Source organism: Cygnus olor, chromosome 16 (genome assembly GCF_009769625.2).
Source record: "Cygnus olor isolate bCygOlo1 chromosome 16, bCygOlo1.pri.v2, whole genome shotgun sequence".
Taxonomy (NCBI): domain Eukaryota; kingdom Metazoa; phylum Chordata; class Aves; order Anseriformes; family Anatidae; genus Cygnus; species Cygnus olor.
The window spans coordinates 11010911-11293141 of record NC_049184.1 but is presented as its reverse complement, the minus strand read 5'-3'; the positions used below and the strand labels follow the sequence as shown (position 1 = coordinate 11293141).

General features: G+C 40.3%; 7 protein-coding genes and 2 long non-coding RNA genes across 14 annotated transcripts; 4 read left to right on the top strand and 5 right to left on the bottom strand.

The window, feature by feature from the left end:
* Positions 1 to 9046: 9046 nt before the first annotated feature.
* On the bottom strand, positions 9047 to 29831 carry ZNF831 (zinc finger protein 831). Of its 2 annotated transcripts, none has more exons than XM_040575422.1 (7): positions 29465 to 29831; positions 25054 to 25193; positions 16914 to 21177; positions 15828 to 15970; positions 13973 to 14142; positions 13144 to 13295; positions 9047 to 11916 (listed from the first exon to the last, which is right to left on the bottom strand). In XM_040575422.1, exons 3-7 carry the CDS (start codon positions 21171 to 21173, stop codon positions 11062 to 11064), a joined length of 5580 nt encoding a protein of 1859 aa, XP_040431356.1. In that variant the 5' UTR covers positions 21174 to 21177; positions 25054 to 25193; positions 29465 to 29831; the 3' UTR covers positions 9047 to 11061. The 2 variants fall into 2 exon arrangements, with proteins under 2 accessions (XP_040431356.1, XP_040431357.1); XM_040575423.1 differs by having other exon boundaries at positions 9064 to 11916; positions 25054 to 25094.
* Positions 29832 to 50226: 20395 nt separating this feature from the next.
* On the top strand, positions 50227 to 55806 carry PRELID3B (PRELI domain containing 3B). Its single transcript, XM_040575446.1, has 6 exons — positions 50227 to 50388; positions 50908 to 51076; positions 51434 to 51523; positions 51992 to 52062; positions 52865 to 52967; positions 53633 to 55806. Exons 1-6 carry the CDS (start codon positions 50357 to 50359, stop codon positions 53750 to 53752), a joined length of 585 nt encoding a protein of 194 aa, XP_040431380.1. The 5' UTR covers positions 50227 to 50356; the 3' UTR covers positions 53753 to 55806.
* A 2870-nt stretch (positions 55807 to 58676) lies between these two features.
* On the bottom strand, positions 58677 to 61238 carry LOC121078857. The gene is made up of 3 exons (XR_005824767.1): positions 60761 to 61238; positions 59515 to 59602; positions 58677 to 59188 (listed from the first exon to the last, which is right to left on the bottom strand). It is a non-coding gene; the product is annotated as an uncharacterized LOC121078857 (long non-coding RNA).
* Positions 61239 to 65196: 3958 nt separating this feature from the next.
* On the top strand, positions 65197 to 66641 carry ATP5F1E (ATP synthase F1 subunit epsilon). 2 transcript variants are annotated; one of them, XR_005824765.1, is made up of 3 exons: positions 65197 to 65351; positions 65434 to 65613; positions 66498 to 66641. XR_005824765.1 is itself a non-coding variant. In XM_040575420.1 (3 exons), exons 1-2 carry the CDS (start codon positions 65320 to 65322, stop codon positions 65555 to 65557), a joined length of 156 nt encoding a protein of 51 aa, XP_040431354.1. In that variant the 5' UTR covers positions 65198 to 65319; the 3' UTR covers positions 65558 to 65560; positions 66498 to 66641. The 2 variants fall into 2 exon arrangements, 1 of the variants encoding a protein (XP_040431354.1); XM_040575420.1 differs by having other exon boundaries at positions 65198 to 65351; positions 65434 to 65560.
* Positions 66642 to 67369: 728 nt separating this feature from the next.
* Positions 67370 to 74027, bottom strand: TUBB1 (tubulin beta 1 class VI). Its single transcript, XM_040575413.1, has 4 exons — positions 71678 to 74027; positions 69789 to 69897; positions 69491 to 69601; positions 67370 to 69368 (listed from the first exon to the last, which is right to left on the bottom strand). Exons 1-4 carry the CDS (start codon positions 71732 to 71734, stop codon positions 68299 to 68301), a joined length of 1347 nt encoding a protein of 448 aa, XP_040431347.1. The 5' UTR covers positions 71735 to 74027; the 3' UTR covers positions 67370 to 68298.
* A 620-nt stretch (positions 74028 to 74647) lies between these two features.
* On the top strand, positions 74648 to 80326 carry CTSZ (cathepsin Z). The gene is made up of 6 exons (XM_040575419.1): positions 74648 to 75491; positions 75896 to 76059; positions 77892 to 78071; positions 78651 to 78801; positions 79040 to 79202; positions 79696 to 80326. Exons 1-6 carry the CDS (start codon positions 75355 to 75357, stop codon positions 79807 to 79809), a joined length of 909 nt encoding a protein of 302 aa, XP_040431353.1. The 5' UTR covers positions 74648 to 75354; the 3' UTR covers positions 79810 to 80326.
* Positions 80327 to 82263: 1937 nt separating this feature from the next.
* NELFCD (negative elongation factor complex member C/D) lies at positions 82264 to 91728 on the bottom strand. The gene is given in 15 exon segments (XM_040575421.1): positions 82264 to 83187; positions 83584 to 83713; positions 84085 to 84225; positions 84457 to 84552; positions 84877 to 84991; positions 85654 to 85793; positions 86168 to 86302; positions 86902 to 87067; positions 87512 to 87642; positions 88313 to 88465; positions 89517 to 89636; positions 89958 to 90067; positions 90762 to 90871; positions 91031 to 91146; positions 91532 to 91728. Coding segments are annotated over 15 exon segments (1764 nt in total). The 5' UTR covers positions 91598 to 91728; the 3' UTR covers positions 82264 to 83152.
* Positions 91729 to 91970: 242 nt separating this feature from the next.
* On the top strand, positions 91971 to 101945 carry LOC121078856. The gene is made up of 2 exons (XR_005824766.1): positions 91971 to 93436; positions 93742 to 101945. It is a non-coding gene; the product is annotated as an uncharacterized LOC121078856 (long non-coding RNA).
* GNAS (GNAS complex locus) lies at positions 98497 to 249529 on the bottom strand. 4 transcript variants are annotated; one of them, XM_040575418.1, is made up of 12 exons: positions 194208 to 194539; positions 191571 to 191643; positions 158878 to 158932; positions 158678 to 158797; positions 139431 to 139528; positions 110202 to 110256; positions 107326 to 107399; positions 106548 to 106606; positions 104595 to 104715; positions 103934 to 104064; positions 102823 to 102890; positions 98497 to 101945 (listed from the first exon to the last, which is right to left on the bottom strand). In XM_040575418.1, the coding sequence occupies exons 2-12, from the start codon at positions 191603 to 191605 to the stop codon at positions 101799 to 101801; spliced, it is 963 nt and encodes a 320-aa protein (XP_040431352.1). In that variant the 5' UTR covers positions 191606 to 191643; positions 194208 to 194539; the 3' UTR covers positions 98497 to 101798. The 4 variants fall into 4 exon arrangements, with proteins under 4 accessions (XP_040431352.1, XP_040431351.1, XP_040431349.1 ...); XM_040575417.1 differs by lacking the exon at positions 194208 to 194539 and adding an exon at positions 192134 to 192167; XM_040575415.1 differs by lacking the exon at positions 194208 to 194539 and adding an exon at positions 249225 to 249529 and having other exon boundaries at positions 101541 to 101945.
* Positions 249530 to 282231: the final 32702 nt, after the last annotated feature.

Sequence of the window (282231 nt, the reverse complement as noted above, 5' to 3'; positions counted from 1 at the left end):
GAAAAAATGGCAGGATTGTTGGGCTCTTAGGGTACTGGTTAATAGCTGATACTCTACTCTACCTGGAGTCTGATTACCAGAGGAGTTGCTAGGAGTTTATTCTTGGACATATCTGTTTAATATCCTATTTATTATCTTTACTGATGACCTGGAGGAGGAAATAGAACACAGCTTCACTATGTTAGCATGACACCAAATTGGAGGGAGCAGTCAGTACACTTGAAGGTAGTGTTGCTATTCAGAGTGATTTACCATGGAGGAATGGACCGACTAGAGCTCCATGAAATCCTGCGATGACAAACGCGAAGTCCTGGGATGCACTAACTGCATGCCATTGTTGGCTGGCTGGGTAGCAGCTCCTCTGGACAGAATCAGGAATTCTGGTGAGCAAAGCATCAGCCAGCAGTATCGTGGGCTGTATCAACAAGAATGTATTCAGTAGATTGAGGGAAGTGATTATTCCCCTTTACTCATCTTATTAGACCATGTCCTGATTACCGTGTCTAGTTTTAGGCCTTCAAGTACAAGAAAGTTGATAAACTTGAGCAAATTCGGTGCAGAGCCACCAAGATGATCTAGAGCTTTGGGATCGAATTGCAGCCTGCCTATAGCTGTGAGAGAGTTACCAGTTAGATGGAACCAGGCTCTTTACTGAGCTGTGTGTTGGGAAGCAAGCCATAAGATGAAACAGGAGACTCCAGCCACATATAAAGAAAAAAAAAATCATTCTGAGGATAATTATGCATTGGAACAAATTGCACAGATTAACTCTTGAATCTCCATTCTTAGAGATTTTCAAGCTGGATTGTGTTTGCCCTGATCTGAGCAGAAGGTTGAACTAGTTAACATCCTCATGCCCCTCCCAACCTGAATGATTCTGTGAAATAATGTCTAAGCAAATAAAAGCAATTCAATCCACTTGTCTGCTCATGAAAATAGGTTTAGCTGATTGCTGCCAGGGTACTTTTTACAGTTGGACTAAATTTCCCATTGCTAACCCTGAACACAAGAGTAATGTGAATGTTTCCAAACAGCATTTTGCATTCTGTATTTCCATCTGGATTCCCAGTAGCAGAATTTTGATGGTTTGGGGGGCATAAATGTACATGCTCTGAATCTCTTTCCCTAGTAGCTGCTAAATTAAAATGTTGCCATGAATAGTTGCTGCTTCCAAAAGCAAGATGCCAGCAAATGTATGTATTTTCAAGTCTAACTTACTCTTGACTCTTTTATCCAGGAAACAAGGCTAACTTGTAAGATTGCTCTCCTTCTGGCCCCACTTTTTATTTTTTTTCCCCTTCTGTGGCATTGTAGTTAAACCAAAATTGGTGATTTTTGTTCTTTTTTTGAGGATTTTTTTTTTTTTACACATTGTGCTCTTGATGAATACAAAATGGAAAATCTGATAGAATTCTTAGTGCGTAAAGGCAATGCAGTGCAATTGCAGTTTAGTAAAATGACCCGTCTTGGATAAGTTTTTGTAATGCATTAGTCACTGCTATGTGAATTAAGGTGGAGAGAAGGAGTTGATATAGACATTGTGTCTAATTTTATGAATGACAGGAAATCAGTAGTAGATTTCTAGCAGAACTGCTTGGTCGCATTCTCTAGTGACCTCCTGTGTATAATTGTTTTGTACAGTGAGTGGCTCTGTTCTAGCCTCACTTTAAACACCCCAGAGAAGGTATTTAGTAGATGTAACTGCAGTGGAACATTCTATGGCTTTATTTCTTTTTTTTTTCTTTTTTTTTTAATTAATTTATTTATTTAAATCTTATTACATAACCTATTGTTTCCTTGAAGTATTTTATCAATTCCTTTCCTTCCTAGAGGTAGTTCTTCCTCTAATCTTTTCTTAACAATTTAATATAGTTTAATCAAGCTTTTCTCCTGATTATGTTGGTACATTGTCATTTAATTTAACTGGACAGCACTGATGTAACTGAGAGAAGAAGATTGGTTCATTTAATCTTTCTGAATAAGTAATTTATTTCTGCAGTCTTTTATTTCTTGCTTGGAATCTCTTCAAATTTGTCAACATCTTCAGGGTAAGGAGGTTCTCCCAGATCTAATAGCACCTGAATTCTTTTTGAAGTACAGAACATGTTTCCACAGGCATGTTATTAGTTACAGATATTTCCCTAATTCCTCTTCTCTGACTATTGTCCAACAGTTCACATCTGCATATCAACATCTGGTACAATTAAAAAAAATTTAAAAAAAAAATAAAAAAAAAACTTTTGTGTTTTTCATATCAAACATGTAAGAATAATGAGCGTTTTACTTTTTTTCATATTTTTAAATCAAAGTTTGGAAATCCTTTTTATAATCTCTTAAGCTGTATAATATTGCACAGGATGAGGCAGCTTTTTATGCTTTACTTAGCTGTATTTACTTTCTTGCTTCTGGATAACTAGTGATTTGAGGTCTAAGACCTTTGTATCATTTCAATTTTTAATATTTGCTTCATTTACAGCCCATATAACCCATAACTAAAATCAACAAAGTTATGCAAAAATTCTTCATAAGTTATAAAAACCACTTGTGGTGTGCAGAGGCTATGATAATGTGTTTTGTATGCTTGTATTGCCTTCCATTTGAGGATCTAAATGCAACTTTTTCTCTGTAAGCAATGGTAACATTAAGAGGCATTGTGAAGTTAACAGTCAAATAACTTTTTAAGAGTTGTAATTTCCCCTGTTCTTCCTTCCAGCCAACACACAAGAACATGTATGTGCAAATCACTATCTAAATTATTAGTTGTGCCAATCTTGCAATTGCATTTGTACATACAGGTTTTGAGATACAAGCTATTATAGCTCTTGCTTAGCTTCCCAGTAAAGTATTCCTCTTCTCAGACTGTAGTTTCCTAAAACAGGTAGGAAAAACCCTGGCTCCCTTTCCCCCATTTCGTTGCTAACCTAGGTTGCTGCCAAAGCACGCTAAAGAAATAGATTTTGTTCTTTTTGCTTTAGCCATTTTGATGGAGAGGGGGAAGTTTCTGTAGTGGCTCCTTTTTACAGAGGAGAGTGTGCAGCTCATCTGAATGACCCTGTCATACTCCCAGCTCTGTATATGAGACAACATGTTTTGTTTTGGAATGTACAATTAAATGAGAGGGATGATTTCAAGAAAAATTTGAATATGATAAGTACAATAAGGAATGATAAATCATAGAAAGGTTTCTGGAGATAAACACTGGCTATTGGTCTACCCATGTGAAAAGAGTGGGGAGGGGTATTGTTGTGATGTTAATTTTGCACTGCGAATACCTCTGTAATAAGTAAGAGGTTTTAGTTTGCAGGGGTTAAGTGTAATTCAGAAAGATACATTGAAGCCTGACTCCATAAAGACATACCTTTCTACATTTGTCTAGAGTGGTTGACCTCATCACCAGTACTACTGAACCTAAGTAGCATTTAAGATATCTGGAAAACAAGACCACAGTAGGTTATGAAACACAGCTCCCACGGCTCTCATCCAATTATTCATTTTGTTAATGGCATAATAATCTTTGAAAAGATTCACAGTTTAACATATCTGAACTTGCTCAGACTCTGAAACACTTCCAATCATTGCTGGATTAAGTACATACTCATAATAATAAATCTCACATTGTATTTAGCATTGCTTGCTTTATCAGTCAGTGAAACAAAAATATGCTATAAATGCATATATACAAAACCTGTGAAGCTTAAAGAAATTGGATTATGGATTTACTATTAGAATCACCTTGTGTTTCTTTTTTTTCTTTATTTTTACCTTTTTTTTCCTTTTTTTTTTTTCTTTAGGGACTGATAATGGACTTATATAGTGTCTCTTTAAAGACAAAATAGTATGTGGACCCACGGCACTAGAATCCTTTTTGACCAGTTTACAAAGCATCTGCAAATGTTCAAGCGAGTTCATCCCTTGTTTAACTGTCTCTTGTAGTTCTTCTAAACTCAAGGATTGCATAAATACAGAACATACTTAGGCGGTTTTCATGAGTAGTCAATAGGTGCATTGACTTTTACTGTGAGAAAGAAGAGCGCTTTTTTTTTATGTTTGAGTACTGCTTAAACTTAAGAGAATGGCTTATAACCAAACTGCGGAAGACACAGCTTTTACATTATGTGCTTCTACGTGATGTTTATCCAGTTCCACCAAAACACTTTAAATGTGCTATTAAAATCTCTCAGTATTTTGTAGTCTAAAAAATAATATTGACCTTTTCATTCACATGACTTTTGTGGAATGTTGATGGTAAATGAAAAATACAGGCCAGGAGACTTAATGTGCAGCCTTAATTCCACACAAATCCTTAAGGTAAAATTAGTCATAGAATCATGGAATATCCTGAGTTGGAAGGGACCCACAAGGATCATCGAGTCCAACTCCTGGCTCCACACAGGACTACCTAAAAATCAAACCATATGTCTGAGAGCCTTGTCCAAACGCTTCTTGAACTCCGGCAGCCTCGGTGCCATGACCACTGCCCTGGGGAGCCTGTTCCAGCACCTGACCGTGCTCTTGATGAAGAACCTTTTCCTAACACCCAGCCTGACCCTTCCTTGCCCCAGCTCCATGCTGTTCCCTCGGGTCCTGTCGCTGTCCCCAGAGAGCAGAGCTTAGCACCTGCCCTTCCGCTCCCCTCGTGAGGGAGCTGCAGGCCGCCATGAGGCCTCCCCTCGGCCTGCTCTGCTCTGGGCCGAACAAACCGAGGGACCTCAGCCACTTGTCATATGTCATGCCCACTAGACCCTTCACCATCTTTGTAGCTCTCCTGTAGATACTCTCTAATAGTTTTATGTCCTTTTTATCCTGTGGCACTCTTGGTCCTTTTGGCTGCCAGGGCACACTGCTGACTCGTATTCAACTTGCTGTCGACCAGAATCCCCAGATCGCTTTCTGTAGGGCTGCTCTCCAGCCTGATGCAACCCCATTTACTATAACCCTTTGAACTCAACCCATCAGCCAATTGTTCACTCATTGTATTATGTACTCGTCTAGCTGTATGACATTTTGTCTGGAAGGATACTGTGAGAGACAGTATCAAAAGATCAAAAGATTTCCTAAAATAATAATAATAATTAAAAAAAAAAACTACAGTGGTTTAGCAAAGCTACTTAACTAGATGATAATGATTAAAATGTAAACACTCGTGAATGGGAACAAATTTGCTTGTGTAAATAAAACAGGCAGCATACAAAAACAGATATACATTATGATATACATTGCAAGTAATGCAAAGCAAATGTGTTTAGATACAATTCCATGTGTGTACATCAGTGGTGAATATATAGCCAATATGTACTAAATATTTTAGGCATGGCGTTTTGCGGAAGCTATTGACAAACAAGAATGTATTAATAAATAATAACTTAATAATAAGTTTATTACTGTTATTATACTTATAATAAGAAATATAAGTGACCATTATATAAATATCATAAGCATATATATGGTGCTATTCTGTGATTCTGTATGATTCTATGAAATACTTGCCTAAACTGTTACTGAAGTTTCCAAGTGATGAAGAGTCCATAACTTCCCTGAGCTATTTGTTACATGCGTAGTTGCTCCTTCAACAGGTAGCATTTCTTAATATTTAATTTTTATGCTGCAAATAAAGGCAATCATCATCCCAGAATGGACGTGAACAACAGATTACTGTGATAGTCTTTTCCCATAAACTTCTATTGAGTGTTTTTGTGCATATTTCCTAATTTTTGATGCCTTACCAGCTCTTGTCCATGCTATCTTTTCTCATAGGTTATATATTCAAGGCATATCTTCATATTTGTTGGTGATGTCTGGGATTGCACTGGTTGGTTTGCACCCCTCTCGTCCATCCTAGTGGACATACATATATCAGTTAGGGTTTTCCAGGCAGATCAGTGAGTATCAGTAGTTAATGAAATTAATAGGAAAGTTTAAATTAATAAGAAATAGTCACATCTAACAATAAGAAATGTTCACATCTAAAGAGGAAAAAACTCTAACATCCACATATTTGCAGTCTATTTGAGTAGAGCAGATGTTGAATATAGATCTTATCAGTGATCAGCATTGCTGGTTAATTTGCATCCTTTAATGGAAGGAGTAAAAATATGAGATGCATTCAAGTGTAAAGAAAATTCAAATTTGTTTATAGCAAAGCAATGATTCATCAGGACTGCTGCTAACTTTGAAGGATTGAGACAGATTTTTCTCTGTGCTGGTGCCCTCATGTGGCTTTGATGTTCAACTTCTTGAAAATTAATTTAAAATATCACTGCATGACTGACACTTCTGCTGTGTAAAAGTCAGGGAATAATTTTTCTGCAAAGCCTTGTATGTTTTGTGAGTACAATATCCTTTGGGAAGGCAAAAAACACTGTCTGCCATATAGCCAGTTGGATTTGGATATGCAAACTCTCAAGTTCTGTAACTTAACCCAAGAGCATTACTCACTGTTTTCACACATCGATGCATGTGATTCAGACCTTAATCCTCCAAGGGCTGTTGTGGCTAAAAAGATTCTGGTGGAGTCACTACCTCCTTTAGTGATGCTGCTAAAAATGCCACCACAGATGTATAAATGCTTTTAGAGATCTATGTTTTTTTCAGTTTTCAGCTCTAATGTTAGGTCAAATTTTTATACTGTACACTGAACTAAAATATGAAAGATTACTTCTATCAGGAAATAGAGTTTAACATGTTCTTTCTTTTCTAGTTTAAAATCATCCCAATTTTGTTCCAGCTACAGCTGTGTTATCACAAAGAAGTCTTTATATTTAATGCTCTGAAGTGTACACAGGATGAAAGTTTCTTTGCACAACACTTCTGAGTTGTTCTTTAGAATATTTCTAAATTACAGATCTAGGAATTCCACTTTAAAACATGTAATTTAGCCACAAACGTTATGCAAGAAAAAACTTTATATAGCAAATTCAGTACACATCCATAAATTATTTAATAAGAAAACTCTTGCACAAGCAAGAGGTGAATATAGATGCTGTGAAGGCTGCTGGTCTGGTTTGGTGCAAGGGTTGTCTTATGCTTTTTAAAGGTGCTTGTCAACATATTTTCTTTTATAGCTGGTTTAGACTTAATAGGTACGGAAATTTTCCATTTGCTCTAGAAGGCTATAATTTTTTTAAGATTTTGCAAAACTTTGAAGCATTTGAAATTTATTTTTTTTGAGATTTTTTGGATAGAATGGCACTGAATTGAAAATTTGATTAAAAACTGGTGTATATATATATATTTGTCATCAATGCTACTGTTAACAAGAGTATGTAGGGAGTTTGAAAATGAAAATGGAAATAGCCATGAAGCTAAAGCACCTGAAACCAGACATAAGCCTTTTTGTTAGTATGATTATCTAAGGAATATATTTGTGCAAGACAACAGTCCTATAGCCTTTTCTAAAGCCTGCACAACAGAATTCCCGAGAGCACTGTGACTTGTATATATCTGCAAGCACTGTGTCTCTTTTTCTCCTGCTTTCTTTACAGATTCAGAATCCAGTAACTTGGAGTGATTCCATCAGAAGAAAATTCCAAAACTTTTGATGGGTTCATTGCAGTAACATTCTTCCTCACTTTTCTCTTTAGACAAAGGAACCTTCCATCTAAACATTACCAGAGTACCTGACTAGTTTCAAGCGCTAGTTTGAATCTCACTGGATCTGACTTCATAATTTAGAAGCTTTGCTGGTGCTTTTCTGAAATGGGAACCTCTACACTAGGAACTCTTAGGCCTTTATTTTGAGGCGTTCATAAAAAGTAGTGTTCCTTCTTAAAAAGTAGAGCATTTTCCATTCATCTTTAGTTTGGGTTAAAGCAGAAATAGTAGCTGAGCTGAATCTCAGGGATGGATGGCAACTTGTCAGGCATACATAGAATCTGTTAAATAGAATAAACTAAGGCTTGTCACACCTCTGTTATTTATGGGATGTTTAAGTAATGGGAGCCTGTTAGTTCAGTGCAATTTTTCAGCCTATAAATTTGAACCAACTGAATATATTCCATTTGAACAAGACTTTTTGCATTCTAAAAGTTTATGTATAGTATGTTTACCATTACTACCTTTATGGATGGTGAGCATGTTTGTTTGTTTTTCCTGTTTATACCCACTGGTGTTACATGAAGCTTTCTGGATTATTTTAAGAGCCTTTCACTCTTTGTGACATAAAAAAGACGGTGATTACACCTTTAATTTGTTATTCAAATTCTAGTTTACAGACAACAAACCATGACATTCTTAAGTTAATCAGAGTGACTGTTTTTTCTCCTTGTAAATCACACATATATATATTTCTTGGTATTTATTGAAGAGATTCTTGAGTGATTTTATCTACTTTGTCTATTTTCACGGTACATTCTGAAGTTTTTATGATAGCATCTCTTCCTCTTTCCTCTCTTTTCCTCTTTTCTCCCAAATTTGAGTAATAATAGTGTACTTCTTTGAGCTCACAATATTTGAATTCTTTGTACTGGGGATTCACTTAAGTAACTCTCCAGTTTGTCTTGGAGCACTAATACTGAACAGAGAAAGAAAGATTTAGACACATTTTTCTTTGATCTTTCTTGTCCCTGTAATATCAAACTAGTGAAACTTGTCAAATAATGATGATATTAACAATTTTCTTGTTAATTAGCTCACTCAGAAGTTTTCTGAGTAACACATTGGTTCTCCTGCTAAGTTTTGAGGTAGGTTAAGAAAATTAATACAATTATGACTAAAAATAATAAAATGTTAAAATGCTTGAACTATAATGCTAGTGCTTGTACTAAGCCTATCGACACATAATTAAGATATTTTTGTAAAAAAATGTTGGATTTTATGTATAGGCTCTCTAGTAAACCTTTCCTAATCTGCTGACAGCTTCTTCCAATGATCAGAAACAGACACTTGCAGCTCATACGATATGTCCGTGTTTCTCATTTAGAAAATATGTGCTAGCAGAAAGGCTATAGGCAGTATAGCACTCAGAATATCCTCTGAGAACAGTGACATTCTTGAATTTCCATCTCTGAAGTTGATTCTAGAAATAAACCTTAATAACTAAGACAATATTAGAGTTATTTTGAGATTCATGTTTTATTTTTACTAAGATAAAATAATTTAACAATATAAAGAAAAAATCTAACAATATAAAAACAATCTACAAGTATATCGTTCTTACTCATCTGTACCACCCTAAACAAATTGGTATTTTTTTGTATTGTTTCTCAGTCAACAAAATACACGATTTACAGGGCCTTGCAATCCACCATGGTCGATGTCATTCATTCTTCAACTATATCCCCATGCTTGCTGACCTCTGAATACAAGGCTTCCTAAGTTAAGCAAGCTGTTACTTCATCTTATCCTCTCATTGTGTGGTATGTAGAAATATAACTGAAGTTTACAGAAGTTTACCATAAAGTGTAGTAAGAAAACGGACTGGTTCACTGTATTTCTGAACTGCAAACTCTGATCACAACCCAGCAGAATAGTATTAATACCATTGTTGTAAAATCTCAGCACTTGGTAAATGACAAGTAAAGCATGAAAAGGAAAATCTTAAACTAATATTCCTGGATTTTTTCCTCACAATCTTGACACCAATTATTTGTGTAATGCTACTGAAAATTCTGTGTTAAGGAGTAATATTGTAACATTTCTAAAAAGGAAAAAATACCTTTCACAGCTCATCCTCTGTTCTGAAAGAGTAGATGTTTTTTCCTAACTTCATTTTTTTTTCTTACATTAGAAGTAGGAATTGGTATAATCATTTGATCGCGATTTTTGTTTTCTGTATGTTATTAAATGTACAAACATAAATCACGGCTAACTGTGAAGTTCCGTATGGACAGTTTCAAGCATGGTCACATTTGTAAGCCATCTGAAAATACAGGAATTGCATGGGACTTAGCACTTAGTTTTACATCTGTTAGCTGTTTTGGCATCCTTTTTCGCATATACATTTATTGTTCTCCTGTAGTATACTAGATCTCCCTATAAGATCTATGTAAGCTAAACTGTGCATAAATAAAGTAAAAGCAATTTCAAATATTCCATGTAAATTTATCCATAAAACCCAAGTATAGAATTTGACTATAGTGTAGAAGTGGAGAGTTTTAATGTTTATCAGTTTAATCAAGTAAGTGAATACACTTGGCCAATTTAAACTATCTAATAATTTATTCACATAGAAACCAGTAAATTTGGGGGTTGATAGCACAGAACTTTTTGTTAAAAAAAAAAAAAAAAACTATGAGAGCTATACCATATAGCTTCTTTACTGTCAATAAAATAACATCATTGCACTTAAATTTAAGATTACAATAAAAACAGAACATGCCAGATTATATTGGTTGGAGCACAATGTGATGATCCTTGTCAGAAGTTATACCACAAGGAAATATTAATAGCTAACATCCATATTCTCCAACTAGAAATCAAGAATATTTGAGTAGATATTGGCATAAAAGGCACAAAACACAAAGCAAAGCATGCTTGTGTCATTTGTCACAAAGAAGCATTGACATTTGTGCAACATGGAGAACGATCAGCATTTTTGCAGACTCTTCCAGTATCACAGACGTTTAGGGAGTGTATCTTCTCCTTAATGCCAGTTTATCACTCCCAGTACAAATGGCAGTGACTACAGAAAAAAGAGAATATAGGAGAGAATACATCCATACCCTTCCAGAAAACCTTAGCTTATATATTGAGGAAGCTGCTGCTACTGTTACTGTGTGTATTTACATAAATACACTGCAGGCTTTTAATAATACAACCTCTGGCAGCTGGCACTTGTGGGCATTATATAAGACTGGTAAGAAGGCTAACAAGGCTAGAAACCCCTCATATATGCAGGTTTACCGTTTGCATTTAAATAAATGATGCCAGCTCCCCGTTTTGTTTCAAATAAGCTTTAAAAAAGTTCCAAGTCCTTGAAATAAAGGACTCTTCAGAAAAGAATGCTGCCTGTTGCACAGAGGAATGGCTTTTCTGATCTTAAGGTGCTTCAGAAATACAGATAAAATATCCATGGTATTTCCTTCCGTAATGGGCCATCATACAGACATCTTATTAGCAGCCTATCTATATTTCTATAACAAGCCTATCTTCATCATCACTACTAGTGTCATCATATTCAACTCTGGTTTGCTTCCTCATCATCTCTAAACCTCTCTTTTTGTATATTTTGGCAGGTGTTGCAGAGTAATTCTTGAACTCGGGAGACCTGAGAGTTACCGAGGGCTTTTTAAAAGTAGAAGTAGCTGTTCTGTGTGTCCTTTCGTAGCTCTCTGACTGCAGGGGGGTTCCATTCTTGTCAGCAGTTCCATGAAGGTGAAGGACTTTTTGAGAAAAGTTTTCCCATTCTCTGTGTTCTACACTGGGTAATTTAGCCGTAGAGACTGACTCAAGAGGAAACTCTGCTTTTGATCCTAATGAACGTGAACATCCAGGTTGGGAACTCGGAGCTGAGTTTTCCGTAGAAGATGAATATGTATTTTCTTCAACTGGGCATTTCTCCTTTCCTGAGGCACGGATCACCAGATCTAATGTACCAAATCTTTGACTCTCTGATTCTACATTTAATACACTTCGCTGGCTTGCCTCTAGATGTAAGGAAAGAGAACCAGCAGTCTCTGAGTTTGTGCTATCAGATTGTTCACCTGTGCCTGTATTTGTAAAATCAAAAGGACAAGACCAAAAAGAAGACGCCATTGAGTCAGTCTGAACATTTGGCTCTGACTCCCCTGGAACTGATTGTTGAAGCACAAGTGGCTGTGTCACTGAACAGCAAATTTCCACAGCACTGCTGACTTGCTGCATGGCTGTATTAACTGTGGATGAAAAGGAATGAGTTGTCACAGATACTTCCAGAGGTGGTATAATGTTCTGAAAAGAGAAATTTGTTCTTGTGTGTTCCCTGATTTGCCCAGAAATGTCCTGTAGAAATTAGGGAAGAAAAAAGTTTACATTTAAAAATTTCAATCCAGAGCAATGCTATCTTTTAAAAGAGTGCAATAATAATCATATTAATTATGTCAGTAGAAAGCATTTACCTCTGCTATAACTCATATCAACTGAGTAATTAAGGATAATGTCAACTGTTATTTATACAACTGTGATTATATTTGCGCTACTGTTTTCCATTACTACAGGCCAAGTTACTCATCCCTCTTTTGATGAGAAAACTTTTTTTTTCTCCCAGTATGTGGGGGAGGTGTAGTAATGGATGTATTTTTTCCTTAGGTGTTCTTTCTTGGTTAGGCGACAAATCGTGCTAATAATTTATGGATAATAGGAATTAGAGATTTCAAGCTACATATGTACTATCTAGGATGATGTTCTTTTCATAAAGGTATTTTAATATGCGTATTGCAAAGATGTTTATGCAAGGTTGGGGGAAAGGTTTGGGATGAGTCTGCAAGAAATACAATGTCTGAGGTGGTGAGATATGTGTAGGAAATAAAAATATTTCATAAGACACATCTTAAGGGTTAGGCTCCTAAATGCTTGTGCTACATCAGGAACCAGTGCTTATGCTGCATAAAAACAGTCTGGTTCTGGAGCTTCTGTCTTCAATTGTGGCAAGTCTAGGGAAAAGTATAACAGTTAGGATAAGTGTAGAATATCTTCCCCGGAAGCTATGCTGGCACTGCATGCAACAGCATTGTTTGCAGCAGGTGTGTCTAAGGCCCCCATCTAAGCTAATGCAGCTACTGGTAGCGTCAAAACCATAGCCACACAGGCTTCCACAAAGGGCTAAAGAAGATCTGTTGTGATGCTTCATATGCATTCTTCCCACTGCTATGTGTCCATTAGCATCCTCCCCACTTTCCTAGTGACAGGTTAACTGTCTCCATCTCAGCATCCTCTGTGCTACATCTACCAGCACCTCCAACAGCAGTGCCAACCAAGACAGCTAGCAAGAGAAATATACTTTCTAAATCATGCAAATGTAATTGTTCTTTTTTAAAAAAGAAAATTCTAACATTAGTATGTTTCCATTATATTTTAACCCCCCAAAATAACTTTTAACACATTTTTAATCAAAATCTGTGAATAGACACAGTACTCTCAACTTGAACTTTAAAACTGCTGAATATAATTCAAGTTTTACCACTATCATTTTTTCTTGTAATAAACAGTCATATAGAGTACAATACCTACTTTTTTATCCACTTTGTCTTTTTGCTTAACATGGTTTAGATTTTCAGTGTAGGAAAATATTCCTGAGTTATTCTTTCCTTCTTTCTTCCTACTGCAAAGCGGCTTGTCTGAGGTGGAACAAGATGAGTCTGTTTGCTGGTGTAGGTAATTTTCTATTGAAAAGAGGTTTGAAGAAACTTTTACTTTGATTGTTATTCCTCCACATGCTAGAATTTACTAAATTTCTCATCGTATCACTGAATTAACTGTCCTGTACTTATTATTTTCTGTAAACTTTTATGCTACACCTGATACATTTTCTCAGCTACTGTATATGTGTCTTTTTTAACGACCACTAAAAAATGTCTTGCAGAGTAATAGCTATTTATATCTGCTGTAAACAAACACCAGGTATTGTCTCTGCTTCAAAGATGGCCATAGAATAAACAACATCTGCATTACTACCACTCCTTTAAATTTGTGGATGGGGGGGCAGAATATGTTGATTGAACCACAGAAAGCAAGTCAACGCACAAAGCATCACACAACAAACACACAATCTTGTTTCAGAAAATGGTAAAGATCTATCTTAAACTGTTTACGTTTCTAATATAAGTTTATTTTGTGTTGTTTCTTTTTAAAATGCCCTCCTAATTGTCAAATTTATTTATGTAAGCATATGTAGGAAAATCATGTGTGAGATGTTTGTCTTTTTACTTGCAGAACATACTGAAAGACAGAAGTGTTTTTGCAGTTCAATGCAAAGCAGATATATATCAGAGATACTGTTAATGTTCATTCTTTTCAAAACCAAACATTCAATACATTCCAAAATATTTAAAGTACTTACCTTGTACTTTTGCCTGAAGAGAATGGCACTTCTTATACTGACTAAATTTACAGGGTTGTGATGAATAGCCCTTTTTCAAAACATCCCACGTTCTGTTTGGAAAACAGTGCCTCTTGCTTAGTCGATTAATTTTCAGCTGAGCATATCCCTGTACATGCCTTCCTCTGTACCTGCATTGCAAATGACATTGAAAGGATAAACAAAAACGTGCCATTTAAAAGCAGCCATGGTAGAATAATACCACAGCATTAGGCAAATTTACTGGGAATTTGGGATCTTACTTCTGTGAAGATGTTAGTTTATGTCAACTCAAAAAATGAGGATTGTAGACAAGAGATCCACAATAATTTTATAAAACTTTTTCTCAGTAGGATTCAGTAACCCTTTGGTTTGCTAAGAGAAAGGGTTTCAGGAATAACAGATCCAGAAACCTTTTTCCTGTAGCTGGAATTTTAAAACAATTTACTTCATAAGTTCTTGAAATACACAAGAATCACCTGAGACTGAGTGGATGTTGACTTTTTTGTTTTTCATTTTGCTTCTCATGTGCAACATATTCATCATTACTAATGAAAAACATATTTCAGTTATTTAGAAAACTCACACTGAATAATCCAACTACTTTGTTTTCTACTCTAGCTAGTTCAGTTAGTCTTAATGATTGGGACTAAATTTCATTGGAAGTTCCCATCCTTATATTGATAGAATCAATCATTTTATATACAGAGTGGTAAGTAAATCTAAAATGTTGTTTAGGTGTTTGGTGTATTCGAAAAATGTGTTACATTTCACAATTAATACTTTGGTGAGTTAGCTACCAATACGGACTGGCTTTCAGGTCTCTGTATTTAATTGAGTCCCTGTACTTATTTGATATAGCCAAATGAATCAATTCTCAGATCATTAGAAAAGAAAGAGAATTTTTAAAAAGCTGAAAAAAGTCCCAGAAGAACGCCACTGGACTGTTTGGGTTACATAGACTCGAGTGTTCTATTTTTGTTCTTATGATCATTTGGAAATGCAGTGTTGTTTGCCAAGCTAGACATGGTGATTAAGTTACTGACACTGATTTGTCCTCAAGGGACAGCTCTGTCTGGTTTTGGTCATGAAATAAGAGGGATGCATGCACGCAATATATGTTTCTTATTGAAGCCATTCATCAGACATTCTGCTGCCCCATATTCTTGAAAGACTAGAGGCTAAATCTTCCACTGATATGAACTCCCATTAAAGTCAGAGGAACTGTGCTGATTGATACAATGTGCCTTTGATATTTGTACTCATATTCATCCTGCTTTGTATTTAAACTGAATGATCCTTTAAACTACAGCTGGCTCTAACTTTAACTTTGTGTTAGAACTTGATATTTATTCTTCTGTGTTCTCTGCTTAATAGAAGTTCAGGATATAGATCTGTGGCTAAAAGGATCTTGCACGCTGCTTTTAACTGTAACAGGAATAAAAACTGAAGTACGTTGATTCCCCTCAAACAAAATGAAATGCTGACAGTTTTGGAAGATATGAATTTCTAAATCATAATGAGAGTCAACTGACCAGTCATCATCTTTCCTTTGTAAATGGGATGGTAATATGGAATGGTAATATTTCATTGGTAATATGTCTGTTCTGCTTACAAAAGTCTGCTCCTGATAGTCAACAATATGTTGATACTTTGATAATTTACCTTTGTGAAACTGCTGCCTTGTGGGAATAGATCTTTCTCAGAGAATTATTTTTCCCCCAGTTTTGACAACATTGAACTTTGAGGCTGGCTTTCTATTTTCTGTGGACTTTATTACACCTATAATAGCAAAATGATGTCTGTATCCAAGGAAGCTGAAAACCATATTCCTTACCATTTTGGGGGGAGTTTAATTTTGTTCTGTTTGTGGCTTCTCTTGAGTTTATTTGTTGCAAGTTTTTCCTTTTTGCAAACTGCTGTTTTCTTCTTTTGCTCTGATGTATTTTTGAAAGCACCACCAGCAGCTGCCGAGCTTAACTGTTGAGAATATTGAAAAAATTGAAAGTATGTGAAAATTGTTAATTACATTAACTGAGATATTAGAAATCTATGCTCTTGTTAAATAGAACTGAATAGCACAATAATTAAATAGTACTACTCTGATTTTTTTCTAGAAGTTTTGTGTTTCTCTAATCACTTTGTCCATCTAATTTTATAAACTAAAGTTTAAACAACTCACTGCTTTTGTTTATCTATACAAAATTAGTGCATGTTCTTTTGTATTTTTATTCCTATATAAAAAACAAGCTTAGTCTTACAGAGCTGTTCTAGGATCTTGATAGACTAGTCTATCTTCATTTCCCTAAAAATGAAAAGCTTTCAAGCTTTAAACACTTATAATGTATTAATGCAATTTGGTTTTGTTGACATTTCAGTTTATCTCCATAATGAGACATCTAGTGTATAGTCTGTCTTTGACTCCAAGTAAAATAAAGTCTTGAGCTTGACTGTCTTATAAGTCCTACTCTAATTCAAATATTAATTTAAAATTAAAACTATGAAATACAAATGCTGTTACAAAAGAATATAAGAAATACCCCTACTGGGACAAAATGAGAAATAGAAATTATAGTCTTAGAATCATAGAATGAATCACAGAATGGTTTGGCTTGGAAGGGACTAGATCCTTAGGGACTAGATCCTTAGGGATCGTCTAGTTCCATCCCTCCACCATGGGCAGTCTTCTGCCTAGACAGCATTCCTACCGAAATTCTCAGTAAATACTCACACAAAAGTATGTATATGACCGAATGAATATGTGACTTATCTTGTAAAGACAGAACTTATAAATTCTGCATCAACAGATACCTGCAAATGTCCATAAACATGTTGTTGGATAATTCTCTTATCTTTCTAATGACAGTATCTTTGTAAGCAAATTACTCCCTTTTGAGAAAAGGAATAGGATTAATAATCCTACCTCCTGTGTCTGTTGTCCTTGAGAAAAGGATGAAACCAGTGTTTTTAAATTCTTGTTTGTTAAGCCATAGGCCACAGTCCTGTTAATATTTTTCATTTTGAAAATAGAAATATCATATGTTGACAGTGTGCATTCATTGCTAGATTCCTTGTCACAGGTGTGCATAGAGGAATAAGCAGAGTCTGCATTTCCCTTCTGCTCAGCAGGCAGAGGAAGGCTTTTGGTTAAACAGCACCATGTTAACCGAGGTTCAGCATTTAGTGATGGGAAGGTGCTCTTGGTGCTTGATACTGTTAAACTTGCAGAGTAGTAAGTCAGGCTATTGTTGGGTAGTGCTGGGAATTCTTTACAGTGAGTGGTGAGAGTGTGGCAATAAAACGTGCCAAAGGAATGGCAAAAATAAGTGGAGCTCTCTGTTGAGCTCTGAGAATGCTCCGTATCCTGCAATACTGGTGACATGTCCTTAAGAATGCCTGGGCTTCCACGTGTGTCCTGTCCTATGGCTGTTAGCTCTGCGTCCTTGCCAGAAGTTCCCCTGTGGCCTGATGCTGTCATCGAAGCATCACTTCCTGAGCAAAGGTGATGTAAAACTTTCTTTTCTTCTTTGATGTCAGCTGATATGAAAAAACCACTTGAATACTTAGAAGTAAAGCATATTTTGTTCTTTGGGGTCTGTGCAGAAGAAGTGGTTATGCTCATCCACTTCTCCTCTGTTTGCCTTTGATAATTTAATTTATTTTTGTTCTGCTTATTTTTCCAAGCCTCTCTCTTAATTTCCTGTTTATAAAATGTGCTGCCTACTGTGGTTAAGATATTTGTTGTTTCTGAATTGACTGGTGAGCAAAATACTGGAGTTTTCAAGTTTGCATGTACGTTACATGTCAGCTCTCCTTTGCTGCCCTTTTGTCTCACTTCAAATTTTAAAGGGAACGAAAGCACATCAGTAGAATGAGAACAGAGTGATCCACTGCCAGAAGAGCAGGGTGGGTTGGTTAAGGTGTCCGTCACAGATGTGCAAGGTGTAATCTTCTGTTCAGGTTTAAACAGAATTGACAGATCTGAGGCTCTCTTGTCTTGTGGCAATTTAAGGATATATTTCGGAGGAAAGGCATTTTTCTGTGGGACCGGAGTTAACTGACCAGATTGCAGATGATGAAGTTTGGAAGGTGCATCGCCAGCGTTGTCACTGAGAAGTGGTATTCCTGTTTTCACAAGACATGTTTTGACATCTTTATCTGTTGCATTGTGCAAGGCTAAAGAATTGCAATCGCTTCCCCTTAATTCAGGCCCCCAAAATCCCACAGATAAAGTTTCTGAGATCCCTGCTGAATTTGAAAGAAGGTTAGAACCACTATAATTAACAGCTTTTGTGGGGAGTCTGGTTGTTTTCATATACTCCACGTTCTCAGCACCTCCAGATGATTCATTAATTCTCATGCTTATTTTTTGCTCCTCTGTTTTACTGGAGAGTTTCACTGGTACTGTAGAAAGACACTGAGTGATAGTGCAACAGATTCTCTCTACTTCATTTACTGCGTTGTTCTCACTACTGGGACTGGAACAGGGCTTTGAAACAATGTTTTCTTGCTTCTCGACTTCAACTTTCAGCTTTTTTCTTTCTGATGGCAAATTCTGGGATTTCCCCGGGGCGTCTCTGTTGTTGTTGCTGCAGTGGACCCACAGGGCCGTCAGGGCATGCTGGCCAGTTTCCTTATTCCTGTTTTGGTTTCCATAATTGTTTGAAGTGCTTTTATAATCTGATTCAAATGTACTGGATTCTTTCCCAGGACTCGATTCTTCCCATTTGCTACTCTGTACCGGCAAGCAGTCGTCCTTCATTCTGCTAGCCTTAAGTTGACACTGAGTATTTTGCAGCCTGAGCTCACAACTGTTTGGAGCTAGTGATGTGTTGTTGCCACCTGTGCATTTTTCTGTGTCGCTGCCACCGAGATCTTGGGAAGTTGTGCTCATAACACTATGTGCACTAGCACCTACTGAATGTGATGTCTCCATTACATAAGTTAAACTGTCTGCAGTTTCCTCTGAGGACACATTCTGTAGGGTATGATTACCATTCGTACAGGTTTCTGATTTAACAGTGTTTAAATCTGTTGTCACAAGGGAGGAAAGACTGTCACTTGGAGAGCTCCTGACGTCTCTTTCCTCAGTAATTTCAGTACTGCTGATGGATTCCTTTGAATCAGGAGTGAAGCCTGTAATCTCATTCCCCCTTTGTTTCATTTTCTTGGCATTTTGACTGCTTTTCATTTTTTGGTAGATTTTCTTAAACGTTTCATCTCCATACATTTGCCATTTTTCTTGAGAGAACATCTTCAGCTTCCTTTGATTGTGTTTCTTATTTTTAGCGCTGACTACTTCTCCAGCCCCAGGCTTTTTACTCGCTTGCAACTCCTCCGAGGGAGGAGGATCAGCCACGTTACTTAGTGGCAAGTCATCCACTGCTGTTTGTCTGACTAGAGCTCGAGGATGGCTATTAGGAAAATCCACCGAATTTGCAACGAGGTTGTTGCTAGGCAGCAAACTAGCAGTGCCTGCAGTTACAGACTGCTTAGTAAGAGAAAGTGGTTTTGAGCAGCCTGCTTTGTCATGTACCATTCTTGTGCCTTCCACAAACGGCAAAGAGTTGCTTCGTGTGACAGGCACAGCATCTATCGTTGTGGAGAACTGGGTGGGGACTGAGTGAAAAAACATCGGCTTGCATTTTTCTAGGGGTGCAAAGGTAGATTTAGCTGAACAAAGAGAAAGGTTCTTTTTCCTATTCACATCAAAAGTTTTGATGTCAAAATGGAAAGAGTCTTTGTATGTGTAAGGCATTGGCAGATCTATGCTCCCCTGTTTAGAAAGGATGGTTTTTCTGGGCCTAACGTTGTCTAACTGAGTATCATCCACCACAATTTTGTTATGAGAAATAAGTTTTGAAATGTGTTCTTCCAGCCTCTTTTTCTCTAGCATCAAGGCTGTAGCTTTCTCAGCTGAGTCTAGCTTTGCACTGCTTCCGGCAGTGCACCTTAAGCTGCTGAAGGCAGTTTCATTTTCCAGTTCAGTGCTGTGTTCATAGAGACTGTGCAGCGGGCTGGAGGACGCCATCTGTTGTTCTGTGCTATCAGAGCGTGACAGATACCCTGAGTCGGTGCTCTCACACTTCTTTAGCTTGCAGTCAAATGGCTTGTAATCCCACTGTTTTTCTGAAGAGGTTGCTTGCTGCCTTTGCAACTGAACGTGCTTATTGGCAGATGGACTTATTTGCTCCTGTATCTTCTTTCTCTGGCACTGACCATTTGGCAAAGCCACTGGAGATGATAAACCTTGAGGTTCTTTTTCAGGAACCCCCTGATCAGTCTTTGAACTAAAGGACTGCTTAGTTCTTTCTGGATTTTCTGAAGCAAGTGATGAATTGCTTGTTGCCGGCACTGAAAGGTCATTAAGTTTCTTAGTGTCTGTTACATCACTGGTCTCCAAAGTCACTTGTTTCATCTTCGTCCCCTTGTCTTCACAGATGCTACCATGTAGTTTGGTGCCTTGATGTGACGTGATGCTCTCTGTTACTTTCTCATTTTGCTCCAATACGCCAGTGTTTTCAGAATCAGAGGGTAGTCTGGTATTGTTGACATGTGTCTGGGTTCTTCTGTGTTTGTACAAATTGCTTTGAGTTTTAAATGCAATACCACAAGTGGTGCATGGAAAGGGCCTCTCTCCTGTGTGAGAGCGAATATGTTTCTCAAGGACACTTGGCTTCAAACAGTCTCGTCCACAGTGTTTACAGATATATTTCCCAGCATTTTTTGTTTTTCCTGGGCTTCCAGTAGGTGCATTTAGAGAAGAATTTGGTGATGATAAAACTGGTAAAGTGCTCACTATGTTTAATGTTAGAGTTTGCCCAAATTGTTTCTGAAAAACTGACTGGGGCTGATCTGTGCCTTCTGAAGGAACGAGTGGATTCAGGATTAAAGGTATGCTACTGCTGTCTAGATTTACACAGCGCCTGCCAGGCACTAACTGACTGTTTGGCTGAAAGCATCCTGGCTGGACGGGCTGATACAGGGGTATAGTGAGGGTTTTTAGATACACAGGTTGAGACAGCGCTTGCTCCTGTTGAGGAATCACACTGTTTTGGCTGAGAGCTGAGGAACCCTGTGCAGGCTGAAGAGAAGAGGTTGGAAGTGGCTGATCTGCTAGTGCAACGGTCACACCAGGATGCTTCTGTGCCTCCATTTCAAAGGTTGTCTGCCAGGTGCTCATGTATCTGTAGGGGAGGGGAAACAAACAAGTAGGAATCTTAATAAATAAAATAAACTAAGCTAATATAAGCTATAGTAAGTATATTTAGCTATAATAAGCTAAATAAAATAAACACTTTTTTATTAGTGTATATAAATAAGTCAACTCTTCGACTGGGAATCTTAGCAAACAAAAATATAACAAATCTTATATACAGGCATTATACAGACTAAAATTACTTCTTTTTCCAATTAAATTGATTCATCTTTAATTTCTTAGCTAGGAATTAAAAAGTTCTGTGTAGTTTAAAGAACATTGAAGAATGTACTTAAAACCTACAGTAAGTACCCAAAATATTAGAAATAAATCTGAGCATCTGATTAGCAAATGTAAGGTCTCACCACAACCACCACCCCAAAAAAAAAATAAAACAGTTTTAATTTTCTGGAATCATATTCCCATTCCCATATTCTTTTCTGCAGCCCAAATTCATTTTGTTTAACGGAAGGTAATACTGTGGTATACTGTTTAGTTTTAGATGTTTTGAATCCCAGCTGAAAACATTTTATAGTCATAGTTTTTTAGGTTAAGTGAAGCCATTCTTATGAAAATCTGTCCACGGTTGGTGCTGGTCCAGACTAATTTTTCTTTTTTTTTTTTTCAACAAAAGAAAATTGTTTTTACTTTTTTCCTTCTCAGAAACAAGCGAGGAAACTAACAAAATAAGCTAGTTGAAAATTATTTTTGGAAGAGCTGATAGAGACATCAGGATAACATCTAATTATAGTTCGGGTGAAAATTAAAAACTAATGTTTGGATGTTTATTCAAATTATTCTTCTTCTATACTCACAACTATGTATTTATTGGCTGTTATGAGTAACAGGCTGTTCTTGTGCAAACAGTCTCCAAAAACAAGACATTTAAAATAACATCATCGGTAGCTTAATGTGAAATCCGCAGTTTGTTGCCTTACTGTATAATCTGTAGCAGTGTTTTGGTACCTTCCTTGGATCTTTCTAATAGTTAACCATTACTGGGAAACATTAAAAAAAAATTTACTCAAAAATATTCTTTGAAATTTGGTCTAGTGCCATATGACGCACAGTATGTTACCATTATTCAAAGCAAAATCTCTGTTGCATGTAGTTAGTGAGAAGCTTGCAAATGATTCATCTCAAGGAGAATTGGCAAACTCAGTGAAATTGTTTTTAAGTATTCCTCAGTTACTGTTGATAGAGCTGGTAAATGGATATAAAACTGGATGAAAATCCAAGAGAAGTTTGACTACTTCATAGCTGAAAATGGTAGCATCTTGCTCACATCACATGAAAAAATGGGAAAATAACTTTGTATTCATGATCAAGTGGAACAGATTAAGGTCAACTGGTTATGTGCTCAATAGTAAATCTAATTAGCATCTTAATGAGTAGCCTGTATTCAGGTACTTTTCGTATGAAATATATGCATCATTGAAACTGAAAGGTAAAGCAACCCTCTTGGTTATCTGTCCTCTGCAAATGAAAAGGTTTTGCATATTAGGATATTGCCTTTAATTCCTCTGATTATGTCATCCTTATGTGTAGCTTGCAATGCAACTGTAAATACTTGTCTCATTGAGCAGTGGAAAACCAGTGTACCAAGCACCTGGTGCCTATTAGTACACCCTCCTAATTCTGCACCACTTCAGGAAGTTCTGTTGCTGGCTGGCAACCCATGCTTCACAGCCAAGGCTTCTTCCAATTTCTCTCCAATCTGCTTTGCTTTTTGCAAGAATTGAAAAAGTGTAGGAAAAAACAGCAATCCAGTCCTTGGAATGTGTTTTCCGTTTTTCCTTCTAGAACAGTCTTTTTTTCTTTCTCATGCATTTTGTCAATCAAACTCACTTATCAAGTGTGGACTTATCTTGTCCACTTTTGAGATTTTCACATGGAACGATCACTTAACTAGTTTTGTCATATATGTATTGTCTATATTGATAAAATAATGTTAAAAGAATATAGTTTATTAAAGGAATTAAGTTATTATCCATATTCTGCTGTGTGGTTAACACTACAGGATAAAAGTGCTCTGATTTGCAAAATGAGGTTACAGACACTTCAAGCCCATTCTAGGGTTTTAAGCTATGTAGTCACCTTCATATCCAACTTAGGTACTGTAAATTTGGCTGATAGGTAGAAGCTATGATGACACAAACACAAGAAATACCAGGCATTGTATAAAGTCTAATATTTGCAGCAAAAGCACAGAGCAGATAAATTGTAACTGTGCTTAATAAAACCAGCAGCAAGTAATAAGACATGAGGTACTCATAACCTAAGCATGCAGTAGTTTTTCCAGGGATGTTGGGGAGACAAAACTCAAAGAAAAGTGAAATCTGAATACCATGTAGCTAGAACATCTAGCAAATAAACCACATCAGACAAAACAGATCATAGTATCTGTGCTCCCCACCTTCCCCTGGATTAGCGTGGAAATGTGGAATTTACACTTCCACCCTGGTAAGCCTGCTCCTGTGTGACAAATTTTGATCCCTCTTTGAAATTTTTGATCCCTCCTGTGCATGCACAGTTGATGGGCACTTCAGGGCCAGACTGTAAATTAGTAGGACTTGTGGTGGACAGATGTTTTTAATATGAATCCTCTAGTTCCAGGGACCAGAATATCTGTGCAATTTCACTTACACTGTTAAGATTTCTGGTGCTCAACAAACAGTATAATCCTGAAAATTGTTTCAGTGTTCTGTAATGTTACACAAGGAAAATACCTAAGTGCTTACCAAATAGTTTTAAGAGTTTAATAATATATTTCTACTGGCTATGGTAGTTTGCTACTTTCTATAGCAAACAGAAGATGTTTTCTTCCTAAGTGAAAGTTGTGTGGCTTGTGTTCTGCTGTGGTAAATAAAATCATATTTTTCACATCTGTTGTTTATATACAGAAAAAGCCACTATATTTCTTTGCGCATTGACAAAAATAGCTTATCTCTAATTCTTCCCCTTGGCTAATTCTAGATAGTTTTTGCTTAGAGTAGAAAAACTTCCTTTGTTGATTATCCCCCGCGTTCTGTTACTGAGCAGCCCCTACATGACTGTCTGAGCTCAACCTCTAGCCTGTAGCATTCAACTACTAATATAAAAACTTGATCCTACTTAGATAAGGAAATGTTTCCAATAAACAAAACGACGAGCAGGATTTGGCCTGTCCAAAACTTTCAAAATTAGTTTCTTAAGCTATCAAAACTGGTCAAGATTCAATTTAAATGCAATTATTTTGTCTCTAGTTTGAATTATACTTTCAGGTAAGCACCATAGGTAGATCTGTGGAACACTGCAAAGTCAAAAAATGGAGCAGTTTCAGATCGGCATAGCAGAATTTGTCTGATTCTGTAAATTGGTAGAAAAAAATCAATGTAAGTCCAATGTGTTCCCTTTCCGTACTCTTCTTAATTCCAAATATATTTTAGAAAATTTGCTTCCTTTTATCAGCACTATTATAATAATCTTGATTATTCTCTTCTCTGATTTCTCTTGATTTTTCTCTTCTGTGTGGCACTATCAACTGCCCATCATTATTAATAAAATTACTAAGTGAACTTGTAACTGCTTATTTCCAGCACTTATATGTAACTTTTTGATACACCATTGAGAGGAGCATCATAGTCCTTAAGTCCAGTGCTCAATTCCCTGTCTTCATCTACAGGTATAGTCTGTAGACATGATAGAGTTAGTTTATTTTTGTAACCATGCAGAAGCAGCTACTCATCACTCTGAACATACATAATGTACTATATTATACTTAAAATATTTGCATTTTAAAAGCTTTTGGTGATCCCTACCTTAAATATAATACCATATAGAAAAGGACTCCTCTTTAGTCTGTAAATAATTTTAGCTTACATACCTTTTATTGAGCCAGGCATTTCAGCAAAAGAAGTCTCATTTCTGTCAATAGTTCATGCAAGCAGAGAGAAACGAGGACAAAGACTTGAAACAGATTCGAAGTAGGAAGTATTTTTTTTACATTGGTTTCACAGTAACAACCTTCAGAAAACAGGAAGAGATGAAGCAAAAGAAAATGAAGTAGCATTTCAATCTGTTCTTATCCTTCATTCACGTAGGAACCTATAAACAGAATCAGCTGCCTTTGAAATATAGACATTTCATACACTGCATTCAATTGCATTATTCAGTGAAATACACTAACACAATGGTAGTTAACAACACAAATATTTTGTTTATACCCTGAAAGGTAATTTGCTTGTAACCTTATATTAAAGACATTTCTTAAAATATGTTGTAAAAGGAAACAATGGAGGAGAGGAATCACTTGCTGTATATGAAATGCTGAGCTCATCCCGTGTGGGTTTTATCCACCAGTGTCTTCTAATGGTGCCCTGCAGTGCAGTAGGAAGCAGTAACCAATAGGCAAAATAGTTCAAGACTATTGAAAGTGTTTAGATCATTCTCGAAATACCTCTCTAAAACTTGTGAAAAGCTGTAGGGAAAACAGGATGGGACATCCTTTTGGGAATTTAAGCTTTGTTTGTGGGTTGACTTCATAAAATGTCCTCAAACAAAGTGGTCAGCCAGGATGGCCTGCGGGGGGACAGCTGTTCATCATGCAAATGCCTTTTTAAAATACGGATTGGGATGGCTACTTCCTTCACTGTTGTTAGACTGGGTAAATCCTGAACTAGAACATGCAAGATTCACTCCTGATAATGTTACAAGATCAGCATATCTGGCCTGTAAAAATTCCTTAGGAACACTGCGTTTTGGAAGATGGAGCTTTTATTCTGTTTACAACTTAACACAATCTGCCCAATTCAATAGCTGCAGCCTGTATCTGCTACCCTAAATTGGATAGTGGTTGAACTGTAATATTTATGATTGTTTGTCCAATATCCACCTTAGTGAAAGCTCTTTCTTTTTAGTAATTCAGTCATTAGACTGATGCTGGAGCTTTACTCATCAGAGAGTTTTGCCTGTTGTTTGGATCACTATCAGGTCTTTTCTGGACCCTATTATAGAAAGCCTCTAATTTTGGAGGTGGAAAAATATTTCTGTCTTCTCATCCTTTCTGTCTTTCTTGCCTGTCATGTAGTTATTCAGGGTCAAAAAAAAAGCTCTTACCTGGGCCCAATATTGATGCCTAAGATACTACTTTGTTCGATCATGCACTGAAATGCTCCCAGTATTAGGTAATGGCACTGCAAACACTTAAAATCTGTGAATCTAGAAAACTACTTGACACTGTGAACTGCTTTACCACAACTCATGCTTCTGATCCTCAGACTCATTCTGTCCCTATGGATAAAAGTAACTGCATGCAGCAACTAGTTTCAGTTCTACTGGGAGATACTTTCCTAAAGCAATGGATTCTCACATGTGAGATCATCTGGAGGATTATTGCCTGCTACAGTCAACCAACAGAGACAGAAAGACAAACATCTTATAAAAGTACACTGCTATGAATCAAATGATACAAACAGACAATCATGGGCATTTTATATAACCAGTCAAAATAGGCATCTCTTCAGTTTTATCACACATCTGAAGTCAATTATATTTTATTCTTCTATGACACTGGTTATTATTTGAAGGTAAGGTGAACTTACTTAAAAAGAACACTTATTTCAAACAGTACTAATAATTCTAGCAATATGCTGGGCCTAGTAACAACTCTAAAACATATAAAAGCTTTTAAAATTCATTATTTAGAACACTCAGTAGCATATCAAATTCTAAATACTAAAATCGCAAACTACTTATCCTGAGAGGCTAAAAGGAAACAATAATTAAATAAAGTTACAACTATAGCAAGTGTCTGAATGGATTTTGCCATTATCACATAGATTTCAGGGTTTAGCAGAAACTATTGAAGCTTGATTTGAAATTTCTGAATTTTAAATAAGTGAGTCTGGAATCAGAATGACACCTCAGAATGTGATGATTCCCATGTATATGGATGAACAGACTGCTGTAATGGCTACAATTTGAACTGTATGTTTAATACGAAGGACTAGTATTACACTGTATTAGTTCTATTTGAAATTAAGTTAATTTTGTTTTCTATTTTTAACCTACTTATTTTTAGGTGTTACCTCCTAAACTGGAATCTCTGTGCAAGATTGCTTATATTCATTTTAGTTCAAAACATTGTCCTGCTCAGGGAAGCCCAATTAACTTTGGTTTGCCAATATACAGCAAAATAGCTATTTTAGCTATGTGCAAAGATAAGCCTACTGTCAGGTACTACACAGTAGGGAGTATGTGGTGCTAACAAACTCACTTCACACTCAATTCAGGTCTTAGTCAGGATTTGAAGAGATAAACCCACATACCATTCTCATGTATTTCTAGGTTCCAAGAATGTGTGGAAAGGGCTCCTTCCCAGGCATCTAAAACCCTGCATCTTTCAAAGATACCCACAGGATTTTAGTCAAAGATGTAATCAACTGAAAGTAACAACAAATATGCTTCCTATACTGATAAACTAATGTATTTCAAAGATCCTATCAACTACATGTTCTTAAGTATTTTACAAACTTAAATGTAAAGAAAGTATCTTACAGGATTGTTAACTATTATTTTTTATTATTATTATTTTTTTTTATGTGGACAATAATGCTGAAAACAGCACACAGTACACAGCATCTTATTGTCAGCATAAGGTACAGATACTGGAATTATCATTTCCAGTTGCTAGACTACCACTGATGGCTAACAGAAGGTGCCAGTGTTTATGAAGAACTCCCATGATTGACTAGACAAAACTTCCATTTAAATACAAGTATAATAAAGGAATAGTGAGCTAAAGAGCCAAAAATAAATTTTGTACAGGTACTTCAAATGCTACTTGTTTAATGGAAAAGAAATGTTTATGAGTTTACTCTAATTCTGGAGCTTTCTAAACCTCAGTTCAAACTTGCAAATGGAACTGATACATTTTCTGATTAGCCCAGAAATGACTGTTAATCTTGTTTTACTTACTTAAAAACTATTTCTGCCTTTGCTCTTTTCTCAGTTTGACTTCATACCTTGAAATGTCTCATAACAGAAGTACTGACTTCACCTTTTCACTTGTTCTTAAGGGATGTATCTGATTTTTACCAGACTGCAAGTTCTCCCAGCAATGTGCAGACTGCTCATAACCTTATTAACAAAGTTGAGAGCCTCAGTTCCATGCAGAATTGGGATGAAATGTGCGATTTCCTAATCTTCTGAAACCCTTATAATCTCTCAGCATTAATGTTTCTTGATCAAATTCTGACTTTGGGAAATCTTCCTATTTGTTAAGAAATCATTGTTCCTGATGTTTTGCCCTGCTTTCTCTATTATAAAAGTACAAAGCACCTAGAAATCACAGTTATCAAACTTTGAAGGTCCAGTACTATATCCTGGGGACAGATATTTTTGATACTTTACTTCCACCACTGCATTACATCAGCTAAATTGTATTATTTTTGTAAACCCTATCCCAGAAAACAGTATTAAAACATTTTAAGAATGTGATCTGTAACACCTTTCCTTCACTCTAGAATAGAATGTTTTGATCATTTTTAAATATACAGCTTTCTGTCTTTTTGATTCTCCTTTTTGTGAATATCCACAAATGAAAACATTCAAAAGGCTTAAATCAATAATAATATTGTCAGCTAAAGTTTTAGTGTATAAATAAGTGTTGCTTTGGCCCTTTTGATCTCTTCATGCAATTAGTATCAGAGAATATTTCCTATTCTACTTCTCGTGCTTCTACTCTTACCAGCTCCACTCAGAAGAAATGCTTCTAGTTTATTATGTCCTTATTATATCTTTATTTCAAATGTACACTTTTCTCAAAAAAAAAAATCTAATACATCTGTTGGTTTTGTAACACTTTTGGTGGCTTCACAATGAAAAAAACTAGGAATGTTAGTGCTTAAAAAATCTAAAAACCTCAAAGAATTTCCATTTTTTTTGTCCTTTCATCAAATTTGCTTCTGTGAATTTCTCTGGTTAGGAAAGAGTTAAGAACCTCCAGCCAGCAGTCTCTAATCAACAGGTTGCTCTAACAGAAAAATAATAACCCTTATCCATCTTTTAAAGTTTAGGAGGTTGGACTAATGGTGAAAAAATACTGATTAAAGCCCTCTTAAAAACAGAAGTGGGGCCAGTACTAAAATACTCTGTGTTTTACTAAAAAATCCTTCTTGTTCCTAAGTGAAAGAACCATTACATTAAAACAATCACAACTTAAAAAATTATCTCCTCCTATCTAGAATTTCATTATATCTCTAGCTATATAAAATGACAACAAAACACTTGCTAACCTTTAGGTGGCCAATTCACAGGCAGGTGGAAAGGTTCAGGTCTCTCTGGAATAGCGTTGAAACAAAAGAAGCATCCTGTTTTCTTTTTTCAGTCTCTTTCTCTTCTCTTTTTTTTTAAGCATTTGAAAATTGAAGGGTGGGTGGTGGGGTGTGTGCAAAGAGGGGAGGGGGCGAAGTCAGCCCACGCTTGGTGTGGGAAGAGTTTTAATGGCCGATGCTGGTAATATGGTTTGCCTGCTACAGTGTCTGCACTACTGCAGCTCTGTGTGTGGGCGTAAAGAAATGACACGACTGGGTTTCAAACCATTACACTGAAGATTTGCAAACAGTTAAAAAAAAAAAAAAAAACACAAACCCATCAGGCACAAATGAAAAATTATTACTTTTTTCTTTTATCTTTTTTTCTGAGTTGTTTTTATTATTATTATTACTGTTATTATTTATTAACTTAATAGATGTAATCCAGTCAGGTTTCCTCCTCGGCCTCTAAAATATTAAAGGTAAAATAAGTATTTAAGAAGGTTATTTTGTTTTGTGTAGTGTGAACATTTTGTTGTCATTTTTGCTGCTATTCTTTTCATTAGCCTAGAAGCCTATATTCCAAAAGACATCCAAATTTCCACAGTAATAGTCTTCAGAGCGTGCCTATATTTCTGCCTTTGAACATGCTAAATCTTGGTAGCACTGAGCAGAAAAGTAGTGTAGACATAGCAGCCACTCCACAACCAGCCAGGCAGGACATTTTAAGCCACGACTATTCACTTGAGTGTTCCACAACACAGCCAAGAAAAAAAGTGAAGTTCTGGCAACCCATTTTTGTTCAGCACTCCAAAAATGCTTCAGGCTTACTGATCCAAATCCAAATCAGTCAGAAAACAAATCTGAATGTTTGTTGCAACTACTGGATAAAGAGGAGGCCAACAGCAATGAGACAAAGGGATTGTTCTCTATAATACCATGAGGAAGGAGAGGAAAATGCTCTTTAAGCTAAATGCAATTGCTGGCACTAGAGGGAATGAATATAAATGGATGTGAATACTACATTATTGGGAGGGACAGAGGAAAGTTTTCTGACAGACAAGTGAGAACACTTCTCAACATTTTGTTGACCAAGAAGAATGAAACAGAGACAAAACAGTTTTGGAAAGGATCTTGAAAACTTCAAGGAGTCTTTATGACTTGTCTGGTCCATGACAGCAAGGGACCAGCACTTGTTAAATGCATATCTTCATGTATGTCTGAGAGAAGGCATCCAGCTTGAAAAATCCTGTGCTTGGACACAAAGCATATGCATTCTTTAGTGTGAGGCTTTAGGTGTGTGTTGTTTTGTTTTGTTTTGTTTTTTAATATTGAAATGATCCCCAAATCAAACAGGGGTTTTGTTGCATTTGGTGTTCTGTTGATGCTAAAGAGCAGGGCAACTGGACAGCTGGGCATGTGGGAATGGCAAAGGGAGGAGACACTACACAATACCCATGTTGCTATATAGTGCGTACTATCACTGGCAGTTCTTCACCGCACCTTCTGGCCACAGAGGATCCAGAGCTGAATGCCAAACCAGCAGAATTTGGTGTGTGTGAGTCACAACTTTCTTGACCCAGTTTGAAAGGGTAGTAACAAAATGCATAGCCTGAAGTGGTATCTTTGAAAGGTACATATTGCTCATTTTGTCTCAGCATGTCACGGACACTCTGTATAGTAACTTTCTAGTAGCCTTATTAGCTGTATACAGCCACTACAGCATCCATAACTTCTGTCATGGTAGTGGCCACTTTGCTGCAGATAAAGTGACATCTGAAATGTCTAAATGTACCTCATCCTCCTCTGGGGACTAATTCCCATGACGAATTATTATATAAAGTTGCTATCAGTTATCACAAATAGCAATATTTATTTTATAAATGTGAACTCTTAAGTTTGAATGTACAGAACACGGTTGCCTACACAGTTTCCATTTGACCAAAGGTACATTTGTACTATTGTACTTAACATGGTATTCTTCCCCACAGAACACAGCTGTATAAATTGTTAGAATATTTTAAAGCAAGTATTCAAAATTTGGAAACATTTAAATACAATAAAAATATTCAAAGCAGGATTAATGAAGGCATTTTAGTAAGTCGAAGAGCTAATTATTACCCTAATATCAATACTGACTAACGGCTACTGAGGTTCATATGGTGCCGTTGTATACTTTGGCTAGACAGCAGGAACTGCCACCCTAAACAGGAGTGTAACACTCACATATTGGTAAAGCCAAAAAAAAAAAAAAGTCCAAGAGAAAAGAACTTACGGACAAAAATTTGCTCAAACAGCAAAAGGGAGAGACACAGCTTCATTAGCAAACGGTTCTAGTTGCCAAAAAAAAAAAAAAAAGCCAGTACAGGGAAAAAACTAAAACACAAGGCAAAAGTAATAGATCCCATAAGAAAAGGAGTCAAGGGCTGCTGAGAAAATGCTGAGGCAAGCACAAAAAAAGAAAAGGTTCAGCTGGTTGTGCACACAACCTAAGTGTTTCACTAAGAATTGAATTTCTGCTTTAAAATGCTTGGATGCTTTTCATAACCCAGCAGCAGGGCTGTGCAAGTAGACATTCACTCAAAGAAAAAATAATAATAATAAAAATAAAAACATATATATCCAAACCATCTCCAATTAAAAACCACAGACCTTTTTTTCCCAAATTTATATTTAATGTGTTTTAGGTAGGGCTCTTCATGCTGAATCATCATACAGGGTTGATTTGGGGCTTCTCTTGGTTTCTTTTTTTTTTTTTTTTTTTTTTTTTTTTGTGTTAATTCAGCATAAGCAGTTCTGGTGAATGACAGTTTTATGGATTAATTCACAGGGATATTCTACAACCCAAGAACAAAACTCAAACAAATGAGAGAAAAAGGGGATCAGTGAGTCTAGCCTTGCTTCTAAGTACCAGGAGATAGGGTGGTAATGAAGAGAGTTCCAACTACTCCTCCTTGCTCAAGTCATTATTTGCTACCAGTTGAAAGGGTAAAAAGTAGAGGAACTTATGCTGCCTCTTCTACAAAGTAAATGTTTACAGGAGGAGTATGAAGGGTCTTTTCGGGTCTTTTAGATTGCTGGAGTAATGAGCTATAATATTTTCAGGCATATCACATCATAAATATGAGTAATTAAAATTATGATGCACTTAAAAGCAATGTAGCTGTCAGAGGAACAGTTGCTTCAACTGAGAAAGTCAGGAAGGTTAGGGTTTTTTTAAACATGCACAAACTAGTCATACTAATTCTCCCATCTGTTTCTTATTTGTCATAGAAAACAGATAACTTCAGAACTTCAGATGATATTCAGAAATGTTCTAAAAAACACCAGCTACATTAACTTAAACGTACTTTACAGAAAATAAGACCAGAATTTGACAGGGTCATTCATCACTTGAATCAACTTTCTGATCAGTATGAAAAACAGTAAAGGAAAACGTCAATAACTAGACCTGTAGAAACACATTCCCATCACCATGACTCCACACCTGCCTCAGTCACATAGGTAAATCCATAGGTTGAACTATTCAGCCAACTCAAATATATATATATATATATATATAGGTTTTTTAATTTTATTTTTATTTTCTCCATAAGCTTTTATGTAGTTTTATTTTTTCTCAACGTGTTGCCAAGGAAACCCTACATTCTTGTAGCTTAGTATCCAGCTCTTTATTGCTATAGACACAAAACAGTTTAGGATTTTGAGCTGATTGATATACTTGCATTTCCACTATGTAGCGATGCTTGCAATAACATAAACTGGATAGTGTCAAAGAAAGACCTCTTTTGGAAGATTCATTTCTTCCAAAATACCTGTGGCAAATTTGCCAATTAACCCTTCTATTTTTTAATTTTATAAAATTATTGTATATATCAATTTTCTATTATGCTATATACTAACCACTGAAAAAATAACCCTGTAATCTTACTGATGTCCTCTTATTTACCTCTGTCATGGTTTCTCTTATTTTGTTGTGTTTGAACGATTTTGAGTTCCTCCAGCAAAAATATTTTTGGATTGTGTGAGAGGCTGCCAGCCTCTCTAAATTTTGAGTGATAATAAGTTAAATTTGTATACTACTTGTATCTCTTCCTGTGTCATAATCTTACCTACTATTTATACCATTTTTCATTGGGCAGAGGGGCTATATATACACAGAATTTATGATGCAGTCCAAGAAAGAACTGCTCTTCAACACCTGGCTGTGAAACTGTAGTGTCCACTCTGCCCAGGGCTAGCTTTCTCCAGAGCACACTAATCCCATCCACACTGCAAGGAACTAGATCAGTCTCGGGGCTGGCACTTCTTGCTTGCATCGCGTGCCTCTTGTCCAAGAAGGACTTTCTTACTTACAGCTTCCTGGCAGAGTCATTTCACCTTTTCCAGTGGTGTATGTTATTGCACTGGACTTGTATTTCAGTTGTATGTCATGGTAAAAGGTATTTCTGTCATTCTCTCCTCTCAGTTTCATGGAGCTATGCTTTTTTCTGTTGTCAAGGAAACACCAGTTTTTTCCCCCCTTGCTCATTAATGTCTGCATTTTTGTTTCCATGGCTACAAAGGAACCTTAGTATTTTAAAATAGCAGTAATTGGATTGCCTTAATTTTTTTAATTTTTTGGCACCACTAATGGCTCCAGTTTTTAAAAGCAGACACAAAAGCTGTATCAGCAGTTTTTCAGCTATTAATGCTTGGTATCCCCTTGTCCTGAAATACTGGGTACATGCTAAGAAAAGTCTTCAGCACCCAAACACTCACTGCACCCAACCTCAGACTCTACACATCGTGCTCCAACATAAGTCACCGAGTTCTTAACAGGAATGAGCAATCTGTTGTTATATTTAAATGTAGTTTTCTGCCCATGCTAATACGGTTTATGGAAAACTGTAGAGATTTTGCGTACTCGTTCTTCTGTTATGAGTTGCTAAAGATTCCTTAAATAACCATAATGAAATGTGCCAGTTATCTTTTAATTGAAGCTTCCCTGACCTGTACTGAATGACCTTCTATTTGGCACTGGCTGAATTTCCAAACACTTGTTGCAAAATGCCTTCATCTGATGCAAAGTATGAGCTGAAATTACTGAAAATAGTCACTTTTTCAGTTGTATTAATTTCAATTTCTGATGAGTGCTTGTAAAGAAGTGCAGAAGTTCAATAGTGAATTTGCTGGGTGCTAACCCCAGCATTTAACACATTTCTAATCTTTTGTAAATTTGACCACCAGAAGAATGAGCTGGAAGGAATTTTACAGGCAGATGTCTAGCATACCCAGGATACAGGGTACATGGAACACAGAAAAAGCACAAAGAACTGAGAGTGTGCTAAGAATTGACATTACTTAGCAGGAGCATAACTCACTTTTGCTGAAGATAAAAACTGAAACTCCTTGACAGGCTGCTTTGTGTGTCTGTCTGCATCTGTGTCTGTGTGTACACTCCTACCATGCTGAAATTGTTACCATACCACTAATTTTTTTATTTCTCACAATTTCACCTCCCTATTTCAAGTGGCTACAGTGCACCATAAATGCAAATTCTTTACCCTCATCTTTCTTCCTTTCCAGTATCTCAAGTTCCTCCTGTCCTCAGCCTCAGTGTTGCTTGTCCTATATCCCCTGGCAGGAGGCGTCCCCTCTTGTGACTGCCTGGCCAAGCAGCCATATACGAGTGTTCATATACACTTCCTACCAGTGATGCCCCTGCTCTGGGTTCCTGCACTCTCCCTGTCTACTGGCTTTCACAGAATCAGAAGCATATCCCTGTCCCACTCTCTGATTTGATTGCAATTAACCAACAAGTTCAAAAGTTATAAGGGAACGACAGACAGAATAACTAGATATCACCCTTCTTTTTTTTTTTTTTTTTTTTGGAAAACAAACTAGAAAAGATCACCAACTTAAAAAGTCCACAAGCTAGGTATAAGAAAAACATGGCAACAAGTAGCTAGACATACATAAGTATAAACAAGGAATTCCCTTTAATCTGAAATACCAGTTTCTACTTTTCATTACGGACTTCTTTGCATCCTTAAGGCTAAGGCATTCTATTGCCATAGAAACAGTATCCTGTGTCATTGTGGACCTTTCTGTTGCTGTGTGCTGTTATGGAAACAGTCATCATAACAGCTGTCCACATGTTATATATCTCAATTATTGTGTTTGTAAAGATCCATTATTAAACTATCCTTTCAGGATTAATTTTAATAACAACTAAGCCTCTGAAGTAGTTAGCAATTTAATAAACACCTCAAGGCTGCCCCAAATTAAAACTTCATCATTAGAACAAAGTGTATAGTAATACTGCCCTTTCAGTAATTACCTGCCTTTCCAAATCTTTAGCATCTGCAGAAGTTTGGGGAGAAAGGTTACCTGCCCACCCTTACAATCATTTGTAAAACTAGTTCAGGAAAGCAAATTATTCACGTATGTGTTCTGTGCAAGGACTCCTTTGCACACACATCTTTCATGCATGCATGCATGGAAATGTAAAAGAAAAAAGCAAAATAAGGTTCAGTGAGAAAATGTGGCTTAGTTGGCTGAACAGGTGAATCCTTTTAATCCCAGGTGAACCATTATTTTGTCTTGGAAAAGCCATCTTGGATCTTGAAATAGATGAATGTGAAACAGAAGCTCAACTCCTACTAATTTTTTCCTGGGAACTGAGACCTTAGTTGATCCTAGAGCTTTGAGAAAATCTCCTCGTAACATCTGAGGTACTATTGCTTACTTATATCACTAGAGTTCTGTGAGATAATTATTTTTTAGTTTTCTTGAATAAAACCATTTAAAAATCTGTGACACAGATACAAGTTCTTACTTGAGTTTGTGGTCATTCACCATTTAACTTGTTAGATGTAAATAGTTTCCTGGCTAGTTATATTGGTTATATTTTTTAATTACTGTAATTTAAAAACTGCAAATGTGTACTTTTAAACTTCATCCTTTATCTCTTTATCTTTCATCTTTCTATTTTTAATTATAATCACCTGTACCAGGAAGGTTATATCTTACCTCTTTTTTCTACAGTTATTACAGTTTGTAATAGGAATATTTCCTAACACTGAAAACCTGAAAAGATGTCAACTACAGATAGGATTTGAACACTTATAAAGAAAACAGTCAGTGAGTTCATTGGTAAAGTTCAGGTGCCACCACTGACCTTCAGGGAAGCAGAAGAACAAAAACTACATGGAAACGTGTCACTTATAAAACCCAGCTAATTTCCCCTCATAAGGGAAATAAGGCCTTGCTCATAAGGCCAGTGATGTAATGATTCCTCAGCAATATTTGTATCATTTAAGTGGAGAGACATTTTTGTGAAGTCCTAATTCTAACTTAGTTCTAATTTAGCATTCAGTTTGACTCCTTAGACACTTTTTCTTTCCTAAAGCAAGCTACTAATGACTGTACGCTTGAATTTAGCTTAAATATATATATATATATATATAGTCTATCAAAACTCCCCCCAGAAAGGTTTTCAAACTGGAACAGGAAGTTCATTTTTTCTCTCCTTATTAATCTCTTCCCAAACAAAGAAAGCTATGTTTAATACTATACAGAAAAAAAGAAATCACCTTACAAATTAATAGATATTTATATTACAACATCAGGGCTACAGTGTCTTGCAAAAAACAGCTCATCAGTAAACCTCTTTCTTTACTTTCCACAGAAAAGAGAGTGAACTCAGAGGTTCAATATAGCATCTCCATATTGCATATTCTGATTAATTAAAAATATGCCTGCTTCTGAATGTCCTTCTTTAATGAATACTACAACTTCTGTTACAACTACAAGACCAAGAGCTTCATGTAATACCAAGCTCTGAGTGGGACAAGACACCTGGTTGCTCCTGTCTCTGAAACATGCACTGACCTGAGGTGATGTTCCATAGGCCTGAGCCCTGTCCAGAACTGGTTAATGCTCCTGGGTCAGAACACCATTTTCTACAGGAGATTTAAATCCTGATTCCTTATCAAGGACCTATAGGCTAGGGCAAAGTGACCCCTGTCTCAATATGTGGGAATTGACTTATGAGGGGACACCACCACCCAGGCCCCAGTGGTGGTTACACACTGACTGAACTGGGAGATCCTGAACAGTAAATTTACTAGAAAAAAAAATCAAATCTGGGATGCTTATCCTTGCCTCCAGTTTCATGCACTGACGTGGTACGCCACACAGAAGGTGGCAGTGGGCCGGCGCACACGTGCACATGCCACCGTGCTGTCCTATTAGCCGCACACAAAATGGTGGCAGTGTGTGGAAGGCTCGGTCCTTGGGGCAGTGGCCCCTTCGGCCATGGGGCACAGTCCAGCCTCAGGGTCCACAGGACTGCCATGTCATGGCCCTTCATGTCTGTTGCTTCCAGCAGGCTCTGGTTTTGCTATGATGGAGCGTGGGGCTGCCCAGTTCCCCCTGCAGGGAGACGACAGCGCCTGTGGAGGATGCTGGAAATGCCTGACCTTCCTCAGCCAGGTGTGGGGGCAGGAGGCTGGTGGGGTGCCATGAGGGGTGTGAGCAGCGGGGGAAGAGGATGACTCCCCGCTGGGCAGGAGCATTACCTGCTGCTTGGTGTTGCTCAGCCAAGTGCCATGCTGAGCAGGGGTTAAGTTGAAGTGAGAGCTTTCCCCTTTTCAGGGAGAAGAGTGCAAAGAGTGTCAAGAGCAATTCATTGAGCTCTGAGAATGGAGATTTATATTATCAGCCCTTCAAAGGACTTGGTGTCAAGCAGTGACTAAAACAATTAGGTGTTTTTGAAGATTTTCTCCTGAATGTTACACGTTCTTCTTGGGGAAAAAAAAAAATCAAGGAAAACTTGCGTTCAGTCAGTGGGAAGATAGTTGGACCAATTAAGATGTCAACACAGAAAATGATTTATTTGTTTTGCTTCAAAATATTTACAGCTTCTCTAATATTAGTAAATAAATGTGCCAAAACTTCCAAAATGGTTAAGTAAATTTAAGTCAAGTGAAAAAGAATGTCAGTTATTTCCAGGACAAGGAATTTTTAGGTACTTTAACATTTTTCCCTTGGAAAATCAATACAGTAAAAATAAAGAACTGACAAAAAAAAAACTTTTTCTTAACATGTCCTTTAACTGTTTAGATTCTGCAAGCTTTATTGTTTGGGCATATATTCAAATTTGCCAAGGATAAATTCGTTATCCCAGTTGTTACCTATGAAAGACTCCATCTTCACAGTGCTGGTATTCCCAGTTGGCTTAGTAAGTAGTGTCTATGAACTGTCAGATCTTTCGATACCTTCCCATATTATTTTTGAAAAGACAGAACAAATTGATGCGCTCAATTTAAGTAGCAAAGCTGACAGGTATAATCCCATTTTGTTCAGCTTCCAAAAAATCTGAGTGCCTTGGAGAGGCTAAGAATTGTTCTCCTTTTCTCCAGTTATAGCCATGTTTTTCAGAAAACAGATTCTCTGAAATTTATTTTTTAGTATTGCAGTTTTTGCAATGCATGCCCATGCTGTCTAGATCCTCTAAGAGACCACAGCAAACTCTAGTAATTTAAAAACAGACTACATGCCATGCTCTCAATATAGGCCTTAATGAAATGTAGCCTCATGTAGCTCCTATACACTCCTATAACTTTTCATAGAATGGCATTTCTAGTAATTATTGATTTACAGTATTTATTATATATTGCAGAGCACTGCTGTATCCTCTGAATTTGTCATCACTAGAAAATATATAATAGAGCTATTCTTTTTTCTGAGCATGAAAACTACATGTTGGCATTAACCAAGAACTCCAGTTTTGCCATTTAATAAGTCATGAACTTGCTGATAACAATGCATTTCCTATTGACTTAGTGCTGTAGAACTGACATAGATATTATTTATTTGTGCAGCAACTTATAGTGGTTCTTAAATGAATCTTAAATTCAGAGAAAATAATAAATTGAGGCAGCTAGTAAGAAAGTGTTTTAATGTACACTGCAAAAACTAGATATGAAAAATTACATTTAAAATGTTTTGTGAGAATACTAGTCATCGCTAAATCTACTTTGGGCAAATATTTATTCCATTTATTTATATTTTTTACTTCAGTTTTTGGCTGTTATATTTTGGATTCTAATTGCTTATAACAGAGAACTTGTACATCCTGAGGAGATGGATGGCATTAATCCAAGTTGGCTTATTCACATAATAGTAATTTTGATCCTTTTCAGCACTTTGGATTTAATTTTTTTTTTCATTTATACAAGTTGTTTATTCTTTAATTATTGCTTTTGCTGAAATGCTAAGTTGCAGACAGCTTCCTTTAAAGCTTAGCTTCAGCATAGCTTTAACTGTAGGTAGCACAATGATGAAAAAACTTTCGTCTCCCAAAGTGCCAACTAATCATCACTAATGAAGCTGCACAAATTAATAACAATAAAGGGGGGTGGGAGGAGGATTAGAAGAGTAAAAATTTCCATGTCTAAATTCTGTATCTAAGAACTGTCTTGTGCATTTTGTACCCTTGATACTAAGACATAACAATATGGGGAAAAACAATTGTGTGATTTTGCAGGTATACTACATGCACAGGTAGGAGTTAAGCTGTGATGATATTAACTTGGTAGTACTCTTATTTTTGACAAAGTACAACTCTTCAAGTAATGTTCTGTAAATGTATTTTTAATACTTACTAAATCCTTAGATCTTTTTTAAGTTTTTGCACAAATTTTACTCAAGTTTTCGTATTCTGTATGTACCAAACTTGTAGAAGCATATAAAATGCCTTTGGCTTTGGATCAGGACAGTTCCAGACAATGTAGTATTCTTCTGCAGGGCTTCCAAGATTATGTGTTTTCCCACATATTCCTTTCATTTTTCTTCAGTGCTATCATATTGCACAGTTGAAGTGTATTAAGAAATGTCCATAGCCTGTACTAAGCATCAGATCAGGTTACAACAACATGCAAATTCAGGCATTTTATCTAGCTGGACTCTGCCAGTTAATTTTGATTGCACCATCTTCTTCCTTTGATTTTTATTTTTCCTAAATGGAAATTATTTTTACATGGATGAGGATTTTTTGAAATCTGTTTATTAGATTAAAATGTTTATTAGAGAAGACCATGAAGGAAAATACTGTCCCAACTGTACATGAAGGGTTATGTTTCCACCTTAAAATCTCTTTTTTTTTTTTTTTTTTTTTGGATACCACCATACTGATGTTACTTTTTGTACAGCAAGTGCTAGTATCCAGGTACATTGAATGGAATAGAAGGATTTAGCATCTTTTGGTTCTTCATACCTTAGAGCGTAAGCCTACCTTCTTTCTCAGAAGTACCTTTTATGAAATAATTCTTTACTTACAAAATAATTCTTAAAAATATGAACCTGAGTCTTCTTGGTGTCCAATCTTTGCTTTGTATTAATTATGTGTAGTATCTAGCAATGTAATATATCAAAATTGCAATGTGTATTGATTCTTACATTGAAATAAAAAATAAATAGTTTTGAAGAGATATGTAGAAATTGCAGATGTTTATTTTATTTGTTCTTCTGTTCATCTTCCAGTTTAGTTTCATCTGATTATTATCAATAGCTCTGTGAGGCTTAAAGACCTCTTTGGAGTACTGATAATGTACCTTACAAATATTCAGAAAAAAACAGGACATGCTGTTAAATGTGTGGTCCTCAACAGAGAAACCTAGTAGGGAAGAGATATTGGAGTGGGACAAGAAAACAAGTGAACAACAAAATTGTCAGGGGAAAAAAAAAAAAAAAAAACTTTTAACTGTCTGTTTTCTACAATACTAGTAAAGAGCTTGTTACCTCTTGGTTTTGAGTGTTTCCACTTCAACAAAAACTTTGTAGGTTGTCCAGCTTTTTAAAAGCTCCTTCGGACACTCTGTGCTGAAAAGTGAACAGTCCAACTGAAAATTGACTGATAACTGCTGTGGCTTTTTAAAAATGCTCCTGGTTTAATACAAAGTTAGAAAAGTGCCTTGAATGCTAGGCTTCTCTGGGTTGCAACCACCAGCATGATTCATTCACCAATACATTTCCTGACTCAAAGTCCATGTTAGATGATACAGGCCATAAATCAAATATGTACACTTGCTAATTTGTTTCTCTTTTCAGGTGATGCTCAAACATATAAAAAGCATTCACAGAAAAAGGCTGTGAAATGGAAAGTGATTGAAAGTAGAAATTCACTTAAAATTTGTTGCATTCTTAAAGAATTCAAAAGCCTTCATACCAACTGATGTTGTGTTTCCAACCTGCTAAGGTAGTCATTTCTGAGTACACTGTTGAAAGCTGCAGTAAATTACATACTTTACAAACAATCGACAGAGACTGGAAAAAATACAGGTTTGTCTTCATCATACTTCTGTGGTCAGCCACTGCTAGACCCAAGTTATAGTTGTCTAAGCCTGATGGGTTTGTAAGTGATCTGATCATTATCTCTATGATAATTAAGACATCAGCCATCATCACTAAGTAGCCACTTCCATCCAGTAGTTTGTGTACAAAGAATTCTCAGCTGTTATTTCCAGATTGCGGTTTCTTTAAACCAAGTCAAAAGATACCTGATCAAGTACAAGAGTTCTGAAACAAAGAGGCTTATATATATTTTGGATAAGGGAGCATGGTTTGAAGACCATGAGTGCATATAGAGCTCCATGTTTGTGATGTAACTTGTAATATGCTATGACCACTACCTGTCATCACTGGTTATTCAAGGTTTTACATTGGAAAGTTACATTCATCAAAAGTTTAATAGCTTGTTGTATGTTTAGAAGAAATGTTGTGGTCTTTAGAGTTAAACAAGGATCAGATATAGTTGTGAAGCACTTTAAAACATGTGGCTTTGTCTTTAATTGTGCAGTTACTGTGCTTACTCATGAGTTGTGGGTGATAACGTGATTATCATCTGCCTACTTAATCACATGCGCATTTGTGATGCTTGCAAAAAAAAAAAAATCTATCTGGCTGGTAATTGTCATATTACACAGATTTCAAGAGACTGTTTCCTAGACAACAGAATAGTTGTGTTGCATCCATGAAATGTACACCGTCTTGTATCTGCACCTAGGTGACACACCTGGTGGCAGCTGCCACTCCCATTAATGACACAGACAAGATGGAGCTGTTTGCATAGCCATAATCAAACTCCCTGAACTACGCAAGTCAAGGAAATCACATAATTGTATGAAACAAAAGCAAAACAACAAAATTCATGGTGCTAATGAGTCATACGGCCAATACCTTGATACAAATTTTGAGTTTGTTTCTAAAAGGAAACCAAATCATTCAGTAGCTGAAGGCCATTTAAGGCTATCCTATTTAGGATATCTGCTGCAAAATGTAAATACAAGTGCACCTGTATAACGTGGCATGTCAATTCACTATGACGATTCAAGTATGTTAAAATAAAATACCACAGAAAGCAGGTGGAAGACCTAACCTTAATGTAGCCAGTATGATAACGATGAGGCAATGAGATGGCCATTTGTGATTATTTTATATATTATTTTTTATTATTATTTTTATACATTATTTTATATATTTTGTATATTCTCAGATGGGGGAGAAAGCTGATGGGAAAAATGATTATTGACATTCAAATCACATAAACATTATCACAGCCTAGTTAGTGTAGACAGTGTTAGACAGCATCTTTCACAAGAGCAGTAGCTGCATCACATGCTTGGTAAGGAAGGTGTTTGGCAGTTTTACTTATGAGGCAACAGTACCCTGAAGTTGTGCAGGTTTAGGAAATTTATGGCAGAATATAATGAAAGCAATCTAAAGGTCTAATGTTTGTTCCAGGGCTAGATCATTCTACTAAATGCATATTTTTATATACCCTAACTTAAACTAAATGCTCTGAAGTAAAGATGTTTGGTGTTTGGGGAGGAGGTGGGGAAGCATCTGGGGGAAGGGTGTTGGTGGTTTGTTTTTTGTTGTTTGGGGAGGACATTAAATGCTAGGTAACAAAAACTCAATCTCTCCTCAATGTTTTTAGCTTCCTTAGCTAAAAAAGGGTGTGCTTTAGCAGGAGTATAGTGGTATCGTCACTTAGCAGTTCATATTCTATGCTAGTATTTCACAGTCAGATGGTCACAAGTTTCTGAAGATCTTTATCACATTTTTTTTTCTAAATGACATGAAGTGTGAATGTAATAGTAAATGAATTTGCTTATTGATCCTGCGACATTTAGTCAGGATTGCCTGTAAATTTAAAAAGGAGTTCTCTGGGGTGTCTCTTTCCCTCTGTGGGCAGTAAGGGTGATCTAGGTTAGAATGTGATGGAAGGTGCATCACATGCCTTTCATAGGTAGTTTCTGACTCCAAGTCTGCCTTTCAAAGCTTCTCCAAGAAAAGTCATTTCTTTTCTGTAGTTCTTTTCTAATCAAACTGCAGCCAGTCATTGATCAGCCACCTCTAGAATCATTGCTCAGTGCCTCTAGGCCAGCCACCCTTATCCTTATGGGTGACTTCAACTTGCCAGACATGAACTGGGAAAACCACTCAGCTGATACAAACAGGTCCGGGAGATTCCTAAAGCATCTTGATGATAACTTCTTGGTACAGGTATTAAGGGAGCCGACTAGGAAAGGTGCCCTCCTAGATTTGTTCCTTGTAAATGTTGGTCCGTTCCTTGAGATAACATCAGTTCATTACTTGATAAGGATGGACATCTCACAAACAGAGACACAGGCAAAGCAGAGGGATTTAACGCCTTCATCACCTCTGTCTTCAACACTGATTATGGGCTCTGGGACCCCCAGAGCCCCAAGTTGGAGGACCATGACTGCAGTAACGACAAACTCCCAGCCAACCCCGAACTTGGGTGAGATTTGCTGCTTCCTCATGAGGGGAGCGGAGGAGCAGGCACTGATCTCTCTGGTGGCAGTGACAGGACCCGAGGGAACGGCTTGAAGCAGTGACAGGGGAAGGTCAGGCTGGGAGTTAGGAAAAGATTCTTCACCAAGAGGTTGGTCAGGCACTGGGACAGGCTCCCCAGGGCAGTGGTCACAGCACTGAGCCTGTTGGCATTCAAGAAGTGTTTGGACAAGGCTCTCAGGCACATGGTTTGGGTTTTGGGTGGTCCTGTGCGGAGCCAGGAGTTGGACTCGATGATCCTTGTAGGTCCCTTCCAACTTTGGATCCTCAGTGATTCTATGATTCTATGACTGTAAATGGTAACAAGTTGCAAGGGAGATCTGCAGCCTTGTGAGAGAAGGATGTGCTGCTGTTCTATTCATTTGTTGTCACCCTTACAGAAGGACTGATTGACTCTCAACAAAATATGACCAAACCATATCCACTATGATTGTCTGGTGTTGAAGTCATTTATGCAACCTAGTACATAATCATGATGTGTTAGTAATTTGACTGCTTTATCGAGTAAATAGAAACACCAGTATGGAGGCATTCCTAGTTCAAATTCCCTCCTTCCCACAAATAAATCTCAGATGGCTTTCAAAAGATGCTATTTTAGAGCCTAGAAATGGTTTTCGAAACCAGACTGTTTTAAATGTGTCTGAGAAGGAAATTAACGTCATTTTGAAACAGGAAATAGACGTACAATAGTATTGTTAAGAAACTTCATCCCCTTTTTTTCCCCTCCCTATATCACCATGCTAGAGAACAGTGTCACTTTCTGACTTTGTAAAACAGTACAAAGCTTTATGCAGTGGAAAAATAACACAGGTTAAGGAACTCTGGGAAGAATCCTTGTAGTACAAGCCCTTTCAGAAAACAAATTCTTAATCTGCATATAAATCTGTGAAAAAAGAGACTTAGTTCCTTGTTTTTAGTTATAAGAAGGAAGTATATTTCCCCTTTTTATATTGTAGAAAATAGAATATGGTCACTGAGAATGAGTAATTATTATACACTCTGCCTGTTGTCATCTTTTTTTCCCCAAAAGAAAAGATGTTTCATTAATATGTTGAGTTTTCATTTATATTTTTGGCCTACTGGAAAAAGAGCCTGAATGTATCTTCCTGTTTTGTTTCCAGCAGGGAAATTCTGTCTAGATCACATTTTAAAATGGAATTAGGGGAACCATTTATTTCTGCAGAAAAATGTGCTTTGGATTTAGGGATGGGCAACCTTTTGGGAGTGGTTGCTGCTGGGATGCAGAATCAGAGTGGGATCTTGCACTCTTTCACATGGTCATGCTTAGAGACGTGTATGCTTTGAGGTGAGTTTGCTTGTAAGGTAAATACGACCTCCTTCCCTCTGATCGACTAGCAGGTCTTCATGCGGAGAACCTCATGGAAATTTAGCTCCCTCTTGTGGTTTTTCCACACAGAACGTATGAATCGATTCAACCTTATTTCTAAATAATAGTATATATATACCTGTTACTTTTCTCTGGCATTTGATAAATTTACTGCTATTTCATCTCTTCTTAGGGAATGATAGGCTTTAGTCTCAGGATAGTGATAATCTTTAAAATGATAATCTGTAAAAATTTTGATTTACATTTCATATGCAATTTGACAGCCATTTTTACCAGAACATGGGGAATTAGGGGAAAGGGATTTGTTGGCTATTTCTATGATTTGATTTTTCTTCAAATGAGGAGAAAAAAGAAGAGCCCTAAATAGTAGAAGATTAAAAAAATAATAATAATTTTTTAAAAAGACTCTCCTGGTTGACTGATAAAACATGGAAACAAATATAGGCATTTGGTTGTCTTACACTGATCTGTGTTTTATTTTGGGTTGAACTGAATTACATGATACTAACAAATACCATGCCAGTGTTAGTGGATGAAGAACAAATGCACTTAGAAGACTGTTGAATGTCTAGCTATTACCAAGCTATGATTCCAGCAAGCATTTTGGGTGGTACAGCACTGGATTAATTAGCCCTGACCACTCGTTCTTGCAGCCTCTCTGCCTCCTCTGCAATACTGGCATGGCCTTCCTGTAATTTTCAGTTCCATTTATGGTTCACTGTGCAGAAAACAGGAATTCAGCTGTGTTGTTCCCTTACAGCACTCATCCTGGCCATGTGAATTGTTGTTCTGGAGCTGGGTAGCAGCTCAGGAATGGGACTGAGTGACCACAGGTGGGACCTGCTCCAGCCAGCTTAAGCAGCTTTAACAAATGTTGAGAGATCAGTTGTAGAGAGCGTAGTTTTACAACACCACTACCTTGATTGAGGCAGGTAGCTTCAAGGTAGTATAGAACTCAGTAGTCTTGAATGCTGTTTGCTTCATTCCTGTCCAGTTTGTATTCACCGGCTCCAGCTTGTATTTGATCCTGCCCTGGGTCAAATTATGAGTCAGTTCTAACATGGAATTTGGGACTACATCAGCTTTGTAGAAGGAAGGTGAAAGATTCTGGAGTGAAAAATGAGCTTGCTGAAGCAGTGGGAAGCAACTGTTAGGACTCAGCATGAGCAGTGGAACTGCTAATGCCATGCAGAGGAGAAAAAGGGAACGGTAAAGAATGATGGCTATTTGTATAAAAACACATTTCCAGTTTTTAAGAGGAAATATATTTATACCATTGTTTCTCTGAAGAGAGAAGGAGATGGTTGCTTACCACTGAAACCTCTGAATGCTAATTTGTAGCATAGTTAGAGTTCTGTTCTGACCTGGGAAAGGTGCCCCATGTAAACTCATTTGCAACTGGCATCGTGTTTGCAGGATGTGATACATTCTGTAGTGGTGACATTTCCCCCTTTTGATACCAATCAGAAATCTGGAAGGATCAAAATTACTTGAACAAAACTCCTATTTAAATATGAGCAAGAACTAGAGGAACTGGTACTATCCTACACTGAGATACCGGTGTGCTTCCTTTCTGAAAAGGAACTTTTATTAAAAGTACAATTCAAGGTGAATTTTTCATATAGACATGTATAATGACTTGCAAGGGATTAATAGTCTGATTTTGGAAGCACAGAAAAGAGATCCTTGCTATCCAACAAAGCTTTTTTAAGAAGTACACACAGGAAAACAGCCAAATAGTACAGGCTCATATGCTGAATTGACTGCTGATGGTGAGTTTATAGATGGGGTATTTGTTAAGAATTGTATAATGAAAGTAATTTAATAAATATGTCTGGAAAAGAAAACATTGTTAATGTAAGTTTTCTGCCAGTACAACTGCCTGACTGACAAAGGGAGTGGGAACTTGTTTTTCCAGCTCAAGAAAAGGGCAAGACCTTTGGATAGTTTTCATTAATACTGCATGAGAATGCCAATATTTCAAAAACATCAAAACTTTAATTTCAGATCAAGGAACTGATTCAGTATTATTGTAGTGTTAGCTATATTTCAGAATATGACAGGGGAAAAATAATAACAAATACATTTTTCCTGAGTGTATGAAATAGTAAACTTGCCTCAGTTGTAATTTGAAAAGCCTGAGAAATATTGTGATACACGATGCAGGTAAACAACCAGAACTCATCCTGCCTATTACAAGACAGTGCAGCAGTTAAATATGGTTCACTGTATATCAGTCATCACCAATTTTACTGCGCTAAAATTTGTTTATGGTAACCCATTAAATATGCCAGTTTTGACCTGCATTCATTCCTTTAGAAGTGCAGCTTGAAGCACTGCCATTATCACCAAAGCCTTCTTAGTTTAGTGACATTTTGTACTGCAGAGTGGTCTAGTTTATCTCTGGGATTAGGGCTTTGAAGAAGGGTGGGTTTTGTGTTGTTTTTGTTTGTTTGTTTGTTTTGTTTTGTTTTTTAAGTGTGCCACAATATCTGTTTTGCAGAAAGGTGAAAAGGCCTGAGTGGGTATGACAACCTGGCTTTTTGGTACCCATTATGGAATGCATAAATTATCTGGACCTGATGCTGGAGATAAACTGAATTTTGGTTTGTGAGGTATTTCCTAATATTTATGCTTTTCAGTCAAAATGATGGATATTTTATGAGGCTGCTTAGAGGGGACAACTCGTATCACCCTGCTGGGCACACATGGGTGTGAAAATACGAAATCATAATGTATTTTCCTGCAAGTAAGTTCATTGCAACATCAGAATTCTTTCATATACTATTCCAACAGAAATTTCAAGTCTTTCTTAGTCATGCCAAGATTGCTCTTCCAAAATCTACATGAGGCCCATCTCATGCATCGGTTGCATTTAGCAGAGTGATAAGCAAACAGTCCTTGAAAGGTACATATGAAATGAGTAATCTTGCCATGGATTTCCACAGATTTTTATACTCTTTTGTAGATGTCTTTTATGGTCCTTAGTGATCATCTTAGTACTACCAGTGACTGAACAGATTTAACTGAAAGAATATTTTCTTTGCTTTCAATTACTAGACAAATACTGTCAACATATGTGGGGAAAAGATATCAAACTTTGTAGTATTAAATTTTTGGACATCAAAAATGGACACAATATTCTCAAGATGCAACATCACCAATGTAAAGAATTCTAAATGCCACTTTTCCCTTTGCAACTACAAGCAAGCAAACATTTTCTTTAACTAATATCTGGCTTTATTGTTTATGATTTTATCATTCCTTTCAAAAGTCTGGTTTATAAGTAGTTCAGCCATTTATATCACTCAAATGCAGAAACTTGAACAAAACTCGTTTAAACTGAAGTTTTAAATGACCAAGAACTGTTAAGATGTAGCTCCTAATCTTCACCATATGTTGGCATGCTTCTTCCTTTTTGCTTTGCTTCCAGTACTTAACATTTCCATCACAGAAAAAATGGTGAGAGGCTAATGGACAGGAGCCATATTGCCTATGAATTGCCTATGTTTTTATGTAAGAGTTACAAAATCTAGAAATAATTTTGTATACTATGATAGATTACGAGCACATTGACTATGTTTAGGAATAGTCCCATGAGATGGAAGCGGCAGGAAAAACAAGACCGAGATAGGTCTTTTTTCTGGGAAATTTCTCTCTACACATTTTTCCAGCAAATCCATTACTGTGCAGTGACAAGTACATGGCAGCCACTCACTGGCTGAGATGTGTCCACGAGATGATGTCCTGTGGTCTCCCTGTTTGGAAACAACACAACTTCTACACAACTCAAGGCACTTTCAATACTGTTAACTGGAGAACTGTAACAGAAAATACTCGAAGTGATGCAAAATGCATGCATGTGTTGCCATAACCGATTTATTGCTGTTTTATTAAACACTTTGAAGATGTTTGAGAAAAGCAGGCTAGGACAGCGAGCTGAAACCCCTCTGGCCCTGGCAGGCAGCACCGGGGCTGTTGTGTAACGGCCCGGCGCTCCCCGCCAGCGGCCTTACAAAACGCGCTGGCGAAGGACACCAGGAATTTCGCCTGGGTGGGGCACTGCTATAACCACTGACAATCCAGTTGGGTAACGTTTGTATTTGTTCGCGTCAGGTCAGGCCAGCGCAGCCGCCTCGTGCTGGACGGGGCCTCTGCGCCCTCTCGCGACAGCTGCCCGTGTCGCGAGAGGCTGCACGCCGCCGGCCCGGAACGGCACGACACGGCGGAGGGGATGTGCGGAGGGGATGTGCGGAGGGGAGGGCTCCTGCGGGCCGGGTTCGTGTTGGCCTGGCCCTGACTAAGCCTTACACCAGGCGGACATTTTAACGTTTTACAACGCGTTTACCGCCTGGCTGGCAGCGCCCGGCCCGACCCTCCCCCCGTCCCCCTCACGGCCGGCCCGCGCCCCTCGCGCAGGCGCAGTGGGCGGGGTGGGGAGCGGCGCCCGGCGCCCTCCGCGCGACATTCAGGGGACACGCGGCCGTGCGTCACCGCCGCCGCGCCGCGCGGGGATTGGAGGCCGGCGGGGCCGGCTTGCAGTGCGCAGGCGCGGCGGGGCTGAGGGCCGGACCGGGCAGGGCCGGGGCCGGGGCCGGGGCCGGGGCCGGGGCCGGGGCCGGGGCCGGGGCCGGGGCCGGGGCTCGGCTCCCGCTGCCGCCATGAGGATCTGGACCTCGGAGCACGTCTTCGAGTAGGGCCGGGGGCTGCGGGGGGAGGCGGGGGATGCGCTCGGGAGGCGCCGCTCCGCTGTGGCGGCAGCCGCCTCAAGGTCCTTTCGTGCCAGCCGGGGGTGCCCGGGGTGGCCGCCCCGGAGCTGTGCTGAGCAATAACCCGAAGGGAGAATTGGTGTGGGGGGGGTACAGCTCAGTGAGGTGTTCTGGGATTGCCCAAATCCCAATAAATTCGGGTCTCTTGGAGTTATATCGCAGGGAAAACGTTCCTGTCAAATTAGAAGCCTGAAGGTAATTGCGGGAGGCAGGGGACTTCAGGAGTCCTGATGAACCAGGTGTGCCGGACCTCTTATGTGTATCTGCCCGTCCAACCCCCAGTGCAGGTGTTTCTGCTAGGGAAGGATGTTTGTAAGGTTAAGAATGGGAAATTGGTCTGCTCAAAAAATACAGACTGGTTGATATGTTGTGTCCAGTTTTAATAGAAATCCTGTTAAAAAAACAGAAGTGTACAACCTTGTGTCTTGATTTTGTTTTGGCAGTCACCCCTGGGAAACAGTAACAACAGCTGCCATGCAGAAGTACCCGAACCCGATGAACCCCAGCGTGGTCGGAGTCGATGTCCTGGACAGACACGTAGACAAGAGCGGGAAGCTGCACAGCCACAGGCTGCTCAGTACAGAGTGGGGAATACCCTCCATTGTGAAATCGGTGCGTATCGCGGAGCAGAGCTTGGGGAGGATGCTGGGGGGAGAGGAGGCTTGTGAACCAGGTTGTTGCAATAGAAATGCCTGATTTCATAACTCATGTTTTAAAAGTGTAAGAATTTAAGTGTCAGGAAGACTCAATAGCAGTACACGTATTAACTTCCAGATAGTCAAAAATTGACTAGATCTTATATTGCTTCCAGTTGAAAAAAAGAGATCCACCACAGCTGAATAGCTTTATTTAAATTAAACCCTAATTCTGTTGTGTCTGTGTCTGTTCAGTACCTTATATATTTAAAAGCACTAAAAAAGTGCAGTTGTTTAGCGTAGTTATTTCCATGTATGTGTGCCTGTCTTCTAGCTCATTGGCACGTGCAGAACGAAGACATACGTTCAGGAGCACTCTGTTGTTGACCCAGTGAAGAAAACAATGGAGCTTAAATCCAGTAATGTAAGTACTTTACTTGTGTTTATGCAATTTAAACAGATCACAGGTTATAATAATTCCTTATAAATTTGAAAAGGAAAATCATCTTTAAAATTACTAAAAAATTGCATTAGAACAATATAAGTAAAACCTTTAAGTAACATGTTTATAGCTGACCAGTTCTGTTTTTCAGAAGGGATCTATTAGGTTTTTGGAATCTGTCAGCAATGAAACATCTGAACATACAGATGAGCAGAATACCAGTAGTCTTCTTGTTTGTTTGTTGTGGGTTGTTTTTTTTTTTACAGTTGGGTTTTGTTGTTCTTGTTTTTTTCTTTTGACTTATCTGTCATGTTCTACACGTCTAATCCTAAGAATTGCAGGAAAACATTGTTTAAGCCAGATAAAAGTATTGGTTTTGTATCTGCAGTTTTATTTACTATATTCCTGTAATGGTTTTACTAAGGGGTAGTCTTGTTTTATGTTCTACAGATTTCATTTACAAATCTAGTGTCAGTAGATGAGAGGCTTGTCTACAAACCACACCCTCATGAACCAGACAAGTAAGTACCACTTGTTCTGAGATTGCCCTGAGGTAGTACAGACTTTGGCTTTGTATTTGTAAATTCCCATGGTCTTGAACAGATGATGCTGTGGGGTTTACATCGCTTCTATTGTGGTATCTTGTCAAAAAAGAGAGAAATAAATTGTCATTTTCTTTAGTCACCTTACTTCTGCAGAGGTCTAGTTCAGATCAACTTTTCAGGGAGTTGTCCTGTGCCCTCCCTGTAACTGAGTTTATATATGCCTTCAGTTACCAGCTCCTTATTTCTGGTCTCTTCATCACCCCAGGAACAGAACCTGCATGTTTATCTGCCTCTATGTTATCTTTTGGAGACTTTTTTTATTTTCAAAAGGCAACTTTAAAGCTTGCTGAGGCTATACTTGTACAACTAGTGATAATTCTCAGGTATCTATCTAAAGATTTTAAAGTAAGAGGTTTCTTCCATAACTGTGGGAAATGCTAAAAACCTATTGTTAAAGGGGATGTCATAATACCATATTCTTGCTGTGCCTTCATGCCAAATCTGCTGCTTCTACTCTGTCTACCTGCTGTTGAAGATGGAAATAGTTGAGTGCCACAAAGGGCCACCTAGACTTCGTGGGGACACTTGGTTTTTATCGTATGCGTTGAAGCACATGCAGTTAAGCACTGAAGAAGTAGGTTGTGTTTATGGGGCAAGATGTTCTGTGTTATATGACAAAGCTGATGAAGGAATGTGCCTCTTAGGGAGGAGTGAGAAGCCTGTAAGCAACGCAGTTTCAAACTACTCGGAACAATTCACTTTCTGCTATCTGTTTCAGAACCGTTTTGACGCAAGAAGCAATAATATCTGTAAAAGGTGTCAGTCTCAGTAGTTACCTAGAAGGGTTAATGGCAAACACAATTTCTTCCAATGCTAATAAAGTAAGTATGACCTTTGTGTAAAATGTGACCGCTAGCAAATGACAATGGGAATACAAATACAAATCTCTGTTTTATGTTCTGGCTTTGTCAACAATCTTAGAAAGGGTGCGGGTAATTCTGCTGCCTTTACTGTAGATATGTGAATGCTGAGCTTATTGAACTTGCTCTTTTTTTCCTCTTGTGAATGTAGATAACAAATTATTATTGGTAAGCACTCAGTCATCATTGGAAAAACTTTTCCATTCACTTAAACGGTGCTTTCACTCCATTGCTGCACTCTTGATGCAATCTATTAGTTTTACTGTTGAAACAGAATATGCATCGAGACATCTGAAGTAGTTATGTGATAGCAATGAAGTGGTGTTTTAGTTGAGAGTTTATCCTTTGAGTTCAGCCACAAGAATAACAAAACACAAAGTGGATAAAAAGCCACCTTGTGGTTCATAAGACAGCACTGCTGATAAAAGGAATTTCAAAGTGTAAAGCAGTACATATTCCTGCAGTACTCTGGTTATTGAAAGGAAAAAAAAAACATCAGGCATGCATTTCTGTAACTTTTGCTTCCTTTTTCAATTATTGTTTCTTAAGTCGTTTTCAGTAAGACAGGGTTTAACCTGTTTACTTAATTACTAAGATTTATGCACTTTTTTTTTTCTAACCTGTAGGGACGTGAAGCATTGGAATGGGTAATAAATAGACTGAATGCTGAAATTGAGGAGTTCGCAGCTTCAGCAAGAGGAACCATGAGGAATTCAATGGCGGCAGCAGCATTTGTAGAGAAATGATAGTAAATATACTTGTATTACTAACAAGGTTTAACAATCCAAAGCTTCTCTCCAAACCTAAATACATGTATCCTTTGTTATTTAAAGGCATACCTGTGTATTGGGTATGTTTCAAATTTAATTTGGAGAAAAGCTAAATTCATACTAATGAGGCTGATATGCAAAACTTAATATATTGGTTCAGCTGGACCGAACTTCAGTTGCAGAGGAAAAAATAATTTTGGAGTGTCGTTCCTGTATTTACATGAACACTAACTTAAAATGTTTTCAGATATGAAATAGCCTTGTTTAGAGATGAGGCTGCGTATGTCCGAGAAGACTGGCATGTTAGGTTGACTTCTGTGGAATTTTTATTTTTGTGTGACTTATGGACTACCTCTTTTGGGACCAAACCCAAAATTAAGTAGAATGGTTTGTTCCAGCGTTGTTCTGTTTAAGTTTTGATAGTTGTATGATACAACTTGGTTTAACAGAAAGTTTATTACTTGAAGCTTGAAATACAAAAGAATGTAGAAAATATTTTTTGATACGCTTTTTAACTAGTTTGACTGGTTGAGCTAACATGGTACTCAAATTGTTTTTCAGTCAGTATAGGTAAAACATTCAAAGTGTCTCTTATCTACTAAGACCTAAATTCTGTTTTCAAGTATGACGTTGATGAGCTGGACATGCAGTAACGTAAGATTTTATCTTACATGTCTAGAATAACTATCTCCATTTCTAGAAGCCCATTAAATAAAGGGGTACAATAAGCATAGAGCCTTAAAATATTTTAAGCTGCTGGGACTTCTGAGAATAGTAGGTTTTCAATTCAAAAGTTTGAAGAATCACATGAAGGACTAAAAAAACTTGGTGAAGCTGGCTAAAGAGAGACCTGAGCATAAGAGAAAGTAATAAGAACGTTAACAATATATTTATTAACTCAATCATGCTCTGAAAATAACCTGTTACACCAGCTGATTATTTTGTTGTCCTTTAAATTAAACATAATGTCCTAAGTTCCAGGAGGTCCTCTACATTTTAAGCTAATTTACTCACAAAAGAAGGCTCTTTAAATGAAAACCTTGAGAATAAAAGGTTTTCTACAGTTTGTGTTTGTTTCCTGGTACTAGCTATAAATTCTTCATACTGACTCCAGTGATTAGCTGTGAGAACTTAAAGGTCAGACCTTGACGTCGTTGCTTACGTAATGCACCAGTCTGCTGGTAGTCCTGTTGGCTTCAGCAGAGGCTGTGTGTCCCATCTGGCTCCTTCAGTGTGAAGGAATAATGGGAAAACACAGCCCCAAATCTGCTGATTGGGGGGTGGGGGGAAAGTGTTTTGGTGCCAGAGATTTTCCTGGAATTTTGATTCTAAGCTTGCAAGTAATCTCAAGACTCTCGTAGCCTTTACAAGCTGTAATGTCACCTGTTCCATCGATTTTATGTTGCATGCCATTTCTGTTGTATCAGAATTGCCTATTGAATAGTATCTGCTACATAGAGAAACAGATCTTATTTTAAGTTGGAAACTTTGAAAAAACAAAACATTTGTGTAGGGAAAAAACAGGTATGTACATATACCTTTTAAAAATTAACTATTCTAAATATTTTTCTAAAAAGAAATGGTTTAGGAATACCTTTATAAATTGAAATCATTCTGGTTTACCGTGCTTTTACAGAAAATTATTACAAGTGAAATAGTGTTTCAACTTAAAAAGTGTATGTGAAACTGCTGCAAAATTGTACCATAACTTCTGATAAAAACGCAATGCTTGAAAGTGACTTTAAATGCTTATTTAGCCCTTATCATCACTTGGCATTTTAAAGTCAATTTTATGTTTTCCTAACTTCTCTGCACTAAGGACCTGCGTAGTATGAATTCACACTTTGTCCTTGCACTGAAAAAAAACTTAACTATTTAATTTTTGCAAGCATTCAGCAACTTCTTGAAAGATCATGATTTGCTTGGTTCTATTTTATTTATATGCCTGCGTTCTCATTCTGTCAGGGAATATGGCTTTCTGTATGTGGCGCTTTTTTATTTTAAATAAAACTTTGTCCAAGTTCTGGCTACTTTCTGAAGCATTCTGATTATTCATTTCTTTTAACTGCTAGGTCAGTAATCTAGAGTGAGGGGGGTGAAGGTGAAGAAATAGTCTGGAGATATCAGTTTATTTTATTCAAATGCATATCCTAAAATGCACGTTTATAAGTGGTAATAATTTAAACCCATTTGCAGCTGCTGTGGTTTGTCTTGCTCAGATGAATGCAGGGTGCTGTGGCTGAATGCATTGATACTGGAGCAAGTGTGACTTGAGCTCATGCAGAGAAGTTGTGCGTTCAGGTGGTTAGAAGAAATGAGGGAAGGAAAGGAACTACATTTGAAGGGATAAAAACTAACGGACTAGGAAGAAAGAAAAAGGGGGGACGGGAGGAATATAATGTGAACAAATCAGTGGTGTGGTCTTTGGTGGATCCTTACCTCTTTCAGCTTCCCTAAATGGATTCATGTTTTACCTTACCTGCAGATGTAGGCTTTTAAATTCGCAAAAATTCAAACTCACCTGTCTAACTTTTCTGAGACAGAACAGAAGCAAGTAAGCTTTAGATCCAGAGCTCCATAGCATGAAGAAGATCTAAGATGATTGTTGCTCTGTTAAACATTCTGTCTTCCCTGCACACCTGAATTTTGAACTGAGTCATAAATCATTAGCTTTCCTTGCTGTTCATTGTCTTAAATATTTTGAACAGTTTTCTTGTGTTCCTGTGACCCTTAATTACTCCAACACAACTGCTAAGCATTTCTGCCTGGAGGAGTGACAAACTACAAGCTTGTAGCAAACAAGCATTCTTCTAAAGCAATTGCATCCACTGCAAATGCTATTACAGTTAACTTAAAACCAAAAGTTTGAATTGCAGTAGCTGAAAGTTTGAGGGCCTCGCGAGCTTAGTGCCATCGTTTGTTGAAACTTGCATCATCTGCTGGTTATTAATGTAAACAGTGTTCTTACTGTCAGTAAATGAATGGATGTAGCTATTTGCCTACAGAAAGCTTCTGTTGAATAAAACTGCTTACCTAATTTGTATCTAAAAATTGAAACAAGGAACTGAAAACTACATTTGCTCATGTTTGATATAAGAATTAGCCATACCAGTGGTGAGACTTTGATGTTAATTTAGTAAATATTTTTTTCTGTAAATTACCCTCGCCTTGTCCTTCACTTCTTGATTTAAACAGGCTTGGGATGGCTAAAGTAGCAGTATAGTGGATTCATTTGTTTCATATTACTTGCAAGGCATTCTAAGAAGATCTATAGGGTTTTAATTTTTTCAGTGGTGTGTAACTGTGTACCTTCCATGTACCCATCTGCACTATAAAATTTTGTTTAAGACTTTGTGCACTTTAAATCTTGCTGACGGCCTTATATTATGAAAGCCAGAGCTATTCACAATCTGAAATAGTAAAAACTGGTACAGTGGAAGAAAGTTGCTAAATTTACTGTGACACTGAAATGACTTGTGTCTATATGTACGCTAAAATAATAATTTCTTCAGTCAGTAACAAAAGCAAAGTACTTTAAAGAAAAACAAAAGGCTACATTTACCTGAGAAATATTTCTTCTTGCTAACAATGGGTGTCAGCACCTGTTCAGTCATACAGCAGTTAACAAAACAACTGGTTTATATTTTCCGTTATGGAGGAAATAAAAAAGAAAAAAAAAAAAAGCTTTAACCACCATTTCCTACAACATCACTATTTTGTCTATTGTGGTCTGTATTTGCAGTTAAAACTGTATAGTCTAATGTATTTCCAGTAAGTGTCATATACAGTAAACCTAAATACCCGCTGTCTAGTCCACTGGCATTGACAGATACAGGGTTCAAAGGAAAGATCAGCATCCTGTTGAGGTGCAAGTTTATAGATGAACTGACGAATGCTGATAAAGAGAACTTGTCTGAAAGCACTGAGTCGTTATAGAATCCTTTCCTCAAGGTAAAGGTTGTTCTTTCACTTGCACAGGACCTGTTCTTTTTTTTTCCTCAGATAATTTGATAGCTTTACTTTACTTGTTGCCATAAAATTGAATTCTCTAAAGGTGAGGTTACATGTTATAACTAAGCTGAACTAAGTGCTTACCTTTAATGAAAGAAAATTGTCCTGTGTCTGCCTGCCTTTTTTTTTTTTCTGGTTGTACTGTCCTACTTCTTCCCTTGCACTGAAGATAGCATTCTTCACACCCTTTGAGTTGAAAGCTACAAATATGAGAAGAGAAATGATGTTTATGTAGCCTGCAATGAGGTGAGACACAATGAAAGAGGAGTAAGCTATCACATAGGCTGAAATTGTATTGCCTGTATTGTAATGTGTAGTGCAATAATTTCATATTGCATCTCCCAGAAAGAGTATTTGATACTGTCAAGATTAACATTAATGTAGGAGTAGTTTGTTATTCATCAGCTATCTGGGAATTTGCTGGGGGTGGGCCAAACTTTTCTGGATTTGTTTTGTAATTAGAGCTTTGTTTTCCAGCTCATCGATTCACATTGTAGTTTGTAAGACATCAGATGATGATTTGTAAAATTACAGCTGTTCCAATGTTAATGTCTCACAAATGATCAATTTAGTTTTATTTCTAGTATTACAATGTATCTTACTATAACTAAAAATTATATTTTTGTAAAGCAGTTACATCATTACATTAAATATTAAAAATCTATTATCTTTCTCTTCAGACACATACACTAAGAACTGCAACACAAGATGTTTTTTTTTTTAACAATATCTTTTTCACCAGGAAGGTTTGACAGTCCTTTAATTAAAGTTTTAAAACACCGAACTTAAAAAAAAAAAAAAAAAAAAAGTGTCAGCTCTGTATTCAACATCAGCTAGAGAATTTGATGAAATAAGTGATAGATGTAGTAAAAATTTTCCTAACCATCTACCCAATCATTTTCCCAACAAATTATATGAAACAATTACCCCTGCTGTGACCTTCCATATTTCTAGAACCTGTTCAACTTCATAGGGACCCTTGTAAGGGGACCCTTGTAAAAAAATCTGTTCTATAACGTGTCCCAAATGTAGCAAGTAGCGTTACTTGGGTGAGTTCTTGTTAATGTGTTTTTTTGTTTTTGTTTTTGTTTTGAGCGGGAATGTAAATATTATTTACCTGTGAGATAACTGCTTTGTTTTATCTAGATTTAATTGCATTTACATTCAAATTCTGTAGCACAATCTAGCAGATATATTGTAAAATCGGGAGTAAAAGAAGTACGTATCAGAACCCATACTTAAGATTTATTCATATTGTATAGTTGTGTTGTATTCTGAATGATCTAGAAGTACTTGAAACATTTAACCTTCTTATCCTGATGCTCTATCCAGTTCTATTTTCTGTTTATTGCCCTCAGTTTTGAGGGACATTCAGCAAGCTACACAATTTCCCTGCTGTTTCTGGAAAAAAAAACACAGGAAGAGAAAACGGAAGTCAGGTGAGATGCAATAATGGCCCTTATTTAACTAGGATCCCAAGTCTCCCTTACCTGTCAGAGAAACATAAGCACCTATGAGACTTAACTTCTGAAAATGGGCGCCAGTCCTTGATTTCACCTAGATGTTTTTTAAAAAGTTATTCAACATTATGCTCAACTGTGGACAGAATTTTTCATTATCAAGCTATTGTATCATAACAACATTTAAAAAGCAACATAGCTGACATAAAAGAAAAGGTTAAGCACACTGAAGTAGTAATGCATAAGATTCTTAAAACTTGAATGTACCTGAATTCTGCTCTGCAGATCCGGGCTTCATCCAGAGAACATTTAATGCCGGATTTTGTAGAATGGACAGCTAAGAACTTGGCTGACACTGCAAAATAATTTTTACATTGAATCTAGTTGTCTAAAAGTTAAAAATAAATGTCTTCATCTGCTTCATCAACTAACCTTTGAAATGTAGTCCCGTTAGGAAACAGTACAAAAGTGCAAATTTGTCTTAAGATTAGAGATGGTTTTGGAGCATGGTTTCTGCTGGTGCTCTGTGCTTAGTGCTGTGCTTAGACAAAGAGGAGATTTAAAAGGAGATGACCTGTATTGTCATCAGCATGGAATGATTTCCAGTAGCTGTGGAACAGATTAGGGTCATCAGCAGAGAGAACAGCAGAGCTTTAACAGCACAGCCCAATATGGCTTACACAAGCAGAGAAAGGAGATAAATCCACAGCTATCAAAGGTAGGAAGTACGATCGCTGATCAGTATATTTTATCCAATAGTAACCATAATTCCATGTTTCTTGATAGTGTTATGACATAGGAAAATATGCAATAACCTTGCCATTTGAAATTAAGGCAGAAAGAGCACAGCAAAGGAATAATGGAATTTATAGTCAGCTAGAAATCATGTTGATACTGGCTTGTCATTGTATTGCAATTTGCCTTAAGTGTAATTGTGTTCTTCCCTGTATAATGCACTTCAAAAACTTTTAAGATTAAGTCAGTCACAAAATCATACAGTTGTTAAATAGTGAGGGATTTTTTTTTTAAGGGGTTAATTATTTTTATTGCTTTATTATGAATACAGGACAGCAAGCAAGCAAACCTGTAATCTCATCACAAACATGCATGTGAGAAAGTGTCATTTGCTTTGCCTTTTCATCTACACATATAGTACTCTCGTTAGAGGTACAAGCATACTGCTTGAGCTCTAAAGTCACAGATACATTGTGAATAAATATTCCAAGTGTATTCAAGAACTATTTCAGGTCTCATCATTGACACGTAAGTAGTTTTTTTTAGACTGGTAATTTTTGTATTGTGCTAAACCCCTCCAGTTTTAATATTTGCATAGTAAAACACTATTTCTGTCAGTTGTCTGTTTCTGTTAACTTCAGTCTGTTCAGCAGACACCTGCTTCGGTTAAGAGGTGACCTCAGTGGGAGTTTCACCCATGGTGATTATGTTAAATCCATTATACATGCATCTGGACATCAGTTGCATAATAACATGAGCAAATCTTGGGTATATTCACCTGAGAAAATGCAGCCTAGCCTCCTGTCATGCGTATCTTTCACTTTCTTGGTCTATAAAACACTTCTGTGATTAATCGCTGAAGAACTTTTTGTATAATCCTGTGCCTATGCCCGGAAAGACAACAGCAGGATTCACCTACTCTGCTTTGCAGCACGGTCTTGAGAAGAGAGAAGGCAGTTGTAGATCAACCTCTTTATCTATGCATACTGTCATTAATGTACCTTTATGAACTGAAATATAAGCTGTTGTTTCCTTTTTAATTAGTCTGCCTTCTATCAGAACTTCTTTTTAGTTTTATTAATCAATTCAAACTAAACACAAACTGAAAATTACTATTATTGTAGCTCAGGTTTTATGCCCAGAGGTACAAGATAAAAGTAATAAAGTAAGAGTTCTCTTTACCTAAAAACCATGCAGAACTGATGTTGCTGAACTGTGCATTTTTAGTCACAGCATCAGTTTAGTGCACTGCTGGCTTCCAAAAATAAATCCTGCACATGTTGTGGAGAAAAATACTGATGCATTTGCCATTTGGTTAGCATCTTCAGGAAGATCTACGTTTTTGACTTAAATTTTATGAATCAGAAAGAAGTAATCCGTCATACCTTTATAGTCAGAAGTCAGGTTTGACTTGAAGCTGCCATGTGCATCTGTGCAGGTTTTTTTAAATTTCTCTACATAACCAGTAAGCAGTGTGGTGTCTGAATATCCTACAGCATCTGGAAAAGAGAAAAACATTTTATTTTCTATTGCATTACATAGCCATTATTTTATTTCAGACCTAAATGTATAGATGCTAAAACCTAATTGAGCAGGGAGAGACATGCCAAGACAAAAATGTCTCCTACTGCAGTTATTCTGTATTTGTACTTCTGTACTGGTCTTCTGTGAAAGACTGATATTCTGAATAATTCTGCAAGCTCTTGTTACTAAAGTTGCCTGCACCAAAGCAGTATGCTTAGTTATTCTCAAACGTGCTAGTATTTGGGTTTCAATATATCTTTTGAAGTTGTTTTGACATGTTATTAGAGATCTTCAGTTAAAAATACTTCTGATTTAAAACTGGTCACATTGTGAATTTATTTGGCTTTTCAGTTCCACCTCTTCCATCTACCTGGACCTGCCTGGTCTCACCTTTTTGGCCTCCCTGGACCCCTCCAGTGTAAAGACTTCAGCCTCCTTGGAACGCTTTAAAATTCCCTTTTCAGATTCCTTGGATCTATCCAGTCTGAGCTCTTCATCCTCTGTGGACTTTTCCAGTCTCACTTCATCTTCTCTGGACCTTTCAAGTCTCACATCTTCAGCCTCTTCAGAGTTCTCCAGTACCTCCTCTTCAATCTCCTTAGAGCTCTCCAGTGTCTCCTCTTCAGATTCCTGGGAGCGCTCCAGTTTCGCCTCTTCAGTTTCACTGGACCTATTGAGTCTCACCTCATCAGGCTCTCTGGATGTCTCTGGCGACAGTTCTTCAATCTCCTTAGATCTCTCAAGTCTCACCTCAGTAGCCTCCCCAGATTTCTCCAGTCCTGCTTCTTCTCCCTCTCTAGACCTCTCCAGTCTCACTTCTTCATCCTCCCTAGACGTCTCCAGTCCCACCTCCGCAGCTTCCTTGGACGTTTCCTGTGAAATCCCTCCGACCTCCATACACGTCTCAGAGCACACCTCCTCAACCTCTTCAGAATCACTAGATTTCACGGATTTTAACTATTTCACATTTCAGGGTTCCTCTGAGTTATCCTCATCGACTGCTGAGGATGTTTCTAACCTCATCTCTACACCGTTTCTGAATGTCTCCAATCTCTCCTTTCGGGACGCTTCTTCCCTCACTTCCTCAATTCCTTTGGACATTTCTAATCTCACATCTTTAGTTCCCACAGATCTATCCTCTCTCACATTTCTGGATGTTGCTAATCGCACCACCTCAGCTTCTCTTGATCTCTGCATCTAACCCTCTTATCATATCCTTTTTTTCTCTTTGCACACTCTATACCTTTCCAAACTTTCCTCCTTTGTGAACTCTCTTTAAGTTCCCTTTCCTATGCCTCTGAAAGTTCCTATATGAAGGAAGATTCAGGCTTTACAGATACATTCAAGCAGGCATGAAAACATATAATAATTATATATAATAAATAAATATATAATTATAATTATTATTATGTATAATTCTGTAATGGTGCCTTGTTTACAGATGTATAAATATTAATATATACTCTGGAATTTTTGTAGAGCACAATTTCTGTCACTAATGTAATTTTCATTCTGTCTTGGTATGGTACCCCTCCCAGAAATTTAATTCATGATGAATTTTTATCTTTCAAGATCAACAAATAGCAAATACAGCTAAATGTGGGAATAAGTGCACCCAGGTTGTGTGTATCTCTATTACGGGTTTAAATCTGAGTGCATTGCACAGAATTGCAGAGGCATCACACATGGAGGTATGGAGAGGGAAGATGCAGTGGAAAAAGAAAACGGATTAAAAAGAGGAGTAGATGAGAGAGGGGTGAGGAGGGAGATCAGAGAAGGTGGAGGGGCAGTGGAAGGACATGTAGCTGGAACAAAGGTGTCCATATTTGTGGCCTGGGCAGTCCATGATTATCTTATTTATAATTAATATAATTGAACTTATTTATAACTATTTTACCTAAGAAATCATCTGATATTACCATTAAAACAGCATTTGAATATAACATCTCTTTATCTATACATAAAAGTAGTGTAGTTACTTGTGGTGCATCAAGTATGTTGCACAGGTAACAGAGATGGGCTTTTAAAAATCTTTGGTGCTTCCTTGTATCTTCTTCCTGTAGCTAGTTTTTCTGAAAACAAATATGTTTCTTTTTTCCAATGTATCACTGGCACCCTTTGTGTGTTAAAAGTGCTGCCTGTGATAACATATTTTTAATGGATTTAATTTTTACAAGTTGGAAAGCTTTGTTCCAATATGTCACCTATGTCTCAGAATTAGGAGGACATAAATGTCTTGAACAAAAAATAAATATGGAAATAACTGTATGCAATATGAAATATTTTCTGCCTTGTTTATACTAGCTCTTTCTTTAAAATTAAGTAGTAAAGACTGTAATACATGGGTTTTAGAAATCAAGTCCAAATTCATTGGAAGCAGAGTTTTTTAGCAATTATAAAAATCACAAATTGTTTGTCTGTTGGTCCAGATGGAAGGAACTGGTGTAATAAAATGCCCGCCTTCAAATTGTTATCACAACTGGCACTGTAGAGTCATCTTCAGTAATCTGAGTAGAGAGATCAAATAGGCAAAGTAAGGAGAGGAAATTCTTTCTGTCTTCCTACTATTTTATTTCTTCCTGGTTGCTGTGCCTACTGATTACATAGGGCAATCTTCTCTTACTGGCTTATGTTATCCTGGAGACAGACTGTGATGTATCTGGTGGCTAATGGTTCTCTTTGTTCTGGTGGCTCTATACTGTTAATATTAGTGTATATAGCTTGTTAATTACAATGGCTCTGGACTAAGTAAGCTCTCCAATAAAGCTGAAAATTACTCTGTGCTTTAAAAATCATCACCGTGTAGCGATGTGAAATCACTCAGTGATTTCCAGGTATCTGCACTTCAGCAGATACCAAAACTGTCAGGAAGACACAAGGCCTCTGTGCAAAGAGGAACAAAGCCACCAAGGTTTCCTCAGGACCTCTGAGGTTTCCAGAGGATTCCGAAATACTTCGTGATGTGGTTTGGTTGGGGATGAAAAGAACAGAGAAGAGGTATGCATGCTTAAGTGCAAGGATTTAAAAAATAATAATAATCCAAAATTTTCCTTGCTTAAAACCTTAGTCGTAATTACTTAAATTAACGTTTGATTAGAACCATGTTGATTCCTTATGCAACTTGTTTTGAGTCTTCTTACAACTTTTTGCTTCTCATATATGGGAATTTGTTTGTTTTTCCATCAAGTAGTGACAAATGGATGGTAGTGAACCATCTACCATCTACGTTGTTTCTCATGAATCTATTTAGTGTAAATGGTTAATATAACTTCAGGTGCATGCAATGCCTTACGCCCACAAGAACCCCACGCCAAGGGGATCCCGTGTTCTAGGGGATAAAAGTGAACATGGCAGAGCTTGGCCGCATGTGGCTTAACGCTCCAACTCGAAAATTTATAGACCACTATAAAAATAATTGTGCATGCTTATAAACCATTTTGATCTTTACACTCGAGCCGAAGAAGCCAAGGCCCGCCAGGTGAGACACTCACGAGGGCAGTGCCCCCCCACTCCCGTGCCCCCCGCCCCTCACACCCCGCCTGCGCAGCCGCGAGGCAGCTCCCGCGAGCCTCCTCCAGGAGAAAGGGCGGGAGGCGCGTGCCGCATTCAGCCCTCTCGTTGGCCGCCGCCAGCGGCCAGCGACGGCGCTAAGGCGACTGCTCATTTACCATTGGTCATCTTCCCTGAGGGAACTCGGAGTCTGATTGGGCAGAGGATAATTCTCGCTCGCTGATTGGCCAGAGGACGGCGGAGCGGTCTTTCCCCTTCCGGCGGGCGCTGACCTTGCTGGTGGCGGAGCGGCGGGGAGCAGCCATGGTGGCGTACTGGCGGCAGGCCGGCCTCAGGTAGCGGGGCGGCGCGGGGGGACCCTCCGGGGACCCTCCGGGGACCGCTCGGTTCTCACCTCGCCTCTCTCCCTCTCGGCAGCTACATCCGCTACTCGCAGATCTGCGCCCAGGCCGTCCGAGCGGCCATGAAGCCGCAGTACAAGGCCGAGGCGGAGAGGGCGGCGATGGCCACCGTGAAGACCGTGAAGCCCAAGAAGGAGTGAGAGGTGGGCGCCGGGCCGGCCGCTCGGGGCACGGCAGCGGGAACCGCCCGTGGGAGATCAGCCCGGCGCTCGGGTGCAGAGCGGGGTGGCGGCTGACGGTGCCTGTGGTGCCCGCGTCCTCACCTCCTGGGGGACAGGGAAGGGCTTCACGTCCTTAGCGCAGCGAGCTGAGGCTGATCCGTCAGGCTCTGGTTTGAATGATTTGTGTCTTGGTCAAAGCTGTTACACACTGCGGTAAGACAGCTGTGTCCTTGTAAGAGGTGAGAGCTCTGTGAACGCCCTTGCTTTGCCAAGCCAGAGACAGCCGTGCAGGTGACCACTTCTACTCAGTATGCTGAGTAGAAGATAACCTTGAGTAAGCCCTAATCTGTGTAAGGGTCAGCTGGTATCTGTGAGAGGTGGGTGCTGCTTGTACCTGTGCTGTGATGTTGCATACATCACGAGCAGCTGAAATCTCTTCTGGGCTCTGCCTCAAGCAGCAGTAGATAACGTCACTAGGAAGGATTGCTTTGTGACTAGGACTGTTACGTGCATAAGATAACAATCTGTCCCAGTAAAGGTGATCTGTGTACATTAACATTACCGTAAATATGTTTGTAGAGACAGTAACGTTGTTGAAATGGTTGAAATGTCCCCATAAGATGCTTGATCAGCATGCTTGTAAATTAAAACAAGACTGTCTTCAAAATAAACCTTTGAACCAAGACCTGCAGTTAATATGGTTGGCAAAAGCCACATGGAGACTTTGTTTTGCATAAGAAGTTGTTTTAAGCATAATCAGGAATTAGTGTATTTGACATCCTGAAAAATAGGTGGTGATACCATGAATGTAGGACAGCTTCTAGCCCTGAGATTAACTATTATTAACTTGTGTGAAATCTACCTTGTACGTGTTTTCTCATTCTTGAATCAAGTAACTTGTATTTTAAATCTCTCCTAGGAACTGATCTGTGGTGAATACTGTAACAGCAAACTGCAAGCTGTAGGGAAGCTCAAGACTGCAGTACAATGTCATCATGTTAACTGTAAAACTTGCCTGTGTGTAAATCAGCACGCTAATAAATGTCACTTGTGGTTAAACACATGAATGTGTGACAACTGTTGTTCCTCATGAAACAAAGTACTTCCTTTTGCAGAGACATGGTGGGTTAAAAGAGACTTTTTATCAAACTCTACCATTCAGCAGCAAATGTGTTTACTTTTAAGTCAAATCTCTTGGTTTTCATGCTGGTATTTCAGGTATATCAATGAGAGAGATGTAGCTGCCATTTAAAGCTTTTTTTGCTTACTTCACTTCATGATTAATAAGTATTTTGTGGAATTAATCAGAAAGTATGTCAGCAGAGAACATAAGCACATAATTTCAAAACTGTAATCAAAAATACATCTGCCAGTTCTTTCCCATTGCTGGAAGTGGTGTGCTGTTGTTTAAAGTTCTCCCACTGGGGAGTTCATCTTCCACGTGTGCTCAGAACAAACTAATCCAGTGAAAATCATGAGGTCTAAGTTGAAGACAAAACTGCAAGTGAAATACTTCCCCAGGGATGTGCGTGCATAATGTCCCACTGCAGAGGAAGTAAGACAATATACTTACATAATTGGCATCGGATTTGTGTTCGCCTAGATGCTGTTAGCATCACTGTAGTACAAGTGACCCAAAATAAAACACGAGGCATTGCTTTCTGCAGAGTATAATAAACTCTCCTTTCCAAGAGTATAATAAAAAGTGCTTTTTTGTGTAAAAACTTGTAAATATATTTTAATCCTTATAAAAATAAATTGTTTATCAAGTCTTTCAAGTATTATTTTGTAGTATTGGTATATATTTTTATTTTAAAGAGTATTATACATACAGTGGCTATGAAGGGCATAAGACTTTTTGTTAAGGTATTATCTAATGATTGCTGTTGAACTTATGTCTCTAGCTGCAAACCATTCCATCCATTTTGCTGTACGAAGTGATAGGAAGAAAATTTACAATAATTAGGGTAGAGGGGAGGGAATACCACACCAAAATACAGTGTTCGCAATTTTTTTGTGCTAGTATAACTCAAGCTATAGTTTGAAAGGGAAAAATCACACAACGATGAGTATGAGCTCTGCAATAATATAGACCAGCAATGTTATAGAACTATTAAAAAAAGAAAAAAAAAGAATGTCCATATTTAGTCTTGTCCTGCTCTGTTTTTCTCCCTTCACCCCCCAACGTGAACTTGAATGGCTCTAGGTGAAGTTCTGTCTGCAGAGTGCGTAATAAAATAGATACTGCCTTTATAGGTCTTACAGATGTGTATGTGTTCCTAAAACAGTAGCAAGTTCATAAACAAGGCATGGACTGTGGTTACCTGAAAATAAATAACTGATGAGTTGATAGCATATTTTGCTGTTGCTTATGATCTTGATACGCACATATGTGCATGTACATACACAGACTATATTACATTGTGTCAAGCAATAATATTCAAAAAGTGAATACATATACAAGAAAGGCTGTTATGAGGGTACTTGCCTTCATAGTGGATCTTTTCTGGGAGAGATTCAGTGTCAACAGTTGTTTAGGAAAGTAAAGCATAGCCGCTGTTAATTTCAAAAGCATCGTATTGTAATACTGGATATACTTTGGCCAGATACAGAGGAAAAAATCTAAGTGTTATTTTTGGTATGCAGTTGATGGCTACTGCTTTTTCTTTAGTGAATGACAACGGGCTTATCTGGAGAATGTTTTCATGTTGTCATTGTTCTTACGTTTCCTTTTCTGGACTAGCTTCCACTTCTACCTCTTCATATTCCTCAACATCTGCAGTGGCGTCTTGGTACTGTTGGTACTCGGAAACAAGGTCGTTGGTGTTTCCCTCTGCTTCTGAAAACTCCATCTCATCCATGCCTTCACCAGTGTACCAGTGGAGAAATGCTTTTCTTTTGAACATAGCTGAGAACTGTTCAGAAACCCTGATGAAGAGCTCCTGGATGGCTGTGTTATTGCCAATAAAGGTAGCTGCCATCTTCAGCCCTCGCGGCGGTATGTCGCACACAGCCACTTTGACGTTGTTAGGGATCCACTCCACAAAGTAGGAGCTGTTCTTGGTCTGGACAGCCAGCAACTGTTCGTCCACTTCTCTGGTAGACATTCGGCCTCTGAAGATGCAAGCCACAGTCAAGTAACGCCCACGACGGGGGTCACAGGCTGCCATCATGTTGCGCGCATCAAACATTTGTTGAGTAAGCTCTGGCACCGAGAGGGCTCTGTACTGTTGGCTACCTCGAGCCGTCAGTGGAGCAAAGCCTGGCATAAAGAAATGCAGGCGAGGAAAGGGCACCATGTTAACAGCCAGCTTCCGCAGGTCTGCGTTCAGCTGGCCAGGAAAACGGAGCGAGGTTGTGACACCGCTCATCGTTAGGGACACTAAGTGATTGAGGTCACCATAGGTGGGATTGGTGAGCTTTAAAGTTCTGAAACATATATCGTATAGCGCTTCGTTGTCAATGCAAAAGGTTTCATCTGTATTCTCTATTAGCTGGTGGATGGAGAGGATGGCATTATATGGCTCTACGACTGTGTCGGATACTTTGGGGGAAGGCACAACACTGAAGGTGTTCATAATCCTGTCCGGATATTCTTCTCTGATTTTGTTGATGAGGAGCGTGCCCATACCTGAGCCTGTACCACCACCAAGTGAATGGATGAGCTGGAACCCCTGAAGGCAGTCACAGCTCTCACACTCGTTCCTGACCACATCCATGACATTTTCAATCAGTTCAGCTCCTTCTGTGTAATGGCCCTTAGCCCAGTTGTTTCCAGCACCTGAATTACCTGTAAACAGAATTACAGACAGAACAACCACAAAATTAACAAGAGTAATTTTTAAAGGCTACAAGGGTGCGGTTAAAAGGGTGGTCTGAAACAGTTGGCCTCAGTTACTTTGCTGTACATACCATGAATAAAATTGTCAGGTCGAAATAGTGGGCCTATTTTGCTGGAGCGTACGCTGTCCATTGTACCAGGTTCCAGGTCCACCAAGATAGACCGGGGTACGTATTTATGGGCTGGAACAAAAGAAAATGACCAACTACTGTTAGAAAACAGGCTTATAAACTACTCTAAAAAAATCCAGCCCACCTACAGGTTTGGGGTGGTGATGGTGGTGGTTTTTGTTTTTTAACTCTATTACTTATTTTAACCTTTATTTTGTCCCTGTAAATTGCTGACATCCTAACAGCACTGTGCACTTACAGTAAGCCTCGTTGAAGTACACGTTAATTCGCTCAAGCTGCAGTGATGCATCCCCATGGTAGTTTCCAGCGATATCAATTCCATGTTCATCACTTATCACCTCCCAGAACTGAAAAAGGAAAGAGATTCAATACCGTCATCATGATTTTTTTTTTTCCCAGCAAAATGTGTCCAGCAGCAGCTCTCGTGCCTTGTACCTCTGACTCCACACAAAGCAGGAACTGCGGCTGAAGTGAGGGATGATTTGCCATGTATGGGTTAGACTGCAAAGGGTGGGAGAGCAATTTTAGTATAACCAGCTGAATGAAATGCAATGGAGCCCATCAGAGCGGGGGGCTTCCTCTCCTCCTCTCCCTCCCAATAAGTTCAAGGGGAGAGTTTAGTAGACCAGTTATGCTGGTTAAATATTGCCTGTGCACTAGAAAAGGAAATACTGCCCCTCTAGAAAAGGAAAAATTGTTTAAATAGCACACAATTTATATTAGTTTAAATGACACTGGTACTATTTGGTATGAATACAACAAAAGCCTGTGTTGGTCTGGGGGAGGTGTGTGCTTTGAGGCATGTCACGCACAAGTGGGGCTGCGGCACAGCAACACCAGCTCAGCCAAGTCTGCACGGGAGCAATGCTTTCTGCAAGCAGATACTGGGCCTGTATGGCCTATCTTGACATTCATATGGGTGTCTTGTACTGGGGCGCTTATCAAGGCAGCTGTCACGGCAGTGTTAATGCAGACACACCCAGCCAATATAATGAGCAGGCTATTTTAATTTTAAAGGTCTTTCGGGTTAGCAACCATTTCAACTCTACAACTACAACATTGCCAACACGTGCATAATATATTTATGTGCATGGGTGCTTTTATACTGGTCCTATTAGACATAAGCAGTTTCCAGGACAGATACAACAGAAAAATTATAAACCTTTCAGAGTTCACACTGGCTGCATTCAAACTGTTTGGGGCTAGCATTGCATTTCCTGGCTATCCACAGTGTCATGTGCCAATAGAAGAAACCAAGGTGCTGTTTGTGGTAGTGAGAAATGGAGGAAAACCAGAACGGAAAACTCCTTCAGCTAGGATGTGTCTTCAAAGATACCCCCGGCGCCAAATTAACCCTGATACTTTTCTTTTTTTTTTCTTTCTTTTTTTTTTTTTTAGCTTCCTACTAAGTAAACAAAAAAGGTGTTATGAACATTGTACAGCAAAAAGAACATTATTTTTTTATTCTGGCACACAAAGTCAGCAATGACTGATGTCTCTAAGTAATAGCATACCATTGTTTAAACTACACAAATATACTCCAAATGACACGACTGTCTCTCACAGGAGGCCAGTTAGGCAGGAATCCTTAACTTAGAAAAGCCTAGTTGTTTGCTGACAGCACAGGTCATTCTGTTGACTAACACAATCCCATATTAATGATTATTATGTGGCAGAGTTAGTGCTGTATGTCTGAACTAAAGTACTGGCACAACAAACTTGCAGTCGTGAAGTTGTTGGCTCCTTCACTTGTCCTGGTATTTTGCAGACTGGATTAATGCCCCTGGGAACACGAGTCCCAGCAGGAATGCTCTGGAGCACTTAGAATTGCTGTGCCATAGTTATTGCAGCTATAAGACCATTCTCATATTATTATTAGTTTTACAGTTTTTGCAGAATGAAAAACAGTCTTTGACAGTCTTATGAGCAACCTTTGAATGAGGAGCACATCCATCTTACAACTTTCACATCAAAACACTCATAAGCATGGCTGGCATGCCATGCATCCTATCATCTAGTCAACAAAGTAGTTGTCCCTCCCTCAAAGTCCCCATCTGTTAATGGTGTTTGACCTGGTACCGATGACAGCACTTACTCCTAAGGACCAAAACTGAAAGGAGACCTTACCTTTGCTCCAATTTGGTTTCCACACTGGCCAATCTGAAGATGCACGATTTCACGCATTTTGTGCAGCTTAGACCTGTTGGTAGCTACAGCCCAGCACAGGATTTCTGGCTGCAGTCCCTAGAGCAAGCCCTCTTTCTGCTGCTCTATCAGCTACACCCAGCACAGTCCGCCCCAAGGGGCCTTTTTATACTGGTGAGATTGTCACTCACCCAGCAAGGGGAGTAGCTGACTCCCCGCAAGTGGCACATCAAATTTGTCGCAAAAAGGCAAAGTACATATTCACTGCCCACGGACAAGGTATAAGAGCACAGGTACATTGCTGAGAGTGGCTTGGAAGAGTAAATTGTGTCTCACATGTACACATGCACACTTAGAATTAATTGTAGTTCTTTGTGCAGCAGTGTGATTCAAAACTCTGTGCACGTTGTATTTGTGTTTCATTATTTTGTGCATAATATATGGATATATGTACATTATTTTTTGTATTTATATGGATATAGAAATAGTAGAGCCAAAAATGAGCAACATTAAGCACCTGAACTGTCACAAGATTTAAATTTTACACATCATAAAAGTCAAACAGGAGAACATCCATAATTAATAACAACTTCTGAGCATTAACCTCTTAGAATGACAATATTCAGCACACTGCCAGGCAAACTTGAAGTTCACTGATAAGCATCATTTTCATGAAGGAGGGGGAGAGGGTCAGTAACAAAAAATACTTTGTAAGACATAAATATATGATATATGTTCCTTAAACATTTAATAAGAACCCATAAATTTCATCCAATCTGAGATCTGAATCAATTTGCGACTAACTTGCACAGATGTTCTCTCTCTCTCTTCCTCCTCTCTCCTGCCATCAAGAAATACAGTATTTCTAATGTCGTATTTCTAATGTCATATTTCTCATTTTCTTGTATCTGAGATGAAGTATTTCAGAATTTTCCAGGAAAATGCTAGAGGTGAAATCCCACTTCCAGTGCAGTTAACTATAATGTCCACTGTGTGAAATGTGTCACTGCATTAAAGGAAATAACGCAAGCCTGAGCAAAACATGGCACAGGCATGTTGCCTGCTGATAAACAGGGCTAATATCACTGCGCAACAGAAACCCAGAACAGACGGCCTTCTGGAAGCTTGTAGTAGTTTTATTATGTCAGATGACTGCCAGTGCTTTGCAAGTTTTCTTTTAAGGATAGGGGAGAAACTAGAATTAGGAAAGCACCTTTAATTATTTTGCATAAAAAAGAAGACAGTGGAAGGACTTGACTCATTAAAAGTAACTACTACTTTTACCAGGTTGTGGGTTGCTAGAGATAAGGAATCTATGAGCTTCCATATTGTTACAAAACAAAAATCAGCTTATTCCAGACTTCCCCACCACAGATGACTTCCACTTTTTTCCACCAGCCAATGAAGGAACAGACTGCTCCTAAGACAAAGTTTAGTACCACATCCACATCCCAAAAAGTAGCCAGCAAACGTTGTTACACTCCGCAAAGCTATTAGCTATCCTCAACAGGGAGTATTAACAGCAAGATGTACAACTCAGGCATATTGATTTTGTTTCTTTAAAACACAGTAGTTTTATAATTTTCCAGAAAATAAGTATTCTCTAAACAGTTTAGTTTCCATCGCAAGACAACACCACAGTTATGTTCAAAATTGCTGTATTGTAAATATTTTCTAATGCAAAATGCTGAAAAGATTATTTGGAGATTTGCATTGCTTTGAAAATCACATACTTTTTATTCATACACATTTCTTGTTTGTTTTCATAGACTCACTGAGTATCCCGAGCTGGAAGGGACCTACAAGGATCGTTGAGTCCAACTCCTGGCTCCACACAGGGCCATCCAAACACCAAACGTGTCTGAGAGCCTTGTCCAAACACTTCTTGAATGCCAACAGGCTCAGTGCTGTGACCACTGCCCTGGGGACCCTGTTCCAGTGTCTGAGCACCCTCATGGGGCAGAACCTTTTCCTAACATCCAGCCTGAACCACTCTGATGCAGCCTCATGCCCTTCTGTACAATTCCAAATTGTGTCCTCAACTGCTACATTCTGAATGGGAGCTGCAGTGACACAATGTGTCAGAAAGCTACTGATAGTGAGAGAAAAAAAAAGCCACTTAAAATATCTAATTTATTCATTTGCAATAGCCACAATTTATGAAGAAGCTGAAGATTTGATAATTTGTTGTCCAAAATATTTGGCAAAATAATTTCAGCAATAAAAATATTGAGAGCATTTCACAAGAAAGGGGGAAATAAAAAAAAAAAAAAAGGAAGTGAAAAAATATGCAATCACTAAACATTGTTTTTTCTCTTGCTAAAAATAGCTCCCTGGAATCATGTGCCTTCTCTGAAGCATTTCCTAATACAGTCTTTAAAGTTATTGCACGACACAAAGTCCCTGACTGCTTCGTGAAGGTGGTTTGTGCCTCTTTTTTCTTGCCTCCCCTAAACACATTGCTGTGAACCCCCAAGTCTTTCTTTATACCAAACTTGGCATATGGAAAGCATGTTTCTGTGTAGATTTTGTTTGTTTGCAGGTCTGCCATCCTTCATCTCAAGACGAAGAAAACCAGCCAATGAAGGAAACCTCAAGCCTGCTAACTGCACAAGAACACTTCCCAGGCACGGCCAGTACACATGTGCTGCTGTAGATTAGCAGTGTGTGTCTCAAGAGAAAGAGGAGGATGTGGCAGAAGGGTTGGCTCTGAGCACCTTTCGGCACAGAGGCGATTAGGGGCAGCCTGGCACTGGGCAGACTCCTACCCTCCTGCCCTGCAGCGTCTGTTATCAGCCTGCCCACTGCTTCCACTGCCCTGAGTGGGCCCGAGATACCAAAGCCCTGGTGATGGGTGTAAGACCACAAACAAGCCATGTTTTTTGTTTGCTGGGCTGGGGTTTTTGTTTCTGTTTTGTTTTGTTTGCTTGCTTGTACCAACACAGTATGCATTAGCAACAGACATGCCTGTGCAAGGGCCTGTATTCCTCTTTAAACTCTAGTATAAGAGGGCTTAAAAATTCAAAACTTGAGACTGCAAAACTAGAAAAAAAAAAAAAAACCTGCCTGCTATATGTAATCGCACAGTTGCTGGTTACAGCGTTACATGACACTGATGTATCAGTCTGAAGGCAAAGAAACCTGTATCCCATTCACACAGGGTCTGCATGTCACAGGTACAGGTCCTCCTGTCACAAACCGCGCACTGATAGCCACTGTACTTATTGACTCATCGCACTATTTTAACAGCTTTTTCTTTGTGTGTGTGTATGTGCTTGTTTTAAACCAAAATTACTCGGTTTTAAGCATGTGAGACGGAGACCTTCCAGCAGCACCAGAGGGAAGCCAGCACAACGCACCAGCCGAGCGGGCTGCGGCTGCCCTGATCCGGAGGCAGGGAGCAGAGCGGGCCCGGCCAGTTGAGCTCTCTCATTACACTCACTCCTTCTCCCCTCAGAAATTAATTACACCCCTCAGAAATTAATTACACGCTCGTCGCCAGCCTTCCACGCCTCTCCACCACCGAACCCAGCGCCAGGGGCTCCCCTCAGCGGCTCCCCGGGGGGCAGCCGGCCGGGCCCGCCCACGGTAAGGCCCCTCCCGCCGCCCTTAAATCAGCGCCGGGGCCGGGTTCCTCAGGAAGGTTTTGCCGTCCCAGCATGGAGGTCCCGGCCCGGCTCGTTGCCTCCCTGCTGCTGCTGCTCGCGGGCTGCTTCGGCGCCTGCCGGGCCGGCCTCTACTTCAGGGAGGGGCAGAGCTGCTACCGGCCGGCCCCGCGCAGGGCCCTGGGGCTGAGGTGAGCTGTTCCGAGCCGGCTGAGGGCTGCCCGCCCGTCCCGTGGGTGCCCGCCCCGGGGTTCGGCGGCGCTGAGGGGGAGCCCGGGGATCAGCCACAGGAACCGAGAGGGGCAAGGGCGGCTCCGGGGGGGGCTCCGGGGGGGGCTCCGGGGCAGCCCTCACCCCCTCACAGCCCTCCGGGCACCTCACGGGCAAGAGAGCCCGGTCACGTTGTCCGTGGGCACGTGACCGGCGTCACATTGTGAAAGGCTGGGAGTCCTTGTTTTTTTTTTTTTTCCTCATTTTTAATTCCCACCCCACCTTTACTTTTTTTTTTATTTTTTTATTTTTTAACTTCCCCTCATTTGCCTGAAAATATACGGATTGGTAACGAGGGAAGCTCACTCTTTCTGTCTCCGTACAGAACCTACCCACGGCCTCATGAGTACCTGGACGTCTCCACGCTACCAGAAAGCTGGGACTGGAGAAATGTTAACGGCATCAACTACGCCAGCACCACTCGGAACCAGCATATCCCGCAGTACTGCGGGTCCTGCTGGGCCCACGGGAGCACCAGCGCCTTAGCAGGTATGTGCTGGGCTGTATGCTACCTCCTCACCAGCCAAGGTGTTGCCCTCACTGATTTAAATATTTCTTGCTAAGCAAGGAAGTTTATCTTAAGGTTACAAAATAGCTGATGTAAAGGAAAAAAAGTGCCAAGTTGCTGCAGTGACTAATGTAGCAAAACCAAGCTTAGACATCTGTGAATACCCCAGGAAAAGGACAAAGGCTAAGCTGGCAGCTGAAGGCACAGAGTTTTGGTTTCGGTAGAGAAAGCAACCAGACAAAGGCTGTCCCCACCCTCCCAAAACTATGTGTGGGGGGGGGGTGGGGAAGGGGAATACTGGGATGGTTAAAAAGCTGTTTGCAGAGGGATTACATTTATAGCTCCTGCCGAAATGTTTTTCAGGGCCTGGAGTAGGAACTGGGTGTACTGTCCCTCACCTTGGAGGGGTGGTGATGGTAGGAGCAGATATAAAGCAGTAAGTGTGTCCCCTTCCCTCTGTCTGTACCTCTGGCTGCTGCACCCTCTGAAGCAGCAAGGGGCTGCATGCTGCTCCAGCAGTGCCTAGCTATGAGGAAATGAAAGGAGTTGCCTTGGTGGGAAGGGCCTACACAGTATTACCTTAAAGAGCCCTGTTATTTAAATGAATGTCTACCGCAGCATGCAGACACAACTCATTTCAGCAGATGGGTATGTCTGCCCTTTTCTTGGGAAAACGGAAGTAGAGGTTTATGTTAATTGGAGAAACGCTTTCTCTAGAGAGAATATATTATGACTTGTATGTAACTGCTTTGGCTTAGTAACATACTGGAGAAGTTGTTTGCATAGGATGTTTTAAGAGGATCAGCTGTGAAGGAGAAATGGAGGAAATACTGCAGAAATAGGGAGACAATGCACGTGTGTGAGGAGACAGAAGCAACTGTAAAGTCTCTGTTCTTAAGCAATACAATATAGGTGTTTATGAAGGCTGCCATGATGTAGTGCAGTACTAAGATACATAGCTAAGAAGCTGCTAAATTTTATCTAACTTTTGGTAAAACTTTGTTGTGTATGTAGCTGTGCATGTATGTGCATTGAGTACCTAAAGCATTCATTCCTTCTGTTCTTGCTGAAAGTCTACGCTGGGATAACGCCTTGCTAATTCATACAGAGCACTCCCCCAGTTCTCTGTCAAAGTAGAATTGAATGTCACTAGTACTAATAGGATTAAAAGTACTACAGTTGCATGATTTAAGCCAGTTAATACCTTGTGAGAAGCAGTTTATAAATGTTGATTAGGAAGCCAAGCTAGCTAGCTCTTTCAGGCAAAATAAGGCAGTAGGATGGTGATGTCGGTCTGAGATGGCAGAATAATGGTGAGATGTTTACTCAGCAGTGTGGATGTACTTCTGAAAGCTCTTCCTTGCTTTAGGCTTGTGACAACTGTCTCCCAGAAACCTGGGCTGCCTGAGCTTATGACTGTCTGCATGAGTTTATACATAACTCTTTACTTCTGGAGAGAGAGAGAGATGGTTTCATGATGTGCATTTAAAGGCCAGGAAATAGATCTAGTTTTCAGACATTGTGACTTGAATTAAGAACTCTAGAGTACTTAAAGGGTTTAAATGGATCTTACTCATCTGCATCTTTTTGATGAGCTTTTAATGGAAAAAACTTGTAATGAAAACCCACAAAAACTCAGCCTGCCTATTTAAGCTAGGTATTGAGACACATAGCATGACCTATAACTGAGGCTTTTCCAACCACAAACACGGTTGTCTGCAAATAGTCACAGGTTCAATGAAGACGAGGGTGTTTCAATACTTGTAACAGCACACATATTCCACTAACGTTTACTGATTGCTTATAATTGCAGATCGAATCAACATAAAGAGAAAAGGTGCATGGCCTTCTGCCTACCTCTCCGTACAAAATGTGATTGATTGCGCTAATGCGGGATCCTGTGAAGGTGGAGACCACACGGGTGTTTGGATGTATGCCCATGACCACGGCATTCCAGATGAGACCTGTAACAACTACCAAGCTAAGAATCAAAGTACAATGCCTATTTTCTTTGCTCTGTAGGGCTTCAGCCCAGATTTGGCAGATTTTAATATAGAGAAATGATCATTTTCTGTGTGTTTTTTTTTCAATTTACTGATTCCTGCCTTTCAGTGTAGTACCAGCTGTTTGACAGATTTTCCTTACAGGTCTCTGTCTAGACAGCATAACATGAAATCATGTCCAGACAAGTTTGCACCAGCTGAAGTGTTTAAACTCAATCTTTTAAGTCTGCGATATACAATCTCTAATGTAGTAAAATACTTGAAAGAGTCAACCTAAACAAAGGAGGAATGAAACCTTTGTTTCCAGTATTGCTGGAATAGTGTCTATATTTATAGAGAAGCACAATCGAATAACTTTCTCTAAGCAGTTGTGCCAATGAAGTAAAGAATAATAACTAGTGATTGTAGAGACTTTAAGTGTAATTTCCAGAAGTAATTAGTTCATTGGAGATAAGTAATTATTCTTTTTAGTATCTACCTCAAATGAAGTTAAAAGAAAAAAGCTCAGTGTGTTGTTAATTCACGGGAAGAAAAGCATTGTCTTGTGGTGGTAATCTTTCTCTTTGTAGAGTGCAAGAAGTTTAACCAGTGTGGAACCTGTGTCACTTTTGGAGAATGCCATGTGATAAAGAACTACACTCTCTGGAAAGTTGCTGACTATGGTTCTGTCAGTGGAAGGGAAAAAATGATGGCAGAAATCTATAAGAATGGACCAATTAGGTAAAAAAAAAAAAGTTTATTTACTAGTAATATTTGGACTGAAATGCTTGGAATTCAGTTTAATGACTGAAGTGTACTTCTCCAATTGAGCAGATAGTAGCAGCCCTGCACTAATATGCAGACTTTAGCTTGTTCGTATAAAACTGAGCTCAGAAGTCAAAATGCAAGAAAATAGATTTTTAGCCAGGCTCCCACCCTGATTCCTGTGTATAAAAATGTTTGCTCTGTTTTATTACAGCTGTGGTATAATGGCTACTAAAAAGCTGGATGCTTATACTGGAGGACTCTATACAGAGTACAACCCTTCACCTACCGTGAATCATATTGTATCTGTGGCCGGCTGGGGTGTAGAAAATGGAACAGAATACTGGATTGTTCGTAATTCTTGGGGTGAACCCTGGGTAAGGAAACATGGGAAGAAATATGTCTGCAGCACTGCTTTAGAGGAAAGGTGGAGTTTTACGCACTTGCTAAGAGGATGCTGCAAAGGCAGCTTGCAGGTAGAAAGAGTAAAACTTTCTTTGAATTAAACTTTAAATTTAAAAAAAAAAGAAATTTAACTAAGCTGAAGACAGATACTTGGTTAAAGTTTCTTAGGTAATGTCAACTCAATCCTAAATGCTGCCCTTTCATGGATATGCACCTCCTGTTATGGGCCACCATAAATCTGTTAGTTGTAGGCAAAAATCAAATCATATACATAGAACAGAAGCAGACTGCCCCTTCAAAAAAGGCTGTTCTATGAATGTAGCACTATACTTCTTGAGTGAATTCCTAGCTTCACTTCTAAACCATTCACATTTGGAAAACAAAGAAGATTCAATAGCATAGTTAGCTTATGTTTTCTGAATCACAATGTCTCTGCTTATACTAATGCAAATTAATTCTCTACAGGGTGAAAGAGGATGGCTGAGAATTGTGACAAGTGCATATAAAGGTGGAAGAGGAGCACAGTACAATCTTGCTATTGAAGAGGACTGTGCGTATGGAGATGTTTTACTTCCTTGATTCTATACTGTACATTTTTCTGTTTAAAGAATAGTCTAAAACTTTCACAGTTGAACTTTCAGGCAGTTTACAAAATTAGTCCAGATAACACAACACACAGTATTAAAAATAAAATACAGGTTGCCTTCAGATAACTACTAAAAATTTAAAAATTTAAATAATTTACCCATGAAAAAGTGTTGTCTGCTCTGATGCACAGTATTTAAATCATATTGTCTTACAGAAACTATATGTAAATCTGTGTATAAATATATATTTTTAAAATACAAATTATGCAGATGTAACTAAAAAACTATGCGCACTATACTTACGCTAAACTAACAGTAGTGAGCAAATATTATACAATTATGCAGCTATAAAAACAAAGCTAAGACCAGATATTTTACATTCAAAAACTAAATCTCCCTGTTGTATCTTCAGCTTCGTGGTGAAAAAGTATTGCTGCAAGTCTCGTGTGATGCTGTTGCTTTTATCCAACCAAAATAAGAGGAATGTTGATAAAAAGATGTTAAAAGTACTTATCTACTAAGTCTTTTTTTGCTCTATTTCTTTTTTTTTTTGCTTTAATATATGACTATCTGTACTACTTTTCTCCTAGAGGCAAAGTCTAGCCTGCCACAAGACAGAGCTCTTCTCATGCTCACTAATATGAGGAAAGGTAGCAAATTCTATTCCTTAAAAATAAGTCAATTACTAAGTGGCAATCAGTGCCATATTAAGTGGCACTGCTCATTACATTTAATAAACTGACAATGTTCTCTTTTACAATTGTGTTTACAGTGTAAGAGCTTATTAATACATGTCTTCAGTTACATTTTATTATTGTACATAACAAGCATTCTCATGTGGCAGACTAGTTACCCAAACCCTTACCCAGGATGGTACTGTTTTTACTGGGCTTATTCTTGTGACAGGGTTGTTCAACAATCTGGTATGTAGCAAACTATGATGTTTTAAAAACAAATCAAATGAGATTATATTAATTCTACCCACAGTGGAGACTGAGATACAAGCAATGAGGAAACCTCGAAGGTAGTGATCAAGGGAGAAAAGAGACATTCAGATAGTGTGGAATACCTTTTTAAATTAATCTCCAAAAGCTATGCTACTGTGAATTATGCCTCACTCAAGCCTCTAAGTTAAAGCTTTTTAGTGGTATAGCAAAGTGTGTGTGGGGGGGAGATGATAGAGACAGCTTCAGGAAAGACTGCTGCCTCTTAGTAGGTAGTTTCTCCAACTTACCTTGGTTTTATCTGTGAAAGCAAGAGAGGACTGCTTATAATCAGAGACTGTTATGCTTAACAGAATGGCTAAGATCCATGAAACAATAGTGATGATAGTCATTGAGTCAAGGTCATTGTGCTATTCTGATTATCAGATATCAACATGTTTTAGATCTGGTTGATTTGGCCCTAATTCTGGGTTCCTATGTACAAGAATCATACTCTAATGATTAGCTGTTGATCATCTACTATTCACCTCTTCAGTTTTAAAGAAGACTGGAATAGATGCTTAACTCTAGGCAAAAGGTAATCAAGAATCTCATGCTGTGCATTGGTTAGTTCCAGCTACTTCCTTGGCTTTCCTTTGTCATAGTAAAATGACTCCACAGTGACAATAAGATTAATTCTGCCAAGCTGCAATACCTACTGTAAGTTAAGTCCTATTCAGCAGAAGGACGGGGGAGTATAATAGTACTGACAGCAGCATCATGGAAGTTTCAACTAGCTTAATATCATGATAAGCCATGAGCGCAGAGGAACTCGAATGTGTAAAGGAAGTGATATGAAACTTGAACAATGAGAAAAGCAGAAGTCTGCTTTGAACAGCTGTCAGCTTTGTGATGGAGACAGTAACAAACTGCTCTTGATTATCACGAAGACAGTATATGAGGCAGCGCTACACACAAAAAAGGAAGAGCTGTAGGGTAAGTTGTTTTTGCAGTTACTAATTCCTACTAAGAAAGGAAGCCAGGGTCTAAAACAAACCAAACTTGTGTGTGAATTCTACTGAAAATATTATGAAGAGTAGGTCTCATGCAAGTTCAAGTAGCAAGACATTTAAAAGATGTGCAAAGAAGGGGAGCTTTAAACGTCCATTTGGAAAAAAAAAGTCATGTGAAAGACTGGCTGAGGAAAGGAAAGATGCACTCCTTTTAGAAAGGAATGAAGAATCTATACAATCGACTTCTGTCTCAAATTGTCATGGTAGCCTAGAGTTCCCCTTCATAAATCAGTGACAGCAGAAAAGAGCAAAATCAATTTAGATTTTAAATTTACAGCAAGTTGATTTAAAATGTCACCTTTGTCTTTTAGAAAATAGGTTCCTCGGGAAGTAGATGCGCTTGGAAAAGCGCAAATAGTCTTGGCTATACCCCTTTTGAATAATATTTCTATGTACAAAGAGAAATCCAGGCCGATGAACAGAACCAAATAGTGGTCTCTGAAAGAAGTCTCTGGAAAAGAAAAGACCTTTATTTAAAGGTACATTGTAATCTTGGGGGTATCCCCAACTGTTTAGCATCAACCCAGACAGAGTACAGAGAAGTATTTAAAAAAAAAAAAAAAAAAGCAAGCCACATCACAGTAATGAAGCTTTTGCGCACACATTTTTTAGACAGCAAGAGAATTCTGATGTGGTAATGAAACTTACCAGTAACATTTGATGCATCTATTTAAAAAAAAAATAGATTCTGAAAGATATCACACTCACATCGGATCCATCTGTTAATACAAAACTAACCTTGATTGTTACAACTCAACCTCTATTATGTAAAACGTGTTTTCTCATAGCAGTACATATATAGGACATTTAGAATTTTACTAAAATACAAAAGTGAGAAAGGCATCATGGACTCTGCAGCACAGAGGTAATCATGCTTTTTCCATTTTTTTCTTCCTAACTCACAAGATCAAAGCCTATAGCATTCAAGATTTTTAGTCTTCAGAGAACTACCTGCAAGATGTGTTAATTAGGAACTACCTTCCCCATTCTTCAGGTTTTGTATACTACACATGAAGAATCAGTGACAAGTTTCGCAAGTAACTGAAAAGAGCATTCTTTGAGACAGGTTTGTGTGTCTCCTGCTACCCACTTCAGAATATTCAGATTTATATCAGTGTTTAATAACAGAAAATCCTTCAGTATTATTTTGTTTTCCAAATTACATTAACAGTCCTCTGATATAAACCTCAAGGTCACCATGCAAGTCAATCAAATGCCCTTCAGCCTTTTCTTTCTTTTTTTTGTTGTTGTTGCTGTGTTGCCCAGTTATAGAACCTTACTGGTGGAGAGTATGTCAAAGTAGCGATCATGTGCTCTGCATTCTTGATTTTTCCACTGCTTAGTTCACCATAATAAAGTTAGATTTGCAGTGAGCTTAAAAAAAAGAAAAAAAGTATTCAGTATATTACTGTGATTTATCTGTCTGCATGTGAATTTCTGCATTACACAATTAACTAGGATTTTAGGGTCTGAGCAGGTCTTTTTTTCCCCCCCTAGGAAATGAGTGTACTATGAAAGACTACTTCCTTACTTTTTTCTTTACTACAGTGTCAGCTCTCCAAAAGCAGTATTTGTCTTCAAGTTCTTCAACTACTACCCAGAGATTCTTGATTAAAGAAAAATTGCTAAACACAGGCCCACAAAAGGGAAATAATCTGTCAAAGTATCTGGCAAGCGTTCTTATTTTTAGCAATCCTGCTGCTAAATATTATTTACAAACTGTAACAAATACACAAGGAAGGAGATGTGCAATGAATAAGCATGACTTACCTATAAACTCAGTGACAGGATCATGTTCACCTTCTGTTTTAATAGTACCTGCAATACTTTCGTTCTCCAAGATTGGAAGAAAAAGCTGTACGAAGTCTGAGGTATATGGAGGAGCAATCACATCCAATACCTGAAATTGTAGACAAAATTGGATTATTCTTCCTGTTAGGTGTATACTAGAAATATTACTTAATTCACAATACTTGTCTCAAAAGCATATAAGTAGTTGGACTTTTAAGACCTTTTATTGTCCATACAAGTAATTGATTATGCATTCTTGTGGTACTCTACAACTACCTTAATACTATCAGAAGTCAAGATACCGTACGACTAAGTCATGTCCTTGTGAATACCAATATTACATACATTGCTTGGAAACCCATCTCTTATCTTCAAGTATTTTTGAATTTGAGGCAAGCTGACATGGTATCCATCCAAACATACAACTGATATTAAAGTTTATTTCTACATGTTAGTAAACACATTTTTTTTGCTGCTGACCTCTGTAACAAAGTATCTGATGAGAGAGATATCTGTGTCTAGCTTCTCCAGGCATTTGCGGATATAGCTGACAACAGGCAAGACGTATCCTCGACTGAGTAAGTGCACCATTCTATCCAGGAGTGTCTTCTTCAATTCCAGCTGATAAGGAGGGGAAGGGAGCAGGGTGCAGGAGGCAAACCAATACATTAGAAATATACTCTCAAGAGCGTACAATTTTCATTGTTCATTCTTATAGATTCAATATCTGCTATGATACTTATTAATCATGATCATGTTCGTAACTCTTAGAACTGCTGTGATAACAGCAGTTACCCTAAGAAAGCATAAGTAATACAAAGGAATGCAAATACTGAATCCTTTGAGAATCACCTGCTCCATTACATCAAGCTGTGAATGTTCTGTTTCAAAGAGTTTGACAAGAAGCTGTAGAACCTGGGGATGAAGCAGCTGATGGCACGTACTGATCTGCAAACAAGATAAAGTAAGATCAACAGAACTTCAATTTAAAAAACAATGTGCTGCTCTTATTAGACAAGTTTACACTGATGTTTATTGCCAGATGTAAATTCTTTTAGACAAGTATACCACCGCTTCTTTCTGTAATGCCCAAATTTCCCTAATATAAATAATGCTGAGCTGACAAAACCAAACAATTAACTCTAAATAGAAATAGATTCATCTTTGTATATTTACTGTAAATGATAGGCATTCCATGAACTGGATGTAATTCTAGTAACAAGGATAAAAGTTGCTTTTGCTCTCCAGCCAGGTTTATCTGTACACTTTTACCTCATCCAGTAATGCCAGATGAACTGGGGTATGATCAGTCTGCAGCTGGAAGTATCGTGGTTCTGACACTGTCCAGTCCACCCACTTTAACACACCCATTGCCACCACTGGAAACCTACAGAAAAAGAGGTCACTTTAGAACAGGAGCATCCAAACAATCACCATCTTCCAGCATATTCTAATGATTGCTAGATTTTCATAGTTTAACTTAAAACAGAATTAATAAAGCTTGAGAAGTTTTACTTGAAGAGTTGCCAGTATACATCAAGAGCAGTCTTCACCAAAAATATAAATAAAAAAGCTGGAGAATAATTCTTTCTACAAAAGACACTCCCTGCTCAGCACAAATGCTAAAAGCAGGCAACATAATTCACATACACCCCGAGTTTGATCCAGTTTATTCAATATCTGCTATTTCATACTACTGAGAGGAGAAGAAAGGATGCATCTATTGCTAAGAAAGCTGCATTAGGAAGACAAAGTAATCTGTCACCTTTTTCCAATGGCAGAGCCGTTCTTGGCAGAGCCAAGATGCTCTACAACACAAGAGGTGCAGTTTGCAACGGAAGCCAGAATTCCTGTCCTCATGAGGGAAAGATTCCAAGGAATCAAATGTACAGTTTTGAAAGCTACTTTTAGACCACATATTCACCCATTCTACAGTGTGGACATTCTCACAGAGCTGCCCACAAAGGCACTTCCCTTTAGCAGTACTTTCTCTCCTAAATACTAATTTCCTTCCAGAAATGGAAACTTGGGACCAATCTCTCTGCTTACCTGATGCACTGATAGAGAGTGCTCAGTTCTGCAACCAACTCTGATGCTCCTTTGTTCTCATTGCAACACAGGTTGTGAACAGTTTCAATGGCTTTTGAAGTTGACTTGAGTTCATCCTTGTTTATGCTGACTCTCTTGTTCTGACAAAATACAAAGTTCAAATGCAAGAGACACAAATATACAGGGAGTCTTTGTTTACTTAAGGAAAGGAATTGTAGCTAGACATAACCCTAAGACTACATTGTATTTCTCAAAGTTAGACTCACAGGCAAGTTTTAGAAGAAACAAGTATCAATGAGCTGCAATAGAAGGACATTTGCTTTATCTAATTCCCAGCTCATTGATTTTTTTCTTCCAAAAACTCACACGTGAAGCCTGAAACATTTCATAAAATAAACAAACCAAGCTGAACATATCATTTTAAACTGAGCCACTTAATGACCAACCATTTTCTTCAGCACAGTTATACCACCATAGGTGAAAAGAAAACGTTACGCACAGAACTGAACATTACCTTTTTCCACATCTCTACTACACTAGCTGCATATGCCAGTATGTGAATATATTTGTGCTTGTGGTCCTGGTTGATCTTAGCACCTGGCTTAAACAATGACTGCATGAAGAGGTCCAGAAAGGCAGGTACTCGAATCTGAAGAAAATGAATGGTTTATTAGAGTCTGAGAATTAAGAGAAAAATACAATTTTTTTACATCTGACGTGTCTCTCATAGAGCAAGATTTATCAAATTCCTCCTCAGGAATAAGCTAGGTGGTTTCAGAAGAGACCTGAACTTTTGACACTGGCACACAAAAAGCGCACAAAAGAGCAGCAAGTTAGAAACTGTATTACTCAAGTATCTAAATGCCACCATTTGTTACCAGAACCCATGTTAGAACATGCCATTTACGACTGCTTATAACAAAATGCAAAATTGATATAATTTTTTGTTTTAAAGAAGGAAGTGAATTCCTTGCCATCTTTACTTCCTTCCTATTGGGAAGTTCTTTAAATTAATCAATTATATGTAAAAAGGCAGATTGGAATGATAAAAAAAAAAAGAAGAAGCTAATGCAAAATACAATACAAATAGTAGTCTCATTTATACATTATTTAAAATTACAGATGGGTGAGCCTGAGTGATAAAATTCTATCTTGTGTCAATACATTTAGCACAATAAGACCTCAGATTTTTGAATGCTACGGTAACAGAAGAAAGTTACAGAGGTTAAAAAGAAGACAGCTACTAACCAGTTCTACTGGAGGTGGGTCCATGCTTGTAAACATTTTGAACAAGACAGTGATATCTGCTGGATTCAGAGCTCCTTTGGACAGCATTGCACCAAGAGCTTGACATGCACGAGGATAAGAGGCTGCAGTACCCAACGCTAAAGTGATTTGGCTAGCATCATGGCCTCTAGATGAATAACACAAACATACATAGGAACTTATTTTCGTTACTTGGACAATTTAGTTCTAGCCTCACCCTATGTAATGCAACACCTGATGACAGAACCTCTTATCGCGGGTAATTACAGAAACAAGCCTGTATTTTTCTGGTTTACTTCTAAAATGTGCATCAAATAATAAAAATAAATATTTTTGTAATAGATGGAAATATAAATTCTTTGTTATTCCTACTTCAGTTCTCCCAGTACAGGACAAGGAACTTTTCTGTTGTTCTACACATTGAAGCCTGCTACAAGAACTGCTCTGTTGCAAGTGATTTCACACTACCACAGAATGAATAAAAAACTAAGAATTCTCCTTTTGCGGTATAAGGTAATCAGGAATGAGCAAAAGAAGCAGATTATACATTATGGTGTCTTATGTTTCACTGATAAATATAAAAGGCACTTGCTTTTCATGAGCATATCGCTGAACCTCCTGAGCAATCCGTCTGACAGCTGACCCTCCTTGCTCTTCTTGAGCTAATATGGACATCATAGATTGAGCAAAAAGATACGTGTGCTCTCCATGGCAAACCATCTTCTGTGAAGGCGCACATGAAAAATATTACCAGAAAACAAAGAAATGTTTTTATGATTACATTGCCTTAATAGCAAAGATTTCAACGCAATCTACTAATACAAAAGGAAGATAAGGAAGACGAAAGTACAGAAAAGCATAGTCTATCACTGTGCACTGATACCATGCAAGAAGAAATGACTACATTGAGAATGTATGTTTTTTAGATGCTAGAGAGGAAAATTTAGCCTACTCATACTCGGCAATATTTAAAAAGTAAACCAAGTCCAAAGCCATCCAAAAGTCATTACACTATTTCATAATAAAGAACAAACGCTACGTTGATTCAGATGGCAACTTTCACACTGACATGGATGATAAAACAATTATTAGAATTTGCCAGAGGACTGATTAGACTGATCCTTAGATCTTGCATTAAGTGTGAAAGAAGACAGTTTTTCCTTTATACGATCCATATAAGAAATGCAGGAAATGTTACATACACAGCTCAAAACATGACTGGTGACAGAATCACCAAATTTATATTTTTTAACTCATATATAGCTTCTTTTCATAAAATTCTCTAAGACTTCAGAAGATGTCAAGATTTTCCACAGTCCCACAATGATTTGTATATTCTAACTGGAAAGGAAACAAATAATTTTCCCCACATAAGAAGGAACAGAGAACTTACAGCAAACTCAGGGAGGTTTTTCTCAAGGTTTTCTTCCCCTCCATCTAAAATTGTTGCCAGAGATGTGCGCAGGACTCTGGAAAATACTTCCAGTTGCTGACATGCTGTTGAAACACTAGTTATTTCCCCTTGATATCCAGCATCAGATATAAGCTATAACAAAACCAGTAAGTAAATGAATAAATAAATCACTAAATACCTATATTATTTACGTTGATATTTCAGATATCCTAACAAGCCTAGAAGAACACGTGAGATTTTCCTCTTCATACACTTGCTGGAATTCATGTTCATCATTTAGAATACAGAAGAAGAAGCCAATGAAGATCTGAAGTGTTCCACTGCACCACAAATTGTTATAAACTTCTCGTTCACATAGGAAACAACAATTATTCACATGAATTATACCTCCAATATGAGAATGTTATCTCCTAACATGAGATTAAATATGCATGCCAACAAGAACCACAAAGCAAGATTAAAAATTAGTTATTTTTGGTACTTGTGTACATATATATGGATGTACATATGTAATAAATACAATATATAGTAATAGGGTCTTACGCACACACATGCATGCATGTGCAAAAAGTCCAGGAGAATAACTGTCACTGGGGAAAAAAAAAAAAGTGTGTAAGAACCTTTAAACAACTGTTTCCCAGCACTCACAAGATAAATCTGTTCTTATAGCACTAAAGTAAGGGAATTCCAATAACACTGCAAATGATTTATATAAAAGGTATCCAACGCTTAAGACTTTCTGTACTACAAGTCATCTTCAAAAATGGAACAAGTCACTAGGACGTGGCAATAAAAATAAAATTAGAGATATAGACATTCTCGCTATTTTTCTCTTAAATAGCAAACTAGTTTTTGTTTCACTGTTGTATGAAAACAAAGGCCGACTTGAAAGCCTTTGAATTCACAACCCAGTAACCATAAAAATACAATTTAGAAAACACATGATGCACAATTTTCAAACACAGATCAGAGCAAAAAAAAAAAATCTCAAAAAGCAGTAGGTCAAATTGGAAAACTACATTCACAATTCGTAGGACAATTCCTCTCACCAATATGTACTTGTACTGTTCTGACATTTGAATAAGTAGTATTAACAGAAACACATATGAGATACAGACAAGACTATAGCCAACATTTGATGCCAGAACAATTAACCTGGTATGGAACGTCTCATTTATTACACTTCAGCATACTACCTTCACAGTAAATTAAGCATTAAACAGTCCGGATGGGCTTCTGCCAACTTGTAAAAGAGATCTCTCCATGTAGTGTGTGCTATCATTTGCTCAAGCCATGCTGGAGTCTGAAAAAGTTAAGGAATAGAAATAAAAGTAAGAATATCTACTTGTCAATATCATTAAAAGTAAGCTTTTTACCTCTCAGGAGTCCAATCAGTTGCTATGCAGGACTTTATTACAACAAAGGATGCATTCCACTTTTCTAAGTTCTCTAAGCCCCTGAGAACTCTAGTGAAATAGAGCTGGTTTTCTGAAAACGGTTGTTTAACTAAACAGCTTAGAAGACAGTTTTCCATCCCCCACCATCTACTACTCCAACACACAAAGACATCTATACAGGATCCACTCATGTCATGTAAAGACAACAACATGGATTCCATGCATACCTCTCCTTCCTCTGTAAAGATGGAATCTGCTTTCCGAGGATCAAAATGCTTGATAAGTAAGCTCTTTAAATGGTTTTCCACAGTCTCCTGAACTTGCACTGGCTCAACACCTATACAGAAGGAACAAAAAACTTGGCAGATGCAATCCAATCAAACATGGCAGCAAAATTTTCAAATTTTCAACAATGTTCTATTATGAGAACAGAAGTTACTCTGCGATTTACCAGAAATTTATCCACAGGCAGAAGATGAGAGAAGAGCCATCAGTTCTATTTTCAAGCCATGCAGATACAGACACGTACAGATTTTGAGATTCTCAGTCATTTTTCCTAAATGCAAACTATGCTTAGGATCACAGGCAGGTTACACTAGCCCTTTTCTCTCGCCCTCTTCATCACTCATGCTAACAGCAATACCAGTCATCTCACAAGACTGTCACTAGGTGTGATACCAAAATATCCTAAACACAAAAGAGATTACCAGGATTGGTGCGCAAACCCACGTTACTGCAGGCTAGAGTCCATCTGCTTTAAATATGTTGGGTATCAGTAGTTTTGACAAAAACAAACAGATTACTTATTCTCTGAACAGAATCAACGTATTATGATGTTACACAAGAACAGAAAGGAATGGCAATATGCATCCTGAAGACATCTTTCACATAAAGAATTTAGTCACGTACACATACAGGATAACAACTCTAATATGATCCATTTTTGAAATTGATCAAATTTGCCACTAATTCACATATTTATGATGAAAGACAGACTACAGGACCAAATTATATAGTATTACCTATCCTACCTGTTTGAATGAGCCATTCTGCCAGCAAATTTACAGTCTGTGCCACTGCTGTATAGTTTTCAGAAAGAAGCTGGATGACATTCTCTGGAGAACCTCCTGCTTGGAAATATCTGATGAAATAATTAGAAAAGAACAATTTGAAAACAATATTTAAACAATTTGAAAACTATATTAAGAAAGGAACTCTAAATAAAGGGAAAATAACAGCATCATTTATTTTTGCATACTTCCATACAAAACAGTAGCACTGCACAGCAAGCTGCACTCACCTTTTTAGCGTGTTAAATATAGACGGCTCCATTATGTAGTCAGGAGTTGAAAATTTCTTCAGGCATTCTTGCTGGACTTCGGCATCATCCTCTCCCTCCCCATCCTCATCATCCTGCTGTTTGCAAACACAGCCGGGTCAGTCGCCTCAGTTCTTCCCCGCTTAACCCACAGCACACGACCCACTCACGAAAAAAGCACGATTTAACAGAGCAGGCGCAAACCTAACAGCACCTTGCTATTGTTTTCTTTCTTTTTAACCCCCCCAAGACCCAGGTCCCACAGCCCCGAGCGGACACCCACGCTGGGCACCTCTCGCCTCGGCCCGTCCCCGCCGAGTCCCTGCCAGGCCTCCCTCCACGGCCGGGCAGGGCGAGAGGAGAAGCCCCGGAGCCCCCAGACCCCAGAAAGGGGACAGGAGCCCGCCGGTCCCCAGAGCAGCCTGGCGGAATGGCGACCCCCCAACCCCGACCGCTTCAGGCCCAGCGCCCTCCGGCTCTCACCGCCCCCCCGTCCGCTTCGTTCCCCCACTCCGCCGCGCTCCCTTCGAAGTAATCGGCGTCCTCCATAGCTCCTCGGCCGAAAAACCCGCGGCGATGGCCGGAACCAGGCCGCGACCGGCCCCCGGGGCGGAGCGGCGCGGAATGGCGGGCGGCGGCCGGGCGGAGCCTGTCCTGGCTCCGGGCCGGCCTCAGCTGAGGGGAGGTGCCGCCGCTGCGGCCTCTGGAGCTGTGAGGGTAGTTTGTGCCTGAAAGCCGTCACCCTCCTGCCGCTTCGTGGGGAGTTTCTTGCCCCAGAGCCGGTGCGAGGAGCCGGCTACAGGAGCCGGTTGTGCTGGGGGAGCGGGGCCGTCACCTCACGCCTCAGCGCCGCTCCCCCTGGAGTGGGCGTTCGCTGCCGTGCAGACACTGCCTGGTAAACGAAGGCTGAAACCACGCAGCAAATAGCAATGAAATATGACAACCTAAAAGCTGCTCCCGTGTTAAAAAAAAAAAAAAGCATCCCTATAGCACCAGGCCTCCCAAAGCCATAGCAACGCAGATGGAGGCTGCAAGAGAAGAGAAAAAATTGGATCATCATACTGTAAAAATGTTAGAAAAGCAACAACAAATTTATGGTAATTATTAAATATTATTGTATGATTTAAAAGTTAACAAGTAGAAGGAAAAAGCAGTCCCTCTAAAGAACAAAGATACCTTTGGTATAATGGAAATGTCAGGATTGTAAGGTTTTAGGACCAGAATCAGTGTAACAGTGTCCCCTAAACTTGCTGGAGAATAATATTAAATTAACCTGTCTTTTCTCATTGCAAACCAAAATTTGTTACTTCTAGCCAAAGACAAAACCCTGGAATCTTTGATCTAAAAAGACAAGAGACCAACTGTAGCCCCTACAGGTAACGATATGGGTTGTTAACAGGTTCATTTCCAGGCAGCAGAGAGGCCTGTACCATATGGGTCCCCTTTCCTGAGGCTCTTGCAGCCTCGTGTCCCCACCAGGAGCAGGCTGTCACATAAAGAAAACACGACTGGCTCCCCCCGGACACAAAGCTGGATCCTCAGGGCAGTGGCTGTACTGAGGTCGGGCCTTGGTGCTGCCCTTCCTGGGGTCTGCCCAGAGAGGCCTGCAGGAGAGCATCGGGCCTGGGTGCTGGCCTGAGGCGGGGAGGGTCTGGGAGTTACAGACAAACAAAAAGGGGCCAAGTCCTGAATAGACGCTGAGCTTACAGCCTGACCTTGGGCAAGGAGATGGGTGTTACTGAAACTGAGACCTTGTGAGACAAATACAGCGTCCCTTTGTCTCTCTTCAGATCAACTCCTGTTCTAAAATTGTGTGAGTTTAAATGCGAGAAAGGGGAGGATGAGGATGTGCATTGGGATTTGGAGGGCAAACAAGAGTGTTGCTGATTAATTGTTTAAAAGGTTGTTTATTCTTGTTCAGTTTCTAACTGAAAATTAATAAAAGTTATTACATATTCTTCAATGCAGCCTGTGAAATCACTTAGTATGACAGAACAAACAAACACCTATCCAGGAACAGCTGTTGTAGCATCTTCAGGAGATGTAGTCCTTGTTCAAGTGTGGCCACTAATACCAATAGTGCTAAGTGAAGGGCTTACTACACTTTAAATTTCAGTACAGAAAGTATACACCACCAGAGCTGTAACTCATACTGCAGCGCAGCATGAGTTGTGCTGTTGTACACTGCCTTGCAGTGGTGAAACGACCCTTTTTGAAACACTTCAACATTTTTGTGAGCCCATGATAATGTTCTTTGTATTCTGTCAACGGGATGGAAAAGAGACTTTTTCAGAACAAAAGGCATGGATTGAAGTAGAGGCACAACAGATGGGCTCTCTACCTATGCTGGATAATTCCTTGATTTTCTGCAGCCAAGAGGACAGTAAGGTAACTTTTTAATGCTTATGAAAGCATTGATCATTTTTTATGAGGAAATAACTGGGAGTGAAGTGACAGGCTGAGGCTGGAAGCCAATTGAAAAATCCTTTGGAAAAGGATTTCATACCACTGAGAGACATAGTGGTATTAGATATTAATGCTACTAATAATTTCAGTGACTGACTTTCAAAACCAGAAGTTGTGTTGTCTTTATATACTTCCATCTGTTTTGATTGCAGTAACAGAAACTTATTGTTAATATTGTTATAATTTTAGTATAAAGAATGAACAATACTCAAAGCATTTACTTTCAGCTTTCCTAGAGGAGAAAACTAGGGACTTGTACGAGGGCCAGACATCAGCAGAATGGCCCTTTGCAGAAGAAGTGCAATGTTCAGGCATTCCCCACCGCAGGCCAATAAACAAGAAGCAAAGTCAGAACAGAAACAAATTTCAAGGTATCAATTAAACTGCTGGAAAAACAAGCGTATCAGAAACCGATTTTGCAAACTAAACTTTTACAACTTTGAATGGAAATAATATTGGTTGTCCTCTTGGTTTTAACTGTGTTCTCCCATATGCATTTGTGTTTTTCAGTTTCAGTGAATTGTTCACCACTGCGTATAATAAAAGCACTTAGACTTACCTGAGTGTTCCTGAAAGGTTTTATTATCTAGCAAATGCAGGTAACAAATTTCTCACTGAATACATATTTGACTATAGTTTGTATGTAAAACGTTCTCGAGTCACAGTTCCCAACTAATGAGATTTTGATGAGGCAGTCAGCATATTTGAGCCAAATAACTGTTCTGTAAAGGCCGGCCTAGGACACTCTGCAGCATGCCTTGAAGAAGCTCTAAAGGCAACCTGGGCAGTAGATGTGGGTGAAAAAGAGCCACATCTAGAGACTGTGGAAAACTATTTATTTCCCAGCTATCAAATTCCGTTGCTTGATTTTTGAGCAAATTGCTAACAGCTTTGTTTCAAGATTTCCTACCTAAAGCAGTGCTAAATATGACACAGGTGATCATTTGGTTCTTTCCTGGAACAAAAAGACATTCCAAATGGAAAAGGTGACCTCCAACAAAAACTGTTTGCTTTTTATCCATGTTTTTTGTATTTTGTAATTGTTAGCCTTTTGCAAATCAGACAATACTTTCAACTAGAGATCAGGTAATAACTTTCAAATTCAGTAGGAAAGTACAGCAGCATCAAATTAGACTAATGAGTTTTGGCTAAAGATTTCTTCTCAAGCAGAGCATTTTTTTTTTTTTAGTACCTTGACATTTACAATTCCTGGTAGCAGCGTTATTCCAGCCATTGAATGCTTGACAAATTTCTATGTAACTGAGAAGTATTCAGAGACAAAGCAAGGCTTATTTATATACTGTGGGTTGATTAAGAGCATAGCCTTGCAATGCTTTGAGTACTTCTTAACATAACCTTATGGTGGAACTATTTTCTTGTTTTAAAGCAAGTTCTACAGTTTAATTGCATACTGATCATTGGAAACACTAAACTTACACTTCACTTCTGCCTGTTCTGTATTTTTTTGTAGTTCCTTAGTTGGGGACATCCTGGCCTTTTAAATAAATACATTTTCTGACCTTGAAAATTTGTATAAAGATCCTGAACTTGGTCACTTGTACCTGGGAAATGAATAATTTCCCAAATAAATATTTTAAATGTCCAAGGTGATGAATTTAGGAGCCTTGTTTATCTAGCTTTCCCTAGTTCCTTTGTACTTACAATGAGGTTGTCTCATAACTGTTTTTTTTTCTTTACAGCTGCTCTATTCTTGCTTATCAACCATATATATTACAAAGAGTAGACGGCGTGAGGAGACAGGGACAGTAGAGTCGCTTAATTGAAAGGTAGCAGTCTTTGGACCATGATGTTGGGCAGAACCATAAGTTGTAGGCTCCTGTTTTAAATCACAAATATGTTAACAATAGCCATTGCCTGCAGCACCACTGGGCATCTGGACTCCTTACACAGATGAACCATTGTAACCCAGCACAGCTTGCCCTGTGGGAAACAGAACTCAAGGTTAGCACCAAAACCTTCATCAAATCCATTACTTCAGTTTGGATGTTGTGCCTTCAAGTAAAAAGTGATCGAAAATTAAAAATGCAGAGACACATATGAATCACCACACACACACTTCAGGAAAGAGATGCTGTCTCCTCCGGATCTAGGGTTAACGCAAGTTTAAAACACTTTTCATTAATACTTTGAAGTCTTACACAGACATCTATTTGGTTTTATCACCCTACCCCTCCATTTGCCTTTTTATGGAAGCTCTTCTGATACTGCCAACAGAAAACTGATAATGTACTGGAAATTAACCAGAATGGAACCCCTTTCCAAGTAGCCTTCCCTCACAAGCCTGATGATGTGATTCATAGCCCTTATACAGTTCTTTTCAATGCCTGATCTCTACTGGCACTCTAGCATTTTTGTTGTAAAAATGGTAATTCCAAATTCATATCAAATACAGGAAAACTATAAATAGGAACGCTATTATTCACTATCTATAATTCGTATAAAATCCACAGCCTAAAAACATTACTTAGTTTGCATAACACAACAACAGAACTGAGAGAACTCCCATGATTACTACTTCAGTCCTAAGCCCATTCTTTATCCAGATTGGAGAATTAGTTTATTTCGTACAAAGGTATTATGCTTTCATTTAATAAAACAAGTGTGTAAATTAAAGTGAAGAGATGCATTAACATTTTAATTCTGAATTTGTTTACATTTGTCTCTGGTACCCCAGCCTCTGAAAGCTTGTTATGCTACATAAAACCCCTAGGGTTGGCATCTTCTCCCTCAAAACTTGATTCTCTCTGGATTTGGGACTACATTTAAAGGCTTTATTTTTTCCTGTCATTAAATCAAAGGTTTTTGGGGCAGATTTCCTTGGTGAAAAAAAAAATGGAAAAAAAGTAGATTCTATTTTAATGTTTTCTTTAAAAAAAGTTATATTACGTACTTGATCTGTTACCCTTATTGCATAGGTATCAGCAAGCACTTGTTTTTGTTGTTTACCTAGAGAAGAACTCCCTATTTTTTCCACAGAACCATGCTACGTTTGTAGAACCCAGAAGCTAGAAAAAATCTTATTATTTTTATATGATTTATGCAGCAAGAGATGAGGGCCTCGCCAGCTCCTCCCCGAGTTGGTGTTTCCAGAAGAATTGTGCTTTAAACTGTACCCATTTTGCTCAGCTCAGTACATTAAAAGTAGACAGGGTAAAAAGCAGCTTTAACTTTTAAAAACATGAGAATCACGACTGAAAACAATTAGTTATGAAGCCAGCACTCATGGCTGACATTTTAGCAATCTCTGCAATACAGTAAAATACTCTGGAGCACTTTATCTACCTAGTAGCTGAGAGACGTCCACTTCCAGTATTTAAACTTGTTGAGGATTAAAATTGGTTCACTCCTGGAATTTCTATCTTGTCAGTCAGCAGAGAGGAGATTTTTCAGATTTTTCATGGCTTTCATCGGCAGAGGTTCAGAAATCCCCTTTGTAGCTTATTTTATTTACAAAAACACTTCAAAGATTGTTAGAAAGACTTTTTCCCAGTGGATGAATATTCAAAAACGTCCAGCTGAGGAAGAACGGTACAGTTTTGTTTTTGGACTGCAAACAGATGTTTGCTTGTAAATATTTTTACTGTTATACAAACTGAACGTGTTTTTAGGGATGAGGATCTGTTCCTGAGCAAGATTTCCACTGATAGCGATCTATGGCCCTGATCCTACTCTACAGTTAGTAGGAATTTTATCATCGACCACCATGGAAGAGCTGTTTTAAGTGCCAGCATTGTTAGACACACATAGCATATTAGATACAGCTGGGGAAAAGAACTTAATCTCTTCCAGAATACATTACATCATTTTGTAACTTGTTGCAACGTCATCCGTTCTAGACATTTGCATAGCACCGATCACCAACAGTATTATCGCTAAGGCACTGGCCCGGTGCTCAGATGACACGGGTTCTGTCTCCATAGCTGTGGTCCGTGTCCTGTGTAATCATATTTAGACCTTTTGTTTTCCCTGGTACATCATTTTTCACATTTGAAAATAGGATATAACACAAAACAGCCTACTTTTTCTACAGGAATATTGTGCCACAACTAATTACAAGGTGCTCAGATTTTAAAGTGATGAACATCAATATTCTATGCATAGATTTACTGGTAAATTATGTTGCAGGTATCAATTATGTGCAACATACTGGAACAGACATAGCTTCAGTTCCTCTAGAGCTAATGACAATACTCTAGGGTAAATCCTATCCTCAATGCCATGATTCAAAATAGTTTTTAGATAAATGAAGATAAGCCCTTAGGGCTCCTATCTCTGACAACTGATCCAGCATGCCTTCATGCTTTTGCATCAAAGTCTGCTCCTAACAACTTCAGAGCTCCCGTTTCAGCCTCTAAGAGAGCAGTTTTTAATACTTTTGGAAGCAGCTGAACCTTTTTTTAGTCTATAGTCAATTTATCTCTCTACATTATTAAAAAAAAAAAAAAAAAAACTTTAGGAGATATCACTAATCTGCTCCATCACACTGGTTGCTGAATGTGTACTGATGTACAAATTGCTAAAAGTTCTTGGGTTGAAATAAGTTACTGCAAATGCACAGTAGCTGATTTTGAAACCACAACATCTCTACGATTTATTATTATTTTTACAAAATACCCAAAGTGATCAGACCATATTGTAGGTTACTGGCTTGCCAAAGGTTATGTTTTTAAATCAAAACCATTTCTGAGTTACAGAAGTGCCAAAAACAATCTTGAACCAGTTTTTTGTTTTTTTTTAAACCAACCCCCATCCAACAAAACAGTTGTATAACTTAAAACAGAAACAAGAGTTTGTGTTGGAAACTGTTTAAAAACCAACCCACCAAATCATGCTTGAGCAGAAGCCTTGTATGGCAAAGATATAGCTTAGGGCAATTTAGTGCCAAGATATAGACCCGCTATGGGTTTATAATGGAAATACTGACACAACCTCAACTATAGTGATGCAAATGTGCCCTAAAACACTGTATTTGCTTTTTATTAATAAAGTGGTAGTGTTTACATTTGCAGGTATCTTACACTTCAGCATCACGATGAATACTGAGTAGAATGAGCAAAGTTTTGGCTGTAAGGTCAGAAGTTTCCAAACAGATGAATGAGACAGAAGTGAAAGTCCTCAATCATGAAAACAAGAAGTTCAAATAAATAAATAAAACAAAACTAGGAAATATGGGTAAGCATTAGGTTGGAATGGTTCAATTAACTGCAAATTATGGCCACTAAATTAGAAAGACATAAGAAAACACAGTAACTTATTAAATAGCAAGCATTAAAGCTTTATGTTTTTTGTATTAAAAAAAAAAAAAAGCTGTTAAAAATAAGACTTGCATTTACCAGGCCACCAAGCTGCATGGACTAATAAAGAGACTAACAAAGGCAATACTGAGACATTAAGACACACACACACTCCATACTTGTGCAACTCAACCATATTCAAAACAATTGCCTTTATCCTCACTTAAGAAAGGAAAAAAAGTCCCCTAAGCATTTCTGTTCATATAAAGCTTTATAGGAAGGTTTCTTAAACTGTTACTTTCTTATATAGCTCATTGTTATTATGTACCCTTCTCATTATTAGAGGAAGAAGCTGATTATTTTTTATTTTTTAATGGAGATGCTTTGTTTCTCTCAATGAGAGATTACATTCCTTACACCACTACAGGTTTTCCCCATTTATAAATTTGGTGTTTACACCATCTCCTCCTAGGCTTAAGAAAATAAGGGTTGGCACTCAATTAAAGATTTTGGCTCCTGTAACTGAAATTAAGGCTCACAATGAATTTCCTTTCCACTAAGTGTCCCCCATTTTTACCCATAGAAAACACCAGCCCTTTGCCTACAGGCACTGGATACATTCTTAAATCAAAGAGGGCCATTTTCGGTCATTCTCTCCCACAGTTCTATGAAGTTTAGGTGGCAACTTCCTAAACGTGTGAACAGGAAAGATCCTTCTTCAAAAATGAGTATCAACTGCAGATGAATTTTTTAGAAAATTTAGTGTCTTCTGAAAGATCACTACTAATGTTGAATTGAGAGAGATTGGGACATTAACTCCATCAAGTCCCCGACTGCTCTTTATATATCTGAAAATGGACGAGGTGATTTATTTTCATTTAAAAGTTTAGCCACAAAAGCAATGAAAACTCACAATCCTGAACAGTTTCAGTTCTTAGTATTAAAGGCATCTGACACCTGAAGCAAATCTAGCTGCACAGACACCACTGACCACACCCTAATTTTAATTTAAACTGGACCTTTTCCCAAAAAAGAAACTTAACATAGGATCTTGGATGGAGGGAAGCTACTGTGAAAGGCAAAGAGACAAGTATTTTTGTTTGTTTGTTTGTTTGTTTTCCTTTTAAAGTCACTGCATTAAGATCCAGATCAGTTTAGGGGTGTAAATGAAGAGGAAACAGGGATGCTTGAGTAATATAGGCTAACACTGTTCTAGATGTGTTATTACAGTTGTAATTTCTGACTCTGTACAAATTGTACACGTAGGTTTAGACACATGAAAAAGTAACACACTCACAGAGACATAAAACACCTAGGTATAAAATATAAAGCAGTGTAGTAGTTACTAAAATTACATGCTCTCTTATTGCTACAGTGATTTTTGCTCTTTTTCTTTTTACTGTACCACATGTTGTTCTAAGCATATAATTTGCATAAATTATTCAAGTTTAAGAAAAATCCACACATCTTCACTTTAAGCTACTTATATAGTTAATATAAAACAAAAAGGTTCTAAAGTATCTCTTTATTAAAAGAGAAATAAAAATGTCATTTGAAACTGGAATTCAGTGGCCAAATCCAAGGGCAGTGCACACCTTGTCATTCTGGTAGTATCATGCCCACGCAGTGTAAGTGGAGGTTGGTGGGGTATTTGGCCCAGTCTAGAGATGGTCACCAGACCTGCATGATGCCCTATGTGTTTGTTATTGTTCTGTTTTTGTCTTCAGCAAAAAGGACTATGAATGACCAAAGACTAACATTTATAATTTGTAGCAAAATTTGGTTTATGTAGAAACAAGCCATGTTTTGCATTTGGATAGAGATTTAAATGAATTAAAGCTAAAATTAAAAAGCATGATGCTGCAACATCTGGTCACTTGTTGAAGACCTCACTTTTAAAGTGGTTAAGTTTGCACAATTTGTACTTTTTTCTTTTTTTTTCTCCTTTTTTTCTTTTTTTTCCTTTTTTTTCTTTTTTTTACTAAACAGTATTTTTCCTTCTTTTATAAACCAGAAAAACTAAACTACAGATAAATTTTCCCTACCTTGAGCTAATGCTGCAGATAGGGTTGACAAAGCTGTACAGCGCAATCAAACATACTTACATCTTAGCTCATTGTACAGGTACAGCCATAATCAAGGCACAAAGATCTTCTACAAGTTATTTTTTTTTCAATAAAGTTGTACAAAATAATACATTTTACAGTCTGTACAAGAATAATAATCCAGCAGTAAAATAAAAAATGAGGGGAGGGAAGAAGAAAAAGAAGGGAAAGACTGTGAGGACTACAGTCCAGATAATGATTTTTATAGCAGACGGGATCATCAGTGGACAAACTGAAAACAGTGTGTGGTTAACTCTTTCTGCAATCACAGGCCATATGCAGTTCAATTCATAGATGTCCATGGCTGTCTTAAGACCACCAAGACTGGATTTAAAAATACCCTTCTGAAAGGTAGCAGTTGGTTTTTGCACTGTCTAGGTCTGTTGTAGAATTGTCAGTATTTCCGTTCAAAGCCACATTACAGTCAGAGAACCAAACTCAAGTGTGTCTTCAAACTTGGTCTGTGACTTGGCACCTTCTTTGTCTGATGCAGTGAATGATACAAAGTGGAGATCACGGGTTATATGATTATGCCCACAACAGTGCTAAATTACCTAGTTTTCTCTCCCCAATTTTTGTTTTATGCTTTAAATTTTAATCCCCAATTCTTTCAGGTGCTCCACATTCAGGACTTTTAATTAATTAGTTTTTATTTCTTTTTTTTTCCTTTCTTTTTTCGTTAATAACAGTGTTAGGGAGTCCTCATGGAAATGGCCTTTTAAGTGTTAGGGACCATCTCAAACTGTCCGAGGGGTACAGAAGCAAGCTTAGAAGTGCTGCTATCGTCCAGCAAGGAGAAAAAGTTGAGGGGTGCAAATCAATGGGAGATTCAAACAGTTCTCTTCCACCCTTCGTGGGCAAGGGTGTTTCTTTCTTTTTTAATAAGGAATAAGGAGTCCAAAACACAGAAAAAAGTGCTCTCCATCACAACAACTCGTATTGGCGAAGGTGCATGCGCTGAATAATGTCCCGACAGTCATTGAAAACCCTCCGGATGTTCTCTGTATCCACTGCACACGTGAAGTGAGGATAGCAATAGTGCCTTCCATCTCCACTTGCTGTGCTGATTCTCTGTTAAAAGTAATAGAGAGATACTGAGTTACAATAAGGCTGGGGAAAACTAAAAACGTGTTCCCAGACCTCAGATGAATGAAGGTTAAGATAGGAACGTGTAAGCTGAGCTTTCAAAAGGTGTAACTAAGTGGCAAAATGTCCACAATTTCTCACTGTCTCAGCTAAAACATGGAATTTAAAATGATCGGAATTACATGGTGAGAAGGTCACTGAGTTCTGGGGAATTCCACAGTGGAAATGGAGCTCATGGAAGTTCTATTACTTATATGCACATTTGGTGAATTTAGCCACACAACCCTTAGTGAATTTTGTCTGTATAGAAAGTGGGATTTTGCCTCATTGTACAAGCTTTCTAGCCCTGTTTTATACTTATAAAAAGCCTCTCTTCAAATTTTGTTTTGTTCCAATTTAAAACGAGTCAGTAACTTCATTGCCATGCTCACCATTACAACTAAATTTAATAATACTTTAAAAATCCTCTGTCTTTAGCTGACTAGTAATGGAAAAGATAACAAGAAAAGAACATTAATATTTTGCAGATGATGCCTATTTTCATTAGTCTTTGTCTTTAGAAACGATATATGGAATAAAAGCCTGGTCCCATTAACAGCAGCAAGGTTTCACTCATTATTCTTCATCTGAAGTTCCTTATTCTCACCAATGCTTTTGCTATTTAATTACATACTGTGTCAACAAACTTATCTGAAGAGCAGCTAACAAACAGTGGTAAAGCTCTTAAACCTGTTTTACGCAGTGCAGACATTAAATATAAATTACACAAGACATAGCAGCATTTTGCAATATTAAAAAGTACCTAAAAGCTTATATTTGAGAAGAATCACATAAGAAATACTGAAGGAAAGGAAATACTTACAAGAAACTCATCTCTAATAAAATACTTGGCCCTTGTAACTCTGGGATCCTCACCAGGCTCTGGTATTGCTGATTAATAATAAAATAAGCATCTCATTAAAACAGATGTTTTTTGCCAACAGCGCCTAAAATTCATAACTTGCTCTGTTTTCTGCTCATATGTGATAGAAACGTATTTTGCAAAACTGACTATAAGATAAAACAAAGCACAACATATTTAAAACAGCAAGGTTACAGTGGAACAAAGGAGAATTACAGTGTCCATAGTATCAGACATTTGTCAGGTAAGAAAAATGACTGTAAATACGACAAAGACGAGTCCACTCTTGTGACTACTGCGTCTCACACAGCAATAGCTTAGGAACAGTACTAGTGATGTTACAGATAAATTGTAAATGACAGATGAATATATTATATTTATTACTGGTCCATTCATGTATAGATGTACTTATTTGCGCAGCACTGTGAGGAAGACCCTTCATTATAGGCTTTCTATTTAAAAAAAGGATCAGTTTGTTGACTTGTGGCAACTACCTCTGACATGAGGGTCAAAGTTGGTTCTGTTGGTATGCATTAAAGATTACTAGAGCATCTCTCCAGTAGTATTAGTATAAGCTGTATTGTAGTCTACCAGCAAAGAAATGGGATTTTGGCATTAATATATTACATGCATAAAAGGACTGTCACATTATTAATACCTAAAATGGAATTGAATGGTTAGGGGAAATAGTTCAAAAGGGACCTGCAAAGACCATCTAGTCCAATTACCTGATCAGTTCGGGGCTAACCTAAAGTTAAAAAGTATTACTGAGGGCATTATCCAAATGCCTCTCAAACACTGTCATGCATGGGGCATCAACCACCTCTCAAGGAAGCCTATTCCAGTGTCGACCAACCTCACAGTAAAGAAATTTTTCCTAATGTCCGGAACCTTCCCTGGTGTAGCTTTGTGCCGTTCTCTCACATTCTAAAACTAACATTACTGGCTGGCTGAGAAACAGTGAGGACTATTTATACTTGGAGTTTTCAAGTCTTAGCTGAAAATACCAAAAACATAAAAAATGTGATTAATAACAAAATGATAAATTGCTGATAAAACTTAAAAATCTTACCATCATCTGGTGTAGTGTAGCGAGCAAATTCTGGAAAGTAGTCTTCAATTTTAGATTTCCCTGCCAAAACTTTCTCTGCTAGCAAATCTTGTTTATTCAGGAAAAGAATTACTGAAATGGTCCGTAGCCACCTATAGAAAATTGAAGCCAGATACTCTGAGATGGCATAGCTAGGATCATTTATTAAAACAAACAAACCATCAAAACTAACACATAATCTAGTTCTGGAGACAACATACTCATATGACACACTATAATAATTGTGAAAGGTTTCTCTTTTACACCTTAATCCAGTGGTGTATTTCAGGGTGTACACACCCCGAGTTTGGTATACACGGTTCTAATGTGGGCAATTAAATTTGCCCACTTTCTACTGTTAATCCAACTACAACAAATAGGTTAGCTTATAGTAATAAATTAAAAAGTGGTTACCACTGCTTTAATTACTTCACCCTCTATAGGGCAGCTACCAATTTGTAACTCTCCAGACTGTTCTTCAGCTAGATGAGTGTATGAGCCATTAATGAAAAAAGTACACAGCTGTGATCAAAGACTAGCTTGGATGGTGAGGAGAAGCAAATAATGTAGGCTACTCTGTAACAAGTCTTCACTTGGATTACTGATTTATGTGATATTAACAACGAAACCTCAATTCACAGACCTGTTGTTCCAGATACTCTTGAAGAGGTTTAGTGCTTCTTGAAGCCGATTGGTCTGATTGTCCTCTCGTATAACCATGTTGTAGCTACTGCTGGCCACCACAAATATGATAGCAGTCACATCTAAAGCAAGAAATATCCGTCAGTTAATACCAAACTTCAGAAGAAACATCCAAGAAATCTACAGGCCAGCCAAAAGCCGCTGAACTTTCAGCTTTATTAAGAGACCAGGCTGGAAAGCTATCGACTACACTTTCTAAGTACTGAAAAAAAACCATTAGTGATAGGAAAGAGTCAGGCCACAGACCAGAACCTGAAACAATGAAAGAAACTATAGAAATGAAAGGAACAGAAACAAGAGAGAAGAACTGAAGAAAGCAGATAATTTAAAGAAGACTCAAAAAACTGTACAGAAATTTAGAAAGCAATTCAGAGCTATCAGGAAAGGACACGGAGGCCAGTGGGGCTGCACCCCAGGACAACAGCACTTTTGATCTGTGTGAACAGTAGTAAGAAGAATAGTAGGTTGCTATACATTCATGGTTCATTGTATAGTGTACTCAAAGGCTCTGATCTCTGTCTTGGGACATATTCATAGGATAACAGAATTCTGATTTCTGTGTGGCTGTGCTGCTCCAGACCTCTTACGCTGACTTCCAAGCTCATCTGCCTCAGACATCAACAGCAGAAGAGATGAGTCAGATCGTGAGGTAACAGGAAAAGGAAGGAGCAGAGGTAAAAACCAAACAAGTCTGTTATAAATAGCACAGATGAAAATATTGCACGGTAGTTCCACATATATTGAGAGGGTTCAGATGGTACTCTGACAGCAACTGCAGCGAAATGAGTTCTAAGATGCCTTCTACCTTATCTCTGCCATAGGATCTCATTATAACTTGTCTAGAAAAAGACAGACTTTTGCATAGCTTCATAAATATTTTGTCCAAACAACAGACAAAAATAAGAAAATATTTTTCACCAACTCTAACTGTAAGAAAACTTGTATGTAGAAAGTTTTCAAATCTAAGCAGAGATGCAGAGTGAAATACAAGCAACACTTTAAGATACATACAAAGCTATCTAATTTAAACTGTACGGGAGTAAAGAATATAATCATCTAAAATAAACAGACTGGAACATCACTCTTCAGACTCTGGAGCTCACAGAATACTTGCGCAGATTTCAGGTCTTACCCATTTCTAGTTTGGTGCTGTGTTAGCATTCTAAGGAAACTAGCAGGTTATTTAACTGAGGGTATTTATTTATGTTTTCAGCAAGGACCTTCCCCTTATGTCTGTTTTTCAAGAAATGACTAAACATGCGTGGCTCCCTACAAAGGTGCAGATTTGTAAACTTCAACATAATTTTTTCACAAGGGTTATTTTGGGGCTACACTACACAATACTCTAGTGTTTTGCTTCCCATGTGCTACACGGTGTCTAAAAAGACAAATTTTCCCTTCAACCTCTTACAACATGAGAGTGTTGGTTCTGATTTAGAAAGAAGCACCCATGACCTAACAATGGGGATGCAATTATGCACAATACTATGACATTCTGATTTTATACCTACGTTAATTATATTGTAATTGTACTTGTTATATATGCACGAACACATGTAAACCTTCACTTTGAAGGCAGAATCTCCGTCTCACTCGGCTGACAAATAACGCACAAACACTCCAACAAAAGAACTACTTAAATGAAGGGAGGGAAGCTGAAGAAGATCAACAAACTGTAAAGTTACCAAGCTTTAATACCTTTCCACCCACATTCTCCCTAAAGACCATAGTTAGGGAAGTTTACATGACAAGAAAAATTCCATCCAGTGTGACTGTTTAGAGAATTCCTTACCAAGCTACATGGAAAAGATGATGGCTTTCACAAGGTGATAATCTAAGACTGCACATGAAGATTTTGTATATAACTGTTTTATAAAACAAATTCTAATCATACCATTAAAACACTGGATCCATTTTCGGCGTTCATCTCGTTGTCCTCCAACATCAAACATACTAAGAAAAAAAAGCATAAAATGAGTCACAATACTTCCCCCCACCCAAATGCAAACAGAACACGTAAGAAATTTTAGGACTTCCATGTCCTAGAAGCTAAAAGAAATTGAGGATTCTGAGAACCTTAACAGGTAACAGTCCACTGACATATGCAAGCAGGGCTTTCATTACAAAACACAACTGTTTGCTCCCACCAACACCTACAAATAAAGAGTAAGAAATTCTGGTGCATGCACATTGCAAATTCATTTTCACCCTTACAAATTAAGACAACATAAAAAAAAAAAAGGTCCTGCAACAAGTCATTTGCTGAAAGAAGTATCGCAGGTCAAACTATCTTTCTAAACTGGGACAATTAAGAGAGCATATATTTTCTGCTATTAGGTATTGTACAAAGCTTTTGGTAAAATATTTCACTATATAAGACAGCACTGAATCAAATAGAAAAGGCATTAGTAAAAACATTAAAAATATTTTGTTCTTTGTCATCTAAAATGAAAGCAGAAAATTGCATGCCAATTTGAATTTCTTTTTAAAATACATCTACTAAATTCAAAGATCAGAAAACACTTGCTTTCAATTAAGCATAAACTTGAGAAATACAAAAATAGTCTCAAGGATTACATGGTATTCTTTCCTCCAATTTAGCCTCATTCTTGTCTATACTGTATTAAGAAGAGAAAAAAAAGGAGAAAAAAAAGGAGGATATATAAACTTACTGAAAATTTACTTTGTCCACCTGAAATTTGGTTTCAAAAATTCCTGATGTCAAAACTCTGCATCTGAGAAGATCCTACAGCATAAAGGAAAAGTCACTGATTCAGCACATACTTTATAATTCTTCATATATCCAGCAACAGCAAGAAAAACCTTTTACTTAGTGCTGAGAGTGTGCTACAAAATCAGAGAAAAGAGCACCATCAAGCTGTATTTAAGTTTCTAATCTTGAAAACGTGCACACAAATATATGTGTGCTCAACTTGAAAAGCACATATATTCTCACAAGCAAGTTGCAAGTGCCAAGCTTGGAAGAGAAGGAAACATTTAAAGGCCACTCACAGCAAATGCAAGAGCTCAGAACAGTGCAGAATCATCACTGGAGATCTGCCTTCACTGAATTCAGTAGGACTGTGGCACACAATAGGACCTTTAAGCAACTGCCAACCAATTCCCAACCCCAGAAGACAGGTCTCTCCCCCCAGCTACTCATTGCTTGGCTGTTGAAAGGAGCGTTGAAGTCTCAGGCTTTTCCTTTTTATTTCTTTTTCTCCCCCTAACAGAACTACAAACTCAACCACTTAGATCTTATAAGAACGAGTTTTTTCAAAGATAAAATTTCATATTTCCTGTAAAGACAGAAACAATAACTTGAGAGCTACAAAAAATCAAAATGCTTGTAAGAGCTACAGAACTGTTAAAAAACAACTGTATTGGAATTTATTAGTGTCTACTGCAAAGCAGCAACAGCCATATGCAGGTAAGTAACATCTGCCTGCAGAACCTACTTTGCATAGGCTTCAGGTTCAAGTCACAGTCCAACTGTAACTTACTACCAAATACCACTTTGAATTCAATTAAAGGTTTTGTAATTTAGGACTTGAAGTTTTGGTGTTCTTCCCAGGAGATCTAAATCGCAGCTAAATTGTAACATTCGCAGAACATAGACAAGATCATACAAATGGAACAGACTGCAAAAAAAATTTACATGCACGCTACAAGGTATGTTCCTACTATATAAGAACCAAACTGGCCAGGGAAAGCCCAATCCACAGAAAATCCAAAGGTTATACAACACTGTTCAATCATTAAACTAAGTGGCTACATTTTAACATCAGTTGTCTGATACTGTATTATTGTTGACTGGGTATTTTAAATACTCATATTGAAAGATGTATACATTTAAACATTGTTCTAACTTGGTCCATGTGTTTGAAATAATTTGAAAACTCTGATGCTCCATATACAGAAACAAGCTTGGAAAACTGGGTTCTCAGGAGCTCTGCATCCCTAGAAGTCAATACAAGTGTGACAGAAAAAAACAAAACAAAACCCTACTCTTCTCAAGGAAAAAAAAAGGAAACAATTCAAATATTACTACAGTATTATTACGAATATTACACTCAATAGTTTTTAGGACAAACACGTAATACCCCAGAGGATAATCCACGTGGGCCTGTTTTACCAAAAGTTTGTGTAGAGATAGAATGCTGTCAGTGGCCCAAGAGAAGGACCGTAAGGTGTTGTTCTTTCTGTTACTTACAAAAGTAAAAGTAGGATTGTTTTATTTAGGTAAGTAGTTAAGTAATTTTCCTCATCGATATTGTCTGCTAAATTTTGGGATATTAACATCGTCTTTGGTTATTTGTCCTACAAGAGTACACTATATGCTTAGTTGCATTTCTTTTATGGGCAGAAAGTTAGGAATATGCGCATGATTTTGGACTAGAGGCTTGGTCTTAAAGAAGATCCTCAAATTCTCCGGAACAAAATGAAGACTACAATTCCTATTCTGATACAAAATAAAAACTTCTAACAAGGCCATTTTTACAATATCCCTTTTCTATTAAAGCCTGTGGAGTCATTTCATTGTGAGGTGAAATTCACCAAGTTCTACATGAGTAAGAATATGGAGCATGCTTAGATTTACCATGCTTTCTGCAAGTAAGAGCTAGATAACACTAAGAAAGAATTAAAACTCAGATTTCTATCTGCATTCAGGAAAGCCTATTTTCAAGTATGTTATTTAGTAACTCAAAAAGCTGATCTTCCCTGAAGGTAAACAGGATCTTGAAAAATGTGTCCTTTCCACTGTACATCAGATGGACATTTCTGCTCCTTGAAATATAACCCTAGAGTCTGCAGTCCAGCCACAAGGCCAGACCTGCACATGGTCTCACTAAAATGCCATCTGGGTCCTTCTAGCAAGTGGTAAAAATAGGATAATCTGCTAGTTTTGAACATACAGTATTTACTGTTGGCTCAGTGGTCCTAATTAGAAAATGAGTCTAATTTGTAAAGAAAGTTTGTCTTATTTGAAATTGTCTTTAATTACAAGATGTACCATTCCTAAAAAGAATCTATCCTGCAGAAAAAGATGTATTAACATACTCGTACCTGGAAAACTCTCTTGCTATTTATGTTGCCAGTCCTTCTATTTATCAGGAAGCACATATGAAAAGGAATACCCCATTATTTTTAATTGTGAATAATGTGTCTTCCTGCTTTTCTGGAAATCTGGCACACAGAAGGAGCCAGCGGGGCTGAGAAGATACCAACCAACTTTGCATCGAAGGAAGCACATAGCAGTTATTCAGCACAGAGGGCAGAACATTAGAAATTACTTATTCAAATATCTGAATTTTTGTGTTGCAGAAGTATAACATGTCTTACATCTAGACAGATTTTCATTTCACAGTACACGTATACGCATGAGCATGACCACAATCCAAATGACAAAGTAATTTTTACTGGAATATTATATTTGTTCAGTGCATGGTAATACCTACGTTAGTGCCACAAATAGCAATTGGATAATTAGAGATACAGAGACAGAGCGTGCAGGTAAGTTGTGTAATTTTTAATAAGTTTTACCTACCTGGTCAGATGGTGTATACTCATTTTGTTTGACTATGTCAATCTTGTCTAGAAAACTAGGAAAAAAAAAATAATAACTTGTCATTCTCAAATCAGACAAACTTTCTGGTACTTAATTAACTGACAGCTCCCAAGTAACAGTTGGTAAGTTTTAATGCATTCAGATTCACGAAGTGTTGAATACATGTAAATTGCTGAACATGTGTGTGCTAGCATTTAAATTGTGCATCTCCTAGCAGCACCCAGCAGAGGGCCAAATTCCCAAGTTTTATTCAGCAAGTCTGCTCATCTCATTCCAGCCCCCTCCCACTCCGCTCCCTCTGGCAGCAAACACGCACGTAGTTTAACTTGGGTGATATTACAGAAACCGTACAGCACAGTCTGCTCCTGCTAACAGTAAAACAATGACTCAAATAAACAGCCTATATGTAATATTCCAGAAAGTAAGATGAATATTTTTACAAACAAATGTATCGTCACTATGTCTTCTAATAAATTAAATCCCTAAACTGATTTCATTTCAAGTTCAGTTAAGTGTAAGGGAACACTGATTTTGTTGTCACCTGTTGGAAAAGCTTTTCAGTTTACTTTCTGAAGAAGTAGTCCTAGTAGGCACAGTTATAAAGTAGGTATAAAAATGTTTATTTTATTCAAATTCATTAGGCATTAGTTAAAGAAGCTATCTTGGAGTCTTTAAAACGTTTTTGCCAACTTGCTGTAACCTAATTATCTTTCACTTTAACTCAAAGGGCAAAAATCTCAAGGAACTAATTTGTTTTACTGTGCTGTTACTACAAGACTCAAAGACATAGAAAACCAAGTTTCAGAACACAGATGTTACACTATAATCACTCCGACCACCTTGTTTAATATCACATATGCATCAGGGTTACACAGGACCCTGACACCTTTTATTTTTGTACTAGTAGGAGTCCTCAAAATGCTTCTACAGTTAACTCTACTGGTAACATTAATGATTAAAATATATTGGTTTTAAGACTGATTAAGTTTCCTTTTAAACTCCTGTGCATGAATTCTTTTCCTTACGAAGCAGAAATCACAGTGAAAAGATGAATTTTCCCTTCTGATTCCTATTCATAGAAAGGGACGCTGAAACTGCACTAACTATGGTCATGCACACTGATTTAAAGGGGGAAAAAGGTAGCAAAGTCCCAGTTTCACAGATCAGAAACCAAAATGCCATTAAAATCAGATAGGGTCTTAGCCCTCTGTTTCAGCCCCTACTTCCAAACGACTCTCTAATACACAAGATGCAGTGCAGGGGAAGGGGAAAAACAATTGAATGTTTTAACAGTGGCTTCAGGGTAAAGGCATTTTTGCCAGGAACTAGATTACCTTCTTGTTTCAGAGACAAATGAAAAATAACTTTTGTTTAGTCGGAATTGCTGAATTTAACACACATCAAAATGTATCTTAACAAACATACTATTAAAAAAGTAAGATGTAAAGTTCAATTTCTGTCATGAAAGATGATGTGGACACAGACAGGTAAAACTGATCACCAAATATGTACTGCAATTTACAAGCTGGAGTTTTTCCTTCCTCTCTTCCAAGCTGTTAAATAATACCCTCTTCTTTTTAACCCTTAGGAAAAGAAGTAAAACTTTTTGTTCCGTACACAGGGGATGTTAAATAGGGATGACAATCATGAATTCCAACTAGCACAAATGCTTGCACATTATAAAGGGCTCTCTTAACACCAGTCTCAGAATCACATGGTGATTTCACAAGTTGGAGGATGCTTGAAAAATGTTCAGAACATAACACGTTCGTAAAGATTTTAAAGTGAATACTACGATGTCCCAGCCTTTCTGTACTGAATTTATTATCTGAGCATAACATTTCACGCAAGGTTCCACAAAAGGCTTTTTTTTTTTTTTTTTTTTTTAAAACACACTGCTAATCAGCTTAATGGATTTTGGAAACTGACAATTAGAAAATAACAACAAGATACTGCTACAACCTGGAACTGAAAGTACAAACCTCTTACTGTTGTTTATGCAGACTATTTTTAGGCCTATGATTTCCTTGAAAAACATCAGCCACATAGGAGCAGCAGTACTGTACTTGAGATGAATTCCAATAGCAACATTCATGCCAGGTAAAACAAGTTCAAATGGAATAAACATTTCTTCTTCCCTCCCAGATAAGTTCCAACGTTCACTAACATCTGATACTCGTAACAATATGAGTTCAAGAAGAAAGTCTTTCACTGTGTGATAGTAACCAGAAAACCTACGCTGCTTCCAGTGGCATTTTAAGGAAAATGGAGAAAAGCATGTTAAATGAGGATTTCCTCCTGTGCATACATCCCTTTTCATAAAAGTCTGCTCTGTCAACTTTAGAATGGGCTAAAGACATGAAAAACAGTTTGATCTTTCGCACAACCATTTAAAAAAACCACGTATCATTCTTTCAATTGAACAACTTCAAAATAAATGCGGTCTAAAATAAGGAGCAATAGCAGGAACATGAGAGTTCAGAAAAGTTCAATACACTATGTTCAGAGAAGTCTGTGTCATTGTTCGTCCAGACCAAATAATTTATCCAGTAAATGGAACTAATAATCAAGTGAGGTGAGAACAAAGCTTAATTCAAAATGAAAACAAATTCACCATCATTAATTTTTATTTTTAGTTCTTGTTATACTCTACCCAAAACATAAGTGAGGCCATTTCAGTACTACCTTGTGTGCTGAACTCACTGCTGTTAGATTGTTCTAAGTCTATTGGAGATATGCCCATCTGCTATGGCAGCAATGAACTTCACGGGGAGACGAAAAAAAAAAAAGACTGGTGAAATATTTCAAATAAAACTCTCAAATCACGAACCCAAATTTTAGACAGAGTAAGTTTTGCACTAAGTTACAAAGTCATTTTTTTTTTCTTCTGTAAAATTTTCCCAGAGATTATATGGGAAAGCTATTTTCCAGAAAGCAAATCATCCATTCAGCATTGCTGCCAATTCTCACTTAGGGCCAAATTCTGGACATGACTAAATAACAGCTATTGCTCTGCAAAATACTGTCACTCGGTATAAGGCACTTTTGCCTGTATTATTTATTAAAAAAAATACTGCTATGTTGCTATGACACATTAAAAAAATAAATAAAAGATTTTAGGTCATTTGCAATCAGCAATGCTGGGGAAGAAGCATCTCCAGGACAGCAGCAGATGTGTCCCTAGGATATTAAAATGCAAGGTATTAATAAAAAATTTAAACGATCTGAAATAAAAAAAACGCACTTTATTCTTGGATTCCTTTCCTCAGCTTGTGGAAGGAAAAATGCATGTGAAATGTTTTAAACACATCTTTGAGAAGAATCCAGTTTCTTTAACAGCAAGGGGTGTACTTAGAAAGCAGATTTCATGCAGACACACAGAAGCTTTCTTTAGCTCCCCCACAACTTAAATCATACACGTAACCCCAATTCTTTCCCAGTTTTTTAGCAAGCCTATTATGCCAAAACCATGTCTCAATTTTCACATCGAGATGCATGCAAATTTCTGATCAGTTCTGGAGTTCTTCTGTCATAAAGAAATAACTGCTCTGGTTTTGCTTTATTCCTCTTTGGGGGGAATTTACTGAATGAGCAATGCTGCTGCACGGCTAACAACTGCTGTCTCCACTTAAAGATATGCAACACATTAAAGCCTCCACCTCAACAAACAGCACAACTTCACCATTTGGGGAAAAACGGGGAGGGGAAATCGGGCTGCCTTTCCTTAAGCATTTCCTGACTGTCTTTTCAATAAACAGTAACTTGAAATTTTAGTCTTTGTGATTTGACGAAATGGTTGACAGGCAAGAAAAAAAACCTGCTCTATCAAGACAAGCTTTTGTTTTCAATCTACAGTAACACTGCAAAGGGCTCTTCAAACTGACAGCTTACCTGCGTTTGAAAAGCTCTATTCCCATTAGCTTTTTTTTTCTGTCAAGTCATAACCTGAATTTGTATACAAAATGTCTCTCTCTTATGACATATTAAGATCTCATCTTCAGCATTGGTAAGATGCTGCACATCAAGAATTCAAAAATTCAGTCCCAACTAAATACAACATTTGTCTGTAACTCAGCTCCTTCAACACTAGTACGGGAACTTTGTGAAGTTTCTTGCCTCTGAAAGCCTCGAGGTATTTTACAGACAGTAAATCATGCTCACAAGTCCTGCCTGCCTCCATTCACACTGCATTTCCTGTCTCTGCCACCACATCCTGAAATACACACCTTTTATTAACCTTGTTTTAAAGGTAGGGAAAAAAATCGAGGCACATGAGGAGTACGTTAATTGCCCAGAGTCCCTCGAGTCAGTGGAAATGGAATTTTCATTTCCTCTGAGTCATGTGTTTTTATCAAGATATTACTAAGAATTAACCACACTTGTATCTACTCCGATCACCTTTAAAGCAGTCTTCACAATTCATGTTTCTGTGTCTGAAATTAATATTTGTTTGCTGATCTTCCTAAAGAGTAAACTGTGCAAATGCCCAGAAATTTTTATTATTTATTAATACCCTGTCAGGGACTACAAAAATGACTCCAAGCTCTCCAAGGGAGTTTTTAAACTAAAATTTAATACAATTTAACATTAATAGTGTTTATAAATAATAATGCGCTTTTCATTTCTCTGAACAGATCGTGCTTTAGTTCTACTTCACTCCCTTTTTAGTCTTTGCCGTAATCCTTCATGCTATTCAGGAAAGGCTTTCTAAGAGCTAAATAGTTAACTATTTGATAAAGTCTTTCTTCAGCTGTTTTGTCCATGTAGAAGCCAGAGTCACAGGATTAGTACAAAGATATAATACTCTCTTTAAAAGGGTATTCAAGCCGAGAAATACGTGATGTATGTACTGTAACTTGAACACAGTTAAAAAAAAAAAAAAAAAAAAGTAATAATACAGAGGCGTTTTCCAAACCCTGAAAAGTCAGGTCTGCTACAGCGTCAAACCCATGGCTGCCCATGCAGACCAACGCGCTGCCCGCAAGCCCAGGGCAGCGGGTTTATTTTCCTTTGCAAGCGCGCACGGCCACCTCGACTGCCCCTCAGTTCTGTCTGTTCCTGCCACTCCTGGGAGCAAGCAGGGTATTAAGGGAGAAAAGTCCTATTTCTTAAACTGGTCATAAAGATTCCTTCTACATTTCAGCTGATTTATTTTGTAAGAGAAGCAGAAAAGCAGGTAGAGTTGCAGGAACGATGTAAATAAAACAAGCAAACATTTGATCTGCTAGTATTTACGGTATCCTGCAAACATGGACGTTACATGAAACCAAACTTGTCAGGTTTTTCCTCAAAATGCAGTTAAAATTAATATTGGGGCATTAATAGACTTTGCTTGGTTTTAAAGCTACACTAGTATTTGCTATGATCTGCAAAGCTGCAACGTTTGCTGTTTAGGTGCTGGTAGAAGACATGCCATGAACGCGTTCCTGGGTAATTTAAAACGTTCAGAAAGGCACAGCTCTTTTTTCCCCTAAGGAAAACTAGATAAGGGGAGGAAAAAAAAAAACTCCATCAAAACTTTTGCAATTACTTTAACCACTTCCCAAAGAAAATTAAGTAATCACAGCCTTTCGAGACAGGCACATACAGCCAGTACTGTAACAAACACGACTGGTATAACTGCAAGAGCACTGTTATCGCATGTAAAAATATCTCTGATACGTTGTTCTCGTAATGAAATTCTGCGTGGCAGCTCTCAGACATAAGGACACCATTCTAAACCAGATTTATATTGCAAATGGACTCTGATTTGTAGTGCAAGGCTCCAGCAGATACAAGCCCAAAGGCAACTCTTCAGAAAAGTTTCCCAAGAAGTTGCAAGTATTTTTTATTTCCAGCTACAGGTCAACCGGTTATTGGGACTTCCTTACTGAAGTTGCAAGGCACACAGAAGGGGTTTAACGAAGAGGTGAAGCTCCGAATGGACTAGTGGAGAGCATTCACGTGGCCCCAGCCCAGCGCAGCGCCTGAACCTGCCGCATTCCAGCCGCTTGGAGGCGGAGGGGCACCATGGCTCTCATTTTGAAGCAAATAATGAGAAAGCTGAAAAGTATGACTCCATATATTTGGAATCATCTTGTGGTAATCAAGGTTACAGTTCCTTATATGGTGTGGAGAACATGAAGCACACATAAAAAATAGAATATTAAAACTAGGGGGGATAAAGAAGCGCAACTATTGCAAAAACCCCTAAACGCACCCAACCGACCGAGCAGCGAAGCCCCGTAGTTTCGCGTTGCCACGAAATACAAACCTTGCCCTAAAAACAAGGCCAGTTACGCGCCCCGCTTCCCAAGCTGCCTCATTAAAGCAGCGTAGGGCTCCCGGAGGCCGCGAGGCATGAATGAGTTTCAGAGAAACCCCGGCGAACGCAAAGCCTGCCTTCCAAAATCGCTGGCGACCGAAAAGCGCAAATGGGGAAAAGGTAGGAGAAAAGGAAAATCTATTTAAAGCAATCGTAGTTGTCTTTTTTTTTTTCCTCTTTGCCTGTCTAAAGTTAGTCTGGCTTAGAGGATGCACTAACTTTCCCAATCAGTTTTACATTACAGCACAAGTCCAGAAATAGCTCCCAGCCGCCTTGGCCTCTAGCACGGTTGCCATGACAATGGAACCACAGCTCTATAAATAGCTCATCAGCACCAAATCTTGTGAGACACATCTGGAACGGGGCCAGCCCAGCCCCAGCTCGACAAATAAAAATAGGCACAGGCGGTTTTCAAAGGCTGGAAAGGTACAATGCGGCTCGGCCCGTGCCCGGGGACGGGCGGCAGGCAGGGGAGCGAGCCCCGTCGCTCCCCAGCACGAGGGCCGGGGGGCGGCGGGCCGGGACGAGGCCCCACGGCCCCTCACGGCGGGCCCACCGCTCGGCCCTTCCCTCCTTTCCAGTTCTCCTTCTTCTCCCCTAGTCTGCAGCAGAGCCGTACCGCTTCCGAACCCCTCACAGTGCAGTCTTGTGCCCGGGAGGCCATTAAAATAAGGCAAAGCTGAAGAGAAGAGATCCTCACGAGTCCCCCCTCTGACTGTTTCTGTAGGATTTTGCCCTCAGCGTGGCTCGGTGCTCGTGTGAAGCCGGCAGGCGCCCTGGCCGGAGCCGGAGGGCTGCGGTTGCGTGCTGCAGCACAGCCGTTCCCCAGGCCGCAGGCACACAGCTCCGCTCCTCGCCTGGACACGGCACGGCCGCGACCAGGAGGTTACAGAGCGAGGGATCCGCGCCCCGGGCAGTCCCGGGCCTTGTCTTCGGAGGTCGGCGAGGAGCGGTGCGAGCCGGCCCCTGCTCCGTGGCCCCGCTCGGCAGAACTGCCTTTTGAACGAGCGCTTGCTTTCCCTCGGTGGGTGAGAAAATGAAGTATTTTTAGCCCAGACTCTTGATCAACCCATTCAATTACATCCAAATTATCTGTGTGGGAACAGAATGTTATGTCAAAAATGTTATTCAGTGTATTTGTCAATATTACCCAACAGTAGACATTTGTATAATCGGGAGACTCAATATTTTCTGCAGCGTATGAAAGCAACGGTTCAGGAATAAGACTGAAGTTGTACGGCTTGGCAATTTCAGACACGGGAAATAGTAGTCAGTGTGATATAACACAGCGAGCACAACTCTCAAAATATAAAATCTTCGCTGCTCTATCAGAAGCCAATAGAGACTACAGATGGTAATCAAAATACTGAGACTATAATAAGCATTGAAGCCACAGTGAAATATCTTCCGTATGCCATAAAGGCACCAGTGCACGCATTCAACACAAACTGCACCATCAGCCCACAGGATTCCTTTAGGTCCCTACATGGATATTTTCATTTCTAAAAATTGTAGAGTAACTTCCATCCAGGCTCAAATCTGTATGTAAACTTCCCTTCCCTTCCCCCTTCCGTTCACCACATCCAGCTTGCTCATTTGCCAGCCAAACAATGTATATTTCAGAAAACAGCAGTTTTCACAGAAATACTTCTGGAAAACGTACTTTATAACATGTAATGTAATGCGATTCAGAATTTATTGGTTTTTATAAAGATACTCCAAGCTAGTTTAAGAGCCTATAATCAGCTGCATGTTTGGATTTAAATGATATAAAAAAGAACAGTATGTATGTATTTCTTCCTAAAGAAAGCAAATTCATAAGTAATTATGAGATAGCTCTCTCTGAGTCACACAACGAATGAACCTCCTGGTTTTGTAGGGGGGAGAGGGGAGAGCGAGGCAGAGGGCTGGCAAACAGAAAGCACCGCCCGGGGCCTGACCTGGCCGGGAGCGCGGCCGCTTGGAGGGGCCGGGCAGCGCCTGCCCGCTCCTCACCTCGCCTTGGGGCTGCTGAACGCTCCCGCAGCGAGGGCCGGGGGACGTCTCCTCCCTACGCTTCCACTAACCGAGGGCACGCTCTGCCCCACACCGCAGCTGGGTGCTTTTCACACAACCCCCCTCCCCATCGCTTCCCCACAGCAATACGCGAAACAAGCCCCAAATCTCAAGCCCTTTCCGGCTGCCCTCACTTGTACTTCTCAAACCTGGAAAAGAGGTATTTTCGCCGTCTCACGACTACCAACAGACCGGTTAAAAACAACTTACTCCCGTATGCCCCCAAGGCGCACCCCGCGATACAAGCCTGTATATGTCACATAGCTTCACAACAGCCCCTCACCCCGCCCCACCACATTACTTCACCGTGCCAGGAGGAAACTTAAGCTGATCCAAGCCTCAGGTTGGGTCCAGAAATGAAAGGTAACGGTATGAATGAGATCACTGTGCTGGGATTTGATCCCAGGGCAAGCCCGGGGCGGAAACACGGCTAGGGAGTGGGGAGGAACATGGTGCAATCCCTATTAGCTTCTGCTTTCTTTGAGGGGGGAAAAAAAAAAAGGCTGCCAAAGAAGACAAAAACCAAACAAGGGAAAGAAGAAGCCACTAAACATTCACATAACAAAATTTCCCAATTCACTTCCCTTCCTGCACCTCTTCTACAACTTTTTTTCCCAAATTTTAGTGGGCCAGAGCAATGAGAGACTCGGACCTAACCGGCGATCCTGTTTGTTGCAAACCACGACAAATGGATTGCTTTAAACATGGGGATGTTAGCCCCTCTTTACAGTTCGAAACAAATGTGTTTGCCTGGTGCCATTTCCACCTATCTGTATTTACGGATTGGTGTTCAAAAGAAAACAAGAACTGAATTAATCAGGAGGCAAAGTACCAGTTATCTCCGAAGAATTCATGCATTACTGGAAACTGAACGAAAGGGAGATGGCGGGCTCAGCCTGGGGATCTCCGAAGGACATCAGGCCCTGCACCACCAGGGTACCAGGGATGGAGAACGTGGGAGCCGCAGTGCAGTGCCTGGGCTGCCAAGGGCACAAAGCTGTGCCTGTGACTTACCTGAAGCAATTCCTGCCTTTCCTGCCCTTTAAACTGGTTTTAACCTCGTGAGACCCTCCAAGACCATCATCCTGCAGAACCAAACTCCTCGGCACTCCGAGTTCTGTACCTTTATCTGTTATTTCCTGAAGGGCTATGAACATGTAAGTCTGTGATTTTTAACTTTATACGAGCAAGGAAAGATAAGGGTAATGCCTAATTGTAAGAAAATAGATTCTGTTTCCATGTGTTTTTTTTAAGCTATCAATAAAGTCACCAAGCTGAAATAATGAGAAATCCAGTATGGTTGACTGTGAATGTCTCTCCCATTACATTCCGCACCTTGAATTTCCATAGTCTAAATATATTTTTGTTGTGCCTGTTTTCTGGAAGGTAGAAAAAGGTCTTTAGCTACAAACAAGGTCAGTGATTTTCTGTTGTAAGCTGGTTTTAATTGTAGACTAAGGTGACAGACCAAATCCAAACAGAGCCGAAGAAACCAACAGAACAATCACAGACTGCTTTACTCCAATGCTCAGTGGGGGCTGAACACAGAGGGATATTTTAAACTTATTAATTTCTAAAAGCCAAATTAAAAGAATCTGGTACGGTATGGAACAGACCTTCTTGTACAGGTTTGAAAATAGTTTACGCTAACTCGGACTAAGGAAACTGTTTAGGCAAAATCATTTAAGCAAAAATCAATGGGAATAATTTTAAATGATACTACAGAGTGCCTTTACAGAACACAACTTTGTTTGAAAGCCCCCCACTATATTTGAGTTGCTTCCATTCCAGATTTCATTTCTGATATGACAATGACCTATGCAATTTCCAAATATCTGTCCCCTACTGTAGGCTGCTGTAATTAAGACAGGTGAACCTAATGGGATAGCCTTTCATTGTGTTTCAACAAAGTATTTACATGGAACCTTGTCCTTATGGTCTTTAGCTCCCTCCAGTGCCATCAAATCAGTAGAATTGCATTCGGTTGTTAAAGACCATCACATATATAAAATTTTAAAATTGAAAATTTCCAACAAAATTAGTGACATCAGAATTTCTAGAAAACAATATTAACAACAACAAAACAGGATCCTTTGGGGACAAATTTATCTTGCACGAAATACAGTGCTTCAATCCTTTGCATTTTTCATGTAGAACGCTGAAAATTCAGACAAATGGGACAGCTGTTACTTTATAGTATGAGATGCAGGCACGAGCAATGCTCAGAAGACTGGCTGAAAAGCTGGTCTCCAATGAAGCACTAACGCTACCTAAATCAGGCAATGGGAAAATAGGGTAGACTGAAAAAGGACTGAAAGGGTAAAAAGCTGGTGGTGTCTGCAACAAGAGCATCATTTCAGCGAAACCCCAGTGCTTTCCTTCCACTGGGACGGTGTTGGTAGAAGCGTGCTCTCATTGACTGTGATGGAAAAGGATAGCCAGAAAGTCAACAAACAAACAAAAATATATATCAAAAAAACAAAGAACCAGAGTTGAAATAGGTCTGTGCTGAAGACCACAAAATGCTTTACAAGCATCTTCTATTGGTATTTGCCCCATGTCTTTCAGATGCTAGAAGAATTAATACACTAAAACCCCATTTGGTTTTCCCATTTGAAGAAATGGAGGTATCTGCAAAACCAGACAAATCAAATCAGACAGCCCCTACATCCTTCTGCTCATGTTGTTAGTATACTCTGAGCCCTAACTGCTGCAAATACAAAACCAGGCGCTTCCTCAGCTTCCAAACATCTACAACCAGGCACCACCATTTTTAACAGAGATTTCAGAAAAGGAGCTAGAGGGAGATGATACGATCTTACTCGACAGAAAAGGAATTTTGCTCCCAGGATTGAGTTTCCGCAGGAACCAGGGAAGCAGTTATACTGCAGAGGATGAATATGGGCCCCAGATGAGCCCAGAACAATGGGAGGACAAACGAGCGCTGTTCTGAGGGCAGACTTCGCTGCCTTATTTAAATCTACTTGTACAAAGGTCTTCAGAGAAACGCTTCGCTGCACTTAACATGCAAGAATACAGTCCAACACTGGAATTTTGCCTACTTAAGCACTATCACAACCGAGAGCTTTTTGCTCTGTATTTTAGGAAGTTAGGTTCTGCTGCAACAATGCAGGAATGTTGACAGTTACCCTGCTCACGGGAAGCTCAAACCTTCCATCTCCCCTGTGCCAGCGCCGCACGTGATGCTCACCCCGGGCGCTCCTGGCCGGGGCGGCGGGCAGCTCCTTCGCCGAGCTACCTGTCAGTACCTGCTCGGTACTTGCCAGTTGGAGCAATTTGCAGCAGCTCACATTTCAGTTTTCGCTTTTCTCAGGGCATGCTTTCTTTTTTTTTTTTCTCTCGAACTTGGGAAAAACAACTCCAGGCCTCTGTAAAAGGAGGCAGACAAACTGGCATCCAGTATTACAGCATCTGTAAGAGCGCACCTCTCAGCACTGAAGTGAGGGGGGAATATAAAGTTACTCTCCTTTCTTCTTGAAACATTCACTTGATCATGAAATTTAATACCAGATGTACTTTAAAAAATTCATTTAAAAACAAACAGTTGATACAGAGCTACCACAGCAATGTTATACCGTTAATTTTGAGGACTATACTGTTATTAATCTTTGGCTACTGTGAAAATCATTCCCTGCAAATATCTTTTGCCACAAAATAAAATGAAGTCAAATTTAAGTGCTTGTCTCTCCCTGGTACGCATTACATGCGGGCAGATAAAAGGAGCAAGAAACCAAGCTCGATGCCAAATTCAAAGGCAAACACTAAAGGTGAACACAGTACTTCTGTGGGAAAGCCAGTGGCAGGGAGTGACCGCACGTCTGCAGAGGTACAGCCCTCGCCTGTTCTCGTATAACTTGAACGCATCAAACAACAAGAACTGCCAGGCATCTTGTTTCATTATTTTGCTCTTTGCTTAAATGGTCAGATTCCTTTTTCACTACTCCTAAAAGGAAAAACGAATACAGACTCTTCACTCATTTAAACGTTGTTTGTGATAACATCAACACATGGCCAAAGACTACGGAATATTTCCCCAAATGGTATTTGCATATTTATCATTTTTAAGCTTCCAATTCCATCGACAACTCACAGAATATCCCTGCTTTAAAAAGGCTCACAAACAGCACTAATTTAGCATGATAAGCCATTCTAGAATCATTTACATAAAATATTGTGGCCCTTCCCCCTCTCTTCCCCACAGATCTGCTAACTTTACTCAATTTATCCTAAAGCAGAATTTCAATCATTACAAAAATATAAACTCCTATAAATCTCATTTCCCAAAACAGACTAGCTATAAAAGACCTTCAAAATGGTGTTAAAAAATCATTAAAATGTCTGTAAAACAGAAAGTAGAATATACTTTCTTTTTGCAAAACCTATTTTAACATTTGCAAACGTTACTTTTAGCATGGACTTTTCTAACCCGCGTGCTTTTAAGAACAAAGCAACAGAGAATGTAGAATCAGAGTGTGTGAAGGAAAGGTAAAATCCCTGACAAGGCACAACCGTAGCCTGTTTCCTCTCTTAGCCAGCCAAGAGTGGTGTGTGCTGGTTTCGGCACCGAGAGGTTTCCTATTGTAGCTACTGACTCACGCCCGGGCAGTCAGGTGCTGCAGACACTGGAACAGAGACAGTGCTGGAGTCAGTGTGCAGAGCTGGGGCTGACGGGGGCACGTGTACAAAACCGAGCTGCACAGGAAAAAGGAGGCGAAGGGAAATTTTTGAAGGACTTTTAAAATACCTTCTTCTGCAGCTAACTTAGGGCAATGTTATAATGAGGAAGTGGTAATACAGTTGTTTCAGTTAGATTTTTTTTTAAACTAGTTTTATTGAATCTAGTTAGTTAAATAGAAACACTGTAACTACCTGAACAATTACTAACCATATTCATAGAATGTAAATATTTAAGCATTGTAACTTTAAAAACCATCAATAGGGAATAGATACCTCTCTTGGCACAGAACCTTGTACTGAGACCATTAAGGCTGAGAAGGTGCTACCAGCGGCAGTTCAGTGACACCTCCGAGCCATGGCTGCAGTCTCAGCACCCTAACTGGCAGCCCTGCTGGGAGATTTTAGAGAGGCCAAGGACTGAGAAAGGCCTGGGCTCCGAGTTTTATATCCTCCTCTTCTGAAATGGTTCTCTGCACGTCCAGGCAGTGCAGAACCAAAACCCACCCTTCTATTACTAGGGTTGAGAAGAACCACTGCTCTGTGTTACACCAAACAAACCTCTGCTAAATTACTGCCCATCTGTCCAGAAACCCCAATGTTAGCCCCTCTTTTCTCAGGCGATGGGCAGAATAAAGGGGAAAAAAGATTCTAGCCATTATGGTCTTGAGGCAAGTACAAAATGGTGCTGTGAGGTCTACCTACCTATGTAGGGAGTGTGAAACAAGCACCTCTGAGAGGTGGAAAATAATTTCATCTCAGCGAGCATTAATTCTGAAACTGCAGTGCTGCTGCTGTATGTTGACATCATTAAGTTCTTTATTACACTGGAAAGAAAGTCTCACAAAGCTATGAACAACAACTCATTTTAGCACCACGAGTGGGTGGACTCCCTCCCCAGCCCCTCAGCTCAGGCACGGACGGGCAGCAGGGAACCTGAGGGAAAGGGAAGCCAAAGTGGAGAGCCCAGGGTGTGCACGCAGGTTTCACAGAGCTGCCAGAGGTCAAATCCCACAGCAGGATTAAAGCCCTAAGATCCCAGCAGAGAACACACACACATCTTGACAATCTCTTTGTCTGCAGAGGGCAGTGTCTCATGTTTGCATTTTAAATGGCTGAAATCTTAAACCTAAATTATTTATTAACGGATTAAAAATTTCCTCTTCTACATGAAAGGAACATTTAAACAGTCTCACAGGAAGAACTGAACAAAAACGGATGCTAAAAACCATGGGCTCAGTTCCTGCAGTGGAGAAGATGAGAAGGGGACTAAGAAGGTATTCCTCTTCCCTAGATGTACTGTTAATTCCCACATCAACATACATGAGGGGCTATGAACCAGGCTGGGGCTTTGGCCACCCGTATAAAGCTATGCATATTAATCAAGTCTATTATTTTGTATAAAGAATCCTCTTATAATGTCTTATTGCAAGGAAGCACTAAAGGATGTACAGCACCCTTCAGCGTTGCAGCCTTGGTTCAAATACGTGCCTGAAGCATAGTGGTCACCTTACACTCACAGCCTGCAGATTTGGTAATAAATATGCAATTCCAAAGCGTGCTAGGAAGCAGAGGCACGCAGCAGCGGTGCTGGAATGATCACAACCCAGCCGGGCTGTGCTGGCTCACCTATTGCTCTGATACCTGTAACTAGACGCTGTGTGATTTAAAGTGCCGAAGACAATTCCAGGATTTCCATTTGTTCTGCACTACTATAATTAGAGCTTCCGGCTCCTGGTTTGCACTAAGAACAGCAGCGAGGACTGCAAGGTGGAAGAGGCTCGGATCAGATGGGTCAGACTGGGAGAAAGTCTGGCGAGAAAGCTCAGTAGTTCTGGAGAAAGGTAGGTGTGTTCTCCCATTACCTGCACTGCATCACCGGCTTACACGTGGTCATAATGTTTAGAGACCGTGTATATGTGAAATACAGCTTTTATTGCACTACAGCATTTTAACTCCACTTCCTCTGCTTAGCAGCAAATTATTAGATTCACCACAAAAAAGGGGAGGCTAAGTGCAGCAACTGATACATTAATAGATGCATATTAGCTATTGTGTAAATATAGTGATTTCCTCTTCTTTCTTCTAAAACTTTCAGCCTAAGAGGTTTTTGCATTATCTTGAACGTGCTAGCTGCCCTGTATCGATAGTTATAGCCAAGACTAGTGACAGGTGCAGAGCTTTCAGCATGGCACTTTTCCCTTCCCCTGTGCCACCCATGTTTAGATCCTACAGCTTCAGCTTGTAAAACTGCAGTTATCTTCTTTGTATAAATGCACATGCACAGGAAGTCCAAGGAACAGACTGCCAACAAGCAGACGAGAAAATTAAAAAAAGATCTGTGACACTAATCAATCATGCCAGGATTATACAGTGCATCTAAATGTAGCTTTTAAGGGAGCAGAATTGGAGTACTTCTGCAGGCGAGCATATCCTGCATTTTATTAAAAAAGAAATCTCTACTTTGAATGAACCAACTACCATTGGAGAGACCTATGTTTTATTAACACGTCTTGAGATTTTCTGTTTCTTTGTTTAAAGACAACAGAATGGAAAAAAAAAAAAACCACCACCACCAAAAAGCTGATATAATTTACATTCGGGTCACTAACTTTCATGATTATAGCTCCAAATACTAAGCCTTTAAAAAGGAGAAAAACAACAACCCAAAACTCACAGTGCTCTGCAGCAGAACTTCCTCCTGTTACCTACATTACTTTTTATCAGTGTGAGCTACTGTAAGTTTGGTGGACATATAGTCAGAAAGTATCCCAGTGAAGTAAAAAACATTATCAGCTAACACAGTGATAGAAGAATGCAACTTTTCTAATGATTGATTTCCAGGAAGTAAGTATGCAGGGAGAACGCCACACATTTATACAGAAATGTGTATGTCTCTCTCCTACAGTAAATATCCATTTCAGTTTTCTGTACGTCCAGCATTAAACCATTACAAAGCTTTGTGGCATGGATGTTAGGTATAAATGTGAAACAAGTCAGAATTTAAAAGATATACTATTAAAGCAAGGATATTACAACCTGATTTGCTCTTTAATCCATACATGCATGAAAGTAGCATATGCTTGTATAGATTTGGGTAATTAGCGTTCTGTTTCAAAACCCACTGTGTTTTGTACACTACAAACATGGTAATTGTCACTTTATCTCACAATCTACACTGTGATTTCAATCATAACAACAAAGGGACTACTCATGAGAACTGAATGGAGAGGGCAAATCGCACCCCTCATAATAATAGTAACAACCCCATGTTCATTATTGTTTGTTTGTGTTTTTTCAAAAGGTATTTGTTGATTTATTACAAACATCTCTTACAGTCTGATGAAAAAAGAAAATGCACTGGGTGCGGCACAAATCTTTCATTTGTAAGACTTGTCTTGAGGGAAATCAGTTTCATATTCTTTACAGGCACGTGACTTTATCAGAAAACCACAGTGCACAATTTTGGCATAATTAGCAGGACCTTCTTAAATACAGCCAGAAGAAAGCGCTGAGGGAAACAAACACATTTCACATCATTAGGAAAAGTCAGGGCTGGAATGGAGGTACGGTGCCGGCCTCTGCACACAACGCCAGAAATCCTACCTATTTTTAGTTCACAATTCCAATAAGAAAACAGCTGGGAGTCTTAATGAAAATAACTTGGTGACAAATTTAATGGACTGAACACTAAAGTTACTATTTTTAAATAAAGTTCCTAATTATCTTTCGAAACAAGAAGCAATTAAGCAGCAGTGGAGCCACGACTTCACAAGAGCCTGGTAAGGCTTGGCTCCAAACAGGTTGAAACTGGGAAATGGCTCAGCCATTTCTGATCCTAAAAACTGGGTGAGGGCCAGGATTGGCTTTTAGGGCATTTTTAAAAAATTATTATTATCATTATTTATTTATTTAAAACGAAAACAATTCTGCTCTGACCTGTCCGGCCCTGCCTTACCCTGTTCTTCCATGCCTGCTCTCCGGTCACCTTAGGAGGAGGCATGCCGCCTCACAGCTTCCCAGTTAGCAACCTGCAGGCACCAGGAGGAGGTTGAGAGAAAAACATAAGCAGAGCTTGTGATGTCTGAAGACAGCTTGTGGAAATGATAAATGCTCTTTGCTGACGAGATGTGCAGCCCTTAGAGGAGTTCCGCTCTGTGGAACAGAGGTGGACAGTGAGGTGCTCCAGGGGCAATGGCCAAGGGTCAAGGATCTCACCCTATAAAAGCACTCTGAGAGAACGCAGAGGAATTCATAACACAGAGCATATGGATATTTGCAAATTTACTGAGCTATCCACATAAATCACAATAAAGTGAGCTACAATCTGACATGTTCTTCTCCAAAACTCTAAGTAGTTCTTTAAAATGCGATGTTTTAATTACTTGTTCCCTTGATAGAGCACTGTGATAATGCTGAGTATATTACACTTTTAATCTCACAGAAGACGTAGTACTATTTCATGCTTCATACATGCCACACACCTTAGTTTTAAAGCAAACTTTCCGTTTAGCAGGATCTTAGAGAGTCCGGAATGCCCATTTGGGAAATACATCATCTGATCTGCTGAGATGGGAGAAGGGATCTCTAAGTCCGTCCTCTCACCGCTTCTAAAAAACCATTTCACTGTACTGAGACTGTTGATGACAGTGGCATCAGTCCCATGAAAGACTGAACATCCTTCACTCGTCTGATTTCATTTAATACCTCACACTCTCCAAAATCATCCAAGGGTTTTTCACTGCTATGAGCTCCTATACTGATGTTGAAGAAGGTAAAACCTGTTCTTCATGGTGCACGTGCTGACGGCAGAGCTAATGAACAGACCAAAATAAAATACCAACCAGCAGACTCAACAAAATAAAGCGCAGTTCTCTGCTGAGACCCAACAATACCAAAGAAAACCAGACACGCTCTTCATGAAGACACCCAAAAAAAAGATCGCCTTGCTGGACATGAGGCTTCACGATGCCCAACTCTTCCGAGCTGCCACTGCTTTTAGAACATCAGAAATAGGTAAAATGCAGCTGAGATGCCACGGTAACAAACGTGGCGGATGGGGCATTCCAGCCACGGCCTTCAGCATCTTTGCAAGTATTACCAGTGTTGGCAATGTATTACCAGAAGCAGCAAATTAACACAATTTGCTTGCACATCACTTTTTTTTTTTCCAATTTATTTACAAAAATTACCTAGGTTTAAGCAGGTTTTTTGCTGTTTTTTAATTGCAAAGCCCCAGATGTCTCCGTACTGATCACACAGCGCTGCCTGGCCACATGAGCAGGGCTGGATGCGGCCCCCCGGAGCCCTCCTTTGCTACACCCTCCTGCACGACCCAAGGCTCCTGCCCTCCCCCAGCTGCAACAGGCTTGCTAAAAATAGCTCTTTGCTAGCTTTTACTCAGGCTGTCGTTTACATAAGGCCCTTTGGGGGCAGGGGAACCTTGCAGAGTATCCACGGAAGCCAGGAGCCTTCGCAGAGAGCTGGCCGGGCGGGTACTGAAAACCTCACCTGCGTAACGGCGTGCTGCAACTTGGCCTTATCTGCAGATATCCTTCTTGGAGACTTAGTGTATCACAATACAAATATAGTTAACACAATTATAGTTAAGTGTAACAACTGATTTTAACGTTTCAGATACAAAAATCAATGTATAATGTGTTACAGAGCAATCCATTCAAAAGCACGGTTCCAAATCGCAAGACCTATCAATGAGATCCTGCCTACAAAATGTTCTTAATCACACTTAAAATCAGTTAGCGTTTTGAGTTCATTTAGGACTAAGTCACATGCTGTAAGAAATACTTCCTAAGATTAAAAAATCCTGATTTTATTTGCGCTACAGGGAGTGCAATAGGCAGCATTACAATAAATAACATCCTGTGATACATTACATTCAGCTTCAGTTTGCTAAATTCGTTCACCTAATATGAGATAATCTATTTTCTTATTTCCAGCCTGCCTCCCCTGCATTTAGGACTTTATGGCCATGTTCTCTGCATGCAAGCACATGGTCTCAATAAACTTTGGAGCCTGCTGGTAAATTTCTACCAAATGCAATGCAGACATCTTTGTCAGGGGTCTTGCAAAGACAATAAATTCATCAACACCTGTGAATGCAGGCAAGCACCCAGACAAAAGAAATTTAAATTAAAATCCCCGGTGAAGGAATGGCTTCAGTGTATTATCGAGCCCCAGAGTTCACAGAAGAGGAAAGGAAAGTGGTGAACGGGCAAGTCAGCAACAGGGAGTGCTCCCTCGCTGGGGCCACAGGGATGTATTTGCTGTGTTTCAGCCCAGGGAATAATTGGGAATCAAACCTGGTGCTTTCACGTTGTGCTAGTGAACATACTGGCCTCATTTCATCCTCGTAGCAGAGATTTTCTATTGTTGCCTCCTATCTTTTGGAATTGTTACTTTTAATTCTTTTTTTTTTTTCCTCAAAGCAAGTCTTTAATGAGGTCCTACAACATCAGTTTAGCTCTCAGCTTGATAAAAGTATTCTCCTAATTGTCGTCTTCTAATCTTGAAGTGTTCCTTTTTCTGCAGCAACACAGCAGGAGCGATAAGTGCTCCCACAGAAACACCCAGCCCACGCTCCCAAAGCCGTGGCGCTTGCTGGCGGCGCGCAGCACAAATGGCAGATGCCGAGGCCAGCAGCCACCCGCACACGGCGGCGGGCGAACTGCGAAACCCTGACGATGCCGGCACAGCTGCATCCCAGCGGTGCCTGCATCCCGACGGTGCCTGCCCGCAGGAGCCGTGCTGTCGGCGTGGGCCAGGAGCTTCTCACCAAAGCCCCACGGGCTACATGCCACCCAGGTAAGGCGGCAGCGGTGCACGGACCCCGCACTCCTGCTCGCCTCCTCCCGCACTTATCCACAGCGTGCCTGGCGCCTGCGGATTTCCCCCCACAGGATCCCCAGCGAAGGCGGCTCCAGCCCCTCTGGCAGCCTTCTCCTCGCTGCTTCTGCAGCAGATCGAGTTGCCTGAGCGAACCACGGCCCAAACCGAGCTGCGGTCGGGGCCTTTTCGGTCTGCACAAAGGCCGGTAGCAAAAGTGTGGGACAAAAGGGTGACTGAAATTACTTCTGAGGAACTAACAGTGCGATTTTAGTGCTCGGTTTGATGATTCTCAGGACTTGACTGCTATGCCTTTTTGCCATCCCAGTAATCCAACCCCCCCGTACAATTCTCCGCAGTCTGATGCTAGCAGTTCAAGATGTTGTTTGCTCTGTTTTTCAATATAGTAATTAAAATTTTACTAAAACTGAGCACATTTTTACAATTAAAGGTTAAAACTTCAGGAGATAGATAAATGTAATGTGCCGAGTGCACGACCACCTTACAGAGTTCACGTAAATGCAACTCCCCCTCTAATTACCACTGCTTATCCTCAGTAATTCATTCTAGCCCCCTGACCGACCACTGTCTCTCTCCACGATACACAGGCGATTTGAGATTACTGTGGATGCAATGCCCTACCAGTGAGCCACCATTTTACTGGATCAAATTTACTTAAGGCATGTGCAATTTTTGGAGAACCGAGATCAGAGAAGTTTCACCTGCGGCAAATAGAGATATTTTACAGTCAATTCAATACATACAAAACTTTGCCACACTTCCCTTGCCAGAACAAGGCTGTTCTGTGTCTAGTGAAAATAAAATTAAAAAACAAAAGCAGCAGAGTAACACCATGCATGAGATCCACGTATAGGGAGGCCAAGCTGAAGAAACCCGTGCCCTCACAAGACCCGGAGCTCTGCCAGTTGCCTGACTTTGTGCACGTGAGGAACCTGCAACAAACCCACCCAGTGGGTGCTTACTGTCCGTCAGCTTTCCCCTAGCAGCTGGGTACGGTGTCCCCTGAGATCACCTCAGTCCACGCACGCACAGCATCGCTTAAAGGGTGAGCGGCTTTTGGACAGGACACCACTGAATCCATGCAATCACCAGCGTTTGAACCCAGCTGTTAAAGAAATTAACTCACGGGCTGAAACTCCACTTACTTCAGGGGAGCTCCTGTAAGGATGGATCTAAGCTACTGAATTTGTCTCAATCTTTACTATTATGAAACAAAATTGAACTGGTGCAGTAATGCTATGTTACAAGCCATGTTTAATGACCTTGCATAACAATGCAACATACTGATTTCATGAATAAATTGTATCGTGTCGAGTCTATACTAACACAGATTAACCACTCTAAATGGGTTGCATATTTAGTCAGGACTTTGAATGCATAAATCAAGTTTTGTTTGACAGGAGTTCAAGAAGCGTTTGGACAACGCTCTCAGACATGATCTGTTTTTGTGTTTGTTTTTTTTTTAATTTTTTTTGGGGGTGGGGTGGTCCTTTGGGGACCCAGCAGTTGGACTCGACGATCCTTGAGGGTCCCTTCCAACTCAGATATTCTGTGATTCTATGATATCGGTCATTTTAATTAAGTGCAAAAGGACTTATGAAGCCTTAGAACTTAACAAGTAATCACCAACCGTACACATCTCCCTGAGCAACTGATCTGACCCCATCCCCCCAAAAGCCTATGAATTAATGACCATATGAAAGGGATTTCAAAGTCCACCTTGATTAAAAGTCAGAAACCTCACTTTTCAAGATGGGAGCTTTTAAACTATTTTGCACAACTAACCCCAAATAAATTTAGCTTCAGGCATACACAGGTATACGAATCATATACTAACAAGGTGCTTGCTGTTATACAGTTAACCATATTTCACTAATTCTCATTTTATTACAAACTTATGCCTATCAACCAGAGAACAATACAATATTCACAAGATCTCTTCCACAAGCCTTAGCGGACAATAGATTCATTTTTCTACATATTTCTGTCATATTCTCTCACACACTATTCACGTCAAAACAAAAACTTTGAGGATGGGAGAAGGGAAGGAATGGGAAGCCTGTTGCCATTAAAATGCAGAAATCCTTACAAGTTCAGCTAACAGAAGGTTTTGGCTTGTATTCCATCTCCTGTTGTTTGCATTTTGACTCTTCCCCTTCATCCGCAAAAAAATGCACTGCATTTGGTTTTGTACGCTTGCAGAGGACAGGGCCACAGGAACAAAACAGAAGCATGGACAGGTATCAGACACACACTGCCTAAAAAGTTCAGGTACTACTGAACCAAACCAATGAAAGCAATTACAAAAACATGCATCTGATGTTTGCTTTCAAAAAGCTCAAGATAATTTTACTTTCTTTGCTTGAACTTTGCTTTCTACTTACGATCACAGAGAAAGCCTACTATTTTATTGACAATTTTTGTAAAATACAATGTTAAAAGCCATGCCAAAGTTTTAGAAATATGCTAAGGCAAATGCGTGCCTAATCTGAGTAAATACTGTTACTAAAACACAGAAACAGCTGTTGTATGAGCAAATGCTCCATTTGCATGTGAAAGCAAATGCAGCACACAGTGGAAATGGAAGTTCATTTCTCAAAAATCAGGCATCTATGAACACTTGCAGGATGGTTTATCCTCAACTCCTGCAGGCACGAGCAAATGATACACTTAAAATAGAAGGCAAAGCACCACTATCTGGCTGCAGGACTGGGTCAGGAAAGAGTTCTGGCCCAGCCTTCGCATGCCGGTCTCTGACCAGGCCTTCCCTGCCCTCAGCTGAAGGCTAATCCCTAAAATTTACAACAAGATGTGGAAAGGAAGTTGCATCTGCAGCAAAACGCCAGAAAGGAACTGACACTTTAACAGATGTGTGGAACAATGGACAAATAAATGTGGCAAATGAATGAACGTGATGGGTGCGGGGGGTAAAAGTGGTGGAGTGAAAGTGGAGACAGCAATCAGATTCCCCAAGCAGAGTTAAACCCTTTCAGAATAATTCAGAACGATGTGGTAGTCTTCACACACACCTCAGATGCCTGTGGTTTATCTTAAACTGGACACGAGGAAAAATTTCTTTATTGTGAGGGTGGTCAACCACTGAACCAGGCTCCACAGCAGTTGATGCCCCATGTCCGTCAGTGTGCAAGGCGTTTGGACAATGCCCTCGTTTACCTTCTGGTTAGCCATGAAGAAGTCAGTCAGTTGGACTAGATTGTCTTTGAAGGTCCCTTCCAGCTGAACTATTCTACTCTATTCTACTCACATTTCGGACTTGTAAAGGTCTTTCTGCCATTATGGCTCACTAACTTTAACATTTTCATCTGAGTGCTCCTAATTCTGAAAACTCAAGCAAGCTACTCCAGGACACCTTTTGTTTTATCTTGCTTCATACTGAGATGTAATTTATTTTAGAGACAGAGAAGTTTATCTGGGGTTGAGTGTAGGTTGAAATTATGAATTTATGATTAGCTGTGACAACAGTGGGAACATGTGTTGGATTCATAATCCATTTATTGGCTAAATTTAGGTAATCTGGTTTTCACAGCACTTGCCAGCAGGCACATCCCTGCTATCAACAGGCAGCAAGAAAGGGCAGACACTTGGAGTAGTTAGGAATAATTCAGGCTGCTTATATATTTGGACTCATTTTGTTGGTCCTGACTTCAGTGAAGTTATGCAAGTACAGGAGTTACTGTGCTTCCTGTTGTCTACAGCAACCTCTTTCTGCACCTAATGCCCCCATGGACTGGGGAGAAAATATAACCTGGGGTTTATTTACTTTTACCTGAAATTTAGCTTTGTTTAGAACATAAACCTCTGGTACTTCAGGATGAAGAAGAATAGGGACAAGGCCCTAATTCAATGATCTCTAAGTGCTCTGGAACAAAAGCAAGGTGGTTTTATGATTAAGACCAAGGATAAGAAATGAGGTGATCTGGGCCTGGTCCTTGGCTTGCCAAAGAATTCGCACAGCAGTAGGCAAGCTGATCAGCTTTAGATCAGCAAAAGGAGAAATGAATATTAGTCTTCCGCGCAGGAATGTTTAACAATATAATTGCTAATGCCCATAAGAAGCTCGCGTATGCCAGGAATATAGGCTGGGGAAATTCCTGCCCTGTCAAATGCGAGTACTCAGCACAGCTCACAGACCTGGAGGAGACGAGAGGAACTGCTCTGCCAGAATTGCATTGATTAGAAAGAAAGTCAAAAGAAAAAAAAAAAGTAAGAAATAACACGAATAAGAAACTAGCCTAAGAGTACCACTGATAAATCAGCTGCTATTTAAAAAAGGTGAGACTTTCAGCAAATGCAGTTTACTGTACAGTCTCTGAAAGTAACTTCATCACAAAGTGAAATCAACATGGAAGAAAATCATTAAGTACTCAGACTGGGGCTCTTAATTGCTCTTACAACTCAGCAAACCCAGAAGTGAAACACACCGTAAATCTCAATAAAAATATAAAGAATTTACAACCCCTAACACATCAGATACTAAGAAAACAGCACGTCCACATCTGCTGATCCTTAAGCAGCTCTGCACAGCAGTCAGCTAATAGCCGCACTCTCCCCCTTTCTTTGATAAGTATTTTAAAAACAAACATCTTCAAAAATACTTCTCATAAAGCCCTTCTGGAGCAGCCTGGCACAGTTTCAAGCTAACAGAGTGGCTCTGCTGGTGCTGAAGTTGGAGAAATCCAACTCACTGCACCTACACCACAACCTCCCCGGGCTTTCTGCTTCCCCGAAATGGCAGGCAGCGGGAGAAAACACGGCAAGGCTTTCAAGCAGGAAATAGCGTGAGAATAGGCTCCCTCATGCTACTTCCAGCCCTTCCTGATAGCGGAGGGTGTGAAATGGGTTGCAAATACTGTCTCTCACATTATTTCCTTTTCCACCCCAGCCAAAACCAGGAAGCGTCAGCTGGGAGATATGCAGAGAAAGCAGAGCACAAAATGAAGCAAAAATCATACTGGTGGCCAAGGAACCGAGCTGAGCCAAGGCTAGATAAAGTAAAAATTCAAGTATTTGTGGGCACTTCCTAATCGTAACAAGACTAGAAAACAACACTAGGAGGCTCAAGTACCTGGGCTTTGCTTTTGATTTGCTACAAAGCTGATCCGGAGGCTACTGACATCAACTTGGACTTACTTGCATCCTCCAAGCCTTCGTGCCACCAATAACCCATCTGTATGAAAGAGATCCTACTTATTCCAACTCCTCTGCAGTGCATTTGTGAAGAACAGAGATCCGCAAACGAAAACCAAGGTAGAAGTATTAGCAGCATCAACGCTTCACAGAGATCATGTGTGTTTATACTTGACAGGACGCATAGATTTGACATGCAGGATTTGGCACATTACAGTGGAAACGACCCCTAGGTTCCCAATATTAAGTAGTATATTCTGAATAAAACGAAATCCTGCACCTTCAGGAAAGAAATATGAAGGATGGTAAATCACTCATCGCCATTTGGGATTTTCTATATTCTAGACACTTCTGCATTCTTCTGTTTATTATTAGCCAAAAGGAGTATCACATGGCCGCTCCAGTTAAAACATTCATTCTCTTCTATATACATCCCCAAAATATGCGAGAGCAATCAAATCTGGTCTCCTCTCAGATACTGCCCCCTCCTCACAGCTAAAAAATATTCTCCACAGGGAGAAACTAGTGACAACCTCCCAGACCATGCTGTTCTAGAAGCAGAATTGAAACTAATTACTTCATAAATGGAGCTAAGAAGGGGAAACAGCCTCCTTTCCTTTCTCTCCGGACTGTGAAATATACACTGGCAGGAAGTACAGTAAAGCTCACGATGAGCAGAAGCAGCTACCCTTCAAAACGAACAGGGCTCCTCTGAAGTGATGCTTTCATTTAGTCAGTAAGCTTGAGGAGGAAGGGCAGGATACCAGCAGGGCTCCCCAACAGATGAGGTTACTGGCCCGGCCTCCCAGCTTCACACCTCCGAAGCTCACAAGTGCAATTAAATGAAAAGCCCAAAGCTGGTACCTGGGGCTTTTCGTCAGGTCTTCTGCTCTGAGCCACTGCGGCCAGGAGCTCGAGGGAGCAGTGACAGAAGCTCACAGACAGGGTTAACGGGAACTTCTGCTGGGGAGGCACCGAAAAACTTCAGCAAGTCAGCACGAAGAACTGCAGCGTTTAAAGGTACTTCTCAGGAACAGGTGACAAATACCACTGCTAGACTGTTAGTACCTATGTTAGTGTTAAGTAGATAGAACACGTTTGGATGAGAATTATCTTCGTTCCCACTCTCCTAGGAAGGACAAGTAGACCAAAGTGGCATTTTTCCTGTGTTCATCCACGAGAATTGTTGACAAACCAACTTGTTTGCTTCTTTCCTCAGCACAACCTCTGCAAGAGTTTAAGTCTCCATTTCCTCAGTATCTTTCTTTTCAAGATGCTTCAACGTCCTGAAGCTACGCCATAGGTTAACAAGTCCCTAGCTCTGGAAGGACCTGATGTTGGACTAAGTTTCCACATGGAGAGCCAGCTCCTATCCATGAAAAGCAGAACTGTAAAAGCAGCAGCATCAAGCACGAAGGAACGGGGCAAATCCTCACACCTCTCCCCAGCACTCGGTACCTGACTACCACACCGTTAACAAAGATGGAAGTGAGAGGAACGAAGGGACTTGGGCCATTTCCCAAAAGCTGCCAGACGGGACGCGGGTGCTGCAGCCTGGCCGAACAGCTGCCACGCGAGGGAACACCACCAGCCCTGCCACGGCTCTTCCCTGCCGATGGATGACAGAAACCAGCCCCTAAACTCTTACATAGCCCTAAAGAAGCTTTGCATATATTTCATTCCAGTTTGGCAGAAACAGAAATGAATTTCATTTTGATATTAACATTCCTGAAAGCCAACCAAAGCCCTGTGCAATATACACTCTTTACTATCCTAAAAGGGATAAAATTAATTTGTATGTTTGGAACAAACTATTTGCAGTGCACTTTGCAAAGCTTCCTATATATAACCATAGAACTCACAAGAGTGATTTTTTTTTTCAAATGTAGAATGTTAAATGACTCCATAGCAAGACAAGCTTTACACTAAGCAACCCACACTTCAAAAAAAAGGAATAAAAAAATTAAAAACAGCAATAAAAAGAAACACTTTAGAATTTTAAAGCAGTTCTCCAAACTAAGACTCCATTAATACTTAACAATTTATTCAACTTTTAACAGCAAGAAAGGATTTTTTTTTGAAGCTGAACTAGTCTTGAAAGAGAAAAGACATTTTTCTGCTTTCCATTTTGAGTAAGCTTTTCTCGTTTTAAACATGGATCTTCAGAAGTGGAAAATGTTTAGGACCCTGGACTCTTCTCTGAAAGAGCTGACATCTCCAACACTTCAGTGTGCTCAACTTTCTTTTTTAATTCCTATTAGCTCTAATGAGAGCAGTTTGCACATTCAAATTAAAAATCTTTACTTGAAAACCTCAGCAGCATTTTGTATTCTGCCTCTGCTGCATTTTTTTAGAATGTGCTCACTGGGTTAATTTTGAAGTATCAATCATGTCAGATTTCCACGCAAACATTTTGCCATTAAAAACTCTTAATTTGCATATTCTGTTATTAAAAACAATACCAGGGCATGATCAAAAATGCCAGAAAGGACAAGAACTGCCAGTACTAACAGTTAGAAAGGTTCTTTCATAAGGAAACTGCCACACACTTTACAACCAAATTGAACATACATAAGAATCATGATCTATTTTTAGAAGGAGACAGCGATGGTATCTTAGAAAAAAAATCAGTAATTTGTCAGCAATGTATAAGGTTTATTTTTGGTTCCACAGCCCATGATGTAAAATTCAGTGTTCCACTAGATGGAGCAGGATGGTAAAACCATCATAAAGGCCATTCCTCTTGATGACCCATGAAAAAGTCAATGTCCAGCAATCAGGGAGGATAGCAATTTTAGCTTTCTTCTGTACAATCACGGCAGGAAAAAAATTTCATCCTCTTCCAAAAAAAGAGCAACACACAAAAGAAACCATAGTGCCCAGCAATACTTGTGCCTTCCAGTGATAGAAAATGACTGTTAACAAGCACTAGACAGAAACACTAACAGATAACCAAACACCATCAGAAACAAAACTGTTTTTAACAATTTCTATCAGCTTTATGCTATAAAGACAAAATTTAGTGGACAATTGATAGAAAACATTTTTTTTTTGTAGCAACCGAACTTGCAAAAAGATCCATGCCGAATGATCAAACATTAGTCACCTAATGGAAGACATCAAACACTAGAAACAATGGCAAAACTTCAAAGAGCCTTCAAGAGACCTGGAGCTGTGCAAGTCATAGTAAAACCATCTGCCTGGTCTCTTTTCAAACAGAGCTAATTGTTGATTTACCTTTAAGTCTATCTAAACAAACAACAACAAAAAGAACCTTACAAATTTTATTTCATCAAACGTTCTTTAACAAACTCAGCAGTAGGCAGACAAACCACAGTCCTCCATTATGCGAAATGAGAAGCTTGCACTTCCTTGACCATTAAAACTTATTTCAGCTTCTCCAGAAGAAACAGAGTGTAAACTAATAAAGAGCAGTTTTAACCATTAATATTCCAAATTTAAGTCCTGCAATTCTTGAGCCTACATTATGAAAATACCAATTGTCACAATTACCACAAATACCTCGCAAAAAAAAAACCACAGAACCATACCTTATTGCGATATGTGATAAATAACTGCAAACATGCAGCAGTCTCTCTCATGACAATACTAATTATCACAGCAGTATAAATAGCAGAGGGAAATGAATCATTCTCTGATATGTGCAGAAGGTACACAAGCAGAAATCTTGGTGACTGATCACAGGCTGCTGCCTGCGATTGTTGCTGCCATCTCTGTTTTCAGAGAGATAAACTGCACTAAACCCAAAAGCTGCAAACACGGGCACGTTTCACACCATCATACTTTCCAACTTATTAAAACTTGCTCAGTATCTGAAGTTGACTGTCATTTAGAAAGGAACTGGTGTAAGAGGAAGAAGCGGGAAATTTGCTGTCAGCCGAAGGTGTCAGCCTGTACTAGGACCACCTGAAAGTATAGCGAGGTTTTCAATACCAATATTATTGTCTAACTGAACGCCAGCTTCCCTAGCTCTCCCTAATCGCTGTTAATCAGCCATTCATTCCATAGTGCACCCTCTTCTTTTCCAAGGTATGGAAGACTAAGCACCAGGACTATCCAAAACACTGTTACTAACATCCAATATCACTGTCAGTATGCAGCAGAACAGAAACGATACTTACTACTGCGCACAGTCAATCAGCTGATATTCATTAGACCTCTCATAGCAGGCTTTCACACCTTCGTCTTGCCAAAGCGTTTTTGTATGTTCATAAAATTCCTGAAAGAATAAAAAAATACTATCAGCAAAAAAAGGATTCTATACTAAGAAGCAGCAAATAGTAACATATTGTTAGCACTGTAACAAATGGTAAATGGCAGCAATTTAACAAAAAAACATTAAACATCCTTGTAGAAGCTGTGTAAGAGTTCTGTTCTGTTGGCTTTCTTAGTGTCTTGACTTTGTAACACTTTAAAACACTTAAAGAATTGCTTCTTGATCATCTTGTCCCAGTTCAACTGTATTTGGAAGTCCTGGAAGAAGGGCTAACTTTTCATTAATGACAATTCTGTAGGCATTTTTAGTAATCAATACTATTCGGTAACGCTTGCTCTTTAGCTCACGGATATTATGTTTATTTGTCTGTCAACATTTTTTTTCTTCATCGAAACACTATTTCTCGGTAATTCTTCCATAAAAGCAGCAAATTATGAATAGGTTTTACGTAATTTTCCATTTTCCAAGTTAGTGGGGATTTCTGGGGACTATACAGACACCTTTATCTTAGTGCTTATATCAACGGATTTGTTCTTTTGCAGTGTAACAGCATATTGAGCTTCAGAAAAAATACACTGATGCAAAACTAGATCATGTTTTGATGGTGTTAACCTTAAAATTATAAACCAAGATATGAAAGCAGCCAGAAGTGCAATGCCTTAGTTTTGCTGAACCTGTAACGTAAGTACAAAACACAACCAGAAGTCCATCCTTCTTTGCATATAAAAGATGCCCTTTAGCTCTAACGGGGGTGTGTATTATAATTAATTATATTTCTGGCTATCAAAGAATTTTGAATAGACTTAGAAAGAACAACAGCATCTTTGTAACTTAAATACACACACCACTGTATGCATTACTTTTATCAATGACCATGGACTTTTCCTGGGTATATCTCAGAGCTTTTCAAGCGTTTGGGACTAAGTGCTTTAATTTTGATTTTTAATGGGCTCTGTTCCCCTATTTCAAATCAGCTTTTCTGCACCCAGGAGAGCACACAACCTTTAAAGTAGGTGCTGTATACATTCTGCCGCCCCCACCCTTGCCCCTTTTCTTAGCGGTGTGTTATAGAAAAAGGATATATTATTTTAAATAACCATTTTACTACTTCAATGTCCCTCCATTAACTCAGCTTTGGAATCATTCCCTCTCTTGGGATATCGGTGTCTTACATTCTTTTACTATCAGCGCAGTACAAAGAAAGAAGTCCTCCTTTCCTATCAGGATATTAACTACCACCTGAACCGTATCTCAACAGTAGATGCTTTGAAGGGCATCTTCAAGACAAGTAATGGCATCTTAAAAGTAAATTCAGTGCTGCAGATTTTGAGGCCAACCACAGTTTTGGCAGGTAGAAGATGCATACATGATTGTGTGATCACACAGTTGTGAATACCAATGATGGAAACAACCAATCAAATAATAAATTTGATCTTGTTTTCATTGCTATTGAATGCACGCACATGCACACACACACACACAAAGAATAGTCAAAGCACACTACTCATCTTAAAAAAATCTTTACGGTAAATTTTTCTTCCTACTTCTTTTAAAGACAATACACACTTTATACATGATATTAGATGTATCTTTATGGTTTGCTCCCTGCTTTTATGAGTTGTTCACAAGCAAAAAGAAAACCTGAATTTCTTTCATATGTAGATAAGTTTTTACATGATTTCAACTATCAAGAGATTGTACAAATATTTATTGTTAAAGGAAGATAAATTGCAATATTAATTCCTGTCCTCAGTTCTCTTTCTCCCACTGCTGAAATGTTCATTGGACGCTTTCATTTTGAAAGTTTCCTATTTTTTGGCAGTTGGGGGGACTGGCAAGTACCTTCAATCTTCAACTGTATCACAGCACAGAGACAAAAATATCTTTCCTAAGTAAAAAATGAGCAGGAAGAGAAAGTCAGGAAGAGAGAGGGTATTATCTGGAATCTCACCATATTTGAATCACAACTATTTTGGGGTGGCTTCATTTATTTATTTTTAAAACTAACAGCAAAAAACTGATACAGAACCTCTCATGACTCATTTAACTTATTACTACAAAGTTGGGAAGTTGTCTTAATTGAAAAATTGAATTGGCAATTGTATTTTGTTGTTGTTGTTGTTGAAACAGCAGCTGATTCAGATGGACATAAACCATCTAAATTTCCAGCTTATCAAGATAACTTACACCAGACCTCAGACAGTTAATTGAACTATTTGGCAGACATATGTTTCTAAAATAGATATCTACTTCAAACTGGGGTCAGCATCTGCCAAGCCAATTATCTCCAAATATACCCCAAAACACTCTCTTCATCCTGCATTACAGTCAGTAAACAAATAACTAGGCAAAGATAAGTTTATAAAAAAATGTAATAAAGCATAATAATTCTTCATCAGCTACAAATGTATATTGAAAGTGAAAGGACACACTGTGTTAATGAAACAAGATCATGGCACAGTAAAACTCTCTTGGCAGTAGAAAGAAGACGAACTTCATGTTTCAAAAAATCTTTTTGCATCCCCTTTCCCTTCCATTATGGTTCTCCCTCCTCTTGGGCTTTTGTCCATCTCTTCTAACATACCTGACTTTAGCTTCCTCAATGAGCCCACGTGAAATTCACTAATATACAGGCAGAAGTGTAATTAATTGCCTGGAATGCTCACATTTTACTACATACTACTTATTTAGTTGATAATTTCCTGGATTGTTCAGTATGATAATCTGAGACACTGGAGTATCCCAATGTTCTCCTCATTCAGAGACCTCTCATTAGAAAGTTTCTTCTTGAGCTTGGATGCCTTCTCATTCTTCAGTCATTTGCTGACAGGCTTCTCCTGTGCCTCTTCTCCAGCATCGTTCTTGCATATTATTTAAAAATAGCCATAATCAGTTTGTCCTCCCACATTAAACCCAGACCTCCTCACTTTCCAGTAGTCCCTCTTGAATTTTGCTGTATCCACCCAGGTTGGCATTAAGAAAAAGGCAAGAACACAACACAAAAATGTTCAGATCTTACACTGATTGGCTGAAATGTCTTGCAATCACACAGTTTTTAATGACCTATCAATCTGTAGGAAGACGAACCTTCTAACCATCATGAAAATGAGGCACAAAGTCCTTCCTCACTCAACTACAATATTCCAGCAGAGAACTGAAATAAAGCAATTATTTTAAGCAGCTTATCAACTCCATCATACCTTGTGGAAAAAAACATTTCGAGTAGTTTCTGCAATCAGACTCTTAAGTGGGATGAAAAGTAAATCCAGTTCCTGGCCCTAGCATAAACACATTGATAATAAAAAGCCTAGGATTTAGTTTGACAGAACTGTTACATATTGTTCGGCAGAGTCCTCCCTGTGTTTTAAGAACAGTTCTGAACTTCCCAGAAAGTATGTGGATAACAATAATCAATGTTTTTGCCTTGTTAGGTCAAATTAGCAATAAAATACTTAATACTGCCTTTATGTCTGTCCTGCCAATCTGAGCTATAGTCAGCAGTACTTTTGCAATCCTTTCAATATGGTTGTTAACTGTCCATGTGGGCTGGAAAAAGAATTCAAGTCCACATTCTTTGAACTTTTTATTAGCATTTCAAAATCGAGATCTACAAAAAGTAATAAGTAATAGATTATTATACCTAGAAGTATTGTTTTTTCTTTTTAACTACATGACCTGTGACAGCCAACTATGAAGATCCCTTGTTAAACAACCTTTTGTCTTTGGGCCACACCAAATCTATCGTCACATAATTAGGGACTGATGCTGACCCAACTTACACAACTGTAAACAAGGTATGTAGGTATTCATCAATGAAAAGTTTGAACCAAGCTTAGAAAGTTCAACTCGTGCTTTATTAGAAGCTTAGTTATACTACAATGAGTGATTTTGGAATTAAGACATATTAGATAGTCACCAAAAAAAAAAGAAAAAGATTTCCCCCTGTCCTCCCACCCCCAAAAATACACCTACACTAACCACAATTCTGAAATAATATTTAAGAAAAAGAATAACATAAGAAACCCTCAGCATCCCCTTTGAGTCATGGAATGTAGCCTGGGGTAACTCTCCGGGAAGACAAGCAAAACCACAAGATTTGTTATGCATGTAGGTGGAAAAGGGGCTTCAGAGGCCACCAGAAAAATCAAGTCAGTAACAGGGTTGTGTTTTTTTGTTTTTTTTTTTTTTTTGTTTTTTTGAGTTAAATAGGTCTAATTTGTATGAGTTCTCTAAAAATAATGAGTTAGGAAACAAATTAACCGAAAGTAGCAGGCAAATTTCCTGAAAAGAAATAGCCAGAAAACTAGTCCTTACATGTCTGCTTCTTGTTTCCATAACACTGATTCATTTGCTGGCACATCCTAATATAACAGACTCTACAGCAGCATCAACACAGGTTTATCTTGCACTAATAATGGAACTCCTAATAAAACAGCTAAAATAAACAAATAATACTAAATAACATTTTGGTTTGAGACGATATTCCACTTTAAACAGGAATTAAACATTAGGTTCAAAACAATCCACAGTATTTGAAAAGTATGGTCCTATTAACCATTCTTGCCTTATGTGTACTTAAAACCAGAAAAATATTCAAGTTATGTCATTTTCCATTTAAAAAAAAAGCTGCAGTTACACAATACACACCCAAGATCCTGTTTAAACTATAGCTGAAGCTGTGTAAAGCAACAAAAGTCAACATAACCGATGACAGGCAGCATGGCATCACCAAGCAAAGTGAGAATTGAATTCTTCCCAAGACTTTACACTCTTCAAAGTGCTAACATAACCCAAAAGAGAAAAATCCTTGTGCAGAACACTTAGAGAAAATTATGCCAACGTAACACACATATGAACATAACAATCAGGGTTTGACTTTGAATGAGTTCAAACTGCACAGGGGCATGGTTTGGATTCTGGGCACAATCCCTACAAGCTTCTGTGAAGCTATAAAATCTTGGAGAAAATGCACTGTCTGGATAAACCTTCTCTGGTCTGACTTAGATAACTCAAATATGAAGGACCACGACTTGCTGATTGTAGGAAGCCTCATAGGAAATCATACCATAACACTACAGAGTTTTAACAGCCATAGTCATGTGAAAAGAAATGCGTTTAAGCATTAATGTTTTGTTTAGCAGAAGACACCTTCTCCACCTTCTGAAAGATTCCCAATACAACGAATAAACAGGTAACAATTGTATATTGCCTGTATTCGTTTACAGGAATGCAATCAGACCTTTGGAGAAAAAACCAAACAAACCATGAGCAGAAATCATCATGTAAAAGGGATGCTTGTAGAACAGTACTTTGCTTCCAGAAAGATCTAACCACCATCCTGGATTAAAAACGGGGTAATGCAGAGTCTAATCAAGTAAAAATGCTACTTGCAGTACAAAATTTCAACAAGTTGAGTAAGTGGCAGCAGGTAAACAGCGGTTTTATTAAAAGTCAACCAGAGAAAGTGTTAAAGAACTTGGAGGTTGAGTGTTTTGGTTGTAAAAAAAAATTAATCCTCAAGAGAGAAGCTCCAGGCCTGGGAAAAAATAAGGAACCAAGATCAGCTTTTGAGAGGCATTCTAAAAGGATAAAATATTAGTAGAAAATGAAAGAGAAAAACTGGACATACTGTCTACACGGTTTTGTTCCCTCCAAATATATAAATACTCAAGAGACTTTTAAAAAATGTTTATGAAGCAATGTTTTATAGGCATTAGGATGTTGGCAGGGAAAAAACATTGGCACAGTAATTGCAACTATGACACCATGTTCATAGGAACCCTAGCACGGTCGTGCAACATTACCTTTTCTTTGTAAAACCATAATATAGGGCGGATCTGTCAGCAGAATAGCTTATTTACTAATTCCAGCAAAAGTCAATGCCACTGAAGAAAAACCACACTACCTACTAAAAGGTGTGTACAGCCATTACACAATGTTGTGGTTAAAACTGGGATTCAATTCCTGGGCAAAGTTCAGCGTCCCATGGAGTTGTGCATTTCATAATAAGAGTTTTAAATAGGTCAGCCACTTACAAGCCTAATGATTAAAGGTCAAACTAAATCAGATTCTAACTGTAAAATTGTATCTTGGAGGACATTCGCTTCCAAGATTAAAGCTTTTAAAAACAACGCTGACCATTGGTTTCAACCCTCTTTACTAAAATGCTCTGTATGGTATGGTGGGGGCACACAAACTCTGCTTTCGGGATGGGCAGGCAGTGGTGCTGCGTTCCCCTAATGACCTGTATTAGGGCACCACGGGGTCATGGGGCGGCACGGCAGCAAGGGGTATTCCAAGACAAACTGCACAGGTTGATTTTCTCCTTTCAGGATAGGTAAATACACAGCAAATTGATTTATTTTTTATTGCTCGTATCTGAAATCAAGCGACTGTAAGGCTACTCAGTGAAGGAAGCCAATGGTGTCTTGTCATTCTCCCCGTGTTTGGGCAGGGATCCTACAACGTGTTAAATTTGTCAAATCAGACAGTTTAATAAGCCACTTACTTGAGTAGGGAAACATCTGCATTCCTAATGGTGTGAACAAGTGTTAATTATTGCTTGCTATTTTAGGGAAAACATGCCGATGATATCACAAAGGAAACGCATACCTACAAATAGTTGAAGATATTCTCCAGTTACTGGCACATGTCCAGAGGCGAATACAAAACTCTTTGGGAGAGGCCAGAGTACTCAGCATTTCCCATAACTGAGTCAGAAATACTTTCAGCAAGGATTCAGCCTCATTATCAATAGTCTTTGGTGTTTAGAAAGAAGAACAAGGCTAAAATATTTTGGGCGTCTGTTTACGTTACCTCCACATTTCTAGTAGTACAAACGAAACCGGATGTTGCTGCAAAAAGGGATAATGGGAAGGGAATTTTATTTAAGAAATTCCTGTCAAGCTTGAACTTTCATTTTTTCCCTCTCTTACATTTCAAAAGGCCGCAGTATTTGCGAAATGTACCAACACGTGATTCTATACCCATTATATACCACAGCGCCTTTGGTTAAAAGTCTCCAATAGCATATCAGCACACCATCTCCCTTTCATTTTTACTTTCACGAGATATTTCATCACCACAGAAGCTTAATCTGTTGATACTGGAACACTACTCAGATTTAATTCTTTCATACAGTTCCTATTTAAAACCCATCACTCTCGTTAGGGAGGAGGAACTCACTCTTGGTGAGAGCACCAAGATGGAAGGTTGGCAGGTGTGGGCTGCCCTGTCAAGCAGCTTCAAGCTTCAAGCTCTGTCAAGGCTTTGCTGTAATTTTAAACCAAGTAATCAATATTCCTCTGCTTCTTCAGAATATACTTACACATGGAAAGAAGGTAATTCATTAACGAATTAAACCCTCTACTAGCATAAAAGGCTCAGGAAAAAGTCTTCTATACCATTTCAGCTCTCTCTTGGGGCAGCAGAGAGCTGTGACAGAGGCATTGCAACCAAGAGCTATTTTTACAGACCTCTGGCTAGGAAGGAAGGTTTAATAAAACTCTGAGAAATTTCCTTTGAGCCTTAAATTAGGGTTTGGAAAATATCTTTGATACTACGTCATTTCGTTGCTTTTTGTGTAATGAATATATAATAAACTTAAAACAAATAGTCAAATCAAATGACCTTATTGCCTTATGCAACTGCTGAGAACAATGCCACTTCGAATAACGCGTTGGACATGGGACCACGCTGCAACTTTGCTGTCCCCTTTCAGGTTAGAAACAAAAAGCCAATTTTTGACAGAAACTTCCACCAACAGAAAAGGGTAGAAGTTGATTTAGAATAGGAAGGAACTCTCTCTTAAGACAAATCCCAAGGAACGATCACTGATCACCATACAACCTTTCTGAAGAACCAGAATCTGTATTTACAGAAGTATTCATAGACTCCAAATGCTGTTTACGTGAGGAGATCAGGCTTGCATACATTTACAAGAGATTAATCAAAACTTCTGTTTACTTTCTGGGATTTATTTATTTATTTTAAAAGAGTAAAAGCTATCCAGTTTTCCTGAGAGCTTAAGAAATCTTGATTTTTATTGGAACACTGAAGAAATGTCCTAGGATAATAAAATATCTTGAAGTTATGTAGCTCATATGCAAGGAAGGTTACAAGTGAAATAAACAAATGAAATGTGCTTTTGTAAAAGTCCAGGTCAGGAATATTTCTATGCTTTCACTAGTATCAAAGACAACAGTCATTCAACATACGCACGTAAAAATGTACATGCTTTACTACACTGTACAATGTCTTGTGCAAGTACCTAAATTACACCCTGAACTTAGTATTTATTTTTCTAGAGGAGCGCCATTAGAACTACTGAAAGTATTTGAGCAGCCCTGACTTTCCAAGAGTTCTACCTACTTTGTAGGATAGTCCAGCTATGTGCTTAAGAAGGATTATTTGTGAACAGAAACTATTTTAAATCTCATTTATATCCTTCACCTCATATTTCAAATAAATGAAGATCTAATTATTTTTTTTCCTGAATCCAAGCAAAACACCTATAATAGGAAGACAATGATAAACACCACAATTAGATCATGAAAAAGAAAAGGCCAAAGCTACTCTCAGTTGGAGATGCTTTTATTGGTCCCACCAAGCAGAAAAGAGAAAATCTGGAAAGCTGGAATGTGTAACCTCCCCAAAGGCAAGCTGAAAACCCTGATGACCTGGTGGTTTTCTGAAAAGCAGGACTCTACTGGAAGCGATGCGTGCCCGTGTACCTTTAGAAAACACGACGCTCCTGGCAGCAACAGATGTGTGCGGGATCAGAACAGTCACGCGTGCAGGGCTGCCTCCACCATGCACACACCTTCATGGCCAGGCAGCTCTCACCAATGTCCACTTGAGTTTCACAGGGTGAAAGGCCTGTGCTTGTGGATCTGTCTCGAGATCTGGGACTTGACATTATGATTCTTTAAATTCCATCATAACTTCATAAGCTAAGGGCACACACCCTGCAGCTCTGCTCCATATAAAAGTCTCCCTGCTGGGAAATCACTGATGACTGTATGTAAAAAGGTAACTGCACAACTTTTCCATCCTACAATATATTGCATTTGGTACTGGAATGATAAAAACAACTTCTAAGTTTAGCACTGAGGGACGTGTGTAAAAACGGCAACACATACACGACGGAATCAAAATGTAAGATGGATTACAATACTTTTCCACTTTTCTCATTAGCTACTTTCATGCTTGCCTGAGCTTATCCTTGACTTATCTGACACAGTGTAAATTAAATTAAAATCCCAAATTCATGACTTCTAGAAGCATGTTTACCACCACATTTCCGAGTCTTTGAATGCAACAGAAATTTGATGCCCAAAGGTATTTTTTGTTGTATGCCCAAAAAGCATATCCACGGGGTAATTTGCACATTTACTACGTTGCTGTCTTAACATAGACTATCACAGAAAACCTTGCCAAGCCACTGCCATGCCAACCAGGCTCACAGGTGAAATTTTATTTCATCTTTGTGTACACCAGTATTTTGTGATAGTCTCTTACTGTGATTAAAACCAGAAAATGCTTAAGAATTTCTATATTAAATTTATGCCTATTTCCTGTTTAATTCAGCTGACAGCTCTTCTCTTTCAACATAAATTGAATTAATCTGTTCTTGTACTTTAAGACTGCTCTGAGGAAAACAAAGAAGATGTATCGAGAAATTAAGTCATGATTTCTTCAAATGAATTTCTAAATGTGAACTTATGAACCTACAAACATGGTATGGTGGGAATTTACTTGATAAAAATACAAATGCAGAAGAAAGCATTAGCATTTACTTTGAATGCTAATCAAATAAATTAATAATAAAGTAAAAGAGTGTTTGTTTGTTTTTTAATTCTTGTACAATAAAAATGGCTACACTACAGAAAAGATCTGCAGACAATATCATCTGGAAGTCCTGGAATGTATATTCTCCAATTTAAGGAAATACTTCATCAGATTTCAACTGAACTACATGAACACCCCAGCTGAAACACTGCAGAATTCAAAGGACACGTTTCTTTAATTTTCTAGCCAATAATACCTTCATCCGATGCACAAAACCGAAGCGTAAGTAATAACAGAGTACCCATTTTCACTGCAGTTAGAAATTGCTATTAAAGGCAAGGAAATTTGGATTATCAAAAGGTGGGAAAAGTCATTTCTGCAGATGCTGCCACATTTAAGAACCAAATCAGGTATAGCAGAAAGAACTGCAGCAAAGAAACCAAGAGATTAATCACTATATAGAAAGCAAGGCTTATTATTAAAACTGCTTAGCTCTTCCATTTAGTATCATTTCTGTTCACAGAAGTCAGAAGGGAGACTTTTATTTTTTTAAATACACGGGTACTCATAATTTAGGCTATATTTAAAGTCCAAGTGCTGTAATATTACTGTTCTTCAGAATAACTGCCCTAAATATGTTTGTATTCCTAATCAGCGTTTTGACTTTCTGGAAAACTTTAGCAGTCAAAAAAACCGTAACACATATATATATAAATTTATTTAAATAGCTTTACATTTAGGTGTAAAAAGAAAGATCTTCCCATATTAATGGCAATGTTTCTAATCATACAATTTACTAAATAATTTTTTTTAATCAAATTCTCCTTGATTGTGAAAAAAGCTCCCCATAAATTATGAATGATTGTACAAAAATACCAAAGCTTTATTGATTCATGGACCAAAAGAAACAGGAACAGTAAAGCACGTTCTTGAAAGTGGTTTGCACTGAATTCACCTAGGGGCTGCTACCAGACAGGCATCCCTGAGCTCTCCTCTCCGCCACGTGCCGTAAGCAGCTCAGTTAAAGCACCAACGTGAGAGCGCTGGGGAAAACTCCTGCACATCCGAAAACTTGCCATTCCAAACAACAGCCACTATATGACTGCTATCAAAAAGATGGCCACCAAGAACTTGCTTGTGAACCTAAAAACTAAGTTCTGTAATAATATTTGCTTTTACTTTTAAAGATAACGTCTAGTCATCAAATAACTCAGATATTACTTTAAACTTATAATCAATATATTTGCAATTCAATTACTCATGAAAAAAAGTTTCGTGCCAACATAATAGTTCTTCATATGAGGCAATGGGCTAACTGTTAACAACTAGATCACATAGGTACAACCTACGGTACTGCATACTGAAGTTGAAGAAATGCTGATACTTAAGAATTACTGTCTACTTCCAATAAATAGGTTGTTCCAGTACATAGTAATGTCAGAATTTGCTAGATGTTGCTATTCTTTTTTAAGAAAGAACATTCATATCAAGCATCCACCCATGTGGACAAAATCAGAGATTTCAGGAGATCCATTTGCAAATAATTCCTAATTACACATGCTTTAAATGTGAGAAACAGAAATGAATTCAAGTGGCTGTCTTAAAAAAAAAAAAAAATCAAGGAAAACCAGCTTTAAGTCTTGTTCAGCTCTGATGAGGTAAACTCAACTGGATTACCCAGAAGTCTATTTAGAAGGACGTGTTCTGTATAGATAAGATAACGGAGATTTAAAAAAAGAATATGTAAAGATTACTTCTGAGGAACTAATAACATAGCACTCTGCTGATACTGTCTGTAACAATCCCTATTCGTTTTTATTAGCAACGTTAACATTCTTCAGTTAAGATGCTTTGGATATCCACATTTTCTACCACTTTAGTACTTCAAGATGCTTAAATACACCTTTGTAACTTCTTGTTACATCTGTTACATTTGTAACATCTTGTAACACTATTTTACAAAAGACAAGACATACAGAACATAAAAAAAAAAGGTATACAGGACAGTGAGGTGACTCGCTTAAAATAATAAAGCAAGTCTGGACAAGAATGACTAAGAGCCCCAAATTTTCTGATAGCTATCCAAATTCCATACAATATTATGCAGACACCCAAGAAAACAGGCTCTGTCTCCTCACTTTCCTAGCTTCCCAGGGGTACACCCACCAGGGAAAATGTTTTGCCTTCTTCCACACCCCAAAATCTGCGGCACTTAATATGGCCTCCTGGGAACATCCCCCATTAGGGTGAATGTTTGTCATTACATTATAAAGCTGGTGATGCTGTCAAACCAGAAAAGCTCACTTCTTCTTCCATGATGTATTTAGACAGGAAATAATAATATATCTACCATTACAGAGATCAGGGTGATTATCTACAGGGACAGATAATTTTGTACTGTTGCCTACATAATTAAGGAACACTTTTGGCAGCAAATAAATCCCAGTTCACATCTTACTGAGACTGTGTTATCTTGTATTTTTCTTCAAGATTTTGGTGTTAAAACCGTTTTAAGGATTCCACCTTTGTCTCTGACCCTGCTGCATGTTAACATACTACACAATTTGTACCAAACGGTCGATGGGCCATGGTGTAAAGCAGCCCTCCAAACTGATTCCCGTTAAAAATAACCTCCCTGAAATAGACGAGAGAAGGAGTAGGGGTTACTGGGGTTATTTTTAACCTGAACCGGTTCAATGGTCTGATTTACTCTGGGGACGCGATGGAGGTTTTTTTGGCACAACTGCGAGTGGCACATGATGGTGTGGCGGGAGAGGGAAAGGGATGGCTGTGGGCAGACGGGATGTTAGGCTGGCTTTGAGGCCGAAGCCAGCATGTGGTAACGCTAGGCCTCAAAGACACCACTCAGAAACCATAATAAAACTATTCAGCAGCGCTGGCAGTGGGAGATCCAAAATAACTACAATGGAGCAGTGTAATAAAAAATAAACAGGGACCAAAAAACCTGCAGACAATTTCACCAACACCCTAAAAACTATCCCATCTCTTCTAAAGATACATTTTCCTGGATACACTGGAGTGGTTCCGCAGTTATTTCGGATTCCAATAGCGAACGTTGTGATTCTTTCTGAATGTCATCTTTCTGAAGCGATTACAGTATTTTCAGGAGATACATCTCCCACAGCTGAGTCCGGATCAATTAAAAATAGGCAGCTGTAAACACTGTTCTGCTATTTTGAATATTTTATTAAGGGACTATGACCCAAAATAAATAGGTTTTATTTGGCAGCTTGATTCAAATGGGTTGAGCATGGAAAGAAACATGGGCATAGAACGAGAGCATTTCCTTTCCTCTCCTAAAAGTAAGAGCAAAAAGAAAGGGATGAGTAAAAAGGCCACTATTGCAGTTGGTACTAGGGATGGAGAAAATATCCTAACCACTGTCTGGTATGCAGAACAGGAATAAAAATACCACCTCTATAAGCCAGCCCATCCAACATCACCCTATACTTGAAACAGATATACAGCTAGTTGGAGTATCAAAAATACTTCTGAGGTTGATTTTTGACATTGAAAATATACAAATATAATTGTATTTTACCTGAGGTGAGCCAAACGTATCAAGGTACAATAGTGATAGGAAAGCCATTTGAAAGCCTCAACTATCATTTGTTTTCATTTTATATTTCAACTAATGGAATAGCTGCAAAAACAGCCTGAAATTTGGATTTGTTTGGTCTTTGTTCTTAAACACCATATCATTAAAATACTTGTAAAACAAGTATTATTCTGGTCTCACAGGAAATTAAATCTTAAAAATTTACGATAACTTAAAAAGCAATTCTAGCACAAACTCGGGCAAGATTTCTAATTTATTGCTCAAGCAAACCAAGTTTTCTACTTGTTTCATTATAGAGTCTCTATGATGAGCAAAGTTCATTCCATAAGTCCTAAACCATCTGTGATTTTGTTCCTCTTTAAAGTATTATTTACCATGGTATAATATTAAAATACAAGCCCAGTAGCAGTAATTACATGTGAGCCTTCAGATTTGTACCATACATTTTCACAGCCTCACTTCTAAGGCTTTAATGCTCAAGTGATTTTTTTTTTGTTTGTTTGTTCCTTTAACTTTCTTTTTCCTTGCTTAAGCTAATTGTGCTGGCCAGTAACAATTTAGTCACATGATAAAAACTCAACTTGAATGAAGACAATGATGTTGGTCCTCCTTAAAAAGATAATCTTTCATTAAAAAAACTGGCACTGTAGCATTTTAGCCAAGAAGAGCTTTCAGTACTTCTCCACGGAAAGCACTGGCCCTCTGTTCTCAGTGCTCATTCAAACTAGCAGGGCTAGACTTTTTTGGCAAGGCTCAGCCATTTAACGTCCTGTCATTTTTAGCAAGGATATGTTTCCCAATGATGCAAATAGTATACTGCATACAATATTTATCAGTGCTATTCATCTTAACAATAGATTACATGGACTTGATTAGACTTCTGTTGTTTCCATTCTGCTCTGCCTTAAGAAAAGTCTATGCAATAAGCCTAGCAATAAGAGGGATAGATTTATAGATTTAACTCTCCCCCCCAAAAAAACACATTTTGCCGAAATAAATCAGAACAGTACATTACCCATGGATACATTACATTCTCAATCTATTTTTGAAGTCCACAATGAACTAGGGTAGAAAATACTTCACATAAAAACATGAGCTTAGTATTCAGTTGTTTTGCCTAGAATACTACTAATTACTGCTCTCCGGGCATTTGAAACACACTTACGTTCCTAGCCTTAGAAATACTATAACCCTTAGATGATTTGTAGGGGACAGTTCAGAAACAGTTTTCACCAGGTATCTATGATTGCAAAATCTTAGACTTATACAATCCAGAGAAGATTACAGTGCCTTCAAGGCCTTGAGGTAGGCGCGTCTCCTGCATGCACAACGTAGGACGAAAACACAGGTTGTTTAGAGGAACTTTTAACAGGGTGCAAGCCCCACGACATTTCTAATCGGCTGGTATCTGTAACACTTTTATTGCTTTGAATTTATATATCCTAAAAGGATTTTATATGCTCATTGTTCAAATCTAGAATTTGCAGACATGGACTGAAGGCATCTTGTTTTTCATGAGATTTTTCTATGGCTACTGCATAGAAGCCTTGCAATTTCTTACACTAGAGTTGTGCTAGTTTTATTTGAGTAAAAAAGGTTCTCCAACTTTCACTGGATCAGTCACAGTTTTGAGTTTGTTTTTTTTTTTTGTGCAATTTACATTTTAGAAACAGTTTAAAACATACTGAAGACAGGACAAATCGGACCTTCAGCTGCAAGAGTTCTTGGTCCATCAGCTTTTAGGCTCTTGCCAGTGGTATATATAGTATGGCAAAACAGCACATAAGGTACACAGAAGGAACTACAAATTTGATTTATTAAATATTGCAATAGTTTAAATCACCAGCATGATTATGTGGACAGAATTCCTTTCAGTAAGTACTACTCTTTTCCTCTCCCCATATGCTACTATTTGTATTCAAGAAATCTAATTGCTTAATACCAAGTGGGATGAATTAATGTCTCCAACATACTAATTTTTCAGCTTTAAAGGGAATGTTTAGCCTACCATTGCACTGCACCAACATTATTTTTAACTTGAGTTGTTTTTTTAATTCAATGCTGTATGCTCTACACAAATGACACACATTTCCTCTAAGTCAGAAACTGCAAAGCAAACAGATGGGGACACAGATGAAAAGAATTAGAATATCAGACTACTAAAGTTGCTCTTTAAATCCTAGAATCAGACCTCTATACTATTACCACACTGTAAGGTTCCTATGTTTCTTTTATACTTCTTTCTGCCTTTCGCATCACACTGAATCTTGCTACTGGGAAACTTCAATTCTAGGCCCACCTGTACAACAGGTGATTATAAACAGATTTACGTGTCTACTTTAAAATTCTTCATTTAATACTGCCTCATGTGTAAGAAGGATGAGGCCTCATGTTCTAAAGACTGTCTTTAGTTGGAGAAGAAATTACAGAATACTAGTGCTAAACATTGATTCTGATTCAGTGCACTGCTTGCTGAACAGCTTGCTAAATGTCTTTCTGTCTTAAAAGAGTATTGCAGTAGGTACTCATAGCCCTCAAAACAACATCTCCTTTGTACATGAGTGTTCCTTCTCCCTGTCTTCATGGTTCTCCTACAGCAGAGAAGACGAGTGTCAAATGTTATACTGAGGAAAGTATGGCTTTGTAACAGCTGAAATGTGATTCCCCATGAAAAAAATGGAAGAGAGAGAAACTAAGTTTTACAACTTAAAACATATAGCATAACACACCGCTAAACATTGCTAAAAAATCCCCCTCCCATCTGCATTAGCATTCTATATAGGAAAGGTTTTAGCTGCCAGTTTATGAAATTCTCTCACCGGAGTACTGGAAGACAGAGAAGATAACTACGACTTCCTTAGATATAATGAGGCTATTTCCACTTACAGAAAACCATACTTTCTTCAAAGTACTTTTAATTAATCTATAGCAATTATTTTAGAGAGGTACCTAAGGATCATATATTTCTGATACTATGCACTGAGAGTTGGCATCCAGGGACATTCTAAATCTTAAACTGATTTAAAATACATAATTGAAATGCAGGTTCATTTTTTCATGTACCAAGGGACAAATCCAGGAATCAGATACATAGAGGAGCTTATATAATCATCAAGGGCAGAGGGAGCCAATGGTACTCCTTCAAAAATCGGTCACTAGCGTTTAGAACCCCAACCCTACGAACATTTACATAATAAATACTTGAGTATATCAATGAAACTAGCCATTAGTCAAAGTTCAGCACGTGAGTAAACCTCTGTAGACTCAGGGCTTAAAAAATTAACACAATGCCTTTGCTCATGAAAAGAAAAACTAGTTTTATTGGAGCACAGTTATTCTTCAAGTTGCATGTCTTTCACAGTTACTCTTTCCAGTTGCATTTCCAAAGACTCCTCTCTGGACTTGAAATTATTTATACACCTGGTAAGTACATCTCTATTACTTATACACCAACAACACAGCTCATAAAACCACCAGATATTATCTAGTCACAGAAGCTGATCACTTACGTTCAGAACCTCAGTCCACTTTCTGGTCTCTCCTATCCAAGGATCTCAGAATGCATTGCAAATGTAAAAGAACAGACAAGTGCAATAGTACGGGGGGTTGATCATTGCCGTCCCTACTACTACTTAGTGTAAAATAGCCCGCTTCTATAACAAGATACGCCTGTAAGCAAGACCCTTAACATACATTTTCATACTAGCAAATACCACCTACAAAAAGGACTTCACCTTGATTAGGAAGGGCTCGCTACCCTGTATTTTACCAGAGATAATGATTATTGAATATTCATTTTTAGATCAAAAACAGCTGTCAAAGTAAAAACAGAGCTTCCCTAGCTGTATCTAACAAAAATTCTACATCTCTCAAAAACTTTTTAAAGGCAGATTTTTTTTTTCTTTCAAAAAAACACGTATAATAGATTTTCGCTATATGGAATGAGCTTCAACCAACACTAACTTGAAGATATATTTAAGAAGGCAACATTTCACATTGGAACTGAATAGGAAATCAGATCAAAACTCTTCATGTGTCTTCAGTGCATGTTTAGTATGAATTACCTTAGCACGCACATGCAACACATGCGTGGCTTATTCACTTACTGCTACACAACTACCTTTCAGAGGAAAATTAAAAACAACAACAAAACAAAACACCATATTCCAACTCAATGGAAGAAAAAACCTTCTCTGAGACAGAGGAGAGAAAGAGAAGAATCAAGTACTTTGGTACATGGTAGGTCACAGGAACTTGTTTGAGCATTGTTACAGATCACAACCTGAACTATCACAAAACAATGGGCAGTATGAGAATTGCAGGCACCCAGCCAATTCAAGAGGACATGGGGTGGAGTAAGGAGCTGCTGTCTTTTCTCTTGACTATTCTCCTAAAACTATCTTCAAAGTATGAGATTTTGTCCCCCTACCAGAAAAAATCATCAATGAAGGGAATAAATATTATATGAATATAAATAATCAATGAAGAGAATATAAATATAACACTGAGAACTGTCAAAATTAGTGTCAAGTTAAAAATCTCAAAATGCATTGATTTAAGTTTCTTTAACCTAAAATGATTAATTTTGCATTCTATGTGCTTCAGAAGAACCACACTTTCCACTCTCCATAACCTTTCTGCACCTGCTCAACTTTGAAAATTAATGGATTTGAAGATGACAATAACAGTATCTCCAACTAATTGGCAATATAACATATGACTTTTGCCTTGTACACAAATACATTTTTTTTCTTTCTAATAATGGCTGACAGAAGCTGTTAAGTTCCCAGAAGCAGCAACAGTTGAAAAGGTAACTCACTGTTTTCACAGACTAGCTTGTTCAGTAATGTTTATAAATCAGAGTTACGAAAACCTTGCTGTGCTGCAAAGTATCCCATACTCGACTACTATTTGCACTTCCACTTTTCTTTCAAGCAGCCCGGACTGACCACTGCTAGAAACAAAATTCTGGTGTAAATTGATCATGAGTTTGAAACATTATAACAATTCCTACTCTCAGCTCTCTGCAACATTACATAGAAAGTGAACAGAAACTTTGAAACACTCCTGTATTGCTGCAAGTATAAAGTACTTCAAGGCAATTAATAAAAAATATCTTCTCAGTGTTTAAGCATTCAGTGGTTGCAAAGTGTATTTTCATGGGTTTCTGCTACTTGTCTGGTTGAGATACAGTAGAAATTAATCATGGTGAGCAGACAAGTTATACCACCAAACAAATCATTATACTTTCCGCATTTACTCTGGGGCTGCAGGGATTTTGAATCATTAACTAGGACTGGGGAGGGCTGGGGCAAGGACATAGTACGTGGAACCTTTGCAGAAAGTCTGGCTGACACAGCTGTCAGAGAGCATGTCTGAATCAGCAAGAAATCTCTACTATTCTTCCAAAAGAGAGAAGTACAGTATCACTGAATGCCAGCTAATTATCAACCAACTGCTGGGCACAACTTCCCTCCTTTTGGGCAGGGCAATGCCCAACAATATCCAAACATTACTGCCCATGGTGCCCTTCTTAACTGTAACTGATCATTGCAATAGGGCATAAGGAAGGAGAAAGGATCTCTGCGTTCATAAAGGATCGGCCTGAATATATCACCCATGTTGCTATACACTTTATTTGATTAGCACTGACCCAAGACAGCTACTGTAGTAATTCCCAAAGACCAGATTTTTTTTTTTTGGTAAATATTTACTACAGTGCAGTGAAAAAATAATCATTTGTAAAAAAGCATGACTGCAGCCAATTAGAATTATTTACTTACCGGTGGGAAATCAAAGTCTATCTGGTTAGCTAAATTTAAGATGTAGTCGATTCGAAACTGGTTCTCTGGATTGGCTAGTTCAACTGGAGGTGCCAAATTGCCCATTGCTGTCACTATCGTCTGCAGAGAAAAAATAAAATTATTGCAGAGTATGTCTAAATAGCTAATCTTCAATAGTTAATAATAGCTTGAAAGATTACCTCTATAGCTTCTTTAATATTGTTCTTAATATCCTGAATTTTCATTTTCTTCTCCCTGTAATAATAAAAAAACCATACTAAATTTACAGGCCATAGAAGCAGAATATCTTTTTGAAATAGAACATGAAAAGTATTCTATCAAAGCTATATTGTTAATATTGAATAAACTGCTCTCAGTACTGAATACTTTTGTAGATAGACTTGATTAAATATCTCATACCTTTTCTGCTTAAAACGGCAAATGTCTATTTGTCTCAAAAAGTCAATATTCAATTATGGTTAAATAAAAACTTACTGCAGTCTTTGAGTGGAACCGAGATATTCTGCAAAATCTGATTTTGATTCATTTTAATGAAAAATAATAGAAATACCTGAAAGTTATTTAGCAAACATAAATTGGAAACAAGGAAACAAATAGAAAAAAAAAGAGTAAGTTATTAAAAGTAGAAACAAATGAAAGCAGAGCAAAGCACCTCGAGTTACAAAAAAATTAAAGCATGAAAATGATGTCATAGCAGAAAAAGCTAGAGCAGAGAACTCGACACAGGCAAACAGTTTGGACGTAAAATCTGAAATCAATAGTGAAGGGCTAATTCAAATACGTAAAATTACCTTTACCTACAAGCATTAAATTAGGCTAGAAAACCACTCTGAATGCTGTATATGCACACTATCATATGGGATTAACTGCAGCCAAATTAAAATGTGTAATGGGCTCAAGCAAGCTACAGCGCAAACTATTGCCTCTAGTCTATCTGTAAGGTATTTTATTGCATTGCATTTGCAATTCTGACAATAGTTATTTTCAATGCTCAATACTGCAATCAAATGAAATGCCTGATCAAACATTTAGTATAACCAAGAATTAGCTTACTAAAGGTACGGCTAGCACTGAGTCTGTAAACTGTAACTTAGTTGTAAAACACCACGACAAAACTTTTACATTATTAATTTCTTGCTATACACAATATAAAATCACTGCTTTGAGGTAAACCAAGTTAGCCAAGTAATTACCAAAAAAAACCCACCCTAAATTGTCTAAGTGACCTTTTAATCTTCATAAAACTGTTTTACAAAACATTTTAATTACCTGAATATTTATACCAACTGTTTTTAATATTTTTCACTTTGAGAACTAACATTTTCCAGAACAGTATCCCAAAGACCTGAAGCTAACAACAGTATGCTTTCTTTTTTTATCCTTTAGAAGGTAGTGCTCACACTTTCAATTTACAGACTACAGCTTGAAAATACTCAATTTCATTAGTTAACTAAGTCCTCATATTGTAAATGCTTTACATTATTTTTCCTTTCCATAAATATTCACAAGCACCAAAACGAAACTGAAAGCACATTCACCAATCAAGAATGCAGAAGAAGAGCAGAAAAAAAAAAAAGTACTGCCTAAACAACAAGGCAGACACAGACATCCAAGAGGAGTGGAATTTTGGTTATCAAATGAAAGATTAATACAACTTCTGTAAAAGACAGGGTCAATGAAAACAACACCGTGCCAGCTGCATGCTACTCTGCCTTTCAGACGCGGGCTTGCAGGATCACACTATACATTCTACCGCTGTGAAAGCACGATTGCAATGCAAGTCCTGTCTTACAGACAGAAAGCAAACAGCAGCATCAAATCACCTCGTTCTGGATGACTTAGCTGTACTAGAGAACACGTATGAATCAGCAGCCAAACCCTACCGAACAGAAACACGATTATCTTTAAATATCGGCTCCTCGTCACTGACCACAACGCGTATTCTCAAAGCTTTGGGGCAGGGCAAGGAAGGTCAGCGAAGCTTGATGCAGAAAGAAAACAAAATCATCAATAGTCGGATGTAAATTCCTGGTTTCACTGGAATTCCTGGTCTACCCTATACACCACCTTATTCCTCATATTCTCTGTCTGAAGACTACCAGTTTTTTGCTTCGGGGATTTGGCACTGCTGATGGGAACAAGGCAAAGAGCCAGGAGAGGCCAGAATCAGTGAACAAAGGAAAATAAATAAGACAGGAAAAAAGAGGAGAAACTGAGGCTTTTTCACCCTCTTCCTTCCCATCTTCAATCCTTTCTCTTACCCAGTACTTAGGAAACTCTTCATTCCACACACCCAGCCTTACAGTAGGTATAGCTTTTGGTTAGTGCACATATGGTTGCAAAGAGCCGCTGTTTTTAAAAATGACATTCCTTTAATTAAAAAAACAAAACCCAAACCAAAACAAAAGCATAAATAATGCTATGAAAGCAGGAAATGTTTATCACTGACAGTGTAAGCAATTTGTCTGGCTTGATTTTGCCTCCAGTTTTCAACTAGGTCTTGAACGTGATGAACACGTGCAGGGATTCTGTTTCACTGAGATCAAAAGGACAACTGGTATGCCCAAAATGAAGGAAGGTACTAGCATTTTTGAAGGATTAAGGAAAAAACTAATATTCAGACATTTTGCGTTGTTTTGGAACATCAGTAAGGAACAGACATATAGAAAGTCTTCTGATTTTTATGTCAACTGTAGTTAGATTTTTTCCCCCTAGAATTCTCTTGGATAGCTTTCTCAAAGCATTAGCTAAGTGCAAATTCCCATTCTTCCACATAACACAAAAAATGCAGTATTTTTATTACAAGTTTTGGTCAAACTTTTATATTTACACCTCCTCACAGAACCTGAAGCTCACAGCAGCACCGTAAGGTGATGATGAATATGGAGCGATGTACAACTCCAGCAATTAACTGACTGCTTGCTAGCCATCACCATCTTTACAACAAGAATACTCATAGTTCCTATTTCTGGTTTTGTTGCCATGGCCCTATAGCATGCCCAGTAAACAAGGAATCTTATTACACAGCAATGAATGTATCATGTCATTTTGTGTTTTGTAATGTTTACTAAGCATAAATTTTCCATGACAATGGGATACCTTATTCTTCTGAAACTCAACATGTTCATCATCCAACACCTTACCTACACCTGTGACTTCTCAAAAAAAAAAAGGGGGGGGGGGGGGCAGCTGTGTGTGAAAAAGATGTTAGTCAGGGACTAATGAAGCAAAGCAAATAAAAGCCAACCACCACCTCTGCTGCCCTTTCACACTAAGGTTGCACCTTAAATTTCCAGAAGGAATTGAACTTGATTTTCTCCAACCATGACCACCCAACGTTCATCTTAGAAACAGATTCTTGCTTTTTCCTTTCTTATTCCCGGGTGCTGGCACACAATGGCGAAAACGAGAAGAGAAAAAAAGCTGCTCTCCCCAATGTGCTTCTCTGGAACAGGCTGAATAGATGCGAAATGCCACCGCGCTATCACGGCTAATGAGCTCCCGATGGCTCTGCAGGCCTGTTCTGTATCTGTAGATGCCACGGGTTAATAAGGTCATATTTTTAATCTTGTTTAAAACTTTTGCTTAGGCTGCGTAGGGGAGGCCAAACAAAGCATTAAACTCTATTAGTTGAGGATTATAAGAAAAATCTCAAATCCTGCTGTTTTCAATATTTAAATGGGCCAAAGGAAAGCTGCACATAGCTTTCAGGAAAACTAATAAAGTCTATTTTAGGCACTATAAAAAAAGATGACATTTTAATACAAGTAACATGAAATTAGAATGACATAAAAGGTCAGGAAAATCAAATATTCCTTGAAAACAAACCTAATCAGTGTTTAGTGAAGAACAATTCCACCTGTGGCTGAGCTTTACTATTTAAATGGCAGCGTTTTCAGTCAGACCATCAAATCTCATGCAATGAAAACATTACCAAACAGGTTATCAGAAAGCAAACTAATTTAATTTTAATGTTCCTTTCTGATTTACCTTCAGATAATAAGAACAGCCCTTACATGGAACTTGGAAAAAATATTTAAAGTTTTAAAAAGAACTTGCCAGAAAACCAAGGATTCACCTCATGGGTAGAAAAGGAAAAAAAAAATACAAATAAGGTGAAATGAATGGTTGAAGCAAAAACATGCTATTTTCTTTTAAAGACAAAATTAATCACAGATCTTGTGACCCCATTATGTCATTTATCTGACAGGTTAAGAAGCTGTACACCTTGTTGCAAATTTCTACTGCAGAGTTCTGACAAGATGGAAAACAAAAATACAAAGAACTATCTAAGTTAAATCAGAATGTAGTAGATTATTTTTTCCCCTAGCAAAAAAAAAAAAAAAGAACAAAAACAAGGGGATATATTTCTTCACCCCACAAACATACAGTAAGGTAGCAGGAAAAAAAAAAATCCAAAGCCTGTAGGACAACAGAAGTTATTTTTTTCCTTTAGAAGGAAAAATAGCCTTAACATTGTTATCATTTTAAGACACACCAATTACCTATGTTAATGAGAAAATCATCACCTTCCCCCAAAATCCAGGGATTATATAGGAAACTCCACAATTTAAACATATGAATATTTTGGGAAGCATGCATTAGGCATAAACAAAGACCACTGTGAAGAGGTGAACTTAATGCTGTGGGATGCATCATGCGAGTGAAAGTAAAAAGACTTTGATCAGATAATATGCAACAGAAAATGGCTCTTAATGAGGGTAAATTATGATTGCCAATTAATCACGCCATGAACAAGGCCTAAAAAAGGAACCTACCCTGCAACATGAGTACTTTACAATGTGAATACAAAATATTTGAACGCTCTTTGCATATTGACAATATAAATGCTAAACAGTCAGTTTTGAAAAATGTCATTTTCTTCCTCAGTTTGCCTTTGAATACACTATTTCATATGTGCAGCCTTAGCGTAATAAATAACGCCAAGTGATGGTTTGCAATTTAACAGTATGTGCACCTTATTCCTGCACGAAGGAGCCTGCCTACAGTCCTGCAGAGCACACAACAGCACGGACAGAGCGCACTGGGTGACACGAGGACTCCTGCTTGAAAGGACTGGCTTTTTACTGTGTAACAATCCATGTGCTTTACATATAGCTATTTATCTGAATCTTTGACACAGTGAAACACGCTCATGGATTTCATAAACACAACACAAATAGTTGTTTACTACACCTTCAGGAGGTTAGCAAAAATGCCCATAGCTTTACCTGTCCAGCTACCTCAGAGAAGCAGAGCAGCGCAGCCAAGATCTGTCGGCACAAGGCCACAAGCAAAGAAATTCAATTAAGACTTTGCTACCAATCCACACTACAAAAATTTTGCAGTTACTTCACAGTTCAACAATAAGACAAACTTGGTGTAGCAGCCTGGGTTATTTCTAGCAGAACAACATGACAATTATCTCAAAATGTAACAGCTAGAACAGCAAACCGGGTAGAGGCCAAGTTGGGGGCACTTGAAAACGGGGGGGAAGATCAGGTGCCTAGGGTATTCAGGGTGAAGCTGAAATAATTCATCTTAGACCTATGGCAAAGTAACAGTTTATGGACGAAACTACCAAAATGCAAGAACAAAAACCGCTGAGTATCTTGCAAATCAAATCCATCATGTATATGAGAACAAAGAGACAGCTCAGTAACTCTCTAGTTCTTACAGCTTGAAATCAGAAAGGACGAGCACACAACGGACCGTGGGGTAGGATGCTACAGGCGTCAGCTCAACAGCAGTAACGCTGCGTCCCTCCCTGGATAGGAAACAGGATTTAGTTGGGTCCTCATTTGCAGCAGAATCAAAAGATTTTCTAACCACATTAACTGTTTTGTTCTTGATAGCTCTGTCACCTTGTAAGATGAAATAAAGTTACCCAAAAATGTTGCTAGCTGACAAAACGTAATCTAAAACCCTCCGGACAGTCAACGCCATGCTCGTAACACTGACCACGTACGCATGAGACACCTTGCCGGCAGCAGTTCACCCCTGCTGCTGCTGGGTGCACAAGCGGCGCCTCCCCTTCCCCCTGCTGGGCTCTGACACCGCCTTGCCACTCACCTCCGGCACTGTGGAGATGCTTGGTCGTACTTCCCCGAGACTCGAGCTAACAACAAAGCGCACCACCAGGCTACCAAAGGTGATTTACGAACAAACACACCAAAAAGATATCAGGATAGCCTGTTAGCTTTCTCTGTGAACAATATCTTTAGGACAAAGGAAAACCCAACAGGTTGAATAATTTGATCAAGATATATTTTGATCTAAAGACACAGTTAAAATTATGTTGCACAGATCTAATTGTGACTTTCACACACACACAATGCAACATATACAATAGACAACACATATTGGGCTTCTACAAATTCTCTTTTAAATGTTGCAAAAAGCACTACAAACCACTTTGCCACTGCTTGTTTTAATACAATACAATATTTACTTTCACGAGAGACATGCACATCTTAGTATGTGGCCATTAATAGACGAACATGAGAAATATAAGAGCAAACAGACACTGTCTATTTCTGGAATGACAGAATCATTCTCTAAGTTACAAAGCAAGAAACAAATTACTGAAGCATTAATAAAAAACACATCACAGCTGTCACAATAAAAGTTACTGTCAAGAAATAAACTTAAAAAGCAGAAATGTGAAAGCAGAAATTAGGCTGCTTTTGAGCATTATTTACGCTGAAGTGGTAGGGTACTAGGGGTGTGACTTGTTTATTTTCTTAGGGAACGGTGCCACAACGAAATGCCTACAAAACTCAATAAAGACATCTATAAATATAAACCTAACCCCCCTACTGTTAGGTTTGTTTTACCTGTGCTCATTGCACTATCCTAGGCGTAAAGGTTAAAAGGTAACTCCACCCTGCCTCCGTGGCCATCTGATAGGCAGCCTGGCTGCTGGCAGGTCTCACTCCTGAAGCATGTTCAAGGACCCTCAAGGATGGCTGCACGCCAGGTGACAGCTCTGTCCCCAGGGGCCACTCAGGCAGGAAGAGTACACCCGGGGCACCTGGAGTACCCCTGGGGCACGTCACACGCCCAGGGAAGGTGGCGGCATAGGGATGCTGTTTTGGCTCTATGCCACTTTGGGGCTCCCCTTGGGCTTTGCAAATTCCTCCCTAAAACCAGCTGAACTGGCTTCCCAGTCCCTTTATACCTGTAAGTGGCACCACCAGACCAGCACAGACCCAATATTAAGAAGCATAATTCTACTTATGCTGCTCCATTTACCTCTGCTAATTAACTTGCAATAGTTTAGGTAAAGAATGAAAACAGAAGTGTTCACAAAGAGCTCTGTGATGGAGGAGATTGACAAAGACCCTTTAGTTCCTACTGTGCAATTAAACACCTGTGTAAATTGCAGACTGGATTTCTAGTTCTTCAGGCATGCACACAAAGGATATCACACCAGTCTACTTTTCTTGCTCTAAGTACAGGTAATTAGGCATATTAGAATAAAAGATGTCCTTAAAAGTTTAGTATTCCCTCTTAAGATACTTGATACAGTAATTAACAGGGCTGGAATTTTCAGACTATCTGTTGTGATTTGTTTCTGCTACTGAAGGACCAGACCCCGCCGGAATAGGAGATTCAAGTCAAACCTGCTGAATCATCTTGCCTTGTACAACTCGCTGCGATAACCATTTGCTGTCAGGAAGCACTGAAGACACTTTTTTTTTTTTTTGGCACTGTGAATGTGGTCATTATTAACAGAAAAAAAAAAAAAAAGGAAAGCATACAGATCAGCAATCACCTTTTAAAACGTTTATGTCCGACTGTGTGACAGAACTGAAGTAGAGCACACCACACCTCTCCCTACATGCTCTCTCCACTGGTCCAAGCTGGCTCGTACAATGGCTCGTACAGCCATCCCTCACTGCACACCCAGCCCACAAAGGTCTCTGGAGTTGCTTGGCTGGTCTATCAATCTCTTCTTCATTTACAGGAAAAATACTGCCATGTGAGTACGTACTGACCATATACCGCGGTATGCACGGATCAACAGCACCTTCTGCTGAAGCTGGGATGTTGGCTATGCTGTGCATCACTTCACCCTTGGCACTGCAGAGTCTTTGCTTTGGAAAATGGGCTGGTAACGGCAGCATTGCTGGGGTCTTGTTCTTGCAGCACTTCCGAAACACTTTTGTTTTAATTTTTAAAGATCCATTTGACAAGCTCCCTATGAGTTTCACGTGTTCTGCCACCATTTTGTAAATGCCTAGTCACTTCTTCAACTGGGGCTGGATATGAAGCTTCCCAAAGAGAGCAATCACGTTCCAGAGCTCTTCTGGGGTTCACATACAAGTCTGAGATGAATAACTCCTGTACCAGCTAATGACTTCACTGCTACTTTAAACTAAAAAAAAAATACACAGCTGGCTAATTGCCAATATTAAATGGAAAGAAGCCCTAAAATAAAATGGCTGTAACACTGGGTGCCAAACAAGTACACACACAGACCAGCTCAAACATGATGCAGAGCGGTAGGGAAGACAATAATTAGACGGGTGGAAGACGGTCAGCCAGAAAAAAAAAAGTTTTTTTTTTAATATATTTTTTATTTTTATTTTTTTAAGTGATTATGATTTTCCATTACCATCTGAAACACTTCAGGCATTTGACATTGCAGACAGGAGACTTGGAAGGTGCAAAAGCCAAGGTTTTTATCCCCAAACCCTGCAGGTTAGCAGGTAACAAAGGGATGTCAGAAGGACAACAGCACAGCAGAAACAGGAAAAGGGAAAGGTTCAAATTCATACAGTGTGGTAACCTCTCAGAAACACGGTAAATTCTACAAAACCTGACTCTGCAGGTTTCTACAAGCATTTGTTGCAAGTTTTATATGAATTATTTACTTTTATTCTTATTTAACCTTTTCAATCTATTAATTTAATATAATTAAAGGCCACTAAAATATGCAAGGAGCTTTCAATGTGATAAGAGTTTTTCCAGTTTCACTGACAGAACAACGGACAGAGCTACTTTGGGGCTTATCAGGACATACACCGTATTGTCAAAAAACAGGTGTGCAATCAAGATTTGCTAGCGTAACATCAGGGAAAAAATTGTCCCAATATTCAAATGCACATGTGCTCATAAAGATACACATTTATGCGCAATTTGATCACAAAAATTCATAGAGATACGTCTGATCGGGGCAAATACAAAGAGTCATTGAGCCATCAGATCAGGAACAGTTATCAACAGGCACCTGCTGTCACCAAAAGCTGACCTTAGATTTCGGCGGGATATTAGCGTTAGGTGATTTGCTCATCACATGTTTCTTACGGCCGTGCTAGGCTGTTTTCACTGAATCAGCTATTTGCTTTTCAGCTGTAAACCTGGAGTTTTGGCCACTGACAAAATTCTGAATCAAGGAAGGCTTCCTCAGTTCTCTCCAAGGATGAAGCGCTGTCAGGTACATGCAGCTCTAATTACAAGCCTTGAAGAGTTGCCTCAATGCTTAGTATCGCAGTGTTATCAATAGAAACTAGAACTGCCCATACTGATTTCAGCCTTTGAGAAGTTCAAGCTCACAGTCATTCTTAACAGCGTGACACACAGCTCTTTTCTCTTGTCAGCTTTTAAATGTAAGTCATATCTAAACAGCGATTTTTGTTATACAATTTATTAGAATTGAGTTTCATTAGAAAGCTAGAATTGTGAAGCACATTATGGATATTTTACATGCTTTCACGTAAACGAACTCATTAGCAGGACATTCCTACTGAAAACCTCAGAAAAAAATTGTGAAATTTGTCAAGTACTGTTAGACTGTAAGAGTTATAGTTGTACCTTTATATGTTCCAGGCAGCATATGAATTTACTATGACTGTGCATGTAAACTGCATTTTTAGAATATGGGCTAATTAAATATTGGAACAAGTAGATCTGAAAATGTGTCCCTTAAAGTTCCAGACTCACAGCGAGGCAGGTGTAACAAAGCAAGGTGCTGACAACTTTGGCTCTAATCCATCAAAGCACTTAAGCACATGTTTAATTTTAAGCACATGAGTAATTCTATCAACTTTAATAGGGCTACTCATGGTTTAAGTACTACGATGGATGGGGGCCAGAATGCGCAGAACCTTTAAGAATGCTGCATGGCCTATGTTATAGGAAGAAAAAATGGCATTCTTCCCCTGAACAATTAAGTTATAAAAGCTTTGGAAGCAAAATTTACCGTAAGTTGAGCACAGCTCTCTTTATGTAAATACAGAGATGTAAGTTACTCTGCAGCCTTTGAAGACACAACATGATGTGAGTTCTCATGTGCATGATGTCTACGTATCTTTAGTTTACCCTTCTTTTCCTTTACAGCTCTGCCTTAGGGCCATATGCCGCCTATGCCCACCATACTATGCTTTACAATTAAGAAGTCTGATGTAGAAAAGATCAATAAATTAGCTACTAGTTATGCTTCTTTTCTGACATAAGATCCTACTAGATGCGGTTTGAAAACACTAGCACTCCAGCCTTTCAAATGTAAGCCTGCCTGTGCAGGTGTGAGAGTTTCAGCAGTCACTGGCTGAACCATTCCGTAACTCCTCTGTATTAGCACTTATTCTGTATATTCAGAGCTTTCATGAACATCCAGCATGTGGCAAATTCAGATGCTTTCAAGTAAAAATGAGATTTCTTTAAACCTAAATATTTTGTACAGTCAGCGTTAAGCATGTTAAAAAAATACACCTGCTCTTCAAGCTTCTAGCTAGGACGATCTCTGTAGATCAGAGCTGACTTGATCTTTAAACCAGTCACTAGAAAATTCTGGCTCTTGTTTTAGCTGAATATGGCTCTAAAAATTGTTACCAAGTTTTAAAAAACAGTTTTCTAAAAAAGGAAGAGAATGGAACAACCTGAAAAATCCTTTACAGACATTTTCCAGGAGGTCAAATCACTAAACGGTAAAACACAAGAGGACACAAGTTTTCTCTCCACACTCATAATGCAAGTCAGAAAAGTTTCGCAAGATTTTTGCTTATATAGCCATAACGTCCCAAATCTACAGTGAATCTTAACAGCTTCTAATATAACATCAAATTATATCTGCTCTCAAAGGTGGATGCGGGAACGGAGGCTGGAAGACTGCGTTTCCAAAGGGCAATACAAAACAACTATGACAAAAATATACTTTTCTAGAAAAACTACTCCAGAGGTCAAAGCACCATACTAGCTTCCTATACGCCAGATTCCAACAAGCCAACCAACCAAAACTCTACTCCCACTCCCCCAACAACAACAAACCCCACACCTCAAAAAAAAAAAAAAAGACAGCTTTACTCTCCCCTGAGTGAATTCTTCAACATCACACACAACTCTCAGCTAAAGTCTTCTCTGTTACACGTTAACATGTCCAATGCTTCTAAGGCATCCTCCTGTCTTTAAAATGAGAAATTGTACTTCATCTTGTGAATGTCACCGTTCGTGTTCTCACAGCATCCAGTAACTTATCGATTAATCCAGACTCTTCTATGCCAGATGTAAACACAGAAACAGTTTCTGCTCCAAAATGGAATTCAAAGCAGTTTCTTCTTTATATAAGAAGGTTTTAAAATGATTTCTCCAAAGTCTCAATCATTGAAAAAAATCATCTTCCCTTAGACATCGCACAAGTGTCAGCGAGCAGGTAATCCCTATCCGAGCAACTCTAATGACATTCCTAGAAACAAAACACCCAGCCCCTCTACCCCAAAACACTGAGGTTTGTTCTTAAAGCCCACGTGATGCTTCGTAGGTTAACACTCATGTTTATAAAGGACAGCTTGTTAATGCCGCACTCGCATAACTTGTTCATTTTTACAAAGTAAGGAGCGACTATATCATGACAAGAGACAATGAGAACTAAATCAGTACAAGGACTTAGTTACATTAAAAGAGCACTTGCAGCACAAAATCAAGCCCCCTGCATACACAGTTCCAAAAACCCGACTGCTTTGCTATTTACACAGCATCTCCCATATCACTCACGTTACTACTACCTTTTTGCAGAGACAAGACTGCCAAAACTCAAAGACTGCACAAGACACAGGCTTCATTGCTCACCAGAGCTGGGGCGTGCTTCAAGCAGCTCCGACAACGCAGGACTGCTGGGGACCGAGGGGCTGAACAGGACTTGTAACAGGGGGTCTAGCTGGGAAAGTCTAGCACAAGTCTATCCTGTATAGCTAAGGGTCATTAATACACTTAAGGCTGCCTTCAATATAAGGGGAAAAGGTGTATTCTACATCTGTTACGTGAACAACTGAACTATTCATGCCTCCTACACAACCCCGTGGAAACTTTTGTGTTTATTAGTCTTGAACAAAGGAGTCAAGGCAGCATATTCTCTGCTGATATAAGAGGCAGTAAGCTCTAAAATCTGATTTCTGATATTCTAAAATCTCCTATAAGCAACATGTATGTCTCCTGAAATTGTAAAACTACAGGAGGAAAAAATCACTTCAAGCAAGAATTTATGATCTTAGGATAGACAGGCTTCTAAATCCAAATTAAACTTTAAATTCATCCAGCTTTTTTAGTACTGGTTACTTCTGATGGTCTGGATTTTTTTATTGTTATTATTATTTTTTTATTTCTGCACAAGTTATGTAAGTGCCTCTATTTTTTCCTTAAAGCACGGACATGGGAAAATACTTTTGCAATACTTATTTGTCTATGTAATTGCAATCAAAGCACAAAAAGGCAGCAAACCCAAATGGAACCGAGCTTTGCTGATTTCTGTTCAGCAGAAGAGGCCTAGAAAAAATAGGGCACAGAAATCTACTGAGTGTTAGCCACCTCTGCAGCTGCCCATTTGCAGCCAGCAGCACCACCGGTGTGCCTGAAGGGTTGAGGCAGCACTGCGGCTGGGGCTCACTGGTGGGGCTGGGGAGACGCCAGGTGCTGCCAGCCCCTCACCAGGGCATCAGGGAGGCTCTGAGCTACAACAACCTTGCTATCAGGTTATTTATAGAAAAGGTATCAGAGAAAAGTAGAAGCAGGTAAAATTTATAGGCTGCAACCTCCTTTCCTTTCAGAACATTCTGTACCTCTCCTTTGTAGCCGTACTTTACTTTTTACCTTAATAAATAATCAAAGACAAAAAATGCCTATTTGTAATTCAAAGGAAGTCCCCAGCTGCAGCTGAGCACGGCTGCACTACGCTGTGCACAACTCACTGCAGGCTCTTTAGCTGCTACTAATGTTTTAGTCCAATTGCACATTTTGAATTATTTCTATCTGTATCTTTAGGTCACTAAAGAGCCCTAGCCCAGAACAAGCAAAGACTCACTCCGTAAGTACAATGAACAAGCCCCAAACCTCAAAACATACATCAACCATGCAAAAAAAAAAGCCGAACAAAAACGCGATCAAGTTGGTCCTCTCCCTGGAGTTTGTAAGATTATATTCTATTTTCTACCTAGACTGCCAGGTAATGCTGAAGATTGAATGAAAATCAAATATATAAATAGTTTCCGACAGCAGTATAAAGTTTTTTTTGAAAGCAGGTTAGCAAGAGGTTTGGCCCAGAGTGCAACTCATATCAGGCAACTGCTGCCTTGGAAGTATCATGCCGATACCTATAATCGTATTGAATACGATATGAAAGCTCCTCATTTATTTTCCAGTTATTAAAAGTTTCGCACTACCAGAAGTCAAGATGATACAAGAAAAATATTTGTATAAATAAATTATTTAAATATTACCAGGCAACAACAACAAAAATACCCTCACTTCCTTCCAAGCACAGAGGCAGTCATCGCAGTAAGCCCCGTAGTGAAATTCTCCAGCCAGTGCCAGTGAGCAGTGTTTGGGGCAAGCAGTTCCACCTACCAGTTCTTCTTTCCTGCCTGACTTTAGGAGATACTGTCAACTAAAGGACATCAAAAGCATGTATTTTATTTCTAGCAATCTAGGTCTTTATTTACAGATAAGTTAGGAGCCTATTTTTAAAAGTGCAAATTTCGGTACTGATGCTTCTGAAATAATTTTGCTGTAAAGTCAATCCACTTACAGCTGTGCTACAAGTGAACTGACGAAATGGCAAGTTAACAACTCCCATACATTTAACGAAGCAGGACAAACTTTCCTTTATTACAGAGGAGCTGCAGAAATGAATCTGAAAACGTGATACACACTTCCCTTACCTCAATATTATATTTCCCATTATGCCCATTCATTTGAACTGCGTAGTAAGAGAACAATACTTTCACAATTCAATTTTACAGTTCCTTAATTGTGTCACAGCAAACTATTTTTAGTCACAAAAGCTTAAGTGGATGTGTACTGCAGCACACACAGTACGTAACTGGTTTAGGCACACAGTTAGGACCGACTCCTGAACAAACAGATGGGTAGATACCGAGAAAAACTCGCTTCTCAAATTCTTCCCTCGTGTGTCTTACAAAATCCAATTCTGTGCCAGGCATTTGGATCTTACAAGACAGTACTTTCCAAGCAATTTTATTCTATTTATTATTTATTTATTTTTAAGTTGGCAGAGCAGCTTTTCCACACAAGTTTCCCCTTGCGCAGATTACTTCCCAACAAACATCAAGAAGCTGAGCCTTCCCCTCTTCTGGAGTTATTTATATTCAAACTGAGCACAGAGCATCTTTAACCCGATTCATTGACTGTTTGGTCCCTTTTGTGCAAACCTAAGCACGAGGTATAAAACTAGAGAAGACGTGAACAACTGCTCAGGTTAACACATAGAAAACAAAGACTACCAAATTGAAAGTTTGAAATATTGATATGAAAAAAAGGAATACAAGTATTTCAGGTAAAAGGCAGCTTTCTTATTTTTAAATCCACTTGGAAAATTATGTTTCTAAAAGCCGGGAATATTCCCCTCAAGCCACGGATGCTGAATGAGATGGTGCTGGAAGGTGCTGCAAGTGCCTGCACACCCAGGAGCCTGACCGAAAACCTCCTGTCCCGAGCAATCTACCACCATTCTGGACTTCCAGGGAACCCTCCCTTTAGTACCAGGAAGGTTCATTTAACTCATGAGGTTTTGGACAAACATTGTGGATCCAGATTAGCCTTCTCCAATGAAACACAAATTAACTGGAAAAATTCCAAACCACGCTTGCTGAGAAGTCTGGAAGTCACAAGAGAGGCAGTGAAGAAAGTTTCACTTTCTTGTACTCAACATCTACATGTATTTGGACTCAACTAGTACGAAGAATGACCTTTTACTATGTTTAAAATTGGAAATTAATTATACCTGAATAAGCACATTTATTATCATTTCCCCTGATAAAAGGGAAGTTATACTGCTGTAATTTAAGTCAAACTATGACAATGGCACAATTATCATGTCTTGGCCCTGACCTGACATTTCTAAACGGTAACAAAAAAAAAAGAAAAAAAGATATAGTTCGTACTGACAGTATATAATAAATTAGAATGTTAGGACAAAAGAGGTATGTGAGATATAATTTGCTGATACTTGGCACATCACATAGAATATATAGAGCTCTACTATAATTGTCCAATTACTTTCACAACATATGGTCCCTTAAATATTAATAATACTATTTGAATGAGAAACTTACACACAGCTGAAGAAAATAACCTCAGGAGAACATATATACTGCTGGAAGTTATTACATTGCAAATTACTTAAACAGTATTACTTGGGCATAATTATTAACCCAACCAGCTACTACTTTTGCTGCAACAAAAACATACCAAAAGTGCTGAGAAACTGGAGTTAAGTTGGCCCTATCTGAATGGGATTGCCCTCGGTGGCATTCCAGCCAACACAGAGGTATTAACCAGGCAGCACAACTGATTTGCAAGATTTGCATTCTATTCACAGACAATGAAATGGAAAAAAAAATAAATTAAATAAAGGCAAAACAAGAAACTTTAAAGGAAAAAGGAGATTTGTTAAGATAATTCAAGTATTAGTCTTTTTATTTCACATTAAAGGGGAAAAGAAACAGAAAAACACATAGAATGTGACTTAAATTCAAAACTTGTTATGAATCTTAGAGTTCCTAAAGCACCAGTGGCAGAACCTGGCAACAGACCCAAACGGGAAGCAGTGTGAATCTTTCCCTTATGCTTTTTCCCTAACCTTCTAAAGTGCCATTTCTGAGACACGATATCGGACTATGCAAACCATCCAGCTAATGTAGCATAGCATGGATTCTTAAGAAATTCTCTTTCTGGAACTTTCAGCAGACTGAGATGTTTTTGCCACTACATTAGAGAAAATGTCTGCTTAGTGCCACACATTTGATTAAAAGAATTGAAAATACTTTGGGGGTGATCACCAATATCTGTAAAATTCTAAAACATATTGTTTATCTGATACATAAGCTGGACTACATAAGCCATTTCTACATTTAAATTAGAGACACTGGTTCTCAGTTAAGCAGTAAAACTCAAGACAGGGTGGTGAGGACAAGAGAGAAAGAGAAAAAGACTGAAGAAATACAGTATGTCCCCCACCTTTCTTTTTTAAAAAGAAAGGTCTTGCTTTAGTAAAGATCCAAAACCTTTGTCCTTGGCTTGCACTTTTATATACATATATGACCAATACCAGCTGCCAGTCTTGTCAGGGACACTGCTCACCTCAGTTGTTACAGCAACACAGCGAAGCTCACTGACACATTTCTTTCTCTGTTCGTCAACTTTCTGAGACAGCAGCTCTCAAACTTTTTTGTTTCTCCCTATTTCTGTTTTAAGAATGAGCTGGAACATACCTGGGGGAAGGTACATAATTAGAGAGCTGCTGTAAAGCAGCAAGAATACAAGAAAGTGAAGAATAAGCCCTACTTTACTGATTGCTAACATGAAGCAAGAAAGACAAGGTCTTCCTCTGAAATGTTCGTTATATACCACACAATATCTTTTTCTCAAGTTTAACAGAAAGAGAAGCCAAGTTTATTCCCACAAGCTATTTTCAACACATGCAAGCAATATGCAGAAAAGCTGTATGAATCTACTACCTGGAAATCAGATAACTGTATCAATCCACCTAGAGCATAACGATACTCACTGGCATCTCCTTACATGCTTTCATACAAAGGTTAAGCAAGACTTCTCAGGAGTTCAGACCTACAGAACGTAGGTAACTGACTGCATATATAGTATGTTCCAAATGCATTTATGAAATATTCAAGTCGTGTGTTTTAGTAGGTTATTAATAGTTGGTGTTGGCAGAGGAAGGATATATTTCTCTAAAAACACAAATCATGTAAACCTAGTCATAAAAATGTTTATGACTAGATTATTATTTTTTTAAGCACTGTAGTGACATGAGCTAGCCAATCCTCAACCTTTCCTAAGAGGTAGATTAAGTATTAAAGTACACCCGAGGTGTGGTATCATATCAGTTTACCCTTGGTGGCAATTACACAATTAGAACAAATTCTCTGTCAGCTTTATCGCTCAAAACTACAAGCCTAAGACAATGCTTTAATTTTATAAAGCGATCTGAGGGAAAAATCTCAGTGGACAACTTACAGTTTGAGTTCTGTAACTATGTATTAAGTCATTCTGGGAAAAAAGTTTTAAAATAACCATTTTTACACTACATAATTATGCAATGTGTAAGGTATGAAGGCAGTGAAAGCATTTGTCTCTAACACTGTGCTTCACAGAATACTTCAAATACTTGCCTGACTTAACTCTGTATTTAGCATTTCCCCATGAACAATCAATAAAAAAGGAGAAGGGAAGAATAAGTAACTGGGTAATAATTTCACCGCAAGCAACTGACATTCATATCCAGCATTAATATTCAGGAAATGCCCCAAGTCTCAGTCATTAATAATTAAGTATCGCCACACCCAGGAATATTTTACTACATATCTGCATTGATATCATGAGATCCAAACTTCAAAGATAATTGCTTGCCATTTCAAAGATCGCCTCAGAATTAAGGGACACTGGCTACAGTAGCATGTATAAAATCCACTCCATGCCAAGGCAACAGACAACTGAAGCCAACAAGCTGTACTCTTAACAACTTCCAATGCCTCAACAGTTTGAAAACATGGTAGGACATTTCTGAATCTAAGCAATCACCTTCTGGAAGACTGATGAAGGAATGTATTTAGAAAATGTAAACCTTCGACAAAGAGGGAGTCCTTACAGCTACTGAGAAAAGGTAATCTTTTACTATTTCACCTCACTTAACATCATACATCCGCTACACAGCTTTCCAAACTCTTTACAGGCGCACTCCTGAGCTTACACAACCCAGCTCTCGGTGAACATTAAGCACACACAAACTGCTTTAGAAATTGATCGATCCAACCAAGCAGTGATCAAAACCACACCTCGACACCCAGCATCACGCAGGAGACCCATGAGGAAATCCAGATGAGTATCACCCACCCACAGCACGAATGCTTTGAAGTATGAGCTAAGGGAGGTCGGAAGGGCAGCCTGCTGGTCCTACCGGCCCATTGCTGCTCTCCTGCGCGGCTCTGGCTTGGCCCCGTACATGAGAGGTGCCATGGATGCTCACCTCCGACTGCGCTTACACACAACTCACCTCTGCAATACATAAGCTGCTGCCAAGTCCTGAAACAGGCTGTGGCAAGGTCCTGAACAGGACTGAATGGAGATTTATTTGGTTCTTCCAGCTGCACTGCTATGCATCGAACAACTGAGTTCACATGCACCAACTGCAATGGATCCTACAAGTTGTCTTCTAAGAAATCTAAATTCCCTACATTTCCTCAACAGAGTTTGAGAATTCAGGAGTCCAGTGACATTTACATACACTTCCACTGCAATCACTTTTATAATATTGTCAAACAAAGCTTCTTAAAAGCTTCTTTTAAAAAAATATATATATAACCCAAGAACAACAGATTTCAATGATGAAATGCTTATCATTTTACACAGTATAATTATTTTCAATATACTGAAGAAAAACCTGAAATAAGTCACGTATTTACTTTTATTTTGCAAAACAGCATTAACTTTTGTGACAAAGATGTTTGCCACAAAGTAACTGGGTGTCCTTTTTCGTTGAAAAAAAAAAAAAGTTAGCCAAAAAGAGACAAGCAACAAGCAAACCATGAATGCTATCAAATTAAATGTCACATTTGCTTGAACCAAAGTTTAAGGCACTGCATTCCCAGTTAGTACCACTCCATCCATGTACAGCTACTATACAAAGGGTTAACATACAATATGCAGCAGTTAATTGTCACAGATAACAATAGTTAGAGTTCAATAAATTGGAAGGTGGATTATAGTGCGGTTTTATTACCACCTCCAACACGTTTACTGATGTGCTTATTACCTTTTTTATAGCATACTGCTCTTGAGCAACCAGTTTATAATATTTACCCTTTTAAAACTAGGTATACAGAGAATACATACATACATACATATATATATATATATATATATATATGTAAAAGGGTAACCAAGTTTACATGGCAATACTGATGCAGCAGCTAATATATCACATATGTAGAGTAATTACACACATCTTGCACAGACAAACCTACTTAGAAGCCTAGAGGCAAAAGACAGCTGCCAAAATTCATGCTTTTTATGCATTAAAAAAAAAAAAAGCATCAACTAGGACCGGTCTTTTTCTCTTAGAGGATTAAGATAAAAATACCACCACCAAAACAGTTTATTTATACACATCACACACACACTCCTTTTCTATCTGTAAATTACCTCTATTAACTGGAGCATGTCAAAAGAAATTTTAGTCCAACACAAATAAATCTTACGCGTTAACACAGTAAAAATATCACATACACTGGAATGTTTTTTTCATTACGTTTTAAACGTTTCCTAGTGTATGTCTTTTGTATGCCTTCATTAATTCAATTTATCCTTTAACCTAGAATTATCTAGTATTGTTTTTAGCCCACACATGAAAAGCAGCAAGTAACCTATCACCAGCTGACTCAAATTTACTGCGACTGCAGTTGGTGGGTAATATACCACCCACCTCGTGTAAGGCAAAAACAGCTCTTCTCAGGCATGCACTCACTCGGGTCTGTGATGCAGACAATTAACATACAGATTATAATCCCAAATATATACGTCCTCTCAATGACAGCTTAAAGTATCAAACTACCTTGAAAACATCTCACACTCCTACGGAAGCAGGAGAGCAGGAAGTTGCCTTGCAACGATAAGCTGTGAATTTGCACGCTGAGTGTTCATTTGTTGTGTTTATCTGCATCACACAGCGAAAATGCCTCCTATATTGCACTGATTCATCTTGTTCGTTTCATCCTGAATGATGGCAAAATGGAAGCCTCTTGACAAAAACACCTAAGTGGACATTCAGTGTGAAAACACAGACTTGGCACAAAATACCCTGCATATAAAAGCCTCCCTATGCACGAAGCATGTCTGACATGTTTTTTTCTTCCTCGGACAATTAATGTGCAATTCAGAATACATCCTCATTTGCATATAAATAAAACCAGGGACTTGATATACCATCATTTCTGACTCATTTGCAGTACATCCCTTTTTTACTACTGTCATCCAGAAGTGAAACAAGCGTGTTTCTAAGACCAGCACCTTCAGGAAAAAAAAAAAAAAAAAAAGTGGGAGGCAAAGCATTAATGCTTGTGACTGGGACCAACAGTCCTCTAGCCAAAACTTGTAGGATAGCTTAATTTGCTGTTGTGTGTGATAACGGTATGCAACTCAGTAATTCCAGACTGCGTCTAAGGAAAATTGGGTGTTCACAATGTCAGAATCTGCTTTAAAAAAAGTTACAATTATTTCTTTTTAGGAGTTACTTACAGAATTGAAAATGACCTTTCCATATAGGCAGTTATAGTCAATGGTATTCTGATCTGAACTCAGATTAAGGAAATTTTAATCCATGCACTAACTTTTTTGCATCCTCAACAATGTTATTATAGTCTGTCCATGTGTAATTAATATACAGTTTTCTTTTTGAATGGAAATGAAGCTATCATGCAAACTTAAAAATCCAAAACCAGAATCATTTTTGCAAGTCAGATTTCATGTTCATTGTGATACCCTTGGCTATGGTAGTTTGTCTGCTGCTCAGATCACATTTCACGCAAGAGACAGAATATAAAAATAAGCTCTATTTATTGCTCTATAAGCAATAAGCATTGCAGCATTATCAAGTAATAAAGGACCTACACACAATTTATCATACTTCTTGTTTGGAAGGCCTTCTAGGTGATAAATATTTTAATGAAATTCAATACGCTGTAGGTGCATCAGCATGAAATGAATGGATGGTGATGTCTATGTATCAGCAAACACATGAACAAAAATATTCTCAAAACTTTCAGTTAATTTGCAGTCCAACTAGAAACACTTGAAGTCAATATAGGTCAGAAAAATAAATCTATATACCAAACTAACTCCTACCCTCTTGGGAATAAACCCTGCCCTGTGCTCTATGAAGCATAAACATAATTGTACTTCACTCACTGAAAGGAAAAAAATATTCTTTATGTAATAATCTTGTGATTATTATGCAGTGCTTTGAAAATAAAAAAACCACTGCTTGAGCCCTAAATCTTATTAGCTTTTTCAGAACATCAGCTCCAAACTTGCCACTCCCCATTTCCTTCTCTCATAACTCTCTTCATTCATGTCATCAGAAGGCATCTTATTTTCAGCAACAACTACTCACTTTTTTTTTTTTTTTTTTTTTATGCTGCTGGATGTGCAGAACTACTGTTGAGGTTGCTTGGCAACTAGTGAGATGCATCAGAGAGATAAGGTCCAGAATGAATGGAATTGAAGAGAACTATATTTGGTTTCATTAAGAGATACTGATGCACTCAAACCGTACCAATTTGAATTTTCCACAATAAGGTGAAATTTTGCTATTTCTTTCAAAACACAGAGTCCCACTAAATCCATTAAGCCAGCTCCTCAGACACATGTATGTCTGCCTATATGGAAGATGACTTTTACCTGTGTTAGGGGCTTGGTACAACAAGGAACACTGACATATAGTAAACATCTGGGAAACTTTTAACCCAGGGAGGATAACTGCAGATTTCAGTCTGCCTTTCAGTGTACCACAGGCTGCTGTGCTTCTCCATATACTTTAATATCAAGTTGAAATTTCAAATGAAACAATTTTGACCTGCAGGTCCCAATTTGTTACGTGCTATGCACAAGTAACGAGCAAGAAATTAGATGATATTGAGCACCCGAGACTCCTACAATGGCAGAGAACCGATTAGAAAAAGCAGGCCCATATGACTCAAGGAGGTCAAAAAAGCCTTATGCAGCAGGCAGTGGAAATATCCCTACCAATTCCTAGTGAAAGAGTTCCTTTCTTATCTCAAGCTCTTCAATGAATTTTCTCTGGATCATGTGAGTAAGAATCAACCCGTCTGTCATGAAAGAGGATCTTCTAACATCACCTCCAATCCTGTCCAATCTTTGATAGGCTTCTTGTTTTCCAAGGCCAGAACGGCCACCAGGAGCAGGCACACTTGTGGCAGGGAAGCTGCATCTTCATAAACTGGATTGAAATTCAGTTTAAAAATATTAACTTATGTTTCTCTAAGAGAGCTACAGCAAGGCTTTCGCATCCGAACAAACTTAAAGTATCTCTACTGGTAAGGAACTAAATCTCACTCATAACTTCTTTTTTTTTTTTTTTTTTGGTATCTTTCTCACATAGCAGTACCTCTACATGTAAATGACATCATGTATAAACATCCTGTTTATGAACCCTGTACAATTCCTGGGGTCCTTCTTTTAAATCCTTCCCAGCAGTTCCACATCCTTCATGAAGTACAGACACAGGCTATACCATTTTAATAACGTTCTTATCGGTGTTGAGGTCCACTTTATTACTTACGCTTCACTTTTCCCTTTTTTATACATCCAAGCCTACATTTGTCTTTTTGCCACAAGAAAGCAAACTCCCCTAACTAACTAATTGACTTCCAAGGCCTTTTCCAATTTTACAGATACAATCTACGTTCTGACTCCTGTGAGACTGTCTTGCATTCAGCTGTATTAAAACAAATTTATGAAGTACAACTTTTAAACATGTTATTCAGATCACCCTATAAAGAGTAACCTGACCTTCCCAGTGTTAACTACAGCCAGTTTGCAGGGAGGGGTTTTAGACTGAATCAGACCGGCAATCTAAGGAATGACTTTATATACTAAACCAGTAGTTCCCTGGAGGCTTTCCAAGAAGTGGTCCCCCTCACTGCCTCTATTAACCACCGTACTGAGATCTATCAGTCAGCCAGCTTTTAAATTGCTGTAATATATACATTGGTAATTCCACACAATGAAGTTTTTAAAATTAAAATATAATGCGATTACATCAAATGGCAGAAAAAAAAAGCATTGGTATCAAACAAGTTGATTTTAATCAATCAGATCTATCATCTTCCTGAAGAGGCACAGGTTGATTCAACAACATCTCACTAGATATGCAGCTATGCTGACTGTTAATGGTGTTCTCCCTGTACACCCTGGTTGTAAGAAACCATCATAATTTAAAGAAAAAAAACAGCAAATCTGCCCATAGTTGATGCCAAGCATCTAGGTACTCTCTTACTTCAAGGAACAGAATCACTTCCCTTTTTCTAAGGATTATAAAGAATTTAACATTAGTGTTTCCCATAGCTTCTCATACAGTTCCTTTGGGATTCTTGTCCATTATTTATTCTTGTTTTGAAAATATCCATATTCTAACAGATGCTCCTGATACTTGCCTTTGTCACAAATTCTAAACTTCCTTTTCTATTTTCAGCATTGCATAGGATGGATACATCCTCCTTTTTTGTTTGTAAGGAATAAAATACCTATAGAATATTTTTGCCCTCTGTACATAACTATGCATCATTTTACTTTCTGCATTCAGTAACAAATCTGTGCCCAACCAAATTATTAGATGTAAAACTTTTCATATTGTTTTCATATTGTCCTATGGGTTTTTTCCAAAACTATCAGAAGGGAATCTACGAATTAGAGATCTCAGTGGGTTCCAGCTAACTCCAGAGAGAAGTAATAATGTAAGATTTGACATGTAGAATTTTATTCTAAGACCAAATTGGTATAACATTCCTTTTCTGTCAAAGGGAGATAAATCTATGTAGGCCTCACTTCTTTTTTTTTAAAATAACGTGCATATTAAATGTTACTTATGAACATCATCTACGACTGTCACTTGCATCTACTTCCCCTTCTCCCTCCCTGCCACCCTCCCCCTCTCAGACAACTCTAGGTTTCTAAAGTCTGAAAAAAATGTGGAAAAAACAGCTAACTAGTACGCTGCCCTTTTTTTTTGTAAGAAATCCTAGGATTGTACAAAATAATCAGAAATGCTTTAGCAAACTCAGTCTTTTTTTTTTTTTATACTCTCTTCTAGCACTTTACATTTTAATGCTAGCAAAAAGATATTGAGGTAACAGGACACTATGAAGTTCTCCAGTGATAAACATAAGGAAAGTAAACATATGATTGCATAAGATGCAATTACATAAAATGAAGACTGTCCAATCAGGTGAAGGCAAAACACAGAGGCAGTACGGGGCATCCTGAATTCCCAATGGCTCCCTGTCCACTGAGTCCAGTGACACAGCTCACTCCCATTTTCAATTCAAAAAACTAAATGGCAAAATAATTACGCTTGCTATTTTTATGTATATGATTGTATATCTCCAGTTATAAACTGTATTTTTATCTACAACGTTCAGCTAAGCAGAATGTGTTCCTTTGAGTAACTATTTTGAAACAATATTAAGCGTTTTTACATACCAAAAGTAAGAAGTTGCATCTAATTTACAGGCATAGATTGCACTAGGCTTCAAAACCACTACTGAAAATTTAATAACTTCCTACTCCATAGAAATTTAACAACAACAACAAGAAATCCCATAAAGCAAATCTTCCAGTAAGTTGCATAACAGGGTTGCCATAAATTACAATGAAACAAAATATCAAAAACATTTAACTTAAACTCCTTACTGACACTGACCTCCGAAAGTGCAGGTGAGGACAGCGGAGCTGGGGCTGCTCTCCCTGAGCTGCCCGCAGCCAGGCGCTGGTGCAGCCGCCTGCAGCAGGGTGTTACTGGCTCCCTGAGAGCCCCTCGTACTTCGTGGAGCATTTCTTCTCCCCCTTTTCTCATTCGTTTAATGAGAAGAACATTTCCTCAGCTTTGCACTGTGCGTAGTTTTTTTTTTTTTTTTCATGAAAAACACAGTGCTGTTGCTATTTTTTCATTTCAGACAACCAAAATGATGAAGTAAAATTTACTGAATAAATTTTTTCAGCAAATGCTGTCCTTGTGATAACTATCTTTTGCTTATTAAAAAAAAAATATTGCTGCTATAAGCTTTCACCTTTATCTTAAATGGTCTTAAACTGCAAAAGCAATACAAAATATCCAAAGCCATGCCAATCACCGTTACGCAATTAAATTAAAATTCTTGAAATGAAATAGTTTAATTTTTCCACAGCAATGACAGTAACTCAAATTTAGCTAGCATATTTATTTTTAAGTTAAGTTACCAGAGTTAAAAACAGATATTCCCCAGTTTGCTGTGTTTACTGTACTTAAATGTCCCACTAGACATTTTTTTGCCTAATAAAAAAAAAAATTAAAAACCGAACAAGATAGGAGCAAGGTGTCCCTTCCCATTACAAACTTGAGGAAGAAACCTGCTTTGCTAATACTGGCTTCCTTTCAGCATTTCATGTAACATAAATGTTAATATTAATTAGAAATAATCATAGCAAAGCAGAATTAAAATATCTTAACCTGAAGGAAACAAAATGGTATCTACACACATAGATCGGCAGACAAGCCTGGAGTATTTAAATCACAGTGATTAAGAAGGCAACAGGAAATCCCTCAGCTAGCTGTTAAGTTGCCATTCAAGGCTAAATGTAACACCTACTGGGACTGCAGTGCACCTCAGAAGGAAATACTGCACACCTCTGCCTGCTCCATTAGTTCAGCACTCCTGGGAGGCTAGAAGGGTGCAGCTGGGAGAGATGATTATTTTCTGGTGCCTTAACTAAAAAGACAAGTGAACACAATGACTTTTTAAATAGCCCTTTGGAGAATACAGTCAGCAACAAGTAGCTAATAGACACTGTCACAAGCCTTCTCATACTTCTGTAATAACAAACATCTTAAAACAGAACATCTCATCGTGACATTCCCCTACTACATTCCTAAAAAAGCAGATAATTTTGTCCCTTAGCTGTCAAGAGCATACCTTGATGCATTGTTGTTTCTACGTAACCGAGCTCTTCCTTAAATTAAATTTAAATTCCTCTTAAATAATTCTAATTAACTATATGTTCACATTACAGGACAGTTATAGAAATAATGTTTAAAAGCTGGTGCTACACTTGCACTATATTCTAAATACTCTTGTATGTACTATGAACTCAAGATTCAATTGTCAGATAGAGGGCATATTGTTTTTGATACATAAGGATTAAAGTTACATTAAAAAAATCCCTCATCAGTGGAAATTCCTTCATTTCAACTCGAGAGCTTTGAACGACCAAGATTAGGGTGAACAATTTATGTATTTCAGTTCTTCATCAGAGATGAGACTTGGGCAGCTCTAATATACAAATGCATGATGCATCTAAAACTAAAGATAGAGATAAATTTGCCTGTTGATTATACTTCAGACCATTAGCTATGACTGCCTTCATCTAGAGGACACTCTGGAAGGACGCTTACAAAATCCTAACAGAAGTGTTTTTTAGCTGTTTTCTCTCAGTCCCTCTGATACTGTTACCCATCTTCAACCAAGTTTGACAGAGTTGCTATTGCAGAGATTAGTTTCCCATAGTGGAAATCAGAGGCTGAGTAAAGGAGAGACCAAAATTAGAGCTCCAGTGAGGAAAAGCAGTATGAGTGCATGCAGTTCTAAACCAGCCACAGCACGTGCTGACTTTCATCCAGGTAGCAGGAAAAGCAGAAAAAAAAAAGAAGATAAAGGACAGCATGATCCAAGAGTATTTAAGGACCAGTGTTGCAGAGAACATCAGGGACATAGATTAGAACAAGGACTGTATCAGGTGGAGGAAACAGGAGATACCTTGACAGCTATAGTACCACGGGGAGAACTGCTGACTGGGACGATTGCAGAAAAGATTTGGGAGAGACGGAACGCGTTATAGAAATCAGACTGAGCTCAGAACCCACTACCCACAGAACAGTTTATTTTCTGCTTCAAAAAGGTTGAAGAAAAAATGCAAGCTTCGTAAACAGCCAATGGAGGGGTTATTTTATTTTTTTCAACCAAAACTAACGGGTAAAATCCCACAGCTACCATCAAAAGTCAAATCCTCCCAGATCATTCACAATGTTTTCCACTTAGTTAAGTCCTAAACTTTCTTCTTTCTCTTTTGCTTCTCAGATTACATCACCCATGCTTATTCCACTCTTCATACTCATTACTGTCCAAACTCACTAAAACCAACTATACAGCTTTCTACACTATGTTGATAGCTGCCTATGCATATTTAAAAAGCTTTTGTCAAATCTAAACCTCAAAACAAATAAAGCCACTGCTGTATTTTTGGCCAGTCCCTTTACATGCCAAATCATGTATGCAGGATTCAGTTCTTAATTATAGTATTTACTCACTGTTGGTACAGTCTTGACTTTCGACAAAACTCAATTACACAACTGTGTCGGTTCTTAGGACAAGACCTAAAATAGACTGAAATACATATCCTTCGCCCCTCTCCGCCCACACCTTAACGTTACGGTCTGTGGCACAAATTTCTATCAAAACCAGTAACTACTCATTCAGCTGGATCAGAACTTTGCGTGGTCTGAGCGGACGTGTACACACAGCTTTTCCAGCACAGCGACACCCCATCTGGGTCCTGGAACAGGAGCTGAGAAAGAAATGCTCTCCGACTCAAGTCTGCAGAAGCCTCCTGACATACATTGCGGTGCAAAAAAAATACGTACCAAGCCTCCCCCCAGTTTTTCAGTGTTACTCAAACAAATAAAGAAATATAAGAAATATATACATATTTTGTTGCTAGTAGGGTTAAAATACAATAAAGTCTGTTTCTTGGCAAGAAACTGATGCGACTACTCTAAAAACATAGTATTGGTACACAAATCTAAGTGAACTGTAAAAACAGGGCAACAATGCTTGTATATACAAACTAACATTAGCCATTAGGAGGGAATTCATTATTTTAAAAGACTTAATTATAAATATTATACTCTTTTTTTCCTCAATCATAACATTAACTTCCCTTCTTTAAATTCACACAAAATAACTAAAGCTAGAAAACAAAACACAGAATCAGACAGAAAAAGAGCAAACTTACTAAGATAGGAATCATTTCAGTCACAAAGAGATTAATAAAGACCAATCTCCCTAGTTAATGTCATTTACTGGTTTATGTGACATAACAGTACTGCAGTTCAATTTGTAGTGGAACAGATGTATACAGAAAAGATTTGAAAGCATCAATGTCTACTTTTCCTTCCTCACCAGACTATTGAATCTACGGGAAAAAGGAGAAAAAAAATCCAAAAGTTTAAGAGTTGATTTGCTTTACTTAATACTGGTACTAAGAGAAAACAATTTTTAATAGTACATGAGAAAAGCAAATATATTTGTCATCCAAGTCTTGAAAATAAAGTTATTCAGTTCTGCCTCTACCATCACCATTAATGGATTTCATAAATACACAAACTCCTATTCAGCAGTTCATAATACCAGTTTATGAAATAAGGTCATCGTTATACATCATCATTTGGGAAACCGAGGCTCAGGATAGTTATTTGAAGTCCCCTATAACCTCAAGACTTCCTGAATCCTAAATACTATCCAAACTTACTAATCACAAAGGCATATTCCCCTTATTTGTCAGTCTCCATAGTGAATTTCGTAAGTTGCATTTCAACAATTTATTTCTATCTAAATATTTCTGTTTGTCCCAGATTTTCCCATGACACTTCAGAATTGTCTATTACCCTTGCCAATTTCCACTTTCTAAAATCATGCATGACAATGACGCTCTATCTTTAGAGCCTGTCAGCCAAACCCACAGTGATCACAGAGGGGAAAGACAACCAAAACAACAAAAAAAACTCAGTGAAAGGCCATCATCTTAGAAGCAAAGAACCCTAGTCCCCAGATAACACAGAAAAGAGGTTTTTCTTTCCTCTCTTCAACCTGAATTATGCATTTACACTAATTTCACCAACTACATTGTTTACTCCTCCTGCCTTCCCTCTTCCATTATTAATCCTTTCTGGTTCATATAGATTAGCACCTGAACTTCTGCACAGTTAAAAAGAGAAAATTTTAGCTCCACCTTTTCAGTGGATGCTAACAAAATGCAGTACACGACAGCAGAGACCTATCCCTCTGGAACAGCCTCATGAAAAGACAGCTGAAGTGTTGAGGAGGGAGGGAAGGAAAGGAAGGGAAGTCACAGGCTTCCTGCTATTACGAGCCAAATTTAAACCCTTTCTACATCACGAGGGGCCCTGCTGTTGGCAGTAACGCAAAGAGTAGAAAAATTGGTTGATACGGCGTCTTCATCATGCTTAAAAGGCAGCTCTTCCATGTTAAAGATTAGGCACACTGGAAGAATACTGCTTGGAAGCACAATCCCTGTCGTTTATGAAATTGCTGCAGGAACACGTCAGTCAACAGCAAGGCCAACTTCAGCTGTTCTGCGAGTGCTGCAAGTGGGCAAAGCCCTTCCAAAAACTCCCTCCAGAACAACGTGTGCTGTAGACCACACCTTGCTTCTCCAATATTCCGCCCTGCTGACCAGTGCCACAGTGCTGTTACCTGCCATGCGCCACCCTCAGAACAGACGCAGAAGAAATATTTCTGCCTCTAGCCCAATTATGGTTTATAAAAGGAACATTTTTTTTTAAAACCAGCCTTTACTGTAGTTAACTTAGCTAAAACTTTAACCACCTTCAAATTCACCTTAGCATTGTTAACTATTAAGCACATTAATTACCTGGAACACTCGATTCCATACATTTCCTCAAATAACTAATTAGCTAAAAGTGATCAAGGACTGGAATCCCAAAGGAAATTCTTCTGGTTTTGTAGAACTACATAGATTTCGCCTTGCTCAATGCCACAACTCTACACAAGGCCAATTAACATAAATGTGTGTGACAACTGTCCCTTCATCTATTTACAGGCAGAACCTTAAGAAGAAAACAAAAAGTCCCCACACTCACTAAAGGAAGCTAGTGAATTTAGCACTGGATATCCTGTGCAGTCACCAGAAATTAAGAGTATTTGAAGAAATACTGAAGAAAAATACACTGAAGAAAAACTTTTGATTCTCTTGTTTTTAGCATGTTAGACATTCTTCATAGCAGGTATCCTCTTTCTGCTTCAAAGATCAATTATCAGAGGACAACCAAATCAAAGGCAAACAAGTTTTAGATAGGACTTTAAACTAGATTTCTTTCAAGCCACGTGATGAAGCTGCATCAACAGAAATAATTCAAAACTACATTTGTGTACATGGACGCTAACACTGAAGACCATCTTCACCTCCAGCATACTAGCCTTTACAGCCTCTCTGCTGTTACGCGTCACATCACGTGTGGTGCTGTATGCGAACGTATTTTAATGTTTCTGTCAAAAGTCCTAGAATATAAAAGAAGTAATGCTTTACTTTTCTTACCCTTCCAAAAAAATTCTACACTCTCTCTCACGTTAGCTAAATCCCACATTATTTTTCCAATGCATAAGTAGGGAAGAAAGGGAAAGAATCAGGAAAAAAAAAAGCAGGGAAAGCAAGACAGCACAGGAACAGTTAGTTACTTTGAAGAAAAATGCGAGTTATTTAAGGACTAATGTGTATCTTGCAAGAACTTCAAAACACTGAAAGACAGCCCTCTCCTCCTATGTAAAGAGTATGCTATGATCTACTGATTGTTTTTGGCAACGAGAACCAAAAAGTAGACTAATTACAACTTGTATATTTTATATTTACTGCTTCTTAATTTTGATTATAATATACCTGAATGTTCCTGTATATATACTACCCACAAAGGCCTGCAAGACAATACACCACAGGGTGGACAACCTGTGGCTCCTGAGCTGCGTGCAGCTCCCCAGCAGCTCAAGTGTGGCTCCCATACTGGGGTATGCTACGTGATTGGCAGCAGGGCTGTGCTGGCATAGGGGCTGCAAGGTAATCCAAATCCCTTGCTATGAGAAGACAGAAGCCAGCAGAGGCTGCTGAGGCCAAATTTGCCATGTTGCCCTGGAATCCAGCTGCACGTTCAGCCCAGCCCAAACCTCCAACCCAGAAGCGACATACTCGAGGAATGCAATGCTGCTGCTAATCCCAGAGACTGTCCCAGTCCCTCCCCAGCTCTGCACGCTGTGTACAATGGGCCCCTGGGATCCCAGCCACACACATTTTGGTATGCAGCTTGCTGAGTTGGGAAAGTTATCCACCAATGGAATACAACTTTCACTAAACACCAGCATCACCTCTTTAACAGCATCTGCATACTTAGAAAACTTAGAACTGTGTTGCTTAAATTGATTGGTATTTTTAAAGGTGCCAAGGATCCCTGACTTCCACTTTTATTGATGAATGCTTTACTTAGCACCAGATTTTGAGAGATGCTATATCAAAGTCAACTCACGCAAATCTTTTAAGTCATGCAAGTCTTTTAAGAGGTCTTTATTAGCAAGAGCAGCCAAAAAATGAAGACTACTCGCAAGTGACAGGACGTAGGAGCAGGCACTTATGAAAAGGAACTGTCTTGAAAAAGAAAATATTCCCTATAAAGAGGAGCTTAAAAACACATAGCACACAATGTAGTTTATTATGAATCAGCCTGAAGTTCCTTCCAAAAAGATTCTGTACCTTATCATGAACTAGTGTTTAGGGATTAGGAAGTATTGTTGAGGCTCCTTAGCTAAACATTTAGCTCAGAATTAACTACTGAAAGACTAGTGAAAGCTTAATCTTCCCAAAGAGACAAGAGACACAAAATAAATCATACTGACTAGAAAGTAGAAGATGCTAGTACAAAAATACTGTTTGAGAAAAAGAAAGATAAAAATTGTCATATCATCTAAAAAAGTTACACAAAGAAAATAAACTCTGAAATATCAACACCTTAATTCAGTTAGAATTACTTTAGCAAGTTTTGGTACACACACACATGAAGACGCTTACAAGCAAAAACTAACATCCAGGAAATCTCTTCCCACTCCCTAGCAAAGTTAGATGAGAAGTTAGCAAACAAATCTTTCGTAGACAACAGGTTTTCATTTTTCTTATATTAATGCCAATCCCCTTCTCACAACTATCAAAAACCTAAATAGATTTTAAGCATAAAAAGAAAAACTTTTAGAAGCATATTTTATCACAGACATCTGAACAAGCAAACAGAAAACAAAATCTGACCAGTTACCCTAGAAATTCACAGTACCGTCTTATTTTGTGAAGATACAGAAACAAAAGCCCTACTTGCTCTAAATAAAGAAAACTGCATTCATTTTGTGCACTAACGGGAGGCAAGTTTACAGCAGTATGAATCAATGTACTATAGCAGAGGTAAATCAGTGTCAGCCATGTTGTGAAAGAAACTGCAGTTTTAAAAAAAAAAAATCAAAACACAAAACTTAAGCCGTAATCAAATCAGCTATACTGAACCTTGATACAAACCCTTTTATGCCATTAGCTCTTACTTATTATTGGTGCTTGACTTCTTCAAGTTAATGTCTGTTAATCTTATCTAAAACTACACATCCAAATTCTAGAGACCATGATATAGTAACAAGAAGAAAATATACCAAGATATAAAGCAGAACTAACAATTATTGTGCGGTACACAGAGGTATGGTGAGGTGTAAAGTGAAAAAGAAACAAATGCACTTACTCAGCATTAAATCCATTCACATGCAAGATCCTCATCTGTTTGACTATTGTGCTTTTACCGGATTCACCAGCACCTAGAAAATGAAAGTAAATCAAATTCAGAAGGAAGCATGAGTAATGAAGGGAGATCATTTTTTCTTCACGGTAAAAATTGAGAAAGTTGGTTTTCTCGGTGCAAGAGCGAAAAGTGAAAGAAAAAGAAATAATTGCCACTGGAAACTTCAGTTGTAGCTAAAAATAAATGCCCAGCTCAAGTCATGTGTCAGATCTGAATCTTGGATCATTTCACTGTCCATTTTTCCAGTGTCAACGTTAAAAGCAGATTGCTATGTCTGGAGGGAAAAAGGAAAACTTCAACATTTTACAGGGGACAAGATAGGAAACATCAAAATCTTCTTGCATTGTCACCACTATATGATGGAAGGAAAGACTGTATGAAGTCTATATTAAACAGAAGCATTTTTGTTAGACCCTTAAAATATTTTATGTTTGACTGCAGTTATCACCTCCCAATCATTAAGACCGTAACTTAAATCACACGAAATAAGATATATGGCTACTCACATCTGAAAAAGAAAGGCATCCTCTTTAAGCCTCCACCCGCAAAGCTACAGAAGTCTCCTTCTCTAATCCATGTCTTGTAAGCAACCTCCCACCCCCTCTACATGCCCTAAATCAATTACATACCCAACGAGACACTAAGACCACTTTGCGTGGCTGCATGCTCCAAATTGCCCCCCACAGCTCTCCTCCAATTTCCTCATTACACCTTAAGTACAAAAATAAAAATAAAAAAAAAAAATACTCTCCTCTATTTTCCGTAAGTAGATGTATTCTATTTCTGCCATGCTGCACGGATGCCAATGCACAGGGCAAGTAACTCATCTGCCTATAATACCCATTTCTCCACGCACACTGAAAAGATCCGAACAGCAGCATTTCACTGAGCTGCTCCAGATAGCTTTCTATATAAAGCAAACATATTTTTGTAAGAGTAGTATCAAAACCTGGTAGAATTTACAAAGATTCTTCTCTGCATCTCCTGGCTTCTTGTTTATTCCTCTCATTACCCTAGGTCTCAACAACAGACACGTATGTCGGAGGCAGAATGGGCACAGAGGTACAGTTTGTATTTATAGGATGCCAGGCCCCTGCTACCACACACTGACAGCGCAAGCCTCCATTTTGAGCCTCGTGTTCAAAATTGTATTTTAGCAGTTATATTTCAAAGTTCATTTTCTGACAGATGCATTCCTCTCTGCTTTCTTCGTTCTTTTCTTTCTCCCTCATGGATTCTTAACAGTCCTGCTCTTCTCTCCATAAAACCTGTTTGCATGTTTTGCCACCGTAATATCAGAATGTTACTCCTTTTTCCTCTCCTTGCTGACTGATGTTTATAAGCACATAGAGAGCAGTTTTTGTCTACAACTCTTTATGCAAGCACCATTTCCCCTTAAACTACTGTTATAATGCGCATACTCTGTCTCTTCCTCTCCCTTTCAGGCATATTACACCATGCAATAAAGATAGGCAGCAAAATTAATCAAGAATGAGTATCCTCAGTTAAAAGAGAGACGGGGTCCACTTCACAACTACTAATTATTGAGGAATAGTAGTATATGCTATCTTAATATTTCTATTAACGATAACATTTCAGATGTAACTTTAAATTATGTCTTTTAACCAAAAGCATCAGAAGCCAAAATCTTTACGTTACATGCTCCAAAAGAGGGGGAGATTGCTTTTGCTACAAATGCCCATAGCTTGGCATTGACACACCTGGGTTCTTTGGATCAGATGTAACATCAGTGAACCAAAATTAAGCGTTACTACTAAATTTCTGAATAAATCTATTTCTATAATTGGCAGCTTATTATGGCTCTATTCTTGCAAACAACTATGCATACATTTAACTTCACCACCAAGGATAGTTCCATTAATTTCAGTGAGACTACTCACAGCAGAAGAGGCAAGCACGGATACCAGGCATGGGGCCTGCGAGGTGTTATAAACCCGCTAGAATATTTAGCAGCTCTTCTTTAGTGTTATCTGAATACTATGTGAAAATATTAAGACTACTTTGCACCTTCAAAGCATTTTTTTCCATTCCACGTGTCTCATAAAGCCAGTAAACTCAACATAATAGGGACATGAGCTCTTTCACTTTTTACAAGTCTGTTACAGAATGCCCGCAATTCGTGCAGCCACTGTCAGAAACTGCAGCAGCTGAACTATCACATTAACACACACACAGATGATCTTACAGCCACCACTAAACATCTGCAGAATTTTATTTACAAGTATCTGAACTATTTTTTTAGTCAGCAAAACTAAAGAAAATAAAGAGAAATTTCACTTTAGCCCATCAGGTTTCTGTCTTACAGAAGTAACCAATGTGATGACGAATTGTTTCTTTGCATCTAGGCAATGTTCAGCCTCAAATCCCACAGTCTGAGAGTCCCCGAGACCCGAAGTCCAAGTTATCCTGTTAAAAGACTTCTGCTGGAACACCGACGGACTTTTCAACCTTGCAGGTGCTGCTATAGTTCTAGTTACTTCTCCATTTACGTTAAACCTCCTTCTTCCAAATAGCAATTTGGAATAGCAATTAAAAGATTTTACCGGTGACAGGACATGCCTAAATTCACATCCTTCAAGAATTCTTTTTTTTTTTCTTCAGCGTTGTCTCACAGCAGAAGTGAGTCAGTTCACCGAGGCCTAGCCTCCCCTGCACACTGAAAATCCCGCACAACACTCACAAGCAGTCCCTCTGAGCGACCGAAACAGCCAAGATCCCATAACTGCATCTTATTTGGAAACGCTACCCCAAAACCAGCCTGCCAAATGTTTTCCTGCTCCCTGTTTGACACCGATTTTGAACCTTCGCTTTTCCAAACCCCATGCTGTATTTCCACGGGCACCTCCCGAGAGGCAGGAGGGCAGGTAGCCGACCTGCCCGCCGGGACACCCCACGAAGACTGCGAGCACTCCGGGCGTTAATGTTAATTAATGGCTCACCAAAACGAGCCCGAGGAGCTCACCGGGGGGACGAGCCCGTGCCCGCGGCCAGGCCGGCACAGACCGCTCTCGGCCCCGAGCCCCGCTTCCCTCCGGGACCGCCACCCTCCCTCCGTCCCCCGCAAGGATTCCCCGGCTTCCTTCCTCCTCCTCCTCCTCCTCCTCCTCTCCCCTGCCTTCCAGCGCCCTTCTCGGCACCTCGCTCCCCGCGGGCAGCCCCGGGCCTGCCGAGCGAGCGCCGCGGCCGCCCCAACCTCCGCGCCCCGGGCAGGCCCCGCGGCGGGCGGGCGGCCGCCCTTCCCTTCCTTTCCTTTTTCCCTTCCCTTTTCCCTTCCCTTCCCTGCCGCCCTCCCCGCCCGGGCCCGCCGCCCCTGTCAGCGCCCTGCCCTGTTTCTCTCCCAGGTTCCCCTCGGGCCCGCCGCTCCCGCTTCTCCCCGCTTTCCCCCCTCGCCGCCCCGGCATCCCCGCCGCCCTCCTCACGCCGCGGCCCGCCCCGGCCTGCAGCCCTCAGCCTTCCCCCCCGGTACCTGCCCTCCCGGCCCCGGCTGCTGCCCGAGACCTTCCCCACCTCCACCACCACCACCGCCGCAGCCCCCAGCAGGCCGAGGAGCCCGGCGGGCTCCCCCTTCCTCAGCGCCCACCTCGGCGGGGGTGAGCGCAGGGGGCTCCCGGAGCCCCCCCCCCCTCCCCTTGTTACGGCTGGGCCCGGCGGCTCCGCTTCCCCGGGCCCCACGTCGCCCCCCCCGGCCTCTCCGTGGCCGGGCAGGGGGCCGGTGAGGGGCCCCGCCGCCCTCCCCCGTCCCTCCCTCCGTGTCCCTCCGGCGGGGAAGGAGCCGTCCCCCCGGCGGCCCCCCGGCCCCCTTACCCAGCAGGAGGAGCCGGTGCGTGGCCCGATAGACCTGCTTGTCCTTCTGCAGCTGCTTCTCGATTTTCTTGTTGGCCTCCCGCTGCGCCTTCTCCTCGTTGCGCTGATCCTCCGTCTTGCTGTTCCCTAAACAGCCCATCTTGGGCAGGGGGAGGCAGGGGACGCGGGGCGAGGGGACGGGAGGCGGCCGGGGCTGCCGGGGGGAGGGAGGGAGGGAGGGAGGCACTCTCCCGGGCTCCCTTCTTCTTCTTCCTCCTCCTCCTCCTCCTCCTCCTCCTCCTCCCCCCCTACTCGCTGCTGTGGCGGCCGCTGCCCAGAGCCAGAGACATGGAGAGAGCCGAGCCCGGAGCCGGCCAAGGGGGGGCCGATGGCGATGACTTTGCTGCCGCTCCGCCGGGCCTCCTCCTCCTCCTCCTCCTCCTCCTCCTCCCCGGCAGCTGCAGCTGCTTCTCCTCCTCCCCGCCCCCCCGCGCCGATCCCCTCAGCGCACCTTTCCCCGGGGGGGGCCCCGCTGCGGAGCGATCCGCGGGGCGATCCGCGGGGATCTCCGCGCCCCCGGCCGGGCCGCCGGGCTCCGTCAGGCGGAACAGAAATCACCCCCCTCGCGCCGCACGCACGGGGAAAAATCCAGCTTCGGTGCCACCCCCGAAAAAAAATAATAATAATAAAAAAATAAAAATTAATAAAATAATCCTCTTTAGATCCAAGGCACCGGCTCCAGGCGCGGAAAACCTCCCCGGAGCCTCGGCAGGGAGGATCGGGAATCGTCTCTTCGCCTCTCCCCCGAGCGGGTCACGCCAGCCCCGGTCCCCTTCCCGCGCCGGAGCCTCCTCGCCCTGCTGCCGCCGCGGGGCCGGGGGGGTTCCAATCCAAGCCCCCCCTCTTTTTCCTTTTTTTTTTTTTTCCTCCTTGCTGCTGCTTATTTTTCACATTAGGTTTCCAGGCTGCTGAATCCTCTTGGCTTCCTCCAGCAAACAGAGAGGGGGGCGAAGAGAAGGGAAAAAAAAAAAAAATCCCGTTTCGTCTCTCCCCCGAGCAAAAGCTGTCCCTTCACGGGAGGAGGATTTTTTCCTGCCTTATTTTTCCTGCTCTCTCTTGCATTTCTCCTGGCTCTCTCTTTTTTCCTTTTTTTTTTTTTTCTTTTTTTTTCTTCCCCCTATTGAGCCGCACGGAGCGCGGCGGGGTGGGGCGAGCAGGCCCACACTGCACCCTGGGAGCGGAGCCGCTCACATGACGGCCCGCGTCAGCCCGCGCCGCCGCCGGCGCCCTCTTCGAACCGGCCCCGGGACCCCCGGGACCCCCGGCCTCAGCCCCGGGACCCCCCGGCCCCCCGCCGCCCCTCGGCCCGGTGCCGCCCGCGGGGCCGCGGCCGCAGCCCCCGGGGGCTCCGCCGCCGACACGCGGCGCTCAGAGGCCCCGGCCCCCCTCAGGATCCTTCAGATGGGGTTTTTGGGGAGCAGAGCGGCTCGGGGAAGTTTTTTGGGGTTGGTTTTAACGGAGAGGTGCCCGGGGGTGCTTGATGTTACACCAGAATCGTTCCTGCACTGAATGTTTGTATCTGTGCGCCTTCACACGTACACGCTTGCTTTGGGGGTCAGCCTTGGAACATCTGCCCAGCTCTCTAAAGAACAATCCTGCGGGAGCCGAGGTGCGGGAATGGCTTTTTACCAATTTGGGCCTTTCTGAGCAAATTCCCCCCCCCCCCCCCCGAGCGCTGGGCAGCTGCCCCGTACCCAGCTCCAGCCACCACGGGGCGCGGACCGACCCGGGTGGTGCCCCCTTCAGGGCCGGCCCCGCACGGATGTGGGACAGGCACACGAGCCCGAAGTTAGGCTGGGGAGCCGGCACTGCACAACTCGCGTGCAACTGCTTCTGCCCACTGTTTTACAGGCTATTTACATCCTTGCTATTTTATAAAATATTTTTTGAAACCTCATATAAATTGCACGGTAGTTCTCCTGCAGAAGCTTTTCACCTATGCTTGAAAAATAAAGATTAGTGCTTTACTTTTCCTAAAACCCCTTTCCCTAAAATACACAGCTGTTTTTCTCACCCCCCCTTACATTAATATCCTTTACATAAATAATTTATTCGCATTTGCAGCATTCAATTATCCACAATGCCATTCCCACGAACACACCTTCTTACGTCACCCTGTTACTATATTTAGAGCCACCTACAGTAAAATAATTATGTGAATAGAGCAAACAACTAGGTCACGTTTAGTGTCACCAGATACATCTGTTTAGTCGCCCTTGCTGAAAGAGGGGTGGACCTCAAGGGAAACAGGGAACTCCATCACCAAACCTCAGCCTTTGAGGATTTGTTGGGGCTTTCCATGTAATTTTAAATGCCGTGAGTTTGGGGTACACAGAGCCTAAGAGGTCTGGAGACTCTGATCGACTTCTCTGAGTGTTGTTGTACACCAAGGTAGTTTTCAAAGGCCTTAAAGAAACTTGGCTCAGCGAAGCCCCGGCTAACCTGAAGCAAAGACTTTAATAATTCCTTGTATCTTTTATAGGTCTTTTATTTACTTGTGTTGTTTCCATGTAATATTTATTACTAAAATATATTTTAACTGTGGCATTTACAAGGTATAAAGGAATCAATAAAGCAGAATTCAGACTGAAAGTTATAAAACCTCACCACTTTTTTATGGTAGCAGGTATGAAGAGAATGCAGAACTGCCAGTATCTGCCACCTCTCGCAGCAGGGAGAATCTGCCCCAGCCTCCAGGCTGTGCTTCCCTCCATGTCACCAGCTGTGGGGGAAGGGAGCAGATCTCAGGCTTCAAACAGTTCACAAAGGAATCCACAAACAAGATAAAAATTATTGCTGGAGGTGCACAAAAGGCTAAAATCTCCACGAGAGGCGAGCAGAGCTAGCTTAGGGAAGGGGGAGCAGTAAATGTGCGGAAGCATCCACCGACAACTGAGTCGCTGTTATGTAGCTGCCAGTGTCCTGCAGTGTACAGATCCCCGCCCGAGCAGAAAACGGGTCTGGGTCTGTGAGGTTGGCCTCTAACAGCCGTCAGCCACCACGTTGTGGCAGAGGAATTGCTGCCCTCCTGGTATATCCGTGCCCTTGTCTTTTTAGGTGAACAAAGCACAAGATAGTTGAACAAGGAAGACACACGGCTGAGTTACAACACTCCCATTTACTTACGATGGAATGGAGAATTAGCTCATTGTATTTCAAATGTTATTCAAGTGTGAAAGGTTTAAAAGCTGAAATAAACAACAAAAAACCCTCACAGATTGTTAAACATGTCAACAGACTTTTTCTGTCTTTCTGGAACATGGTGAGACACAAGACATAAGACACTTCTGAAGAACCTGCAGTCTCAGGAACAGGAAAATAGAAAGAAGAAATCAATGTCAGTATGGCAATAGTGCCTAAATAATAAAAATCCAACTATTTGAGGGTTGACAATATTTAAGAGTGTATTGAAGGACACTGCTGCATGTTAGGCAGAAATATTTTCCAAAAATGCAAGACAACATGAATGTGGACGTGGATGAAAGAAACACTGGAAGACTTATGTCTACTGATTCAGTCTGCACTATTTCAATTAATGGGATATCAGACTTTACACCCATAAAATCGTGCACATTGCACACTTACAGATGAAATCTAGATTCTCTGATAATCTTTTGGTGTCTAAATAGAACAGCAGGCAGCCTCAGCTTCTGTTGCAGATTTTTTTTCCCAGTCTAAAGTAAATGCAAAGACTCCAAGACACCAACATGCATCTAGTTTATGGCTTTCACAAATCAATCAATGTAACAAGCAGCAACAACAACAAACAGGGAGTTTAGTTGTGTGAAACAATATTCTCAAAGTGAATAACATTTTATGGAATATTTATGGGGGAAAGTTGCATACATCCATAATCCACTTTATCCTATTTGATAACTTTACTTACTGGATTTTTAGTCTGATTGGCCTTACTTCTACATTCTAATGAAAATCATCAGATCTCTTATTTTTTTTTTTTTTTTTAAAGGAATTTCAGTGCAATTCATTCCTGAATTCTCCCTCTACAGCTTTCACCACAAAAACTATTCTCTGGCATCTCAGACTGAGGGAAGATTTGCAACAATAGCCCGATCCTGTAAATAAAGTTATTCTCTTCAGTTGTGCAGTCCCATTGAGTGTAATCTATGCAGACTTTGCTCTTCCAAGCAAGGACAACTATATAGCTTGATTTACAAATGGTTAGAAAAATTCAGATATAAAGTAAAACTAGACTATCAATGACAGAACAAGTGAGAGAAAAGTACATGGTCCATTAAGCTTCCCCCTGCCCTGCATATACAAACTTCTGTCCTTTTAAGATTTACATACAATACCTGTAGGTATAACAAAAATACTTTTTTCCCTTTTAATATTTTCCCTTTATATTTGACAGACCATTGCATATAGCTATTTGAATGCATTTTCTCTGTGTTAATCTCCCTTACAGTGCATGAGGACCTTCACATGTGCAAGTAAGAGCCAAGGAAATTCACAAACATTGGCTTGAAAATGTAGATGCAACAGTTGTTCTTGGAGTTATTTATTTATAATTTTCTTAACAGAGATTTTGATACTGCTGAAAAAATGCTTTTAACACACACGTTTCATGCCTTTCCATTCTTTTATTTTTCCTAACTAAATGGATAAAACTTTCATCTTCCAATCCTGACGAAGCACCACTGTTAGCCCCAGTGGATCAGAGTTGGGCTCTGAGTTCACTAGTCACCCTTTGTTTTCACAGGCAATTGTTAGCTCCAGATCAGGACGTCCATCTTACAACACAGATGCCCCCCAAACCCTCCAGGATGACAAAACCCCTTATTTCCTATTGCAAACAATTCACATTTGTTAGGAAGTTGAAGGTGCCGAGCACTTTCATGCCCCAGCCTACTACAGAAAAAAAAGAAACAGTTAATTACTTTTCACGCAGGACAGTTGCATGGCTCCTTACGGGATCACACTGTCCGCAGTTAACATGACCTCATAAACTTTTGGCTGTGAACTGCGGGGGTGGAGTTGTGACCAAACCAGTGTGCTCATTTGGAAGGGAAGATAGAGACTACATCACGCTTGAGCATCCCTTAGCAACCAGAGTCAAATGGCAATGCAACTTTTGAGGAGGCTGTCAGCCTTCACTGCTACTGGAATAGCCTGTGTTGCAGTTCATGCTACAGCAGAGAAGACAAAATTTCTGGCTCAAAAAGTAAAAGCAACAGTGGTGATTTAACCATACGATTTCCTTTGTTTCCATTTATAGGGTATAGCTTATTTTCAGCAAGCCTTTTTAATGGGAGGATACAGAGCTCAGGTAATCTGGGGAACACGTGAAACAAATGGTTCTTATAGCAACACTTGATCTCCCACTTTAAACTCTTTCCACATGAAAACCCAGACTGTAAACTTTGTAACCATACTCTGTGCGATATCAGGATTTACCTATGAAGGGCCAGGTGTGTGTGAAAAAAAATAATAATTAAAAAAAAAGAAAAAACACTCTCCAATGTAAAGCCATCAAGCAGGGGGGTCAGTGTACAGCAAACTTTGCAGCACTTCACTACTAATCTCAAAGTGCAGTTATAGCCATGCATCTGAGTTACCTCCTCCACCCAGAACTCACACCCATGAGCCTGTTCCCCTCCTAAGATTTTGGGTCAGAGCTGCTAATCATGTTAAGGTGAAGTCTCAAGGGGAAGATAGTTGAATCTATTTTTCACTGAGCATTTGCAACCCTATAATTCAGCTGAACATACACTATTGTAGAATAATGTCTACACACGTTGTGGTTTTTTGTTGTTTTGTTTGTTTGTTTTATCTATCTGTTCTTCCCCACTCTGTGATTTATTTGAAATTCATTATCTTTGCATATCTTTGTAAGAAATGAAGATTTTAGAGTGGTTAGGTTTTTTTTTTTTTTCTTCTTGCTAAGGTTTTCAAGGGATTTAAAGTACTGGGAAAAAATAAACAATGAGTGAATTTATATTCGAAAGGTGCTGAAAAAGTTCCCCCCCATGCAAAGCACCTTTGAGGATTGCACTCTTTTGCAGAAATAAGAAATAGCTGTGATTTTTTGTAAGCAGCCTGCACTGCTCAGTGCATTTTTGCTGTCCTACATACAGTGCTGTGGCTGGGCAGCGCTAGCAGGCTTCCTTCTTTTAAAAGTAGGCATTATCTCTGGGACAGATGGACTCTTTCAGTTAAAGGACATTTTTTAGCAGCACACGCTGTATATTGATACTTCTCTGCTTTGAAGTCTCTATATTTTTAGCTTTAGAAATGCAGAGCTGTGGGCCTTCATCATAGGCCACAGAAGTGACTGCTACTCGAGTGTCAGACCTATCAATCTCAATGCATTTAATCCCCAGTAAACGTAGTCTTTTAGTTAGTCTCGTATGAGGATTAATTTAGGATATGGTTTAGACTTGGATGCATTTTTTTTAAATCTGCTTTGACGACTAGAAGTGGCCCCGTGGCCCCTCACCCTGAATCGGGCCTGCTGCTTGCACCTTCCTTAGAAGGAGGCATCCTCCACGAGCTATCGGCCTGCAAAATCCTTTGGACTCTTGGAAGAACAAAACTTGGTGATAAAAAGGGAGACAGTTTCAAAGTCTCCACATTACCCTTTGACCTGCTGAACAAGGAACCCTTGAGTAATCCCAAGCCCATTTAAAGGAGAAACAAACAAATTAAAGCCAAACAATAATCTAAAAAGGAAAATCAAAGCAAACAGATTGGAGTTGGAGCAAGAATCCAACGTGCTTTTTTTTTTTTTTCAGTTGTTTCTTCTGCAGTGACCAGAAAAAAAATCACTTTAAAAAGTATTAATAGGTAAACAAGATTGGAAATTAAGCCATTATCAATCAAACCCAGGGAGGGCAAACCAGGGTCATCAAGCAGAACGACAAGTTTGTCTGTCATATGGGAAAGAGCGAGCCTATCTGAATGCAATAAAATGAGCATTGTCAGGAAGAAATTAATGCACCACTAATGTATTCAATAAAGAACAAACACAAAACATTTAAGTACAGATACTCCAAAACAAACAGAATGAAAACGAGATACTTCCCTCTCTGGCAAAGAAGAAGAATGTTTCCATACAGAAATTCTAAACTTGAGAGGGATTTTTGTTTTGTTTTTAAATAAAAACAAGCCCAGAGTCTACTAACAGAATTAACCGAGACCTTCCTTTAAACCAAAGAAAAAAAAAACTTGCCTCCCTCCTCTCACTTCGAAGCTTTTTCTGAGAAACATTAAAAGGGACTTTAAGGAACTCATGGGATTATGGAAATAAAACTCTGAGTAATAGCTTTTCACCTACTAGCTTTTCTTATTTTCTAACATATTTTTTTCATGATATTCCTTCTCACTACTCATGCATTCTGCACCATACTTTGTAAAGAAAAAAAAACAAAACACAAACAACTCTTATGTAACAACAGTACAAGCACATCCTAGCTCTCCGCATAACACATATGGAATGCTGATTACAAAAAAAAATTGGAACATCTCGTTTCTGAGATTTAGTTTCAATATTTGTCAACATTCACGCCAGACCTACCCCTGACTGCAAACTTCTTTTGTAAAGAATTATTCTGTTTTAATTCTTGCTGTGTTTGGGTCACAAAGCCCACAGAAGTAGTAGAAGCTGATGTTTTCTAAATACCAGGTTACAGCTAGCTCCTGCAAGGAAGCAACAAGCTCCTGAGTCTCTCCTCTACCGTGGAGGTTAGCAGAGAGCAGGGAGGCTCCTGGCTTCGCCTCCCCAGCACGCGCAGCAGCGTGAGCACGCTGCGCCAAGCAGTCCTGGCACCGAGCGCTTGGCCCAGCCGCACAGGGTGGGCGCGGGGGGCTGAGCACAAGCCAGGCGCAGCCAGAGCCCAGCCTGCTCCGCTCTCCCGCAGCACGGCGAGCTCACCCGCTGCACCGGTGTTTGCTTCTTACTGACACTGCATTCTCATTTTATGGAGCATAACAGGAAGGGGAATAAGAGGATTGTTAAAATAGTTTTTGTTAAGTTGTCACACAGGTTTTAATGCGCTGTAAACACTCCTCTCTTTTACTTTTTTTTTTTTTTTTTTAGATAGGACAACGCTCAGGTTTTCACACTCAAAATGATTTTATATTTTAGTGGTAGCAAATCGCAGTACTCTCAATACCAGGAGCCATTATTAGAGATGATCTGCAAGGAATAACAGAACTGTGCTTTTGCTCCTCCTTCTCTGCACTGCTAAAGGCCTGAAAGTGTTCCCTTTCAAAAAGAGTATTTTCTCCCATCTTTTTTCTTTACATGGAAAACTGTTAAGCCTAGATCCTAAAATTACATACAGACAGAATTATAGAATAGGGGTCTTTTGTACCCTATTTTTCCTGGAAGAATCTGTCTGTCTGGCAAAGTAACAGCATCATTACTTCTTAAGTGCCTTGATGTTAAATTAGAGAGTGCCCCACATACCCTAGGGCAATTGCAGAATTTAGACCCTTTCCCAATGCTCTAAGTAAGTCTTTCTGGTGGTTTTTTTTTGTTGTTTTTTTTTTTTGTTTGTTTGTTTGTTTTTTCCCTTCAACTTTAGCAACATATATAAAACAATCGATTGTCTCAAACCCTTTAGGTGTGCAATGGAAGACTCCCCTTGTCATTGCATCTCAGACACCAGCCAGGGCGGAGCAAGCACATCTCTCACCAGGGCTGTGGGAACCAGGCAGGAGTCCGGGATCTAGACCCTGCCCCAGCCCCAGGCTGGCTCAGAACCTGTGGCCCAACACAGGGACTTTGCCTCTGCCATGTTAAACCCAGCAGAGGTGCAGGATTGTGCCCTCTGATGGACCCAGCACAGGGTATGACTTCAGCATTCCTTCCTTTCTATTCAAATAGTGTCTGAATTAACTTTGCTCACGGGCCTGCTCGAACGCTCACAGAAGCCAACAAAAATGTCCATGGGAAAGAGGTGAGCTCTGGGATTAAGCAGTGGAACAGGGTCCAGGAGACCTGATCTAACATGGGCCGTTCGATCCAGCACAGCCACCGATCCGTGCGTGACCTCAGACAAACCACTTCCCCCTTCTGTGCCTCTTTTTCCAACTATCTTTTATCTGCCTTTGTCACATAGGTTGTAAGCTGCTTGCTTCCGATGTGTCTGCACAGAACCGAGAACCAAGGGACCCTGATCTCACTTCTGACCTTTAAGCCCTTCTGTTACATATTTCATCATAAAATAATTATTCAGAAAGGAAGCAATTTTAATAGGCTGTCTTCTTTTTATTAACACCTATTTTAACTCAGACATCCTCAGGAACATTAAATGAAAACATAGCCTCTCTTAAAACACTGCTTTTCTGAAATGAAAATGCTACGAAAGCTGCTAGTATTCTTTTGAGTCCTTCTGCCCTAGGCCCTCCAGCAAAGTCAGGGAAAGCCAGAACCAGCATGCTTGCTACATTCAAAGTATCAGACAAAGATACTTTTTATTTTGAAAATTTTTTGTTAAAATGCCTGCACAGTTTTCAGTCTTTCTTCATACACCATAAAGTACCAAACAGGGCAGAAACCCAGTGGTGTGTTCTTTTGCAGGTCACCTCCAGGTTTGCTTTACGCTCTTCGGTGTTACACTAACGAATTTGTTTTTCCATTGCTCCGTGCATGCTCTCTTGTCTGACTAAGAGTGACCTATTTGCTTCCGAAGCAATGGGCTTTTTTACAGCTTCGTCTCCGCTGTGTAAACAGAGAGCGCGTCGCACAGCTGAGCCCTGCTCCGCCAAGCGAGGAGCGCACCGCGGCCCCTCCAACTCAAAGGGACACGCAGGGTGCCAGCCCCGAGCCACACAGCCTCTGTGAACCTGGCCTGTGTGACCACAGTGCTGCATGTGGACACCCCCAGCTTCACCCGGTGGGATCACTGCGACGTTTCGTAGCGCTTAGATGGAACTTCACCCTGCCCTCAAAGTGGCTGAGGAGATGGGATTTACGCTAGGGATGCTGCACAGGGCAGGGAACCTGATGGCTTTGCACCACTGCTGGCCCCCACAAGCCATGGTGCTCCGGCTAAACCCCCGGCAGCTGCACTGCCAAACCATGCCCAGGAACCCTGAGCCCCGGGATGGGCATTGGGGGTGCTGGGGTGCACCCTTAACCCCCTGCCGGCCCACCGCGGCCTGGCGTGGGGAGCAAGGCCGAGCCCTCCTGGCACCCGCAGCCCCAGCTGGAGGCAGGGCCCTCCCGCATGGCTGAATTTCACACCCTATATATAAAATACACAGCCATACATTTATCCTCAAAAATTCTGTGAATCGGTGTTACTGACGGATATACTAACTCCATACATATGAGCCTTAAGGAAGATTTGTCCAAGGAACTACTTCCAGAGGAAGTTCTGGGCAGCCACATTATTTGTTTTGTTTAAAATGATTTCAGTCTTGATAATGTCTCTTTATCAAAACTACACATGTGCTGAGCATGCACAGTGCTGAGTGTTGTGAGGCATACAGGAAGGGGTGGATTTAATTTATTTCTTTATTATGAATATCGTGGTGCTGTAAGGAGAATCCAGGCTGACAGCGTGAAATAAAGCCAAACTTTCCGATGATATTTTGAGGCCTGAAGTTCCTGTGTTGCCTTTTCAAATTCAGTCTTAAATTCTGTATTCCTAATCCTCTGCTCTGGACCATCTCATGTATGGACATGTGTATTATTATAGAACTGAGCAAGTACCTCATAATGTTTTCCATTAATATTCATTTGAAAGAAAAATGGAGTTTAAGCTTCCTGTTTTTGCTTTCCTTGAGTAAAGAACCAAGTGAGAGAGTGCATACATTCACAATTCTGACAGGCAAAAGGGACAAAGGCACACTGAAACACTGTGACACACTGCAAATATATCCCCATCAAAACGGTAACTCTGTCTAATGTTGTGAACATCATCCTGGCTATAAGGTTTGTTTAAATTTATCATACCCTCCATGGTGGATTAAAGCATTAGTTTTGCTGGAGAGACTCAGTATCCAGTTGAATGATTACGGCCACAAAGCAGAAACAGAACCACCATGATCTACCAGCACAGATCAACTCCCAGCTCTTAGCCTAGAAATAATTTTTAATTCTCCACCCTAAAAGCTGGCTTGGAGGAAAAAAAAATGGTTAGAAAGAATGGGCTTCAGACTCTATGAAAGAGACTGCAGTGGACAAGCCAAGTGGACAGAAAGTGCAGGGATGCTGTCTGCATCTAACAAAAACAAGCTACAAAATCAAACTGTGCAGTAAAGACATGCAAGAATGCTATTTTTTCAGAAATCTGTATATGCTAAGTACGGTTTAAGAGTAAAGTGACAAAGACTAGGAAATTCCTTGTCTCAGCTTGGCTTGCCTGGGATGAACAAAGGAATTCCCATTACCAGAGAGTTGAAACTAAGGAATTATTATATTGTGAAATGAAGACTGTGAAATGCTGAAGCAGTGCTTTCACTATCTAAGAAAACGGACTGCAGAATCTCACTGCCCAAGAGTGTCCTACCCAAGGTCTGTTTACATAAGCACCAATGGGAAACCTGCAGGTATGAGCAGATGACTCAGGTGAGAGGTGGTAGAAGTACACAGATCTACTGGCTGGATCCCAGCATACCAAACTGGTCTGCATACAGACAGGAAGATGGGGCAAGACATGACAATAATAATCTACCATGACTTGAGACCTCCTGCCCTAGTAACAATTATGTAATTGTTACGGTCTCTTAATACTTGAGTAAGAAATCTTTTTATTGCATCAAGTTCTCGTGTCTGGACAGATATGCAGTGCGAATGAATCATTACTGACTAGCTTTGAAGACCCGAGCTGAAGAGCACTTCATCGTGTAAGCCACATATCTGGACCCATCAACACTTATGGTCCAATTTTCTGGAGACAGTTCTTTAGGTATATTACCCTAGGGTATGCTGCCTGTGAGAAACTCCAGTTTTCCAGTGGCATCCTTAAAGGTTTATGAAAGAAAGCAATATAGGCTTAGCAAAGGAACCTCTTAATCATAAACACTTAAGTCTTAGAATAACAAAAACAACAAACTACTCCCCCCTCAAAAAAAAAAAAAAAAACCAACCAACAACAAAAAGCAAACAAAAACATATAAGCAAGGAAAAAATACAATTTAAAAAAACAAACAGGCTTGAATTCACCTCTTGGCCTGACGTTACCTTTTGTTGGAGCCTTGAGTCTGCCTCTCTCTAGAACGTTTTGCTTCTTTGTGAGAGAGCATTGCTTCCCTAAATAATTTGAACTCCTCTTCTGCCCCTTTGCTTTGGTTTCAATGGGTCTTTTTTTTTTTTTTTTTTTCTCCCCAAAGTGCTAATCTACATCTCTGCAAAATGGTCACCATCTTACAAAATTCTGTTGCTCAGTTATTTTCAATGATTCCCAGCTTTCTCATTTCTCCTCTTGGAGGTGCTCCTCTCCTTGGCACGGATGTAGGGCATCTCAAATGCAGGCCTATATTTTAATTCAGCACAGAGGTTACAGCACAGGATGAAGGATTCAGTGAAGGTTAAGGTGTTCTTAAAGTGTGTGTTCTCTAAACCACAGTTTGACTCACATATGCCCCCAAACAATCACACATTAGCAATTATAATGATCTTTAATTAAAAAAAAAAAGAAATATGTTGCTGTTCTTACAGATAAGGATCTATAGAAATACTTGTATAGGTGCCATGAAAGTCTATTTTTCAAACTACATTCGGTGGGGGAATGTTTAACTACCTTACCTACATTGCTTGAATGCTACTCTAAAATGAACCTCTTTGAAGTTTTCTTATTAAAAAAGCTTTAAAAATTAAGCAGCTTGAATTATTTTTCTATGAACCATATAATCTTCTTAAGTAGCAAAAAGTTAACTTTAGCTCAAGTCATTCCACTTGGAAAAAGATGATAAAAAAGCAGTAGATTGATGTGTGTTGCCCTACACTTTCTCTAAATGTAACATCTAACCCCTGATTGTTACAATTTTTCATGGTAAAGCTTTCTGAGTGTTTATAGCCAGCAGACTCTGGCTTTTATACTGGAAAGTCTGTTATATAAATGTCATTTTCATTTATATCCTCAGTTATAACAAAGTCATTAATGCAGCTGATTCCTAAGAGACCTTATATTTTAGCAACTAGTCCTAGCTGTGGTACTGCATAACGTAAACACGTCTAACACACAGCACAAGAAAATCATACCTCGGAGATGCTACATTTTTTAAACCAGAGGTAGAGGCTAAATTCACACACTATTCTTGATATAAGTATCAATTGTCAAAGAGCTAGGTTTTATTTTCAGAGAGCCACAATCACCTAACTACATTTTGTAGTCGCACGCAAGTGATTTTGTACAGGAGAGTTATCAAATATTTGGTACAGACGGACAGAAGAAGTGACGTTGGGTTGTGGCTTGGATCCTAAGGTCATATAAGACTGGAATTTGGGTTTGGATTCCACAGCGCTGAAATTGCTCTTCAGAGATTCCATCTCTGTTGAAACCAGAACCAGAAAAAACTCCTTTCTGTTTTTTAATCCTACTCAAACCCAAATATTGGAAGCACGTTAAGATCTATGAACTAACATATCTGGCCCCTTGCCATTTGCGGTATTAATATGCCATATTTAGCCCCATTCTCTAATACTCAGGCATTTAACCTGTTACCTCCAGCCCTTTCATCCACATCCAGCATGCCACTAACCAACATGGCTTTGCCCCTTTTCTTTCTTTCTTCCATTTCTGTTAGCTGTTTTACACACATTTAATGCGGCTATCCCATGGCACTGGGAAAAGTGACTGTTAACTTGTGCTCCCTCTACTGTCTGATTTGCTTGCAGCGTTTGCTTTGCAGGAACATAGCAATATTGTAAAGAAATTGCAATTTCTTCTGAAAGATCTATAATTTACTGCAGCATTAAAAGTTACTGTTAACTTGCTTAAAATGCATGCATAGAAAATTAAGTTCCTAAACATATAGACCTTCAACTAGCATATCAGCTATCCAGAATTCCACATATTATAGACATTTTGTCTTGATCTCCTGCGAATCTCCAGACTGAAATGAAGGAATCTCATGAAGCAACTATGGTAGCTAGGATAAAGTACTTCAGAACTGCCAAGTAGCCCTAACTTCCATCAAAATCAATGTAAGTTGCAATTACATCCCCCCTTTAAAAGGTCAGGCCCCTTAAAAATGTGATTATCAGACTAGAAAAGACCTCGATAAGAGATCAGGAGGCTGAGTTCCAAGTCCTGACCTAGGGATTTGTGCTATGCTTAGCCAGACCCGTGGCTTTTGCTTGACATGGTTCTCACTCCACATCTGTCACGGAAAAAGCATCTTCATGTTTTACACTGGCAGGAAGCAGCTGTAAAGTGAGGAGGGGAGGAGGAACAGCAAGACTTGGTGCCCCTTCTGTGGTGATTCCTTTTCATGAACAACATGGACGTTTTCCACCGCTTCTTGCAAGGCAGATCAAAGCGATGAGGACAGATTTAAATTGCAATTAGAAGCTCCTATCAAGCACTCTGAAGCTCGGAACAGAGAATAAGCCATGGAGTCAGCACTGTCTACAGATCAAACAGTGAAGCACTGCAGCTGCTCACTGCTGGAGTACTGGTTGGGGCTCTCACGGGGCTCTCAGCGATGACGACGAGCAAGTAGTATCCTCTCCGTACAGTGAGGAACATCAACTGGACGAGCTACTGTACGTTTGAGGGTTTTTCACCTGCAATGTGACCACAGGGCCACTGTGGATGTGGAGAACTCTAAGTGCAAACACCACTGGTCAGGTGGAAGGCTGTCTATGCAAAATGTGTGCATCATGTGCAATATATCCTGACGATATCTGATCCGTTGTGCATACAGTACACCGAGACTGGCTTTGTATTTCCATGTGATGCCACAACAAGATAACATTTGTTTAGAAGTGTCAGTTTTGCTTGATTACTTTCAGAAATAATTAACGTTTAGCATACTATAGAGGAACTGAGAGGTTCACATTGTTTTTTGTCTGAAATGCGCATGAAAATAAATTCTAATAAAAAGTAAGCCTTTAAGTCTTTGTTCATATTGGCAAGTAAACTGGCTGAGTACAAAAGCCAATGGTATGATTGACTACCTTACCTATGTTACAACTGTTACAATAAACAGGTATTTCAGAATTTGCTTCTTTGCAGAAGAATCCTTAAATAGACTTTGTTAGAAGTCTTAAAAACCCCATACTTTAGGACACATTTCCTGTTTTCTTGCTGTATTTAACTATACTTTCAGAATGAAATTTACTTTTCTTTACATAAAGATCCAAAGATCAAACTTTCAGAGTATGGAGAAGATCACAGAAATCTATCTTGCTGATTTCAATGCACTGAAATTGTTTAATGAACGCCCACAAATCTTTATAAAAATCAAAACAGTGAACACATTAACAGATTAGCACTATATTTAGCCCTCAGACATAAAAGGCATGTCTGCATATTACCCAGAATGGAAAACTTCTGTAAGTAAAACTCAAATAATAATTAAATCCCAGTTCATTGATTAGTTGTGTCTGTTAAATTCTTCTGCCTGCTTTTAGATTCTGAAAAGGATCTTACTGACATTCATTTTCCTCTACTTCCTTCAGCACTGTGTGTGGTGAGGCAAATTCACAACGCAAATTCATGTAAAAGTATGCAAACTGATTTTTTATAGTATATAATCACCAACTTTCAGTGTTGACCAGCAGCTTTTATACTACCTCTAGTTAGAAGTGCATATCAAATCTGCTATTGTGCAGACTTTGAATCTGAAATGAGTGCTTTTAAAGAAACTTATGGGCTACCTCACTTATGTTTCCCGAGTTTCTAGATGAGCAAACTAACCTTCCCACCACAGCTCAGAACTCCTCCTATTTTCAGCATCACTTGTCTGTTGACTCCACATACCAGTTACACACCTTCTTAATCCTTCATGTAAGCTTTGCAACAGCTTTATAAATTCCTTATTGTTTCTTACTAAGAACAGCGATGTTCCCCTTCCCCCCAGCTGCTCAGCTGCAGTTTTCATTTACAGATAGAAAACAGAGCCTGTTTCTACAGTAAGTAAAAAAAGAGTACACAGTCTTGCAAGCCCTCCTCGGTGAAAGTCTCCCCCAGTACTCATTTTAAGAGGTGAGGCTCTTGTATTACAAAACTGGTTAGAGCTGGACAAGCCAATGGCACTCTGCAGGAGAACATTTATGAAACAAACTGAAAAATCATATTTTAATCAGAAGTCAGACATGGATTCTACTTCAACTTGATATATTTGAAACAATTCTGAAAACTAAATTCAGCTTCTTAAACCCTTTTTTGTGCACATTTTTTCTGTAATGAGTGACAGGACTTCTTCATACACAAATATTGGGAAGGAACCAGATTAAGTTGATACTCAGCCGGGGAAAAAATCAAAAGCACCTAAAGACCAGATTTCAAAAGGTATCTTGGTATCTAAAGATGCAGGTAGACCTCTGAAAGGGCTTCCAGGTGGATCTGTGTGGTGGATCTATTTATTTTTCATACCTACCACAGTATCTGCAAAAGAATCCCATTAGGAACTCCTCTGTATTTTTACACAACTAAACACCTCTAAAAAATCCACGTTATACAACTCAGGATCTACATTTTATCTTTAAAAGATTGTTCAGGAACACAAAGCTACAGGAGCAGCAGTTGATGCAGGAATACGTATGTGTTCCCACGTTCTGGGCTGCAGTGGCAATCAGCTGGACGGGGCTGCCTGAGTCCCTCCTTGGCATGCTTTTTGGAGTCAGACTTCAGGCTTCCGAGCTCTTTGCATACATTCAAAGAGGGGAGGTTTATAACTGCTCCTCTTTCTGTTTGCATATTTTAAACAAGCACCCACAAACGGATACTTGGGAAGATACTTAATTGGGAAGCTTACATGCTATACATATTAATGTACAGCAATGCTAATGCTGTATATTTAATACATCTAAGCAGAAAAGCACCTGCCAGCAGGCACAGAAATTTTCTTGTTATTTCAAAGTACTATTTCTTAATATTTACTGATTGCAATTGGTATTCTGTTGTTTATTCAGCTTTTTACTTCCTTTTTTTTTTTTTTGTATCTAGAAGTAACATGTTAACTAGACTCCCTCTGCACAATAACCTATGCCTTCCTTTCCTTAAATGATCACTACAAATCTTTTAACTAATGTAGTCTATAATACAACTTGTTATGCAAGTATATTTTTGCATTTGCCAGGGCATGATTCTAAGAATTATATGAGTGTGTGTGTGTGTATATATATATGATATTATGTGAGCTTGAAATAAGGATTTACCCACAACTGCAAGCACAGCATCCTGCCAGAGGGGATTCAGTGTTCCCTCAGTCATCCAGGCACCAACGTTCATACCCAGGCTAGACATCTGTACGGAATTCTACAGAAAACTGCTTTATTCACCAGTAATCTTCTGTTGTAACTATCATCTCTTTCAGAAAGCTGTGAAAATGTTCTTTCTGTGGCCCTTATCATTTTCAGATTAAAGAATTCACCATTAGTTACAGGACCCGTGAGCACTAACTGTAAATCAACAAGCTGTATGTATAAAATTAGCCCTTACAATATCCAGCCCAAATCCCACAAACTGCTCTGAACTTTTTCTTCCTTTTTTGCCAGTTGTCTATCTTTTGCAAAGCTGCCATCATCTGCTCTCTTGCAAATTCATGGTTTTCAGGGGGTTCTTGTTTCTGCTGCCTTCTCAGATTACAATTTCTTTTGTGTTAATTAAGCTGAAAAATTGAAAGAATGTCGCTGACTCTACAAAGAACACAAAACAGGCTTGCTTGAAAAGCTAAAAATAGATTGCTCTGTTCAGAAGACAGACTACTCAGTCTTCAAACTATTTGTACAATGCGAATTAATTGCAGATGGCCAATTCATTTATTTAGACCTCTGTGACAGAAATGAAAGTGCTACTGCGACTCACTATGTGCATAGAGCTCCTTTCAGGTAGTTGGGTCTAATCAAAAGAAGAGGTAGCACATTTTTGATTTTCTGGAAGTCAATTTGTCAAAAAGTTTTTTGATTTGATTCTCTCTCTCCAACATCCCGGTCTCTCTCCCAGCGGCTAGGATTTAAGACATGACACTGATGTGTACTAACTAGAAGTTATGATGGCCGGTACACATTTACTTCTAGCATTCACAGTATATGCTGTAAATCAGTTACATCCCTGTGATTAAAAAAATATTTTATAATCATGTAAATGTTGCAACAAAGAACACCTAGACTATTTGAATTATTTGAAATCAATGCTCTTTTTTCCCTCAGTGTTTGTTTTAAAAAGCATTTTAATTTCCTTTTTTTTTCTTTCTTCCTTAAAAGCAAAGGAAAAGATTTTTTTTAAAAAATGTTATTGATTTAACAGGAGATAATTCAGGAAAATCTAAATGGAAGCTGATATTCCATCCTGGCTTTTATTGTTAGATAAATGGGAGGTTTCCAAAAATACCATCTATTAACTAGGGTGTATAAACTGTAGCCGTGAAATAAAAATACCATTGAACGAGATAAATTGTTTGGGAAACAGAATGATCTGTACTAGGACTTTACAGCAGATCCTGAACAGTGTGAGGCCTCTTTTGTGCTAGAAAACTAGAAAGTTGTCATTTGGGAGTCTAAATAATGCCAAGAAAAAGAAACTAAATATCAGAGTCCCTTTCCTCCAACTCCAGTGTCTATCCTTTGCAATTTTACTACTTAGCAGTCTCTAAATCCTTGTTTGCAGTCTTACTGGCTTGAAAAATGTGCTAAAGTTGATCCACACAGGGGCTGAGGTAGCAGGGCTGTAAGAAAACCTCCCAAGAAGCTTCAGGTGGTATGATATCTAGCATGCTGATAGTATCACAGATATTACATTTTTCTGTTACTATTTTAAATAACATAATGTTGCTGTCTGCATTTCAAAGTAGTGATGTTACATCTTAAGTCTTTAAATAAAGGCTGGTATATTTAAAGGCATCCAGTCTTACAAGCCAAAAATACAGCTTGATGCAGAAATGAATTAAATTTTCTGCCTAGACAACTGATAATAATCTACTGAAATTTAAGTGCCTGTCTCCTCCACTGTTTAAGCTCCTTCTGAAATACTTCTCATGAAGTTACTCATACTTATCAGTTACCACAGATTTAAAAGGGGGCAGACATCATCCCTACCCTGTATTTTAAGCTATATTCCTTTGCTGCAACTTCATTGAAACTCTCATCAAGGTCAAGGGAAGTAACTTGTCTTCAAGCAATACAAAACCAGCTACGCAGTTAGGCTACAGCTGTAAACACATCTTCCTTCTATTTTTATGGACTACAGAAAGTTTAGAGAGAGCTACCATCTTCCTAACAAGAAACAAATCCTTTCCTAAGGAAAGAAACTTCGCAGGATGCCTCTTAAAGATGAACTCTGTCCTGCACATTTCATGCATTTCCTGGAAATGCAGGTGATACCTGAGGTGGAGCAGAGGACAATAAAGCTGTGAGATAGCAAAGGTCACCTGCCTTCAGCTCCATCCACAAACCAGGCTGAGCCACCCGTCGGGTCAATCCAGGCACAGATTCACCCAGGTTTGGGGAGGGGGCACCCTGTAATGCTGCTGTACACTCACGCAGTGCAGTTACACGTGCCCACAGTCCTCGGAGGATTTGCAGCACAGCTCACTCATCCTGACGGGGTCCACAACGCCCTCAAACCACTGTTTTTGCTTTCAGCCCCAGCTGAAAACGAAGCCGCGGCCTTCAGCGAGGCCAGGCCGCAAGGAGCGCGACCCCAGGCAGAGCGGCAGCGCCCGTGGCTCGCCAAGGTTGACTTCTGCAAATGAACTGACTTAGACAGAAACTAATCTTGGTTGAAAAGTGAAACGCTTGGCCACATGCGTAGAAGAGGAATTTGTTGTTGTTTTTCAAGGCATGCAGTAAGGAAAGTGGTATTGGGGAAGCACCATCAGACCGCAGCGGCATCTGCCAAGCAGCCCTCTCCTACTGGTGACTTGTTTTCTGCTGTAAAATAAACCGGCATCACCAACATCCCATTCTTTTAAAATGACCGGAAAATATTAAACTACCCATTCACAGAGACTGATCCCATCGCTTTTGCTAAGAGAAGCAAAGGGCAGCAAATTGAAAAGTAAGTACTAATAAACAAGTGCCTGCTGCTGGAGAACGGCACCACCCCAGCAGCAAGAGCTTGAGTGAAGACAGCGTGGTCCTTGCATCCTTGAGGACAAAGCGTGTTATCAACGCTGCCATGGTGAGCGACCAGTCTGTGCCTTTGTACTTCTCCCATTCTTCTAAATTTTCCGCTCTGGATTTATTTATTTATAAACTGTGGTGGGCCAGACTCTGTAGGGATCGCGTCCTTACACAGGCACATGCTACCTTCTCTCAAATGAGAAACATCTCTGTTTACTTAAGCTGTTTTTGTTAGACCTATTTTTTTTTTGCTGGTTCTGAAGAGTTTTGCCTTGGTTGCTAAGTAAACACCAACATCTTTGGCAAAAGCACCACCCTGGAGTGCCCACAGAGTACCCTGGTAGACCTCATAAAGGTGACATATATATACATATGTTTAGTGCTTGCTGAGGCGAATCATGTCAGCCGAGGTCTTTCTAGTAAATAAAACACTTTCGAAGCATTAACTAATAGACTTCTAAAACATTAATACTAGCACTTAGGAAATTCATACAGAGTATTTCTCTTTCTATGGGGACTGTGCCCGGCTCCGTGCTGCCTGCTCCAAACAAGGCTCACACAACACGGGGAAATGCTGCACCATCTCCTACTGGCACCAAGCGAGGACAGAAGCTGACACCAGGTACAAGCCGGGACAAGCTGAGTCCCAGAGCACCACGTCAGATGCTGGTCCTCTCAGTGCTTTCCAAGCCTGGTATGATCTGCAAAACCTCCAGCAGAACAGATGTAGCACATCGCAATTCTCTGACTGCAAAAGCTCCTACACGTTTGTAATGAGAACAATGGTTAAGTGTCTGTAATTTATTAATTTCTTTACAGGATGCCACAAGAAGGCATGTAAACTGACAGCTCAAAAGGAGGAACATCACCTCACTTTTCAGCAGTGGCTTCTTCATTATAAAGCCAGGAAGTTATTTTTTTGTTGAGACCTTAATGAAGGATGATAAAATATCAGTGTCCGTATTTTAATTCTGATACTTCATGAGAGGGAAGGGGGAAAAAAAACAACAAACAAAGCACACGAGACAGAGATGATTTAAATAGCGCTTCAGCATTTTTATCCAAATTTTTAAGATGCTGGACTAGCAGGAAGTCTAGTACTTCTTCACTCTAGCATTTTGACTATGTGTTCTTAAATACTTTTTAAACCCGGAGGAGTGCTACAATTTAGCATCTCTCCAGCTGACAGCACAAAGAAAACAAGAAGCATCAGAGCACTCCTTCTCTGAACGGATTTGTCCCTTCCCCAGTGCCCCACGTTGGCCTACTGCAGCATCTCTGAGACTACTGAAGGAGGGTGAAGTCAGAGTTTATGCTAGTTCTTGTGTATCTACAGCCCCTACCCAACAGAAAGTTGGCCCTCTGGATATAATTAGAGCTCAAGGAATAGCCTGTCTTTTAAACCACAAGGACAGAGATCAGGTTCCACTATTATAAAAAGGAGAAAAACCTTATTTGTACAGACTGCAAGATTTCTTAAGTATAGAAAATGAAGATATGCCATGGTTACTCAGGATGACTGAGGATTTGCAGCATTTATGTTTTCATAGGTTGTTGTCTTGTTTTTATTTCCCCATCAGGTTCCATGAAAGGAGCATTTTCTTCCATTTTGTTAAAAAAACAAACCATCAGATAAATATCAACATGGTTAAACTAAAATAAATCCATCATCCTGTAAATTTTTAAATAACTCAATACACTGTTATGTTTTGAAATGGTATAAGACAAATTTCTCCTCCTCCATAATTCAAAAACAGCCTTAACCAATTACTTCAAACTTTTCCCCAAACGAGACATCTCCTTTGGCTCAACATTTCACATGAGAATTTTCAAGCCAAAAGGAGTTTCTTCCACAGATGAAATTGGAAATGAGAAATTAAAATCGCCCTAATGATAGGTACTTGGTTATGCCTTTTAACTATGGACCCATGCCCGTATCTATAATTGTGACAATATTTTTCCAAGCAGAGTATCGTGTTGTATGTAACATTGAAACTTCCTGGTCTCCACTCCTTCTCCTCCGCTGCATGGTTACCATCTTATTTTTATAAGCATTCCATTCTGGGGCTGGCCCTTTAGCTCTGGCAGAGCCAAGCAGCTTCTGCTTTAAAGCGGCTATTTTGCAACTAGCTGCTGCTTGCTGCATCTCCCTTTTCCAGCCAGCAAGTACCTGTAATGTTTTCCTCTCCAGCTACTGAGAAACCAGCACTTTCTCACAGGTGCTGGCCCCTAAAACAGTGCACCCGGTGGGAATAACAAATGGTGACCTGGACCACGCAGGGAATTGTCAGGGTGGGCTTTGTTTCTCTTTTCTTTTGGAAGGGCTGCAAAATGGCTGGTTTTAAATGCATTCATAAAAAAAATAATTCTAGATTCACATCCTGCTCATGCTGGCACTATGCTGCTGGACCAGTCAGGCTTGCATCAAAGGGAAGTTTTCATCGCCGCTCCAAGTCAGTGGATAAACATCAGGGGAGCCACCAACAGCACCACCAGGCACTCCTGGCCACTTCTGGCTCAAAAACAGTGGCCAGCAGGGCAATGACAGCAAACTAAATGGATTAAATGCTTTAAGCAAAGTACCTACGGTACGATTATTTTACTTGGGCTGTTCTGTAGTGAGAATCCAACCCCTTACAAATAATAATTAATGTTCTATTTTTTTTCCTTAAAAACATACGAGTGAATTTAGAGCAGCCAAAACTCTATGTATTGCCTGGAGGGGAGGTCTGCCCATCCGGGCTGCCAGGGAGGGAGGCTTTTTCTTACAATTAATTGTCTACAGCACAAAGCAACTACCTTGACCTAGAGGAAGATGTGGTTGTTTCCTTCCCATCATTTTTCTCAGTCTTTAAACTGCTGTAGTCAATCGTCACACACTCTGAAGTGCACACAGGCAGACACTAAGAGACAAATTCAAGCATGGTCACAGCCCCAGAAGCACCTCAGCCTCCTGATGCACTGAAGAGCCCTCAGTACATTTTCAGCTGATCTTCACTCCAGATCAGACATCTGCACCACGGCAGTACATCATGGATTCGTAGCAGAAGTTACTCGCTGCTCTGGCAGGCAGTAATTAGATTACACGAATTACAGAAACGACGGGCTGGTTGTCTACTCACTGTACGGGCAGCCTGGAATGGCCTGGATAAGAGCAAAGCGTTCAGATTAGCACAGGGATGAGCTCAGTGTAAATCCAAATAATACCAAAGTAATATGTATTAATGCATGATGCCTCTGAACCAGCACGCTTGCTATTGCAATGCTTATCCTCTGCTGGCTATTTCACCAAACTGCCAACATAAAATGTACCGTGTAGGAGGCCGGCTGCTCATTTGCTTTTCTCAGCATCACACCTTCCACATCGTTCACGCTTTTTATTAGAAAACACAACAATATGTGGGAAAACCCCATGACCATGCCTGCATGAGCACTGCAGGCGTACTGTACGACAGCGACCACAACTACACTGCTCCAGACACTGGCCTACAAGCGAGTGCAACAAACATTCAGCTTTGCTTATAAAGCTCCCATATTTAACACAGCCACAGCACGTAGCTTTCAAAATCAGAGCTGGGTTTTCCCACTTAGGGGCAGCCGATCTACTGCCAGGGGGCCATCGGCCACCAGCGCTGCATCGCAAGGCACTCTCAGCTGTGTTGCCTCTGCGCCATATCCACTTTCCAGCTTGACTGAACCCATAATATGGCTAGCAAAACTTTCAAACCCTATCTGAAGTTGCATTTCTCCAACACAACTCTCATGGCAAAGCAGGGCTTTGTGTATTGGGCTCACAGGGGATGCACAAATCCATGGAAGCAGTGTGCGAGAGGAGCGCTAACGGGCGTCTCCCTCGGGCTGCACGAAAGCGTTTGAGTAACACGAACGCAGCTCCCAGGGGCTCTGCCTCGGCCTCTGGCAACAGCTGTGGGTGGAATTGGAGAATATTCCATAGTTTTGCACATATAGGAAGTTCGGAAACGCGTGCCAGGGAAGGAGGGCGAGGAAGGTAGAGCCGCTGCCGGCAGCTGGAGGATTTCACTGCCCAGGGCTGTGCATCAGAGCACGGCCTCCTCTGCACGTTTGGTGATGCACAGTGCATTTAGGGATTCTCAGTCGAGCAGCCTATCTACTCCCAGAGTCATAGCGGCATGAGCAGAAGCGCGTATTTATAAACTCCTTGCAAAAAAGGCAGGATGAGTAGGACTGGGGCTCTCCAGCTGCAGTTCTGGTTACGCCAGACAGCTGCTCCGTCAAAAATGCTGGGAGAAATGCTTCATTTCTTCACAGGGGATGCCTTTTCATACTCGGCAGGAGTCTGTTTTGGCAGCTACATGCTGCCCAAGGGAGAGATCGTAGAGGTGATGTGTAAGATACGGGTGGTATGCACTAGATACCTGGCTATGTATTTCTGACTCAGAGGGACTTGCAGAGAGGAGAAAAAAAAATATCTGGGTAAGCACTATTAACCGCCATATAATCATGACTGCATTTTTTTTTTTCGCAGCTGTTCAAGCAAGCAAACCCATCTCGCACGACTCCTGAGCTTGCAGCCCCGCACGTGAGGCTGCGGCTGCACGAGACCCGGGCTCTGCCCCAGCTGCTGCAGCCGTCGCCCACCGACCCAGCACCAACCCAGCACCAGCACCGGTCAGTCCTCATCCTCATCCTCGTCCTCATCCTCGTCAGCGACAGGGGACGAGGGAGGAGCTCCAGAATTAAAGCTAGCGTTTCAGCGAGGGCCATCCTCAAGCCACAACAGAACCGGCACAATCTGATGGGAGAAATTGGAATAATAGGTTGGTACTGTCCCTCGGTTCGGGCAGCAGCATGGAAACAAACTCTTTAGGTAGCTCTTACATCTGAAAGCCTTGCGTCACTTTAGCAAATGTTAATTGCATCAGTGGTTTTACTGTAGTAAGTTTCTTTTTCCTTTCCAGATTTCTAAAGCCTTAGGAATATTTCAGAGGGAATCCTTCCCAAATATGCAAACAGCAAGTCAATGCTCAGAGTTTTTTGCCAAGCTGCCCTTTCCCGACATCTCTCACACACACACAAAAAAGCATGATTAAAAATAGTATTAAGAAAAATAAATAAAAAACAGAAAGGGACTAGAGTTTTGCAGGTCTAGTACTGCAAATAGCTAATCAAAAATCATCGCTAGAACAGCCATACGTTTCCCTGTCCAGCGTGGCCTCCTGATGATAATGTGCTCCCTTTTAATCAGAAGTAATTTAAATGCCTGCTCCCGCTGCTGCTCACAGGAAAGCAAAGTGCAGCATTGAGGCAGCAGGATCAGACCTCCAGCGAGCTTCTGAGGCAGCTCCAGCTCCTGGGAGTCTTCTGGCTTGAGACAGCATTTAGAGGTTTTTATTATTTGAATCGTGTCAAGAATAAGTTGGGTTTGTGTTTTTTTCACCAAAGACCCCCAGCATTTTCCTTGTTTTAATTAATTAACTTTCCCTGAGGGGAAAAAAACACTAAGGATAAGTAACAAATGTCATAAGTGGCATCTTACTAATTGCATTCCTTCTTTTATTTAGAAATACTATGCTACAGCTTCTCAGAACATGAGTTTTCCATGTGTCGTTTTTTAGCACTTAGAAAAATGTTAAAAATTTATTTTCATCATGATTTAAGAAATTTAATTTTTAAAGTTCAAAACCAAATGATCAGGTATCACTTTCTCCAGTCATTTAAGACTCCTAAATTTCTATTTGTGGTTGCTGCTATCAAATTCCCTACTTTTCCTTTAAATATAGATGTTGCAATTGCAATGTTTAGCACTACGGTTACAGTTCACATTCAGGACAAAGCTGACTCCTTAGCTCTCAGCCAGTATAAATGTACAGAATGATCTTCAGATATATCTTAACCGTTCTCAGGCATTTCTATGGCTTTAGCACAGAGTTTACAGTAAGACTGACAAAATAAAGTACACTAAAGTGATAATCATGTAATATTATTTACATGAAGACTCTGACCAACTATAAATTCATTAAGAAAATCCTACAACAAAATTATGAAAAACATTAACAATATCCATCTTGTTCTTAAAATTCAAAAACTTAAATATTTAGCTTATATTAAGGCTACATATAAATTTGTTACTATAATATGAGGAAGAAGCAAATCCAATAATTGTAATTAATAAATTTTATGTATCCCATCTTAAATTTAATATATTAAATATAATTTTAAAAGAGAGAGAAAGAGAGGGATGTTTCCAAGGAAAAATGTAAGCATCAAAAAGGTTGACTCAACTCTTCCCCCCCCCCCCCCCTTTTATAACATGCAATAGGAAAAGGTTACCAGGAAAAACAGTAATTATCTTAGAGATGTTTTACTTCGCAATTACTCTACTAATTTTTTCTAACAAAATATAGTTCTTCTGTTAACTCTCTAGAGAACAGTACTGGTTGGCTACCATGCATCCAAAAATTCTGCTTCTGTAAAAATCATCCTGAACAAACAAGGAAAGCAAGACCACAGCTGTGACTGTCCAGATGTAGAATATCTTTGTCATCAAAAACTACTATTTCACATGTTCTCAAAACTGTCTTACCATATTATCTATATTAAACAAATATAGTTTATCTGACATTTTAATAACTTAAGTTACCCCTTTCAAATAACGTGGCAAATTATCACTGTACTCTAGAATCTGATACTTACATATTTCTAAAAATTATTTTAGAGGGTAGTAAAAATACCCATGAACGTTTCAGTCCTTATTGTGTATGTTTGCAATGATATCTTCACCATAACACCTTTGGCAGGAGTGGGGAGTTAATTTTATTATGTAGAGGTAACATAGTCAAAGGATTGATTTCTTTAAAGCTCTAGCAAATGAAAAAAAAAAAAATACGATCGTGGAATTTTGTCATCTAAAAAACTATAATCCTAAGAGAATCTTAACTAGCTGTTATCAATTACCAACATGAAGAAACATCACCTGCGTTCCCAAAGTTGGGAAAACATAAAATGTTAAAGCAGTTATGAACAGGAGCAGAATAACTCAGAAGATAATGCTAACAATTTAATCTCTAACAAGTTAACAGAGCTTTATGTAGAAATACAGGAATTTAATATACTATAGGTATTTATAGTACATTTTCTACACATTTACATTTACAGTATAATCATGAGACTTTTAAAAAATTTTTTTTTAACTTTCATTCTTGCACCACTAAGGCAATTTGGAATTAGACATATGTATTCAACAGTCCATTAACACCATCAAAAAAAAAAACAACAGGTGACTAACCAATACTTCACTATTTCTGACAAACAAGATCTTTTTACCTAGACAGTAAAATAATAGACTTTTTAAATAACTTTATCTTGTGTATACCCATCTCAAACTCCTTCACAAGATTTATAATCTCAGTTTAATTTCTTTGCAGACTCCCAAGGGACTAATTTCAGTTACATTTGAGCTGTTTTCTCCCAGTTTGGATTTAATAAATTAGGGAGGGCAACAAATATTAAGTATGTAAAAAGGTAACAATTTAAAAATGACAATTCCTGGAAAAAACATTCTTTATGTGTTAAATTCCCTGAAGAATAGAAATGGCCAAGATGTGTTTCAGACATCTGACTATTAGTCAACTATTGTTAAAGTGATCCAATTATTAAATAGGCAAGAATTATTTATTTTACTTATATAAACTATCCTTCTTTGACAGGTCTGGAATAAATTAACACATCCACATGTTTCTCTGCTTACTATGCCAAGAAGAATGACTAATATTTTTCTATAATAATATTTTGATAAGAAAATGAATGTTCAGTTCAGATTTGTAATATGAGTTTCTGCATAGTTTTTATGAGCTGAATCAAATATGAAGTGGTCAAATGAGAAGGATTTGAACAACCTAATTTAAAAACAAAACAGCTTTGCTCAAATACAAAAAGTATTTTCTTCGCTACTTTATCAAATGAAAGCATATTTAGGCTGTCAAAAATATACTGGTTAAAGAATTTAGACAGGCTTCATCTGAAGTACATTTAAACATCAAAACTAATTTAAAATGATCTAGAGAAACAAGCTGTGGAATGTCCAATCCTCAAAAAAAAAAAAAAGTAATTAAATGCTCAGGGCTTAGCTTACTAAATACAATTACGGACAACCACCTCCTTTCTCCCCTTGCCAGATAAAATGCCCTCACCCGGCCACCTCCAGCCATGGCAGGAGGACTCGCAACACCTTGGAGGCTGACCCCAGACCTAGAAAAGGGGGAAGGCATCCATCCACCTGCATTATAATGCCATGATTTCCAGCTGTGTTGGTAAGACACCAACACAGAACCTGCAGCAGGCTCACTCCTCACACCTTCTCCTCCTGCCCACAGACACAAGCCCAAGGCGCAGGGCGAGGGGCAGCCCGCGGACCCCGCCAGACATCGGGGGAGATGTTACAGCATGCTCCCCTGCAATGCCCGGTGCTCCTAACCTGCGTGACAAAGCGCCAGGTGGAGAGCTTCAGATCCTCAGTTCCAAAAAATAAAACTAAAAGTGAGAGTCTGACTGAAATTGTAGTTGCCTCTACACTAAAGGAGCTTTCTGTTTTTCCCTACCCAGTGGCTGGGGCAGCTTCAGGAAACAGGTCTGCCTGTCTGTCACAATAATTGTTTCTGCCTCAGTTATCTAGTCCAGTCAAAACAAGCCAAGTTCACAGCCAGAGCTGCAAGAGATTTCGAACAAGATTTCTGCGAGCCCCCCTGCAAGCCGAGCATCTCCCTGACACCCAGCTCACCTCACCCCACTGCTCCCCGGCCAGGACCACCGGGCCCCTCAACATCACCAACCCCAATACGCAACGGGACCACTCGGAAGAAAAAATCCACTCAAGGTCTCCCTGTCCTTTCCTATCACACAGCTGACTGCTCCCTCCCTTCGCCATCGCGCGGTCCCCTGGAGAAAAGCCTGCACCTTCCGGGCCGCAGGAAGCAGCGCGGCCCCACAGGGGCTGGGGCCCCGGCTGGCTGCTGCCCTTGAGCCGCTTCTCTGCGGCTCTGTGCGAGATTTATAATCCAGCTGGCTGCCTGGCGGCTCTGCCAGAGGCAGGGGGCCGGAGCGGGACGGCAGCGCTCGGGTCTGCACGCCTGGAAGTGACGGAGGGTCTTGCAAAGCAGAGCAAGACCACTGTCACAAAAACCAAATAAAACCACCCCCCCAAAAAAAATCCCGCACCTAAAAAAGATGAAGAGAAATAGAAAAAAGTGAAAACCAACCCTGAAAGGCTTTCTAGCTGGTCTGTCCCCAGACTATGCAGGAGGCTCAGCGAAAGAGGAATTTGTCCCCCACCCCCTCTGGCACAAAGTTGCAGCACGCGCAAACAAACAAAAAAAATCCATAAAAAGCGCCAGAAAATACCCAAAGCTCATCCTCTGCAGTGTACAGGGTGCCTCTTTAATATTTTCAATCTGCAGAGGGATTTGCTTTGGGATTTCTTGCTGGTGAAGGCAGAGGGAGCAGGGCAGGAGCGGATCAGAAGGGAGAAGTTCCCCAGAGGGTTTCAGAAGTTACCGCACATGTATTTCACCAACGGCTATTTTTAACCCGGTGGTTGCTATTTTTACCAATGTCAGTGTTTTCCATGTGTTGAACTCTGTCCCCGTGCAGGCTGCGGGGCGCTGCGCCCCGGCCCCCCCCAAGGCGGCCCCCAGGCTCCCTGCTCCCCCCTGCTCCCCCTCCCTCCAGCGCTGGCGTTGGGTTGTGTGCAGCACTTCGGGAGCTCTTTCAAGAGTATCAGCAGAGCCCGGACTCCGCTCCCGCTGCCCCTCCTTTGTATGGATATATCTGGGGGGGGGGGGGCGGTGCGTGGTACAAAGTCCAACCACCAGCACCCAGCAAAGCTCCTGCTTCAACTTCATTCCTCTCCAAACACATTCCTGCCAACCAGGAGGGGAGAGGGGAAAAAAAAAAAGAAAAAAAGAAAAAGTAAACAAACGCCACTGTTGCTAAGTTTTGCACTTTATACCCTTTTATATTTACAATCCTCTCTTGGCTAAAAATAGCAACACATGATCCATTTATAACTGGCCGGACATGCCCCGAAGCCGCTGGCGGGGCCCTGGCTGATGAAAGGAGCTCTTTGCGTTCCTTCTACCTGAGCTCATCTCGCGCTTAAAGGGCTCAGACAACCCCGCTGCCACAAAGCGCACATTGAAACCTCTGCTGCTTCCAGGGGAGGTCAGGATAAGGGGTGCAAAAAAATAAAACAGCATAAAAAAAAAAAGACACTAAGCCCTACAGGCTGCCCCGTGCCCTGCTTGGCGGAACATGGGAGCAGGGAGGTGCGGGAGGGGAAGGCGACCCTGGCACAGGGCAGGAGCGTGCCCCAGCCCACAGCAAAGGGGCTGCGGAGGCAGCTCGGGACACGATCGAAAAGTGACTCTGGAACTCACACCAGAGGTGGCCATGGGAGCAACTGTGGGCTCGGCTCTCAGGACAGCTTGGGTGGTTATTCTGGAAGCAACCTTCGGATGGCACCAAGAGGTGGTTGCTAGGGATGGCTCTAGAAGTGGCTTGGGAGGTGGCCCTAAAAGTGGCTGGAAATGGTGCCCAGTTTGTCTGTAGACCACTCTAGGCCTGGTTCTTGGGCTTGGGGTGGAGAGTGATTCCAGAATCAGTGCTGAAGCTGGCCTAGAAGCAGCACCTCAACTGCCCGAGGCAGAAATGCATGGATTTATTTGCAATAATTGTTCACACAGGAAGTTTTAAAAATGGGGGATTTTCTTCTTTCACCAGTATTAACATCTTCTGAATCCAATGTTAAAAATTTTAAAAATTTCCATCAGCACCTGTGAAGGATTCATAGCTGCGTGTGTAGTGTAAACAGCTCGGGAACTGAAGGAGAAGTCACAAGGGCCAGGCACAATGCCCGTTTCAGTGGAAGCCACACCTTCCCTTAGAGAGCCCAGGTGCCACACGAATGCTCATATCAACGAGCTTCAATGTTTTAAAGTTTCCTCTTTGAGGCACACGTTTCCTGCCTTTAGTCTCTTGTCACAGAACCAGGCCCAGGTCAGAGGCAGGACGGCAGGTCACACATCACCCAGCAGCGGTAACAAAAACTACAGTGTGGGACTACGCTGGCAAACATCACTGTTTTAGCACAGTTTATCACAAAGGTGCAATTCCTAGGTGCTTAGAAATACAGTCAAGCCCTCCCAAAATTATGGGACCTAAAATGAAAATACACCTTCCAGTTATGCATCTTTCAGGTACTTTAGATGTTTCTCAGTACTCTTTAGAGCCAAGGAACACGGTTTGTTTGGAATGACAGCAAGAGTTCCAGTGCAGGATGCCATGGATTGCAGCTCCAAGGACAAATGTAAGAATCATGGTAGGACCCGGAGAACAATTGATTGGAACAGCTGGCAACATCCTTACCTACATTTATTCTTTACAGCTCTATTTGTTGCTTTTCTGCTATTCTTCTTGGTTTTGGTTTCTCTGTGGGAAACCACATCACCTGACATCTCGTCTGTGCCGGAGCTTTCAGGCTACATTTCCCCTCCGTGACTACACCACATACACGCTCACATCCACGTGTACCAGTGCCTTCGTCAGCATTGGACATCATTCTTCCAAGTGCAACCGCAAGGGTTATTTTGCTGACGAGGTGCTGAGCCCGCAGGTCCCCACCCCAGCAGCTGCAGCCCCACAGCCCCCCTGTGGGGGGCTCCTGCAGCTTGCAAATACCACCAGCCTTTTCCCCTGCTCCTTCCCCTCCCTGGCACCTTCCCGTTCTCACCATCTTCCATTTTGAAGCTGACATCCACCCCCAGTCCTTGCAGCTTTGGCCCCCTCTTCTGCTAACAAAACCAAACTCCCTGGCCATGATCCCCTTGGAGGTCTGCCACATATTCAACAAGTAGAAATGCCACTTCTTTTTTTCTTTGGAGGGCCACAGCAGGGCAGATGCATAGAGAACAAAGCAGCACTGCAAGCAGTCCCTGTAACACAGGGTGTGATGGCTGGTGATGTCTTCTGCAGCTGTGCTGGTTCCGACACAGGTCGGATGGCCATTGCTGGTGTCAGGAGTACCTGCTTGGGGTAAGGCACGTAAGAGGGTTGTGTTGCCAAGATCTCAGTCAACATCTCACAAATACCTAACTATGACCTGACATAAGGAAAGGGGAGGAAAAAATAGAGCACACGTATCTCCTGGGAAAATAAATGCTGTTACGCACTGTTGTATCTATCCACACTGGAAGATGTTCCTGGAAACCATTTCTGCCCTCCACTTTCCTCTTTCTGCCAATGCTGTTGTTCTGCGAGCGCCCCTCTGCATTTGCTATTTATTGCTCCTTCCAGATGTCACGTGCCAGTGTCCCCTGCTAGGATGGGACTCAGCACCTCACCTTCAGAAATGACCGAAATCTAATATCTCTAGCTGTGATGACAGAGGATTACAGGGCAGAGTTAAGGATTCCAGGTACATGGAACTGTTATCCCAGTGTTTACGCTGGATAATTCCTTCTGGTATGGAGTTATTTTACTCCTTAAATGGACTAAAATGAAATAAGACAGAAATAAACTTGTCTATGTAGATAAAAGTACAATATGCTAAAGTAGTAAATTATACTAGGGAAAATGAAACAAAGACAACAGCTTTCCCATGAACACAAATTTAGCATCTTTTATGCCTACGCACAGACAGGTAATGCGCAGCATTTCACGCATTACCTTTGTGGTTTGGTTCAGAACACTAAGGAGACTGCTGGGTGTCTCACCTGGGAATCTACCTGTAATATTTAGGAGTATCTTCCTCCAGCCCGTACCAGGGAGCACCAAGACAGCCGTAACAGGGACTGAATCAGGTAACTCAGCCATTCCCAGCACTGCTCCAGGGTGGTGAAGCTTCCAGGAAGAAAAAAGCAGTCATTTCTTTGCGCAAATCAAAACCAGCCCGAGGTCACCTAACAATGGAGCGGTGTGAAATTGCACATGTGTAGCTGAGAGCAGTGCTTGGGACAAAGACTTTAAGACTTCCTTGTTTAAATGGCCAGGAAAAAAAAAAAAAAAAAACAAAAAACAAAGCCCTGGTGTTCCTGGGCTACTGGATCTCCCCATAGCCATTGACCTTTTAGATTTGTTTATTTTAAAAATGTGTCACTATTTTTCTCTTAAGTCAAATAGTTGAATGATTTCTACATTCTCTTCCCTCTGACCTCTTATTTTCTTCCTTTTCTCTAGAAATGCTCATTCAAAACTCAAATATTAAGAGTGGATATGGCCTAAATGTTGCAATTCTTCATTCCACAGATTGCTATCACTATTGCAATCACTGTTCCCTCTGGATCTGGAGAAACCCACATAAAAGGACACCATGAAATACAGATTTGAATAGTACATGCAAGAAATAAAATACTCTTCGAAGAATCTTTACAAAAATACTCCTTAAGAATTAGGAGGAAAGGGCATTATTTTTACAGTGGGAGTATTATAAGCAATGTCTTCTGCTCTCAGCAAGGCCTCAAACATTCGTTTTGTGGATCTGGGTAATTATTAGGCACTATGATTGTATTACCCCTGCGGAATCATTCTCTCAGACTAAATTCGCTTCTTCAGACACCCTGGCATCACTCAGCAATTCTGCCTTTGCTTTTGAACAAAGCTGACTTGACCTGCTTTGATCATATGTGCTGGAAGACAAGAGGTAGAGAGCTCAACAGAAAGGGATTCTGGAGAATGACAGAAATCACGCAGCCAGCACTATCAGCCAGCTGAAACAGATGCTGCAGTTTTGGAAACGACTGCAGCTTTACTGCCGAGAAGTTGAAGAGCAAGCTTGTCACCAGCGCTCCCTACTGCGGCCACATCGAGGAATTCTGCCTGCAAGAAAACCTGCAGGCCAGTAAGAAGGGCTAGGGATCTTTGCCCAACAGTAATACAGCCTCAGTTACGTTCATACAGTTCTACACCACTGCAAATAGCACTTCGGTTGAAAGTCCACCACCTACCAGACAAGGTTATGCCAGAACCTAGTGACAGTGAATTCCACATCTAAATCCAGACTCCTTGTTAAGTCACACTGGAGAGGACTCTGCTCCATTACGTCCACAGCCCATGCTAATTGGCCATGGGAGCTGAAGAATGGTTTATAAAGCTATGCACTTGGCTCTGCTGACATTTAGCACCTCAAACTACAAACCAGCATAGTGCAGGACATGGCCTTCACTAACCTGCCTGAAGAAAGCTCCTCCACCCAGCACTCCTTCTGCCATCACTTCCACCGAACTGGTCCTGACAAAACCTTCCTGACCACAGAGCAGTTTAAGAAGAAACCCCAGAACCAGCAATCTTGACTCGCTGCTATTAAAATAATCTCACAGACTTTGGTGAGCACTAGAAGTTACATCAAAATAATGCACGTGCTCTTACAGGGCTAAACATGCTAAAATATCAAGCCTCAGCTAATAAACCCCCAGCGGTGTCCTGTGGGAGAGACCAGCAGACCTTTAAATTGTAGTAGCACTTGAGGGCGCTCCTGCAATAAATTTAACTCACCCTAAAATCCTCCACTCGGTGATAGGAGTTGAAGTCTTCTGTTAAAATATCACTGACCCATGTTGACACGTATATTTTTGCTGTTACACAGTGGCCCTGCTATTTTGGTAAACAATGAGCAGAAGTTAGTCCTAACATTAACCATTCAAGGTTAGCACCTAGTCGTCCTTTCTAATATTCACACAAAGTGATAAAGGGGGACAGGGGAGGAAGAGGACAAGAAAACAGTTTCAGATTATTTTTTTCCTCCATATAACATACTTGCTCTGTGTGAAGTGTCGGAAGTAAGTGTTGGAAGTGTGAAAATGTCTTCTAGAAACTTAAAAAAAAAAAAGGGATGAAGATTCAAGCACCACCTTGTCTCAAAGGAGACACATGGGTTGCTGTAGTCCCTTATGGGCAGGGCGACTACACTGCCTTTTGCTCTGGTTTCCCCGGCCTTTAAAAGCATCCTCCTTGCAAAGACTTTTTGATCCTCACAGAAACCCACATCCCTCCCTCACCTTCCACCTGCTACCTCCTCCACTGCATCCTTCCCACCTTCCTTCTTGCGGGTCCTGCAGGCTGCTGCTGTGTAGTTTGGGGTGCTCAGTGCCAGATCTGAGATCCAGCCACACAGTTCTACCCCAAGAGAGCATCAGACACATACATGCTCCACGGTTAGTCATGTTTCAGTTCTTTCTGAACTCACTAAGTTTGTTCCCCATTTTTTTAACCCTGCTCCAATACAAAACAGGCAAAAAACAGGAACAACAGTCTTTTGACTGAAGTTACAAACTGTCAGCCTGAAAAAAACATTCTGTTCAGAAGTTCTGCCAGCGCAGCACTGCATTTGATAATATCCCTGTTTTTAATCACAGCACTTCCATATTTAGCTCTTCCTCCGTTTTGGCCAATATGCTCAATAGTTTTCATTGCAAGATTTTAAAGTATCACGTGCTTTTTCTCAAGTAATATATAGATATTTTGAGTGGGAAGAAAGAAACCAGACTATGTTACATTTGAGTTTCTTATTAATACTGACTGCTTAACAGAAAAAGAGTGAAAGGAAACACTGAAGACTAAAAAGATGGTTCCTAACATTTTCTAATGTTCCTGCAGCACCATATTTCCCCATCATTTTATTCAACAGTTGTCTGTCCTTAAGAATTTAATATTTTAAAGCATCCTTATTGCTGTTTTAAAAAGTGTCAGACCATCATGTTAAGAAAGCAGAAATACAGCAAAGCAGGTGTGCTTGGCAACACATCCTAAAGTATACAGACTAGCTTGGCAGAGCTTAGAGATGACTATAACATCAGTCCTATAAAAATGCATTCACATAAGGACTACTAATTACACGTCAAAAATCATCTGTAATTGTAAAAAGGCAGGACAAAGTCAAAGGGAAAGCAATCCAAGAAAGCTGACCTATAAATCCACAGTTGTCAACAAGAGATAAGCAAACTAAACGTAGAGTACAAAGTAACTGAGAAAAGTACTTTTTGTCTGCAAAGATGATGAATTAATCCTTTCTTCTCTATCATTCTGTGATTAATTAAGAGTAAGAGTTAAGCTTTAAAAATCAGGAATAACAAACAGCGCATATCCAATTTTAACAGATCCTCTAGCTGTGATATGGTATTGATCTCAGTGTTGATCTCTGGAAACCAGAGGAGCACATTTTATGCTCGAGCTTTGGCTCATTGAAGCCATGGGGAGGCTTGCAGCGACTTGATGCTGTGCCACCTCCCCGGCACGGCGGGCAGACTGACAGCCGAGCTGCTCCCTGGGATCAGCTGTGCGCGCACTGCGAGATCTCCGCTTGGCGGGGGTGGAAATCTTTCGATCTCGTATCATTTCCTGCCGAACCAGCAAAGCTGGAATCTTCTGTAAATGGCCAGCATATTCATTTGCTGAGCTTCAGACTTAGCGTTTTACCAATACATATGAAAACCTTGTGTATCTAAGCTCAGACTTTCTAGGAACAATGCCAGTAAGATGCCTCATGTTTTCTGCTCCATGCAGAATAGGAAAAAAAAGCACAACAAAAAAAAAGAACTAAACTCATCTATAATCTACTTTGACAGTTATTGAGAACATTTGGCACCTATTAAAAACCTTTAAGATTAGACCCTGTGAGCTATAAAAAAAAATATAAATGTGAACTTTACACCACATTTAGTTCACTACTGTGGTAGGTTCAGTCAGTTATTTTCCATTGAAAAATTATCTTAAAACGAAGCCAACTGCCCCACAGAAAGCAAACATTCACGCACCGCCAGTGTGTTCCCTTGGGCATTCCTCCCACCCCAAAGTCACAGCCACAGAAGCAGCCCCCTCCCTCGAGGGACATGACAGCTCCAGCAGCATCTCGCAGCCCCACACTAACACAAGGGTAAGACATTTCTGTGCTCCAACACAAAACATGCTCAGCACAGGCGCAAAGAGCTATTCTTGCTCAGAATCAGATCTTGCCCAGCGCCTTGTCCAGGTCTTTTGCTATCATTTTTGAGCTGCTGCATACTGCCCTGTATGAGGCTCTTCATCAAAACAGTGTAATCATGAATCAGGCAAGAGCTGCCCATCCTAGAAAGCAGACTTTATATAAAAAAACAACTATGAGAAGAACATGGGACCAAACTGTAAACTCAGCCTTAAAAGCAGAGCAGACAGATCGCAGTCTTAAAAGACTTTGAAACAACCCAGGTTCACGTTTAATAGTTGCTGTTGCCCATGCCAGTAGTATTACATGAACAACCATTCAACATTTTGGAATTCCTCTGGAATAAATTAAGTCCAACTACTTGGAAACTGACATTCTGAAAACAAAACAGGAGCTCTCTAGAGTTGAGAATACAATTTCATCATCATGTGGATTACCAAAATAGCAATTTGATAACAAAAAAGCCACTAATTTGCATAAAATGATTGTAAATCAAAGCTACAGATGTTTAGAAGCCTGGGATAGAAAAAATAAAAATGAAGTAGCTATATCTAGGCTCCGTACTGACTACTGGTGGTACAAGACTAATTTTCACTTTTCTTGAAGCGACCGACATTCATGTTTTTTTTTTTTTCCAATATAACAGTCTGATATTATTTTTCTTGCCACTCAAGCAAGACTATCTGTACTAAGAACTGTATCCTTATCCCGTGGGGGGTTCCCATAAACTCCAGGCACTTTAAGGGGCAGCCTCCTTCAACTTAAGCATAAATTCAGAACCACAGGCCATTTAAGGTGACACCTTATTAGAAGGGATGATATACTGAGGTATCTATAGTGGCAGAGAACTGGGCTTTCTGCTCTTGATGTGATGAAATATTTCAGTATTTGCCATAGTTTAAGCCCAACATTAATAAATAAGCCTGTGTGAAAACTATTCTGTGAGAAAGGTACAGCAGAGAGTACTAATATTTTCAATCAGTTTCTAAAGATGCAACTTCAAAACGCAAATGCAGTATACTAACAAACTTGTTTTGTCTGCGCAAGTAAATTTAATTAATGAAAAAAATTTCTGGCAGCCCACTGAAAGTTGGTCTTGAAGTCTCTCAGAATTACATTTTCTTTCAAGTACTGCTAAATTGTTTGGAAGCCACAGAAAATATATGTTAAGACAGTTGCTAATTTAGAGAAAAATGAGCTCATTTGGAACAGTGTCTACAGCGCCGATCGCTGCACCACAAGAAAAATTTTATTGTACTGCAGTGTGTGAAGCCTTGTAACACAAATGACGCCAGGTCAAAAGGATCTGACTTATGAAGAAAGGTCGAGATTGAGGTCTTGCTTTTACTGTAAAAGATGAAGTCCAAAAAGAAGTTTTAACATGAAGGGCTGGGTAGAAAAAAGGTGATCTGAACTAACAGTGACCATAAACTCCCCACCCGCCAGGAGCAATAAAGACCTCCAAATGTAGGAAGATGTTTTCCAATAATGACAAATTGAGGTAAGTAAGTGATGTGCTAAGTTAGGCTTCTTAGGGTCTCAAAGTAACGTAAGGAGAGCACGAGTGTTATCAGAGCAGATTGCTTAAGTAATCTTAAGCACATGCGCAAACCCCAGAGAGAACCCAGGGGAAACCACATCCTTAAGGTAGAGACTTGAACGCTTTATACAATGGAGAGGACGAGTCAGGTACTTATACAGAACAGCTCAGAGGCCTGGTGAGTAAGGGTGTACCAAAACCACCTGACTGGAAACATGCAGTGAAGTGAACGTGCCCCCCCCGTGGACACCGACACATCACTGTTACTCCATTCCACGAAGTCCTAAGGCTGTGACACAGGAAGGTATGATCCAGTCTGGCCAAGTAACTGTTCCTCTTCGGACCACTGTGTTGAATTTTCTAACACTATACATGTAAAAAACCCAAATTATAGTTTGGTATTAAAGTAGGTATAAGGATAGCCACGTATGAATGGAATACTCTCTCATATCTCCTGCATTCTTCCCTAGCCACAGCAACGTGTGACAATACTGGCACATATGCACGTGTATAGGCCAGGCATCAGCTAAGAAACAAGCACACACCACTAACAACAACACACTGCTTCTCTGCCTCCGCTCGCATTTAAACCCACAAGCAAACTTCTCCTCAACTGCAGCATCATCAGTTACGGAATTTACTTCCTCGTTGTTGTGTAATCCAGAGAAAGTTCACAAGACAGACGGCCTTATTAATTCTGAGCAGACCCGATACTCACCAACCTTTCCTCATGATGATTCTCACTTGGATTCCTCTGACATGGTGTCAGTTTTCTTAGGAAATTCCACTTACTTTACTGCAAGCAGCTTTGGTTAGCAGATCGATTTCATACAAGAACCTGATCAAGCCACACGTTAATATCAAAGACATAAGACACCCACGTGCTGTGAAATAACGGTTACAGGGGGCTTCACAGTGTGCTGGTGTCCTGCCCCGTCCCTCCTTCCCCCAGTCTGGATGGTCCTCAAGAAATTTACCAGTAAAACATCCTCTGTAAAGAAACTGCACACAAATACTGCCCATCCTTAAGCAACAGCAGCAGGATATTGTTGTGGTGCAAAGCAGACACATGGGATTGCCCAAAAAGATGACTGTAGCACCCCAGGCTGCCTCTTGGACTCTTCATTAGCGCTGTTTAACGTCACCTTTCTTACCATGATTTCCCAAATTTGGGGTTCCAATTTCAAATGGATTTACTTCAGCAGTATTCCTAAGAAAAAGGTGGTCTGTACCAGGGGAGATCAGTGGGAAATGGAAACACCAAGTATTTGAATACCACACGGAGCCTGCGGAGTTATCCAGATTTCAGCTGAATTAAATGACACAGTTATGACTACTACAGACATCTGTTTTCAAGAGGTGTCTAGATCATTAGCAGCTAATTCTATGTCTGTGACATTCCCTGCCATATGCTGGTGGATAATCTCAGCAACCAACAGGGATTTTCACCTCAAATCCTAACAAATCTGCTCTGCAGGGCTTCGTGGGTTTTCTTATGTCATTTATTAGATAATACTGCTCAGCTGCTCCTCTCTGCTTTTTCCATGCCTCGTATCTGTTGTTTCACAGCACCCAACACCCAAACGCTCATGCAACCTACCTGGTAAGTGACAGTTTTTTCACACCATCCTAGTAAAAAATCCCTTCCTTGATAAAGGTAAATACAAAATTCATCTCCTGGGTAAACACACTCAAACTCCTGGTTAGGGCTGCATGTCTGTGCATGTAACACACAATATGAAGAGCAAAGGGAGAAGACCTAGCTTTACATGCAACTTCATTAATAGTGAAAATCAGAGGGTTTTTGGCACTCAGTGAAATAGGTGCCTATGCTGAAAGATGCAATGGCACTTTTGCAGCCATAACAAGTGTGTACATACACAAACAGAATTTGATGTTTGGCATTAACCAACAATAACAAGCCTGGATGTGACTTCAGTACCGACAAAAGACAAGAGCCAAACTGCTCTGGAGCCTGGACCAAATCATTTCTCTAGGCCATAAGCAGAGGCATCATGAATCTGTTGTATTTCCTCAGTCTGGTGGCACTCCTTCCCTGCACAAGGGCACACAAAACCTCACTCAAGCTCTGGCCTCTTTCTTCACTCGCTAGGTATTATCTGTGCTGAGCTTTCTGGTGGGTTTGGCAGTTGCTTCAGCCTCAGGGGCATCTCCTGAATGCTGCTGGGGAAGAGGGACAGCTGTCAGCAAGAGCTGCTGGTGTTTCCACCCCACACTTCCAGTCCTCCCGATGAAAGACAGCAGGGAAATGAACAATCTTGAATGAACGGTGGCAGACCATAGTCAGGGTGGGGAGAGCGGTGAGGATTTCGTGGTCCTGCCTCCTGCCAGCCCTGAAGGAAGGCAGCAGTCTGATGAGATGTTCCTGTAGTCCCAGAGCTTCCCCCAAAGCTACAGAGCGGTTCTGCCGCTGGCAAGGAGAGACGTGTGGCTGGGATATTTTTATCTCCTCTTCGCTCCCATCCCTGTCAATCCAAAACAAATCTCAGCTAGTTAAGTGGGAAAGATGGTTCACAAGCAGAAAAGGATTCCCCAGCTTGATTTGCGTGTCACCACTGGGTAAAGCAGATACACGCCACTGCGGTGGCACAGCCGCATTGTTCCTGGTTTCAGTTTGGAAAGGTTACTGGAAGCTGGGAAATAGCAGGCCTTCTGCTTGATTTTTAGCTGCTGAAGAGCAGCAGTAAACCGCATAAGTATTATGTAAAATGATCTTTTTCTAAGTATACATTTATTGTGCACAGAAGAAGTGGATTTAATTACAAACAACTGGAAGTTTTTAACAGTCTAGATTGCCCCCTACTCCCTTTCTAAAAACTAAGGTTTGGCAGCAGCTTTTGGGTTTCTTTGCAAGTCTTCTAAGTATTTCCTTGGAAAGACTTTACACTTGGTCCCAGGCAAGCAGTCAAAATCAACATTTAAAAAGCATGCCCTGCATAATTTCCAGGATTCAGCAGCATTAAGGTATACTTATGGAGGCCAGGAAGAGAACTGCTTTTTGTACTTTTTGACTTAGCGCATAAAGCTGGTCTTCAGACAAGGAAGTTTATATTCCAAATAATATTTTTAACTACATGCGGTCAAGTGCATAACTTATCAAGCCTTTCCTCATCCCCCTCCCAAAATAAGCCTGAATTGTAAATGTCCTTGCAGTGTTTAGTTTTTGCTCAGACCTCTGCTGGAAGCAACAGATTCTCAAACCTTCTAATAGAGAATTATTTGATGGCAGAGAAAGTTTCATATAACATGTTCTTAAATTCCTTTTTACAGTAAAGCTACAGTTTGGGCCAGATAGTGATACTCACACTAAATTGGCTGGTTCTCTCAGGATTAAGAATGATTTCACTATCTGTCACTGTGCCTTGGCTGGGGGACAGAGTAACAGCAACACACAGGTGAGAGCCCTTACTCATATAAATAAGCCCACTGAAATCACTGTGACTGCTTTCAGATCTGCAACACAAGTTTTTGGTTTGAACCAAAGCCCGTGAAATTTCACCCATTTCGTGTATTTGACCAAGAAACAGGCCTTTGCAAATTGCTTGTGACTTTTCAATAGTAGTACACATGACACTTCTGGATATAACAATTTATACATGTTTAAGGACTAACCCCTAAAAAATTCTCAGATTTTGGTTTGGTGGATAGACAGACTAGAAAGTTTTCCTTATGAATATTTTCAGTGTATTTAAAACAAATGCATATTCTTCTGAAATACCTGGAAATTCAGTCCTACATCACTCACCACCTTTTAGATGGTGTAGCATGAAATACTACGGACAAGCGATAAACCTTCACAGAAGCTGAAAGGAATGAGAAGTTACAACACTAGTAGCATTAAGGAATCAGGTTTAGAGCAAAAAACTATCTTTGAGCTTTCACAGACTAAAAGGTATTTTATTTGTTCTATGTTTCTAATCACCAGAGGAAAAACTGGGTTTATCAAATCATGAATTTCCTGTGTGGGGAGAAGGCAGGGAAAGCATCGAGGGAGTATATTATGCAGTATTTTTCTTCCAAGCAGAGAGTTTTATCTGGTATTTATAAAAAAAAAGTCTGAATGCAGACTGTCAGCTCACAATAGCATGAGCTTCTTCCTCACTGTCTCCGTTTCCTCCCCTTGTAAAGCTGAAGTCCCACAAATTCCCCAGCGCTCCAGAAACCCTCCGGCTAACCAGCAATCCCAAGATTTCAGCATAAAAGCCACCAGGAAAAATGCAAAACCAAACAGACGCAGCCCACAGTCTAGAAACTGTGCTTGGTGGGGGGGCGGGGAGGGGAAGAGGAAGAGGCTGTGGTGCAAGGCACGAGGGCAGCCTGCCGGGGAGCAGGACAAGCACTCGGAGGAGCTATTTCTCGTTCTGCAGCAGCTCTGCTCGGGTCCCCCTGCGACCCGCGTGGCCTGGGGCACAGCCACAGCACATCATGGTCTGTGCATCCCGGGGACACATGAGCGCTGCTGGTGGCAGGCTCTCTGCACTTTGCCCAAGAAGCCAGCAGAACTCAGGCTCTGAGGAAGGAAACAATGAGCTTGCACAGCTGTCAGTGTCCCAGTCAAACTACTGTAAGCAAAATTAAAGAGTCAGAAAGAACAAAACATGAAGGAATTGCCTTCCTTTGATGCCTGAAGCTCATCTCCAACAGTGCAGGGCAATAGCAGAAGTTCAAAACTACAGTAGGCTCATCTGTCTCAGAGATGGAAACCACGCTCCCCATATGGAGCCCAAGCAAGGATTTTCAGCACCAGCATTGCTACGGTACCGACCAGAGCAGCTTGGATCTCCCACTGAAAGCAACAGCTACACCTCGCCTGCTCTACCAACAGGCATCAGCCCCATTGTTCCACTGCCTCACAGCAACTCTTATCACCCAAAACAGGACAGAGGAGGTGAAAATGGAGCCCTTCCAGGCTCAACAGGGAAGAAGATCCCCAGGGAACTCTGCCATTTTTGGCTTGACAAAAAGAGGATACTTACAGTAAAAATGTAGTTCTGAAGTTATTTTAATTTGCACTGATGAAAAAGCAGAGCTGGGCTCTCCACAAACATTGCTAACTGCTCTGGGATGAAAAGCTTCACAATTTTCTTATGAACAGCAGAGCTGGAGCCTGGAGAATTCCTTCCATCTGCCTTTGGTTGCTGCACACGCTGGCACACAAAATGCTCATCGGTAGCAAGACCATGATCAGAACTGCTGCAGTACATTAGGGAGATCAAAATCTCTGGAAAAAACATATACCTCCTACTCTCCTTACATGCACATAAGAAAAAACCTTACTGGAGGCTCAGGTAACATTACGATCTACTGCCTGATACACAGGTGGAGCTTGGGGCACCTGCTTGCACCTGGAGTCACCTGCTCTTGGGCTTTTCTCAGTTCATCAAACATGCAAACACAACAGCCGTGTCTGCTCCATGATTTGCAAATGCACTGCTAGTCAGTGCTTGCTCTCTCTCTGCCCTGACCACCCCATAACAATGCTGAATGGCCCATGTGCGCTGGGCTTTAGAAGCTCCTTCGTTGATGCCACCTGCCCTTCAGTGGTCAGTAATGCACTTGGCCAAGGTATCACTGCAATCCAAAAAAATAAGAATCAAATGCATGTTCCCAAAATGCAAGCCTCAGATTTTAAGAGCAACTTATTTTGGATTAGCGTTCCTATAATTTAATGCAGAGAAAGCTCATGGTAGGCAGAGATCTGTGCACTGTCCCAGTGTGGGGCACAGTGGTGGGAACACAGCCCCACGCAGGACAGCGGGAGGGGAAGAAAGCTCTGCAGTGAGGGCTCTGGTCACACCTGAAACTGCTTTAAAATTAAAATCCACATAAAACCACTTTTCCCACTCACACTGGCAGAATTCCACCCCTCAAATAAGTCACCTGCAGCTCCCAGGGATGCTGCTGTCATAAGCAGCTCCCACAGCTGCTTCCCCTGGGACTGCGACAAATGCCATCCCCGCGCAGGCCGTTCACACACAGAATGGCGAAGGGTTGGGCCCTCCCTTCATTTGTTTTTCCACCGAACCCGATATACTTCCTGGAGGTCAAAGTCGTGAAGCTGAGGCAGCACCGCAATGTGCAAACAAGCCTGCGCGAAGCCGCGCTCGGGCAGGGGCCTCTGGGTTCAGTTCCCAAAAACAGGCCCCGAGCCCGCTGCCGGCCTAGCGCCACGCTCAGCCTTGCGGGGTGCACACACAGTGGAGGCACTGGCTTGGGGCACTTGCTGATTTTCATATGAAGATCTCTCCTTGCAAGAATGTTAACCTGTGCTTAGGACAGGGGAAAGGAGAAGAAATAGTGCTCCAGTAGGGAGAAAACCTCCCAGAGTCCCCCTCCAATTTGGGAGCAGAATTTATCTGGGTTTTCCCAGGAATTTTAGTACTTCCCGCACTTCCAACACACTGTCAAAAAGACAGGAGAACTGGCTAAACAGACTAAGACTGTAGATTGTAAATCCGCATCTTTCTCCTAATTAGGAACCGATCCATCCTCCACGGCATCCCCTTCCTTTACTCAGCAAAATAAATACTAGCAACTCTGACATCTGTTTAACACCTTCCCCACATTCCTCAATGCAGAGAACACTTATCAAGTTTTTTTGTGACATGCAAATCTTATAAAACGCTGCCAGACAGATTCTGTGGATTTTCTTTGCAGAAGGAACATAATTGAGGAAGTTAAGAAAACTTCAGCTGTGCTATTTATAAGCCATACAGTGGCTTGTTTCTCAAATGCCTCATTGACCAGGGGAACAATGACTGTAAGTTTATGGAGTTCAAGTTCTCTTAAGACACCCTTCAGGCCCAAATATCTAAAATATTATGGATTTACATGCCCGCAACTGGGCTTTCTTATAACAAAGATCTGGACTTGTCCTCACTTCAGGGAATTGCCTCTTTTTCCCTTTGCCTTTTTCATACTGTAGTAATTAGGAAGATTCACAAATATGCATGACTTCATTGACTAAGTGCACTTCCAATTTAACAGAAACAGGGAAGACCTGTATGTAATTAGAGGTAACTGTTCTCTGTTGTTTCTCTTCCAAGAATATGAATACACCTTATTGAGCTGTGCACGTATTGACAGCACACGGAAGGGACACAAACTATTCACATTTCTGTTGAGATGACCATCTCAGTATTACCTTCCTTTTGACACTACAGTTTTTGATCAAGCTAGGACTGCTGGCTAATACACTTTTCAGCATCTTACCAGAAGCTGAGGTGCTGCCTGCATGAGGCTGTTCAAGAGCAGACAGCATGGGAAAGGCAACAGAAGCCTGTGCCAAGGAGGGCTGCAGTTCCCTATGAGGAGCTCCGTTGGGTGCAAAGACTCCTCTGAAGCCCATTCAAACGCTCTAGTTGGGATGGCTGTGCCAGTATCTCCCGCTCCTACTGCGGGGTCCAATGCTGCTGAACCACACGTTGCAGAAGCAATGAGCTATTTATGAGGTCCACCCAAAGAGCCTAAGCACTTCCCCTGAAAAGAGCAAAAAATACTCAGTTATTTCTGGGAATTTCTCTTAAGGTTACAGGAATTGCCAAAGAAGGAGAACACAAACAGCTAATAGATATGCTTTTAGCAACAACACTTCCAAATATTAGAAATTAAAACATCGTCTACCTCCTTTCAGTAGAGGGTATTTTACAGAGACAGATGTGTAATGTTTTAAAGCAGATGAGAATATGGCTAGGAAATACATATGTACACAGATTAATCTGTGTGCACATACATAATGTCTATATAAAAGAAAGATAGAGATTAAAATGTGGTTTTAGAAAGGTAAGTAGCTGAGTATACGTTGCAAGATTACCATCATTTTTTATCAGGAGTTACCAAAACCTAGCACTGGTTAAAGATATCGTCCTCCCAGTGATTTTCTTCAGAAAAAAAACATTGATTTTTGTTCCTAAATTTGTTTCTGACCACTGACATTACACAGAGGGATCAGGGAATCCACTATCACTACAGAAACATGCCAATAAAATACTATGATACAGCCTGGAAGAAAAGCCAAATGCTGCGGGCAGAACGATGGCAAACAACATCATAATTCACAGGCCAAGTCCTGGTCAGACCAAGACCAACATGCCATTAGGCAGTCAGCAGTCAAACCCAAGAGTACGTACTGCCAACTTCTCACCTGTCTGTGGCACTGCTTTGTAGTTCTAGCACTTGAGGAGACCACCTAAAATACACAGGCACTACACTACCAGCCTCTGCAGGTCAGGGCAGCAGAGCCCCCAAACTATCTTCAGAAAACGCGTTGGAAGCCTAAGGGGTACCTTTTGGGGAAAACCACCAAAATACCAACCATTCCCACCCTCCAAAGCTGTACTGGCAGATTAACACACACAAGCCCCCTCAGTTTTAGGATTTCAGGACAGCACTGGTGTCATTCCAGGTTGCTGCACAAATCTCTGTTACCACTGAAATGTGCGGGTTCAGAACATCTGAGGAGAAAGGTCCACAGCTCACGCGAACAAAACCCTAACTTCTTTGGCCAGTTACTAGGACCAAGCAGGTCACACCACTAGCAAGGGGTTGGAAACCACTGCTCAGTAAATAAGATTTTGCACATTTTACCTTGTCTCCTGTGACCCACTGAAGAGCAATGAGGTTACCTGAGAAGTGTGTGCTGTTTGCAAAAATCCCACGCTGGAGCAAGCTGAGAGCATGGATGGGAAATAGCTGCAGGAATAGCATGCATGACCATGAGGGTGTAGCATCCACTTGGAGTCAAGGTGGGATTGCCCTCTACATTTTTGCATCTCTCATCCCTCCTTCCTGAGGAAGCTATACAAACAAGGGTTGATTCTTCTAACATAAGAAAATTGGTAGACATCAGGTATGGAAAAAGTTGTCACAGCTGGAAGCTACATCCTTCCAGCTATCAGATATTTTCACCTATCTCAAAGGACAAAAACCAATTTCTCTGGACCAGGTATTGTACCTTCAGGCACCTGGCAGTTCTCCCTGACCTGTCCCAGGTGCCTCTTGCAGGCAGCATACAACACACACACAGCTCCAACATATATGTATATATAAAAATAAATGCTGAGAAACTGGGGAGAATTTGAACCACATTATTGTATGCAGCTCCAAAAATTTCACAAGTGCGTCATGAATCAGACAAAAGGACTTTGCTTGTACTTTATTGCAGCAGTAAAGTTTGAACTATAAATAACATGGAAGCACTTGGTCTCTCTCTTTTTTTTTTTTTTTGACATTGCCTACATGCTGGGGAAGAGGAGAGATGATGCACACCCATGCTGCTGTGGTGGGTGCTAGGGATCAGGGAATCCCCCAGATCCCTCAAGCCCCTTCCCCACTACAATCCATGCTTGCACATACACAGAGCAGCCCTTCAGCATTAGTTGCAACTGTGAAAGCAATTATTTTGCAGTTTGGCTTTCTGTACAGAAAGCACCATCCTAGCACCAATAGTGTGCCATCCATTAGCAGTCCTTCATCGTGACACTTTTATAGCAGGGCTGCTGTAGGTTTCCTAACAACTCCCATTGCCAGACCCTGCTTGAAGCAGTTCTAACTTTGCCAAATTTTAAATATACTGGCTGAAGCCTTCCATGCCATGTATCTGCCTGAAGCTAATGTTTTTTTTTTTGTTTGTGTGTAGATAGTACAAAAAGGTTAAGGTCAGGAGCACTCAAGGAGGAAAAAAAAAAGGCAGAGAAAAATGAGTAGTTTGCCTGTTTCCTTTCTATGAAATTTTAAGATGTAAACAGTAGAGAAACTATTTTACCAAGTTATCTAAAGCATAGAGGTGCCAGTGCTGAAGAAAGTATATTGCTCTGAGGTCCAGTGAACATTCACCAAAAAGCATCACAGGTCCTAGAGCTAGCACTGCTTGCATATTGGGTAAAGCCTTGTTAAGGTGTGCAAAGCTTGCCAGGTGTTTTGTTCAGGGTGAACACACTCCACATCCAGAATATCTCTGCTGAACAGGCAGCAGTCTATGCCATAGATCCCATTTGTATACAGTGGTGAGAACTGAGTAGGACTTGTCTTGCAGAGGCTCTTCATCACAAAGACAGACCCATAATTAGCATGCCACCTCCTGGTGTCCACAGCAGGATCATCATGTCTGCAATGGAAAGTACCCAGCGGATGGAAGCCGCAGATTCCCACGTCCAAGTGTTTTTGTAGTATCTGGTAATTACTGGGAGCCCTGTTGGAAAAAATTGTAATTCGTTTACCACTAATGACAGCCCGTTTGGAGCACAGTTGTGTACTGCTGCCTTCTGAGCCTCTCGCAGCATACAGGAGGCCAGGTTGCTCAGCAGAGCAGCCCATTATAAGACACTTGCTTTGCAAGCATCCCATTGGGTTAAGTCCAGGATTTGTTGGTTTTCCTATTCCTTCTTTTTTAAAGAGGAAATTAAATACCAACTTGGTATAAGATGTTACGGTTCAGAAACCCTGTTCTCGAGAATTAGAAAAAGCCACGATACAGTTCCTCTCTACAGTTTTAGTCTATTTTTTCCTGTCTTTCACATATCTTCCAACAAGGATCATGTGTTTTTTTTCCAGGGCTTACACCCCCTTCAGCTCACAAAACATGAGACACAGGAAACAAATGAGATCTGGAAATGAGTGAAACTATTTCATGCAGTGACAAGCTCCTATGAGAGGGAATCTCTTCAAGCACCTGAACAGACACTTATCTGTACAACTGGGTGTCTTCCTCTCAGCCGTGCCTTCCCCACCCGCCCGGTCCCTGAGGGAAGCAGAGCAGCGCCAGGATAACCGCCTCACTGCAAGCAAGGTAAGGAATCAATCACAACATGAGGAAGGATATTTGTGGGTTATGCCATTAAATGCTGCCCTGCAGAACCAGACCAGCTTCATTCTGGTGCAGCGCTACCGCGGCAAACCGAGCAACACGCGCTTCCCATCACTGGCACCAAGCCATGCTTCACTCCTCCGAAATTGCAATTGGAGCATCCAAAGCTTGACTTGAGCATTCACAGCCATGAGATCCATGCTCTAAACAGATGAAGTGCAATAAAAGAAGCCAAGTACTACGGAGAAAAGCTAGCATTAGGCAAAGATCTGTCATTTAAACTTTAAGGCAGCTTCGGACAGCTTTAGCCTTAGTCCTTCTATGGTACTATTTCCCTCCCCAGCATCCATAAAAGCAGGAGAACGATGCCACCTCATTTCACAGCAGTGCCATGCAGATACAGTCACTGACATTTGTGGAGACTACAGTCCCTGCAGCGATCAGGGCTGCAGAAAAGCCCACGAGGAGTTCAACAGTTCTTTATTCAGTACGGGGTACGGATGGCGTGTCATAAATAGGGCACGGGGTGACACATTGTACGAGGAGGATAAGAATATTGAATAGCCACTCATTCACTGCACAACATCCATCTTGTGCACTCAATGAAGTACAAGCCCTGTGGAAGAAAATACAATGTAAACCATACAAGCCAGTCTTTAATTATACATTATCCAGGGGCTTACCATGCAGCACACACACAGAAAGGGTGACTGCGGTTAGTCTTCATGCTGATATTTTCTAGCTCCTTCAAGCATTTTTTTCCCCCCTGTGTAATATATATCCCCTACAAAAACTTTAAATTTTCATGGCCTATATTCATATTTGTACCTATAAGTAAAAATGTTTCTAACAATTATTTAGGAACTGATGTAGGTAAGATTCAGAACAGACACTGTTTAATATGTTGTAGTTAAATACCCCAGATGACCAGTGCATGCATCTACATTGGCATACAAAGATAGTCCCCTTTTCTCTATGGGAATAAGCTACAAGTACTTCTCACATGGGTGAGAGTTCAGCCTGAGAGAGTGGACTTGGAAAGCTACATACACAGAGGGGAAGCACACCTGAAGCAGAGCAGCACAGGTTCCTCTTACAGTTGACCAGGCTACACAACAGAAGGAAGCTCATGGCAAAGCAACACATACACCAGGAGAGCTGAACGCATTTCTGACAGTTTTTTTTTTTTTATTGTTGTTGGAAGAATACTAACTGATCAAAAACATTCAAACCCCAGAGACAGGAGTAAAATTCTGTTTTTATATATTTGTTATATGATAAAAACAAAATTTAACATAAATTATAATTCAAGCCTTAAAAAAGGCCAAGGAAGACCCATATTACAGTCACCAGTGGGACGCACACATAGTGGAATTGTTCTACAGCAAAGCTTAAAATCCTTTCCCCCCATAAGCGTACTTCCAATTTTAGTATCAAGACTGTTCCCAAACCAAAAAATAAGAAATCCCCCCACACTCTGAAACACACCCTCCAATACACCGTAGTAGCCCTGAACTACTTGCCATCATAATCATGAGCAGAGTCTTAAATTGAGACTTGGTACACCCACGTACAGCACATTAAACAAAACCCAGTGAAATTACACCTGATTATGCGTTTCCCTCTCACACAAACAAAGCAAAAAAACCTCACGTACTACCACAAGTATGGAGTCACGTTATTGCTTCAAAGATAGAGCAGGTGTAAAACCTTTGTCCCACTGAAATAAGAGAAGTTTCAGGAACTGGTAATTCACCTAATGTCTGTGATGTCAAAAAACAGTTGAAAAACAATGAAAGAGCTTAAAAAAATCAAGTAACAGGACATATGGATACCCATGTGCACTGCACATCCCTGAGAGCTCTGACAAAGTGAGGAACTTGTAGGTCTAAAAAACCTGCAACACTGAACATCAAGCATCAGTCACACTGACTAGCATTCTAATACTGTGTGTAACAGACCAGAGCTTATAGCTTTACGGTATGTTATCCACACTACAAAACAAAACACACCCAGGCACAGCCACACCTGACTGTGCATTCACTGCATTCTGTATACCCAAGCATGTGACAGAAATAAACTCTGGATTTGCTGTGCAGCTTTTCAGCTCTTGAAGTATGTTTGCAGCAAGCTAATGCAGGCATACTTTAAAGATAAGTTAGCTTTGGATACAGACCAGACCTGAAGCATTGGTATAGTTTTCATTTAAGTTCTGTCACTCCCCCAAAAAAGAGCAGCCACCTGCAGTGTCCTTCACCCTTCACACCATTGCTCTGTGCCTGCAGGAACACAACAGCCTAAAGAGTTGGGAGCACAAGCAAGAAACCACGAGTACCTTTTGAAGCTTTTGCCATTGAGCCTGTAGTGCCAGGTAAGGAAATATCCCTTGTCTGCACTCCTTCAGCTTATTTTCCCCAACCCTAGCTCTATTCCTTGGAAGAGGACTCAGTCGCTGCTTTAAACCCAAGCTCCTGCCCCCTCATTCAATTGCAGGTCAATTTTACAGCCCTGCACAATTAGCAGGTGTAATCCATAAGCATGCATGCTATGTCTCAGTACAGAGATGCTCAGCTACAGCTGCAATACCTGCAGATGTGCATAAAGTATAATCAACCACACTCCAAACTTCTTGATCCAGTTTAGAAATAGAAAATTCATGGAGTAACAGTACAAGTGGGATACAGGGAGACGCAACAAGGGAAGGAAGCTAACTAGAGAACTGACAGTCTCTGCGCAAGGCGCAGGGAAATGGGTCTCTTAGGCATCCCAAGATTTACAAGAGGGCCAAGAAGTGACTTCCTGCTATTCAAGTCCAGGCTGAAATATAATAAACCACTGCCAGCATAACACTGACTCATATCCATCAGATTTATAAATCAGTACTTTGACAAAGAATACTCTCTCTTTTGGCTTCACTATGGATAACTTCAAACTGCTGGATACGTTGTTTAACCCACTAAGTTTAATGTCACTTCTGCAAAAAGCAGTGCCATGGCACAACATGCTAGAAGCAATGTTAAAAAAAACAGGCCACTGAAGTATTGCCTAGCGCAAATGCAGCAGCCCATCAGATAGCCTTCCCGACTTACAGGCAAGCAGATTAACATCAGCATTAGTCTTCTTGTTTTGCTTTTAATCTACAAAGAAAAAGACATCAATTCTCACAACTCCTTCTTCAAGCACTTGTTTACTGCAGAACAGACTTGAAATAAATTAAAAAGTTAAGATCTAAGATACCTATGATGTAGCCTGTTCTTGTAAGCAGAGCCACGCTGGTCAGAGGTGTGATTTCTCACCAATACACTCACAGCACATGGAGTTCAGAGCCTGTACACAAGGATCGCTTGCCCTCCCCCTCAGAAGAGGGGAGCCACCTTCACAAGCACGTATCGCTATGGCTGCGGCCACATCACAAGGGGCTGCATTTATAGACCAAAAAACTTTTAGCACTGAGATTTATAAAACTATGTCAATACTGCTCTCTAAAGCTTCTCAGCAATTCAGCCCCTCAAATACAGGCTACAAACATATTGAGCAAAAAATAAAATAAAACCATCAGGGCCAAGTCTCCCCATTCATCACACAGGGTACCACACCAACCTCAGCAGGCAGGAGGCTCCCAAGCCGCCTGCAGAAGTCCGAGGTGACATCTGCTCTCCCAGGATGTTCAGAGCTCTGCAACCCACTTGTGTGTGCTGCCGGTGTCCCAACCAAAGCGTGCTGAAGGAAGGGGAGCGGAAGAATTTCCAAGCCCCCTGGACTTACCTGACAGCCAGTGCACGGCTCTGGTCGGCCGTGTGTTGGGGTCACCCCAAACACCTCGGGCACACCCGTCGCCTTTCCGCCGGGCTGCTCCCCCCGGGCCCCCCGCCCAGCCCCCGGCCGTGCAGCACAGGCAGGTGCACGGCCCCGCGGGGCTGAAACCAGCCTCGGAGCCCCGACGCCTCCCCAGCCGCCAGCACTTGGCGAGGCGACGCCAAAACACGAACGCACACGGAAAAATAAATAAATAAATAAAATAAAACTCAAAAGGGGGAAAACCGCCCAGAGCCCCCAGCGCCGCCCACGGCTGGGGGGGGGTCCCCCCGACCCCTGGGGGCTCCCCCCGAGGTGCAGCCACCGCCCCGTCCCCCACCGGGCGATGCCGAGCCCCCGTCCCCGGTCCGTCCCCGGGAGGCACGGGGGGAGCCGCCGGCCGCGTCCCGCCCGCCGCTCACCGAGCAGCAGCAGCCTGTGCGTCTGCTTGTACTCCCTCTTCTCCGCCTTCAGCGTCTTGTCGATGCTCTTGCTCCGCTTCTTGTCCGCCCGCTCCTTGGCCACCAGGTCCTGCCGCAGCCGGTGCCGCACCTGCGGGTCTCCGTGCTCCGCTGTCACCGGGGGGGGGTCCGCCTCGCCCCGGCCGCCGTACGGCACCGAGGGGCGCGCCGCGGCCAGGCGGGAGCGCAGGCTGTAGCACAGCCCCATGCTGCCGGTGCCGCGGCCTCCCACCCGCCCCTACCGCATGCTCTCCGCCGGGCTGGGGCCGGGCCGGGCCGGGCAGGGCGAGGCGGCGCCCGGCGGGCTCTTAAACGGCCCCGCGGGGCCGGGGCTGCCGAGCGCCGCGCCCGCCCCTCCCCGCCCCTCGGCGGCCGGGCCCCCGCACGTGATGCCGACATGGCTACCATCTTGTGAGGGAAGCGGCCCTCAGGCGGCCGCCAGTGCTGCGGGGGGGTGGGGACGGATGAGGTGTGAGGCGAGGGGACGGTGTCTCCCCGTCCCCATCACGTCGCTCGGTGCACACCTCACGGTCCCCGTTACCCCCTCACTCGCTCCCCAGCCCCGTGAGGGGCTCGCCCCCCAGCTAAGCTGGGAGCTGGGGTGACATCTCCGCCTTTGGGGAGTCGGGGGGATGCTGCCTGCTGCTCTGTCAGAGAGCTGATCTCCAGCTCTAACGCTGCCGTGGAGGTGTGCTGCCACAAGATCTCAACCCACTGGAACTAAGGGGGAGATACCGAGTCATGGCCTATTTTCATGCCCCAGATTTTCTTCCTACCATATGCACTCGTATCTGTGGCTTCTTGTGTTCTCCGTCAGTACTGTCATCCAGAGCAGACGTTAAGGTCGAAGCTTGCTCTGTCGCTCTCCCCCTCTATTCTGCAAGCACCAAATCTGTTTGTTGTTTTGTTTTTTTTTAACAAACTTCAATTTTACTTCAGTTGCAATCAATCTACCTGGCTGTGAGTGATAATTGTGGTTGTGGCAGTATCCCCCCCCCTCCCGGCAACACACTCAACGCACATACTGCCAACTTTGTCATACTGTACTTTATACTCATCTCCGGCCAGCTCTGAGCATTCACTTATAATATGACTAATATTCTCTGGGGCCTGGCCACACATCCTGCACTCTGGAGTTAGATCTTTCCAAGCAGCTCTCTGTGCTGTGGCATATCTGCTAACAGCCTGTGTGGTTATAACTGAAATCTCACTTCCAGTGCTTTCTCACGAGTTAGACATCTTGATATAAATTTCTCTTTGGAAACCTGTGAGTCCGTGTTAGCAGAACACATCCATTACGAGCTGCAGTGGCTCCCTCTTCCTTCTTCGTTCCTGCCACCCGAACGGGTGAGTGGGTCACGTCTGACACCGTGAGCCTGCCCTGAGGCATGCTGCTCCAGCTGCTGAATCGGCAAGGCAGCCTTGGCATGGGGAGAGCTGCCCCAGACTGTCCACGGAGGTCACTGTTAGCCAGGTGTGCTAGCCAGTTCTGCACATCTTTTGTGTCTTGCCACACGAGAGTTTTTTCTTAGTAGTGGGACCCAGGCTTAAAGCAGCCTGTTTGGTTTGCAGGGATGCAGAGGAGGAGCCCTCGCTCCAGGTCCTGCCACTGCTGGAAGGCCACAACAAACACCACGCAGCCCACGGCAGCGCTCCTCGCCCTCAGCCCTGTCCTGCAGGAGGGAGCTGGGGCTTCTCTGCAAACCGCCTCTCTGGCATCCTGTTCCCAGTGTGCTTCCAGGAACAATCAGCGACGGCGAGTGGGGATGCCAGAACAAAGTTCAGGAAATGTATTTAAATGATCTGTGAGTCTGGGCTCAGACAGGGTCATGAACAAATGCTTTGCAACAGGAACAGGCCCAGGGAGATTGGCACCTATTCCATCAGAAGACACTGTGTGTTTGTGTCCCTCACAAGAAGGATGTTAGTTATTTCAGTACATTTATCCCTATTTAATTGACTTTCAGCCAGGCCTGGTAGTTATGGTCAGGTTCTTATCTCTTCACTCCTGCAAGCTGTGCTCTGGAAAGTCAGTGGGTCTGTTCCTGGAGAAGGGCATCACCTGAGCCAAGGGAGAGAACACCTACCTCTTTCCATTTATTGTGTTGCCTATGCAACATTCACAGCACCTAATCAATACCCTGCTGCTTGGCTGTTACAATTAGTAAGTGTACAAATTAAATCATTACCCAGCAGATAAATTCACTTTAAACATCACTATGAGCCCAAGCTTCAGAAACAGTTGCTGCACGTTGCAGAAATTAATCAATCTTGCATTATACTTGAGATGCCTACATGACTCACTTTCTGTCTCCACTGCTGTAATGTCTTTTCCTCTGTGACTGAGAGTTCATCCTTCTGATGAGCGCACCCCTGAGAATGTAATATACCAAGAAAATGTAAAGGTCAGACTAGAGGATTATTAATAGTGTTTTTTTTTTTTTCTTTCTGTGCTTTCTGGAGAGGCACTAGAACAAGAGTAAGGTTATACTTGGAGACAGGACAGTTCTGTGAAGCATGCTGTGCTGTGGGGATCTATGTGCTGCTGCTAAAGGAAAGGGAACTAGTGAGTGCTGTGGAGAAAAAAAAAATCTAAACAAAACCAGAAGGTAAAGTGAGAAACTAAAGGGAAATATTCAGCCTACTAATTTGTTCCCATGGCTCTGCAGGTATACAAACCTTTTCTGTTTTCCTGCTTGTGCAGTTTATAGCAAGACAAGTTTACAATCAGTCTGTTTCAGTTTCATTACTTTGAAAACTTTTCCTGTTCAGGTGACGAGTGCTGCAGAGCACTCCGAGCTTATCTTTGCTGTAACATTCATCCTTTCCTAGGTAGGATCTGAAGTAAAAATCTGAGAGGGAAGCAGAACGTCAGAGTGGAAGACAGGCTTTCCCTCACCCTATTTCATTTCAGAACCCCCAAAACAACTCATACAACTTATGAATTACTGGTTTCAGGAAATCAGAAATTGCACATCCTGGTATACTGGGTACGGCCCTGCCTATAGTTACTGTATAACTGTAGTTACTCCTTACCAGCTGTTAACAATGTCAGAGGCACTGTTCATCAGCTTCCCAGCTTACACCAGTCTTAGCAGCAAAATTTCTGATTGACTTTAGTAACAGAGAGGGTAAGGTCATATATTTCCTCTGGGTAAAGAGTGTGTGACACATTGACAGCTTTTTGAAATCACACCCAGTTTCAGAGATAGCAGAGGGAATTACTCTAAGAACAAACCATCTTCTGCCATATACGAATACTGTTCGTTCACGTAGTACTAACAGCATTTGTACTGGGGACAGATTCAGGCTTGAAAGTGGTTTGCAGTTAAAGAAAATGATTCTTAAAGCTGCTGGTCATATCCATGGACACACACTATGTATCTACGCAACTCCACCTGTGCATGGTAGGCTGCATAGCTCATGTCACTGTTTCAGCTTCTTTCAACCTCCTTAAGCAAAAAACATCACAAGAAGTAGATGTCCACACATAGTGAAGGGAGAGCTTGTAAAGTTCAGCTGCCTGGTGGGACAAGGCACAGCTACACCAGCCCAGGAGGAGGAATTCTTCACATCAGGGATATGAGAGGGCTATCTGAGGCATGGCATCTGCAGATGTAGCGTGGCTGTAGGGTTCACTGCTCCTACAGACATCTCTACATCTCTTCCCCTCTGGCTGGCAAGCGGAGTGGGGATGACTGAAGACCCTGCCTCCTCCTGACTGCTCAGGGAATGAAGGGAACAGAGTTGCCCTTCCCTGAGTGCTGGGCTGCAGATCTCTCTGTATTGTTATTGCGTTGCTTCTACCATTTGCAACACAGAAAAAAGAAGCAAAACAAAAACAAAAAAAAAAGGAGAGGTTAAAAAGCAAAGCAGGCCACCTGGGAGTGCAAAAAAAATACCAAGGAAGAGAGAAGAGAGGCAATAACCGTCGGACTGCATCATTAAAAGAGACATGGACACATAAGCAAAAGAACTTGGATCAATACCAGGAAACATGTCAGCAAGAGAAATGTAAATGAGTAAAATTTGCATTAATTTGTGCCTTGGGAGGGAAACTAATTGATTGAACTCAGGACACCCTAGCAAAACTCCCACCCTCATTACTGTAAGTGATCTATACATGCAACGTTCATTTCTTGTTGCAAAACACCAATGTGTCAGACCTGCTTATGAGCTTTCTGGCACTCCCCTCCCACAGGCTGTCCTCTCTCCAGTGCACTGATTCGCACTCAAGTTTTCCAGTGTAGGTGGCTGGAGCCTGGCACCTCAGGTCAAGGCATCTCAAGTAAAGGAGTCAGCTTTTCAAAGAGACCCTGTAATTGCCACTCAGTGCATCTGGAAGACCAAAGGGTGCTGAGCACCCCTGAAGAATGCATCTTGCCACCCAGTTGTAAAGCAAGGCACTTAGTGCATAAAGTGAGGAAACTAGATTTATGAAGCTTGCTCGCTGTCTGTATGACCAAATAACTACTCCAAACTGGGAGTATTTTCCATTAATTTTCGTTGAAGCAGGTTCTGTCTGGTTGCTACTTTTTTCAGGTCAATAAGTAGCTGCTGTTATTCCCCTATTTCCTACACTGAAGTCTAGATTTAAGTTGGTGACTAAATGCCTAATTTCAATCTTGACTTTCTATATCTCTATGTATATATCAGTCTAAACTGTCAACTTTTGGGCTTCTTTCAGAAACCCTGAGAACCAGGAGTTCCTAATACCTATAACCACAAAGTTCCTAATACCTATAACCACAGAGCCACATCTCTTAATTCAAAAGCCAGTTCTCCTGCTAAATAAGAATCATGATACTCAGATAAGGGATGACAGTCAGAATTCATTGCCTTTGAATTGTATTTCAGGCATAAAATGACAGAAGTTATTAGTGCTTTCATTTATGGGATGGTGTTCTCAAGACATGGTCAACAAATGCTGTATCGCTGTTACCGCACAGCAGGCTTTCAGCTTCCCACCTGGGCTCATAGGATGAGCAAAACCACCTTCACCTAGGAGGATATTCAAGCCCATTCCATGTATAATGAGAGCAAAGTCTTTATGGAGGAGACAGGAGCATACAGATATGGTTATGGGATGTGACGACATCCTGGTCTAAATGCCAGTTCTGACACCCCTCCAGTCCGTCGTCGATTCCCTGAAGCTGCAGAGTGAAGTCATGGACTCCAGGAACAAAGCTGTGCACTGTGTGTAGAGTAGCTGAATCGGTAAGCTTCCAACTTATTAATATCCTGATTGGTTTTATGCAGATGTTAGCTATTCCGAATCAATTGCCATGAGATCCTTCATCACCTCATCCACTATTTGTCTTCGCCTTGGTCCTGACAACGCGGTGAGGGACAGGAGACAGGCCATGGCAAGAAGAAGGGTGTTCAAAGATGGAAGTTCTTGGCTATTCGTATCTGAGAGTACTGCAGTGTGAGTTCAAATTGACACTGTGACTATAAATTAAAGTGTGACTATCTGCTCCTGGCTCCGTTCCTCTTGCCAAACTTCTGAAAGCACTCATTTAACTGTCTTTTAGCAGTAACGGCAGCCTGTGCTCTGGGGAGACTGACTGCTCGCTGACTGGTAGGGTTCACTGGGCACAGAACCAGCCAGTAACACCATCCAAATTCCAAAGTACAAGCTTTTCACTCCATTCACTCCATACAATAAAACTTGCTACCTTTCCCCTTGACTATCTTTATGGACGCTTAGTTGGTTTTCAGCATCATGCCTCAGTTTTGCTTCAAGGGTATTAAAGTATAGTCCCCCCCAGTCCCCCCTTTTTTATTTTACCCATTGAAGGTCATGCGTGATGTTCCCTGGTTCCCAACAGCAGCTTTCTGGGTCCTAGAGCTGTCACCTGAACAAATATTTATGGCTTCATGTGGCAAAAGAGTAGAGCACATTGTAAAATTCCTTCAATTCAGAAATCCCTTAGCCAGATGACCTACCTAATTCCACTGGTTTCACTGGGCTTCAGTCATACTTCTAGGGGAAACCTGCCACATGCGAGGTGCCCTGAGCTGGGCTAGAAAGCCACTGGGATTGCACTTGTGAAAACAGAAAAGCGATATTTTGATAAAGCAGCTTATTTCCTTTTCTTAACTGGCTGTCCTACAGACTGCAGATACTTCCTGTTTCCCCTCTGTCCCTTTCTAAGAGATAAAGCAACGTGTTTGTTGTTGAGATCATTGTGGCACCTTTAGCAAACTGGAGTTGTCATGGGACTCCCTGCATAAACAGAGCAGGTTTTCAAGGATAATACACAACATAAATGAGCAGTCTTGTTCTGTCAACAAAAGCCTGTGTGTTTATAAGGACCCTCGAATATGTTTTTAAAAATACTTGGGCGGATATTTTTAGCTGTGAGAGCCTCTCCAGCCTCCCCTAACACACCGATACTGTTCTTGGAGACGTTCTCCCCCTCTCCCAGGCATGCTACATGAGTCTGGTGGCGAAACTCCCAGCGAGGGAGGTTCTGCAGAAGCAGAGCCCTGAGCAGCAACACAGCCTCTTGTTATTCAGGCTATACTGACATCTGTTGGCTCTTATCAACAAAGGTAGGAAAAAACAAAGCCAGTTGGTTTCAGACACTGAGATAGCATTCGCTGGCAGAAACAAATAACTGGGCGAGCAATCCTGCAACTGGCTCGCGTCCAGGAGTGATAAGTAATTCATAGACAGGACTGTCCACTGGGCAGGGTCAAGTAAGTTTAAAGCTAAGGGCCTGCTCTCCAGTTGGCAATGTATCACATTCCCTGTGAAACACACAATTCCCAACGATTGCCCTTCCAGCTCTGTGCTGCTCCTACATCTTATCCTGAAACACCACAAGTTGCCTTCCCGAAGAAGGCTGAAGCCTGCTCGAAGAAGCTGTGTTTCACTTCAGGCGTGTTGTTCGGTCCATGTGACTAATTAAACCAGTAGGACACGAACACTCATTTCTGAATCAGTCTGAAAAGATCACCCAACCTTTTGGAAAAAACAAGTAAGAACTGAGCAAAACATTTCACATGAACTTCCAAAGCCTTACTCAGATGTACAATTTTGATAATATAACTTTACGTTCAGTGCAACAAGCACAGAACAACTGGATGCCCTGGAATTTAGCCAGCATCCTGCTTTGGTTAGAAGCTCCGTCCTGCAAATACTGTCCTCATATGTCAGGGCTCTTACTCACAGAATTCATACACGGCTTAACCGAAGTAGGTACCAGTGCTACACACTTCTGTCAAGCTCAGTGATGAAGCAATTACAAACCTCTTTTTCTTTTTTTAAGTGACTGCTGCCAGAAGTCTGGCAAGTGCCAAGTTTGACTGTGCAGTCCAAGGGGTTCTCTGAGAAGCTGCCTGCAAACTCAGTTCACAGCTGATTCGGGGACTGATTTGGCAGCAGCGCTTTGAGAGAGAAAGAAAGAACAAACAAGTATTGCAGAGGTGCTGTGGGCATGGGAGAAAGTTACACGGAAGAGGACTGTTGTGATAATATGGACTGCAGAGGCAGACTCGGGTTGCTGAAGAAGATTACCAGCTGCTGTTTGTACCTGTTGAACGTGTGGGAGCAGGGCTCCGTGCATGTCCTGTGTACCCGACCTAGGCTGCACCGAGGAGATAGAGACTACCATCAGCTTCCCTTCGGAGCAGAAACAATTCCAGAAATCCCTCTCCTTGCTAGTCTTCACAAATATTTGCTAAATGTTTGGGTCAACAGCATTTAGTTTTGGCCTCACAAAGTGTAATCTCTTTAAAAAGTCAGAACTGCCCTTTGGTTTTAAAGACAGTTTGTGCCATTTAGTTTTTGGAGTAATTTAAAATAGAATTAGCTTATTTTACAGCATTGTAAATCTCTCCTGGTTGGCTCCAGAATAAGTAGGCTGTTAAATCCTACTAGTAAAGATTTCATCATTTCTCTTAGAACTGCAGTTTAATAATTCCCATGGAAGCTCGGGGCCAGGCTCACTCTGCCTGCTGGACTTCATTGCTGTCATGCAGTTTTAAAGGAGCAAATGGCAGAGAAACAATGGATCCACTTTCTTGGGGAAAAAAAAAAGCAGTGAACATGAAAGCACTCGTGGCCACACGGGACAGGGGAGGTAACACTGGTGCCTGCACCGCCGGCAAGCCCCAGGGCAGCTCTGCCACTGATGGGTTCTGTGCCAAGACATGCAAGAGCCAACGTGAGGAGCTGGCGCTGCCAGGACCAAGGAGGCTGAGGGAAGCCAGGGCTTTGAACTCCTCTTCACACCTTCTTTTTGTATTCTCGTGTTGCCTAAACACCTGCATCTCACCTCTTGCTAGGGCTGCAGAAAACAGAGGCGTCAATTCACCGTAGCTGCAGCTGTAATCATAATTCCGGTTATTTGTGCACTGCTTCCAGGGGCAAGATGCTGTCGGTGGCCAGGAGGAGGACACTGGAAATACTCCCCACAGCACAACAGCTGCATCTGCTCTGCGTTACACACGGTCACTTGACCCTGGCTCCGGGAACAGTGTCAGTTCCCCCAGATGCAGCCTCCGATAAGCCAATCAATCACAGCCCCGAAGGAACTGAGTTCACCCTTTTTTCCTTTGCTTGCAGTAGTACAGCTTACACCATTAGCTAATGAAATCTGAAACTGCAGCGAAGGCTACAGGATTAAGAAAGCACAGTGTTTTCTCAGGGGGCAGCTCTGTGTGCACACAGAGTGTTTTTTAATGTTTTCCCCTGTTACATCACTGGGAAATTAGTTTAGCTGGCAGCAGAAAACGGCCTTTGGCTGGAGAGAGCATCCTGCCAGCTGCCGGCAGCACAGAGCTGCAGTGTGCAGAGCCCCTGTCCTCTAGATGTCACCACTGCCACAGCCTTGCAACAGCCTGCTCCTGCAGCCAGGCGTCCCCCAGTGCCCACCAGGACAGAGGGGCTGCCTGTGAGATGGCCATAAAGCCCCTTTCAAGTTGCTAATGAGGCCTCAGTGTATTAACACCAGCCTCATTAAAAGTTTAAAAAAAAAAAGAACAAACCCACTTCATTTCTTTTTCACTGGGTTGTTACTTCACTATTTGCTTTCTCACCTCTGGTTTCTAATGCAGTCAGAGCCCTCCTGGTCTCCTGTGTTACCTAATGCTGCAGGTGCAAAAGGAGAGCAATCATTAATTTACAACCTTTCCTCTTCTAGAACAATTAAAAAAAAAAAAAAGGAAATTGCAGTGTTCCTTCTCATCCTCCATCTCAATACATCTCAAGACATATTTTGGTGCTATCTCAGTAGCCGTTACATTTTTCAACTCACCCCTGGTTTCCATAGGGAAAGAATTCATTAACTCTTTGCTGGCATAGAGCTGAAGCCCATCAGGCTGGAGCACCCAGGCAAAAGCCTTGCATCTGTTGGGATGGCACCTCAGGAGGGTCCTTCTGCGCTGGGCTGGAGAGTGGCAGTATCCACTCAACCGAGATGAGAGGCCCCAGGTGACAGGGATACAACGGTGGTGAGGAAACAAACTTCAAGTCTCTCATTTATAAAGCCCTTCTGGTGTTGTGAAGCATTCCTGATTTCTCTTTCTGTTATCACTAGTGAAAAAAATACAAGAGAATGGAACAATGAAGACAGTGAAGTCTTCTCTTGTCAAGGAACTGTTTCATCTGGAAAAAAAAATAAAATAAAAAAATCAAAACCAAAACCAACCAACCAAAAAAACCCACCAAAGACAACTGCGTTATAGTATCAGCAATGGGTACAGTGGCTACAAGAGGAAAAAGACAAAAACCTATAATTTTCTGAACATGAAAGCATGTACTGCCAAAGGATTCTTGCTTTCAGAGACGAAAGCCAGAATTTTAATATTCTACACCAAGGAGATTATTTTTGCCAAACCTATATCTACGTTAGGAATTCAGCTGTCTTTTGTAGTCAGAAGACATGAAAATAAGATTGTTACAATGTGCATTTTTGTCCAAAGTCAGGCTTTGTCAGAAAAAAAGCATACCCACAAGATTTTTTACAAGAGTGTATTTTCCTGTATTTCCTAGCCAGTTAGCTCCAAGTTTCACTGCAACATCCCAGTGACGCTTGATAGCCACGATGCACAAAGATGACACCTTGCTGAGAATTTATGCAACCTGAAGTTCACAGAGGTTGTGCCTTTCTTTCAGTTCCCAGTTTTTCACTTCCACGTGGCCATAAAAATCAACCCATAAATCATTGCAGCATTTGCTTTTAAACGACTCGAGAACCTTTAATCTGCTTCCACAGATGAAAAAACTGTGCCATGACGCTCGAGAGCTCAGCATAACGCCTGCCTCGAGGCAAGGCGCAGGCAGCGCTCCTTCTCCCACTGCAGCACGGCAGAAGTGGCGGAGCATCCCCCCTGCCATATGCTTTCCGTGCAAAGGCTTGCTGGGTTTCTACACAGGCACAGGTTTTACACTTGCCAGGCAAGGGATGGTGAACAAGGAGCTGTGCTCTCTGCTCTAAAACTAAGAGGTGCTCACTGGCTGTCGTGCAGAAAGCTGTGTACAGGCATTTCCCAAGAGCACCAGTGCACTTGGTGCAGCTGAGGAAGGATGAGTTGTCCTTTTTGAACAGACTCAGGTCCCAGCGATGGGCTCAGACTATTTCATCCTAATGCTGAATTGCTTTGAAGACGCCTTTACCTTCCATAGCGTAAGTACCCATCACGAGTAGCCTCCTTTGGCTCTGGGTCGAGTGAAAGTCATGACGACGTTTCCAAGCACACATTGGGTGTCCCTGACTGGAGGCTGCTCCTGAAGCTCTCCCCGTGCGATGCACTGCCAGCACTGCTCGCAGCCTGAGCCCAGCTTAGCGCCTGGCTGCACTGAGCCCAGCTGCAGGGCGAGGAGGAGGACGAGGCAGTCACACAGCACAGAGGGAAGGAAGGCAGAACAGCCCGCTGGTTGCCACTGATTTCTCACAACTGCTATACAGGAAAGGAAAACGGTTGTATTTTGGATTAGAGCATCTTCCTATTGCTTTAGTCATTCATTTGTTTATATAATACAAGAGGGTTTGTTTTCTGCTCCATTTAGAAATATGCTTTCCCTTGTGGTGATGTCAGTCATATCTTAAGTGATGTTTGTCACTGGAAAGCAAAGGAGGTTTTGATGAGCTTTATTATCTTTTTGCTGATGGTATTTACGCTCCTATTATGAAATAACTCTTTCTGCAGCCAGTGCCAGAGTGGAGATCTGTGGTCTTTCCAGCAAGATTTTCAGGGCAGAATGCGCTGTTAACTATCATTCAGACTTCACATAACACAGAGAGGTTTATGGGACTGAATTAAATTCTGTTGAGAGTAGAAATAACGTGGAGATAAAATTCATAAACAGATGAGTAGGCCGAGCCTGCGGAGTGTAGTTCCTTAATTGACTCACTCACACTAACGACTTGAAGAGGACTTGTTCATCTCCAGGGCTGATGCTCCGCAGAGATGTTGGCAAAATCCCCCTGGACAGACGGGGCAATTAAGGCAGCAGCCCCTGAACGAGCTCCCGTAACACGTGGGAGTAGCAGGCAGCTGCCCAGCACTGGAGGAAGCCCTGGGAACCACGGTGACTCAGGGTACAGTCCGGCCACCTGCATTATTTCAGCCGAACACATGCATCCATTTGCTGACTAGCACAGACATGTTACAGCGTCCTGGCTCATCGCTGTGATGGGAGCTCCGGTTCACCCTATGATTAACTTCCTTTAAAGCTTACAATAACGTAAAAGGAGACTGCACAGAAGTACCAGCCCCAAAAGAGCTTGTAAATGTGGTGTTTTTTTTTTTTTGTTTTGTTCTGGTTTTCAGATTATTTTATATAGTGCTGCATTTATTTATTCACGGATAAATTTGGCAACAAAAATCACACTCACCATATTCTCTGTTGGGTTATCTACTACAAAATCATTAGCAAAAGATTAAAAACAAAATTCACAGATATATTTCAACTTCCATAGCTTAAGTAGTAAACAGCTTCAGTAAATAATTAATACAACAGAAAGAGAAGTTGCTGCATGAGGCAACAGCACCAGTATTACTCTATCAACTTAATTGTGTTCTGCCTTGCTAGTCAATCCTGTTGTGAGTGTTAGTAAGAATATAAATTCAGGCGAAGCACTGTGCTGGTGTACCTCTGCTATTGCCAGTTTGCTTGGAGCTGGGTCTGTGTCTTTGTGCACCTCTGGGCTGCGTGAATGCAGAGTTCACACCTGGGACTACAGCTGATAGAAAGAACTCCTCTTCCTCCGACATGGACACAGCTGTATAGGGTGAATTGGCAGAGATTTGGAATATCTAATACTGTATCTATTTATCAAAAGTATTTGAGGTAATTTGGGTACAAAATCATGTCCACAAAGACAGCTGTTTTCTGTTTCAATCCAAACAAACACTTGTATCGGTGCCTTTCTTTGGAATCATCTTTCTGGTGGATAATCCAGGCAGCTGTATGGGGCCTCTGTGGTGCTTGGGTTGATGCTCAGAATTTTCTTTAAAGTCTCTTCACTTGGTTTATTAAGCATTTAAGGATGTGTTGTATATAGACTGCCTGCATTCACCTTAAACTCAAGCATTAGACTTTGGAACATAAAGGAAAAAAGAAAAAGAGGATCTTATTTGAAATGTGAAGAACACTTCTGTTCTGACTGTTTATTTGTACCTGGGAAGAAACCAAGCAAAGAAATCTTAGAGAGGATGATCTGACAGACACATTTAAGAATACTTATTCAGCATGAAACTGACGAGAGTAAAGTGCAACATAAGAGATCGATAGTTCCCATTTCAGAGAAAACAAGGATTATTGGACAGAAAACAAATCCCAGCATTTGGGTTGATGATTAGAAATGTTACATTAAAAGTATGATGCGCAAAGCAAATCGATTAACAGTTTGTGCTTTCCATTTGAGAGGACTGAAGAAAGGCAGAGAAATCAGGAACAGCTCGGGTTGTTTCCCTTTTAGTAAGCACTGTAAATGAGTGCTGCTGACCCAGATTTTGTGGAAGCCTTACAGGTTGCTACACCAACCACGGAAATGATAACACCATCACGGAGAATAATTTAATTTATGGGGTGATTTTCAGAATAGTTTTGCCATTTGCCGTGATAGCAAATGAAACAATTTTATTCATGGCTAAAATAATGCAAGGTGATGGGAAGAGTAGACTTAAACGTATTCCTAAAGTGATCGTACAAAGCTCAATGAAGATTGAACCACGTATTTAAGAAGTAACCGAGTGTTACTAGAAAAACAAATCAAAAAAATAATACAGAAATTTATTAATAGGATTTTTCAGGTGCTACATTTGCTTAAGACAACCTCAGGAGTATTACCCTGTATGGAATGATAAGGCATAGTCTGGATGAAAGAGCTAGACAGATCTGGAAGAAGAGAGAAGTAGATGGAGGACGGTCTCAAAAACTCTCCTGTGCTCAGTAACTGACATACTTATTTTTCAGATCCTTGGAAGAAGTTTTTTTTTTTTTTTTTTTTTACCTTAACAGAATTTTCTTGTAGATAATAACTTCAGAGAAAAAGAAAGAGGGTGGGAGAGAATGATACTTGGAAAGGACAAACTGCTATAAAAATGTCATGGTTTTGGCACAGGGACACTAATTTCACCTCACCTTCATCACTAGTTGGATTTCTCTATTCATAAAGGATTTCTTCTCCTTAAAACAGTCTTACTCATACAATGTACATGGCTAAAATTTTAATGTATCACATACAACTTCATTTATCCTGCTGAAACTTTCTGTGAACGAAACTTAGCATGTAAAGCTCTCCTGGAAAAGAAGGATAACTTTTTCCATTGTTCTATTGTAATAAATTTCAAACACTTACTTTAAATTCTAATAACTTTGGTTTTAATTAGCTGATTTGAACTGGATTGTCTGCGTTTATTATTTTTGGAAATTTGTTTTGAAGAGTATTCTGTACAATATACCCTTGGTTATTCCTTACACTTAAAGAAAGTAGTAGTTTAGTAAACATTACAAAATAACAGTACAGCTTTATATATGAAATAATTGGACAACATTAATATATGACCTAACAGATGAACATTGCTTTTTTTGGAACAAAAAGCATTGAAAGTAGCACCCTGTAACTTCATTATTAGCCTACTGCAGTGAAGCAGTAGTTGAAACGCATGCTTCTGTGTTTAGTTAGCAATCCAAGTTCTTTACAGACTCACACCTTGAAAGAAAAACTATCAATAAAAATGTGTTATGTTACTAAATGTGCCAGTTCTTGTTTTGTTGTATCCTGGCATTTTGTCAGTTTTGTATCTGAAGGAACAAAATCAGTATTTCAAGGTTTTTCATGTGTTATTGATTACTTTAAAACACAGGCTTTGTTCATTAGAGATTATTAACCCAATTTTGCTTTTGTTGGTCAGGCAAGAACCACTCTGATATCAATAAAAGTGTTTTACATTTTGAGCAGAAAAAAACCTGCTGCCTAATGGTAAGGGCATTTTCTGTGGCAATTGGCTACTTGATAGGAAAAGACTTCAGAAATGCATTTATTGGTGCAAAGCTCCATCACTGACAGCTCCGCTCCAACCACCCCCAAGTTAAAGGGCTGGATACTGATCCCGCTTTTTCATCTGACAGCATTTTTACCTGGACAAGGTCCAGATGTCACAGTTCAGCCACATCTCTAATCACTGCTGAAGCTGTTTCTGTAAAGATTTGATTCATAGGGCATTTAAACACAGCCTGCAGTTCCACTGACATCCCAGAGCTGCTGGTAATCTTTAAAGCAGACAGACAAATGCATCATTTTGACCACAGACAGCAGTGTGTTCTTCAAAAGTTTCTTGACAGTCCTTGACCCAAAATCAGAACCTACTTCTATCAGTTTTTTTTTTGTTTTGTTTTGTTTTTTTTTACTGTGGACCCATATGCTAATCTGACCAAAGCCAATGAAAAACTTCACTAGGGGGTGTGAAGGAAAAGAACATTTTCGTCTTACTGCTTGCATGGTCACATAGCAGGATATATCGTAATTCAGGCTTCCTTTACAAACGCATTAGGACAGGAATGGGAGGCACAAGCCTATGCTAAGGATGTGTTTGGATATTTGAAAATAAGGACGCACCAGTTCATGAAAACATCTTTTTGTTCTTATCTACTAGACTGAAGTTTGGGAAAATTGTCGTTTTGGAATTGTAAGGTGGAATACTGAAGCATGACTCTACTTCTGAAACGTAGTAAAAAGAAATGGAGTATCTATATACATTAAAACAGATTCAGTGTTGGCTATATATATAAAACCACACAAAACAACAAAATAAAGTATTAAATGGCACTACCTGTGAAGCTATCTGAGCTTCTCTCTCAAAGAACTCTAATAATCCTTCTGAAAGAAACCTTTGAATCTTTCCTTGAAAGAGATAACAATTTACCGAAGCAACTTTATTGCACGTTTGATTAACGTGAGGCAATTCACCTTTTAACGCATAACAATGTTTTTTTCTGTATTACTGTAGTTACATTCTTGTGTGGTAGAAATAAGAGATACTTCAAGTTAATTATTCAAAAGGATTTGTGGAAAATGATGAAGCTTGAATTTTTAAGCACTTCTTTTTGCTTTGCAGGCTCAGCAGAGTTGATGCTGGTAGTATCTTCTGCCTACCAATTCCTGATCTTAGAACTGCATCACGATTACGAGAATTTTTAAAACAACAACAACAACAAAAAACAACAAACAAACAAAAACTGACAAAGACCAATGTTCCCCAAACAAAGTTTCATTCTGAAGACCAGGAACAAGAGGAGGAAGTGGAGAACAACAAAGAGGTGCATGTGGCATTCTACTACCTGCATTAAAACTCCACCAAATAGCAAAGAAATACATGCAGCTCAGATAAAATTTGTTTGCAGCATATACAGGAGCTATAGAAACAGTTCTGCAGAAAAGTTTTGCTCTGTCTAGTTCACTGTGTAGCTAAGTGATCTCCCAGAAAAGGCTCTCCCACTCCAGCTGTGACTGTTCAATGCAGCACTTAGAGACTCAGGGGTATCTTGGCCTTTCTGGAGGCTCCTGTGTACAGTTCTCCACATCACTGCATCCAGACTGGATCACATCCACACTAATGAGAAAGTGCATTAAAGACATTTTGAGCCCTGTTTACAGATAGCTTGATTTTCACATTACACTGATGTTTGGCTCTTGCTCTTTTACAGGGCTGTTAACAGAAAAAAAGCTTTACGAGTTGCTGAAACTCTACTGTTACTCTCAGCTCGTAGCATTGGGACTGGATGGCGTGTAGCTGTGTTATAGGAACACGATACCCTGGTGTGATATTTAATGCAGGAGCATAGACAAGAAGTCCTCTTGCCACCACCTGAGAGCAGAAGTCTGGAGTAGTATAATGTGCTACTGATGACCACGAAAGAAGAGAGTGAGGTGGGCTAGCATCCTCTCTTATCACCATGAACACATTCAAAGAATTTCAGAGATACTGTTTTTCCTTTCCTGCTTTTTCCTTCCAGCCATTTAAGTCTCCTAATAATCAAAATACTATTCAGAAAAATAACACCTTGATAACCATGTCAATACACAGGAATTGTGAGTCACTAGGAAGCAGTTCCAGCTTCCTGCACTCCTGCACTAGGAAACTCTGCAGGAAGACAAGTTGCATCTACAATATCCTCATGTTTCACTTTTAGACAGCTCGTTTCTCAAGTGGCAGCTGGCAGGACAGTCCCTTTTCACAGCCTGTACACAGCCTTTCCTGCAACGTTCCTGCCAACATCTGCAAAGGACCCAGCCCTAATTTACCAGGTACAATCCTCTACGAGTGATAATTACAGGACTAAATGTGACACAGACCAAAGCACAGTCGGCACTCAACCCCAAGTTAAAAATGGAGATGGTTTTGTTGTAAATTCTCAGCCGTGGGGAAGGCAGGACAGTGAAGGCAGCACCAACACACCAAACCCCTGAGGCAGGCAGCCACAGCACTGTACAATTCAGGCCCCAGCAGTTTTGCAAACCACTCACCACGCATTTGCCTCAATATAGTAGTTCAAGCAGCCTTCTCTGGTTCCAAAAGCTTCCCAACACCGTGCAGGGAAGGGATGGACGCTGTGCTGAAGCTCACAGGAAGGACCTTGCAGCCATCCTGCGAGCAGCCCAGGACGTTGTAAGGACCATCTGTGGCTCCTGAGGCAGAAGTTTCTGCCACCAAGATCATGCCTGTGTTTCTACAGATTATCCAGCTCACTCCGGGAGGTGTTGCTCTAAATAAATGAATTTTGAATAGGTAGGTGGGGGCCTTTCACATCCAACAGAAGGGCTTGTTACACGTGCTCTGAGCAGCGACCAGCTGAGAGGTCTGCCAGTCTCTTCTGCCTTTTCAACCAACAGTTGCTAGGTGGCATCACGTAAGGCAAGACAAGCCACCTACTAAGAGACGAGTTTGCAACCACAGGCATGGATAATTATAAAAAAGGTGTCAAGACAGTACAGTGACAGCATCATGCCCAACAGATTTTGTTTCTTCTTATTACAGAAGGGCACAAAACCACATCATCTTTTGGGAATCCTTGGTGCCCTGCTTGAGGGAATGTAAGGTGAGTGCTGGAGCAGTCAGCAGCCTGGGTGAGGTGCTGCAGGGACCTGCTGCGCTGCGCCGTGCTCCCGCGGGTGCTGCGGGGGCCTGGAGGTGCCACAGCAGCTTTACCTGCCTCGGGCTGGAGCTTTCCAAAGGAAAAGTGTCATGGGAGTTCCAAAAAGTCCCAGGCTCTGCTGGCATGTCAGGTGTGGTGTTTACAAAGAGAAAAAAATACCTCCAATGATAGCAGGATTTGCATTTTTTTTTTTTTTAAATCAGCTGTAAGAATTTTCCTTCTATTTTTCTTTCCTCTTTAAAAGACCTGGAACTTTAGTGCTGGTTGGGTGGAAATTATTTAAGTGATTTCTAGTTCTGACAGTAGGCTAAATAATCCATTATTTGCATGGCTTTACTGGGGATAAACAGGGTATATAAGATTCTTTAAAACAAAAATCCCGTTTAGACATTTGTGACAGCAAACGGAGGAGAGAGGAGATTTATGAAACAAATATTTTCTCAGCTATCTCAGTGCTTAGTTCTCTGTTCACTTTGCCCTGGGCCCCCTCCCCTAGGATCGTTATTACACAACTCCAGAGGCAGCATCCCTTGAATTTACCACCTGCCTGAATCTGCTGCTGTCATTACTGCAGTACTGTGAGGAAAGTCTTCACGCATCCCGGTACTGCACATGCTCCAGGACTATGGGCTGCTCGTGTCACACTGCACTCCCGTTCCTAAAAGCAGCCAAGATTGCTGTAAGCGTCCCCAGGCTGGTCTCCTAGTGTAAGAAACACAGAGCAGCGTTTTAGATGCTGTGAGTTTTGACCATCTGTCCTCAGCTTCCTCGGTACTTCTTGCTTAGTGTCATGTTTAGGATTTCCAGATGTCCGAGACCATTTCAAACCGGTCTTGAGAGCCACCCAGTTATTTTGGGGCTAGGCAATGGAGATGACAGCGTATCACCATAAGCTTGCCTCCTGTGTTCGAAAGCAGCTGCCTCCACCCACAGCAGGGGCTGTATTTGAGAGCATTACTTGGGAGCACAACTCAGCTGTCAGATATTTCATCAGCTCCAGGTTTTTACAAATTTGGATCGGAGGTGAGGAAATATGAGGACAGGGAGCGTCTTCTTGGGAACTGGGCACCAGAAACAGTTTGCTGAGGCATTGAAAAACCTGTAGTAAGGCCAATTCTCTAACACCATAAACATAAACAGCAGCAGAGACCTACGGATGTCTGCACCTCCTTTGCTCTCTCCTGGTACAGTATCAGTGATATCAGAAGCTGCAGGTGCACGCTGGGCTCTGATGGGGACATTTCTCCCCCTCGTCTTCCTCCCACACAAGATAGCAGAAGGTATCAGAGATTCTCAGCAGCTACTTGGGCTATCACCCGCTTGCACAGAAGAACAGAATATTGCTTTTAATGTTTTACTCCATAAATAATTGCATTGCTTTCTGACTTCTATAAACACAGGACTTAGTAATACAGCAAAATTTTGTCTGTATAGTTATACTGCTGTATTTATACATGCATACAACAAGTATAAATACACTTATTCCAGGAGTGTTTTTTTTTTCCTTTTTTTCTTTTAAGTGTTTCTTAAAACTGTTCTCAAGCTTCACAAGCCAACTCAGGGTAATTTTCTAAAGGACAGTACACTGCAAACTACAATGCATGCCTTCTTGTTTACTTGGATTGGTGTGTTCTTGCAGATGTGCCTTGCTGCTGCCATTAATGTTATACAGCACCATATGGATTTCTATGTGCTGCTCCGTGTACGTTGGGCAATCTCTCTGCTGTGGCGCCAGAGAAGCTGTGGCTGAAATCTGGCCAAGATAGTGCTGTTTCCTGGCCACTGTCAATGGCCTTCCAGTATTTGCTGTGTCTTGGCCCTCTCCCTCTTTCTACAGAGGTTTGTGCAGTACAGTCGTAAGCTTTGGGGAACTGAGAGCACGGAAAGGACCTAAGATCGACCTGGGTAAAGCACAGCAGAGGAGGGCTGGAGGGTTCCTGCCCTTCCAGCTCTGCAAGGGGAGGGCACCCAGACAGGAGATGGGATCCCAGCCAACACTGCCAGGCTGCTCTGGAACTCTCCCTGGGTGCTCCGCAGGCTCATGAGAGCCCCCACATGGGGATGCAGACAGCAACCCGAGCCTCAGGTCTCCAAGGCTACTTCCTCAAGATTTGTTTTCATCTGCCCAACAGCCAGAAAAGCAGTGATCAGTTGCACAATAACCACCAAAATCTGTTCATGCTCAGGAAGACATGCTTTTTCTCTGTTTCCTTTCAAGCAGCCTCTCTTCCTTGTCTCTCCTGCATCCTAAGCACCCATGTCTAAAGAGGTGTCAATTCCTCGTTGTAGAAAATCTCCACTCAAATCAAAAATTTCCAAGATTTCATTCAAAGACAGCCAACTGCTAAGATGTTAGACTGAGGCCCACATACATAGATGAATTAGCAACACAGTGTACTATGCTCCTGACAGCTCCATGACCACAATTTTCTTTTCATGTTTCATTCTGCTGGAAGCAACTAACGCACGGTGCATTTTGAGAACCTGCAGGCCAAGAATACAAAACAGTGATCACTGTTGTAAACCATTCTCCCACCTGAAGTTTTCTCTTCTCTCTGTACACAGCAAACTGAGGAGCACAGGACTGAGCTCCTCCTGCAGCCCAGCTGAGTCCCCGGGCTCTCTCCCTGCCCACGAGCAGTCCAGATGCCAGGATTCAAGCACCCTCCCAGGAAGGTGGCGGTCACCGCAATGAAATATTTAAAACAAGGAAGTAAAAGGGAGGAAGGGATATCTCAGAGCTCAGTTAGCAATTGGCATAGCTCAACTAGTGCTGCATAATGACAAGAGACCAGAAAATGTTTTGGAATAGACCCCGATGAGCTCCTTTTGTTATATCCCCAACTCACCAGCTGCAGAGCAGTGAACCAGACAGTGGGTATGCAGCTAAGAACATCCATCTGAAGTCAACTCACATAGCATCTCCCACCCCGTGTTGTTGCTGTTGGAGCACTGTGAAGGTAGATGCAGGTTTACGTTACCTCTGCACATCTCACCAGACATCTTTTTCCTGTCTATAGCTGTCTGTGTTTCTACATCACAAGTGCAGAAAGTGGCTTGAGGCACTGCATGTGATGACAACAACCCCTCTGCTAACAGATACCCATGGAGGAGCTTTCACTGACCCATCCTTTCTAGCCTGAAAAACTCTATCTACCTCATTTTGCAAAAAGAGGTAATTCCAGCTTTTTCTTGCATAAATACAAACAGCCTAGTGCCATCCTACAGCTGGAGCTAAACGGTGCCTGCTGTAACAGCAAATACCAGCAGACTAACCTTGTCAGTACATGCGCTGACATTTCTGGCTCTTCTGCCTTTCTCAAAGACTTTGGACTCCTGCTTTCTGCCTCCCTCCAGTGGCAAGTCGGACAGGGGACAAAGCAGAGATGTGATTTCGACCGAGGTGCCCTCAGCCACTGCAGCCCCACACTGAGCTTTGTACACTGCAGGTGGCAGCCAGAGAGCTGATGTAGCTGGAAATGCAGGACCTTCCCATACTGACCGAGGAGGTTACAGAAGAGAAAGGCAAATGCAGCCAAGACTAACTCAGGGACTGCTGGTCTGCACAGCAGATACTATCACCGACTCTTCTTTCTTTCATTATTTTCTCATAACATTTTTAGGCTAATTTTACACATGTTTAGTGGTTCTGTCCTCCCCCCTCCTTCCCCCCGCTTATCCTATCTCACCACATCATTTTCTAGAAAAAAAATCCAAAACTGACTCTAGTTTACTTGAGTCATTACCTTATGTTTAACCAAACTGTATCTTCAGCATAAAGTCTTTGAAGAAAGCAGGAGACTCTCCCATTTCTCCTGACAGTTTGTTCTAACATCTGACTTTGTTCGCTTTCAATTACAAAATAACCCAGCACTGTCAAGTTTCTCCTGTGGAGAGCAGTCCAAATATCAACAAACCAATAGGGTGCTCATGTCTTACACAGTTTGGAAATAGCCAGAACACCATCTTCTGGCTGCTGCCTCAGAGGAGCTGCCTGTGCTCATCAAAGCAGGGCTTTGCTGCTGGGAGACACCTGTCCACGCTGTTCGGTGGGATTGTGGCTTCTTGCCTGCTTTACAGCAAAGGGTGAAGGGCCCGGTGATTGGATTTGACAGAGTGAGATGGAGGCCATCTGCACACTAAGGCTTTAGTTGATACCATAATTGCACTGGTGCAAACAACTAGCATAAACACACTGCCCCAGCGTAAACAGGGACTGACCCCTGTGCTTTCTGTCGCAGGCTCTCCAAAAAACCCCTGGCACAAAGACAATCAATGTGTTGTGTAGATACATCACGGTGAAAGCCTTACAAGAAACAGCTGATGAGAGTCCTTCACTGCAGATGCCTTTATGCAGATGAAGAGAAGACAAAGTACTGGAGCTTCCCTGGAAGACTGGGGGCAGCGTGTCCGATACCAATGTGCACGGTGAGCGATCAGCAGCCCGGCAGGGATGCAACAGGATCGCCTTGCCATGCTTGTCTGCCTAGACACTGCACCACCACTTCTTGGCAGAGCACGCTTAGATACAGTGCGTGGGCTTTCCGTGCTGGAACAACGAGGCTCATTTTCAGTTTACAGTCAGGCCCGAGTGAATGAAGCCTTCTCAATGTCTTTCTAGATGAACAAAGATGGATCAAATGCTTTGTGTTATCTGCAGCACAATCTCACAGATGTTTCCTTGTAGAAATCTTAAGTGGAATACCAAATGTTTTACCACCACATACAAAGCTGGTCCAAAGCCAATGTTTATGATGTTGTTTTGTGTTTGTCTGTAGTATTGCATGTGCCTGTCAAAGCTGCTTCCTGTTTTGGATATTAGATCTTTGGATGGAGAGCTTCCAAATACTAGGCAGGTCCAAAGTAAGCCGTGCTCAGTAAAAATAAACAATAATATCAGAAGAAATACAAATATTCAGATGAATAATTGTCTATTATTTCCTGGCTTGCAAACTTACATGTGTTCATAGGAGGGGGGCAATTTTAAAAGACATATGCTAAATCCCTGCTGGCTAAAGATACGAAAACCTCTGTTATTCTCCCAGGCCTTATATTTTACAACTCAAAGCACTATCCATTTAAGACCCAACCCTTTTCATAAGCATAGAATGGGCTTTGGATTAGGTTTGTGAGCTTGTTCATTGTGCAGTTTGCTGAAGACAAAGGAAATGCTCTTTTGCTGTCACTGGCAGCATTTCAGACAGACATGAGAAGTGGCTAATGTAATGAAACTGCTTATGAAATGAGGTTCAGAGAGAATGTTGGTGGGATACCCGGTCTTATGAGAAGCAGTGTGACAGTTAGATGAGGTAGAAAGTCATGTTCGTGAATGCGAATGGCCATGACTGGTATTTTAAGCACCAGACCTAGAGCCAGTAGGCTCTTTAGTCTTAGCCTTACATCTTTGGGGAAAATACTTCCAGATTTGCAGTCTGGATTTATTCATTAGAGCTGGTTTGACAAGACACAAAAATGTTGTAAAATAAAATAGGGCAAAATAAAAGTATTTGACTTGGTTAAAAAGAAAAAAGCCCAACATTTTACACTAAAAAAATGAACATTTCTCATTCAATTTCTAAATCAAGTTTGAGTTTTCCTATTATTTCTATAACACTGAAGTTGCAGACTCTATGTCACAGAGTTGTCACAAAGAGCTTTTGTAAGACACTCAATTCAGATAAAATGCATACCTAACCTTTAGCAACAATCACCTTAATTTTGTTTTCAACCAGTGAAATGTAACTATGAATATAAGACAGAAAAAATATTAGAGTTTGACACAAGCCACTAGCCCTGCGATCCCACCAGAGAAGGAGCAGCAGATCCCAGCTGCAGGTAAAACTCTGGCATCATGTGGAGCCCTGACCAGCCCTCTGCAAAGAAGGAATGCCATTCTTGTAACTAAAGGGGAAGGAAAATCTGTCCATCTGCTCTGTTATGTTAGTTTTACAATCACCCATGCAGAGGATGGTGAGAGGAAGGAAAATGATGGTGAAAAGAAATGGTGGCAACCCTGGCTGGACCATGCCTTGGGTGAGCTAACATCCAACAAGCCATTGCTAGCAGAAAAGACAATGTGTAGAAGTGGAAACAACACGTCCTGCTGGAGACGTGGCTTTGCACACAACCATGGCCTGCAGGAACAAATCCTGCTCTCCAGTAGCTGCACCAAGAGCCACCCTCATCTAAGAAGAGCATGCGTATTTTAGCAAGATGTGTACGATTTTCCACTCTGTCCCTCCCAGACACTACCATTGCCCAACAAACTTTAATGTACATGGAAAATTATTTTCTTCCCAGATGTTCCTGTTTAGATCTCAATAACTGCCTTAAACTACATTAAAATTACATTAAGATACTAATAAAGAGAATAAAAACATTAACAGAATGTTCCGTTATGCTATCATTAACTTCTATTAAAATATGTATCTTATTTAAACAGAAGTTAAACATACACACCAAGATTTCCAGCAGCACACACATGGTTTACAGGCACAGTTCCTTTGGATACTGAGGAGAACTGCGTTTCTAAGTCCTAAAATCCTATATACATCTCTAAACTCCACTGCATTTTAACTTGTTTCAGGGATTCGGACTGGAATTTTCCCCCTCTTTGAGGCTGACAGTGAAGAAAAGGAGGGTGCAGAGCACAATGAGAAGCACAAGAAAGAAAGAAAATTTTAGGTGCAGGACTTCCTCTTGGAAACATCAGCCTAGAGGATGGGGCATCAGACAGGGAGCTGTCGAAGATGTACTTCCAATAGAAAAGTCATTGAAGAGAGTGATGAGAATTGAATGCTGTGAAGAAGTGTGAACATCAGCTCCCAGAGAAAGTTTAAAGGAAGCAGGATGTTACCTAGACTGCAGCAACAGCCCATAGCCCCTGCACTCAAGGTGTCAATAAAAAGGTTAAGATAACTTGAAATGATTTTTACAATTTGTTACCACCACAGCAAGCACTGAGGAATGAAAACAGCAATGGAAAATCATGGTGAATAATTTCCTGTTTGTAAATGCATGCGCCTTGTTCCTTCCCTGCTAACAGAAAAGATTATCCACAGAATAATCAGGATCTTTGTTCAAGGACTGCGATTTGATATTGCAGGAACACCGAATTCCCTCTGCAAAACCAACTTGGGCATTGCAGAGGTACTCAGAATTGAAAGATGTATGCTGGAGCATGAAATAAATTGGGTAAGAACATGGTTCACATGCATTCCAGCTTTCCACGTTGAATGGATGTCTGAATTCATTGGATTCTTATTGTTACAGACTGGAAATCCTGGTCTGTCCCAAACTGCTTCTACAAAGAAAACATTGTCACAAAGAAAACATTGTCAGATGTGAAAGTAATGCATTAATTTTCCTACATAAAACTATCTGAAAACCAAAATATTGTCACTGGCGACAACTTCAGCAGCTTGTCCAGCTCAGGACTTCATTTCAGCTAAAGTTTTAGTCACTTATTCTTTTCTCCATATTAATATCAACTCTGCATATTCTTGGTATCCATTTAAATGTCCAAGTAATCTGACAAAAAAGAATGCTAAATAATTCTATTCAATTTGTGCAGAGAACAATGATAGAGCCCAGCATTGTTTCCTGAAGCAGACGAGGAGAAGGAAATAACACCTTGTTTAAGAGTGAGAAATCAAAATGAGAGGAAGTAAAAATCAAACCTAGCTGCATGTTTTAGAGGTGAGAATTCACACGGAACCTCAGAGGTCTCCCGGTTTGGGATATACCTCACAATCAGTTCCTTTAGCAAAGGAGAATCCGACTGCCAGCAGACTTCCAGAGACAACACCCTGCTGTCTTCTGAAACAATCGCATCCAGGTGAACGGACAGTGCTAATGATTAAAGCATAGTATATTATTCTTATTCTATTGACAAGGAAATGGAGAAAAGACTAAAGTAGTTGAAATGAGATACAAAGCACCGTAACTAGTACAATATCTCAAACGGAGAAACCTAGAAGCATTGGTATCTGAAAATTTTGTTGAAATTCTAAGTTCTAGACCAACCTTACTCTCTAGATTCAATATAAGCAGCACTCTCATTTAGCAAGCCAGAGACTGCTCCAAAGTGAACACAGAATAATTCAGAATATTCAAAAACAGAAAGATCAAATACTTTGAGTGTATGATTGAGAAATATTTTCAGATTTCTGTGTAAGGTAAATGTTATCAGAATTAAAACGATGGCATAAAGATTCATACAGACATGAGCAGTGCAGGAATTAATGCAAGCGTGATTATTTCCTGTTAAACGACCACCTGGGAACACTTCTGAACAGGCAAGAAAAACCTAAAACCAAACCCACCCATTACAATATCTTTGTACTCAGTGAGAAAAAAAAAAACAAAAACCCCACCAACTTAAAAATACAGTAACATTTAATAGTTTCCAATTGTTTTAACTTTCTCTAAACTGGACTTGAATTATGTGTGGACTAAAAGGACAGTGTAAATTGGTTGTCCTAAGACAGCATCGCTGCACTCACAGAGAACATGTGCCAGTTCTGAACACGTGTCTGCCTGCTGGGATCACACTTAGCCAGTGTTATCAGCAATGCCATCTGCAGGAACTGATGCTCATGTTCACACACTGCGCTGTGCTTATGGCCTTTTAAAGATCATTAAACTTTTGACAAAGTACTCTGGCAACTGTTTAGTGTCCTGCTCGATGTGTAAGTGTAAACTCACCCTTGTAATTTAGGAGGGATTACAGAGCAGGTGCAATTCAGATGATTTAACTCGCATCCATTTAATACCTATTAATCAGTCCTAGGGTCCTGGAATATGATTATCACTGATTGAGTCAGCAAAAGCTTTTATGAAAGCCTTGGTTGACATGCTGTTACAACCTCACACCTGCAGTCCTTAAGATGTTCCATTATGTCATCCCCCAGCCTGATTTATTTGATCATCTGGGTTAAAAATGCCTCTTAACGTTCTCACACCCTTTTTCCTAGAAAATAAAATTGATTCATTTGCTCATTTTTTTTTCTGTGGTTTGGGATATTTCGTGACAATGAATTGGAAGGGTCAGAGAAGTTTTACCAGAGTTTGCCTTGCGCTTTAAAGCTGGACTTTGCTTTGTACAGTGCTCTGGTATCCAGGTCAGAAATGCTTTGCTATTTTGTGAGTTCTTGATTCCATTCTGAAACATGATTTCTGTTTCAATCCTCACTTTGGTTTTGCCCATTTTCACTTTTTTTTTCTTTTCTTTTTCCTTTCTTTCTCTGGGTCATGTTATCCATTCCAAGGCCAACAAAATCCTACTGGCTGACTGCTGTTGCTTATACACAGGTATGTTTTTCTTACTACTGCTAAAGTTTTTCCTTAGTATCGAAGTGAATAACTTTGCAAACAAGATGTATTTAAAGTACAATGAATACCCTTTAAGATCAATGCTTGCGTGGATTAGCAAGTCTATAAGACTTCAAAAAAAAAACCATTCATGAACTGCAGACAATTCACTGTCTTGAAAATGAGAACTAAATGGAGTAAAAAGAGAAAATATTTATCCACCAGAAAGTTTCACTGGCTTTCAGGGCAGCACTTTTTCCTCCCGAGTTTTAAACCATTAAGAATGTCTATTGGAACCATCCCCTGTACTTAAAAGACCTGCAAATTCCTCTGAGAATGCTTATATTCCAAAGGTTTGTGTCTTCCAGCTAATTTGGTTTCTTCCCCCCCCCCTTCTAGATAATAGCAGCTGTCAAATATTTTCCCAGTTTGGATCCTTTCCCCGGACCACTAAATTGTATTGTGCCATCAATGCAGAAGAACCATTCGTTCTGCCAAGTATTGTTGGGATGGAGAAAAAGGCTGGCAATGTGCACTTTGATCTCATCCAGCTGCTTGCCTTGTTCTTTCCCAGGATAATCCTGAAGGTAAGTTTCCCTACATTAGGGGAGAAAATGATTATTTTTTTTTCTAATTCTGATGCACATTTGTAGTTAAATCCAGTGCTCCTGAATGTGTTTTGTTCTACGTTTTTTTTTTTTTTTGTTATAAATCCAAAATTGACTTTTTTGGTTTTGCTCAGCAGCTAAACTTTGATTTGAAGGTGAATTTAAGAGCTGACTTGCAGCTTTGTAAAAGGCTAAATCCCACATCTAAGCACCACTGTCCCAGATTCTCAGGCTACATGATACGTATAAATGCTGCATATTTAATAGAATATGCTCCTTTATCATGGTAATTAAAGACTTGGGAGGAAAAATTTTGGTCCTTTTGGGAAATTCAATAAGTTTTCCCACTATTTCAAGGAACCTGAAATGTTTATCTATATCTGTGAGGTTGGGTTCATTATTTATTCACCATAAAATTCTTACATAGATCTCTAGTGCAGAGTCTCTTTACGGCCATTCCCTTGTCCATCTCTTTCCCCATTGACGTACAATTCATGATTTTCATAGCTCAAGAGATATTGTATTATCCTTTCCTGAATTAGTCCTCTTAATGCCATGGACTATGGAGGTTTGAACGCGTTATGTTCCTGATTCCAGGAAGAAAGGACTGACTAGAAGGCAAAAGAAAAAGGAGCACAGAGGTAATGCAGTGGAAGAGGAACCTGGGTGAGGGAGATGGTATCTTTTCAGACGGTATAATCCCTCAGCGAGCACCTTCAGAGGAAGTCTGACAGCCCCAGGGAATGGAGGCAATGGGACTCAAAGCTATTTTTGTACATTTGAAGAGAACAATGTTCTATTTTAAACCAAGATAGAAAGAATTCAATGAAAGCATAAAAACTGGCAGTTAAGACGTAACTTCTTGAGAATATTACTTCTTAAGAATATTACTTCTGGCATCTCTCAACAAAACGCACTTCAACACAGTAGAGCTATGTTAATCTCAGTCTTCACAGGCTCCATGCATTAAGGACATGCATATGTACAGCTTAAAGGCTCCTACAGCAAAAACGTCCACTAAAATGGTAAAAATTAGCCCCAGAACCCTCCGAGTCTAACAGCCTGTCATGCAGTTCTTCTACGGTATCATTCAACCAGATACAGCCTCATGTTTGCTGCCTGTGTTCTGATGTTTTTAGTTGATCAACTTCATTACCTTTGGATCTGAACCTTTGTGATAAGCACAAAAGTGTTAATTTTATTCTACAGGCTGGAGAGCAAAATCGTTTGTTTCTTGGGGATCATAATATACTCTCAACAGCCTCAGCTAAGACTTTATTTGTGAAGCTGGGTTTTAGGAGAGCCCTTAGATGATCTGTGTTAATAAAAAGCAGGGAGTCCATGGTCAGAAGCCTGAACAAGCCATATACTTTATTCCCTCTAGCTGACTGCTTTGCTCTACCGCTAGGGACATGATGGGAATTTCCTATGATCTACAGCCGCTCTTTCTTTTTTTTTTCCTTGCTTTTTGATCCAGTCTTAATTCCAGTGAAACATAACTCAGATGAGTATCATGATAACTAACTATTATAGTAGGAAGAGGGAATGCACCAGAGAAGACCATGAAAATGGGATGCAGATGTGGCAACATCACTGCTTCCCAAGAAAAGCAAACTACGTGCTTTGAAGTTTTCCCAAAGTATTTTCCTTTTCTGGGCAAATTGTGGGGGAGTCCTGTACAGGACAGGAGCAGATCTCTTCAGCGTGGAGATAAGGCACATGAAACAGAAACGAATAAGTGGGCCTGGATGACTCCTCAAGGAAGTGAGCCATCCCAATTCCATCAAGATGCAGGGCTGATGCAGGGCACCGCCATGGCAGGAGAGAGGTCCTTTCAGGATCTGGTTGCCAGGGCTGGAGCAAGGAGGCCAGCTCCACTTCCAGACTGCTCTCAATACCAACTGGGAGCAATAAATTTCTGGAAAAAGCTCTCAGCTCAATCTTAAATGTTGCCAGCACTGCTGTTTGCATACTGTGGTGTACTCTTCTAGGCCAACCCTTGCAGTGGGATGTAAAAAGGAGTTTGCATCCTACATGCATTCTGAGGATTTTAGATTTGGATCATTTTCCACAACTATTGCTAAAGTGATTGCTTCAATTAGAGATGTGGACACCAGTCTGGGAAGATGGGCGACAATAACAATTGATGGATTTCTTATGAGAGGGGTCTCTGCAAAACAGTCCTAGCAAATATATATACATATACATATATATACATATATATATATATATATATATATATATATAAAAGCAAACAAGGTCAAGGGTATGGATATTCTTCATCTTACCAGTCATGACTGAAAGGTACTACTTTGCCCAGTGTCATTTAAGGTACTTCCTGTGCCCTAAAGTTCATCCATTGCTTCCTATGAAGAAATGGGAAAGAATCCATGGTTCTAAGAACTGATCTTTGTGCGTGCTATCAATAGAGCCTTAGCATATTCTTTTGGCAGACACGCAGTGATTGGGGTATTTGGAAAGAGGTAGGTGGACACTGAACTTCAGGTTTTACTGCAATCCACAACTGAGAAGTACAGCATGTTCTGGGCAATGACTATGCAAGGATGGACAATTAATTATTTCCAATTTTTTTCTGCAGACAATTGTGCCTGTGGTTCATATGTCTGCTTGGATGTGGTAACTGTATTTGATGCTGATAAGAAGGCCCGAGCTCCACCAGAAAAAGGCATCATCTGCATATGTATGAACTATGGCAAAGACAAATCCCAGCAGAAGCATTTACCTAATCTTAGCCGAAAGCTGTTTTCTATAAGCAAACCCCAAAGTTCTTGGACTTTTTACTGTTGAAAATACAGATGAAATAAGCATTTAGCATGGCTTCCAACTCTCGCATGTGGCAAGCAACTCTGAATCTTGGGTTTTGGTGGGTTCAAATTTGGTCTGAACTTTTATAACAATAACACATTTGACCTCTTTAAATACTCACATTTTAATTTGTTAAAATAATTTTCAGGGGAAAAGGACAACAACAGATCCTATATTCTAATTTATAGGAGGATGAACTTAGGCCAGACCTCTTAGCTTTGGTCAAATGCATCTATTTCAGTTTGTCAGACCATCAGACCAAGCATGGCCAGCCCAGTTGAGTCACAGGCAATGTTCAGACAAAGGGCTGCAGTTGCATCAACCCTTTCTAGTTTCTTGGGTAAGAAAAGCTGAATGTCACAGCTGTTACAGAGTATGTAAACTGCAGGCCCAGTTCCACCTGAAAGGGGCCATCAGCACAGTGGTTTAGCTCAGGACATTTACAATTTGTAGGAAGAACAGCAGAAATCCTTTGCAGGAAATGAGAACAGTGCCTGAATGCTATTGTCCCTGTACCAACCATGCTTCTTACTACTATGCTTGCTTACTTAACATGCCTTACTCTTTCCTTCACAGACTACTCCAATTCTAAATAATTCCTCCATAAGTATCTCAGACACATGGTCTCATTTCTGGCAGCCTCCACCGTGCTAAATTCTCTCTGGTGCCTGGAACAGCTGCTTGTTCCTCCAGCCTGGGCCTTTTAGATGTAAATAGTGTAATCCAACTTCAAGAGGCAAGGAAATATTAGCAGAATTTAATGTAAATATTGTATAAATCATCCCAAAATAGCATGGCCACGGGATGAGCCAAAGACACTAACAGAAAGTTAAACAGACTAAGTAAATACAGACTAAATATATTCCCCTCCTGGAATTGCCACTGGAACGATTCCAGGCAGGAAATAGGTTAAAATGCAGTCTTGTGGCAGTGATATTAAAAAGCCATTGGCCCACTTGGTGACATTTATAGTGAATTTTATGTACTCCATACATTCTTAATACATGCTGAGTTAAATATTATCAAATCTATAAAAAGATATGGAAAAATGTCTGTTTTCATACAGGCAGACAGTGCCCGGAACTCTCTTTGTGGGTTTTGTGTAAGAGAAGTGTTTGAAATAAAATATGAAAGGGGAGAGAGAGGAAAAAAAAAAAAAGTCTCCACACCCCAACTTTTGAAAACTGTTGCTTGCCCATTCAGCACCTAGAAGCCACCACACAGCAAGACAACAGGATTTCTAGGACACAAACCACAATGAGGACTAAGGAATAAAATACATTAATTCACTCACTTACATGTGCAAGTGGGGAAAAAAATAAAAATATCAGTTAAAGTGCCTAGTATGGGCCTGTGCAGCTTTTGATTCAGTGTGGTGTAAGTATAAAAGGATGTTTTTCTTGTATGGACCTTCTTCTACAAGTCCCAAGACGCTAGTGTAGAAAACACAATTAATGACAGTTTTGTGCATTGGTACTAGAAGATAAAAAGATGTCCTGATTCACCCTGTGCAGTCCTGGAATCCAGACTCTTGTCTTGATGTCCCAAAGACCATTTTTCAAAAAGCTATTTTATCTCAAGTTTTACAAACAGGATGGGGTTTCCATACCTCCCAGTCTCAGACTGTACCCAAAGCCAGCAGTAGCACCTCAGCCCCTGGACACCCTCCATAGCTCTGATACCCAGACGAATTCCGGTCAGAAGCCACAGGAAAAGCGCAACACACCTTGGCCCCGTCAAGGAAACAAAGGTAAAGGCCTGCAGCCAGGACTCCAGCCTCCAGCAGATGCTCCAGCCTAAAAGGTACCAGCTGGCTCTGGACAGGCAGAACCCGCAGCCTCTCTAGCTGGATCTGTGCTGAAGATTTATATGCTAACATTTTCTTTACGAAAGGCTGGAGGGAGTCTGAGAAGGTGAGTGACTCCTGTTGTGCAATCCCTTCTCATGACAACTTCTGGAACAGCTGTGGCCAATTAACTAAAGATTTCTTTCTTTGCAGAAATATTCTTAACCTTCAGGGCAGCAGAGGAAAATGGTTGTGAAATATGGTGTGGGGCTGCACTATCCTCATAGTGACTTGCACTGCATGGTTTCCCCCTGCTCCTTATGCCTCTTCGTCAGTCAGTGCCAGGGGTGACCACCAGTCCCTGGGCACCTCTGCCAGCCTTGCAATGGGTGGTTACAGGGTAAGGGGCTCCTCTGACCAGAGCTGACACAGATACAATTTCAAAACTCAATAGCCAAGGGACTTGAACACGGGAGGAAGCCCTTTCACTTCACAGGTTAGCTGAATGCTGTTCAGTCCCATGTATAAAGTGCCAGGGAGAAAGATCGAAAAAAAGCTAAGGGAGAATGAGAAGCGTGGAAGTAGCAAGTCCCATTTAATCTCATTCAGTGTTTGGCAGCGCCAAGAAGTGGTAGTACATGCAGCTGACTTCACTTGCTCCACATGAAATGAAGCTCAGTCTGAAAAATCTGTGGCAAGGTTTGCAAGCTGAAGGTCAACCAAAACATTACGGAGATTTTTCCTGATTGAGCATGTTGGTCTGGGACAACCCCTAAAGCATCAACTCCTCTTTGCTTTAAGCAAACCAAGAGATCACCTGCT

Coding starts and splice junctions, on each gene's coding strand:
- ZNF831 (XM_040575422.1), bottom strand. CDS start 21,173: ATGAGCACCTGGCAGACAACCTTTGAAATGGAGGCACAGAAGCATCCT. Junction 13,296..13,972: donor TCTTCAGGCAAAAGTACAAG/GTAAGTACTTTA, acceptor TCTTTTCAATAG/AAAATTACCTACACCAGCAA. Junction 11,917..13,143: donor AAGACAAAGTGGATAAAAAA/GTAGGTATTGTA, acceptor TAATTTCTACAG/GACATTTCTGGGCAAATCAG.
- TUBB1 (XM_040575413.1), bottom strand. CDS start 71,734: ATGCGTGAAATCGTGCATCTTCAGATTGGCCAGTGTGGAAACCAAATT. Junction 69,898..71,677: donor GAAACCAAATTGGAGCAAAG/GTAAGGTCTCCT, acceptor TTCCTTTTTCAG/TTCTGGGAGGTGATAAGTGA. Junction 69,602..69,788: donor GTACTTCAACGAGGCTTACT/GTAAGTGCACAG, acceptor CTTTTGTTCCAG/CCCATAAATACGTACCCCGG.
- CTSZ (XM_040575419.1), top strand. CDS start 75,355: ATGGAGGTCCCGGCCCGGCTCGTTGCCTCCCTGCTGCTGCTGCTCGCG. Junction 75,492..75,895: donor CGCAGGGCCCTGGGGCTGAG/GTGAGCTGTTCC, acceptor GTCTCCGTACAG/AACCTACCCACGGCCTCATG. Junction 78,072..78,650: donor CTACCAAGCTAAGAATCAAA/GTACAATGCCTA, acceptor TTCTCTTTGTAG/AGTGCAAGAAGTTTAACCAG.
- PRELID3B (XM_040575446.1), top strand. CDS start 50,357: ATGAGGATCTGGACCTCGGAGCACGTCTTCGA. Junction 50,389..50,907: donor ACCTCGGAGCACGTCTTCGA/GTAGGGCCGGGG, acceptor TTGTTTTGGCAG/TCACCCCTGGGAAACAGTAA. Junction 51,524..51,991: donor TGGAGCTTAAATCCAGTAAT/GTAAGTACTTTA, acceptor TATGTTCTACAG/ATTTCATTTACAAATCTAGT.
- GNAS (XM_040575415.1), bottom strand. CDS start 249,471: ATGGGGCTGTGCTACAGCCTGCGCTCCCGCCTGGCCGCGGCGCGCCCC. Junction 139,529..158,677: donor TAGACTTTGATTTCCCACCG/GTAAGTAAATAA, acceptor TTATTCTTTCAG/GAATTTTATGAACATACAAA. Junction 106,607..107,325: donor GTGGACAAAGTAAATTTTCA/GTAAGTTTATAT, acceptor TTTTTTTCTTAG/TATGTTTGATGTTGGAGGAC.
- ATP5F1E (XM_040575420.1), top strand. CDS start 65,320: ATGGTGGCGTACTGGCGGCAGGCCGGCCTCAG. Junction 65,352..65,433: donor TGGCGGCAGGCCGGCCTCAG/GTAGCGGGGCGG, acceptor CCCTCTCGGCAG/CTACATCCGCTACTCGCAGA.